This window comes from Xiphias gladius, chromosome 21 (assembly GCF_016859285.1).
Source record: "Xiphias gladius isolate SHS-SW01 ecotype Sanya breed wild chromosome 21, ASM1685928v1, whole genome shotgun sequence".
Lineage (NCBI taxonomy): Eukaryota > Metazoa > Chordata > Actinopteri > Istiophoriformes > Xiphiidae > Xiphias > Xiphias gladius.
In genome coordinates this window covers 12,524,197-12,808,030 of record NC_053420.1, presented here as the reverse complement: position 1 = coordinate 12,808,030, position 283,834 = coordinate 12,524,197, and the positions used below count along the sequence as shown (strand labels likewise).

General features: G+C 39.5%; 10 protein-coding genes across 15 annotated transcripts; 6 read left to right on the top strand and 4 right to left on the bottom strand.

Moving 5' to 3' along the window:
* Positions 1 to 8,582: 8,582 nt before the first annotated feature.
* alas1 (aminolevulinate, delta-, synthase 1) lies at positions 8,583 to 16,585 on the bottom strand. Of its 2 annotated transcripts, XM_040116272.1 has the most exons (11): positions 16,402 to 16,585; positions 13,070 to 13,295; positions 12,754 to 12,936; positions 12,506 to 12,652; positions 11,982 to 12,201; positions 11,231 to 11,415; positions 10,868 to 11,047; positions 10,420 to 10,584; positions 9,596 to 9,864; positions 9,273 to 9,435; positions 8,783 to 8,943 (listed from the first exon to the last, which is right to left on the bottom strand). In XM_040116272.1, the coding sequence occupies exons 2-11, from the start codon at positions 13,275 to 13,277 to the stop codon at positions 8,783 to 8,785; spliced, it is 1,881 nt and encodes a 626-aa protein (XP_039972206.1). In that variant the 5' UTR covers positions 13,278 to 13,295; positions 16,402 to 16,585. The 2 variants fall into 2 exon arrangements, with proteins under 2 accessions (XP_039972207.1, XP_039972206.1); XM_040116273.1 differs by lacking the exon at positions 16,402 to 16,585 and having other exon boundaries at positions 8,583 to 8,943; positions 13,070 to 13,277.
* Positions 16,586 to 19,778: 3,193 nt separating this feature from the next.
* Positions 19,779 to 30,879, top strand: LOC120783112 (protein shisa-5-like). Its single transcript, XM_040115852.1, has 5 exons — positions 19,779 to 19,960; positions 21,316 to 21,469; positions 21,885 to 22,027; positions 27,783 to 28,010; positions 28,589 to 30,879. Exons 1-5 carry the CDS (start codon positions 19,852 to 19,854, stop codon positions 28,765 to 28,767), a joined length of 813 nt encoding a protein of 270 aa, XP_039971786.1. The 5' UTR covers positions 19,779 to 19,851; the 3' UTR covers positions 28,768 to 30,879.
* Positions 30,880 to 31,946: 1,067 nt separating this feature from the next.
* LOC120807233 (protein shisa-4-like) lies at positions 31,947 to 35,830 on the top strand. The gene is made up of 5 exons (XM_040159001.1): positions 31,947 to 32,004; positions 32,321 to 32,477; positions 32,617 to 32,852; positions 33,858 to 34,016; positions 34,735 to 35,830. The coding sequence occupies exons 1-5, from the start codon at positions 31,947 to 31,949 to the stop codon at positions 34,878 to 34,880; spliced, it is 756 nt and encodes a 251-aa protein (XP_040014935.1). The 3' UTR covers positions 34,881 to 35,830.
* A 5,274-nt stretch (positions 35,831 to 41,104) lies between these two features.
* itga7 (integrin, alpha 7) lies at positions 41,105 to 78,609 on the top strand. Of its 3 annotated transcripts, XM_040159417.1 has the most exons (26): positions 41,105 to 41,631; positions 56,084 to 56,211; positions 56,650 to 56,729; positions 56,966 to 57,221; positions 58,524 to 58,655; positions 62,188 to 62,395; positions 62,902 to 63,098; positions 63,597 to 63,685; positions 63,809 to 63,936; positions 64,182 to 64,277; positions 64,380 to 64,441; positions 64,747 to 64,916; positions 65,321 to 65,470; positions 66,524 to 66,639; positions 68,165 to 68,351; positions 68,545 to 68,619; positions 69,444 to 69,523; positions 69,668 to 69,745; positions 70,278 to 70,380; positions 70,645 to 70,860; positions 71,808 to 71,924; positions 72,136 to 72,249; positions 72,980 to 73,078; positions 73,401 to 73,526; positions 74,066 to 74,225; positions 76,987 to 77,073. In XM_040159417.1, the coding sequence occupies exons 1-25, from the start codon at positions 41,414 to 41,416 to the stop codon at positions 74,174 to 74,176; spliced, it is 3,336 nt and encodes a 1,111-aa protein (XP_040015351.1). In that variant the 5' UTR covers positions 41,105 to 41,413; the 3' UTR covers positions 74,177 to 74,225; positions 76,987 to 77,073. The 3 variants fall into 3 exon arrangements, with proteins under 3 accessions (XP_040015351.1, XP_040015350.1, XP_040015349.1); XM_040159416.1 differs by lacking the exons at positions 58,524 to 58,655; positions 74,066 to 74,225 and adding an exon at positions 59,408 to 59,515 and having other exon boundaries at positions 76,987 to 78,609; XM_040159415.1 differs by lacking the exon at positions 74,066 to 74,225 and having other exon boundaries at positions 76,987 to 78,609.
* A 6,400-nt stretch (positions 78,610 to 85,009) lies between these two features.
* Positions 85,010 to 87,153, top strand: npffl (neuropeptide FF-amide peptide precursor like). The gene is made up of 3 exons (XM_040116271.1): positions 85,010 to 85,159; positions 86,062 to 86,177; positions 87,033 to 87,153. The coding sequence occupies exons 1-3, from the start codon at positions 85,010 to 85,012 to the stop codon at positions 87,151 to 87,153; spliced, it is 387 nt and encodes a 128-aa protein (XP_039972205.1).
* Positions 87,154 to 94,194: 7,041 nt separating this feature from the next.
* Positions 94,195 to 124,861, top strand: LOC120807001 (protein phosphatase 1 regulatory subunit 1A-like). 2 transcript variants are annotated; one of them, XR_005709774.1, is made up of 8 exons: positions 94,195 to 94,595; positions 106,849 to 106,909; positions 116,818 to 116,855; positions 117,020 to 117,083; positions 119,326 to 119,508; positions 121,638 to 121,766; positions 122,348 to 122,589; positions 123,779 to 124,861. XR_005709774.1 is itself a non-coding variant. In XM_040158597.1 (8 exons), exons 2-8 carry the CDS (start codon positions 94,515 to 94,517, stop codon positions 122,425 to 122,427), a joined length of 636 nt encoding a protein of 211 aa, XP_040014531.1. In that variant the 5' UTR covers positions 94,195 to 94,296; positions 94,456 to 94,514; the 3' UTR covers positions 122,428 to 124,861. The 2 variants fall into 2 exon arrangements, 1 of the variants encoding a protein (XP_040014531.1); XM_040158597.1 differs by having other exon boundaries at positions 94,195 to 94,296; positions 94,456 to 94,595; positions 122,348 to 124,861.
* A 2,022-nt stretch (positions 124,862 to 126,883) lies between these two features.
* On the bottom strand, positions 126,884 to 147,185 carry LOC120783215 (calcium/calmodulin-dependent 3',5'-cyclic nucleotide phosphodiesterase 1B-like). Of its 2 annotated transcripts, none has more exons than XM_040116028.1 (14): positions 147,091 to 147,185; positions 141,271 to 141,384; positions 139,654 to 139,836; positions 139,076 to 139,142; positions 138,826 to 138,942; positions 138,378 to 138,518; positions 137,443 to 137,543; positions 135,216 to 135,341; positions 132,796 to 132,897; positions 132,446 to 132,566; positions 128,850 to 128,931; positions 128,347 to 128,464; positions 127,881 to 128,017; positions 126,884 to 127,321 (listed from the first exon to the last, which is right to left on the bottom strand). In XM_040116028.1, exons 2-14 carry the CDS (start codon positions 141,372 to 141,374, stop codon positions 127,224 to 127,226), a joined length of 1,497 nt encoding a protein of 498 aa, XP_039971962.1. In that variant the 5' UTR covers positions 141,375 to 141,384; positions 147,091 to 147,185; the 3' UTR covers positions 126,884 to 127,223. The 2 variants fall into 2 exon arrangements, with proteins under 2 accessions (XP_039971962.1, XP_039971959.1); XM_040116025.1 differs by lacking the exon at positions 147,091 to 147,185 and adding an exon at positions 143,490 to 143,702.
* A 2,257-nt stretch (positions 147,186 to 149,442) lies between these two features.
* On the bottom strand, positions 149,443 to 247,640 carry nckap1l (NCK associated protein 1 like). The gene is made up of 32 exons (XM_040159059.1): positions 247,271 to 247,640; positions 172,612 to 172,835; positions 171,082 to 171,192; positions 170,396 to 170,488; positions 169,699 to 169,755; positions 168,643 to 168,785; positions 167,922 to 168,012; positions 166,772 to 166,909; positions 165,949 to 165,997; positions 165,353 to 165,509; positions 164,567 to 164,623; positions 164,342 to 164,438; positions 163,933 to 164,042; positions 163,419 to 163,551; positions 163,106 to 163,187; positions 162,955 to 163,013; positions 162,689 to 162,834; positions 162,469 to 162,601; positions 161,927 to 162,046; positions 161,382 to 161,521; positions 160,517 to 160,648; positions 159,416 to 159,634; positions 158,996 to 159,126; positions 157,526 to 157,623; positions 156,099 to 156,192; positions 154,912 to 154,994; positions 154,116 to 154,196; positions 152,289 to 152,382; positions 152,054 to 152,170; positions 151,303 to 151,412; positions 150,661 to 150,750; positions 149,443 to 149,773 (listed from the first exon to the last, which is right to left on the bottom strand). The coding sequence occupies exons 2-32, from the start codon at positions 172,699 to 172,701 to the stop codon at positions 149,657 to 149,659; spliced, it is 3,372 nt and encodes a 1,123-aa protein (XP_040014993.1). The 5' UTR covers positions 172,702 to 172,835; positions 247,271 to 247,640; the 3' UTR covers positions 149,443 to 149,656.
* On the top strand, positions 225,150 to 276,396 carry col2a1b (collagen, type II, alpha 1b). Its single transcript, XM_040159058.1, has 54 exons — positions 225,150 to 225,243; positions 228,499 to 228,708; positions 230,256 to 230,272; positions 230,788 to 230,820; positions 232,069 to 232,101; positions 232,385 to 232,438; positions 234,078 to 234,179; positions 234,983 to 235,060; positions 237,244 to 237,288; positions 238,993 to 239,046; positions 240,960 to 241,013; positions 242,256 to 242,309; positions 243,031 to 243,084; positions 243,197 to 243,250; positions 243,573 to 243,617; positions 243,739 to 243,792; positions 244,178 to 244,222; positions 244,368 to 244,421; positions 248,600 to 248,698; positions 248,944 to 248,988; positions 249,250 to 249,348; positions 249,504 to 249,557; positions 249,851 to 249,958; positions 250,296 to 250,349; positions 252,459 to 252,557; positions 254,095 to 254,148; positions 255,141 to 255,239; positions 255,518 to 255,571; positions 256,079 to 256,132; positions 256,577 to 256,630; positions 257,000 to 257,053; positions 257,777 to 257,821; positions 257,911 to 258,009; positions 260,415 to 260,522; positions 260,678 to 260,731; positions 260,956 to 261,009; positions 261,288 to 261,341; positions 261,572 to 261,625; positions 264,114 to 264,221; positions 264,671 to 264,724; positions 264,859 to 264,912; positions 265,714 to 265,875; positions 267,379 to 267,486; positions 269,848 to 269,955; positions 270,222 to 270,275; positions 270,898 to 271,005; positions 271,701 to 271,754; positions 271,948 to 272,055; positions 272,233 to 272,286; positions 272,434 to 272,541; positions 274,127 to 274,415; positions 274,686 to 274,873; positions 275,721 to 275,963; positions 276,162 to 276,396. The coding sequence occupies exons 1-54, from the start codon at positions 225,150 to 225,152 to the stop codon at positions 276,306 to 276,308; spliced, it is 4,476 nt and encodes a 1,491-aa protein (XP_040014992.1). The 3' UTR covers positions 276,309 to 276,396.
* A 4,476-nt stretch (positions 276,397 to 280,872) lies between these two features.
* LOC120783230 (leucine-rich repeat-containing protein 3-like) lies at positions 280,873 to 281,936 on the bottom strand. The gene has a single exon (XM_040116054.1). The coding sequence runs from the start codon at positions 281,934 to 281,936 to the stop codon at positions 281,079 to 281,081; it is 858 nt and encodes a 285-aa protein (XP_039971988.1). The 3' UTR covers positions 280,873 to 281,078.
* Between the last annotated feature and the right edge of the window lie 1,898 nt (positions 281,937 to 283,834).

Genomic DNA, 283,834 nt, shown 5'->3' with positions numbered 1-283,834 from the left:
AGCACAAAATCTGAGTCATACCCACGGTGGTTTTCATTGAAATAAAACAATAAATCCATCATGTTTGATAGCTTTTCTGTACAAAAACAGCTGATTTTCATATAATGTTTAAGCTGCGTGAGAGAACATTCCTTCTTCCGCCGTGACCCTTTCAGCTCCTTTAGAGCCAGACAAACTGAGAGAGGGAATTTCACTCAATTGTTCAGCAGCGTTAAGGCATGATCGTCAGGCTACAATCACAACAATGCTGGATGGGAAGGGAGGTGTTTTTTTTTTCAGCGAAACAAGGGAAAGAACTCTGTGCTGAAGAATGAGGAACTGTGAAGGCTCATAGTTTTCATGATTACATACACGGCAGTATTTCACTGTTGCCTGTCACAGTATCGTTTGCCTCAGTGGTTGTCCAATACAAAAGAAAAAGACATTTTTGAAAACATATAGCTACATGTTCCCACAGACAAACAGCACAAAGACTTATGTAATATTTGCTCAGTGCATGACCGATGACTGTGGTTGCGGAGTGAAAAACACAGTTCTTACCTTCAAAGTTAGGTAACAAAGTTGTGTGTCTTTGATTTTTAATGCTAAAGAAGTTAAAACAGAGCTTTCTGTTTGAAGGGTGTGTATAAAGAATTCATAAATTTACACTGGCCGACACTTTTATCCAAAGCGACTTACAAGTGAGGCAACTTTGGGTTCATTATGTCTTGCCCAAGGACACTTCTGCACACGGACGGGAAGAGATGGGGATCAAACCGCCTAAACCCTTCAATCAATGGGGACCCCGCGCTACCACCTGAGCCACTGCCAACACGGAGAAGCAGTCATAAGAACAAAGTCAGGATACCGCTGATGCATTCACGATAATGCTCTGCTCTTCTTTTGCTGGATTATAGTTGTGTTACGTGTGTGACGGATCTGTTTAACAAAACTGCTTTTTATCAGAAGCCCTACTATTTGAAAAAAAGGATGAGTGTTGTGTTGCTTGGCTTGAAGGGAGTAAAAAGGACTGACTGACCTCATCCAAGCCTCTGCCACTGCGTGCTGTTATCCTTTAATCAGTCTTTGGTGTCACGCACAAGCATATATACTGTAAATAAATACCACAAAGCCCTTGCTCTCTGTCACACTGAAAACACGCAATCTAACAGAAAGCTGAATATTTCACTGCTTTCCTACTTATCTGCAACAGATGAAATGTCTTGACTTTTTTGTAATAATCACTTTTCCAGGGTTTAAGAGTTCAGTGCGTAATGCCAAATTCCATTGACTTTTTTATAGTTTTTAGGGGTTGGAACTTGTCATGTCGGTAATTACTGTTCTCGTTTGTTAATCAAAATATATCAGACTGGAAGTGAGCAGCAGAAGCCTGAGAAGGAAGCTCAAGACTAAATACTGAAAAGTTACCAGCAATCTGGTATAACAACCTCAGTGACGGAGACAGTGACCTTTGCTTTAGTTATGTTACCTTTAAACATGCTTGTTCCGGCTGTGGCTTATGTCGCAAAGTCTAACTCTGGTTGTACTACAGTGAAAGTTGAAACAGGAAACACATGTTCAAACAAATAGGAAATACTAACACAACCACTACCATTAAAGGTAAACATAAAAATTTGCCCCACCTATAATGACCACTTTTATGACCACCACTATAGGCTCTGACTATAATAATAATAAAAGATGGCTTATGTGCAAGAAATAACGGTTAGTTTTATCTATTTTGATTTTGTCCTCGTCTGTAACATGACCTTGTCTGTGTGTGGAGGTGTTTCTAACCAAGGACAGTGGGCATGAAAGGCCAAAGAGGGAGAGGAATGTCCAGCTGGTGAGCCTGGACACTGGCCAGTACATGTCCATGTCAATGAGCGACCAACAAGGCCAGCCTGACGCTAAACTTCAAGCTCCTCATGCCCTGTAACTGAAAGGTTTCACACCTTTTTTTTAAATGGAACTGTGAAACTGATTGGTAATGCCTTATTTTATGGGTCCCTGTTTTCTGAATAATTCTTTAAATATTTTTCAAGAAGTTTGCTGGCAAGAACTATGATTTTGGTAACACAGAAATTGTTCAACTGGTACTCCTCCGGTTAATTAAATGCCAATGCAACTATAACCTCTGACAGTGAGTGCACAGCAGATCACCAGACCATGAAAAAAATCTTAAAATTTGTCTCCATGCAAGCGTTAGTTCAACATATGTTAACATTTAATTTCCCAATAATAAATGCACAATGAACGAAGGTTTACTTTGGTTTAAAGACAACATTATTTTTATTTATTAAGCCTCATGCTGCGGGCTCCGAAGAACGCTTTCAAAACTTGGAGATTGGAGCACATGAAATGTTGCACAAATAATGGTGGCCATCACTCAACATAGTAAACTGGTGAGAGAGACAACTGTCCATCATTTAACCGGCAATCATTTTGCAGCTAGCACCCAGTGCAAGTTTGATTCCTCTCTGATCTCATGTTCCGGTAAGTGAAAGAGGAAACTGCTAGCCATAAAGCCATAAACAGACTTGTAGTGAATAATCAGTTTATCGGTGTAGTTCCCTGTATTTTGTACCTGATAAAGATTCCAGTTACTTAGCGGTATTTCCTCAAAGCAAACAAAAAACAGGGTCCTTAGTGGAGAAACAGCTCACACTGCCATATTTCCAACAAAACAGTCACAAGGAATTAAAAAACACAGTACGCACGGGTCGTACGTGCAGCAAGCTCTGGAGGATAGAATATCAATTCACTTGTCTTTTCTGTTTCTTTTACTGAGAGGGAAAGTGCACCAGATGCAGATGCAGATGCACCTCTTGTGATCTTTTTCTCCACAACAGAAGTAATTGTGCAATTAGCAGTGTAATTACCGCTTGTCCTTGGTGGCCGGTGTCAATACATTTACACATGGATGAATTATCTAGTGTTTCAGTGTGACTCAGGGCTGCTTGTGTTAGACCGTATGATCTAAAGGAGTCCACCAAAGCTATTTATAAATTTGACGAAGTGACCAACTTTACTGCCTTCTCTTTTGTAATTGATTTTGTTGATTATTTGGGGTAATAACACATGCACCTAAACAAGGTTAAAACATCAAAATAAACTAGAGAACCATTTTCTGATTGTTGGAATAGCCTATAACTCATAACTGTGCATGTCATCGTAGTTAACTTATTCATGGCTGATCATTGTGCAGGGCTGAGTATTTTTGAAATATGAATGGACTTTAATGCATTATAGAACTTATAAATTGTGCATGTCATCATAATGAGCTTATTGTACTCTTAATCAGTGTGAAAAACTGAGTATTTTGAAGTACAAATAGAGTTTCTACCTTAGACAGGTTCTGTATTATAAATATAATAGGACTAAATGGGATTCCATAGACTTGAATGTATTTTATAACTCATTAACTGTAAAGGCTATCATATAAGCTTATGTACAGTTGATCAGTGTGCAACATGGAGCATTTTAACATTTGAATGAAATATACAGGCAGTAAGTTATGCATACAATGTGACTGAATAGGCCTCCTTTGACTTTAATGCAATGCATAATAATTGCCGCTCAGCAAGCACATGAATTCCACCATTTTTGTCCCAGTAATGGCACAGCACTGCCGTCGTGTATCCTTACAGCATCTTTCTATATGCATAGGACTGCATGCGACTCGTGCAGACATGTGCGGTCCTCAACTCTCAGACTAGCTGAAACAGTGAAACAGTCACATGGTAGCATTCCTGGAGGCCCCAAGGACCTGCAGTTATCTGGACCCTGATGACTGCAGTAAGGCAGATAAATGAGGTCAGTGCCAAATACAACCAAAGCATGAGGCTAGATAGAAGCACCATTCCTATTTGAATAAACTATTTTCATCAAGCCTTTAGCTAGCATTATATTAAGACAGCAGCCACAGCCATTTTGATAATGGAAAGCAGAAATGAAACCAAATCTCAACTTGTGCGTGACTGTCGTTTTCATTTTATGTCATTTTGCTTGATGTTATTTCGTGCTGTCTGTTTCTCTCAGCAACTTTAAACAAAATCAAACTTCAGCTGCCGCTATCTTTAGTGTACGCAGCGCATAGAACACTGACCTCGATAAAGTAACACCTCTGTCTACTCTAATTCGCTGATAGCCAGGAGAACACAGAGGGATGAAATGATCATGTTACATTTCGAGGAGAGTTCATTTTGAAAGATGACACTGCAGTCCTAGTAAGGGATGTATTGTTTTCAAAACCCAGCTGCACCGAGGGGCCCTCCCTGAAATTTGATGCTGTTTTAATCAGTTTCAACCTTTTTTCCAGACAGCCACTCGGACACATGATGAAAAGGGTATAGAGAGAAAATTCACAAGTAAAAAAATAATGTCTTCGTGTGTGTGTGTATTTGCTAACACATATCTATTGAATGTTTTGGACATACAGTAGGCCCTATATGTTTAACCAGCTGATGTCATCTGTTTGTCTCTCTGCACCTCTGTGCTCTCTGTATAATGAGGAAGTGACCTTTCTGAAAGAGATAAAGCTCTGGCAGATGTAAGCTGTCAATCAGTCAAAGTATGTGGCTGATTTCTTAGTTGCCCAGAGGGGGATCACTTATTCTAGTCTGAGAAAACAACTGGGATAAGCATAGACTGCCTTTTAAAATACCGATTATCGTCTATTGCACGACCAGAACAACTGGTTCAAGCGGCTCATGGGGGCCAGCTCCTAGTCTGCTACAAATAAACAAAGGCACTGAAACCACAAGTAACTAATTATTTCTCAAAAAAAGTTGATTTAGCTTGGTAACAGATCTTAATATCTCCTATGACCATGATGAACTTCCTTTTGGGGGAATGTGTGTCTGGTTTCCCACTGTCGCGTTTCCAAAGTGCGATTCAGCGTTGTCACCGGGCAGATAAGCTGAACCATTGAATGTTAAAAGTATCTGACGCTTTCATCCTTGGCTGTGAGCCTGCCTTGCTTTTGTCTGGACCCTGAGAGTTTCAGTAGTCATGGAAATGGTGAATAAGGCCAGGGTGAAGCACACGGAGCCAGCTAGTGGGGAGATCAGACACGAAGGAAACAAATCTCACAAAAGCACAAAAATCATGCCCCACGGCGACAAAGATGCTCTAAGATTACAGATCAGTGATGACAACAACAACAACAAACAGTGACCAAGATCGCTCTTGCATTGGTGACAGACGGAACAAAAAGCGCAGTGTATTATAACACCGGCAATCAAGAGCACACACCGAAAGACCCACCAAAGGGGTCAGCTATAAGGTTCTACATTTTGTACTAGAGATACTATGCTGTGGGAAAATAAAAAAAACATGCATTTTGCAGTTGTAGCCACGAAAAGCATGTGTGGGCATAAACAGAATGCACAAATTAAAGGAAAAATATGACTAACTAAGTTAATAAACATGACATTTTCAGGTGGTTCCATAAAGGCAACAAGGTCTTGCTGACTGGTTGATGAGTCTGAAAACGATGGGGAATCTTGTGCTGTGGTTTTCACAGTCACCAGATCTCAGCCCAGTTGAACACCTAAAGGAGATTTAGGGCCGACGTGTTAGACAGCGCTCTCCCGGCCATGAACAAAACACCATATGAGGCAACATCTTTTTCTCTCCACTTCTTGTCTTGCCAAACAGCTCTGTAGCCACAAGAGACTCCGAAAAGCTTCCTTTGTGTTTGTGAGTGTGTGTGTGTAGGGGGAGGGATGTGAGTGCCATAGCTGAGGGTAAAAAATGTACCAAACAGTCAATTAGCCGGAAGATACTGTGTTAGTGCTACTCTACCCTAAACACTCCTAATTCTTCTCACTGCTATAGTTTAAAATAACAACAGCAACATGAGTGAATCTGCCACAATGTTAACACAAATTACCAACGACAGCATTGCTATCGAAACAGTAAATAGACGTGTTGACTCCTCAGGCTCTGGTAGAACGAAATTTTTCTTTGCTGTTGTGTTTGTGTGTGCTTATAACATGTTATGTATTTGTGTGGTTCTTTGGATTTTTATTGCACACTGGTCCCGAGTCAAACAGTAGTATCTGCCTATCTTAGGAGACACTTAACAAGGACACAGTGTGCTTAGGTCTTGACCGCGGGGCTTTGAATTGATTAAAAATGGTCCATGCACCTACAGAGCACTTTCCAGTTGGACAATCTAAATGGTTTTGTATTTAATTATATTTTTCCCATTATGAAGAGTTCTGGTAGGTGATAGATCTCTCTGCATGGTGTGGTAATATGACAGGTACACTTTTGATCCAATGCAAAAAATGCAAAAGCAGTGCTATGCTTGATGTTATAATGCGCTATTATATGGTCATATAAGCAAACCAACCAAACAACAAACAAACAAAAGAAAAATAGTATCATCATTATAAACACATTCTCAAGTCTAATTTGAAATTTAGCAGTTTTCATCACCACCATTTTTCAAGCATACTCAGCCTCCTATTCACCGCCCAGTGCGCCACGTGTGAGGTTTTGTCAGTAGAACTACGTTTTGTCTGCAATAATCATATCTTATATTCACATAATGTGAAGTTGCACAAAATCCCATGTAGTGAACCAGAATGTGCTTTCTAAACTGAATTCAAAATCATCCTTTAGTGTCTACTGCTCTACAAACTTTTGATGAAAACTCTCACAGGGACAAAATACCTTACTGAAATATTTTGTACCCTGAGGAGCTAATGGGGCCATTTTAAACACCACTTCTCTCCTTCTGGCCCCAGATCAACTCTCCTCCGAACTGTTTATTGCACCACTCTATCTCTTAAGATATTCTTAAGCCGACAGTAACGACGTGCACAAATATCTCACATCTGTAACCACTAGAGGTTACAGCCAAACTTTTACACCCTATTTATGCTTACTTCAGTGATCTCCTCTCATAGCTTAAGTAGAAATCATCAAATAATCCAGACTTCAGCACAACACAGTGGACTCATGAGCCATACTTGGCTGCACATCATGTGTATTATTTTTTAATTTTGACAGCTTTCTCTGGTAGTAATGCATGAAAACCCACTGTTTCATTAAAACACTAATCGACATAAAAATGTCAATGATATTAAGCACCTTTTTCCAAGAAAACGGCTTGTCATGACCCCCCTAAATGTGTCCTTGCCACCCCTTTAACATCCCATTTATACATCTCTTGATACCCTAGATTTCAGTCAATAAATAAATATTACGAAGTTAGTATATAAATTAAAATTCTACAATGCAATGAGCATTTAAAGTGTTATCTTTTTTTGTACTTTTACAATGATATTAATTCCCATAAATATGTCGTGATGTTACCGACAGCTCATGTATAGAGTTTAATGAAGAGTCAACTCAAAAGTGGAAGTGTCCTTATGTACACGAAGCAGTGGCAACATCAATTCTTTGAAACAGCTAAAGATATACTTCCATTTTCATAGTTCTGCCCCCAATGAGGCAACTGTGGCTTTTACAGCACCTGAACACTTGGGGAAGTGTTCAACTAATAACCTTTCTATGCAAGATTGTGATTAGAGCCGTGCGCCATCACACTTACTCATCAGGTTTGAATTAAAGTAGCTTTGAATCAATACGAGCTGATAAGGGGAACCAAACAGTTTACATTTTCTTGTCCTTTGTGCGAGACAGTGAGGCTGGAGTGGTTTCATGTCCCTGCAAACGCTCAGCGGTAAACACGAGCTGTCCGTGTTGACGCTCTCAGGCTTATGTGGATCTCAAGGATGTGCGCTTGTGTGGTTGCGACCATTGTGACCTCATTTATTTTGTGCGCCTGGGTCGTCTCATGTGTCATACATTCATTTATGTTATCTCCATCTGTGTTTACAGGACAGTGGGTCAGTAGGTGCCCCTCAGCGACACACCCAGTACCAGATTTCACCCGATAAAAGAGCACAATGTGCAAGAGAATTATTCTATTTGTGTGTTTAAGGTAGTTTTATAACTCCATGACCCCCCGTCTGTCCTGGATTAATATATAGGACATCATCTGTACGATACGCCTTTTTTTTTTCCAAACAGGGACCTGCATTCAAAGCGTTCATCAGTACCACGAAGGAAAAAAAAAATCTTTTTCAATGTCCTACAAGCACGAGTAGGCCAGTGGATCAAAATAATTAGGTTACTAACATCACCATCGGTACTGCACAAAGATTCGGCCTTTTCATCTGCTGAGCCAGACTACTTGCTGTGCCCCATTTTTGTAGCCTTGCGACATTTTTCAACAAGTGGTCTATCTCTCAGCATCAGCAGCGTAGTGACTTAATGTCATTTGTTTGCCTTCTTGTGCTAGGATTCCTAGTCCTAGTCATTCCTAGCCAGTTCAGAGAATGTAATCACATCAGCAGTTCAACTGAACACCTTTTATAGCTAGTTTTATTTATGTTGCCCTTGAGTGGCCTTAAATATGACAACTGGTGTGCACGAAAATAATCAAAAGTGCTGAATATATAGGCTTTCAAAGTCTTACCTATATGCAAATGCATTTCCCCTTCTTATTCATTGTTCCATGTCAAAACTGCAAGATTATGGTTTGCTTTTTACGCCTCAAGAAAGAATTCCAGATAAACAAAGACTTACTTTCACTCTCATGTTTTATTTGGAGCATATAGAACATCTGAACATAGATTATTTTAAATAATGTGTAGGAGGACTTATCAAAAGATAATACATTCTATGACAGTGACAGAGGAATGGGTGCTGTGTGTGTGTGTGTGTGTGTGTGTGTGTGTGTGTGTGTGTATGTGCCGTCTCGAGCCAGCAGTGGTGAGTAGTGTTATGCGCAGGCTGAGATAGGGTGGCTGAGGCCGCTGAAGTAAGACCTTTCTCGCTCGCTCATCAGCTCGAAGTGCAGCGGCTGCTGACAGAACGTACACTCTGCTGACGAGTGGGGCTTCAGCTCCAGGCCCACCTCCTTCCATGTGTGCACCAGCCTCTCTGAAGAGGGAAACAGAAGAGGAAGGGAGGTCCATTTAACTTTCATTCATGAGGTAAAGCTACAGTCAGTAACATTTCACATGAAGTTACCTACTGTGCTGTGATGAAGTATCATTTAATCCAAACTGGTTATGAGCGACTAAAGCATTTTGACTTTAATCTTTCAAAGTACAGTGAAGGCGCGAGGGAAATATGACAAACAACTGTTTGGATCAGACATTAGTTTAACAACCAACTTGATCCGTTTGATCAAATAAGCTTAAGTAAATCGTCCAATAGGGATAAATTACGTCTTCACTGAATGTATTTTCACATTAACGTCAACTTACCAACAAAGTATTTCATCATCTCAGGGGTGTGGTGAGGTGTTGGAGCGATACGCAGGAGCTCTTCTCCCCTGGCAACAGTGGGATAGTTGATGGCCTGCACGTAGATGTTATGGCGACTCATCATGATGTCACACACCTCTGTATTTTTCTCCGCGTCTGACACCTAGAAACAATAAAAAGAGACACACACGATGGTTAGGATGGAGCCACTGGGGAGACAGATTAAGGACTTCTTGGTATGTTTTTAAATTGTAATGTGGCTGAGTGTACTATTTCTCTGTCAAACTGAATACCATTAGGCCATAAATGAAATGATAAATTACCCGGACTGGGATGATGTGGCTGGGACAGTGCACCATGGGCAGCCCGGAGTCCATCAGCATCTGTCTGAGGAGCTTGACGTTGCGCTGGTGTTTACGTCTCAGTGCGCGGCCCTCTTCCCCTTTGAGAACCTGGATGGACTGCTTGGCTCCCGCTAACAGCATCGGTGGCAGAGAGGTGGTGAAGATGAAACCAGCAGCATAGGAACGCACCGTGTCCACCAGGGCAGCGGTACTCGCAATGTAGCCACCCACACAGCCAAAGGCCTTGCCTTGAAGAGGAGATGACACATAGGGTAGGTGATTATACTTTCATATTCCTTGATGCAACAGCACCAGAGACATCATTTGTATCCCTGAAACTAGGATCCTTGTTTTAAAAAGTCACTGTATAATATTCTTAGTGGTCTAGGCAAAAATCAACCCACTGCAATAGCTTTAGGAGCTGTCCGTTAGAAATAATTGTCCCCTCAGCTTGACAATGACACAGAGAGACAGAGAGTAATTCAATAAGCGTGCAACAAGACCCTAAAGTCTCCTAGCAACAACAGAGCTGCTCCAGCTTCTTTAAGCCCTCTGGCATATTTGTGACACAGCTGAAGCCTGATCATGAGTATAACAACAAATCAGAGAACTACCAGATTCCTAATTGCTGAAAGTAGTTTTTTGTTTAATAAAACTATATAAATAAATACAGCAAAACATAAATGGAAAGACAAGTTCGATGGTACAACTAGTAATGGTTCAAGAAAATTTTAGTCTGGCTTGAAAGTCAGAATGCTTTGTATATCATCAGTAATTTATTCCAGTAGAGATTACATGCTGACCTAGTGTCCCTGAGATGATATCCATCTTGTGCATGATGCCATCCCTGTCTCCAATGCCCCCTCCTCTAGCACCATACAGGCCCACAGCGTGAACCTCGTCTACGAAGGTGATGGCACCAAACTCATGGGCCACATTGCACATCTCCTCAAGTGGACACACAGCACCTGTGTTACAGAAAAATGAATAGAGAGGAAAGTTTAGCCTGGTAACCAAAAAGCTCAATTTGATCAAATGCTGGGTCTTGTGCAATTGGTAACTTGAAATCTGAAACTGTGATCAGCTGTGATCAACATTTCCCAGAATACATGCAGTAAAACACCGCAAAACTACTATTAAATTCCCATTCCTGACAACTGCCAAATCAGTGATTCCTGACATTTTCATGACAACAGTTATTAACAAGCCGGTTTTATTTACAACATGGATGGTCGCCCATCCTAAACTAACCATCCATGGAATGGACGGTCTCAAAGGCCACGATCTTCGGTTTGGAGGGGTCTGCCCTCTGCAGCAGCTCTCGGAGATGGGCCACATCATTGTGGCGGAAAATGAATTTCTTAGCACCACTGTTTCTGATACCCTGGATCATTGAGGCATGGTTGCCTGCATCAGAGTAGATCTCACACCCTAAAAGGGTTCAGAGCAGAGAGAGCAGGTGAGAATGAGAAACTTGAAAAAAGAAAAAAAGAAAAACATTTTGCAAAGTGGCTATTTCACATATGAATGACACCCATTATTTAATGACTAACTAGAAATATACTCTCTCCTTAAATCTATTGTACAGTAAATGTAGAGAAATCTTTTGTATACCAGGCAGCATCTTAGCGAGGGTGAAGAGGGTTGAGTCATTGGCCACAAAGCAGGAGGTGAAGAGCAGTGCGGCATCCTTCTTGTGGAGGTCAGCCAGTTCATGTTCCAGCTCCACGTGGAATTTACTGGTCCCAGAAATGTTCCTGGTGCCTCCTGCACCTGACCCGTGCTTTCGTAAAGTATCCCTGGAAAACAGAAGACAAGAAAGACAAACAAAAAATTGGTTTTACCTCATCTGTTTTTCTGAGACTCCACAGGAAAAATGGTACAAACTTGAGTGCCAGATGTAAGTTTAAGAAAGGGTAAGACTACAATAAACGGAAAAATTAATTAAGCGGAGTGAGTTCGAGAGTAGTAACTGACACTTTGATTGGAGGTGTTACAGCTGCACAGGAAATAAGAGATATGTGCAAGCTGAAACAGGCGTGAAGGAAAGGGGAAAAAAACAAACACCTTGACTGGGGCCCATGAGATTTAGGTGTCAACTATGGCCAACTGACACTCTACACCCACACAAACAATAGACTGGTGTCAGGTTGTATTCAATTATTATGTGCTCTGCCTCATGTTTCCTCAGTTTCTCTCATTCTGAACTCTGCAATCTCAGTGGGACAAAAGGTAAAGAACAATCGGAGAAAGCACAGACGCAAGTAAAATATGTCCCATTTCACATCAACACATCTGAACACAAGGGACTGAGTCAAGTGTATTTGTTCCTACACCACACACAAACAACCACTCCAATACTCACATAATGGACTGAACGACTCGAGGGTGTCGACTCATGCCTAGATAGTCGTTGCTGCACCACACAGACACCTCCCTCTTTTCTGCTAGAGAGCCTGTGAAGTCGTCGGCCATGGGGAACTCGTTCGCCAGACGATTCACGGTCTTAAACACGCGGTATGTGTGGTCACTCTTCTTCTCTTCTATCTTCTTCTCAAAAAAGTCATCATATTGGAAGCGGGACACTGTCAGAACAGGAAGAAAAAGCTTGCTTAATGTGGCTCAACACTGCTTGCATTTTGGTGGGTGAAGCAATTTCTAACATGATGAAAGTCTCAGTTCATCTTATTCAAAAACATCAAAACATACTGACCCTTAGAAAATGTTAAGTAGTAATTAAAATATGAGGGTGAAGTTGTTGCTGGTATGATCACAATCTTGGAGGAAAATGTGGTAGCTTAACATCCCTAACATGCAAAGAGGTGTGGCAGTTCTGTGTCAATACTTTAACATTTGAGTATGTTGTCAAAGTACCAAAATAAAACTTACTACTGCCTGGCAAGTTGTCCTGCAGCAAGTGGGAAACGCTTTTAGGTCGCTGTTTCAGGAGGGTCTTCATTAGATTAGTCGGCTCCCCTCCGCTTCCCTTAGTGGTACTGGCCAAGGACGGCTTCTTCAACTGGGCAGGGGACACTTCTGAAAATGGTCAACAAAGGAAAAAACAAAATAGCACTGAATTCTGTACAAAATAAAGGGCAAAAACCGCATAACCTGATCACTTTCTAAACAACATTTACCTTTCTGGACAGTGCGGACTTCCTGAACATCCTCTTGGAACTCCATGCCAACCTGGCGGACCACACTGCTGTTCCTCTGGCCCATCTCAGCAGCCAGGAAAGGGCATTTGGAGGTCACCGCCTGGCCTGAGGGCGGCATAGGGTGTCCAGCAGGCAGCTTGGGCTTGACTTCTTGTTTGGGGCCTACAAGTAGACAAAATGAGTTGTAGACCTCAGGTATATCAGTACTAAAAACTAAAAACAATATTATACGCCGCAGTAATTTAGTCATTAAATCAACTTGGTTAGGTATCTACTCCTTCTTCGTCACCCTCACCTTCAACAGCGGGCATGGTGTCCTCAGTCTTCTGGTGGGAGGAGGATGAACAGAGGGCCCGTACCATTGATGGGGCCATAGGTTTTGAGGCCAGCTCCATCATGATAGGGCATCGCTGGGCATACACTACCATAGATTTTTTGGACTGCTGGAAGAAGGCCTGGGGCACACGAGCCAGGAACGGACACCGACGCACGATCACATCCATAGTCACCAGTCGCGAGATCTAAAGGTAGCAGTTGAAACGTCATTGAAACATGAGCTACGGACAGTTAACGTCAACAGCCTGCAAAAACATCTTGTCGTCTTAAAGGCATAGTACACCCGAAAACAGGAAGGACAAGTTTGAAATGCATTCCATCCATCCAAATAGTTTCCATCTCATTTACGTACAGTACCTCTATAGAATAGCATACATTTAAGAAAAGTTTTTTTTCCTTTCTGTACAACGTTGTTGGAAGTAAATTGGTTACATGGTTCACAGAAGCGCCTGTAGTTTTTTTTCAACTGTGTCATTTTGTAGCAAATAAGATACACTGCTGAAACATCTGAAACATTTTTGGAGCAAATATCCATTGATATCAGATTCAAATCAGACCAAAAGTATCAAAAGGAACAGAAAAAAATGTTATAATGTAGAAAAAAAAATTACAATTCCTCGCAATCACAGTTTCCTAAAACCCAGCTTGGTGTCTTAAGATTAGTGGTTGACCAATTAATCACCTTAAATTCAAAGATTTCAAAGCTATATTTAATTGGCCACTCTTCAGAACATATATAAAGTTTTGTGTTTGTATAATTAGATTGATTCTGGTCTTTTAGTGAGAATATTCGAATAATGTTAGTTGAGGACTGTAACGGTAGGAAGTCTTCAACCAGATAAACCAGTTTACAAGGCTCAAAAAACTATCGTATGCGCGTCCCCAGCCCCCACTCCGGACAAGCTGGGGACATACAGTATTTATCAGATTTGTCATTTGGGATGGTTGTGGGTGTAAGCGGGTGTAACTGTGAAGCCCTTTATTGTTGCTGAACCTGTGACTTGCCGTTGTTAAGCACGTTACGTAACAAACATATTTTCTTCATCAGGGACGCTACATGATCACGCCACTGCAAAGTTTGCCGGTAGCAGAGTAAAATTAATAGCGAGCTCGCAGAACTATTCTCAAGTGGACAAAGTCAGCAGCACTTGCTGAGGCAGATGATGAAGACAGGACTCCTTTCATCTCGCCTCAAATCAACAATCTGTTATCATAAGCAATTGATTTGATAGCTATAAAGATACCCAAAGTTGGTTGTATTTGCTAATGGGATGGAGATAGCCTCGATTCAACAAGTGGGCTTCCGTTAACAGGAGTCTGAAAGCTAGCGTTAGCGTTATCAATTTCCTAGCAACGTTTTGGGGAACGGGCTTCTAGCTAACATTACATTTCTGCAATTGTGCCCGTGTCTCTCTCCTTTGCGCATGTGTGTGTATGCTTGTGCTTCAATACACCAAGGTAACTTGGCACAGTCTTTAATGAAAGATTCGTAGGACAGAATCTCCGCTCTATCACATTATTGTCACTTCTAGTCATTTGTCAGATGATGTAAGCAGGCTGTGCAATGCAAAGGAACAAAATCCATATTTTTAAATGTGTTTGATCGCTTAGATTGGCTATTTGGCTTGTAACTGAGTCTGTCAACGAACATAAACAAACATAAAATTATGCTTTGGGACAGTTTTCAGTATGTGGTGAAAAAGTTAAGTATGCAGGTCTGTACTTTAACCCTCACACACCCTGCTACAAACGTTTGCGTAAATTTCCTCATTCACTACTGTCTTTCCTAAATGTTACATTTCTCCCCTCCTAAATGACGGCAAACCTAATCTAAAACAGTTACTGACTAATGTTAAATATATATTATTTGATGTTATAATTTATAGCATAATGCAGTTGAATGAAGTTGCCTCTGATATTCTTTACCCCGCTCTCCCTTAAATACCAGTCAAGTTCGGAAATCTACAGCATAACCCATTGAATTATTAATTATTTTTATTATTAATCAATAAAATTTATATCTCAAAACAACATGACACTGGCAAAAATAACCATGTATATTAGAGTGTAATGTGCATGGAATATTGGAATTAAGAGTGACTTTTTTTTTGTTTTCTAGTTGTATTTAAATTGTCTTATTTTGTCCGACCAACAGTCTAAAAACTCAAAGATATCCGGTTAATTATCACATTAGATAAGGAATAGCAGCTCACAATTGAGAACTTGGAGCTAGAAAGACAAGAGAATTTTTCCTTGAAAAACGAAGATTAATCAAGTACCAAAATAGTTGCCAGTGACTTTCCATTGATCAGCTAATCAATTAAATCGACTTAATCGTTGCAGCTCTGTATCTTTGTGAACATTAGTTTCTCAAGTTTGTGACATGTATCCTCATCAGAGGAAACCGTCGCTTTTACAATTGTATTCCTTTGACTGGATGAGCTGCTGTGCTTACTGCAACAGGTGACTGATCATGACACGGTTCTATGAACGTTAGAAATTAGGTTGGATTGCGTAAAACCGAAAATCCCATAGTTTACGTCTATACCCTTCCCCCAGCTGGAGCCAAGGCTACACACTCCTCGACCGGGTAATCACTCCCATGCTTTTTCTTCCCCCCCTTCAAGTGCTCGGAAAACGGACGAGAGTCAGTTAAAAAAAAAAAAAAAAATCGCGTATACATAATTGAAACTAAATTTACTTAAAAAAATAAATAAATAGGACTCAATAAGCGCAAAATAAGGACATCGCTCGCTTTTCTTCTAATAAATCGACCCATGAGTCTCGAGCAGCACACAAGAACCTCCACTGGTGTTACACTGAAAACCGTGTCACGTCAGATTTTGCGACCTGATCAAATATTCATGTGTCCTTACAGTAACCCGTGTAATTTTACCGATATCGTAAAAAAAACAGTGACACTGAACAACCCTCTGGCCGCTTTTATTAAAATATCGACAATATTAGCCACATTTAATTGTTTGCAAGTGTGCATAAGCCGACAGAGTTGGCTTTCACTGGCACTGGATTTAGTGCTTACTACACGTTAAGAGAGCAGGAGGTCACGACTTGTCCGTCCTTAAAGGTTAAGTAACATTGATTTAAAAAAAAATTTAAAAAAAGGATATAGTTACAGATACCGTTTTGGAAAACCTTAATGTATGCGGAGTCTTAGCCCGGCTACTCGCGATTCTTGCCGGTTGACGAGGCATTACGGTTCCTGGGCTGCTAACACTAGCTCAGAGGCTAATACCAGAATTGGAGATGATGCGGTAAATATGAGGAACTTACCTCTAAAAAAAAAACTTCACACTTTCAGGCGCGATCCTCTGTATCAGTCGTGTGGTGGACAGGGTATCAGCAGCAGTGAGAAGGATAAAAAAAAAAAGAAATACTCGTATCTTTGATGTTGAGAGGAGATTAGGGCAATGGGTGCTCCGTTATCCTGCACTGAGGACGAACGAAAAAGGACGAGGACGTGCCTGCGATTATAAGAGCTTACACCCTGGCCACTACCGAACGCTAGTCTCGCGAGATTTCATTTGTTTACGTCACATGTCAGTCCAGTTGTTTTCTTTTGTTTTTTTTGACTAGTACATAACATGTACAGAAGTGTACATATAATAACCTACACATTTTAATGCTATAGTTTCACGATAGGGGGGATATAGATCTACACATGTATATATATTTTCCACTGTACAAGCTGTCACAGTTTTAATTGTTTTTTGTTTTAGAGCGTATTTTAGAGAGTATTGAATTTATTGTTTTTTAAACTCTTTGCTAAAACCAAGAAAGCACGATTTATTAAGTTTACATGTATAGGCAAGTGGGCCATTATAATAATAAGATTGTACTTATGTACACATAAGTGTTTTTCTGTGTATTACTTTCCAGAAGACCATACAATATATTCTTCCAAAGTAAGATTAAACTTTCATCAGTACTGTCAGTAATGGAAGCACATAGCTTCAGTCAGAAGTTCTCCCCAATATGGCAATGCCAAAATAAATGCACAACAGTTTCTGGACATCCATAACAGAAACAATTTTTTTTTATCATAGTTTTTAGCTGGATAGAATTTATGAATCCGTTTAGAATTAATTTCCTTAGCTTTATTGATGATTAAGGATCGATTAGGTAGAAGCTAGGTCTTTTTCCATACCATATCATCCACAAATTGATTCCAACATGAAATCAATCAGTCAGTCATTCCAGTCAATCAGCCATGTGAGTCATACATGTGATCAAACATTCTCACCTGATAAAGGCCTGTGAATGGTTTATTTTCTCTGCAGAGGTGGAAGAAGTACTCCAGTAAAAGTAAAAGGTGTAGTACGTAGTTAGATGGAGCTAGTTTTAACTTCATATATTGCTTGGTAGGTTCATCTATGTTAATACATGATTTATTTGTTAATTAAATTTGGAATCAATGATCAAAATCTTCAAAGTTACTAAAGATGTCATATAAATGTGGTGGAGTCAAATGTACAAAGTTTACCTCTCAAATGTAGTGGGGTAGAAATACTGTATAAAGTAGCATAACATGGAAGTACTCTAGTAAAGTACAAAAACCTAGAATGTGTACTTAAGGACGGTACTTGAGTAAATTTACTTAGTTACTTTCCACAACTCCTTCTCTGTAGCAAGATGTTTGAACTAAAAATTATACTTGATATGTTTTGGCTTCTTATTACGTAATTTACACATAAATCAGTGTCAGTTTATCGACAGCACTGAAATCTTAGACGGATTGGGATTTACAAAGGCACTGATGAATGGCTGTCAGCTTTATGTCAAAGGTGTAGTGTCTTGTAGTGTCTTGTTTTTGGATACATGACATGAATTCTAACTTCAGCTGAGGACCTCAAAGATTAGTTGATGCCCTGGAGTAGAGATTTTCTGGACACTTGTGTCCTCTGGTGTTGTAACAGAGACACTGCATCTGATCTGGTTCTTGAACATAGACTGTATATTGTACAGTGCGGCTGTGTTGTGTAACTCTGCATAAAGTCTACGTTCTTGAAGTTGGGCTGATGAGAAAACACGTTTGTGTGTGTGTCTGTATGGGAAATTGTGTAAGAGCCACTGAAAACTATAAAACCTTTTACAAAGGAGGAACACAGAGTGAATTTTCAACCTAGAGTATGTCTCAAACATTAGGTTAAACTCAGTACAACACTCAACAGGTTCAACTCAGTTGCCGGACTCAATGTTCAGTTTTTGCTGGGGAAATTGTTTTCAGCGATGCTTTCATTTTCATACAGTCTATGGGTTCCCCTCACTGATATAAATGGCGGGGGCAAAATATAGAAACACCACTCAGTATAACTCAGGTCAATGGCACCACGCACTGCAGCCTCCAAGAACACACACAAACCACATGCTATAGACAAATATAACCACTGCTTATATTTAGCAAATGTGACAAACAAACAAATAAATCAATACACAACGGATCAATAAACATGGCTTCCTTTCCACTGAAATAATGAAGCAAATAACTCTGGCTGCATACTTGATCTATAAAATCCATTTCTGTGAAATATGAATCTGTCTATGTTGTCTTCAGACCTTGGCATAAAGTTACCTCCTTTGCCTGGACGGCCTCGGTGTTTTGCTGCCCTCTACAGAACTCTTTAGGTATCGGCATCGTTTACTGGAAGGTCTTACCTTCCTTCAGGGCTTGTGGCATGCTGTATTTTGTTTAAATATAACAGAATAGTTTACGCGGACTGAAAACAGTTTACCTCTGCGACAGTCAGAATGGAAGGTTTAGGCTAGATCATAGGGGGTCAATATAACATCAATCCAAATACAGATGAATTTAGCATACTGTGCATCTTTTAGTACACTGTTAAACAGTTAGTTGATTAATTGAAAAAAAACAAACAAGTGATAAAACTGTGATGAAAACATTCTTTAGTTGCAGTTGTAATGGTGCATACTGCTAAATTTATGCGAACAGTTGTGGAAGATGAGTCAAGGTATCAGAACCCGTTAACATTTCTTGTTGTACAGTCAATCAGAAAAAACCACAAAGAGGCTAAAAATAAAAACTGCACAGATGCAAAACAACCACAAAGTGATGCAAATGACTACAAAGAGACTCAAAACAACCACAAAGTGATGCAAATGACTACAAAGAGACTCAAAACAACCACAAAGAGACTCAAAATGACCATAAAGTCTGGGTGTCTCAGTCTGATGTGGCGGGGCTGTGGGGCCTTTTACATGTCTGTGCTAAGGGGCCCATTGTCTCATAAGGTGTCATTTTCTCTGTCTGGCTCTTATATAATAGCACCTGTTTATTGATTTTATTTCATATAAGAATATTCAAAGTTTGTCACTTTGAATGTGAGTCTCAACACATTTCTCTCATTTTACAAATACCGTATGTCCCCCAGTGTGTAACTGTGGCCTAGATTGGACCAAAGTTTTCTAAACCCTCTCCCGACTGGGCCACATTGTATTGATGTGGATTTTTGAAAAATAAACCAGTGAGCTAACGTTCTTGACGCAGTAATGCTTCAAAGTCGATGCACCGCGGTTTGTCTGTTGACAATGTGACTGGTAAAACGCTGAAATACACCGAGGGGAAATATTAACAGAAGCTACATCCGAGCGGGGGTCGGGGGGGGGGGGGGCGGAGCTTCGACCGAGGGAGACACTTCCCTGTAAATTGTGGCAGCGGATCCTTGTGAGTCGGACTAGACCTCCCCCTCCCAGCAGCCGGAGGAAATGCTCACTTTCGTCCCTGAATCCGAGACGATCGGAGTAGCCATGGCGTCCGGCTTGTCCAGTGTTGTTGTGTTGGCTGCATGTGTGATTCTGGCCCCTTGTGTGTCTGGTGAGTTTGATTTTGAAACTGCGTGCGGGTCTTTTTTTTTTCTTTTCTCGTCTTTCTTTTGTGTCTCGCACGCTCGCTGGCGTCGTTTTTCGCAAACTGCTCGCCTCAACGTTACCAGTTAGCTCGGGGTCGACGTGTAGGTTTCAACCACAGACCGGGCTCCAACACGCCTAATTCAGGGCGATGTCAGGTGACGTTAGCTGGGGCACCGAGAGCCGGGTTGTCGGTCAGAGTTGCCGCTCGGTGTTTAAAACCTTGTTTTAACATGGGTTCGTCTCAGCTAGCTAGCGGGCAATCAACCGGAGCCAGTTTATGGTGCTTGTTTTTTTTTTTTTTAAGGGCTTGAAGGTCAACATTGGTGACAAACAAACACCAAAATACACACGGACAGATGTAACGTCTATGGACTCAACTAACTACCTTTTGACAGCGCTTGGGTATTTTAGAATATCTTTTCTTGTGGCTGTTGTCCACCACAATCTCATCACTTAACACAGAAATAACGCTGTCATAAGTATTTGTCTTTTTAAAAATCGTCTATTGTCTATTATTATAATTCTACGCAGTCTAGTGCAACAGCCACGAAATGAACCCTGCTATCATGAAAGTTACAATGTTCAGTCTTTACTTAAACCAATTTAGAGAGGTGTTGATTTCAACTGTGTGGTCATTTTGGAGGATTGTGGTCTGTGGTGCTGATGTTTTTTATTGTTTACCTTCATTTATATAAATGTGTTTGGACACAGCACCCGGAGCATATCTCAGTGTTCCGTGACATATTTCAGCAGCACAATAAACTACAGCCTGCAAAATAACCATGAGGTTGAATCAGTACCTCTCTAAACGGGTCCAAACAAAAACTGAACGTTATAACCTCCACGAAGGTAGGATCATTATTAGCTTTAGCTAGTGGTACCTAATAAACTGGCAGCTAAGTGTAAATGCCCATTATAATTTCCCATAGTCCAAGGCAACATATTCAAATAGCTTTTTTTTTTGTTAGATATTCTGATCTTTAACATATATAATAAAGAAAACAGCAAATTATTGAAACCGGCTTTTAATATAGTTGGCATAATTGTATATCCAGTGGCAAAGTGATTAATCAAATTGTTTCAGCTTTATTGGATTGTAATCAAGATAATATACTCCTAAAGTAGCGGTGATTCACTTTTTTATTTATTTATTTTTTTTTTAAGCAGGTTGTGGCATGTGTGTGTTTCATTAATATCCTCATGAGCTTTACTCCTATTCTACCTAGCTCTGACAGTTGTATCACCACTACAGCTTTGTCTTCAATGTTGGCAAGGCTAACTTTTCCTGCCCCTCTCTGCTTTCTATCTCTGCTGTTACAGCAGGAGACCAGGAATGTAAATCCTACAGAGATTTTTCCAACACGTACCACTCATCCAAGTATTGCATCTCGGGATTTTGCTGTGGTACCTGCAACAACAGATACTGCTGTGAAAATACAATCTGGAAGCTTTCTGAGGATAAACAAGAGGACTGGTATTCTATTCTGTTTTATTCTGTATTAGGTGATGAGTTGCCTCTAACTACATTGTTGCGTGTGTTCTCTCTCTTTTGTCACTGTGCAATCACAGTCACACACAATGGGCTAATTGCCTAATGTGCTGTAACAACACATGATTGTGTCGTTACAGCGCATTACGCAATGATAATGCAGCTAAAAACAGGAAGTAGTGTTTTCCTATTCACGACCACCAGCATAACAAGAGATTTGACAAGCTAAAACTTGGACCTGAAGTCTTTCACATTATAACTAATAGATTAATAAAATACCAGCTTACATGCCAGATGTAGGAATGAAATCATCCATCTTTTTTTTCTGTTATTCTGTACCAGTACAGTAACGTCATCATAAATATCATTTTGATTAATTTTATCTTTATTTCTTTTTCAGTGGAGACTCCGCTTTCACCTCTTATCCCTCATCACTGTCCGTGGGTGTCGGTATTGCTTCCGTCGTCGTCCTCATGCTCATCTTTATCTGCTGCTGTGTCTGTCCCTGCTGCTGCCTCTACGAGGTGTGCCGCAAGCCCCGGCGTAAGTAGCCCTTCACTTACAACTATCGCCGACTGTTGTTGTTGGTGATGCTTTCAGATACGGAACTGTCAGCTAGGTCTTTGGCCAAGAGGTTGACTGTCCTGATATTTACAATAGCCAGTGTTTCAGGGGCTCAAAGTGGGCTATGGGTATTGGTTTGTTGATACATACACATTTTTGTACAATTTAGGCACTGATGCCTCACTGTATTAGGAATTTTTCTCAATAGTCTTAATATTGACTAGCCATATTGTAAACAATAGCAAACCCCTCAAAACGACCACTTATGATGACACTTATTCCTCTTCTGTAGAGGGATGTATGAAAGACTTAATTTTGGTGCCACCTGACAGTATGCAGACAGTCCAGTGTTGCTACTTAAGTAACTACTGGGTTACAAAAAAGATCTTGAAGGGGTAGTTCAGCTTTTTTAATAATAATGTGACATGAGTTACTCATTGTTAGCAGAGTTGGGTGGTTTGACGATATATACCAGAAGATGTTATAAATGTTGTCTGCTGTCATAGATTTTGTCATACACTACAGTTGATACGGCATCTATCGTTTCAGTATCTCTGGTTGTATTGTATTGTATTGTATTGTATTGTATTGTACCTAAGGAACTATCAGTGTGTATGACAGTATCGTATCATTTGCATTTGCTTTGCAGACTCTGGTGGAGCTAACTCCGCTCATATACCCAAACTAAACCTTACATGATCCCAAATCTAAGATTCACCCTGACTCAAGACACATAAAGGCCGTTGAACCCCTTTCACAGCATTGTGAGAATCACCTAAAACTCAGCTGCCTTTTTACAAATTACAGTGATCTTATTTACAGTTTGTAAAGTGTTAGCAGTTGATCGTCCAAATAAAGTAACCACAATCTTTTACAAAACAGGATACCCTTGAGGTTAGTAATGAGTGCATTTTCATCAGATGTGAATTTTAGAGCTGAAATAATTTTTCAGTTGTGACAGAAAATTAATTCATTTTTTTAAGCAAAAATGCCAAAATTACACAGGTGTCTTCTTCTCAAATGTAAATATATGCTGGTCCTCCTTATCTGTTTTGATAATAAACTGAATATGTGGGGGGTTTCAGGTTTGGCAGGATGAAATGACCAATTTAAAATATGTCAATACTGACTCAAGGAAATTGTGATGGGCATTTAATGGACCCAAAAATTTACGGATTAATTAACAAAATCATGAAAACAAACTTTAGTTTCAGCTCTGGGGAAGTTTAAGTTGTCAAAGCAACAGTCCACAACATTTAACTGTCACACTTCCCCCGAGCTGTGACCATGTGTTAATGTTAGTCAGGTAAAGAGCAAAATGAAAAAGGACCCCATTTCTAAAACATAAATGATGTACGTCGATGACGTAAACAGGTACTTCATACTTAGCCAAAGCAGTTAGTAATATATTGACAGTGCTGCTGCTTCTGCTGCAACATGTTGCTGCACATGTGCAGGTTTCCTGCACACAAGCAACATATTTTTGAGTGGCTGTCTGGCTGTTGAGAGCTTCTCAACCTACATATACATGCAGTGTCTCATTTTTCCTCTGTTTAAAAGAAGTCAGACTTTTGGTTTCCAGTGTGTTGGAGTATTTGTGTCTAGTTTTCAAAGCAGAACATGAGGGGACTCATTTGAGGACGGTTGGCCCATCCACCACATGACTTTCATTACTGCACTGGCTTGGTCTTATTAATCACACAGACTTTGGGACATAGAGCACAAACTGATTGAATGTTCCCAAAGTCACAATGATATGCAATGGATACGTGACACTGACAGCAGTTACAAAGAAGTACTTTATTCACTTGCGGTAAGTGCAGGGCTGTGAACTTTTTCATTTGACATTTGTGTTTGTTATCATTTGATGTGCTGTGCTAAGTTTCACTTGGCTTCTGTGTCGAACAGTGTATCCCACAGATTCATGATGCAGTTTAGTTGTCAGAATTAATTGCTGTTTGGACTTAGACCAAACTTTAATACTTTGATAAAATGATAAAATAAGTGCTCTGTATATGCAAATGATAGATTTAAGATGCTTAAAAAAAACAGCTTCATGGGCATCGATAGTTTTAATCAAATTGTCTCTATTAAAGGGGAGTCTGGTGGTAGTCTATATTTTTCTTACTGTCAGCAAATCCCATGAAAAGACCAAAACCAACAATGAACTGACCCTACCAACAGTTATTGCCAATGTAGCCAGAGTCAAGTCCTCGTTCCTCTCTGTGATTAAAACGCATTATTGAACCACATCAACATGGTTTATTTTGAGCTGATTCCACGTACTCGGTCTTTCATTACTGACTCCAACCCACTGCTGAAAATAGTCCCCCAAAAATTCACTTCCTACTCCTGTTTAAATACTGTTTGCTAAAAACTACAGTGCCCCGCTGTTTGAGGAAATTATTGGGCTTTTTTAGAAATGACAGTATACATTTGTTACCGTTTTTTACAGGTTTATATCTTCAGTAGGAACCAGTGGGCTTGCAGCTGAATGCCACAGACAGTATAGGGATGTTGTAAAGTATCGAGAGGTAAACCAACACATTGTTGGTTTTAGTCTTTTCATGAAATGTGCTGCCGCTATCCTTATCATTTAAATAATAGTAAAATTTAAATAACTTCATCTTTTTTGTTTCCTTTATAATTAACAAAGCAACTGTAAGTCCTATGACTGTAGAGCAATACATATACCTTACATTACAGTAACACCCATCTTTATATAATTTTTCAGTTTTACAGGTGAAAAGCCCTTCTGTGGTTGTTTGCTGTCTCTTGACATTGACACTTGAAACACAGTCTCTGATTTCATGTTCCTGCTACAGAATTGTGGTTAGTAGCCTTGTTGTCATACATGCAGGTTGGCATCTAATCAGCAGACATTAAGGTTCAACCGCTGCTGCTGCTGCTTGGCTGTGACCAATCGTGCAAAACTCATAGGTTTTTGAGAGAAGATTTCGGAGTCAAACTGGTCAGTGTCCCCCATTATTAAGTGTGACTACTCGAAAATTGTCAGGAAGTTAGCTTATTGTTATGGCCTTGGAGACACTCCAACTTGGTTTGCAACCAAGCCTCCGTCTTTCATAGTTTCATCTACATCTCACATGCAGATCGTAACAAAATGTAATTAATTCTTCCTTTTGCCTCTGTCCACCAAGTTTCTTTAATTATTAAGAGTTTGAGTGATTTTTAAAAAAAAGACAATGGGCCTCATGTATGAACATTTTTGTATCCTAAACCTCACTTCCTGTTTTTTACTGTGAGGTTTTCTCATTTGAGTCCAAGTTCAGATTCACTAAACTCTCTTAACTGGATAAAGTGGTAAATTGCTTGTTTCAACCCTATGTATGTCACCTAGTGTGATTTAATGAGTGTGAGGAATTTGACAGTCACTTACATACTACATACCTACAGTGAATATTATAGCCTACGTTATGTGATGATACACTGTCAGGTGTAACAGAGGATGATACTGGACAGCATATTTATAAGATGAACAGAATATTATTTTACATTGAGTCTGTCTTATGTTTGATTTTAGTTAATATTGGTATCATATTTTTTGTGCTTAGTTGAGACAAGCACATTGAATGGAAAGAGAGGAAAACCATACAGATACAAATATAAATTGGGCTGAATACTTGACTCCTTGACAAACTGCTTACAATAAGTAAGCCAATGCAAGTGATTTTTATTTATTTATTTATTTTTTTTTTCTTCTTCTTCCCCATGCCTTATCTTTTATGAGCTTTGTGTAATCAGTGACAGACAACATTTATCCGCTGTTATCTCCATTTAAACACTGGATTTAATTACAGTTTATTCTTCTTTAGTCCTCCTTGCCCTTAACCCATTATTCCTGCTGCCAGATTTCTTTTTTTTTATTCTCTTTTCTTCGCATTTATCAAACTAGATATCCATTATATTCACCCTCTGATCCACTTCTCTATGAATGAATCTCTTAGATGCTTTCTTACTCTGTGGTAAATTTTTTGAGTGATGCGAGTTTTTTCATTGGCACTCATTGGCACTGGAACACTGTTGTTAATAATTCACACACCTTGTACTTCCCGTCAGTTCGGTTTCTCCAGCTTGTTCATGTTGTGCCATGCAGCGACTGAACTCTGGCAGAGAGCAGCGGTATGCTAAAACACAAGCAAGAATTTGGATTCCCTGAAATGGGGTTATGCTTGTCGGGATCACATCCTGGAATGTGAGAGCTCCACCTAGTGTGACTCATTGTTTCCACGGCAACCACAGTGGGGAAAACTCAAGACCTTCCCACGTCGTTTTATAGGAAGTGGTCATATCGTCTCCCACTCTGCGAGGAAAAAAATATAGTGGTGGAGTGACTGACACACATACCCCATTCTTCTCTGTTGTAAGTCAAAGTCAGATCTGAACACGCACATGTGATATTTTTAGATTCAGTGTGACTTAGACTTTCTGGGGATATTATCTCTAATGTCCAATGCGAATTAACATCCATAAATCGGCTTTGAAATCATACAAAAAACACGCTCATTATAACTCCAGCGCGTGCCTGAGAATTATTATTATTAATAACAGGAGCTGCTAAGAGCTAATTTGGCATACTTTAAATGATGCCAGTTTGCCAAAATGTAAGCAAACATAGGCTAAAAAAAGTGGGCTCAAGTAGTGTGTCAGTCTTTGAAAACCCCTGCATGTTTAGTTTCCTTGACAGAGACCTGATACTTCATAGTAGATGGGGTTGTATCTTTACTAAAAAGGGAAGTGTCCTTTTATGCCTTTTACTGATTAATGTTCAATTTTTGTCTCGTTTTATGAGAATATTAAGTATAAATAAAAAATATAGCTTACATGCTTTTTGTAACATGAAAACATTCATAGATGTCTCTTTTTTGGATCGAAAGTATTGTCTGCTGGTCTCCACGAATAAGATAAAGCATGTATGCAGTCTGGGAGGCCAAACCCAGGCAAAAGAGAGCCCATATAACAGATACTGTTGCAAATAAAGCTCAGATGAATGTGTAAACATTTTCATCACCTCTTCTCTTGTCTGGATTTTGGCAGCTTGACGATCGGAGGACACTATTTAGAGTAACTTTAGTGCACACTTTGAACTGAAACTGTAAAAGTGTGGGGTACAAAACCTTTTTTTTTTTTTTAAAAAAACATATATTTTAAAGAGTTTCCTCTGTCAACATTGCATTCATGAGTCCCTGTATCATCCGTCAGGTAAAATAAAATTATGAAGTCTGTGCAATAATTTCAGTGACACCAAATTAGGTAAATTTCATGGGACAGTATCGTTTTTAAAAGCTTGTTTTTTTTCAGCTCTTTTCTTAGTGTCGGTGTCAAGTGTGTGCATTTGGATAAAATTCAGAAATGATGCTCTTAGCTAAGGACAAGGAATTAGCTTCTCTGCGTATAACCTGAACTTCTCTTTTGTTTTGATGTTGTAATCCTTTGTACTTACCATTGTGTAAGTATAATTCTTAGACTGTGTTGGAGGTGGTGGTCATGCCCTAAGGTGATTAACCCATTGAAATATATAGCATATATTTGGGGCAGTTTTATTCCGTCAGCCTCGTTGATCTTAGCATGTTAACCAGAATAAAAATCATGTTTTCCACATTTTTGTAGCTTTTAGCTTTTATTCGTTGAGGTTACTTCAGTAACCTCAACTGCTATTACCTCGCCCATATTAAATGTCTTTTCTCATCTGTTGCTGTGTTGTGTATGCTTAAAGCTGTCCTAGCCACCACCACCCACACAACAGTGGTCACCAATGCTCCTCAGCAGTACCCCCAGCAGCCAACTGCAATGCCCAGTCAGCCTCAGTCCTACCAGGGAGCCCAGTATCCACCGTACCAGTCCGTACCAGTGCAGCCAGGTTACGGAGCTCAGCCCTTTCCCACGTCGCCCTACCAGGGGCAGCCTTTCACACCAGGACCGCCTCCAACATATCAGGAAGCCAGTGAGTGTGGATTTTTTTTTATGACGTAGATAAAATGTTACAGGTGTGATTGTTGTCCAATCAAGGACATCTTCCCTTTTATAACCCTACCAGTATTCATTTTGTTAACAAAAACAATGATGAAAAATATTTGTTGACTAGACTAACACTAAATTAAAAAAATTGAGAATTATGATTATGATTAAATATGATTCTAAGAGGGCTGTATTTCTCCAAAACATCTGTGGGGAATGGACAGAAATGAAGGTCTTGGGGTTTTTAGGATTAACATTATCATTACACAAACTTGATGGTCGGAAAGTGTTTTTTAGAAACAGCATGGCATAGAAAAGCACCTTTAAACATAAATTAATGACACATTATGGTGAACACATTTTGCAATTTTGCTTTACAGTAGCTGCAATCCGGAGCAGAGGTGGAGTAACTGCTGCTGGTATATAGTTGAGTCATGTTCCGATTTTGTAAAATAGGAAATGACACATTTAGGGTTGCTTTCTTAGACAAAACTAAAGCTGTAGTTACTTTCTAAGCATTTTCAACCCTTTCATCCTCATACCATGTTTTCTTTCTGTGTCCAGCCGGTCCTGGCTACCCTCCCAACCCGATGCCTTACAGCCAGGCTGCGTTCACCCCCGGCCAGGCAGCGTACCCTCCACAGCCTCCTGTCCAGCCGCAGCCCTACGCTCTGCCCGCACACCCAGACTACCTAGCCCAGCCTGCATACAACCCGGATTTTATTGCACCCAAGACTGGATAATGGACCACAGTGCCAAACTCTCAGCCACTTTAAACATGCTGCAGCATTTGGCAACTTGGCAGAACTGGAAATGTGTGATCTCAATTGAGATAATAGTTTGTTCCTGAGCATCTTGATTCATGTGTTTCAGTGGTTAAACATGGGAATTTTATGACACATTTGTAGTTCTTGAAATGCTGTTGAAGAGTAACAAGGTGAAAAATGATGATACCTCTGGGCTCGTGTTGCATGGACTTACAATATAGAAGTGGAGAGATTACTTTTGTTTTTATATTTCTTAATGGCTCCATCATAGTCATCTTTGAGAATTAAATACAAAACCACTGAGTCTGATTTTAAAGAGTAGATGAAGTGCTTTGTCATTTTTCAGTCTTCTGAACATGCCTCAACATCTCCCTCCCAGTCTTTCTGTATTGCGCGTCAGCCCAACCTGCTCGACCTTTTCAGTTCACTGTCTACAGTGATTGCCGTCCGGCTCATTGGTCAAATTTAGGAAAAGGAGTTACGTTGTCTGTGGCCATAATTTCATTGCTCTATCCAGCTTATTCCAGACCGATAAAGTGGTTTGAACCTTAGTTTTCCATGTGCTTTCTCTGGTGTTAGGAAGGCGTTTAATGCTTTATGGGTTATAGATCTTACTGGGGAACTAAATATGTATTATTTCTCACGGGAGGATTTATGACAGAAAGGAGTTATGTCATTGTCAATTGACTAGTGATATTCAGAGGGTTTTAGTCTTCTTTTAACCCCCCAGCAAAAGGGAACATTCATCACTCCTTGCACACAGGGAAAGTTTGCTTTTACATTTAAGTTTTATGTGTTTATGTAAAAGGTAGACTTTGCATGAACTTTTTTTTTTTTTTTTTTTTTTTTTTTTTTTTTTTTTCCACAGGTTTCATTTCATTTCATTGTTGTCATTTGTCCATCTTACGGTTGTGCACGTCTAACTGAGCTAAAATGCATCGGCAGCTTGAATCAATTTACCAAAGGAGATTCACTTCATTTCAATCAACCAAACATTCACAAAGTCTAGCCGCAATTACAGACAAATGTTATGCTTACAAAATGCAAGAAACAATCGTGCCTTCTTACCCTTATTACCTTTATCACACAACAGTGTGCATGTCATTTAGAAAACATTAAAATCTCATTTTGCAGTGTACCATGTTCAACATTACTGCCATCAAACTGTGTTTCAACTTTAGTTCCTTTAGTTACAACTCGACTATTTATGTTGCGGATTTTGTTATTTGCCGTGTCAAATCATAAGTTGTTTTCCCTTACCTTCGTCATCACTATTGCCTTTATTAAATAGCACCAATGTAACAAGTTTTTGGAAGATTAGTTTTTTGTTGTTTGTACCTAAAAAAACTAAACCAATAAGCCTTCCTTGTTCTGCTCTGCTTTCTCTCCTGTGCTGTCTTGTATTTGTTTTTTTTGCAGTAAAGCCATCACTTCCGCGATCTGCTCAATGAAATGACTTGAAAGTAGTTTTACTGAAGTCACCTTTTTCTTGTAAGTAGTCACGGCCCATCTGACAGACTGGATACTGATCTTTTGAGCCACCATGTCTAAAATGTCTGACTTTCTTTGTTGAAACTTTGGTTGTGGTCAAAGAACTTGGTACCTAACATATTCCATTATATGTGAGTATCTCAGGTACTGGTTTCAGAATGACTTTCAGTTACATCTGTGCTGTGGCTTAATGTACCCTCTGACATATGAGAGCCCATATATCAGCTGATGAAAGGGGCATAACGTTGTCACGTATCCTTGAAATTCGCAAAATAGTTTATTTGTGAGGAATGTGCATGTGTTTCCCGCATCGAGCAATGGATTTGTCTGAGTATTTAATTGTAGCCTCGCCTTTTGTCTCAAATCTGTTTTTATTATTGTGTTCTGTCTGTGATTTTAGTTCTTTGGCCAGTGTTGATTCTTCAAGGTGACTTTAGTTGGACTGTTTTTTATTTGTATGTGGGGATTAAAGCCATTCTTGTTCCATCTGTTTCTTGTCCAAGAATAATTGTCATTGATGCTACTTTGAGATTATATGTACATGACTTATTTTGTTAAAAACCCACCACTTATCAATAAAAATTATATTTTCTGCTTTTCCCAACTTTAGTTATTGAAAGTTGCAGCACAGACTGTGATAACTCCAACTGAATTAGTGTCAAGTATACACCACAAAAACAAAGGGACACAACTAAATTTGCAAATGTGCAACATTAATAAAAAACTGAAGAAATACAAGTTAGCTGATTGAGTGAATGTAATTATTCAGAGAGCAATGCCAGGGATTAACTTCTCTTTTGTATGCAACTTAACAGAAGAACAGAATATGGTAACATTTTTTTATGGGTCTGGAATCAACAAATTATTCCCTAAAAGTTTTCTAGAACAAAAGATTGTGGTACTATGTAATTTAGTACTGATAACGGGGACAATAGAGACAGGGTTCAGTAGGTACATTTCCATTTAGTTCTTCAAATTCATTGCTAGTGTAACAGAGAAGCTTTTTGCCAGAGCAGAACAGGTCAGATGAGCAGGCTTAAATGCTAAATTTGTCCACAGGAAAACAAAACATTTGAACATAATGAAGAATAAAGCTGATAAATGGGGATAAGTTACAAGTGCTAAAGTGTCAAAGGGCAGTGGGTCGAAGCGTATTTCACAGCAAATTTGGGTGGATTTACTTGACTGTATTGCTTAACTGCAAGGGAAAAGACACTAAATTTAACAATGCTGGAGCTCCCTGTGACCTGACTTTCTGATTGAGTTGTTTTCAGTTTCAAGGGTTTCCTTTATAACCTTTAGGAAGTTCATTGAATAAAAATACGTTACAGGGAAAACCTCTATATTGAGAAGTAGAAGGTAATCAAATATTTTAGCAAACTATACTTAAAGTATTCAAAGTAAAAGCATTCAGAACAGACAAATGCACACAGTGAGTGTTGAGCAGTTACTTTTGAATCATTGAAGAATTTGTGTGAAAAGTAGCATATTACAGTTGTAGTTAGACGGTTAAACCCTCATAATCTATACAATGGTAAATCTTTCACATGAACTAAGGAATGTTGTTGAGTTACTTGCTACAGGTTGGTACAGACAGACAGGTTGAAATGGTTGTCTCAGTGTAGTCAGAGCTTCTTCCCTCCTCACACTAAATCAAAGCAGTTATGGTTTCAAGTGTCTTGGGTAGTCTCGTGTGTGTGATCCTGCACCTGGCTGTATGCGGTGAGTTTCGTTTAGGTATTTATTCAGAAGTTCAGTTATATGCGTTCAGTTATTCAGTTTAGGATATCTAGGACTTGCACAATAGTATGTCAGCAGTCACCGAATGAAACGAAAACAATCCAGTCAAGTTATCAGGTTGCCACAGTTTCATAACTGCAACTTTAATTTTACTTTTGGTAGTGACACTAGTTTTGAGCTTGTATGAACATGTGCAGCATGTAACTGAAAGTTCTCAAATTTTGCTCTTAATCTTATCAGTTAACTCCCTCTCACCCTCCCCCCTCTTCACCATGACCCTGCATTTTACGTATTACAGATGATTACTGTAGCAGCTACTGGGACACGGATGGTTTCTACCATGATACTCAGCAATGTGGCTTTCAGTACTGCTGTGGAGACTGCGACAAGAAATACTGCTGCAGTGGACAGGAAAACCATCTAACTCAAGAAAAACAAGAAGGCTGTGGTGGAAGGTGTGCTTCTGTTTTCAACCTGTGGCATCAGTTCACTAGCTAATTATATCCGGGTATTCTTAAACAATGTTGGTATTTTTAAAAAATGTAATTGATTGAATCATTAAAATTCTAAAAAAACTGCCGTCTTTTCCCCCAGGCCTAGCAATGAGAAACAAATCCGTGCTGCTGCAGTTCTGGGAGGCATCTTTGCATCTATTTTTCCCATTATCCTTTGTGTGGTTCTCATCGTCTGCTGTGTGTCTCCCTGCTGCTTGTTTTACAAGTGTCGAAAAGGAACCGACCAAAGGCAGCAAAGTAGGACAAATGTTCGGTTAAAGTTTAGTTTGTGTAGGAAACTACACTGTCAGACTCTACGATGTACTGATTGTGCAGGTGATTACGGTTACAGTTCACAACTTCAACATTTTGGGAAATACACTTTCCCAAAAATGCTTTCTTGCCGAGAGTTGGGTGAGAAGATCGGTGCCACTCTAATGAATGTACGCTAAGCTAAATATGAAGTTACAGCCAGCAGCTGTACTAATATGGTTTATGCTTCATTAATGTCATTAATATTGTTCTAAACTGTAATTACAGGCAGCCAGTTGAGAAAAACTGTTCATGTCAGCCACCGACTTGTAATTACGATTCTGAAACAACTGTGTGAAGGATGGTTGCAAATGCAGTTACATCTGGCAGTTACATCAAAATAAAATTCAATTTTTATACTAACACAATCCATTCAGCTCATTTTATAGGAGCTATACACTGTGTGTATCCGGTTTCCCTCGGTAATGAGCTGTTACATGTAGCACAATGAAAGTAGCTAATTTAGGCTATTTATCCGGTGTGACTACAAGGTTAGCCCTAAGGATAACCACCTCGGAATAATGCGTCAACACTCCCATGTCAAAATGTGGGGCGTTATTCCTGTTCTTCCCATTCTGCTGATATTTTGTGAATGCAGCAATAGCACAAAGACTTGAAGCAGGGGCAAACAGCTAGCTTGGCTCCGTCCAACGCTACCAAAAGCCACCAAGCAGCTCCCTTATAAACACTTTGTTTTTCGTCTGTTTAATCGTACCACAAATTGCCATTTTACGAACAGTTATGTGTTGGACTATCTCTTAGCCCGCAGTCGCTAGTCAACCAGTAGAGACTCCAGACACTCCGGACCAAGACACAGTCTGGCACATAACCACCTGTCAAACATTTTGAAAGAGATACAAAGTGTTCATTATTGAGGTTTTAGTTGAGGCGAATGTGGTTTCCTTTGGACCGAGCCAGTCGAATTCTGGCAGGAAAACATTTCCCAAAATATCAAATCTTTCCAACAAATGAGAGAGTATCTATACCTTTTTTTCCCAAACTAATATAAATCTATGACTTTACCTATAGTTGTGATATACACCACCAATGCAGTCAATGCACCCCAGCAGCCAGTCTCCTCCTCTGGAAAAAAGCTGTCCTTCCCAGGCTACCAGCCTGTACTCGTCCTGCATGGATATGGAGGCTCACCAACACCCACAGCACCACCGCATTCATACCTGGAAGCTAGTGAGTTCTGTAATCATCTGATTCCCATTAAGGGATCAGCGTTAGTGTTTCTTACGATGCAATGACAGCAATACTCAGTTTTAAAGGACACTCCTGGTGATATTCTTTATTTTTGTAGCGACAACAAATCCCATGTAAAGACCTAAATCAGAAAGTACTGCCTGTGTACCTACAGCCTGATGTATCTTACTCCTCTGTGCCATAGAGCTCTATTGTTATCCAAAAACAATTAAAAACACATCAGTGAGCCGTATTTTTTGCACTGAGTGACAAGTTCCTCTATTACCACGAGCATGGGCACTGTAGATTATTTGAACTCAATCCTATATAGTGTCCTGCTGTAAATTCTCACTATGTGTATTAATCCGCATCTTTAAATAGTCCCCAAAAAATTCACTATTTACTGCTGACAGAGTAATGTTTGCTAAAAAACTACAGTGCCCAGGTAATCTAAGAAATTATTAAGAAATTATTTTGACTTAAAAAAAAACTATATATATTTGACATGTTTTTAGATGAATGAATTCAGTGGGAAAAAAATAGGCTTTGGGCTGAGAGCAACAGACAGGATAGGGACTTATTGTCACTGGATATGTTAACAACATAAATAAAGAATAACACCAACCTTGTCTTTCATGATTATTAAAAAAAGAATATTTGGGAAAGCAACACAATTTTTCAGTGACAACAAACCAAATATTTATTCTTGTCTTTTCAGCAGATCCAGCTCGCTCTCCAGTTCCACCCCCTCAGCGGCAGCCGATGTACCCCCTCCAACCACTTGGCCAGCCTCATGCACCGCCACTACATTCAGATGAACTTGCACAGCCACCTTACAACCCGTCTTATGGCCCACACCCCTGAATCGGAAAGCTTACCAGATAAAAACAGTGCATGATTGTTGCACCACCGTTCTCAGGGGAATGTGTGAGTGAATGTGTGTTTTAGATAGTGTTTATACAGCGGAAACAACTTTGTGGGATGTCAAATTAAATACATCTGGTGATATTTAAGCCAAACTGTTCATAATTTAAACCAGACTACCAAAAATCTTTGCTGTATTTTGCTGCTGCTACTTTTTAAGTGTAAACTTTTGTGAATAATAACTTCAGTAATGACCATTTGTTTAGCAGTATCCAATTTGAAACTATGATAACTTTTAAAATTGATGTGTTGAATGCTGAAAAACACTCAATTCCAGGAGTACAAAACACAAATATCAAGTCAGGAGAGAGAGAAAAAATATAAAAACAACGATTATTGGGTAAAAAAAAAAAACTACAAACACTGTAACATGAGCACAACAATTAAGGAAAAATCCCAAAAAAACAGGGAAGTCTTGTTTGTTGTGCAGTGTTGTTGTTCCTGCAGGTGATGATCATGAGCTGTATGTTTGACTAGGTCCCCATCAGCTGGGGGATTCATGTGTATTATTATACTCAACGCTTACAGTACAAAGTACAAAGCCTCATTTTCTTACATCACATATGAACAGCACTGTTAATACATATATACTCTTTCAATTGACCCATGAGTCCGATGTACTTTTCAATAAACTCTAGCTGCCACTAGAGGTCTCCTCAGCCCCACTTCTGAATAGAAAAGCGAAACAGTTGAACACAATATGCTGCGTGCTGGTGCTACACGGTATTGTTATCAAGCAAATTGTTTTAAATGCTAAACAACAAACCTATGATTCTGACAAAAAGGTAGTCTCAACAAGATTAAGCATACTTCTTTTTCTTGCAGAGGTCCAGGATTAAAATCCCAGGTGTCTGTATTTTAACCACTTGATCTACAGGATACATGGTTGGGTGTCGTGTTTCATTTTTAGGCGGATACAAATTTCCCACCTGTAAACTTTTAGTTTGATGGCTACAATAGAAAAACACTGGGAAAACCTTTAAAGCATTTAATTACCATAATATGCTACACTTTTTCAAAAACTACACAGTACTTGCACTGAGTGAATGTACAATACCACTAAAGGAAGCCACACAAGTCTTGTAACACTAACAACAGTCTTTGTCGTGTAATTTACAGCAGCTCAGTGTGACAGTCGGCTGGCATGAACAGCAACCCTGAAACTGAAACAACATTTTTATTTATTTATTTTTAATTTTGAAACATTTGAGAATAGTCTATTGCACAAGTTGGGAAATCTGAAAAAGAGATCATCATTAAGATGTTTATCATTACCATTACTATTAAGAAACTTCTTTTTACAGGCATACAGTACATTGGTGAAGATAAAAAAAAGTCCTGAGAGTAAATATCCTTCACTAACTATTAATAACCATTAATTTTGTGATTGAGCATAGCATAGTGAAGCTGCAGTGCAACAAGAATTTTAAATGTTCTCCTATGATGAAAACTTTTGAGCTTAAAGCACAAATCTGTAAGTGTCAGAATGCAGACAGTGTTGCACACTCCTTTTATTCCTTTTAAAATCAGAAATATTAGTTTTCTCCATTGCTATGATGCACTTCTGCCATTCCTAGGACTGCATAATCAGAAAAGGGTTGTTAAAATCATTTTCTTCCAAACTTCAGTTTTGTTACTCATTAATGTACCCACCAGTACCTAGTATTTACAAAAATACTTTAATTAATTTCTTCTTTCCTCTAAAATGCCCAGTTGTTATTCACTTGTTTACTATAGTCTTGTTTTCCTCCGCTGTATATACATTTAATCACCAGTTAGAAGCAGTCCCCATTTTATTGGTTCCTAATTCATACAATAAAATTAAACTGTAAATCATGAGCTGTATTATAAAATGTTACCAATGGAATGATAACAATGCAAATGTGTTTTCAGATAACAAAAACCTTGTGGAGCTTTGCAGTTTTGCACATGGAGGCAGTTTTAGTTCGTGTCAAATATTCTAAAAACTAATTGTTTTGTTTCTAGCAATGCATTAAAGCAATGGAGAAACACTGTAATTTATGAGCTTGCTTCACAAGTAATCTTACAATGAAATCATTGTTTGTTATAAAAATCCATAATGTTTTAACTAAATATTATTACCTACGAACAGTGTGAGTAAACCACTGCACTCAATTTAGCCTCTTCCTTTGGGATCATGTGCAGTTAAATAGCCAGAGTGGGCATGCTTGCATTTAATCCCATAATAACCACCACCACTCCCTCTTATAGCACCCCGCACTATCCATTAATCAATACAGTAATAGTGCTGACTGTGGCTATCACAGTCATCGAAATGATGGGGGGACTAAAACGGGAAAAATTACCCTGCCCATATGTATTGCTGCCTTCCCGCCATCTAAAATGAGCTCTGTCCTTGAAGTGCGGCTCAAACTGCTAATGAGCACTTGCGTAGGGAAGCCAGAGTCATGGACAATGTGGCAGATAATCTTTACAGCCAGCAATAGCTGTTTTTTTCCTCTACATCCTTTCTTCTTCTCACTTCTCCCTTCCTCTATCTCTCCCTCTGTCCGTGCTTTCCTCTGTCTGAAGGCATTCTTGTCTGGCCTCCTGCCTGTGTTGCCGTGAAGATGTTTTCGGCATTTTCTCGACATCCCACACCATTCCTCTCTTCTTTTTACTTTTTCTTCTGCTCTGTGGAATCCTCTGTGGTATTTATTTCTCACAATCGGAGCTGCCTGTCAGGAAAAATGGACAGGGAACGTACTGTCTTAGGGGATATCAGTTTCAAACCGACCTTTTGATCAGATTTTAGATGATTATTCGGGACTCTGCTATGAGTCAGTGAGTTGTGCGTGGGAGCAGTTGCTGACAAAAGCACAAACTCCCCAGTGTGTGACCTTGATCTGGCCAAGATGCTCCAAAGAGCTACAGACTTGCCAAACTTTTCTACATGCATGGAAACACAAACAGGAATGACAGCATTATTTATAATTGGATATTTTTACATTGCATTACATTACATGATAAGTGATAAAGCATTTCCAACATTGTTTATATTTCGATATTTTTATATATTTTCCATCACCAAAGATATGTGATAACAAGTCTATAGTTAAGGTACAAAAGACTGAACTTATGAAAACTATGTTTTGTTTTTATTAGCTATGCTATTTGCTTGGCTTTATGGGTAGCAGTGTCGTTTGGTTGGTCGACTACTTTGGTCCAGAAATCCGTCCATCCAATACCATCAACTATTAGATGGAATGCCATGAAACTTTGTACAGACATTCATGGTCCCCAGAGGATGAATCCTAATGACTTTGTCCAGCTCCTGACTTTTTCTTGTATTATTACTATGAAGTTCATATTTGTAATTTTAAGTAAAATGTCTCGACAACTGTTGGGAGAATTGACTCTCGATACAGACATTCAAATTGGTCCAATACTTTGGTTTATGACCAAATATACTGATAACATCCCCATCAGCCTCAGCTGTACTATGTGTTGAGGGCCATTAAGCAAATGTTAGCATGCTAACACGCTACACTAAGATGGTGAACCAAGTGAACATAAAACCTGCTAAATATCAGCATGTTAGCATGTTGATGTCAGCATTCAGCTCAAAGCACCACTGTGGCACTGCCTCATAGAAAGCTCTTCAGCTGTACAGCAGTACAGCAGGGGTCAGAGACTGTTTGAAAGAAGCTGGTCCACGATACCCTCCAGATCACATGAGAGGATTGCAACCTCATCCTTTCAGGAAAACCTTGTTTGTATGTAGACATTCATGACAGTGTGCAAAGACACCAATCTTAGTTCAGTTTTAATCCTCCTTAATGTGCAAGTTTTGTAAAGGAACTCTGCTGCCTAATTGTCAGTGCTCAAGGTAACTTCTCATCAGAATTTCTGCAAGAACCCAAACCATGTAAAATTGAGGATACACTTAATTATAACAATAATTCATTGAACAGCATCCCCAAGTCATATTAAAACCTGTTGGAAGGGCTACCGGCAAACACAGATACTATTAGGAAAAAATGGATAAGAGACATAGAGCTTAGCTTAAATAATTAGGAATAGCCCTTTGTCTGTGTCTACTTGGCACAAGCAAGTTAGACCCCTGGGATAAATACAAAAATAAATATATTAATCTAGCAATTTTAGCCACAAGAAAATGTATAACACTTGATTGAAAATCTGAAACGGTGTTGTCATATTTGGTTACTTTGTATTTACATGGGCGAAAATAGTTTTGGGCAGGTTGTGAGGTTGGGCAGGTTGTGATAATTACGGCTACGGTTACCGATTTTTCACACCCCTTTAGTGACTGTTTTTTTGAAAAAAAAGCACCTAGCGACAAATTTAGCGACTTGTTGGAAAAACCTTAGCTACTTTCCATTGAAGAGAGTCACCAGGACTGCCTCACGAAAAAAAGGTCAGGTTTTCTCTCTGCAAACTCACCTGAATGAGCTTCTAAATATCTCTCTGAGTGATCTAAGTTTGGTAGGCTCGGCTTGACATACAAAGAGTGATAACTGATGACGATCAAATTCAGTTATCATTTCAGTTTATTACAAGTAGGTTGAAACTTGTTCTCTTTTTTCTATTCAAATTATTACTCGGTCTCAGCTCTGTGATACTTGCAAAAAAATTACATCTGTCCAAAAGACTTTGTAGAGAGAAAAATTATACTGATATAGTGAGCTCATACTCAGATACACTGTATACATAAAAGATCCTCTCCCAAACGAAAACTAAAGATTTGGCTACTTTCTATGAAGACTGGGCAGGTTTCAGGGCTGCAGCTAATGATTATTTTCATTATTGATTTGTCTGCCGAATTTTTTTTTTTCCATGAATCAATTAATCATTTGGTCTATGAAATGCCAAAAAATAATAAAAAATGCCCATCACAACATCTCAGGGTCCACGGTGACATCTTTATGTGTCCTGTTTTGTCTGACCAACAATCCAAAACCCAAAGATGTTCAGTTTGCTATGATAAAAAAAATCCTCACATCGGAGATGCTGGAACCTAAAAGGGTTTGGGATCTTTCTTTAATTTTTGATTGACTAATCGATTAATCGACTAATCGTTCAGCTCTAGCAGGTTCTAGGCTCTGTTTGGGCTACTTATTGTCAGTCACATGTAGCACCACTGATCTGAGTATCCACCTACAGCACCTCACCGGCTTATTGAAACCCCAAGTTACATCCCTCTAGACAACCAAAAATCACACTAACTCATCGTAACCACAGAGTTACAAAAACTGCAGGAATTAGACCCTCCTGAAAACCTTGTTCGCTAAATATTTCACCTGTCTGTGTCGTTGGTGTGCAACTGCTGTGTGTGAGGTTTATTGTGTGGAACAGTTGAAGTGACTCCCTGACAGCTGCACACAGATTGACTTAAGAGAAACAACAATCAGCTGGTGAAACCAGAGCAGCTGTGGATGTAGCCGCCCATCATGGAGACAATGCAGAGAGTGCATAACTGAGATAGACTGTCTGTTGGAAAAATAATGGAAAATTCATTGGTGTGAATACTTATAATTCATATCATTGAATAGACAGAATTACATTTGATATGCTTTATTGTAATACTGCAATTTTTCCTGATTATGTCTCTGTCAACCTCACTCTGTCACAGCCCATACATTTCTCCCACTCTGCCTTTTCAGAAGAGCTACAGGTCTGTAATAAAGTTTCCTGGGTCACTGTGCACATTTCGGCCCCTTTTGTCTGCCAGGTCCATTCCAGATCGCTGCCACCAGAAGTCAAATGTCAGGCCTTTCAAGCCCAGAGTCCTGAAGTATAGCGGCCTTTGGATTTTCTTTATCCAGTAGCTCTAAACTTCCAAGTTTGTACCTCAGTCTTTTCCTCAGGTCTACAAGCACCTGCGGCAATGAGCGTCCAGAGAAGGAGGCAGTTTGGACCGTGTGAACTTTACAGATAAAACAGTCGGCTGTCTTTTCACCCTCTCTCTCTCTATTCAATAGCCTCCAAGTATCTTGACAACCTTGCCTGGTATTTTGGCAGCAGTCCCTTGAGTGTTGATGTCAGCTGAGAGAGGGGAGGGAGGGAGGGAGGGAGGGAGGGAGAGAGGAGGGTGCAGGGACTGAAAGAGAGAGGGGAGGGGGAGGAGGAGTGAGCGGGCTATTCAAGGCACTTGTCCTCTGTCTCCCTCTGAGCATAGAGGGAGGAGGGGGAGGCGCACATGCATTGAGAGAAACACACACACACACACATACTAGTACCGGCCACATTTTCACAGCCTGCTCTTCAGACTGACAGCAGCACACGGAGTTGAGAGCCAGCACGACAGAGCGAGGGAGGAAGAGAAAGAGGACTGGAGACAAGGAAGGCATCCATAGAGGAGAGGGAAGAAGTGGAGACCTACACAGGATTTGCCCCCTCTTTCTCCGTTAGATCCCTGGGAGCCATACAAGGAATCTTCCCTGTACTCTTCTTGAGCTGAACTTGCTCTGCTAAAGGACCTGCACCCTGCTATGGCAGCCCCGGTGGGACATGGGAACATTGTCTCCCTCTCATCTTGCTCCTCTCATCGCTGGACTACCCTCTTCTGGGTGCTGTTGACCCTTTTAAGCCAAGCCTGGGGCTTCAACCTGGATACTACCCACACTCTGCATAAGTTGGGAGACCACGGCACCTTTTTTGGTTTCTCTCTAGCACTTCACCAACAGCTTACCCCAGAGCCTCAGAGCTGGTGAGTGGGTGAATGTGGCATTGAGCGTGTCCTGTGTGTGATTTTGGTGCACCTTACATACTCAGTTTAAATGTGTGATATCTTGTATCTGCACCTGCTCTTTAACATATGATACAAAATGCTCACTATACCATGAAGTTTCATTTTAAAAGCTGAAATTTTAACCGTGTGGCTACTACAGTCAGCATTTCTATGCTGCACCAGTCCTTGGATCTGCTAAATCATTGCTACACTTATAACTCTGCATGGGGTGCAGGAGTTTTAGCATGTTTATGTGAGCCATATAGAGCGAGAGCAGTCTGAGCATTGAGTTAATAGATGATTTACAGTAAGTGGAGAGTGGACGAGAATAGGTTTGCTGAATCAGCTGACAGGCAGAGATTTCTGTAAAAGGGATAAAATGGTTTTTATGTCACTTTCATGGAGCGGTTCACGTCTGATGCTGAAGATCCTCTGATGGGACACTGTTAGAGGAGAGGAGACACTAAAGTGTCCTATAGTGTTTGGGGTTGTGTGCATGTGTTCATGGATGAGTTGTGCACATGTATGTGCTTGTCCATATGACTGTTTGTTCTATGATGGGCTGTTTGCCAACAGCTGTTTTCAAGTGTCTGTCAGTGTGACTGGACCACTCATAAGCCCTGTTCCTTTCCTCCATAAATTATGAATAAATTATAACAACAAGTCTGCTTGTAAATCTTTGGAAGTGTTTACTGCATGACTATAATTAAGAGGCGTCTTCAATTTACCTCTCCTGAAGCTTTGCAATTAATATTGATGGGATGGGATGCAGACAATTCATTTTATAATATGATAGAGGGAACTATTTTGTAATATATCCATGGAATTTCAAAGACCTTTTTTTTATTAGCCCATTGTTCTGTGATGTATTTTCCACTACGAATTTACTTGGCATTATTATAGCTATCTTAGACACCGCTATACATTAACAACCTCGAGAACATTTGTTAGACGTTTCCATTTAACAGAGAAGCAAATGGGAATCATAAATGAGACATAAAAACAATACACAGATACAGGTATATGATGGAAGATGTGATGGAAGAAGTTTTCAGATCCTTTACCCAAGTAAATGTATCAGTACTACAATGTAAAAATATTCCATAACAAGTAAAATCCAATTTGAATAAAAGTACAAAAGAGTTATGAGTCATAAGTCTGTTGCACAGAAAATTGGCACCTGTGAGTATTACGCTGTAGATTATTACTTTATATATTATAGTATAGCAGAACTAAACTATGCAATATAGTTTAGTAGTGGTATAAAGTAGTGTGAAATGGAAACACTTAAGTAAAGTACAAGTAGCTCAAAACTGTTCTGTGTAACAAATGCGACAGTGATGTGTGATGTAATCCAAAATGATCGAATAAGGGAGTTCATTTACTAAAGGTCTCTGTTTTGGAGCTCCATATTTAACTATTGGCTCCTCAGTTTACCCGGGCTGCAGTCATCCTGTCGCCTGGTAAGACCAGGGGAATGACATCAGCATCCACACAGACAGTCAGTCAGAGCCAGGGAGTCATTTCGCCCCTCTGAAACCTGCTCACTGTCCAGCAGTGTTCCTGGAACTTATTTTAAAAACTGACTATGAGCTCGAGTATTGTATCACTCTCTGCTGCAGCAGAGCCAGGACATGGTCAATAAACTAGTCTAACCTGATGTGTGGATGTGATCCACCTACTGGAAGAGAGTGGCATGATTAATCCTGCTGCCCGTACGCTGTGACATCACACCTGCTGTATGCATGGATGACTTGCCATAGCCAGGATTTTAGAGACACTGAGGTCGTGGGTAAATGCTCCCCTTCCCCAAGAAGCATTTAGCATGAAAATTGTTATATTTCTTTTAATTATTTAGATTTTTTTTACATTTCATTCATGTCATTAACTGTAGTTATATTATTTGTATATTCTACTTCCCAACATTAAGGCTTCTGTTCTGTCAGATCTATGAATCTCAATCTCAACTTTTCAAAAGAAGAACAGTCCTTTTTCAGCTTTGTGACCGTGCATTTTTGTCAGATAGCCCAATGTCCTTTTAAATGCTTTGGACTAAGAAGCAGGAGAATTTTCTCGGCCTATAAATGATCACTGAATAAACAATAGCTGACGGTTTGTTGGCTGGGGGGCAGCAGAGACAAGTTGTAAACAAAATATCAATCAATATATAAAAGGCAAAATTTATATTGCCTTTTAAGATGATATGGCAAATTTGTTAGCATATTTACATATCCATCATTATCATCATTCATTTGGAGTTGTTATTCTGGCTACCAGGTGAATGGAAGTCCAATATTCATTCTCTTTTAGCTCTGTTTTTGGTTTCCACCAATTACTGAGGGAAATTTCTGGTTCTTTAGCTGCTAAATGTTCAACTATGTTCACCGCTAGTCGCTAACTTTGTCTGCCTGCTGTCTGTTGCTGAACAGCTGTTTCACTGAAAACACCTTCCTTGTGAATTCGAAAACAACACTAAAGGCTACGACAGTAAAGTTGCGGGCCAGACAGCTCAGTGTCTGGCCCACATAAAGCCAAGTCACTGTCACATTTTTTTTCACATTTTCATTTGATGCATTAGTTTCTATAAAAATATGGATTATAGCCACTGCAAGTTTATCTTAAAAATTCAAAGTAATCATATTCAACCTGGCCAGTGACTCTGCAGACAGTCAGGAGTAACATTCTGCTGGAGATTTTGCTGAATTTTTACATTTTTAAATTTAATTATTGGGTTAAAAGACAAAATTGAATATTCTGAGTGTGAAAAATAATGCTATCAACCCATAAAATACCCACCAATGTAGAATGAGAGTTTGCAGGTTCCTCGAACCCCAAAATTCCCAGAAAAATACAGAGATCAAGTCCTAAATAGTAGCTATATGGCCCTGATGACTTGATGATGACATCACCAGCACAGTGGACTGCAGGAGCTCAAAGCATTTTTAGTTGATGTTATTGCAGTTTCAGTTAGAGAAATGTATTATTCAGGTAGCAACACAGCAATTATCTTTCCTTACTAAATCATACATTTCCATTAAGCATTATGATAATGCCTTTCTGTGATATTGCAGTGCAGATCCGAGTTTAGTATCCAAGTTGCTCCCGTTTCTGTCTCTGCTCATTACTTCTCTTCTGATGTACTGTCATGAAACAGTTTGCCTGAAATTTCTTGTAATTAGATGCTATTGACTCATTTTCTCTTTGTATTATGAAGTTTTGGGTTACTGTTGCCCCTGGCCATAGTGTGTTGCGCTCATTGTGTGCTGTGTGGCCAGATGCAAGGTTGAAAATGATATCAGTGCTTTGATATGCTGTCCTGTGCCTATTCGTGATTGTACCTCACGTCCTGTAATGTTAAAGTGCGCATACAGATCAGCTTAGTCATACTGTCACACTTGGAGAGTTTCACCTTCTTTGATTTTGTAGTTACCCAGTTTTTTGGAGGCTCAGGAAAAAAGCTATTTCCTAAAGGATCAGAGAAGTTATGTTTATTTCTTCAAAGGCAGAACGACCCAATGTCGGGACACAGAATTTCAACTACACCTACAGATGGCACATTTATGTAATGAATGTCAATTTGTTCAGCTTTACAGAATCTCCTCGGTACCGGATTGTGGCTGCTCCAAGCCCTACACTTCCTTTTCAATATGGCACCAAAGGCCAATGCAAAGGTCAACCCATGTGACACAATGATCTCATATTGATTGATGTGTTGTAAGGAGATCCTGGTCAGTGACCTGTCAGGAGGAAGTAAAAGTATGCCACTGATTAGAGCCATGATCTGGCATCTCAGACTTCTGTAAACTTTCTGTAATATCTGTCTTGGTTGTTGTTGCCCTGAAGCACAGGCCCAAGGGGCTTCTTATGCTACTGCTGATGCCAGACAGAGGATGAGAGGAGAAGGTATTTGAGTCTGAGTTATGTGTGGGTCTGCTATTTGTACTGCTATGAGAAGTGCTTCCACGAATAGTTCACTGCCTGGTGAAGACAGGAAGCCCCCTGACCTTAATCCCACCACGGCTCAAAACTCTTCTTCTGTATGTTGTTTTACATTGGCCTTGGCAGGAGGTCTGAGCTTTACCTTTTTCTAGTTCTATACTGTAATAAATCTGCCACACAACATGTAACAGTAATATATACAAGTCTACTCCATAAAATCGAAATAAACATATGATATGATCATTTTTAACAATATTTAAAGGAGAATAGGTTGTAACGGCAATTGGATCAATACTGTATACATAGGTGCATGTTGGGGAATTAATGCCTTTGACCTAACATTTTCATATCCAAGGGTATTTTCATACTTGTGTTTTTTATCAGACTCTGGATTGTTTTCCCTAGAGCCACCTTGCTAGCCTGGCTAATAAAACTGATAGTCAATATTCAGAATAAGCTGATTCTACACTGCAGGCTTTTAATGTCATACATAAATATACCTTGAACAGACCCATGGAAGCATGAGATAGCATGGTACAGTCTGCATATATAAAAGTTTCGGTCACTGCCAAAGGTGTGTAAATCATACAGTATCCAACCTACATGTACAGGTTGGAAAACCAAAAGCTTTTCCAGTTTCATGTCTTTTTTTTAAATATATATATATATTGATCTCTGCCTCATGATTTAATGTAAAGGTTTTTTTTCTGTTTCAGAGTGCTTTGACAAAGGTGGGGGGAGGCGGTTCTGCTTCCTTCTTTGATATAGGCCACAAATCATCTTTTATTGATTCTTTCTTTATATCCGGCCTTGAAAGACACATGCTGTGCTTTATCTCTATTCTGGCCTAATTTGATTGCCCCCGTTTTTATTATTCATTACGATTCATGGAAGTAATTTCCTTTTCTTTTTCTAACAACAATTTCAAACAATTATTTTTTTTATCCAGAACCTGTTAGTCTGTTTTGGGTGCAGCATGCCGCACGTTACTGACAATATTATCAGACTTTGATTTATCAGACTGTCAGGCTGTTGATTCAAGAAACCTAGAATTGGCTGTTTTGCATTGCTGTCACTCAGAAAGTACAAAGTCCCAGGGTCCAACAAGGTTCGTGCTTACTGTGGACTTGCTTTGGTGCCTTTCTGAGCAGGAACACCCAGTCTCACTGGCAGTGGGGCCACGGGTAACTGATATAATCCTAGACATCTAGTCTGAAGTTCTGTTTCACTGGCTGGGTAGGAATATAAAACAGAGCCTTCTGAAGCTGAAGATTCTCTTGTTGAACTGGCAGCTTGATTAACATGGCTTAAAAAACAAAAGAGTGGTGTGTGGAGGTCAGTTTTAGGTGACCTCCCAAAGGTTACAGAGATTACAAGCGAAATCAAATGCAAAAGATATGAAACACAAGGCTGTTCACTTTTAAGTCATTAAGAGATAACATTTACTTGTACTGAAGCAATAGTTAGACATATCGGTAAATATGCTTATTTACTTTCTTGCTGGGAGATAGATGAAAGCATCTATACCACTTTCAGGTTTGTACAGCCAGTAGCCGGTTGGCTTATTTTAGCATAAAAACTGGAAATGGGGTGACTCCATATTTAACAGACATGAGTGGTATCAAACTTCTTCTCTAACTCTCAGCAAAAAGAATAAAAGAGCATATTTTAACTATTCTTTTAATTTTTTTGTTACAGTTGCTAACTTTTACTTTGCTTTTTAAGTGTGAAAATTAAAAGTACATTTGGTTTTCGCCTTCATGGGGTCAAACACAAGATCCTCTGTACCTTCCAGTGCCATGTCTGTCCACTGCCATATATATAAATTAATAAATGTGCTTAAATGGGGCCCAGCATAACTGATTCACACATTCATATGGCAAAGAAGAATTTCTGGGTGCTAATTTGCATTAGAATAGCTAAATAAAAAACGCTTTTTCAGCCCCGGCTTAACAGTTGAGAATGAACCTTCCCCTTTTTCACTCCCTAATTCAATTCATGACTTTTCTCCTGCTCCATCTCTCTCTCTCTGTCTCCTTTCAGTTTGTCCCACAGTGACTCTTTTTGCTAAATCTCTCAGAGGCCATCAATGTGAAAGCCTCGTAAATGTAGGAATTCACCCTTTTGCAGTTCTTATTTATATGAGAGATCAGAAAGACCAAAGGGTATAGAGTGTGGGCTCTACAGTCTAGCATGCACACACAAACACACACACACACACACACACGATTAATGCTCTTTACTACCTCCCACTCACTCTCTGTCTATTTAGCATTCTCCCATTCCTCCACTGGGCTGCCTGGGTTTGGACAAAAGCTCGGCTGGAAGCAACGCTGGCTGGCCGATAGCTCTCAGGAATATTACCCTGCAGACCACGTGCTCACTGGAGGGAGAGGGAAGCTCTGCGGAGTCAGGAGGATACATGAAGCCTAGATCTGATGGAGGTGCAGAAAAAAAATGCACAGTTTGGCAGTGTAGCAGTAGCAGGAAATGATTCTGCATATGCAGTTCAGAGATACAGTTGTCAGAAAAAAACCTGAGGTCAGCCAAGAACATCAAGATTTCTGGTAATTTGTTGCATTGTCATGACAAATAATCATTATCTTTAGTGTGACTTACTCATGCTTGACAATGTCAGGTATGCTTTAGCTGTTATTTGAGAAAAGTCTCAGCTGTTAACGCATTACCTTGACATGACTATGAATATCGTATGATCTGTGTGTGGGGGAGGGGTAGAGGATCTGATGGGGATGGGAGCTGCAGGGATGAATAAATCACGGCAGGCCTCCCCTTTGACTAAATATGTGTGTGTGTGTGTGTGTGTGTGTGTGTGTGTGTGTGTGTGTGTGTGTGTGTGTGTGTGTGTGTGTGTGTGTGTGTGTGTGTGTGTTTCCAAGCTTAAGTGTGTTTGCAGTTGGAGGCAATTGGGCCGACTCTGATAAAGATGCAGTTTAATCAATCAGCTGATGGCAGCTCCAGTGGGAACTGATACTGACCTGAGATCAGAGATAAGCTATGAAAAGGAAAGACAGGAAATGGAAATTACAACAGATGTGGGGGCTTTTTGTTTATATTTATTAAGAGATTTGTTGTCCGGTTTTGGAGGATAGTCTTTGGATAAACATTGAAAAACATCGTATTTAGATGTCCTTTGTATTTTCACAGGCTTTTCTTTTCTTTTTCTTTTTTTTTGGCACTTTGCCTTTATTGAACAGTAGACAAGAGAGAGAGACAGGAAACAAGGACGGAGAGAGGGGTATGGCATGCAACAAAGGTGCCCTGGGCAGGAATCGAATGTAGTGGTTTTGTCGTATGCAGCTTAGGCCACCGGATGCCCTTTGCTAGCCTTTTCTAATTTCCTCCAACAGTTATGGGTTGAACATGGCTGCCAACCTTTAAATATGGCTGCCAGTATTTTTAAATAATGATTATCTCAGTTTCGTTGGGGGTCAGCTGCTAAGTTTTTTAAGCCATACAGGGCTTAATATGACTCAATTGCGGAACAAACAATTAGCAGACACTCACTTTAATCTTTATGTTGTGATTGGATGAGAAATTATTTGCTTTGTCTCATCTTTGTTCTTTCTCGTTTTTTTCTGTCATGTCTCTTTGCCCCTCAGTAACACACACACACACACACACACACACACACACACACACACACACACACACACACACACAGAATGTGGCAAAACCATGCAGATGATTCGTTTCCTCCAGGACAAGACACATAGGTCATGTGACCTGAAAACTCAAAATTGATCATAGGTGAATGTGTTTTTCTGTCTGTGTGATAGACCTGTTCAGGGTGTTTCCCTCCTTTTCACCCATTGCGTGCTGCTCGCCCCAGCTCTCAGAAAAGTGGATGGATGGATGGATGGATAGCTGAGGCACACGATCTTAACTAGAGGCAGACTGCACAGTATTGTAGATTTACACTTTGAAGAAGGACATTAAGAGGAGGAAAGAGAGAGCAACTAAAGGTGGAATGTGAGAACCAAATAGATAAGTATCTTGATAGACGGATCAATAGATGGATGAGTGGATAAGGGGGGGAGAAAAGGAACCGAGAAGCGATGGTGTCAGGGTTGTGTCCTCGTTACACTTTGGACCTGAGGGCCAATCATTACCCCATCTATGCGTGGAAATAGCCGTTCATTTATTGATCACTAATGGGGCAGGTGGTGAGCTCAGGGGTTGTTAAAGATGCATGTAAAAGTAAGGATGGGTTTACCATTGTCCTCTAATACAAAGGGAAAACATTCTGTTTGTGCCCTTACTCTTGCCGAAATATACTTCCAGTGTTGCGTTGAAGTTCCAAGGGTTTGCGAAATGTTTTCAGTTTTTTAAATTAATATCAAACTGCCCCTGTGATGCCAATCATTTAAGCAGGAAGTTGAGTCACATCCGTGGGCAGTGAACCACAATATCCCAAAGGGGTTTTTGCATGGACTGGCAGCTGTTTCTGTCTCTCTGTTTGCACTTTACTGTGCATTACCCAACCCTTTTCCCTTTTGCTCAAAGTGGGAGAGAGTTGGGATGTTAAAAACGTGATGATTCAGAGCTCAGTCACCCATTCTCAGCTGTCGTTTTCTCTTCAGCAAAACTGGAAGGAGAAACTGGAGTCAGGTGTGAAAGCGGCATTTTCTGAAACAGGCCCTTTAGCTCTGCTTTATGAGACTGATTGTCTCAGTGGACGTTGTTGTACAATCATTCCTCTATTAATGTCTGCATGCTGGCCTGTTTTCCTTTGCATGTATTTCTGTATGTGTAAGTGTGTGCGTGTTTGTGTGTCCAGGTCAGAGGTCACAGTCTTGCCCCGGGATAACAACAGAAGGCCTAAATAGCCCCTGGCCCCCATGCTGATCCTGTAGAGCCACTGTCTATAGAGCAACAGCCTCACACAGCTCTGCGATGGACAGATGTTAAAGGGTGTGAGCAGACAGATTAGCAGGAATCAACTGAAATAGCCGGGAAATGAAATACTGTCAAATGTTTAGTGCGTATCTGTTTCAACATTTCCCCAACTTTTTTAGCGTTGGTACGTCCACGCCTGGAAAATTCCAAGGAAGGGTTGGATTTCAAAAAAGATGTATCTACTGTTTCAGTTCCTTTTGGAAATGGATCTTAATGCCACAATTAAGTGTGAATGATCTTATCTTCCCTTAAGCATACTGTTTGGATGATGTGCAGTCATATTTAGGCCCTTTACAAATTGAGGTGGAGGCAGCTTGTGTGGCCACCTTATCATCTGAAGTGTTTCCCACTCTTTTCTCTCACACATCATTTTTCCCCCATTTTTCAGTTTTTTCAGTTTGAATGCCTGTACATAAACAAACAAAAGAGAACTTTGAAGGACTCTCTTGAGATTCCTAATATCCTTTGGCAGATGTCTGTGTGTATTGTCTCACTGTGTATCACTGTGTTTACAAGCCCCTTGCATCGCCAGTATTTTTTTGATTAACAAAGAAAAGGCAGCTTTGTTTTCAGCTTAATATTGGTGAACTTTTCTGTGCATATAAATTAATTTTTTAGTAGCACAAAAGCTGGGGAATTTTGTCAGCCCATCAAGGAGCATGTGAAGCTGCAATAGAAAGCATGAAAACGGTCAAAATGTTATTCAAACATCTGCAAGTGCAAGTATACGGGGACACCAGGCTGAAAATGACTTAATCGTGTTTTAAGGTTGTCAGTAATTCAGTAAGCTGAGATAGGCTAACACTCTTATAAATCCCTGTTTTTCGCTGCCCTGTTTCTGTGGTATTTTGAGAACGAATGCTGGTCTGAATTGTGGTTTCTTGTGAGATGTACTTCTTCAATTCAATCACGCGTGTACCAGTCTTTCCGCCACTTTCACTGAGGCTGTACACGGGGATGTTACACCTAAGTGTGGGGGGAGGAGTGAAGGAGGATGGGATTGTGTGCGTGTGCCTGTGTGTAGGGGTTTGGGTGGGGGAGGGGCGGACAGGATTGTGGAGAGACTGTTGGGGTCAATGCACATGCTCCCCTTAATGAAAAAAACACATGGGTAAGAGTGCAGTGCAATGAGGGTGCTGTGCGTGTCTGTGTTTGGTTGGCGATGATAAACTGGAAACACAAGGACGATGTCTGAGGGTGGGTTTCTAAATCACTGTCAAACAAGCAGTGGTATATGAATTTCCTGGGGTTTGGCAATGTGCGGTGATACACTGTTATTGTTTCAGTGATAGCAACTAAATAAGTTTGTCCTGGACCATGTACTATATTCATGATTCATACATGCAAAACACAAGCTATCAAGGGGGACCCCAAATAGAGCTGCAAACAGTGGCTGAACTTTTGTTTCTAACAAAAATGACATAACAAGACCACACTGATTTACATACACTGCGTCCCTCCTCTTCTTCTTCCCTCTTTATATAATGAGTAGTTGCTCTTTGATTGGTGTTAATTACTTGATTGAGCAATGACCAGCAGCTTGACGGGCTCTCTGACTGGCCAGCTGGTCTTCTCTATCACCACTTCAATACTAGTTTGTGATGAATGATGCCAGATGTCTACATGTATTTTCTCTGCAAGTCCTTTAATGCTTTTAATTTGACTAGAGTCTATATATTTAGCAACGTTAGTAGTTGAGAACCAGTCTCACTGCTGTTATCAATAACTACTGGGTGGATTACCATGAAATTTGGCATAGATATTCATGTTCCCCAGAGAATTGTGGATAAATCCTAGGGACTTAACTTTCCCTCTAGCGCCATCATCAAGTCACAATTTAAATTTGTCCTGTGGTTTGATTTCTGACCAACTACCTTCAGGGCTAACGACATTCCTATCAGGCTCAGCTGTACTTCGAGTTAAGTGCTAATTAGCAAATTAGCAAACGGGGGAACATGGTGAATGCTGATGTTAGAATTTAGCTCAAAGCACCATTGTGCCTCTAAAATGGCTGTAGACTCCTGTTTTAATCAGTTTGTCAGATTTGTCTGATGCAGCCCGGCCCCAGGTGCATTATCTAATCTGTATTTGCAAGCTGGTAATGTAAATCACACAAACACACACACTTCAGCCATGCTGGCGCCTGCTCTGTGGTGTCTGGGTTCATACGGGTATTTCACTAGACTCCAACACCCTCACACTCAGTACCCTGATATCTCCTTCAGGCTCAGTGTGCAGCAAACAACAACATACACACGACCACTCAGATTACGCACACGCACACGCACACGCACACACACACACACACACACACACACACACACACACACACACACACACACACACACACACACACACACACACACACACCTCTAACTCCATGTCAAATGCGGGTTTACTGAAAGATGAGCTGGGCAGTGGAGATCATGATCATACTGTCTGAGTCAATCGTGAACAATGAAGGAGCTAAGAAGTGGGTAAAGGGCAAATAAATGAAAGTATTACTCAGCGATGACATTTTATCTGTGTAAAATTTGGGACATCTGTGCCTGACTTTATTTCCGATGGCTCCAACTTTAGACAACCAGCCACTTAACTTCTTACAAAAAGATTTCAAAAGGTTTAGCTGTGACTATTTTCAAGTACTTTTCTTTCTTTTAATTCCCTGGTTTCTAAAATTGAGCTTTTCCATCTTTCCGCACAGTGATGCTTTTTCCTCTGATGGGAGATCAAGTAGAGTGAAGGACTGAATGGCCTTAAATATTTTCTCAAATTTGAAATAAATACAGACACAGCAAACTACAGTATGTATACTAATACTAGCAATAATTAATAGTATTTACACCCAAAAAACCTGAATGATTAAATGATAAAATATAAATGACATTAGCACAGCTTGAACATCCATCACACTGTCTCACCCTATCTTCAGTCTCTGACTTGGCCCTGACACGCAATGATCAACAACCAGACATATTGTGTATTGCATTTATGTTGCATCTACCATAACTTAAATATGATGCCAACACGAATAAATGTACTAACCTTTGAGCCATTTTTCATTTATGATAAGATGTTTTCTCACTGAAGAATAATTTCTATCTGTCCGAGTCGTACAGTTGACCGCATTTAACACTTTGCTGCACAGATAGGTTGGAAGACATCCAAATCTCTTCTCCAAATACTGGTGGTATAACAGCTTAATAGACCCCCCCCCCCCATACACCCTGTTACCTGCCTCTCTATCTGCATACGTGGGGGGAAAGAGAACTTCTAAACATAAACCAGAGCCACCTGGAATGCTGAGCTGTAAGAGGGATCAGATCTTATCTTTTTTTTTTTTTTTTAAGTGATATGCTCTTCCTCTTAACCAGATCTCTTTTGTTTAACATGTGTTTGCATTAGATTAACACTGTTTGCTTGGATTTTTCATGTGGACCAGCAAGGATGTGTAGCAGTCATTATTTCACACGTGATGTCTTTGCTTCGGGAGGCTGTTTTGGGTTCTCGTTCATTTAGGCAAGGGGAGTCTTTCCTGAGACATGCATGGCTGCACCTCAACAGAGGTATATTTCAGGAAAGATGAGGAAGGATTAAAAAAGAAAGTAGAGCTGTCTGGCAGCCTGGGTGGTATCAGTGGTAGTTTGCGTATCTGTGTGTAATATATCTGTGTGTATTGTGCTTTGCCAGGACGAGAGAGAGGACAAAACTTTTACACTGGAAGTCAGGATGTTTTTGTGGTGTAAAATTAGGACGACAGTGCAACTTACAACAGTATGGTCCATGTTTAGCTCTCCCCTTTTTCCCTCAACCTGTCTGCATGTCTGTTGTCACCTGTTACCTGTGTTGCTGATAGAGCTTAGCGGGAAAGGATGCACATACAGCACATTTGACCCTCTTAAATTACTCAGAACAGACCGGAGCCAATATTGTCAAATGCATATGACGTGCCGTATAAAACTGTCTTATTTATCCAGCACAAGAGTAAAGAGGAGTTGCTCTGAGCCCGACACTCATGTTATGGCCACCTCTCTGAGACCACTCAGACATCCACTTCTCTGTTTTTCTGCATGGACCATGCAGTGCTATCAGCTTTCTTCACTGTATTTATAGGCAAAAACACTTCCTAGCCACAGAGATAGCCCTAATTTAAGTGTTTACATAACAAGGTAGATATGAAGGGGGCTTGTGGAGGGAACTTATCACACAAACACTGCAGCTAGTTTGTAGTCACACAATTGAGCTGAGCATTTTCTTGGCCAACGTCACTGTTATAATTAAATCTAACTGCTTTTGTTTTACCAAATTTAGGACCGATCTCTCTCACTCTGTATGTTTGAATCCTCTCTTTCGCTTGTCTTTTTTTCTTTCCATCTTCCACTAGGCTCTTTATTCTCTGATCTTGCTCCTCTCCCCCAGTTTCCCCATGTCTCGTCTCGCTTCCGTGCATACAGTTTGCCACGGCTGACGGTGTTAGGTGGAATGTGGCTCAACGTTTGGTTTTTAAATAGCATCCTATTCTGAATCAGCCGCTCCTAATAAGGCAGAGGGCCGTGACACTGGCCCCAGAATATCAGCAAGCACCTCACTGAGAATAAAACTTTTACTTCCCTTGATAGCAAGATACAGTACCCAAAGACTTCTAAGAGCCGTTTTGAATCAGTTTCAAGTAAAGATAACATGACAGCTCAACTGTAGGCGGTGTCAGCAGGATTTGAATAGGTTTGATTGGGCTGCTGTGTTTATACTTTAGAGTAATGGTGGATTCGGTCAGCTGAGGCTATTATTGAGTGGTAATAAAGGTATAATTTCCACCGGGGATGGGGGTACACGACGCCCTCACTTTTCAGACTTCAGTTTTTGGCCACCAAATTTTTATTTTTTCACGTTCATATTCTCACTAAAGTTTCTCTGAACACTCCAGTCACCATAGTCCAGACAACAGATGAGATGATTTGATAAAAATATTGATATTTGAAGTCTGAGTTGCCTTTAATTATTACCTTGCCCTCAGAGAGTCCATAAGCCTCAGGAGCAGCAGCAGTGAGAGCGTCACTGACTTGTTTTGCCCAGGGTTTAGCCTGTTAGGCTACATAAGGGCTGCCCTACATTACTGGTGAACATTTTTGGGGATGTAAACAAATAACTGCAGACACCAATCGAGGCTGAATAAGGTACGACCAGGTTGGATTTTCAAGTAAAAAAAAAAAAATCTGTATTTGTACTTACAGTTGAAGACAGAGTAAAGCACAGTGCTCTTTGTTGTAAAGACACAAATAGTAAACTATCAGCCACTAGCAACAGACAGTCACATGTGGTTGGCATCACATATACATTATACAAAGATCTTCGATTTTGTTTTAACTATTGCAAACGGAGTTACATTGATTGCACCCTTTATTACTTTTTATCAACACAGACCTCGCCTTACAGCAGCTAGAGCGATTAAGAATTTAAGCATGAGAAGTTTAATTTCTCTCCATTATGTACAGATCTATGAAACATACCTCTGTAACATCAGCCATCAATCGTTGACACCAGGTATTACAATTAAATGTCACTGATCTTCCTTCAGGATCCTGGTGGGGGCGCCGCAGGCAGCAGGGCAGGGCCCGTTGCGGGGCAGTCGACCCGGAGCCCTGTTCAGGTGTCCAATCACACCAGAGGAGTATGACTGTGAAAGGGTGGATATCGATGGAGAAGGTGGGTTTGTAGTAGAGCGGAACGATTAGTCGATCAATTGATGAACAAAATAATCACACACAATTTTTGTCATTGACGAAGACTCGCTGTGCTTTCTTTTTTTGACCATTTCACTGAGATTATCCTTGAATTTACTGTCCGACTATTTTGTAACCTCAGAATAAGCCTTTCTAGGTCCATTGGGTGGCTGCAAGATTATGTGAATGTCATTATAACTTTGTATTCAAAAGCTTCTAACTAATGTTTCCATTAAAATGTATTTACTCGAAATTTAACTTATACTTGGTCATTTGCATAAGAGAAAAGTATATTATAACTTGGACTTGAATAACTCCATTGCAAAAACAAAATGCCGTTTGCTTACTGTGGCTCAGATCCGGATTGGTTTACAATATGGAAACCACCATGATTGCCATTTTCTTCTGTGCTTTCTCTCAGTGAGTCTGGACAGAGAGAGCAAAGACAACCAGTGGTTGGGAGTTACTGTCAAAAGTCAGGGGATCGGAGGGAAGGTGGTGGTGAGTAAAGACCACATCATGTAAATTCATCAGTGTAGGAAACTAGGTCTGGTGTTTGAGAATGAAACTTCTGTTTTTCCACTGCTGATCCAGTCCTTCATGGACATAGAAGACACATTTTCAGCTTTGATTGATCCGTTCCATTGTATTAAATGAACCATTATAACTTCTTCTGTCGCCACTCACAAAAAATAGTGAAAATAAATATGATAATTCTTTTACCCATCACTCACCAGACCTGCGCTCACTTGTATGAGCTCAGGCAACGTGTAAATCAACCTTCAGAGACTCGTGACCCCATTGGACGATGTTACATCCTGAGTGACGACCTGACAGAGCGAGATGACCTGGACGGAGGGGAGTGGAAGTTCTGCGAGGGTCGGCCACAGGGACACGAGCAGTTTGGTTTCTGTCAGCAGGGCCTGTCTGTCAGTTTCACCCCAGACAACAACTTCATTCTGTTTGGCGCTCCAGGAACCTACAACTGGAAAGGTAAGGTGTTTCGTTGGCCTACAGAAGGCTGGATCATAGAAAGAAAGCTTTACAGACATGTTTTATTCTTATGGAGAAACAATTTGTATTTTAAGGCCTCTAGGTGGCAGCAACAAGTGGACTCCGCTAGCATATAATGCCCTATAAAGATGTTATGGCTAACAATTGCTCATGTAGGCATCTGTCAGACAGAATACAATATCAGGTGTCATATTGTTATGTACAAGATGTTATTAAATAAAAAATATTAGTAGGGAATTATATTTTTTAAATTTGTATTGATTACCTGCTTTTGCCGTTACTATGTTCAGACTCTTGTTTTGCAGATTTTACATTCTGGCAATTACACTTATTCACTCTCTTGGTAAGAGTTGAAAGGGTTAAATTAATACCACCTAAATGTTTATATCGTAAATATGAAGCTACATCCAGCAGCCGATTAGCTTAGCTTAGCACAAAGACTGAAAACAGAGGGAAACAGCTAGCCTGGCTCCAAAGATTGCTAATTACACAATTAATTAACCTGTTATATGTTATGTGTTATGTGTTATATGTCATGTGTTATATGTTATATGTTCTTTTTTAAATTCATACAAAAATCAACGTGTAAAAATGACATTTCTCCATTTCAGCAGAAACACCAGAGAGTTACTGTTCATGGCAAGATAGCAAATAAGTGTACTTTGCAGAATGTTGAACTATTCCTTTAAGGGTGAAGCTCAACATTGAATACTGTCACTTTTTACGCTGGGCCACAAAATGACCAAATTTTAGTGTGAGCTAGGGAAGGAAGCCAGCCCATGTAAACATTAAAACAGTAACAGGACGATACCCATACTAAAAATCATATTGATTCACTAGCCAATCTAGAGATTAGACACTGAATTTTTGCAGAGCAGCAGCATCCAGTTAATCAAAGAAAGCACTGAGATTTATCTATGCAGTAATAAGTTACTGTATTGATTTGTATTGTATTGTCTTAGTCTGCCACACAAGATGAATGCTTCACTGTGTAATTGTTTCAGGCATTAATTCCCATAGTACTACATTAAAATATGATTCTGCATTTTGTCTGTGAGATATGATTGATGGTTCTGATTTTGCTTAAGGTGAAGAAGCAGCCCTGCGTGAGACTGCTTCCTCTGCGTCCACAATATGTACTGTGCATATACAAAACATGCATTTATAAGTATAGAAACTGTGTAATTAAGCACGTGCGCATGTTTGAGTATCTGTAGTCATATGTCCTCTGTCGAATGTTTTGTTGTTGCTTTGCTGTGCCCTCACCAATTTCCATTCCAGGTGAGATGCGCGTCCAGCTCCTAAACCAGACTCTGCTTGACCTCGGTTTCTATGACGACGGACCCTACGAGGTGGCAGATCAGAAACAGCTTAATGCTCAGCTCATCCCTGTGCCTTACCACAGTTACCTGGGTAGGATTCGCCCTCCCTGCTCACTGTTGCCTACGCACAGGAGAGAAAGCGAGGGCCGGAGGAGGGGAGCGACACCAGGGCCCAGACTGTACCCCAACATGACTGACATAACCACGGGAGCTAGCAACAGCAGCAACTGCCAAACTGCCTGTGACCGGTTGAGAGTAAACATGTTTTAGTGTCCCGGTCTTTCCCTGGAAATTATTTCTGGCTGAGCCTATCTGTGTGACTCATAAAGCCCTGCATATGACTCCACCTTATTTTTTAAAACACTTTCCCATGTGAATATGGGTGGACATGTCAAATATGTCCAGAGCTTATTGTGGCCTGACATAAATTCCTATGATGCCAATATGTGTTCCCTTTCTTGGAAGAACACGTGGAATATTTTCCAAAAAAACAAAACAAACAAACGACAACAATAATATTCTCATTCTATCCTTCTAGAAATGAAGCTCAGGAAAACATGCCAGAACTTTACATTAGGTTGTGTACAATGTCAGGGTACAGTCTGAGCCTAAAATGCCATCTCTACCCAGTGGTTTTGCAGGAAAACAAACCGCTGCGGCACCACAAAGACAAAACACCAGTTAATCACAGCCTGTCTCACCTGTACCTCCCTTTTTTGCTTTTTTCCTCTCTTTTCACTTTTTTTTCTCCTCACCATTTCAACACCCCATCACTGCCCTTTCACATCCTCCCCTCGGTCTGTCTTTCTCTCTCTCTCTCTCTCTTCCTGTCTCGGGCAATAGGGCTCTTGTTCATGGCTAACCCCGTTGAAGATGCACTGCTGTACAAAACTCTGGAGCCCTCCAGCCGGCCCACACCGTTTGAGGATGTTGCTCATAATAGCTACTTAGGTTTGTAGGTGTGAGGTGTTGTTGTCTGGACCGGACTTGGCTTGTAGTGGAAATAGTCCCAGCCTTTTCTCCGTCTTCGTCTTAATCCTTTCTGCTAATTCCACCTCGTGTCTACTTGTATAGATCTTTAGTGGGTAATCTATGTACAACATGGGACAGTACCACCTTCACTGTTGTAAAAGAAACAGCCATCCAAAACAGAAAATGTATTCACAAACTTGGTTAATTTAATTCAGTTAAACAGTTTTTTAAATGTTTTGGATGATTATTTTTTCTTCTTGTCTGTAACTAGTAGTTTGATTTGGAAAGATGGTTGTCTCTTTGAGTAGCAGCAGGGTGTTTTTCTGTTCTGTCTGTAGATCTCTGTTGTTTGTAGTGTGTTGAGTCAGTCTGTCAGTCTGCATGTGTGTGTCGGTACGAAATTTTCCAGGTGGTGGTGGTTTTCTCGTCGTTTTTCGTCATTTTACTGATAAAAACCGGTTTAACTAACGAGCAAGCCTAATGGCTACAGTCATTTTGGCAGCTCTGCCAGGCCGTACCCTGGCATAGCACTGCTCTGAGCTAAATGCTAATATCAGCGTAGCTAACATGTTCACAATTACAATGCTAACATGCTGATGTTAAGCAGGTTTGATGTTTACCATAGTTACGTAGCTTAGCATATTAGCATGCTAACATTTGCTGACAGCACTAAACACAAAGTACAGAGGCCGATGGGAATATGATTAATTTTGCAGGTAATTCGTTGTACTGGACAAATCTAAGTTTGATATGATGATGTTGCCAGATAAAAAGTCGGAGGACCACCTGAGCCATTAGGAAGCATCTTCATGGAACAAGGAATGATAAATTCCTTTTGTCCCAGTCCATCCTGTTGATCTAGAGATATTTTGCTGTGAAGACTTTTGATCTACCATCAGTGCTGATGGAAAAGTCAGGGGATCACATAAGTCATGAGGATTAATCCTCTTGGGACCATAGTGTCTGTACAAAATTTCATGACAATCTATCCAATAGTTGTTGGGATTTTCCGGTCGGACCAAAGTGGTGGACTGGCGTTTGCTTCTTCAAGAAAGTATTCTGAGACACTTTGGTATCAATCGCTTAGTATTTCATGTTCATGTTCATCCTGTGCTTAAAAGGCATTTTTTAAATTATTGTTATCAGGTGGTTCCAGTTATTACTTTTCACTAAGTGTGTGGATCTGCTATAAATCTCTTTATGCACATACCTCCAAGCCTGTTTACCCTCCTACTCACCATATTGAGCCGTCTCCCTGACAACACTAAATCCCACATGACCTTTTAGCCTTCATTTATAACTCACATGCTTCCATTCGTCCTAACCAGATGATCTGCCACACCTATGCATGCTTACTAAAACGACAGAGACAATCTTGTGAATAATTCTGAATTCCCTTCCTAATTCTTTATTAAATCTCACATGGCACAGTATATAGTTTATAGTTTATAAGAGTAACAACAGTACAAGTACAAGGTAATGTAGAAGTGCACATTGGCATAGTGAGGATACAGCTTCCATAGGAGTGTATGAAATAGAAATATTACATATAGACTGATTATACAAACAAAACCCTTCAAAAAAACATGGCATCCCGTTATCACAAATAATTTCTTAGGCCCTTGAAATGAAGTGAAACCAAACAGTTTAAAAGCCTCCCCTTTAAAAACCTATAGCAGCACAAAGCTTTCATTCCCCATTTAGTTTTACAGTGCCGACCTTGTGGTAAGCCTGTGTGTTAAAAGCCACCCTGTGTGGAAAAAGTAGCATCTTGTCTCTGGCCCCTTGGTTTTTACAGGAGCTGAGATGCAGACTGTTGCATTCCACACCTGCCACCCTGGAGCTGCTCGCTGTTTGTCTCCGTTGTGTCTCCCTCTGCATGTTTACTCAGGACTAACAAACGCCCCCATAGATTATCCTCCCTTTTCACACCCCCTGCATTTTTTTTTTTTTTAATGCATGTGATTGCTTCTGTTCAGGTGAAATGTTTGATATGATGTGCTATTATTCACAGCTTGATGAGAAAATTTCAACACAATCTTATTGTGAAGCAAACACAACACACACACACACACACACACACACACACACACACACACACACACACACACACACACACCCCTCCCCATTCCTTCCACTCGTTCACCCCTCCTTTGCTTTATATCTGATTTACATATAAACACATCCTCGCATTCCTTTACACACACATACGCACATACAGATGTACACCTCCACAATGCACACTCACACAAAGGAGGAGATGCTCCAGGCTAGAAATCCGATTAATGTCCACCCATTATGTTTACATACTGCCTTCACCAGAGGCAACTGATTCAGAACAGCAGGCATCAGGAATCTCACGAGTCATTAGGTGAAGCCCAATACATCTCCTTCTGCCCTTTTGCTCTTGCTAGTGGACACACAACCATTCACTGGCCTCCGACAGCCTTCCTCTAGCAAACACACCACACAGGACATTTACACCCATCATGAGTTTGGCATAAAATCAATAGTCACTTAAGGCACACATTTCATTAGTAAGAAGATGAGGAGAACTCAGATGCGCCTCTGAGCCCCATGGTCAATACTAAACCCCTGACCCTTCCTCCTCCTCCGCCCTGCCTTCCTTCTTCTTTTTGTACTTCTTCCAGGGTTTTCGGTGGACTCGGCCATGGGGATAATGAGCCTTGGAGAGCTGACCTTTGTGGCAGGTGCACCCCGGGCCAATCACACAGGGGCGGTGGTGCTGCTGAGGAAGGACAATGTGTACCGGCTGGTGCCTCAGCACATTTTCTGGGGGGAGGAGCTGGCATCTTCATTTGGGTACTCGGTAGCTACAACGGACCTCAACAGGGACGGGTGAGGAAATGCTGAATGTGAAGTCGGTCTGGATAATCATCACAAGACAAAGAGGGATGACTGAGGACGTGAGGGGGCAGGTTGCAAAAAAAAAAAAGAATCATAAGTTGTCGGTCATCCATGACGTGGATGACTGAGAATCTTCACAGCCATAAGTTGTAGAGGCAACCACAGCAAAGAAGTTAAACTTTTGAAGTGAGCCATAATTGCATATTCATAGATATATTCAGGATTTTTTTTTCAATCAGGGAGATGAAGTAGATGTATTTTTAAAAATTTTAGGTCATTTAAATTTTTTTTGTGGAAAAACCATATCATTGTGTTGACGATGCTCATTTGACTCTTTGTCACATTTTTTTCACGTTGTGTCACATTTTGCACATGAATTGATGATCCATTTGGCATCGTAGGGGCCAAAGAGGAGTTTTTTGTGTTCTGGGTTAAAAATGTCTGGAGGGGATCTTTAACTTGTCATCCTCTGTTTCTCTTCCTGTTCCTATTTGTAGCTGGACAGATCTGATTGTTGGAGCTCCTAACTTTTTTGACCGTAAGGCAGAGATTGGTGGAGCTGTTTATGTGTACTTGAATCCCTTTGGTCACTGGGACGATCAGGCTCGGCCAATCCGTCTCAATGGGACATATGACTCCATGTTTGGGATGACGGTCAGCAACATCGGAGACTTGGACCAGGATGGATACGGAGGTTAGAACAACGTCTTTTCACTCCGCTAATCATTATCCAATAAAACCAGAGAGTAAATAATGACCTTGGGGTATCTGTCATACTCCGAAGACAGTATTTGTTAACACAGATGTGCGCTGGAGTCTAGACATTCGTGTGTATAAGTTTTAATAAGACTTCTGATATTTAAAACAAAAAAGTTATCTTTGTCTTTTGATATGTGGGCAAAAGGAATATTATATTTTCCAAAACAAAATGTAAATTTGCTGTGACTTTAACAAGAAAAGGCAAGAAAAGATTCTATTCATTTCTAACTGATTTTGTAGGAATTCATGATTGTTATTATTTTTCATTTAACTTTTAATACTATTTGAACAGTTCGTGGTAGCATGTTTCCCACTTGTCCCTATCATATTGTCTGTGGTTTATGTTTTAAACCATTGAAATGTAAATGAGAAGAACTGAATGGATTTTCAGTTCTAATGAAACTGTCAACCAACGAATCCTGTATGTGTGCAGATATTGCAGTGGGAGCACCATTTGATGGAGATGGCAAAGTTTTCATTTACAGAGGCTCAGATGCTGGAATTGAGACAAAACCTGCTCAGGTGAGTTATAGGTTTGACGAACCAGTGAACAGTTAAAATAAAGGACTGAATGATGGAAATAATGGATTCAGAGAGTGAATGAATGACTGAATGATGTTTGATCAGTGTTTCCTTTCCTATTAGGTGTTGGACGGTCGTGACTTTGATGTGAGACGTTTCGGATACTCCATCTCAGGTGGTCTGGATATTGACAATAACCATTATCCGGACATTGCAGTGGGCTCCCTTAATGATTCAGTTGTTCTCCTCAGGTGGGCAACCAGTTATACCCAAATGAGATTGTCAAGAGCCCGATTATTAGCCCCGTGGCTCTAAATGTAATTTTAATTGTTTGAAAAAATCGGGATCAGATTTCTAAATCTTAGCACACATTAAAAAAACACTCATGAAATACAAGGTCAATCACAAAACTCGCATGTTTACAATGTGTTTTACCATCAGTTAGTCATGATTTGTTCTACCTACAAATCTCTGTGTGTCTTTATGTGTCCCCAAGGTCTCGTCCAGTCATTCATGTGATCAGAGATATATCCATTGACCCTCAAAACATTGATCTGGAGCAGTACAACTGCAAGGGGAGAGATGGCGTCTGGTAAGAACGGATGATCTTCAATAGTATTTTGTGCAGGGATTGTAGTTGTAAAAACTGTAACAGAGATTCTTTTTTTCACTCTCCACCATCTGCCTTTTTTAGCGTGGAGGTCAAGGCCTGCTTCATCTTCACAGCCCACCCAGAACACTACTCACCACACATTAGTAAGTCACACCTCTGTTTTCAGAACCATTTTTGTTCTTACCTCACATGGGACGTCACATCACCCTCCACAGTGACAGGAGTCATTTCTATTTACAGTGGAAAGTAACCTTATCTGTGGGGTAACATTAGACTTTATTATGATTAAATCACAGCTGTGCAATACTGTATTCCCTGAGATGGGGGGGTCTTATATATTCTGCCCCTGGTGGGCTCTTTCAGTGCTCTCTGTGTGTGTGCTGACATTTCTGCATTTCAATCCCTCTTTCTCGCTCTACGCACCCACCCCCGTTTTGCTCCCTTCAAGCTCTGGTGGTGCACTTTGAAGCTGACACCGAGCGCAGGAAGTTGGGCCTCCCGCACCGCATAAACTTCCTGGGCCGCAGTTCACTAGAGCCGGAGTATACTCAGACGGAGGAAGTGGAGCTGCATCGGCAGCTTCACCCCGTCTGCACCACCGCCGTCTTCCAACTCCATGTCAGTAACTTAGATTTGTTCATGTTGTACAGATCAGAAACATCAACTGTAGTTTTTATTGTGGAGTTAAATTGCAAACTGTCGTGTGTTCAATTTGAGTTACTTGTAAATAATAATTGGTGGTTTTTGGTCTTGGTCCTTATCTTTTATTTCCCTCTTGTAAAAATGGATGTAAATAATAATACTTAAATAATAGGTTAAGGTATACAGTAGGCTTTTTTTTTTGCAATCAGCCTTTTTGTGCTAAGTTTTGGTGCAATGAATATTTTCCTTTTCATTCAATACTGTGACAAATAGGAGTCGAAATGCTGCAAAGACCCAGATTCCCCACTTTCTACAACCCTAACTCTATGACCAGGTATTTTATTGACCAATGATCATTTTTATTATCTCTGTCCATGCAGGAGAACATCCGTGACAAACTGCGGCCCATCTCATTGGCAATAACCCATACCATCAAGCCCGTGCCACCACGCAGACACTCAGGTGCCAAGAGGCTGGAGAAGCTGGCGCCTGTACTGAATGTTTCTCCCTCTAATACGCTGCATTCTGAGGTCTGTAAAAGAAAGGATGTATAAAGATATTTCATTTAAAGTCAGGATTGAATGTAATTGGCTACTCCCATTCTCCCATTTCTGTATAAACAAGTAAAGGATTCCCATCGGCACCTTTTTCTGCAGGCTCGACGAGGATAGTTAAAACTAAATATATCACAAAACGTATTCAGCTGAAATATTGGTGCCTGTTCACAAGATAAGTTTGAAAGATAATGGATTTTTGTTAAATTGGAGGATTTCCTGAAATCTTTCTCATAATAATGCTGGGGTTGGAAGATGGTTGCCTCATATGTACCTTTGTTAAAAATAACATTTCTGTATGGAACATCCTCTTCATAAAGTAACTGAGATGTTTTCAAGCCATCATTGTTTCCTAGGGCCATCTAGTTATGTCCTTCTTAACTGCTCACACACACATGCCTTAGCTGCATCCACGGTTTTGCATCCCTTGCAGTATTGCTCTCTTGAACTGCCTAATATCTGCTGCTCAATAGGTGTTTTAACAATGGTGAGAAAGAGATCTTTTACTTAAGTAAAAATAGCAGTACCATGCTATTAATTACCAGGTGACTCCTGAATTCATAAAAGTAGTTCAAAAGTATTATCAGCAGTATCTCCTTGAAGTATCTAAAGTAAAAGTACATATCAGGCAACAGAACTGCCCTTTTCACTGTGTTATATTTTTGGGTTTAATATTACTAATGCATTGGTAATATCGATCAAGTAACGTCCCTCAATCCACCCAGACGTCCTCCAGACATGGACCACTGGGAGGCTTTGTCACTTGAACGTAAACACGTTGTGGTCAGGCATTTTGCTGAAAAGACTGATGCTGTCTCACACGACCACCAGATGTCGCTTAACAATAATTCGCAACTATGGGTCGGATGGTTTTTTTACAGGAGGAAAGTCTTTACAGTACACTACAGAGTTAATGTACGATAATGCAACAAAAACACATTTGAGCACTCTCCATTCTACATAATTTAATTCTGCATTAAAAACTTGAAAGTTGACACTTACACACTTTTACACTTACGCACCCTGAAGGTGGACTTCCTGCGAGAAGGATGTGGCAACGATAAAATCTGCCAGAGCAACCTGAAGCTGAGCTACCAATTTGGAACACGACCCCTGACCTCCGACCTCTTCACCCCTCTGCCAAAGTTAGTATTGGCCTAACCCATTCTGTGTGAAGCTGGTGGATTTGATCATGTATACTGTTGCCGGAGAAACTGTTGCCTAGTAACCCCCCATACAGAGGGAATAATGTGTATTTTACTGTTTGTATAGTGTTGATACCTGCACTTTCACGATTCTTTCTTGATTCTTGATTTCATGTTTCCTAAAATTATTTTATGGCTCTAGTTTAGAATAAGGCTTCCTTTCTAAAGGGTTTATAGGTTGTAAATAATGGCCATGGGTGGAGCAAGTATTTTAAGTAAAAATACTGATACAACACTGTAAAAATACTTGAAAATATAACTTAACTAAAACTACGTAAGTATAATCAGGCAAATTAACTTAAAGTACAGTAATTACAGTAACACTTCAGAAAAATTGCCCCAATGACGGTTAGAGGTAGAGGTCATTTTTAACGCTTCTATAGGACTACAACTAATGATTATGCTTAATCTGCTGGTTACTTTTCATTGAATCAGCAGATTGTTTGGTTGGAAAAATTCTGCAAATAGTGAGAAATCTCCATCACAATTACCCAGAGCCTAAAATGACACCTTCACAATGTTTGTTTTGTCCAACCAATTGTCCAAACCTCCAAACTATTAAAAATAGATTAAAATTATGAAAATAATTAAAAGTACAGTAGTGAATCCTTAAATTTGAGAAGCTGGAACCAAGAAATGTTTGGTATTTTAGCATGAAAAATACTATAAGTATAAGTAAGTAACAACTACAAATATCAAGATTGATCGACTAGTCGATTAATCAACTACTTGTTTCAGCTGTACTTGTATTTACTGTTTGGTAGTTTCATTTACAACAAAGCATCATATTTGATAAGATCGTTATAAGTTTTGTGTGAAGAAATCTTAATTTTTAAAGTAACTCATAACTAAAGCAAAGTGAAGTACAATATTTCCCGCTGAAATTGGACTAGAAGTAGAAAGATGGATGAAAAGAAAAGACTCAAGCACATTACAAGTAACTCAAATTTGTACTTAAGTACAGTACTTGAGTAAATGTACTTAGTTACATTCAACCACTGATAATGGCTTAATTAATGGTTAATGAATATATTAATGTTTCTAAATGTTTTTAGATCCGTTATAAGCCTTTAATATTAATAACTTTTGTGTTCCCAGGCTGTGAAAAGTCCTTTTGGCTTTAAAAATTAATAAAGGTTAATGAGTTTCTCACTTTTTTAACAATAATCCTGACAAGCTTTTATAGCTAGAAAAAGCTCCCTTGAACGGCTTCTTCCTGATAAATGTGTCATGTTGCAGCAGTATAAACAACAGCCAGAGGGATTTTACAATTTACAAACCTTTTATAAATGCAGACTTATTAGAAGGTGGTACCTGTCTTTTTATCTACCAATATAATAATTATATGTTTTACTTTGTCCTGTAACTATTTGCAGCCAGCCTTCAGAGTGCTTTGATTTGCTGCCTGACAACTGTAAATGTGTGTTTTGCTCTCCTTCCCGCTGTCTTCCTTGCCTTTCTGTAGAGATGAGGACGACGTGCAGGTGTTCTCCCTGTCAGACCAGCGGCTGGTGGTGCTGGAGATCACCGTCACCAACATGCCCTCTGACCCCCTTCACCCTGAGGAGGACGGAGATGACGCCCATGCTGCTCAGCTGCTTATCTCTCTTCCAAACACACTGTCGTATGCAGGCTCCAGGATCCCACCACAGGTATGGGTTCAAATCACCGGACCACTTGGAACGGGTCTTGAATTGGTGTTTTAGACATGGGTTTATATACCAGAGCCATATATCTAAAAAGGTGACAGTGAAAGTTACCTAGTGTGGCAATAATGGCTCATACTGTATGTCCGGTAGGATTGTACTCACTAAAAAAACTAAAATGCTCTGTGACTGACTGTAGATGAGATGCCAAGCGAACAAGAATGGCTCGCAAGTTGAATGTGACCTGGGAAACCCCGTCAAACGAGATACTAAGGTAAGGAGACAAACCAGCGTAAATTTAGTCCAAACTTGGAAAAACAATTGTTCGAGAAAGAAAATGTAAAAGTTTTGTCATAAGATTATTAGAAGGCATAGAGCACTTTCTTTTTGGATTGGATATATTTTCCTCGACTTTCTGATTAACAAAATGCTTTTGTGCAATTAACACTTGAAGTAGTACAGAAAGCTGAATTAAAAGTGATCAAAATGATTCATTCATTCAAGTCATTCATTTAGAGCTGCAACGATTGGTCAATTAATCGATTAGTCAATCAACAGAAAATGAAATGAAATGAATCGGCTATTAATTTTGATAATTATTTTAATCATTTTTCAAGCAAAAACTTGCTGTTTAAAGCTTCCCAGTTGTAATGATTTACTTCATTTCTTTGTCATATCAGATTGTAAAACTGAATATTTTTCCTTTTGGACTGTTTGGCGAATAAAACAAGCAATATGAAAATATCATCTTTGTCTCTGGGAAAACATAGCAGGCACCTTTCACTATTTTCTGATATTTTACTGACAATGCGATTAATGAGTGTAAATAATCGTTAGTTGCAGCTGTACTTTCAACATCATTTTAAGAATTTAAACCCACTGAAAAAAGATGATAATGTTATGGAACAACAGAGAAGCCTGCTCCGTCCATTAACGTGTCAGTGAACCCAACAACAACAAACATCAGCAGAAGCATCAATAACCTACCTTCGTAGCTTATTATGTGTAATTTTGTTTTGTCTTTTCAATTGAGACTGGTTGTAATATATATATGTGTGTGTGTGTGTGTGTGTGTGTGTGTGTGTGTTTGTCTCTCAGCTGAAATTCTCCATCAACTTGAGCACATCCAACATCACCATTGAGACCACTGAGCTGACAGCAGGTCTCTTACTGACAACGTAAGTTCTGTCCAAACGACAGCAGGGTGGGCCGCTGTTTTATTTCACTCACATCAAGCTTTGGTTATTTAATTGCAGATGTGTGACTTGTTCAGACCGAATAATCCCTTTGATCATTGTGTTTGTTCACGGTTTTGTTCTCAGCATCAGTGAGCAGCCTGAACTGGCCCCAGTCACAGCGTTTGCTAAAGTTGTGATCGAGCTCCCTCTGTCTGTCATTGGGTGAGTAAAACCTGCACAGTGACATCAACAGCTGTAACCCTCTCTGGCTTTGGAAAGCTTTCTTTTGGTTTGTTTGCTTAAAGCTTTAACATACACATTTCTATGCCTTTTCTTTAAGGTTGTTAAAATAATATCATTCAAAACTAATTGAAAGCATCACATGTGAAATCTGCTTAAATCAGTTAAATGGAAAGATTCCAGTTGTCTTGTGCATCATTTTAATCACGTTCTCCAAAACTCAGCTTAATATTTGTGGTATTGGTTGAAGCTTGAAATTACAAATAGATAAATAAATGAATACATTTCTAGGTTTGAGTGAATTTTAACAATGGTTGGCTCCATTTGCCTGATAAAAGGTAAAAACTTTACGGTCACACATTAAATGAAAAAAAAAAAAAAAAAATCTGTTATTTTTTTTTACTAAATAAAATTAAATTTAAACAATACTGCCACCTAGTGAACAGCCATATGAAGCTGTGTGAGTGTGTGTGCAGCTGTCTGACGCACTGATGTGATCCTGTGTTTTATGTAGGCTTGCTCGTCCTCACCAGCTGTTCTTCAGCGGGACGGTTAGGGGAGAGAGTGCCATGACTAGTCTGGAGGACATCGGCAGCCCCGTGGATTTTGAGTTTGTGGTGAGGAACGAGTGTGTGTTTGAAGGTTGCTCATGTGTGGGTCTATTCCTCTGTATGTGTTCTTTTGTTTTCAAACATAAGTATGATGGCGGTGTGTAATTAGTTGTCCAAAAAATTATGTGAATGAAAGAAGAGAGGTATCTTTACAGGTAACTTTCAATACAATTTACTATGTTTTCACATAAATAAAAATGACTGAAAAAAGAAAAACGCTAATTATTACAGTTTCTTACACAATACCCTGTATATATTTTTTTCTGTGAGGTGGCTAATCCTGGACAAGCACTGCAGACCCTCGGCTCGGCCTTCTTAAACGTCATGTGGCCTTACGAGCTGGCCAATGAGAAATGGCTCCTGTACCCTGCCAGCCTGACGTTTGAGGGTCAACCAGACACACGCTGCACCCCCACGGGGGCCTTGAATCCTCTAAAGCTACAGAGCTCCTCGCCTGCAGAGCTTCCACTGTCTGTCAATCACAGCGTAAGCAGAGCAGAGTACATTTCTCACCATAGAATGAAACGTTATTTAACCCCACCAATGAAGACTCTACACATTTCTTCAGTCTGCATCCAATTTTAAGGCCCTAGAAGGTTCCTTAACTGAGCAAACCGACCTGAAGGAATCTCAGTGGCATGATTTATCTCCTCAGGGGCCCATGGGCCAAAATTTGTTGTTGGGCCTGTTGACCCCCACTATACATTGCAGTTTCATTATTTCCCCAGACACCCAGAAACCGACCTGTACTCTAGAGCTGAAATTATTCAATTAATTTCCGAAAATTCACTGGTACTAGCTTCTCAAATGTGAATATGTGCTAGTTTTCTATGAGAATAAAGTCAACAACTTTGTGTTTTTGACTGTTGGTCAGACAAAAGACATTTTAATAAGTTCACTTTGGGTTCACTGAATAATAACTGACATTTTTCAGAAAATAATTGTCAGATGTATTGGTAATGAAAAGAATTGCTGGTTGCAGCCTTTCAGTATTCCTATGCTGGAATAATATTACCTTTCTGTAGGTTTTCTTTGTGTTAATTATTTGACACACAGAAAAAATTAAGTAATTTGATCAGAGGCAGCAATGATAAGAGTTGGTTGAATTTTGCTTCCTTTCCTTCTCTCATTAAGCAAATACAAAATCACAGTGTGGGCATTATGACCAACTTTTAGTTCAATCTCAATTTTAATATTAATTGGCTTTGCTATTATCAGGCCTACATTCTCTCAGTAACAATGCTTCAGGTATTAATCCAAGATAGGACAGAATTCAAGGAATGATGTTGGTACATTTCATGGCAGCAATATCATCCTTCTTTTCCACAGTTGTACAGTTGGAGGTCATGCCCACATAGACTTTAATGCTTTTTCCTGAACCATCTCAAGTGACTGATCCATTTCTGCCTCTATGAATGCATCACTTCCACCAGGCCGGGAGAGCACGCCGCTCCCACCCAGAGGACGAAGGTGAAGTGATGGCAAAAGGCAGCGTGGGACGAACCACCCCAGCTGTAGCAGCTTCAGAGAGACGCAAGTCGCTCAAACTGGTAAGAGGGGAAAGAAGGGAGAAGCCGAGGGGATAGAAAAGTTGAAGGAAAGATAGGAGAAACAAGAAAGAGGGAGTGTTTCATTGAGTTGCTGCTAATGCATACAGGCAAATGAATACCCCTAAATGCAAGCTTGTCCTTTTAGTTTTTCACTACTTCTGTAGCTGCTTATGTCTGTCTTCAGGGCTATGCTGTCATTTTTTTCTTCCAGGATTGTCTTTTGGGGTCAGCACGCTGTGTCCTGATCCAGTGTCCCCTCCACAGCTTCTCTGGTCAGGCTGTCCTCAAGATCCATGCTAGGTTGTGGAACAGCAGTTTCATAGAGGTAAAAGAAAAAAAAGATTCCCGTCGTCATTGCATCAGTGCCTTAATGCACATTACTCGCAATCTCAGCTGCAGTTCCACTGTTAACGCTGCTGCTGGCACTCGCACTGATTTAAGTACGATTGCAAGTGAATGAGGGATACCTGCAGGAAGTGCATTTAATGAGAGGTGTTAGGAGGCTTTGATGTTAAGGCAGTCAGCAGTCTGTGTCTACAGCTCTCAGCTTTGACCACTGAGTCACCTGCAGCTGCAGCTTTAATAATCAGAGGGCGATCCAAGAGTAACAAGATATATACAAGAAATATACAACCAACATTGTCCTTAGACATCCAGTAAATAAGTTTTGAGATGGCACTTGTCTTCTGTGGTCTGACTATTTCCCCATGAATCAAAATGTTGGAATGGGAGGGGATTTGATTTGAATATTATTGTGACATTAGAAATTCTCTGACACTGGACATCTACAACCCATGGCGCAGCTAGCAGTGCAAGTTAACTAAAGGAGTTTAGGTTTTGTTTTTCACTTTAAATGGGTCTTGTGAAAGAGCAGAAAGGTTTTACATGATGTGATGGGTTTAAATCTCAGTGGATGTCTCTGAGTGCAGTGTGGATTAGCTGAAAGAAGGTGAGCTGAGGTGAAGGAAGCACAATAGTACTCTGAGCAGTTAATGTACCTGATTAGCTATTAAATAGAAAGTTTTCATAATGGTTACTCTCTCTTTGTCTCTCAGGAGTTCCCAGCAGTTAGTGCTCTGGAGCTGCTGGTCAGAGCCAACATCACTGTCAAGTCCAGCATCAAGCACCTGGTCCTCAAGGACGCCGCTGCACAGGTACTAAGCACACTTCGGTTCATGCAAAGAAAAACTGGGTATCGCAAAGCTTACACTGCCTTCATCTCTCTGTGTGAGATAGTCAATGTCTTTTTGAAATGTTTGTCTTCGTAGAAGTGGGGATACTGTTACTGGCAGCACTTTGTACACATCCGTACCCTCAGTGAACAATCCGCACATTTCAATATTCATTTTAAAAACTTTCACCACAGGCGTGTGTGACTAGGGCCTGATTCACATTGTGCTGATCCAGCAGTGATAAATATATCCTAAATTTCGTTTTAAATTTGCACTTTGAATTTTCTCCTCGCTTTCTCTCCAGGTTCCAGTGATGATCTACCCTGAACCTGGTCTGGCTGACCAGTACTGGATCCCCTGGTGGATCATCCTCATAGCCATACTGGCAGGCATCCTGCTGCTGACTCTACTGGTCTGCATACTGTGGAAGGTAAAACACACAGGATATCTGTAACTCTTATGCATTTCATAACACATGGACCATCTATACACTTTCTTGTGCTGTGTTTCAAAGTCCCAAAACAGTGAGTATTTGATCATTAATACTACAGAAAATCTTCAAAGTAGGACATTAGAATGAACACTTGTCCCATTAAGATTCTCTTTGTAGCAAATATTGATAAAAACCTGTAAGATGTCCTTACTCAGTTTCATTGACTTCAATCTGTCACTCCCTTTGCCATTACTCTGGTATTTTCTCATCACTTTCCATGCCAGTCCATATATTTCTACCTGCTTTGTTCTGTTCTGTCCTGTATTCATTTTATTGCTTCCAGCTCACTCTCATCTGTCCTCTTTTGTACTTGTGTTTGTCCTCTGTCTCACCCCCTTTGTTGTGTCTCGTCTCAATCCCATTTTGGGACTCTCTTCCCCTGACTCCTTTCCCTGTCCCTCCCTTCTATTCCATTTCTCATTGTTTTCCTCCTGTTCTACCTCTCCCCACTTCCCTCTGGTTTTCTGTTGCCCCAGTGTGGGTTCTTCAAACGCAGTGAGCGACGCCGACACTATGACACAGAGTACTACCGCGCCCATTTGGGGGTCCAGCCCTCGGAGGTGGAGAAACAGGCATCAGAACTATAATATAAAACATATTTCTCTGGCCTCTCCCCTCCTCCTCTCCCTCCAAGTGGTAAAAATCCTCGCCTTCAATTGCTTTTTTCCTCTACCCACTCTGGTGTGGCTGGTGGTCTTCATTACAGCATGAAATATGAGCACATTTTGGCACAAATTATCACAAAAACACATAGATATAATATTATAACAGTATTGGGAGGGCGGGTAATTGACCATTTCTAAGACCAGCTCCCCTTAGTTACTTTTGCTGTGTTCGCATGGCCAGATTAACCTCCTAATCTAACCTAATCTGCATCTGAACGAGAAAATTAATCAGCAATCAGTTTGATAAACAATTAAATCACGCCATATGCCAAAACCTCAGTGAGTCCAGCTTTTGCAATATGAATAGCTTCTGGTTTTCTTAGTCTTTTGATGGAGAACTCAATATCTGAGTTTTGGACCGGTAGTTGGAGAAAATGTGAATATTTTAACTTGAGTTTTAAGGGACTGTGATAGGCATTTTTGCTTTTTTTCTGACATTTTTTTTCATGAAATAATAATATAACAAAGAAAAATAATCGACAGACTAACTGATAATGAACATAATTAGTTACAGCCCTGCAATACTCCTATGCTGGGATAATACTAGGTATTCTCAGGTATGAAAACATCAAAACGTAATAATATTAACTAAAATAATAAAGGTTTTTCAAAATAAATTTTAATACATGACCCATCTACAAAACAAGTGCCACAAGGATAGTTAATGAAATTCATTTAATAATAACTTTAGTGTTTTTAAACAACTGGCACATACGCAGCGATAACAGTGGCAGATATACAGTTTACGAAGCCCTTAGTAATTATAGAAACGATGGGTCCTTGATCTCAGACAGAGGTAGACAAAAGTACAATATGTTTCTCACTTCTCGCCTACAACTGCTGATTTGGACTGTTGCAGTGGTCAACTTTTATCAGCTAATAGCCATCGAATTAAGCTAATGCTAGCTCCACAAGTTGGTTAAAAAAGCCTTCTCCGGCTGACTTTTTAATGTTTCCTGGTGACTTGTTTTAAAACAAGAATTTTGTACAAAAGGCCTTAAAATGCATTTGATGGCTACATACACTAAAGCTACATGTCCCAGGCAAAAAGGTATCCTTACCAGTCGATGATCAGTGTAAAAAAAAAAAAAAAGAAATTTTGAAACAATTGTTCTGTATTGTGGTGTAGCTTAGTCCCAGTATTATAAGTATGATAAGGAAAAAAAGTGAGGTCATACTCATTTTATTAGTCAGTTTGCCTGTTTTGCTTTACAAGAAGTTAAATTTATGCTTTATATTTGTATATTCAAACAGTGTTACATGTTAATGTTATGAGAGAAAAGGCCTCTGGGATGAGAACTAACCAGTATGTTTTACAAACCTAACTCTCAGGTTACCCTTGCTAGGGTTGCTGAAGTGTGATGTTAGCCTAAACTCTGATAGCATCCAGCGTGAAGAAGTAATACACAGAAGATGCACTAGTTGTGAACGGGCCGTTTTTTAACCCGTAACCCCAAAAAATGTAGTTGGCTCATGATAAGCTACTTGGTTTTTGAAGTAATGCTAAGCAAGGACAACTGTAGGTGGTAAGCTAGCTGGCCAGGCACGCTAACGTTTGCAGTGGAGCAGACAAATACACTGTTAAATCCATTCCTTCCACTCATGCGCTTGTGTTTCTGTTTTGGAGACGTTTAAAGAACACACCTTCGTCCAAACCCCTGAGATGAGTATCGTCCTCACTAGAGCCAAATGTAAACTTGGAGAAATTCAAACCTTGAGTTGTCTGCTGTGTCTAGTTACGGATGCTTAGCTATGACTGGATAGTCGCTGTTTGAGCTTGGGGTTTAATGAACGGTCAGTTATGGATAGTTATGATCATGGTATCAGCTGTGCTTATTATTATCATTATAAGGTCTCTTTAACCAATCAATCGCCGGCTGAAACAACAAATAATATACACTTTTGCCACTCCGCTGCTATTCGCTGTTATTAGAACATAAATATCAAAAATTCGGGTTTTAGTGTATAAATTTATTCAAAACTATTTTTTCCCCATTTAATCTGTGCCTATTGAACGCCATCCAGCCATCTCTCCCTCAGGGCTGCAAGATGCTTGTTGTGCTGTGTTTTTTGCCCTTTACTGGTGACATTACTGCTTAATTATCTGCAATTGTTCACTCTGGCACCAGTCAGTGAAGACTATTCATTTTCATGATCTGCTTGTCATATGCTTTTCAGTTTCTTAACGCTCCCATTTGACATGCATCTCGTGACCAACCGGTTTTTCCCACGTGTCAGAATGAACTTGTCATTAGGATCAGCTGGTGTTTTTGTTCATATTAATGTGTGCAAATTTTCTTAATAGCACTTTGGCAGTGTGTTGGTGTTTTGATCAAGTGCACTTAAGACTGGTGCTGAATTAGAAATGTACAGCATGTGAATATGCTTTTTCGTGGATTTGCTTTTAATTAAAAAAGTTACCCTGACTGCACAAGGTCATCATGAGATATTTGGTTTTTCTTTTCATCTGTCTGAGATGAACTAGAGGACATTACTTTAATGGAATAAACAAGATTGTATACGCAACTCATTAGGCATGATATTGGAAAGTAAACCATCTTATCTATTGAAATGAGGGCAAACAAATGCAGGTGATTTGCAGTCGCATTCTCATATATGACATCAGTTAATTCTTTGTTTTGTCCTTCCTTTTCTTCCCCTCTGACTCCCCTCTCTCTCTCTCATTCTCTACCTGCCGTCCTTGCTTGCTGTCCTCCCTTCTGTGCCGACAGTGTGGCTTCTTCCAACGGGCCCACTACAAAGACAAACTGCCTCAGTACCACGCAGTGAAGATACCTCGCCAGGACCGGCCACAGTTCCAGACTGAGAAGTCAGGAGTTGTCCATAAAAAGGAATGGGCCACGCACTGGAGCGACGGGACCTCGTAACTCGTTTTGAAGACCTGACTGACTGAATTAATTCAAATCACCACATGTGGCACTCATTCTGTCTTTGCATTGGAACTAACGGACTAAAAAAAACGTGCACATTGACTTAGATCATGAAACCTTGTGCAAACTGTACTGCGTCAGTACTTGCATATTGGTGGCCTGTTAGACTGTGACTGGATCGATATTCTCCCATACTGTAGCCCACTAATGGCTGGCTTTGGATGTTCTATTTATACTGTGCATCTTTATCAGTGCTTTACAGTAAATACCGAAGAACCATTCAAGCTGCTCAGTATGTTTCACAGCCTGCACAGGGAGCACTGATGCTCACTGTCTGTCATCAGTTCTGACTGGCACAGCAAAGGACAACAGAAAATCATATTGCAAAGACATGCATGAATGCACTAAAGTACAGTATAATATTAGACGCACACAGACACACTGGACATTGCTGATGAAGAAGCCACTGCCCATGACAAAGACTACTTTTTTGCCTTAACTACTGTAAGACTGACGACGCATATGGGCAATAAAAAAATGCATTTTTTAATATAAAAATTAGGATGTTTTGGGATTTACTTTTATTTAGCACTGGTAAACAATGGGAAAATGTCAGTATGCTAGATATCTGTTGCAGGGCACTGAACGTGTTGTTTTCTGGGCTTGCTGATTGCCTCAGGCTGGCTGAAATAGCCAATAAATAAATTCACCTGATTGGTTTTTGTATATCCTTGTTCAAGGAAAAGAAAGCCCTCTAAATGAGGAGCCTCTTCATTTAGTATCTTTTTCATTTTTTGTTAATGTGTCACTCAAATGGACCGATAGTTGATTGCCTGAGCGTACTTGAATATGAACCAGAAAACCACAATACAGCCTATAATAGCAATGGCTGTAGCACTGTTGTCGCATGAAAACCAAATGTGGCGGAAGAGTGAAGCAACATTTAAAATGTGGTCAGGTTTAGCATTAAAATTTCTGAATCAAACATTGATCTTTGAATGGATGTCCTGGCTGATAAGAGCATTCATTTTCCCGGTGTGTGAAATTATAATGTGTGAACCGTACTCTATTCTCAAATCAAACCCAATACTATGATGTATGACTGAATTTGACACATTTAGATCATGAGGTTTTCAAGTTACACCATTATTTTGTTTTGTACTGATATGGAAAGAAATGTTTCAATAGGAGAGATCGTGACCTTTGTATAAATACTGTCGTTTCCAAATTGTTTCATTTAAAGTGTATTAATCTGCTCGCAGCACTGTTCCTGGTAATGTATTCAAGTCATATCAGTCAGGGTAAGATTCTACATTCAAGTCAGTACTGACATTTCTAATTGCATACAAGTGCCTTATGGTAAAAGTGGCAGATTGCGAGCTACTGGTTAAGAACACAAGGCTACTGCAAATTAGATCACGCTGCCCTGAAGCATCTGTTGGACATCTGTGGACAAAAAAAAAACATCCTTCCAACGCTTACACAACATAAAGAGAAGAAGATTTCTAGAAGTCGGAACGAGACAAACTTTCTTTGGATCTAATCTGGGTCGATGAAGTGGCTATAAAGCATGAACAGTCAGCTTGTTTTTTTTAGGTATTGCTGGACAATCTTGTATTAGCTGCATGAAGCTCCTGTTGCTGTTCTGATGCCCCCCCCCCTCTTTTTTTTTTCTTTCTCATGACTCAGTGTTTTATTTGTTTATTGCTTGGCTGCACTGTTTTAACATTGTAAATAAAATAAAGGGAAACACAATAAACCCGTCAGACAACTTAAATTGTGTGATTCTCATTGGATGTTCAGCCAGTTGTAGAACACTGGGTTTGTGAAAGCTGCAGTTCCCGCAGACAACACCAGATGGTGGCAAAACTCTGAAATATGAAATGCCCCTTCGGTCTGTACTATTTGGGATTTTTTTTGTAGAAACAGAACTTTCTAAGAGATACACAAAATAATTAAATATTGATCTAGTATATATATGTTTCCATTTAAGCATGGAACAAAAACATAATTACAAGATAATACCAGCACTTGTATTAAATAAATTTGAATTATTTTGTTTCTAATTTCTCTGAAAATGTTGCCCATAACCTTGTACTGTGACTTGAATTTGTCAGCCTGAGGAGAGACATATTGTACCACCAAAACAGAGATTAATGGTACATAAAAAGATTTGGTTTTTTTGCATTTTACAAAATCCTTCCTTTTTAACGCACGTCTTCTTGAAGAAGAAATAAAGGTATTTGGTATTGTTTCCGTGGAATACCATTAGTAAATGTTGTTTTTGTGTAGCTATAATGACAAAATAACAAATGACTGTGAAAAGAGGACATTGATTATAGACTGTCAATGCAACAGTAATGACAACAATCCTCATCATCATCAGGTAGTTTCACAGTAAGGGATCTCAGCCTGTGCTCTGGCTCATAAAAAAACACTAAGAGGTCAGCCATGTATACCTCAGGGTCAGACTGACCTGACTTTTAAATCTTTAGCTCAATTCCTGTTCTAACTGGTTATCAGCAGAGAGAGGATTTAAATGTTCATACATAGTCTTTTACTTTAGATTCAGTTAAAATCCCAGCAGCAGCTACATACAGCTGAGATGTTTGACTTTGCACGAGTATTGCAGCAGACACAAAAAAGGTTGGATATAAGCATAGATGACCTTCTCCAGATCTAGGCAGGGTAAAGCTAATTTTGGATGTATTTCTCAACTGTAGGCCTAATATGAAACTCTATAACACATTATTTTAAAAACAAAATTCCTATCATTCACTTTTTTCGTTTTAGAAGATACAGAGGTAAAACTGGGCAGTTACATTGACGTACAAAATTAAACATCATGTATGTTTGACTCAGCACCTTAATATTGATAAAGTCACATATTTTATGAGCTGGATGATATTTTCTGAGAAAAATAATGTATGGATATAATCAAACAAGAATGTTAACTTTTACTCTCGCACACCTAAAACAGTTAAACAAATTCAGACAAATGTAAAACTGTTAAAGGAATAGCTTGACATTTTGGGAAATATGCTTGCTTGCTTACTTGTTGTAAGTTAGATGAATAAATCGATACCACTCTCATGTGTGTATGGAAAATATGAAGCCGGAGCTAGGAGACTCATACCAAATCTGAAGGGTCAAAATCACAAGATCCTTGTAGATGGATTTTGTTAGCTTCGTACAGAGCCAGGTAGCTGTTCCACCTGTATTCAGTCCCTATGCCTTGACAGCTCACTAATTAACATGTTATACTGTATTTCATTTGTTTAAACCATACTAAAACCAAAGTATTAAAAAAAAGGAACCACAAGACAGGGAACCACCCTTCTCCAACCGGGAAAGGCCGATGTTTTTTTCCTGATAATAAAATTATCAGCAGGACGTGAACTCACTTTATGGCCTTTTGGGGCCATCCTGGCTGTGAATCCCAGGAAGAGGGACCAGATAAGGAAATTACGCTCCTGGAGCAGAGACTGATGCTCCATTCAACAAACTGAAATATATTTCACAAAAGAAAATGATCAGAATTAAACACATGATGGCCTGCAGTTTTTCTCTTGCCCTCCCTGTCTTACGCTCACACAAACACCCACATACTCCCTCTCTCTTTCACACACCCTGAGAGCATCTGAGATAAGAAACCTGCCAGACTCCTGCCAAAAATTGTAGATGCATTCCTGAGGTCACCTATTACTGATATTTCTGCTTGGATAAGCACATGTCTGAATTAACATGAATTAGCTGCTCAACTATTCAGTTATCCAGTTACTATTACTCAGCAAATGTTTGAATGAAAATTGGTTCAACCCCCATGTTTGTGTTAAATGAAATGGCCATGTTATGATATGCAAATCTTAATGCATTGTTTGCCATGTGACCACACTGCCACCTAGTGACCATGGATAGTTAAATCTATGTAATCCTTGTAATCTTGAATGTATAGTTATTACTTGCGTAAGAATGTATTTTATTACATTTTTAATCAAATTAGCTGTTGGTTAACTCTTGTTCATCTAGTAGCAGTATTGACAATCATCCTGACGGTTAATCATTCTGAATAATTCTTTGATGTGCATTATTATTATTGTTCAAACATATGCTTTATGTTATGTTTGATGTAATACACTATCACTAACTATTTACGTTTACAATCACTGTTGATTTACCATAGTGATCAGCTGAAGTATGTAATCTCTGTGTGAAAGGCCGTTTCTGCGCCTATAATTCATGCCTATATCTAACCGCCTCTGTAATGCACTTCTCTTTACTTTTACTTACTTTCAGTTCTTTTTCGTTCCTTTTTTCCCTTTTTGCCTTTATCCTTCAAGATTTTCCTGTAACTTCTCACCGGACCTTTTCTCCAGTCGTATTTTCTAGACTACATATTCCTACATTTTCTTCTTCGTCGTTAAGCCGCGCACATTTTAATCTTCAGTTGAAGCAAGCATCAGTTTGTAACTGTATACCAAACTGACGAAGTTTTTTCCATATTTCTGTGCTTCTGCAAATCTTGCTTTGATAGTATTTCGGACGTTTTGTCATCTGATCAACGAAATTACTTTCAAGACTATTCAACGAGCCTAGTTAAGAAAAGTGAGCGTAGCAGAGTTCTACCCGACTACAACCATCACGGACCAAGAAACCAGCAGAGGCTGCAAAATCTGCCAACTTTTGCCTTCTCACAAGAATCATCATCCGCTTTAAGCTCTGCTCCATCCACCCTGGAGTGAGGCGACAACATCAGATGAGAAGCCCCACTATCTGACCCTTGTTGCTCAGCAACCGCTGAGTGTCTCGGTGAGCATTACCTCGCTGGTAGAGTTGCAAGTGAAGTCAGCACCGAAACAACCACTTCAGGTCCAATTGAAAGGGGTCTCAGCTCTGAGACAACGCTACAAAAGCAGGCAAAACTTTACTTCTGCTGTCTGTGATAAGAGTTCATGTCAGATAGTTCTCTGAATTCTTATTTTTAAGTCTTGAAGAAGAAGTTGATTGTCCCCCTGGCGTTCCACTGCTCTCTGGTAACTCTGAACCGCATACTCCATATCACTATTACCAAACTAAATGATCGGTTCATTTAAAGATAAACTTTATTCATCTCTTTGATTCTGACCCCTTTATCATCTGTTCATTATTAATGCTTCATTTATTCAGTTGCTTATAGACATTTAGTTGAATAAATACCTAATTTATTGCCAAATCGTGGTCTTGTATATTACTTCAAAGCAGAGACAGAGATCCCTGTATCGAGAATTTACCATTTCAAATGAAGGTGGAGCCCCAATTTTCAACAAGTGCATATCTAGATCCAAGCGTAGTAGTGGCTGCAGTGGTATCAATCTTCTCACATAACTCTCAACAAAAAAATAAATACATATATCTCTCAAAATGTTGAACTTTAAAACCAAGAAACATATTTTAAAGGACATGTTGCTACAGCATGTTAATAATCTAATATTTAGTCTCAATTCATGATGTGGTTATTATTTTATGATGATGCCATTGATATTTCGCAGCTCTACCCAAAGGTTTGATTTGATTGATATTTGATCAGACCTGAGCCAAATCAGTACCTACCTACAGTACTACTCAAGGTGATCACATTAAACAGAATCTCTCATAGTATTTATTTATAATATGCATTGAATGTGAAGGGTTATTTTTTTATATGTTTTTATATATTATCTTACTATGAGACTAAAAGAAAGCAGTTTATGGTGCTTATTAAACTCAGGTGCTTGTACTGAACAGAGGTGATATTCTGCAAAGAATGCACCCAAAGATAAAGGGTTGTCTATATGTGAAAAACAACCCCTTATATGGAAATGGCATGACAATTTGAAAAACCGTCCTTGGGTGCTGTGTAGTGTCTTGTCTTTTTCTACCTCTTTTTCTACAGATAAGTCGTTGAATAGGGAGAGTCAATCATGTCCAGAGTGAAATGTCCGTACGAGGGAGGCACATGCCTGAGGAGTGACGGAGGTCTCAGCCAATAAGAAGATGACCGTGCCGACAACGTTATTTACTATGTTTAAACCTAATATCTGCTGGACCAGGGAGAGAATAGTCACTCAGACTTCGTGAAGACTGATGTGAATGCTGTATGCTCGTCAGGGATGCATAGTCTGGTCCAGAGCTCTGTAAGCAACCTCAATCTTTAAGACACCGCTGTATTTTAATAAATAGACGTGAATTTAACTTTTTGCGTCCTGCATATTTCACTAAACGAATGCGCGAGTCCTGAGGTTTTGAAGGATGGACTCAACAAATGCCATTTCTATCAAAAGTTTCTGTTTATAAATAACTTTAACTTTAACAGAACAGCATGGACGAAACTTTAATGTTTAGTGAAGAGTGAATTAGATTTTTCTCTAATCCAAAATCTTATGATCTTATTATAGTAATGAAAACTAATTCCCCCGAGAATCCTTCAGATGTCATCCTGGTTGCCATGGCAGTTAAACAGGGACAGTTAAACCATGTGTGTTTGTGTGTGTATGTGTGTGAGTGTTTAAGCGGATTGTTACCCATTAGCCAAATCTGTTGATGTCTAATCCAGTATTGGAGAAGTGACTAATTATTACAAACACACTCACAGCCCCCCCCCCCCCCAACACACACACACACACACACACACACACACACACACACACACACACACACACACACACACACACACACACACACACACACACACACACACACACACACACACAAAGTGACGCAAAGCCACAGACAGAGTCAACACATATGGTATTAATTAAGTCAGTGTCACTCTTACAAATTAAGGCCAAAGTTGTCTTCGTTTGAAATGAACAAAGTGAAGGAAGCTGACATTTAACAAATGGGTTTTCACTGAAACTTTTATATGGCCCTGATAATGATATTTAAAATGAGAAAAAAAAAAAACCATACACCTGAAAATTAAATTAACATACATTATTTTGAAGATGATCTTGGATAATTCGACTTTCATTTTCAAAATGATCCTTTAAATGAAAACAAAGATCCGCAACATTAATTTAAGACACCGTTAAGATACAAACTCTGAGGCTAATCCTTCGCTTATGGATGACAAACTCTATTGCAAACCCTGAGGTGTGAGAGGATATTATAGATAAATCCTCTAGTTTAGAAACATTAGCTCTGTAGCAAAATATTAAAAAACTAATCACCGGTTAACGTGTCATTGTGTTGTTCATGTCTTTTGCATTTCTTTTGAGTTTGCCTTGTTTTTTTTCTGCTTTAAAATACTTTTTTAGGTTCAATACTTTGTTGCTTAAGATCACTAAAGTTGTGCGGACTAATCTGTTTCATATTGACACATGATTTAGTGGTTAATGAGTGTTTATACATATTGTCTGTCTGTATGTGCAGCTAGGCTCAATGGACTAAAGGGACTTGTGAATCAGAGTCCATTTGCAGGGATTTATCTGTTTAATAACTGGGAGAGTTGTGTTGCACTACCCTAAGGGCCACATAATAACGCACTCTGGCGCTCACTCATCACTAATGCCCTGATCCTGCTAAATGGACTGGGTCAAGTCTCATATTTGGGTTCTTCCTCCATCCTGTCCCCTGTTCCCCTTTGTACAGTAGCATCTTTCTTCAACTCTCCATGGGGGTTTCCTGTCTGTGACCGTGAGGTGTATATAAGCCCCGACGAAGATGTTACCACCGCTGAAGTTAGCCAGGACAGCGCACAAAGAAGACACTTAACCCTGACCGGGTCCTTCTTCTGTTCTCCAGGAGCCTTTGAAGTCAACAGGTGTAATCGGACAACCAAAGTCTTCCTCTTCTTCTTCTGCCTTTGTCGTCAGCATTTAACTGACCTCCTCTCCAGACTGAGACCATGGACACAGCTGCAGTGGTGACTCTTCTGGCTCTGCTTATGGCGATGGCTGGCATCAGTCACGCTCTTCGCATCCAAGGTGGTTTGAACAAAAACGACGTCCTGCCAGGCAGCTCAGAGGAGAACATGGCCAACCGGCTGCTGGGGCTGGTGAGATAACAAACCACTCAAAAAACCTGAATTGCAAATTTAGTATTTAATTGTCAAACCTCAGCTCACTGATTTATCTGTCGCTGTGGCAAGGAAATATCCTATAAGAAAAACACCTTTTATGCATGTTTTCTACCATATGATTATATATGCCAAAAATGATTTTGCCATCTGAAAATCTAATTTTAAAACGTATCTCAGGCACACATGGTTATGTGTTACAATATATTGTCTGTCTGTAGGCAGGATTTAAATATGGACTGTTAGCTGTGCCACATTAGACAGGATGGAAAATTCTGTGCACAACCAGAAGTCATGCCAACATTTTCAGACAAGTCTGTCACTCCATGTGACACAGTATGTAAATGGGAATTTGAGCTATTTTCTCCAGCGAAAGAAGCTAAATCATACAACTCATTTAGATTTCTAGATAGTGTTCCTCCTCATGCAATAGTGTAAATTCCACCATAACATATCCTGGGGTCAACAGGGAGTCAGAGCAGGGTAGAGAGTTCGATAAAGGAAGAGGAATTGCATTTTGAGTAAAATATAAGGTTTTCCCTTTGTGGGACGGACAGGTCTGGATTTATTTTGCATAAAGATATATGGGTGAGCATGAGATACATTTCTTTGCCTTTGTATGCTGGTATTTACATCTCAAGGTCCCTGCTCACAGCAGGACAGACTGAATGGAGTTGCAACCCCTGGGGTTTGTTTTGCAACTCAAAACTGAAGGCAGTAAGTGACCTTGACGTTTCCAAGATGTGTTTGTCGGGTTTTTGTTCAAAAGCAGAAAGAAGCTCTTTGATACTAGGCTTTGCATTTCTGCTGGTGTGTGTTTGTGTGAATGTAAATGTGTGTGTTTGTGTGTATGTGTGTGCGTGCGCGCTGGTTTGCTGCAGGAGAGTGAAAACACAGATAACAGCGTTGATGATCGTCTGCTGACCTCAGTGCTGAGAGCTCTGCTGCTTGGATCTCAGAGAGAAACCAGGAACTCTGTCCTCCATCAGCCACAGAGGTCAGAGAAATGACAGAACCTGTATTGATCACACACACATAAACACACATATAGCATAAAGATGGGAAATCAGTAATTTAGAAAACAGTACCATTTCAAACTTCTGTATAGCAATTTCCTGTCAGCACTGAATTAAAACCAAATATTTACCAGTTCTACTGCAGGATAATGTGACATGATATGCCAGTACAAAAGTCCACTCAGGTAAAAACAACACTTGCTGCATTGCCGAATGCCACGTTAGGGTCGCCTTAGGACAACCGCTTTGAAACTCTTTAAATGGGACGTGATTTCTGAGATTATCAGTGTAATGCAAGAGCCATGCAGATAGGTCTGCAGGTATTTTAATTATATCGAATAATTATTTTCTCAATTCCTCATTTATAAAATATCCCCATCACAATTTCCTAGAGCTCAAGTGGATGCCATCAAATGTCTTGTTCTGTCCAACCAACAGCCATTTACTCCTTTGCAACATATCTGAATTTAATAATTCCACAACGCACCATATGTAGCTCACCGTTTTTAAACATTATTTACTTGAAATGTCTATTAGTAAAAGCTGTTCAGGAACCATCAGCCTCTGTTATGGCAAAGATTAGATCAAGGTTTTTGACCTGAAATTGTGGTCTCAACTTCGAGGGATTAAACATTTTATTAAAACTGTTGCCTATAATGTTCTGCTGCGTTAAACCTACGTCCCATGTAACAGTCATTCTTGCTCTGATCACTTAAATACAGTAAAAGTTTGACAAGACAAGAAGAAATTATGCATGATTCTTTTGTAGCCCCCTTTAGTTCCATGAAATACAAATATCTTACATCTATTCCTGCCCCTGTTTCTCCCCCATGCAGGTTTGGCCGCGGATCCAGAGGACAGGTAGTGTCGGAGGATCAAATGCATTCCCGTAATTGGGAGGCAGCCCCCGGTCAGATCTGGAGTATGGCCGTGCCCCAGAGATTTGGCAAGAAATAATCTGGCAGGCAGATCCACAAATCACTGTCCTGGTTCAAGGCCAAGCAGCGGGCAAGTGTGGAGAGACTAAATTTGAATGAATATATCAGAATTATATTAAAAACTCTCCTGTTCATTTCATCATCGTCTCAATCCATCAGGCCTGACTTGACACATGACATTTAGTTAGAGATGGCAGAGGCTTCATTTTACAGTTTTCTTTTCTGATTTCCACCACTGCAAACCATGTTAACTGGTGCCTATCAAAGTTTTCTGAGCAGACCTTACTTGTCCTGACTTGAATGTTATTAAGGATCAAACGTTTTTGCTGTAAATTGCTTGCTACATTTTTTGGTTATTCTTTTGTTATCTGGTCAAATAAAAGAGCTTTGAACTTGTAAAAGCTAAACTTATGCATATGTGTGTTCATTGTGAATAATGAACAAAGGTCAGGAATCACACTCACCTATTCACAAAGGGTTTTAACTGGAAAATATTCTACATTACAATTACAGACGCTGAAATCTTATGAAATCTCTTATTAGTTTTTGTCTGAGCTTTGACATCTGCAGGGGGCATGATACAAAAAAATGGCAAACACAAGTTCTCGAAGCCCAAGTTGTCATCTTTAAATGTCTTGTTTTGTCCAACAATTGGCCCAAAACTGGCAAATAGTCGATTTAAAATATAAAACAGAGAAAAGCAGCAAACCCTCACATTTGAGAGGCTCTAACCAGTAATTATTTCCACAAATAAACTAAATGTTTAGTCATTTCAGCACCAATTTAGATAATAAAAAAGTAATAATAATAGTAATAATAAAATTTTGGTGAGTTTGTAGGTGTCAAAATCATTGTTAGTCTACACTCTTCATTTGTATTCAGCTCCTGGATTTTGTGGCTCCACAACTGCTGTTCTTTAGTGATTGTTTGTCATTATAGCACAGTGCTATATTAGTTAGATTTGCATGAAACATTAAAATACTGTCATAAGAAACTGTATTATAATTCAAACACTACAAAACTGCAAACAAATTCTACAGCACCAGCACACAGTGAAGAACATCTGCTAGACCACATACAAGCACATAGTTGCCCTGGTCGTTTTTCCACTACATTAAATATGTCTGTAATGGCTCGCTCAGACATCAGAGCAATGTAAATTAAGTGAAGGACACACAAAAAAAGATATGTACTGCTCCCCATATATGAAAGATGATATGTTGTTTGTAACAATATATCTCTGAACAGCTAGTTACTTCACTTTTGTCTCTACACAGAGAGCAGGGTGAGGGATTAGGTTTCATGGGACCTGGATGGAACTTGTTTTATCCAGCTATCATCTGTTTAATGTACAGCGAAGCCCAATTTTCTCTACAGACTAGCAGTGGCTGTTCGGTTTGGTGTGTGTGTGGTGGGTTTACAGGCCACCTGGGGAAGCAGCATGCAACGACCTTCAGTACTAATTAAAATGAAGAAACATGCAATTACTCTATGCTTTCACAGTTTCCGCAACCAATTACTGGGAAGGACAGTGCGTCAATCCCATTTAGGAAGAGTCTTTTATTAGCCTGACCTCTCTTTCCTCTTTATGGGTCCAGTAGACAAAATGAAGAATAACTAGTGCAGATTGGAGATTATTGATGAGTCATTTTTTACTTTAGTCACTGCTAACATATGGTTAGCAGTGACTAACCATATGTTAGTCACTGCTAACATATGGTATTTATGGTTTAATCGAGGTGCATTGTTTCAGCATGTGGGTGAAAGGTATATTTTTTTTCTTGTTGTTTCTCTTGAATACATCTTGAAGACTTATCAAAGCTCAATTTATCACCTCATGAGAAGAATAAGTAAACGGGTTCCCAAACTGAAAACATACACATATATGAGACAACAAGGTAATGTTAAAAAAAATTACAATGATTTATGCTTCTATTTATGAAATTAGATTATGGGCTCATGGGCCTGTGGTGTTCAAGTGACATAAAGGTAAAATTCATTTGTCTGTGCACACATTTATAATCTTATCTGGACTGTCCAAAATTAATACCTTAGCATCAACTAATTATCAGATAATTTTTAGTCAGTATCAAAACTTTGCTTGGTATGAACTTGTCCAATGTTAAGACTAAATTAAGACAAAGTTAAGACTAAATGTTAAATGCTAGTTAAAAGTCTTGTCAAGTTCGATTTTATTCATATAGCCCAATTTCACTAATCATAAATTTGCATCGAGGGGCTTTACAATCTGTACAGCATACACTACCCTCTGTTACCATTAGACATTGTATTACTAAGATATAATGGGTTGTTTGTAGCTTTAATGTTGCTAGGCTAGCTTCTATCTGTCTGCAGTGTGACTGGTAGCTATACTTAGTCAGCCTCGAGACTGTCCAGTAGGTCCCTTGTAGTGTATAGCAGTTTGTTGGCTAATAGTACACTTTTGTTTGCTGTAGATAATGCATCTGCTAAAGCATCCCTCTGTGTCTTTACCGGAGTGAGAGTCGAATGTGACAGGCTAGTCAAACAGGCTAAGAATTTGGTGTTACAGAATGGTAGAAGATGGCAAGCCTAAGAGGTTCATAAAAATGCTAAGCTAATGGTCAGAGAAAATCTTTCTGAGCTCCCAAAACTGCCAGCTTCAAAGATCTTGACAGGAAAACAGAATACAGGAATGCTACACGAAGGTATTGATTTATAGTAATATATAGGTATTTTCAAACAATATGATCTACTGTCAGAAATTTATAAATTGACAAAGCTGCTAACTGCCGCAATAAAGCGGGTTGCCAGTTTTATTAATTTAGCTGCTGTATTATATCAATGTGGCAAACATTTAAAGAATAAGAAATACAGTATATCTGTCTGTGTGGCACAGACACTGGGCAAAACAAACAATCTTCAGCGAGTCTTAATTAAAAAGTAGGTGTTTAAAAAAAAAAAAGAGTTGGTGGTAGAAAAACAAGGTTAGCCAGCCCTTCACTGCAAAGCCCTGCTGTCTTTCCAAGCTTATTAGACAAGCCAAGCTAAATCTAACTATACAGCAGTCATCTGGAAAACACAATGACTAGATACAACACACAAAGAAAATAAAACACAGCACATCCTCATCACCAGCAGTAGTGAAGATGAGTAAAAAAAAAATAAATATATATATATATATCAAAAAGGGATCCCCCACCAGGATTTCTGAGTGTGCATTAGGTGTACACCTAAAACAAAACATCAAAATGTGCAGCAACAAAGAGCAATGACAATGAGATATCAGAAACAACAGACGTAACAAGAAGCATGTTGAAACAAAAATAGACAAAGACAGAGATCAGGGTGTGGGTGCTGCTTTCCAGACAGCTGTAGCCTCTAATCTGCACAGCTCAGTTAAAGAAACTCAGCTCATCTGAATTTCATGAGTCTGCAGGGGGGCTCAGGCAAAAGATCTGTGTGTACTGCAATTACAGCAGAGAGACAGATAGACAGGGGCAGAGATAAGACACAAAACAGACTGATACACACAGAGATAAATAAGGTACAAAGATATTGTTATTGTCACCTAATCCATACATTGACTTTACATGAACTGCCCGTACCCTCCTGATAAATACCTTTCCCTTCCCTTTCTATGGCTTGCTGACCTTTCCTCAAGCCCCCCAGCTCCCACTTTCACTCACAGTCATCGTCTTGGAAGGCAGCCATGTTGAACAGCGGGGAGGGAGGTCTCTGTTATTGGCCATTGGCCACAGCACAGTATGTCGCATACGCTTTAATGGCTACAGGGTGGGTGAATGATATGGTTTAAAAAAAAAAAAAAGCAATAGCAACGTCAAGGGTAAACTGCAGTGGTGAACTCTCCAGCAGCACAAAGTGGTGCTTTTAGTTGTCTCGTAAAGTATGAGATTAAATTCGTCATTATGTATAGTGTAATGATTATTTCAAAACAGATGTAACAGGTTACTTTCCAGTTCTTTTCATTTCTCCTCCCTGTCTTAAAGGACCATACCAGTGGTTTTGATTTAGTGGCTCTGACGTGCAAAGCACAACAACATTGGACAAAACACATTAACAAAATAGAAAATGCAGCAACAAAAACGAAAACAGAACTACATTTCATGAAATGGAAAATGTCCCATTCTATTTCATGATTGGACAGAACCCAAGTCATTCAGAGTTTAATGAAGACTGGTCAGTGGTGCTACGGTATACAGAATTACAGTTAACCATTTTGCTAACAATGCTGCTGTGTTTTAGATTTTTGGAAGCATTTTTTCCAGAGTTCAAGGCAGCCATTGTTTTCCATTCATATGTCCATATTATAAGAATCTATTAGCTATTAGCAGGCTCATTACCAGTAATCGAAAATAAATAAATGGTTTCTTTTTCATTCACTTAATTCTGCAACTGGAGGCCAGAAGATATATAAAGGAGACCACCATTTTATCAGCAGTATTGCTGTAATATAGTTCATCACTTGCAGAACTGATGGCACTGCAACGCTGTTGATGAGCGAAGAAGATATCCTGCTCTATGATTTCACATGGATTACATGGATGGGTCGACAAAACACCGGACTGATCTTTTAACCATGACCACAGTCGTTTATAACCTTAACGAGGAACTTGTTTTAATCCAAACCATGATCTATATGTGTGTTTATGTATGTGGTGGGTTTGCTTTGATGATTCCCAGCAGTAGTTTGGTTAGCCATTAGTGGCTGTTTATTGTTTCGTCTTTCTGACTTGCAACGTTCGAAACTATAACCTAAAATATTGCAGGAAATATAGAAGATTTTACCATGGTTTCAAAATAAAATCCTAAGCATAACCCTCAATGCGTGATATGCGATGAAAATCAAAACCATTTGCAGGGACCTGGAAAAAACATAAAATAATGAAACTCTGCAATTTAATAAGTAATAAGCAGAACCAGTCTTTATGGAACTGTGGGGTTTTCTTTGAAGCTTGCTCAACCAGAGACACAAACATGATGCTGGTATTAAGAGATTAAAAAAAAGTACAATTTAACCAGGGCTTTCTTCTCATTCACTGTAAACATCAGAGGTTGTATAGGAGAATTTGCAGCCAGCTATTGTCAGCTCTCTCTCTCTCTCAAACACACACACACACTCACACAGAGTATGTGGCCTCTCATTAACACACAACTCTGCTTTGATGACAAAGACATAATTCAGGAAAAGCGCTTATGACAGTAGCAGCTTTTTATTATTACTGTCATTCTTTCATTCTAAGCTACAAGAAAAAGTAAATGTGTCTTTTGTGTGTGAAGGATTTGCGTGCAGCTCTAGCAGAGCAATGTAAAGGCTGGGTTAAAAAAAGGAAAAAAGGATTCTGATGTTGTTTTCATTTATTTATACATGAATATAAAGAGAGGGACTTCTTAAGGTCAGCTGATTTAACTTTTGAAAAAAATAAATCATATTGCCTTCATCCAGCTCAAATCTTTCCCAGCCCATTCGGTGACTATAAAATGTGGAGTTATAGGCAAAATAAAACAGCTTCCCAATTTACCATAAAAGGTATAAATTCAGGCCTGTGGACTCGTTGTCAGGGGTTCGTGGCTCGTGGGGTCTTCATCCCTGGTTCAGTTCCTGCTGGGGACCTTTCTTGCATGCACCGCCCCCCTTGCTGTTTCCCAATATTTCCTGTTTGTCTCATCTGTGAACTAGCAAGTAAAAGAAAAATGCAGAAATAGTAGTCTAAAAATATATAAATGTGTATGTGCTAACATAGTCATGGTGTAAGTCAAGTTAAAGAGGCCTTTTACACGTAAAAGTCTGTTTACAGGTCTTGGGAAGCACTATTGCATATGTGAAAAAAGATTTATAAAACCTTTTCTGGCTCCTTTTATGGCAAAATAAGTAAAAAGCATTAATTGGGGCTGGAGACTACAAATTTGAAAATGAAAATAATTCCTCATCTCTGCCCGAGGCTAGCAGCTCGAGGCTACATTAGCTGCCACTAGCATAACAACTGAATCTTTGACTGAACTATCTGTGATTGAGCTGCATTGTGGCTAATGCAGGTACCAGGTTTTGACAAGGAAGAAAAATTTAAGGAATTAAAAAGATGATATCTCTGGTCCTTCTTCATCGATTTTGATTCTTTTTTTTTTTTCTTTGGGATGTCCGCTGTGAGTATGACAACGTTATGAGTCTAATGCTAAATTGGTAAAGTATTCTTTTAAAATCTATATGTCAATATAGCAGTACTATATCAATATAGTGGTACTGTGCTACTAAATTGATATATTTGTTTACCAAATAATAATGTTTCTGGGAATGTTCCTGCGTGGATAAAAAAAAATGGTCTCCCCAAATTTTCTGGACATCTGGAAGAAGACACCTGTCATATGCTTCTTGGCTGGTGTCAGGTATCAGGTCCCGGTAGACATGGGATGTAGGGACACTCAGGCTAGAGTAGATCAATAAAAATTGTAGGGGCCAGGCGGCAGTGAAGACAACCTTGGTCAGATACGAAGGATTACAGTCACAGCTTTAGCATAACTTTGGACTCAAAATTGCCATTATGTGGCCCTTTTATTTGTGAAATACACTGTAGTGATCTGGGTGGAATAGCTGTTATTCATCAAAAAGCATGATAACATATTTAGGAAAATTATTTGTGCAATTGTATTGAATATTATCAATGGTTTATATACATAAAACTCAGGTGTGAGAGAGAGAGCGTCATTGTGTGACTCATTCTGAGTGAGAATGAGTATTTGAAATAGTTTCTATTTAAGCATGTGTAGGAAGGTGATCTTATAAATATTTTCTCTTCAAGGAGAAGCCAGATGAGGCATCCATCCTACCCATCCAAGATAGAGAGAGAGAGTATATCTTTGTCGACCTCACTCTCCCGCCTGTGCAGGCACTGCTGCAGAGCAGCCCTGATCTCAGACATCCAATACCGGCAGAAAGAAATGTGAAGAGTGGGTGGGACTTGGTGTGAAAGGGAGACAGGCACAGCGAATAAGAGCAAAGGAGAGGTGTTCCTAGCCAAGTATGCCCTTGCCTCCGTGCTGTGAGCCGGGAGAGACAGAGAGGAAGGAGAGTGAAGCCACAACAGAGACACCAGCAGGTCCAGAGGATAGAAAAAATAAGGCAGAAAAGAAATAGGGTGCCGAAAAGCAGGACAATCAGGGAAAAGTGTGTCAAGAGATAAATATAAAGAGCAGAAAATAATCAAACAGAAACTAAAACAATCTGCTTATTTTTTTCCTAAGCTGGAGCCCACTTATTTTCTGTTACAGCCAAATTCATTGAGCTCTCTACTCTTTTTCTCTTGTACGGATTTTCCATCTCCAGATCATCCCCTCCTCCTCCTCCTCTTCGCCCTATCCTCCTCACTGAGAGACAGTGCCACCATGGAAACCGGGAGCCCCAGGAAGATACAGTTCACCGTCCCCCTACTGGACACCCACCTGGACCCAGAGGCAGCCGAACAGGTAAGGAGGAGGGGGGAGGGGAGAACGGAAGCAAGGAGGAGGAAGAGGAGGACACGTGGGTGATCTGGGACTTTCAGGCTTTTAAGGGTTTCTTTATGCATCAGTGATATTTTTGGAGTTTTAGCAACATTATTGTGAAAAAAAAGATTTAGGAGGAAATCACAATTTATTATCACTCAGAGAAAATAGGAACAAAAATTGGAACAAATAACTTGAGAAATATTTATTCCAGTCATTAAAGCCAGCGTGGGCAGTCAACTGGAATGAAAAAAGCAGTGTGCTTTGCCCAATATGCTGTAATATAGCCTGATGATAAAGTATCAGTGTCTTATTACTCCCATGCACCTGATTAGCAGGCTGCGCCTTTTGAATGCAGCGCTAAAGTGAACATGATGAATTTAAGATTGATTTTTCCGCCTTCAGTCAGAGAATAGCAGGTTCATGGAGACACACAGTGCCTCAGCAGTGTTGAAAAGGGGTATTGCAGTATATGGATGTATCTCTAGGGGTTTGGTGTTCTTTTGGTTTGAGTAACTAACTGCATGTAGTGTACAGCAGTGGGAGACTGACAAAAGTTGTGTGGTATCACAAGATAAACTTGCGACAAAAGACATTTCTATTGGCAATGTCATAATTTCTGAACATCAGTCTCAAATATATCATTAGGTTGCTTGACATGGCTCAGTTTAAAGCAAACTGTCATAGAGGAAGTTTAAAAAGATTTAAAGATGCAAAAAGTAATTTAATATCTTATTTTAGGATCCAATATACTCAGCATCACGTTATGACATAAGAGCAAGGAACTCTTACTAGTGACTGAAAAGACCCAGTGCATGCAGCTCATGTGCTATTAGAGAATAAAGTAAAAAGATGTGTCCCATTTACTCCTTTTTATAAATATAATATGAACAGGACGGGTCCTTCATAATGAATGAGCCTCGAGTAAAGCCAGCCAAGATCTATGAGTCTGACTACAGCCCTTCTATGTCTCTCTCCCCCGCTTTCTCTCTCTCTCTTTCTGCCGTTCCACTCAGACTGTGAGACTCAGAGGAAAAGTAGATGTCAGGAGTACTCCCTTGTGGATGTGTGCAGTGTGTATGTGCATGAGTTTGCCCGTGTGAGGACATTTTATGGGATGATTTGGGGGTATTATCCAGGGTAGGTTCGGGTAGAGTTAGAACTTCTGGTCAAGTGATGTAAGTGTAAGAGCGAGGTGGGTGTGAAATGATTTACAGCAAATAAGACAGATAATACAAAACCTGCAGCCTTTTCATGTCCAGAATTGCAACTGTATCAGTCAAGAATGTCTGCCTCTGTATAAAAGAAGAAAATTGCTCGAAACAACTTCCAATCTCACAGAAAAGAGAGCAGCTTTAATGCATAAATCATTTTCACATTCTTTTTCATCTTTTGCAATCTCAAAAGACAACCTGATGTGTTGTATGATATCAAAACTTTTTACTGTACTAATGTTTCTCCAAAATAGCTAACTAGATTTGTCCCTCGGCCTGTCTCTTCAGTCTATAACACCGCAGCTCTCAGTGTAACATCACAATTCACACTGCAGTACCTATAAAAAGTACTCACTCCTAGTTTTCATGTCTTATGGTTTAACAAGTTGGAATGAAAGAGGATTTTATATGGCTTTTTTTGACACTGATTAACAACAAAAACCACCAAATCAAACTCACTGTAAATGCCAAAGTGAAACCAGATCTTTACAACGTGATGTAAATTGATTATAAATTGAAAATGCAGGATACTTGTTTCCCCCCTTTAATAGGACAAACCTAAATCATCACGGTTGCAGCCTACAGACCTTTTTCACAACACACATCTTGACTTCTATTATAGCAGCTTTTTTTTCCTGTTATGACATGCCCAAATCTGTCTGCTGTGAAAAAGGTCAATACGTTTTAGATGTCACACAGTACATTTCAATTGATTGTAGTATAAATTCAGTAAAATTTCAGCCAACCTTCCTCACCTCGCAACCCCCAACTACTGTGGCTGCAGTCTGGATGTACACTGCATTGTAACTTCAGGAGAAATGCACGTTTTACTACACATACAGCACTTAAGTGTCATCAAAGTTGCTTTGAAGAGTTTTGCTCCATTTGCTCCATTCTATCACATTGATATCAGCCTCGCTGTTTACTTTGCGCAAACTGAACATTTCCTACTGCTGCTAGTTGACTGCCTCACAATGAAAGTGTGAGGCAGTAAAAAAATGTGATGTATTTGTCACCTCGGATAACTCTGACAGTGACCATTCATCAGAAATGCATATACAAAACAAGAAATGGTCATTTTTGGCCCTTTTTTTATTGACAGCTGATCAGTTTTAAATTTGCAGCACTCAGACCGTGGGTGTTCATGGCAAGATGAACAGCGTGAGTTTTTCTGGCTGCACTGTAAACAGATACACCAGTTGCAACGCTTCTGTTGTATTGATAAAGTAGCTGCTCGACGAGTCTTTGCTGTAGTATTAAACTGCGATGCTGCTATCAACACAGGTATCGCGGAATCAGATCATCGCGGTTATAACTTTAATACAACTGCCAGCAGACAAGCATAAAGGTATCCAGGCCTGAAACTTATTAGTTTGCCTGGGTGTGGAGCTAATTATGCCGGTGTGTCATTAGCTGAGTGATATTAGGAACACTGTCTGTAAAGTGGTGCCTGTGCTACATTTGTAAAAGTGAATGTACTGTGTACCTGCCTTGTGGTGTGTATGTGTGTATCTGTGCCTTCCAGTCTGTCTGTGCATCACTATAGAGCATTTTGTCAAATTTGCCTTCTATCCCTTGAATCTGTTTGAGGGATACAGATGTAATTAAAGCTGGTCATGTCTCTCTGTTTGTCTTGTTTCTGTCTGGTTCTCAGGGACTTGGTGTCCAATGTCTGTATTTATTTTGCTATGCTTCTAGGCAGAGGTTTTACTGATTTAATACAGGCTCTTAAACACCTCCCGCCTGGTGTTTACCTACTCCTCTTCGCCAGCAGACAGATCTCCTTTTAGCTGTATACATATAGAATTCAGTTTACTTTTTCTGTGAAAACTCAAGAGAGTTCTTAGCTCTCATCATGACCAAAGCTTGGCTGATTGCCACTGAGACTTTACCCTTTAAGGATACATTTTCAATTTATTGACCACTGTGAATGGCCGCTGAGCCTCAAAGCCATGATGGCGTGCTGGCTCTTAAGTGTGTGGTTTTATGTTTGAGTCAGCTGTCCGAGACAGACAGCCCAGCAACGTAACAGTCAGATATAAAGAAAATAAACAACAGGAAATCTGTAGATGTCAAAAAAAAAAAAAAAAAAAAAAAGGAAATGTGTGTATGTGCTTGTGTTTGCAAGCACACTTATGAATGTCACACCGGGGGGGGGACTTCAGCCATGGTTCAGTAATCTCTGCAACCTGACACCCCGCAGCATGATGAATCAGACTCCGTGGAGAACTGCATGTCAGTCAGAACAGCCTCTCCAAAGTCAGACCCTCACAACAACATCACACGGAAACAGTGTGTTCCCCCACTATCATCACTTTATAGTAGAGCTCACTGTGTACCTATGAGCACAAACTGACTGTACCTGATAGAGGCCAAGACCTGATGGTGTCAGAGGATGACGTAAGATTGTAGTAACTAGATTCTTTTTCTTATTTCGCAATAATTTAGATATTCTTTCCACTTTTAGAGTTGTTATTGTTAGTCTCTAACATATTATATTACTATAATATAATGTATGTATTATATATTATGTTACAGTTTGAATCAGTATTTGAAGGAAAGTTTGACATTTTGGGAAATACACTTAGTTTCATTCTTGCTGAGATTTAGATGAGAAGATTGATACCACTCTAATATAAGTCTGTTAAATACAAAGCAGGCAAACAGCTAGTCTTACAAAAAGACAGACAATAATCTGGTGCATAATGCCCCATAAAACTGCAACTTGGCATTTTTTCACTTCGTTTTTTGTATTGATTAAACAAACGAAATCTAATGCGTTACTCAGTGAGCTATGGTGGGGATTCAGACCGAAAAACAGACCTGTACAAAGTTCAGTTTCTGTTACAGATCCACGTGTTTTCAACTCAAAGCTATCACAGCAGCAACTATTTTGTCCTTCGTCGAGAGATAAACAATAGAAATAGACAGTTCACTTTACAAAGTAATATACCAGGAGTGTGCACAAGTACATATGTCCTTGCAAGTGCAAGTATTTGATTGGCCAACGCAGTGCCTTACCGGATGACGTCACGTTACATTGCAGCAAAAACTGAGCCAGGTTGAACACAAACAAACCGGCGTTAGCACACCCACTGCATCGACAGACTGGCCCCATTAAAATGAATGAGAGGGCCAGGTTTTTACATACAGGGCTATTGTTGGTCTGAATGCGGCCTTAGAGGTGTTGGTGGGCATATATTTTACATTGATCCCTGCTTTCAGTCTTTATGCTAAACTAAGCTAATCTCCTGACTACAGTTGAATAGTATTTAGAAGACAGTCATGAGAGTGGTCTCATCTAACTCTCAGCAACAAAGCGAATAAGTTTATTTCCCAAAATGTGGAACAAATCCTTTGCGACTCACACAAAATGTGGCCAATAAGGGCTTGTAAAAGTTCAAGGAACAGTTGCTGCATTAAACAGAACTCCTGCTGAATGGATGAGGGTGATTTAAAGGGTTTGAGGGACTGTAAATGCTGTAGAGCAGTCGAGCATATTCTCCCTGTTTCCACTCTTTGTGCCAGGCTGAGATTACAGGCTGCTAGCTTTAGCCTTAAACAGGCAGATATGAGAGTGGTATTGGCCTTCTCTTCTATCAGTCAACAAGACAGTGAAGATGTGTATTTCCCATGATGCAAAACTATCGCTTTAACCCTGCACAACGTCTACGTTGATAATTAGTGCAAACATACACACAATAAAGAATCCATTCTCACCAGACTGAGGCGGTAGTCTGATTAGGGCACTTGTCATGTTAACGCTGGGTTATTTTCTCACATTAAAGTTGTAACTGGATAAAACACCATTAACACAGCTGGTTTTACCTGTAAATTAAACTCAGATTTCCACCTTTTACAGCCTGGAGTGACAATGTTGTTCACAGAAAAGTTAACATGACATCTTCTCCCATACCAACAGACAGTTGATATTTGACTCATTCATTACATCTATCATTCAGGTGAGGAGCCCTTGCTTGAGAAAACTACATTCATAGATGAAGTAAATTTATTCCTTGTTAAGATGACGAATCGTGACATCTTGAGGAAATGGTCTTTTATTACAGACATTTCACGGCTGAAGCAAGGTCCTCCCTAATATTTCCTACGCTGACGTGTCACACCATCTTTGTCCTTCCCTGAGAACAAAGCAATTACTCTTTATTGCCTCAGGATGGCCATTTTTCCCAGAAAAACTTTGGAGTGCAGTATATTATTATTATTCTCACACCATCTTGCGCATTAAGGTAATCAAGACCTGTTAAACTGAAAATATGTAGTTTTAACCAGGAGATATACACATTACTGCTTTATACATTTAGAAGCAGTATATTTTTATTTTTCATTTTGGTCCCACTTTCCGAAAAGGCACCATTTCTAAAGACTTTATAACATAAACTGCCTGCAACCTAAAAGTTCTTCCTATTAATGGTTTATAATTGTTCTGTAAAGCATTAGTAAATGATTTATTAACCAGTACTAGAGGCATTAATTACAGCTCAAAAACCCTTTAAATAAATGGTGCCTTATCAGAAAGTAGTACCGCAAGTTTTGCTGCTTTCTACCTGTTTAAAAGTGCAACTGACCATTTGTCAATGGCAAGCCAACTAGCTTCCTACGTATACACTAGTAACCGGGTTTTTCTCAAAAGGACAACTATGATCACTAGCTAACTAGCTAACTTCAGCCCTGTTCACAAGTAGCATATAGACTGTTAAGAATTTCCTCATTGTGTCGAAGCTGGTCTCGGATGCTGTCAGAGTTTAAGCTAATGTTAGTAGCTCTCCCCTGCTCTTTATTGTATTTGGGCAAGTGTATACTCATGCATGCCCAGCCAGTGTTACCAACGATAGCGCTTCTGTTTGCCAAACGCATTGGTCAGTCCTCATCCCAGAAGCCTTGTAATGTTAAAAGAGAAAACATAGGCTACAATTTGAGGCAAGGCACCATTTATTTAAAGGATTTATAATGTTTGGCTCTAATACTGGTTAATAAGTCATTTACTAATGCTTTACAGAGCAGTTATAAGCTATTAATAAGAATAACTTTTTGGTTTCCAGGTTGTGGAAAATCTTCCTCCAGCATGACAGACCCTCCAAATGGACTGTTTGACCACATCTGGACAAAAAATAATTTATAAACAGCTTATTAACATTTATAATTACAGAATTGATGGATTATTGTAGAAGCCTTTATTAATTATTTATTAACGTTTATAGGTGACTTACTTTTGCTGATGACTTATTACAAATTGAGAAACCCATTGCCTTTTATTAATGAATTACTAATGTTTGTAACTCCAGACTTGAAGGCTTGGAGGGAATCTTTCTTATGAATTTAAGTGCTAGCAAAGTGTCATGCTGGAGGAGGATTTTCCACAACCCTGCAACCCAAAAGTTGCTTTTATTAAGGCTTATAACTGATATTCAAAAATTAATAAATTACTTATTAACCATTAATAAAACCATGAATTAAAGTGTATAAAAACTTTATAAATGATGCCTTATCAGAAAATAGCAAGCAGTTTGAAAGTATGACCCAGTATGTAAACTAAGCAGCGAAACACATTATGCAAGGGCGAAATAACAGTCTGAATTTAAATTTTTTTCTTTATCATTCATGAAAAGTTTGGACTAACTGGATTGCTGACTTTGTGCCCAGTCCGTGCCTTATAGCATGTTATCATATCTGTAGCCATCAAGTCCACATTTAAGAACCAAATTTTACAAGACTGTTGTTTTAAAACGAGTCAACAAGAAACAGTAAAAATTCAGCCGGAGGCAGTGATTTCAACCAACTCAAGGTGCTAACATTAGTTTAACCTAAAATGTGACAGCAACAGATTTCCTTTCAGGTGGCAAAACTGACAGCTGCTGGCTAGAAATGAGGAGCCTTTTGTCTACCCCTGTTTAAAATCATGAGCTCATTGTTTCAAAAATGACTAATTTTGAGTGGTAAAATTGCCTACTTTATCATTTTTAACTGCATCTTGTGCTGTGCAAGAACTAAAAGCTTGACAGGCATTTCAACAGTAACTTCCAAACTGTCAATTTACAGTACCTTTACACTTTTGGTCCTGTTTTTTTTTTCAGTTAAGGCGCAAGTACAGTCACTTGTACAGTTTCACAGCTGCTGCAATAACAGGCCTGAGCAGATAACCTACAAACTGTACTTACTTGGAAACATTGCTTAATGCACCAGTTATATTTTATGGTAAACTGCCGGTATTTACCTTTATAATTCTCGGCAAAAATTTCCCTGGATCTATAACAGGGAATAAATTATAGCTTGTTTATTTCATCTAACTCACCATCTGCAGCTGGTTGAGAGAAGTGTGAGAGAAGACGTTATTTCTATCTCACTTGATAGAAAGTGAGATGGAGGCCTGAGAAGTGAAGAAAATGAGATAAAAGAAAGTACAAGTCAATGATCAGGGTTTTCAAAGTTATAATTCTTTCCATTCAGAGCCGAATGGGACCAAAGTTGGAGACTCTGAGGATTTATAATGGCTGAGCACTGATTTTAGCCTGAACAATACCAAGATCATATTTCAAATGACAGGATGAAGGATGAGGAATCTCATAAATCCTCTTAGATGTTAATGGCCTGTGCGTTGTTCTGAACTCCTATGATTCCTTCACAGCTCAGTAATGCCTTGGCCCACCCCTTAAGAAGATTTTGGGGAAGTTTTCTTTAACCTTTATTTCTGTAGCAATTTACGGGGCATGAATGCCCTTTTTTCCGATTCCGGGTGCCGACCGGTGCAAACACAGTGTTCTGCTGAAGGTCACAGAGCTACTCTGATAGCGCAGGGATTACAAAACTACCACTGTTTACTCAAAGGCAGATCATGGTCAGGAAGTACAGTCTTTACACCTCAGGATTTCCCAAAGTAGATTTTGAACTGTAAACCCTTTTACCATTTCTGTCACCTCATTAATTATGAGTTAGGTTATTCCATGATAAGAACATGACCAATAGCTGTAGCTCCTCCAATTCCTTCAATGCAGTTCCATTGAAATTTAAATGTATTCATGTGAAAAGACATTGACTATATTATACAGGGACTAAATCCCCAAAAAATGCTAAATATTACAACTGAGATAAGACTTCATACCTCACCCACCCGGATAATACAGGTCTACTTTAACAGCTCAAAGAACGCACTTGTTTTGTCAGCTTGATGCTTCATGACTTTTCCTAATTTTATAAGAGTTGCCTAAAACATTATTTTGAACTTTTGTCAGCTACATATAATGCAGGATAGATATGTATATTCTGTAACTGCGATTGTTGCTGACAGTGTTTCGTACACAGTTCTACCCCTTGCAGTCATGAGTAGTTCTGTACATTTCTTTGTCTATAAATGAAGTTTTGGCAAACAAAAGGAATATATTGTTTGTGCTTAACTTTGCTTAATTTTGCAACTATTATTCCTCTTTTTTCACATAAACCATTGGTGTCTACTTGGGGGATTCGTCTCTGCTATCTCTTGGCTTGATCTATATTTTTTCCACTGCCCCCACACAACAAGAATATCAGGCATGCACCGCTTTTCCTGCCCACCCATCACTTTCGAAGGCTGTTTTTTTTCATTGTTGTGAGGAGTGTCAGAACTGCATTTTAAATGGACTGTGGGTTGAAAAGCAGGCACGGTGGTTTGAAGGGTGAGCCTCTCCTGTAAGCACTGGTATTTATGTGAGCGAAGGATCAGGGAATTCACTCTGCCGGTTGAGGAGAATAACAACGACTCTGGGTATAATCAGTTCTGCACAGCCATGGCTTGTTGTGCTTTAATATGGGCCGGCAGGGTGGATTTTCTGGACTGGCAACAAAACCCACACACACAAGGCTAAAATGTTAGCACACAGATTTATAGTATACACAAGAATATTAAGTAAAACATTTCTACTGTAGTTTTCAAAACCTTGGCGCCAAAGTGCTTTGCGAATACACAGGACAAATCAGTTAACAAAAAGTCAGCAGGAAAAATTAATAGATCAGTTTAATACCTGAGATCCAGGAGTGCAAAAGCATGTTCATCTGTAGCTTTGATTGTGATACAGCTACATGGGAGATCTTGCCGAGTATTATAGTAGCATAGCAGACTTGCCCAGAGCCTTATACATTATACGTTAAAGTGCTTCTGTTTTAAGATCAAAGTTCTCCGGTGGTTCACAATGTAAACACCATTTTCAGAATGTTCAGCCCCTTTATTTGAGGCTATAGGACGGGGGGACTCAAATGCAAGTCTTAAAAGTCCACTCGTCAAATTTCCACAGTGTTACAGGCCCAGAAATTAGATGGATTAAGCAAATGCTATTTAAGTCCTAAAAACTCCAGAGGTTTGTGCACAAACACATTATATTTTAAAATATCCCGCATTATATTATTCTTATATACACATACTCCACAGTTCTTAGATAGATTCGTATTTGATGATGCTGATTCTATTGATTTTACAGTTATTCTAGTTATTCTGGTAGTTTGATGTGACACCTTCAGCTAACCTGGTTCTTAACTCTAACCTCTGGGGACAACATTTTTGAAAATTTTTCAAAATAAATTCTTCAAAAATGGCCATTGTTTGATTGCAGCTGAAGCCAACTGGTCTCATACTTTCCCCAGTCAAAATGAACATGGATTTCTTGAGTCTACTCATGTCTGACCCTGGCCAGTGACAAGGATTTTGGATATATCAGTAAATGATTTCAGCAATATGTTTATTCAAAGTAATAGGACTTGTAAAATCACCATTTCTCAAAGATACTCTTAGCCGTTAAGTATTATCGGCATAACAACAAACCATTGACTGCATTGTTCAAAATGGTTTGTTGTATTCAGGTGTTGTATATCGATACTGCGTCAAAATCAGTTGGCTTCAAGTCACACCTGGCATTACAACGTAACTCAAAGGCAGCTCGAGTGATTGCCTGTTATCAGATTTTAATTTATCTGTGGGAAAAGTGTGAGTTCTGCTTAACAGAAAAAGAAACACTTAAGCTCCAACACGCAGGCAGAGGAGAAGAGAGTGGTAGCTTCTTTCAACCCTGTCTCCTAGAAACTATGTTTTTATACAACAAATTTTCTACAGCAAATACATTTTGTAGGAATTGTGATTGTGACAGGTTCAGCAGGAGTTTTCTAAATAATGTAATGTTGTTAATATACAAATTGGGCAAGTCGCAAAAAATGTTGATACTTAACATATCAGTAAAATGTTTACGGACAACGTCTTGGGGCACCTGCAGCACTTGGTTAAGGTTAGGCGAAGATTGTGGTCTGGTTCAATACAAATAAATTCACACTGACTTCAGACGCAACGTGTTTAGCTACGTTTAACAAAAACACAATCTCTCCCCAACCTTAACCACAGTACTTTTGTTTCCTAAATCTATGGGACTGTGAACCCCTAAATGTCTTTTGAGTGTAATTTAGACATTGGATCACATCTGCATCTTGACCGTACCTGGATTTATTTGTAGCTATGTGTGACTGGATTGCTATCCAATGAGACAAGGAACAATCTCAATCAATGCAGAGAAAGGTTTCCCTCTACCTGTGTTTCTAAACTCTGATATTACAGAAGATATTACCATCACCATCATTTGTGCTTTTATTTCATAAGTTCTGCTTGCATTTTTGTTTTGCTACAGCAAAGCCTCAAAGTCAAACCTCAACCTTGGGATAGTAATCCAAGGGCAATTATTAAGTTTCAAATTGGCTGTCTATTTCAATCTAAATTAAAATTCCTATATTGCAGCCTTTAGGTTTATGGAGCAGCAAAACGGAAAAGTAATCACTTGACCCTGGAGGTGACAGAAAGTTAATCACTGTGCTTTCCCCCCAAAATCTCTGGTTTCAAAAGATTTGGAGAAATAGATATAGCACTGATATCACTGCAGAGACTTGCAGAACCAAGCAGTCCAACCTATCCTCTAAAATGTCTCTCGGCTCTGGGATAAAAATTACATTTTAGACTATGGGAAATTAGGGTGGATTAGATTTATATCCAGCAAGGTGAAAAGTGAAAAGTGCATTTGTTATTAAATGGTCATCAAAGAGGGTAAATCTCTGCGAACAACCATGTGTTTCCCATTGTAAATGGCAACATTTAAAGTCAGCTTCACCTCCATTTTCCCTATTTGCATTAGGGTATGGCTGACAGTAAAATTAATGGTGAAGTTTCTAGCACTTACTCTTGATCCAGCATTCTCAACTGAAAGCAGGGGAATCACCCGATACATTCTTAGCAGTATTATAATAATGGACACTTTGGCCTGTTAGCAGTTAAAAATATAAAAGGTTTTTCATCATAACTCTTGTCTTTGTACCCACAGGCGGAGCTTTCTAACAGCTATAGGTTTAAACCCTGACTGCTGAGCAGCTCAGTGAAATGTGTGTGGACTTTCATGTATTCTCCCAGAATGCCTCATAGCTGCCACACTCCACTAGTCATGAGCCAAAAAGCAAGTAGGTGGTGGCAGGCTGCCCTGCTGATCTCACTGCACAGCACTGTGAGATCTAGCAACGCTGTCACCCAGCTCAGGCATCCTACAACTGCGAGACAGCCAAACCCGAAATATGGATCACAGAGGCTGTGTTATGGGATGCCAGCATCATAGGGGACAGTGGATGCTGGTTAGGGTAATGATACTCCCGGTCCTGAGGGAACAGGGTTAGACTCTCCCAGACTGACTGAGTAATAAAGCTATGCAAATTTCAGTGCGCTACTCAGCATTTTGATTGCTGGAGCCAGTATAACTCACTAGAGGGCAAAGTCTTTGTGAAAGTAGGGCATGAAAGTGCTTGAGATTTATCACTCAACGTATCAAAACACTTAAAAACACAAAACACTTTAATATCTTCAAGAATAGCTGTTTATACAAAGGTCATGGGATGATTATTTCTTTAAAAAGCTCCTTAACAACTTTACTGTCATGGCAGCAAACATTTTTAATGGAACCTGTTTTTTCCTCCCAAGTGATAAAAGTCTCACTTCAGCATGAACTCTTTTTCAGATCAGAAGACGTAGACCCACTCCTGCCACTTTAGTGGCATCCAGTGATCAATCATCACCTGGTAAGGCACTTAAATACAAACACAAACACACACACGCACACAGACGCAGACTCATTTTATCACATCGTATCAGCCTGACTCTAAACTTCATAGAGAATTCTGTGTCATCAAGGCTTAGGTTTTATATATGTTGTTTCTGCCATCATTATTCCTGGTAACTGTACTCAACAAGTTCATTGCTGGGGTCTGAGGACATGGTGACATTGCTGAAATGACATGGGATGGGACAAGAAACACAAGTGGCCAGATGATCATACAGGTTTTAAAGAAACCTTTGCGGTAGTGAGCGTTCAGACACAAAACAGCCCCATGTTAAAACCACACAAGGGGCTGTGCTGGTGAGGGCGTGTTGCTACACATATTGACAAGGCATTAAATACAATCCAGGATGTCCTGGTCGAGTAACATCTCTCATTGTGACAGTGAGAAGGTTGTAGAATTACAGCTTTCACATGACAAAATAATCGATCAGAAATGTGCAAGAGCCAGCGCAACGCCAGGATGCCAGATGTCATTGCATTGTGGTCTGGCAAAAGGTGGCCAGGTTCAGCGGTTTTGCCGGGTGACCGGCGTGCGAAATAGGCCTTGGAGGGTGTTCGGTGTTAATTGAGGGGCTGCAAGACCCTAATTAACACCAACGACCCCGAGAAGTCAATCTCCAAATTAACCAAGTTATTTTCTTTTTATTCATATCGTAAAATTAATTTTCATGTTTAAATATTGAAAGGTGAGGAGCAACACAGAAAGTGCGACTGACAGTGAACAGGCAGCTGATGTAGCCTACGTTTGTGCTGCAGCTGCTGGCATTGATACCGTACAGGAAACTGTACAGGTGAAATAACACATTCTGAACTCCGTGGCTCGGCTTTCCCTCTCCTCATTTGAAAAACCTTTATGTTTTATATGAAAAAGTTCTTAACAGTCCTTAAATCTCGAAACAAAACAATATGCGTAGAGATTTCCTAGTCCGCTGCTAGCAGCTCCCTGGTGTCAGAAATGCACACGAGGTCAGTTAACAGTTAAAACCTGGTGTCCTGTCAGATGATTTCAATAATTAATGAGGGTATACAGGCTGTGTGTAATATTATGCACGGTTTTGGAGAGCAGTGATGTGTGCCTGTGCCCTCGAGCCGGACTGAGCAAGAGGAAAAACTTGTGTAGAGCGCGTTTGCCTGCACGTGTCACTGTGTTTTTATCTGTTTCTCTAGCTTTATTTCTTTCTGTATTTCTTTTAACATTTATTTAGTACTTTTCTGTGCACCCTTACAGTCTTTGCCTGTGCTGCCCAGCAGCAGCTCAGAGCATATTTGACTAGCCCACTGGTCAGGTCACGGGTTGGGCAAAGAATGGATTTAGAGATAATGGCAGGGAAGGGGTCGGTTCCAATGCTGAGCTTTGCAGGTGCACGCCAGGTTTGCAAAACCATAAGAATGCAAGAGTCTTGACAGAGGATGAAGAATGTCTTCCCATGTCGTAGCGCCACCTCCCTGATTGTCATAGTATTGTCAGAGTATTTCACACACCGTGGATGACCCTTAGTTTTGTTGCTGGAGCCCGCTGTGTTTGCACCCTTGTTGTTTTGACCAAGTTCCCTCATTTAGTTGATTGAGGGGGTCTTCATTTTTTTCTTTAGGCAGGGCTAAAGTCAATCTGAACTCAGTCTTTGCTGTAACATATTTGGAAAAGAAAGAAATTGTCGCCCAATATGTCAGTTGTAAACAGACTGGATTCCTGATTCATCTGTAACCAACCTCAGGCCAGTGAGGGATTATTACCACCATTTTGATTGTGGCCATTTTACATCATGATAAAGTGGTTTAGATGATCTGGCTGAACTGTTGGCTTGTTTTACAGCCTGCCTGATCATACAACTGCTCGTGTTATCTGCCCCTTTGGACTTCATTGTTTTGTGTCTATGCATTTACTTTGGTGAGTAGAGTGTTGTAATAATCAATAAAAATTATTGCCAGAACCACAAAAATAAGAGCTAAATTGTATTAAAGTCTAACCTAAGCTCACCTAACCCTTGGCCCAACCTAACCTTAACCTAAAAGAAAGTCTGAACACTAAAATAACGGCTTAACCTTGTGGGGAACATTTTCAAGAGTCACAATATGTTTCACGCACCTCCAGCCTTCTTTTGATTGCTGTGATGTTGCATCTCAACCTTATTATGCAGCAGATGAATCTTCCTGCTGCATTAGAGCAAAAAAACAGCCGTGTGCGTGTGTGTATGTGTGTGTCTGTACGTCTGTGTGTTTGTGTGTCCTCTCACTGGATCGTAACGATCAAACACAGCAGCGCTCCTCCGGAGAGTTATCCTGCTCTATGAGTCATCCATTGGCTCCCTGCTCCCCTCCCTGCCTCTGCTACACTTTGGTGTGTTCAGTGTATAGTGTGACCCAGTGTAGAATTAAGACATGATCAGCTGGGAATACAGGGCAGAGAGAGTAATTTCTCTGGGTGAGAAAACAGAGGTTGGTATTCTCTGTTTTCTATGAATAAATAAAAGTGGATGTGTCATTGAGGCTACCAGCAGAGACTGCCATGTCATTTTCTTTTTTAATTACAGCATTTTATCACCGAGACTTGACATAATTAGTGTTTTTATCTTGAAAACAACAGTCTTTCTAATTGGATATGATTTAAATCTGGTGTCTTTGCCTGTGATCTGTTTGCCTAATGTGCGTCTGTGTGTCTGTGTGTGTGGGTGTGATTGGATGTGCTTGTTTCTCTGTTTGATTCGGTAACTGAACACCGAGCATGTAGAGTGTCTCAGAATCAACTTTGATCTCTGCATGAAGGTGCAAAGAAAACCCTCAACAATCCTCCAGACACATCCTCCCGAGGCAAGAAGAGAGAAAAGAGAAAGAAGAAACTTAAGAGACAAAGAGGAGAAATTATGTGTTAAGTGAAATGAAAATGTGAAGAAAACTGAGAGAGAGAGCGTAAGAGATTATAACAAAAGAGGAAGAGTGCTATTTAATAGATTCTATATTATGGTGTTACGCTGTTCTTTTGAAGGCCCATTTATCTTAGATGTTTTAAAATTTCATAAATGTAACAACATAAAATTTATCATGAAAATACAGTTCTTTGAGGTGAATTAAGATTTAAGAGATTTACTATAAACAGCTGATGGTCCACAGCACAACAGTGAGGAAGAGGCTAAAGATGGCGTTGGATAAAAGCAGCAACATTTCGGAAAAATAACAAGCGATAGTCCAACAAAATTAAACAAGTGTCAGGACGCCCCCCCACTAGAGTGTTTTAGGTTTAGGTGAGGTTTTCTTTCAAATGCATCTCCTATTTTATTGGTCTTTTTTAGATGAATCACTATATCGGCTTTTCATTACTAAACAACTGCATTTACTTTCACACAGCCTGACATTCAGCGCTGTCTTCAGTTCAATAATACGTTCAGTCTGTTGCAGGTTCAGACTCAGTTCGGTTGAGTAGAAAACTAGCCTATGCAAGCACTCCCCATTAGCTTAATAGCTCAGCAGCTTTTTATTATTGACAAAGTTATCAGATTATGATTGTTTTTGTGGCTTTCATGCTCTTTTAATATGCCTTTAATGAGGAGGTAACGTACTCTGAACCACAGCTGAGCTGAAAACGAGGATCTCAGTCGCCAGCTGCTAAATGCTGCTGTTTCCGTCGGTGCCAGTGATGATTCAGTAGAGTCAGTTCACTTCAAAAGTTCATTGACAGAGATTCATTGGCACATGTGCTGAACACGTCTAGCTAATGGCAGGTTGTTGTTCACAGTAAAAGTCTTTTATTGGGCCATTCATTCTCGATGAACCCAGATGCAACCTGGGACCCGAGTCAGACCGGATCCAAATTATACTCCATCTAATTGGGTTGGGTTTGGTCTCACGGGTCTTGGGTCTGCGTTTCAATATATCTAACACCTGAAAGGATCTGAATGGATCTGAGAGTACTATTAGAGAAAATCAATACGCTAGGTAAAAAAAAGGAAAAAAAAGTATTATTTGGCTAAATTACGTACAATTATTTCTATAAATTAGATTTTGATGCATATAAACAATTGCTTGTGAATCTGTTCTTCTTATTTACATCTATTCTTTGCACATTATTACTAAATTTCTGCCATTTTCAAAGGTTGCTGCTTTTCACTATTGGTTTTCTCTTTCTGTTTGAGTTGACTACATTTGCCCAACACTCTGGTTTATCTAATAACGGTTTGGTTTTCTTTACAATGCGTATTACAGCCTCACGGAGCCACTAGCAGGGCTGTAGACTCTTTTCTTGTTTAATTCAGTGGCTAGGTGGGCTCCTGCGTCCCACTGTTAGCTTGTGTGTGTAGTGTTAGTGCTGTATGTCTTTCATATGTTGGTCTGCTGTGACCTGTCTGACGTGTGTCTGTAAAATTGACTTTACTTGATATTTGTAACTGTAAATTGGAGACCAGATTAGTTTCCCCCTGTGGGGTTAATAACAATATCAAATCTAGTATAATTTTGCTATCTTGCCCTCACCAGGGTGGTAATTACCGTAATTAGGCCAAGATACCCAGAAATATTTGGGGAATAAGGCATTAAATATTGGAGAGGAGCTGTGTGTGCTTGCTTGATTTTTTTTTGTTTTTTGTATGAGCTCGTACTTAATCTCACACTGGTTTGCACCTCGCTGTGTGTGTGTACGTGTCTTCAAAATGAGAAATTCTGAGAAAGACAGCCATGTCACGGAGAGATTTAAGACAGAGATGAAAAAAAAACAAAACAAAATTAGAGCCAGAGACGAAGGGATTGACAGACCAACAGAGGCAAAGACAAACATCAAATCGGACACAGAGACACAATCGGAGACCGAGACAGTTACAGTTGTGTGTGTGTGAGGGATGAGGATGTTCTAGATAGCAGGGGGATGGGGAGGAGTAGATATGATGATGAGGGAGAGGAGCTGCGCTGGTGCAGTAATGGTGTGCCCCACATCAGACAGACCCCTGCATTATTTAATGCTCCCCAGATTGCTCTGCCCTGTGGGCTGTGAACCCCAACAGCACATCGCAAAAGCATCCACAGATGTACAGACGACTGGGATGCAGGCTGAGGGCTAAATAATGAGGAAGCAGGAATTGTGTTAAGAGTGTGCTTGATTTGAACCTCCTCTGGAGAGGAGGCTGGCTTTGTGGGACGACTCATGTCTTTACTGATTCCTTGAGAGACAGACAAAAAGACACCTTTAGTGTGACAAAACAAAGCACAACAAAGACAGAATATCTAAATGTATTAAAGTATATGAAACTATTAACTTTTATTTTGTTTTTTATATACATATAAGATGGGCAGAGTAATGTTTAAATCGAGCCCTTTCTGAATATGACACTGACAAGCATCACTTTTATGTAGTACCCCCCCTGTTTCTTTCTGTTTCTACTAGAGGTGAACAAAAGAATTGATATCAGTCTATTCAGTGTCCTGATCCTTCGCCGCATCTTGTTGCCACTCTTGCACCAGTGCTGCAATATTTTCTGTTATGTTGCTTTTTCTCATGATTGCTTGCTCTATGCAGTACTTCCCGGTCCTAATTTCAACATTTCCATTCTGAACGTAACAAATAGTAAAACAATTTACATTTTTCTTTCTTTCTTTTTCTTGATGAGGAGTTAATATCTGTGTTTGGAATATAGTTAGTTGCTGGGTTTTTTAAGGTCAAATAAGTGGGACGTGAGGGGGGAGAACAATTATTTGAAATTTTTAAAAAAGGAGCCACGTGTTATTTGTGCAAAAAAAGAAGAAAGCCAATTCTTTTTTTCCCTCAGTTTCTTTGCCATTTGCTTCACTACAGTAAACAAGTGTAAAAACAACAAAGATAAAACAACCCTTTAAGATGCATGAGTGACTTCAGTTTCTTTATTGTTTAACACACGGTTCAAGGGTTTTCTTTATTTTGCACATTTTTCTTCATCAAATGCAGTTCAGCAACTATAAACTGACACCAGCTATGGAAGGGAGCTTATCTAGAGTCAGAGGATCTTCTCTGTTCTCATCTGGCTTTGAGCCAGACAGTCAGTCAGCTGGGAGTTGCAGTTATAGACTCATCACTGCTGGAATGGCTTTTTTATTGGCTCTTTCTCGCATTCTGGGCTCAATACGCAGGCAAAACAATCTGAATATCAGCCACGTGAAAGCCATATGTTACGTTTCTTGACCCAAATGATATTTCAACCATGTCTACCACTCGTGCTGACGATAACCATCACGTTGTTTGTTCAGATGAAGCCACAGCTGCTGTTTTTGTCCTCAGTTGCACTGCATTTATCCTAGGCACTATTTTAAACATAAAATTAAAAACTGAGAACACACGTGATAAATATGAAGCTACAATTTCATCCCATCTATGGTGCAAAAACATGGCTAATTATCATGTCTGCAATTGCAGAATTTTCCAGCTTACTCTTAGCTCATCTTTTCAGGGTCAAGACACCCTTCCTACACAAGACAATTACAGTATCTATTTTGACTGTTTGACATCACAGCAGGTGTAAAATTGTTAGAGCTACTTAAGATGCCGTGATTCTGCAATTAAAACTACCATCATCCCTGCAAGTGAACTGTTTATTCATATCTAAAATTAGTATCTTTATTGATCTTTAACTTGGTTTTTACTGTAAGTTACAAAAAAATAGTAATAAAATTAAATCTTAAAACAACAACAAATGGCTTAAACAGCTACAAAAAAAAGAGTAAATATGCAAAGCAGATTGTAGCAATGACTGAAAAGGGGTAGACTGAAGCCGGAGCTCAGTACACCTACCCTTATCACAAAACTGTGTACAATAAATACTATGTACAAGCAGCACAGTCTAGTTTTGCATATACATATTCATACACATGCATCATGCACATGTAAGTGTGAGGATATCCTGCCGAGAAGAACAACAGCATCAGTCGTTTCAGCAAAAACCCCAAAACAACATGTTGACATTCAAGTGACAAAGCTTCCTAGTGGCTGTATTAATAATGTGGGGAGCAAGGGAGGAAGACAGGCGACGTTAATATAGAGCAACTACAATCCACGCCGGGGGGACGTTGGGGTTAATGGACAGGTCTGTTTCCAGTTTCAACCTGACAGTCAAAGCTGGTTTATTTTAAGCATGACCATGCTTGTTCCCTGACCCCATGCAAGAGGATATTATTGTAACCATGATGACTGATGTCCTTTAACCTCAACAAAGTACTTCTTTACAACCAAACCATGATCTTTTTTCCTAAATGTTACCAAGTTGGCTTTGTGCTTAGACCCAACCAAACCTTCACCATAGCATCATCACATCAAAAAACTGATCTGGATACTGGTACATTGAATACAAACATCATATCAACAGTCATAAACAAACAAGAAGCGACGTCATGTACACAGAGTGGGATGGGATGTCAGGCTAGATTGTTCCATTGGTTCACCCCTTTTATTGAAAATGCATTTATTTTTTTGATTGTGTCCTCACACTTAATGTTTTATTATGATATTTGCTGTCTTTTTTTTTCCTTCTTTTTAAAACATGTTGACACCTGTTTCATTGACGTACAAAATGTTTCATAACAGATTACATTTAGCTCTGCTGGGATGCAAGTCAAAGTTCAGACTGACAGGGTTCGATAACTGTCTGTCAAATACCTGTTTATAAATCTCAAGCTTTACCCTGTGACTTGAAGGACAGCCTTGACGGGCTCATTTCCTGGAATTGATTTGGAACGAAATCCATATTGGTCGTATGAACCTTCTCAGTCTTTCACAGTCCTGCAAGTTGCTAAAAATAAGAACCAGTTCCAAGCGTCACCATAGACACGTGCAGCATGAAGATGAATGCTTCCTGATATGACATTTCATGGTTTTCGAGTCAGGCTTTTATAACTCCACTGGGTTTGTGTTTGGTGCAGAGTGAAAGAGTGAGAGAGCGATGAATAAAGAAACAAGCACATCACTGACATATTCTTTTAAGTAGGAATAATATATACACATGCTCGCTGGCGCACACGCACACACACACACACGCACACACACAGAGTGCCTTCCTAGTGCCTAGGGATGCTTGGGTTGCCAAGCAACAAGGTGGTGTCCTAGAAAAAAAGTTCCTAGGCTGTAAAACAGAGGGTGGGATGCGGGTTCAACACAGTCACTATTGATCACAGTTAATGGATTCACTGTACTCCAGTCAGCTGATTTTTTTTTTTCTATTTAAGTCCTTTTCTATAGGGACCACAGAGTCATGTTTCACATATTGATGGTAAAGCTTTTCTTGATCCTGTGGGAGATATATGAGCTTCATATGTGTGTGTGTATTATCAAGTCAGCGGTAGTGGAATGTAACTAAGTGCATCTACTCAAGTACTGTACTTAAGCGCAAAGTTGAGGTACTTGTACTCTACCTGAGTATTAATTTTTCACGCCTATTTATACCTCTTTGTAATTATATTGTACTTTTTATTCCACTACAATTATCTGGTTACTTCAGAAATTAAGATTGTTGTTGTTATAAATTAAACTACGCGGTAGTATGTACATGCAAAAATAACAAACTATTCCTGGGTCCAGCTTCTCAAATATGAGGATTTTCTGATTTTTGTTTCAATCATTTTAATAATTTGTATTTATTTTCACGTAATTTTGAGGTTTGCACTGTTGGTTGGACAAAACAGGCTTTTGTGAAGCCTCAACCAGCTACAGCAGTAAACTGCTGCTTACACATTATTGTATGACTAATAATAACCTAATGATATATAATACAGTAACACTCACAGGCACTGAGACAGTTTTCTGCATTGAGTACATTTACTTTTAATACCTGAAGTACATTTTTCTGATTATCCTTAAGTACTTTCACTTAAGTAAAATTTTCAGTGCAGGACCTTAACTTGTAACGGTATTTCTACACTGTGGTATTAGTACTTTTAATTAAGTAAAGGATCTGAGTACATGCTCCACCACTGCATGTTGGTGTTTCTTTTGTTCTCATAAACCAATAACCTCTACAGCTGTGTATGCACACATTGCAAGTAAAACTACCAGTATAACACTGTAAAAATACTCCACTACAAGTAAAAGTCCTGCATTCAAAATGTCACTTAGTAAGTGAAAATGTGAAAGTATTATCAGAAAAATATACCTAGAGCAGAAAAGTAAAAAGACTCACTATGCAGCTAAAATTTGCTCTGTCAGTGTTGCATTAATATATATTATAATACTGGATTGTTATTACTGTTGCAGTAATATCAAAAAACTTAATCTAAAAAGTAACCACTACCTACAGCTGCCACATAAATGTAGTGAATTAAAAGTACAAAGTAGCATAAAATTAAAAATACTCAAGTTAAGAACATTAACCTTTTTACCACTGGCTGCTTTAAGTAATAATAATCAACTCAGCTGCAGGGTTCACTTATTTTGCTACACACTTACTTCCCTTCAGGGGGTTTGTAAAAACAGTGTTTTACTGTTTATTTGTCAGCAGTAGTTGGCTGTATGCGTGGGTTTATTAGGAAGTTGATGAGGGTGGATTAGCAGCCCCTTTGTCAGCGGAAATTATCCAGACAGTCTGTTTTTATTCATAGATGATGGTGGGGAATAGAAAGTAAACTACTTCAGCTCACAATGCCTGGTAGAAACACCTACTGCAATGCTGTGTCAGAAACCGTCTGGCTGGAGGTCACCCATTAATCCACTCTACTCTGCTCTGCCTGGACTCAGGGCCAATCCAGCGACAGTACTCTGACATACTGAAGAGAGCAACTGGGCTAATAAAAAACATTATCAAGACTGCACAATATGTGGGCCCCATGAATTTAGTCTACCACATGTAGTCTGTATGTACTTTAAATCTCTTATGATCATAGTTCTATTGTGTATGGAACATAACTGATTATTTTCTTTTATCGCAGAAATAGATGAAGATCGTCTCCCAAACCAGCTGTACAAGGTAATCTAATTCCTGATGTTTTACAGAGCTTTTTATTTCTAACAAGGTTACAGAATTATGTGAATTCTGTTTTTCTTTTGTAGATTAGCTCCATCTCTACTAGAACAATCTTTTCCATCTTGGTGCTCTGTGCCCAGCTGATAAGCGATGTTGATGTTTTATAGGCAGCCTTGCTGAACTCCCCTCGACAACGGCGAAAAGGGCAAAAGGGAACTCCCACAATGAAAGGTAGCGTCAGTTATCATCCTTGTCATCATCCCTTATGTGATGTTGGCATTTTATGTGTGAGTTCACACTGATGGTACCCATGAAATGGTAAAGGTCTGAATTTTTACTGCTATTTCTGCTCATTTTAATTGGACTGAGCTAAACTATACTATATATATAACTTTTAAAGCTTTACTTGCTGCCAAAGTGCAAAAATTTTAAAAAGTACTGCAAAAAAAAAAAAAGAAAAGAAAACTCCAGTTAGACACCATAAAGCTTTTTTCTGCAGATGACTGTCTGCAAGGCTACAGCTACAGTCACACCCTGTAACGTCTGATATTCTGTCTTTTACAAGAATCCTGCTTGGCCTCATTTAATCTCAAACTGTCCCTCTTATGGCTCACATCACGGAGGTCTGGAGAAGATGAAACACAAAAGCTGTTTGGAAAAGGCTGGTACCGTTGTAGCCGTTCTTCATAATTTAGATCAGTCTGATTTTAGCAGAGCGCAGGCGTCCATGTTTTCACAGTTGCAGGGACAACAAAGGGGTTGGTTGATACAGTTTGTGAGCAAGTCAAACCAAGCTGATATTATAGCTAAATGAAGTGGCATGTGACCATGCAAGTCAGGTCAAGTCAAATCAATCACCCCTTATATAAAAAGGCCCATAACAGCAACCGTTCCCGAAACAGCCTGTCTAAGAAGAAAAGGAAAATCTCCTGAAAACAAAGATGTCAGCCCATAAGCGAGAAAATGTGAGAAACGCCACAAGATGTAATCCAGAAAGATAGCCCTGTACTGAATCAAACATAAGCATGCCCACATTTACAGAGGAACAGTTTTTGGTCACTATAATCAGTCTTTTTACAGTTGCTGTGTTTCTATCCCTCCATCATAGCTCAGCAAGGAAACACTGTCCGGGACCTGCACACTCAGGCTGCTGAAGCTTCATAGAAACTTTATAATACATTTTTGCCCTGAACATGGACTGTAGATTTTGTTCCCCATCACTTACACTGGAGGAGTGATTACACAAGAAGAAAAAAAACGAAAAAAAAAAAACAGTTTCAGTTCGAATAATAGGCCTGCAAGGATTGTTTGAAAACAGATTTTAAAAATGTCAACATATCCTATTAAGCTATTAGTATGTCCAACTTCCAGCTTCAAATTGCTCCATGTTGTCAAATGTCAGGTAACTTGAATTTATTTGATGAGCTAGCTAAGCTAATGATGGAAGTTTGTTCTACCTTGAGCGTCCTATGTCAGCCACGGAGTCAGTCAGGGTGGCACTTGTCACAGCGAGAACTCATTATCGCATATTTTCTGCGAATTTCCATTTTTTTTTTAGCTCAAACTGGATCCATGTGAGATTAGGGCACTTAGGGTCCCGCACCACCAGACAGCCTGAAGAACAAAATGCACACAGAGCCCTAGAAGTGTTGCAGTGCCGGACATTTGTGTAGGTTCTTTTGGTCGCAGCGGTGAAACTCCAATCCAATTTTAAGTGTCAATTTCCACTTTATACGAATGTAAATTATTTTATGTAGAGTGTGTGCACTAAAACAGAGAATCATTTGAAACTGAAGCAAGGGAACAATAATGAGAAGATAAGTGAAATTTGGAGCTCTAGGATATTTATTCATCAATTAGTTTCACAGCTAAACAGCTCAAAGTGTGATGAGTCACTGCTTAGACGAAACCCAGGCGATAATCAGTGGGCTTTAGTTTCCCACTACGTGCAGATTAAAAGTAATAAAACCATGGCTGAAGGAGGTCGACGAAGACGATTAAACTAATCGTCTCCAAACTTTGATGTATCTTTACTTGCCCCCTCACTACAAACACTGCAGGTTGTTCACCAAATCTTGCTGGTTTTTTAAAAACATGTTTAACCTACGGAACAATATTCTTTTGAAGTGATGGATTTCACGCTGAAACTCCACCTACACTGACTCTCCTTCCTTCCATCTCTCTTTCCTGACTACCATTCATAACCCTTCTTCTCTCCCACTGGCTCTCTTCATCTCACACCACTTTCTTTTTCTTGCTTGTCCTCTTTCTCCCTCCATATCCCCAATGAGTTCACGCTTTTGACTTTCCACTTTAACTCCACTATTCCTACCAAATCCACTCTCCCCCCTGTTATCTTCTCGCTCTCTCCCCGTTAACTCTTTACTCTTAACCAACTTTATTTTTCCTTCATTTACATCTTCTCTTCCCTGCTCGTCTCTCACCTCTCCGATCGCTACCTCCCTCCTCCCAGAGCTGCAGTTCCTGGTAGAGCACCATCTGTACAGGCAGCAGCAGGGAGCTGCGGACGAGTGCTCCTCAGAGAGCTGCCTGTCGGACCGGCCCAGCCCCGACTCTGTTCCCCCCGGGGAGGAGCTCCCACACGACGATGAGGCCACTGCGGAGGCCTTTGAGAAACTGCGCTGCCAAATGGAGGGTACGTTTGGAGACGGTGAAGAAGAGGATTTTATTGCATGCTTGCAGTGTTGTGTCTGCCTACCCCACACAAACCTCCTTGAAAATCTACTACTGATCAAGTTCATGTTTTCCCTCTAGACAGTCTTAACCCATCATAGATATAAGGGTGAGGAACTGTCTGTCTGGACTTGCAACTGTTCCTTTACTTATGTAAAGGTACCAATACAACAGTGAGAGATGATTAGTGGGGTAGAGAAAAAGAAGTGGAAGATTTGCTACATGAAATTGTAAAGAATGTGGGCTCCACCCTACCGGCCGGCCGAGGCCTTTCTGTGTGGACTTTGCATGTTCTCCCCTTGCCTGCGTGGATTTCCTCGTCAAGGTCGAAAGACATACGGGTTAGGATTATTGGCGGCTCTAAAATTTCCCATGGGTGTGAATGTGAGCATGAATGGTTGTTTGTCTCTGCATGTAAGCCCCCTCCGCCCGCCCCCCCTGAAAAAGCTTATGCAAAGCCACATTAAGGATAAGGAGTGAAACCAATATAGCTAATTAACATGAGGGAGGGGTGTAGAATTAAGAGAAAAGGGGGTAAAAGTAAAGCTTAGAATGAGGTAGGAAGCATTAAAATGGCTGGAAGGGATGTATGTGAATGCGGGTTAGGGTTAAAGAGAAAGAGGGGGAGGAGGGTAAGTGAAATAAAAGGATTGGAAAGGGGCATAGAAAGGAATGCTTAAAGACAGAGAAGATCAATACCATTCTCACTCTAAATATGTAGCATGAGCCAGCAGCTGGTTAGCTTAGCTTAACAGGAAGATTGGAAACAGCTTGCCTGGCTCATTCCAGAGGGAACAAAATCCATCCACCGGCACCTCCGAAGCTCACTGCACATTAGCACGTTACAGCTTGTTTTTCTTTAATCTGTGCAAAAACCAAGGTGTAAAAATATCAGTTCGACATTTTATGGTGGCTATGTGCTGGACTATTTCTCAGCCAGGAGCAGTTTGCAGTGAGTAAGTAAACACAAAGTGTAATTTTTTAAAATGGAATTTCAATTTGCTCTTTTACCACTAAATACATAGTCACACAAATAGTCCGGCACACAACCCTCATAAAATGTTGAACTGTTCCTTTAACTCCTTGGTTTTCTCACAGGTTAAAAAAATCAAGATATAACGTGTTATTACGTGAACTTTAGAGGTGATGGTAGGTGGATTTTGTTAACTTTGGACAGAGCCGGGCTAGCTGTCTCCCCCTGTTTTCAGGCTTCATGCTAAGCTAAGCTAAGCTAACCAGCTGCTGGCTCAAGCCACATATTTAGCGTGAGAATGGTATCAATCTTCTCATCCAACTCTCAACAAGGAAGCAAATAAGCGTATTTCCTAAAATGTAGACCTATTCCTTTAATGAAAACGCATTTTCAAAGTGCCTTGGCGGATACTCTCTCGTCTCTGTGCCACATTCTTTACCTCTAATAACAAAAAACAGAGGTCAGCTTTTCAGCTCGCACCAAATAAATCACTCCAATAGCAGGTGAATAGATTGTCACAGAGTAGAGCACATACTGTTCACACACACAGTAATTGCCCAGGACTAATGCATCATGCGTGGACAGGGCTGTTTTTCTGAAGCAATGGCGCCTGAGTGCCAAAATTTAATTTTTGTTAATGCTGTTGTACTTCCATTTTAAGTCACTGGGACACAGATGTTCTTTGTGGTGTAAAGCCTTGAAAAAGGGTCACAAGATGTCCATGTTTGTTGGGGTTGCTCTTACGTTGTAGAGGAGCTGCAAATTAAGTCCTCGGGCCAGATGAAAAGAGCAAAGAGGAAGCTGGGGGAAACAAATCGATGACCATTAACACCAGTCCAGTCGAGTGTGGCTTTCGCTTAAAGATCAGCCTTTTGAATTCACTCAGCATGAGTAAATAAATGCAACTGTAAATCTCAGGTGGCAGGGATTAATGATAAGCAGGGAACTAGTTATGTACTCTAACATAATTGAACAATAAACATGAAACCTTAGCATTTTTTTCCACAGCGCTGTATGATGACGAGGAAGAGTGCCATCTCTCTCTGGTTTGTAACAGTATATCAATAACTATCTAACCCTCCATCTCGTCCCTCCATTTGTCTGTCTGCCCCCTGCAGAGTTCTCGAGGGAAAGTCTATTAGAGGCTGCAGGTGGACTCGAGTGCCCCCTCTCCCAGGAGAAAGAGGATTGTTCCAGCGTTGCCAATGTAGCAGATCCCTCATCGCAACAGAACGACGCACAAGCAGGTACATAAGAGTCGAAAGAGCAACCACAGTTGTGCAGGACTCTTTTGCCTCTCACATCTCCTTCATCTCCTATTCCCTCAGGGACCCTTCGGACCTAGAAAGATTGTTGTTGTGACCTGTACATTAAAGTGATTTGGGCATGATTCAGACATGATTCAGACATGAAACCAACATGTAACATTGCCATCATGTCAGACTTTTGTAGCTTAGCGGCACAAATAAACCTTGTCAAAAGATTAAGTTTTCCCTTCAAATTACGAAAAGCAAAAGTGTGAGTGTGAGTGGATTACAGAACTTCTTTCTACCTGGCTTTCTGTCTAACTCTCCACCACTGGTACAGCAAGGCCAGATGCAATAATGTATATAATGACCTTGGTTTTTATATAGTTAAACACAAAGCAACAGAAAACACAGTGTAATTTTCTCTTAATTTGGAGAAACAACCATACCGACGTTGTTTACCAAATTTATTTATTTATTTTTTTGCTGGGCTGCAAGACACCAGTCAGATCCCTCAATGGCAGCCTCATCTCGCTCTTTCTTATCTCTCAGTCTTTAATGTCACCTTCTATATTTTGCAGACACAAAAGCTGCCGCATCCAGTGCGAGTCAGCCGGCAGAGGAAAAGACAAAGAAATGCAGCCTGGAGAAAGAGAAATAGAGTTTTCTTCTGCACAACACAATGCTGCTCAGTCGACTCAGCCAGCCCAACACAATGACAGAAGATTGTGTCTGCAGATCCACTTTTTAGAAACATCAGGGCAAATACAGTATATTCCTCTACAGTCAGGCCTTAGTTACCACCTCGAGAACAAGAACAAAGGTTTCTACACTTATTTTGTGTCAAACATCTCATGTAAAGGGACAATTATTTAATTATATCTGTTTTCTATTGCTTCCCCTGCACTTATCTAAAACTAAAACTAGCGTACTGTATGTATGAACCAAACTGGGAGTTAAGATCTAGTTAATGGGACAGTCTTTTCCTGTCTCGTTCACACAATCATTATCATAAACTACCACAACTCACATGCTTAATGTCTGTTTGAACGTTCAAAAAAGGCAGCCAATTTTATATTTGCAATTGTTTTAGGCAATTTTCATCATTAAATATGTGCCATGACTTCTGCAATTATTGTTCCATCTCAAAACAATAAAAATGCATTGGTACCTCATAAATAACTTAAATAAAAAATAAATTCAAATTCACTTTGTCCCAGTGACCAAGATACTCAGTCTTAAATTAGTGGACAGTATATTTGGGTTGACTGACAGTTTAAATGCATAAATATATGTTTACCATACTAGATTGGACATCTACAAATGTGTCCCTAAAGTCCAACTGAAATTAATTGAAAGTTTTTCTCTGCTACATCAGATAGAGCTGCAACAGTTATTTGATTCAGTTGTTAGTTGATCAGCAGAAAATTAATTGGCAATTATTTTGATAACTGATTGATAACTCATTCAAAAATGCCATAATTCTTTGGGCCCCCAATTTTAGCATTTTTATTTCTCTGTATACATCATGGTCTATGTAGATGGAGAATTTAAATTACAGCCAGTCAAATGGCTTCATTTCAAACCACATTTGCATAACGCAGTAACCTTACCGTTGTATCATGGGCAGTTAATGAGAGTCAACTCGCAGCCTGCTACACAACATGAGAGACTCAGACTCATAACAAAAACCTACATTACCTTTCCTGCTAAAGTCTCTTTCTTATCTAACTTACAAACATGAACACATATCTTCTCCTGCTCCTTAGCTCGTAGAACGAGCAACCAAACAGTCACCGGGGAAAAGTGCACTGCTGACATCAGTTTGCAGAGAAGCTGCTCAGCTGCAGCACAGTAAATAGCGTGTAAAACGTACCTATAAATGTCACTTCAGTCCAGTTAGATGCTCGTGGGATCTTTACTCTTGAGTAGCACTAACAACACACTGTCTGCCCGTGACTTGTCGACTATAATGTAAGTTTGTTTGTCTCCCCTTGTCCTGCTAATCACAGACACAGCACACCCCCAGCTGCTAAGAGGAAAAGGAATAGTTCTGATATTTCCCCCAAGACCTTTTTTATCTTCTTCTTAATAATAAAAATGTACTGACAATGCATTAAAAAACAAAAACGTGTTGACATTGTTTTTGACTGTAAAGAGGGATAGCTAAATGTGATTTCAGTTGGACTTTAATGTTTGATTATCTTGGTCATATTATAAATCAAAGATGCTTTTATTCCCAAAGCATGGCAATGAGGACGTTATTACTGGTAATATCTCAATTAATAATAATGATATCATGTCTTGTTAGAGTAATGCACTGAAACCCAGACCATTATAAGCCAAATCATGTGGTTGTAAATCTCTAGCTGACAAGCAGGGTACTTTACAGAGGATTGTGCTTGCAGAACCATTTGCATATTTTTGATTAAAAAGGACAAATCCATGTCCAGTGAATAAATTGCACCCTCATTTTTGACACTTGAATGCATTGGAAAATCTAAATCCTGGTCATAAAACACCTCCTTGCATGGCACTTTTTTCTAAGCGTAATGTCCTTACTGGGTTTCATTTTTGAATTGGAACTAATTTAAACAGTGAAACAAACATTTTAAATACCAGACACAAATTGTAATTACTGGCGTTCCCTTTTATTTCTAGTTTTGTATGTAACAAGAGCATCATCATCAAAGTCATCGCTACACTATTACAGTAAATGTTTGTCATTTCATTTGTTGTCTGTATCACTGAAGTGGCATTATTATGTAGATCATGTGACAATCCTTCCCTAACCTTCACATTGTTCTTGGCATGTCTGAAAGAAATTAAACAAAAGAATGAAACTGAAACAGAAAACTAAAGTCACCCTAGTATTGATGTCACTTTAGCAGATTAATCAGCCACAGTATGAGCAGTTTATCTACCGGTTGCCAACAATGGCCGCTATGTCCGCAATGAACAAGAAAGACGGTAAAACATTCCTGTGCAAGCTTTTGTTTTCTTCTTCTGCAGTGTATTTATGGACCACGTAATGTTTGTTCTGTTTTTGAATGGCAATAGTGTACTTTACATGAATTCAATCTGGGGAGCTTTTGTTCCAGTTTTACTTGAATCGATTGATGATTACATCTGTAATCTAAATTTGTTTGATACAATAAAATGTTTAAATTGGTGATTAGGTGTTTTTCTTTTACATTAATCTAAGCATCCATCCATCGGTGTCAGCATAATGTCTGCTCTCAACTTTTTTTTTTTTTTTTAGAAAATAGTCATCTTGAGCGTCCAAAGCAAAGGAAACCATGATCTGCTTTCCTGTTAAAATGTCAAAAAAGAGTATTTTAGGCTGAAATCTCCAAAAAACTTAAGTTAAGCTCAAGTGAAACCAAAAGAATCTGACATCATTGCGCCACTGGTCATGTGTTTGGTGGAGGTTCACTTGAGTATACTCTAAAAATAGGCACTCTGCCAATAAATAATTCAATGCACTCAGAGCCGGGAGCATTAAGACACATACATTTTTCATAAACAGAACTGTTTTTCACAAATATCTTTTTTAACACTGCAGCCATTTAAGCTAATTTAAGGTGGCATCTATACAGACATTTCCAGTTGCCTTTTGAGGTACCGTAGCCTGTGTGAGATTGATCGCCTCTAGAACAAATTTTTGCTGTGAAAGCATGTTGCAGTCATCACCTGAGGTGGATATGCTCTGGGATCCCTTGGGAATAAAAGCCAAAGTTTCTGTTTCTGTTTTCTGTTTCTATGTCACTCTGATCTTGCAATTTTTAAATTTTGGCTCAGGGAGAGATGTCGAGTATCTTAAAAAAAAAAAAAAAATGCAGGATATCCTGAGCATCTTTTGCCTGTGAGCTGAGATACTGCATACATCTGCACTCACATAAGACACAGAACAAATTTCATGCCTGTTTGTTATAATGATTTCATGGCATCACTACGTATGTGTTTGTGTTTTGGGGGTTTGGTTACAACCGTGTGAGCACTGCATGCACACCTTAGATAATGCACATTTAACAGGGAAGTAACAGAACTTTGCCTTCAGTCGTTGTTATTTTTTTTTAATGTTAAATCCTCCCAGTTGATTCAGATATAACGAAGCTTCATTTGTCCTCTTTGCCCTAAAATGAAGAAGGCTGAAGGGGTTATTGTAAACTGCTCAACTGACAATTGTGAGAATCAGAAATTGGCTTTGAAGCTGAGGCCTCTGGGCAACCCTGGAGCTAATTGTCTCACTTTGCTCTACAGCCCCTCCTGCTGGGAGAGCAGAGAACTGAAACGAATGGTTACGCAGGCACAGGACAGCTTTCTAAGGGGCTCCTTGAGTACTGTGCATGTTAAAATCAAAAGGGGGATCTAATAACAGATGTTTAAAAGTTGCCTATAGGAAGTGTAGGGTCAAGGTTTTGGGTGGATTGAAGCTTGGGAACTATTATCTCCAAATACGAAGGTGTAAATGCTGTTACTAATATGTCTGAGCTATTTTAAAATTACATATTTTCCTATTAGCCATGTGAATGACGCTGCTATTGCTCAGTTATGATCGCGAAGCAGACACGGCTCCTCTGTATAGGTCAAGTGTACTTTAACAGAACAGGACAATGGGTTTTTGGTGGATACACATTGCCTTCTTCTTCGACAAGCAGGCTCCACTTTTTTAACTCAAAGGGCAATTAAATAGTAACTATTGTTTGTGTGTTGATGAGAATGCTCAACTAAATCTGACTTTATAGATCTAAACATGCTACAAACATCCCTGTAAGTGGTTAAAAATGGATTACGTGCAGTATTAGGAAAAAATGGGTATATGTTTGTGCAGAACATTGTTTATTTGTATTTTATAGTTATCGGTTTGCCGAATAAGCTGCTGGATGGGCTGTAACTTATTTTGCAGACTCTGAAGTGATTGCAATAATTGCGAAAACGACACGAGACAGGCAGCTTCAATTCAGTTAAGATTAGGATCCTTGAATCTTGACGTCAAATCCTTTAAATGTTTCAGGGAAAAACTACGAGGCATGAGGTCCCACCATAACAAGTCCAGCCTTATAATGAATGAATACCAATCAGCAACACTGACATATTTTCAAGGTTTATTGCATGGTTAAATGATCTGTGTATAGTTCAAACTATAAAAGGTAAAATGTTCCTTACAAGTGTTTAGGTGGCAAATTAAATTAATGACATGGACTATACTGTATAACATGGCCAGCATGTACACTTTGCATTTAAATTAGCATCGTATACTACACTTGAAATACGACATAAGGACATTTCTGTGATTACACTGCATCTTACCTTGGGAAGATGAGCTTACACCCCCCCCCCCCATAATATAAGAAGGTATTGTGGTTTTGTTACTAACAGTGACTCAACCTTAACCTCAGTTAACCTCTCTAGATATTCTATGAAAAAAACCACATATCACAAGTGAAGTCCTGCCTACTGGTTTGTATCTGTGGTGGGGTTTTGCAGGGATTTTTCTGACACCTCCGCTTGCCTGGACCTCGGTTCTTTCGTCAGTCTGGGGTCTGAAAATCCTGGAGGATTGAGAATATTGGAAAAGGCATTGGAAAATTTTGTTAAGATCAAAGGGAAACATTATCTGCATCTGTTAATCTCAATGAGATTGCTCTGAAATTAATGTACATGACAAATCAAATCAGGGAGAGTGAGCACATTTATGGAGCAAAGTGGATTCATCTCTGCCAAATCACTCACTTATCTTAAAGAAAAGGTCTTTCTATTCAGTGTCAGAGGAGGTTGTCGAACTTTTCATAGGTGATCATTTTAGGTTAAAAGTGTTTAACCAGCACAAAAGACGACAGTAGAATAGTATAAAGGTTTTTCACGATTGTTATGTTGTGAGAATAGCTATAAATTGCTAGTGACTACCACTAAATCTTGAACACAGTATATCAGCAAAATTAGTGTGAGTCTTAAAATTCATTCCTTTTTTCCCACAAACTACCTGAAATAGATTTATGCTGAGTTAAGGTACAGTATGTTAAGATCCCACGAAGGTCTTTTTTAACTCATTTTACGCAGGGCGTTCCGTGCATTCACAGCATAAATGAATTAATATACTGTGTAACGTACCATTGGAGCCACTCTCCTTCCATTTGAGCTTGTTGTCTTCGGTGTGTCGTGTCCACGTGGAGCGGAAGCTCACCAGCTCAGCTGTGATGTGAGCGAGACTCCACTGTAGACCCCTGGAGCTCTCCTTCCAAACATTACTATTGAGGAATAAAGGATTGTTGTCATACCAAGACTTTTTCATTTTTATTTTTTACATTCCTTTTATAAACCTTTCTTTCTTGATCTTTTTTGCTCATTTGTAGACAGTGAGGTTCAGATAAATTTAAGTTTCTCTATAACATTCCCGTTTCCAGTGTTTAAACTAAGCTAAGCTAACTGGCTCCTGTGAAGAAAGTGAATAGGTGTTTTTCCCAAAATATCAAACTTTTGTTTTTGTAGCCTACAGTTTACACCAGTATCATAACCAAAAATTTGAATACTATTCCAACAGGTATCACTGTGGTACATGCCTTGTCTGTGTGTATACCTGTGTCTGTTACAGGGGTCCGGTGGACCTGGATTCTCCTCCACCAAGGGAATAACAATCTTTTCCGCCATGTCCGTCAGCAGAGAGAATGTGGGATACACAATGAAGTCAATGAAACCTGCAAGAGTGAATGCTGGCCCATCAGCATGTGAAAACAATCTGTTTCTCAGCTGTAAAAAATGTGAATTTCTCAATGCAGTTTCTTCTGCAGCAGTAAAGAAATTCAAATGCAGTTTGATGGCTTTCAGCAATAAGGTGTGAGAAGCCATATCTTGCAGCACTGAACTGTTAAATAAAAAAATAAAAAAAATCAGTATAAATCTTGCCACTGAGTGGTTTGTTGCGTTTGGAAAGAGAAGGCAAAGAGAAGAAAGTGCAATTATGAAAGGTCAGTTTTAGCTACAATACAATACCTTTAGCTGCAATTTCATGTCTTCACAGTAACAAATAGTTTTTATCACTGAGAAGACAACAGGTTTTTGAAATTGTTTTGTGAGACATACCAATCTGGGACTCAGCAACCAGCGTGCTTTTTCGATCACACAGAGGAGAGAAGGGCAGGCCGAGCTCCGCCTCTCTATCACCCTCACAAAGATAGAAAGAGAGAGAGAAGATATCTTAAAGGGCATCCCACACATTTCCTGAAAATAACTTTTTAAAGGTTATTTGATTCCAATGCTTGTAACCTGAGTCTTTAAGATTGTTCTAAGAAAACCATGTAAGTGCTATCAGGGTTTTTTGTTGTTTTTTGTTAAGTAATGCAACAAGACATAAAAGAGGCTTTTCAGAGAGAGGTTTCTTACATCTTATTTTCAAAGAGAGCAGGGGCTGCTCAACACCTCCTCTGCTCTATTTCTTTCTCAAATCCAGGCAGGGAAAATAGAGGAGGCACAGAGAGGGGAAGACAGCATATATTAAGTTATTGCTACATTTACTGGAAATCCACTCAGTCAAAGTAACAGCCTCACAATGCCTGCCAATTTTTTTTCATTGCCTTTTGGCAAGGCTCAGTAGGTTTTTACTTGAAAATGACATTTTAAGTAGGTTGCAAGAACACATGATAGACAGTTTTCTTCTTACAGGAACTTACAACAGGTCCCCCGACCTTAACGACCACATGGGTCGTTTGTCCCTGCCTTCGCATACGAGCTACAGCAGCGTACCAGGGGCAGGCATACTGGGCCTTCGCCGTCATGATAACAATAATAAACACAAGGCTATGGCTGTGGAACGGTCATGGTTTGGTTAGGTTTAGGCACAAAAAGGTTTAGGAAAAGATTGAGGTTTGTTAATAAGTACGTCATGAAGGTTCGAGGACCTTCATTGTCATGGTCCCTGAAGGTTAGAAGACCTTTGTCGTCATGGTTACAATAATAAACAAAGAGTTAAGGTTATCGAACGGCCATGGATAAAAGAAACAATGTCGGTTTAACATAGGAAAACAAACAGCAGTCTCCTGAGTGAAAGTTCTGTGTTTTGTCCATCCATCCACCCCAACCTCCTCCTTACACGGACTTTGTCACTCTTTATACTACATGACCTGACTTCCTTCTTTGCTCCCATCATAATTACTGCAGCCACTAGAGGTCACCTAACAATAAAACACACCAACACGTCTGAAAATGTTCAAATTTATCCTAAACACGAAACAAAAATCGCATCATTGTTAAAGCTGTTGCAGAACCGTGCTTCTTTCGGTAGCCGTAACGCCTATAGTCAGAATAGCTTTGCACAGGTTCACAAAAACAATCCCACCTCAGGGTCCATTTAGTAGCTTTTCTGGAGCTGCACCTGTGCAGTAACAAAGTCTTAATGTAACAGAGTTTCCAAACATGAAGCCACCATCCAAACATCAATTTAATAATTTCCATGAATTTTATACAGAATTATCATAGCAATTTCATCCAATCCATTCTAACACTATGCATATAATAATAAACTCATCTCTATCATTTATAGTCAATTTTTGGCTCTTAAAGTGAGATGGCTTTGTCAAAGTCTTTGTCCAAGGTTAAAAAAGGCTTTTGAACCTCAGTTTTTCCTAAATTCAACAAAATAATCTAACTTCAAAGGTTACACTCCTTCTGCAGTCTTCACCTTTTATCTTAAGTTGTGAGTTTTTAAAGGCAACATCCTCATTTCAATAACATCAAATGGTTTGGTGCGAATCTGGCTTAATCGATTTTCAGTGGATGTTCTAAGCTTCTAAGATTTAGTCTGGCTTCAAAAACCAAAGTGCATGTTCAATAAACTTTTCAAAGAGACCTTCCTCTCTCTGACTGTCTCTGCTTTATTCCTAAGGTGCTATTTATGTCGTTTTCTTTAGCTCTGACAAAATAAACCTCTTTGAAGGGTTCCCACTCTCCCTTTCAAACTCCGATGAATCATTTACAAAGCTGTTATTAGGCGTCCAACCTTTTGGCTAATCAATCATGTTGAGTTAATAAAAGATCAAACCACTCAGATAAGAACACAAGTAGGTAGGACTGGAAGAACGACAGAGAACAGAGTAGAAATGATCTGAACATACTGTATCTGAAAAGAAGAGCGTGCTTCTCTTTACAATACTGAAGTGAAAATCTTACACTTAAGATCTGACATCCATACTCACAAAGGGAATCCACTGACAAAAACTCTGAGGCAAAAACAATACAGTATCTTAAAAGCCTATCTAATACAAAAGATACAGCTCTACATAATATTCTTCCTTATTCTTCTTTTTTCTGTGTTATTTCTGTAATTATTTAGTCACATTCTCTTTTAATCTTATGTCCCCCCAGATGGTCCAACTGACGTTTTTTTTTTCTTGTAGAGCTTAAACTATTAGTTGATCTATCAGGAAGTTGCTTGAGAGAAAATGAATTGACAGTAATCTGAATCTCTCTTTTTTTTCCCATTTTTCATTTAAATACAAAACCAAAACAATCACGATTACAAAAATGATAATTTACTTAAATAAAGTTTGACAAACAAACACCACACCATGTAGCTGAGAATTAAGCAATAGAATAAAGTATATATTTCCAAGTTCTACATGGCAGCATAAAACTGACTCTCAGATGACCGTCTTATAAATTAATTACGTGTCTGAAAATAACAACAGGTTTTTATAAAGTTTCTCTGGGTTTTAGTTTCTATACTCTATATAATATGATATTTTAAAAGTAGACAGCAGAAACTATTGCACCCTGTTCTTTACAATTAAAGGAATAGTTCAACATTTTGGGAAATACACTTGTTCACTTTCTTGCGAAGAGTTAGGTGAGAAGATCCAGATCACTCTCATATCTGTACGGTAAATATGCATCAATCAGCTTAGCCTAGAGACTCGAAACAGCGCTGGTCAGACTATTTACATTGACATTTATTCATTTGGCGGAAGGTTTGCTAAAGCAAAGTAGAAATGAAGTAAGATGAATGAAGAAGGAGCAGCCTTTTAGAAAAAGTGCCTCAGCACTCAGTTCCACCTCCCACCTGACACAATTGCCACAGGTACACGAAATTAGATAGTAACAGAGATAAAGAGCATACTAGGCGAGTAGGTGTTCTCAGAAGATGTAGGTCTAGAGGTGATTTTTATAGACAGAAAGAGATTCTGCGGACTGAATCGAGTTCGGTAACTCATTCCACCACTGAGGGACCAGTTGACGTTCCTTTGCAGATCCTAGAGAACAAGAATGCTCCTAACCCTGAGTGTGGGAAAAGTGGATTTAAAGGGGAGAACTGCTGGCGTGTCCAACAAATGATCCAGCATATTTACACTTTGATTTTTGGATACGAATTAAAGAAACATGATACAATGTGTCAGTTAGTGAGCTTTTGAGATGCTGGTAGGCAGATTTCGTTATTGCTGGACAGCGCCAGGCTAGCTGTTTCACCCCCGCCTCCAGTCCTAATGCTGAGCTACACTAACCAGCTGCTGACTCCCCAGCTACATATTTACTGCATCAACATGGGAGTGGTATTAGTCTTCTCATCTTATCCTCTGCAAGACAGTGAATGAGTGTTTTTCCCAAAAATGCTGCACTAGTGAAGAGAAGAAGTGCAGAGAAGAGAAGAGACGGTCACACTGACAGCTTAGGTCTATTAGAGTTCCTACCTGCCTGAAAAACTCCTCCATCAGGGCTTTGGTCCAGCGAGAGTGCAGTGCCCAGGGCTTGGATGGATGGCTTATGTCAGCCGTGTGAAGTAACAGGGACAGTGCTTTGGGCTTGTCAATCCTGTTGGAAAAAGCATAATGCACTTCTTGTTTCTGTTGTTGTGCTTCTGCTGTGCCCCCCCTGACATGTCTGAAAAGCAGACTTGACACCAGCCAACGTGACAGTGATTTGCCTTTCTGCCCCTTTGCGCAAGATGTTTTAATCAGCTGAATCTGCAGTGAACATTCATTTTGTGACCTGACTGATTGTGCAAGACAGCGGGAACAACAGCACAGTCCATCAGCGTTACCTCTCTTGTTGTTGTAGACAGGACTTCATCGCTTTGACTTGGAGTAGGTGGGACGACATGTCTGTGGACAACACCATCTCTATAACCAGTGATCGCAGCTCCCTATAATCAAAAACACATGTGCGCATGCGCACGCACACACGCACGCACGCACACACACACACACACACACACACACACACACACACACACACACACACACACACACACACACACACACACACACACACACACACACACACACACACACACAAAGACATAGTTTTCTAGCTGACCTTGCATGATGGGAAGGAACTGTATAGAGTAAAAAAGGCAGACAGGAAGACCTAGTGAGGTTGTAACCTTTTTAGATTTCCTGATGGATTTTCTTGTTCCCATGGTAACACTGACTGCTAGAAAAGCCCATTACAGTGTGCCTCTGGTGTTTATCTTTGGTGATCTGCAGAGCTCCTCCATGAATAACACAGTCATTTACTGTATCTATGATATATGAAGCATCGGCCTCCATGAATATATAAACTGTATATACAGTATGATGACTTTCTCATCACAAACTGTACTCCAGTGTAGACAAGGATTGTTTACACACACAAGAATATATAGAAAATGAGCTTATTTACTTTTATGTCATGATCAATAACTATTAACCATAGTTGACTTTTACTTTAACGGTTAATGTAAATTCTATATCACAACACTATAATAAAATATGACAATTTTAGCTCACTGTCCACATCTCCAATTGTCAGTGGAAGAACATGTGAATGATTCACTATTCCGCTGCTGATTTGTGAAAGATTCACGAAACAGTAATTGTAATGTGATCCTTTGTGATTCATGATTTCATGAAATAATGCTAAATAATAAATAAATAAATGCTAAATATTTCACTAAAAGAGTTTGGTAGTATAGTTTTTAGCAAACAGTACTCAAATACATATAAATATAGTATTTGTTGGGGACTATTTTCAGCTGCGGATTAATACACATTTGGTGCTCCAGTAAGTATTTCCAGTATGGTTTGTGCGGGACTGTCTAAAACTAAAGTGCCCATGTGCACACTGATGTGTCTTTACTAGGTTTTTGTTAAAAAATGGAGGTCTATGGCAGATTTTAAAAAAAGCTACTGACATATCAAACTTTAGCCACTTAGACAATACTTATTCATAGGATTAATTAATTGTTTGTTTTCGGCCATTTTTTATGGGACTTATCGTCAATAAGAAAGTAAATTTTCAATTTATGCTGGACAGATAATAACTTTCACGGTGTCTTTGTCTCCTTCTGCCAATCTCCCTAATAAGAATGGCAAAAAAATCTACAATAGCGCACCAAAACAAATCCACCACTTTACAATTCTTATTCTTAATAACTTACTGTCTAAGTTTTCGTCAGGTATCTTCAAATAGTGTTTACTGCAGAAAAGTGTGTGTTTGTTGTACACACTTTGAAAGATTCTTTTCTCTTTCTATTTCTATAAGTGACTTCTCAGAACGGTCAAAAACTCGTTACATTCAGATGTGAAGTTATGTAGGAGGAGATGGCAGTTGGGTTTTTCCTACTAAGGAGCAATGCATGCCCTATGTTCAAAATGCAACTGCTGATGGAGACGGATTAGCTTTTATATCTGCAATCTGATTGTTTGATCACCGGTGAAGACTAGGTCAGAACCTTGTATATGGGCGGACCACCTTTTATCTATTTGCTTCTCTCCTACTCTCTGTGGTCACATATACATTAATTTAATACAGCCAAATTCCCAATAAAGCTGTCCTCAATTGCATTTTTTTCTGTTTCTGAAGTCAGACAACGGAACAAGTAAGAAATAATGATTGAAATGGAGCCATTAAGACTACATGTTAACCAGCAGTCACTTCCACGCCACTTCCAGGGTGGCTTTGCACTGGTAACATCCTGATTTTATAACCGCGGCATCATCTGACAAAATCAATATACACATAAGTTAAAGACAAGAAGAAGAGAAGGTTAGAGGCTCATTCATGTGCCTGTGTCAGCTGCGGTTTGATCAATTGACAAAGGGGTGCCTGCAGAGAGAAGGCCTGACCTGGCCTTGCCATTGCGGTCCAGAAAAAATACAGAGTTTATTTAGAAGTCTGTACTCTGACAATATGGGCACTTGCTGTTTATATCTTAGATGGCTAATAAAACATTGTTAAAGTTAAGTTCAACTCCATTGTTGCCGTATTGGAAATTCCTTGACATCCTATCATGCCAACTTCATTTAAACAGAAAAACAAAGAACAAATCCTTTTATCTACATTCGATTTTCCCTTTGAGACTCTAATTGGCTGTTGTATCCACTTTGAATGTTGAACCAGTATTGTTGAACCAAGTATTTTCTCTAAAGTTAACATTGAACAGCCAAAGAAATTCAGACATTAGAAATCTTGTCATCTTACATCCATTCCTCTCGTGTCAAATTAGTGAAGATGTTCATTTGGTCGTCCTGCAGCAGCCGAAATGCTGCACTCAGGTGATGGCTTTCCTGTACCGACCGGTCGTTGTAGATCAATGCAAACTCTGACCTGGAAAACCGACAGAGAGTGAGGAAGCAAGAGGGGGAGGTGATTGGAAGAGAGTAGAGAAAGAGACAAATAGAGGGGTAGGTTTTAAAATGTGAGTGCGCATAAAAGTTCCATTGTACAATACTGTCTAAGTATGGCGTGGAGGAGGTTAGAATGAGACAAAAGGAGAGTGCTCAGGGAGTAATTTAACCACTATGACTGCAGGTCAATAATGATGAATTTAAAAGTGCTGAAAAGGGAGTGGGATGTGTCAAAAACTGGCACCATGTGGGTATTAATGATTCAGTATAGAAAGTTAATTAACTAATCTCTCAATCAGGCATCCATTGTCCACTCATTTGCATAATCTACTTTATTAGACAATTTAAATGGGTAACAGAATGCTCTGTGAAAGGTTTTCCAATTACTGATTATTTTGAAGCTTCTGCCACCCTTCATAGTTAAACCAAAAAAAAACTCCTGTGAAAACAGCTTAATGGACGACATTCAGTTGTGTGCTAAAATTTCTTTCTGGAGCTGAAAAAGTTTGTCGTTTCAGTGGCCATGGTCAGCTTGAGTTCATGTTGGTTACAATGCTCTCTAATCGTGACAGGACGTCACGGTGGGAAAAAAACGTACTTAGCACTTGATTTTAATGGGCCCATAATTTCCTAATCGTTTCCTAGAAAGGAAGCGTCCTGGTAAAACTGGCTAGATTGCAACGACCAGAACCTGTCCATCCTATAAATTAAAAGCCTACACTGCCACTACCTCTTCTTACTCTGAAGACTTACTTTATGTCGAAACATAAAGTGACGCATCATATTAAAAGCTCGTACGATGACTGTGGGCCCCAGATCACATCTTCACTGAACCAGTTTATTGTAATTTCTTGTGTTGAGTTTGCAAGGAGTCGTTGATTTCCTTGGAGGAATTTTCTTGACAGAATGGTTCTGTTCAAGTTCAAATCTAAATAAATATATATTTATTATTTATTTGTTAGTGGAATCTTTATTTTTCCTGCTTGCCTGTACACAATTAAACATTTTTGCAAGTTCAGCTGCTCTGTACTGACTATGATTTTCGCCAGCAATTAATTGTAATTAATGAGTAAATTGGAACTGGACCAGTTGTACACTGACTCCTTTTATCCTATAATTACCCTAATTACATGGTAATTTTCAGGGACATTAATATGAATTTACTGTCAATTACCAGTTCCTTTTTAGGAAATTATAGGAAACTATAGCTCCCATAAATAAATTGTTATAGTACCAAAACATACACAGAAAACACTATATTACAGGCTTTTTAACTTTTGGCGCTTGACTTTTGGAAATTCATTCCCCTTTCTGTGGACACACCCAGTTGAGTCCTGCACGTACCCACAGCGTCAATCTGGGCTTCAGCGCTTTGAGGATCCAAACGATGCACAACATGTAGCTGTTTATGTTCTCATATGTTGGCGAAATGGTAAGTGTTTGGAGCATACAGGTGGACAGTGGTGAAGTGCATTCTGCTGCAGGAGAGGTTTGAGAGGTTTCTACGGTTGTGTTTTTCCCTTGTGAAAACTTAACCTCTAACCAATATAGTGTACTGTATAACATTCTTCAAAAAGCAACAAAAACCAAAGTTATAACAGCCGGTAACTCAAGGTGGGTGTTTAACAGTGTTTGAGGATAAATTTTGGGTGGATACTTTCAGATAGATGCTGTTTAGGTACCGTAACGACGATATGCTCTCTTATTGTGGACAGGCATCATTGTGCTTTATTCCCAAAATAAAGCTTGATGATGATGATGATGATGATGGGTGCCAAGAGACTGCGTTCTTCAGCCCTCCTATGTGGAAAATCAACATCTAAAAATACTGTGTTCCCTCCATAAAGATGTGTTTGCTTTAGAGCTCTCTCTCTCTCTCTCTCTCTCTCTCTCTCTCTCTCTCTCTCTCTCCCTCTCTCTTTCTAAAACTACACAAAGTCCTTTAAGAAATACCACCTTACTATTTATACCTTCCCTGACATCTCTGACTATTCTACAGTTTCACAGCAGGATGCAGCCTATATGTAGCTGGTTCTTTATATGACAGGGTTAATAAAATCTGTTTCAGAAAAAGAGCTTACTTTGTGTGGATGTGAAAGTTGTTTGTGGTTCCCGTGTGTTCGTAGTCATGGATAGCTGCAGCAAATAGCGATGCCATCACCTCAAGCTCTGTCAGCCAGTGCTTTATAGACGCAAGAGACGAAACATATAGACATAAAAATATACTGTATGTGCAGCAGATTGTACATACTGTACTTTGACAGGAACGTGTTAGTTTTTATCTTTTCGTATCAAATAATCTTAGTATTATGACATGGGAATAGACAATTTACAGATATACTGTACAGTAGCAACAACTCAAAGTCATGATTTAGTCAGACATGTTCCGTCAAGGTTCAAGCAGCTGATTCTTCCCTTTTCTCTAAAAACAGAATGAATCACTTAAATTTAAAGGATAGAGCTGCTGTATTTTTCTTATCATCAACAAATACCGCTAACAAATATTGCCTGCGTAGAAGCCTGAGGTAGTAATTACTTCCTCTGTACCACAGACCTCCATTGGTGTCCAAAAAGTAGTCTACAGTAGTACTGGAAAGTTCGACTGCTACTTTACCTCGGGACACCTGGGTCTTGACCCCTAAATGTATCGTGTAGTTTGAGTTTTTGAGTGTTGCACATCTTTCAGGCCAAAGAGTGCAGTTCTGACACACTAACATTATATGTGGGTATCAAGTGGAAGTAAAACAATATACCTCATTATCCTCCCAAAGTATTACGCAGCAGGCTACATAAAGCTGTTAAATTATGAAATCAAGAAGTGTTTTTATTTAACTTACTGTTATAATTGTGTTGATGCTACCTGTGTACTTTTACAATAAATAAATAAAACTCTACCAATGAATGTGTTGTATTATGAGAGTAACAGAAATAAGAAATGTCCCAAGACAATAATAGTATTTAAATCAAAATGAAAAACAATTATTAACAATAATAGCAATAACAATTCAGGTGATACCACGAGTCCAGAGCGCAGCAGCAGGCAGTGCAGTGTTTGAGTCACATCAGCAGCATGAACATGGCTGTGGTAGGGGTTGTTGTATTTGCAGTATCCTCTCTCCAGTGCAGACAGGAACTCTGTCAGGCATGAGATGGGGATCTGCAAAAATGCATTACATAATCATTACAACTGTGTTTAAAAATCCAAGGATGAAGGATTTTGTCAATTTGTACAAATAATCTGGCAACCCATTGTTTCTTCAAACACCACAAATTGATAATAAAACCCATATGCCTGATTACATCTGCAAATTACAACACAAGTTTTCCACAAGAGCAGACTCTATAATGTAATGATCATATTAACTTTAAGATTCTAAATTCAAAGCACTGACATTCCTGTATATCTGTAGAAATATATCGTATGGAAAGTATACACTGTGCAATTAAATCTAAAATTAAAAGACCTTAAAACGGCTGTTGAGTTCATATCTGGTGATCAGCTCAAAGAAAAGAGTTCGTAGTGCGTGATCAGAGCTGGATGAATTCAGAGCAAACACGTCAAAGCTCCATCGATCAACATCCTGAGGAGAAATAGAGGAAAGTGACTGTGTTATTGATGCATACTTGTGCTGTGTATACTTTCTCTTTTGTGATGTCCAATTTATTGCACAAAAACCCGACGCACTGTGAGATTTATGATTAATAGGTGCTTACCCTGAGGCAGTTTACGACCACCACAGGCTGGTCTGGCATGGCCGCCGTGTAGGCCCTCTTGAACATCCTGGAATAATGCAATGTTTATGTTGAGTTCAGTTAAAGTTCAGATGTTGACACTGTGCAGTGAACTCAACTCAGGAGCTGTTTATATAAATCCTCCAAAGTCCCTGTCCCATTTGGAAGGATGTTTTAAAGAGAAAAGGAGGTTAATTTTTCACAGTGCAGTGCAGCTTTCTGTGTTTTCTGTGGCTGTAACGGAAACAACACTGTATGAGCTTATATTAGAGTTATAGTATAGATGTGGAAATCAGTCATTTACAATGGGAGTTTTATGGTATGCGATGATCGTTTCCTTATGTTATTGTATTTAATTGTCATAAAGGAAACATATAGCTGTGTTATTGCTCCTGTATCTTTTCTACAGCAGCTGCATTGTTACTGCAAAGTATTAAACATACTGACAGAATTACACTGAATTTGTTGAACATTTGTCCCAAAAAATCACCTAGCTATTACATCATTTACATTTTTTATGATCCTGAAATATAATAAAATGAGCAAATGTGTTGTTATACCTCTCCACAAATATCCCAGCCTGCACTGCGTGGACAATGCTGCGGAACTTGGGCTTCTCATCTGAGCGTCGTACAGGCCGTCGAACTCTCTGGGTGAAGGTGGACGCCAGCCAGTCGGTGACCTCTGAAGGTACCCCGTCCGACTGTAGCTGCTGAAGATCGTCTTCAGACTCCAGACACTGCCTGAGAGAGACAACAGACATACACAAAGACGCAAACACTGATTGTTAGACACACGGTATGAAGACACAGTGTCAATGACAAACACTGGATGAAAGCACTAAATGATCAGTGTCTAAGTTTTTTAGACTTCTTCAGTGGTTTATACTGTATATTTGAATACGGAAATGACAGTTTACCAGTCATTATTGTAAAACTTTACCATATAGCAGTGGTATTGCTGGTGTCAAATAACTTTTAAAGGGGTCTTTTAAAAACACAGAAATATACATGTAAAGATTTCTGCTGATATCTGTTATTGTTTAAGTTACAGGAGTTAGCAGTGCACTGAAGTTGCTTACCAGCTAACCCCAGCCCCTCCCATCTCATAATACCACTTTTCAATGGTGATTCCAGCCTGCACTCGGTCCAACATGAGTGGATGAGGAAGTAGCGCGTAAAGGAGTGAAGTTTGATGCTGAACTCACAGCATTTCTTTCCAGACTGGTAAGTAAACAGCTGTTAATGCTAACGGTGGCTATGTAGCGATAGCAAAAACGTACATATAGCACCCTTAAAGGAATAGTTTTATTTAGAAATACGGTTATTAGCTCTTTAATGGGTGTTAGATGAAATTAATACCACTGTCATGTCTGTCTGTTAAATATGAAGCTACAGCCAGCAGCTAGTTAGCTTAGCTTAGCACAAAGACTGCAAACGAGGGGAAACAGCTAGCCTGGCTCTTCACAAAGATAACCAGCGGAGACTCCAGTTACTGAGAAAGAAAAAAACAGTGAAGTGCATAATACTCTGTAAAACAGCTAATTTTCACGCTTCAGTTTTTGTATGGATTAAACAAACCAGATATAACATGTTAATAGAAAGCATTAGAGGTGCTGTTAGGCAGATTTTGTTACTTTTGGTTTGTAACTTTTGTTTCCCCGTTTCCGATCTTTGTGCTAAGCTAAAACAACAAGCTGCTCGCTGTAGCTTCATGTTCAACATATACGCAAATGAGATTGGTATCAGTTCTCTCATCTAAATCTCCCCCAGAATGCAAAAGAGGATATTTCTTAAAAATGTGAAACGTAAAGTAGTTTAGTTTTACTTCGAATAAGTTATATTTAGAGGTGTAGTTTGTGATTTAAAGGTCCTAAGCAAAGGGTAGCAGTCAATAATTGTATTAATTCTTCAAAAAATACATTTCTTTGATATAAATTAAAAGTGAAGTACTAATCTTGTCTTTTTGCAGCTTTTTGGGCTGTGGCCAAATACAGTCATTGTCCTGTGCATGCCAATAAGTCTGGCTCTGCTCGTAATGAGGAATACTGTCAGCATTAAGTGTTTAAATCATGAAGCAAGAACCTGAATGAATGCAGACACTGGCGTGAAAATTTTTCTAAAATTTCAACTAATTAGCTTTTGTTTTCAAAAGCATATTATCCTACTATAATCTACCTTGTTCCGTCGAGGTAAACTGCCTCTAGTAACGACGCTGTGAAATCCAGATTCTTTTTGATTTCTTCAAACTCAACATCTTTCTCCTCCAGCTGCTTCAGCATGCTCCTCAACCTGAAAAGAAACCAAAAATAATTTATTTGGATGTGATCAAAATAAACGATTACATGCCCTTTTTTGAAAGTACTGGGGAGCCGTTTCATATTTCAAAACAGCAATCACTGGGAAGCAATAGTGGTGTGAAAATGGTTGGCGGTTACAGCAGTTTGGCATCAAACTCTTCACATTAAATCACACTGGGTACAGCAATAAAATTTATAGCTAGAGAAGAAAGGTCATTTTGAACAAAATGGGGCCTTTGTTTGATAAAAGCTTGCTAAACATGGCTCTGTAAATTGACAGCACTTGTCGTTGTCTTGAGAGAGCGAAACAAGGTCAGAGAAATGCTCTATTAACAGGTTAAGAAATTTCCTCGTGAACGGAAAGAGTTCATTTGGAAGCGATTTAAATGCCAAGCTGTCCAAAGAATGCCAGTGGCAAAAGGGCATCATTAGTGCCAAATTTTCCATGAGAGGAAAACTTCCCATGGTTAGCGTCTTATGTAACCCACATTTTGTCAAAGTGGGCTCCATGAAAAAAATATGTTTTTGAGTTTTTAAATGTTGGCCACATTCTGATTTCATCTGAGAACATGTTGCTCACTCTTGGTTTTGAAACTTTTAATCAAATTACAGAAGAGAACTTGTGGAAATGCACACATCTCCTGCAGTATTACAAAAGCAAATGCTCGGAGCACATGTCACCTGCAATGTAGCCTGCCCACAGTGTGTTAATGTAATCTCATCTCAGTAATATTTCAAAAAGATTTCATACTTTAATCTAGCGACAAATGAAAATCTCACCCTCAGTTTATAGAACTGGAATATTTCTGCTTTCATAGGATTTTATTTGCTCTCTGGCCATTTGAAGTAAAGGTTTATTTGATATGATAACACATTTGTGCCATAGATAATTCCTCTAAAACATTTTGGTGGGCTGCCCGTATGGTGCCGTGACCAGAACGATTTTGTTCAAACTGCACCAGGCCACACTGTGGAGCCAACTCCTGGGGATGAGACGCTCACAGCTTTTCAAGTGTTTATCACGCTGGCAGAGGCTTTCAAAAGCTGTTGAGTCATAAAAATAGCATGCATCTGAATACCACCGCTCACTTTCAATATCAAGCAATCTCTCTTGATAACACGGTCTTTTTTGTTTCAACTGTTCGCAGTAGAAGAGCCTATGACAGGAGGTTTACAGGAAATTACTCGTCAAGTGCACTTGAGTAACTTTGTTTATAGAGACAAATGACAAATCTCCCTTTGGCTCAGACTGTTGAATCTACACACTGCATAGTGTCACCCTTACTAAGTGTATATTAGTTCAGTAATATAGAAGAGTTTGAATGGTAGCTTTGTCAGCACAAATCTTTAAATATATTTCTGGATTTTTGTTGAAAAAAAAAGAAGAAGGAAACGAAAAGTTATATCCAAATCAGATTATGTCCCAATTCACCATAAAGTAATATGAATTGTCATTTGTGAATTTCTGTCAAAAAAATACCCCCAAAACACCCAAACGGATTTAGAGTGCTGAACCCTGCACACACTAATACATCAATGTGTTAACCAAAACAAAACCACATGACCCATCACCTCTGCTGCATATTTCCCTCCCTCAGCAAAAGCACGACTAAGATAAGTATTCACATGACCACTTGGAGCAACAAGTGTTTGCTCACCTGCTGCTAAGTATAGTTGGTAAAAAGTCTTGATGAATGCATGAAATGTTCGAAAAGAGCGATAACTATATTTGTAAAAGGATACTTTAGGTAAGAATAAACCTCTATTTTTTTGCTTTGAAGCACCTGAAGGTGTGCAGATAGCAAATGAGTCAAAAAAAATCAACTGAGATGTGGTTCCTTATCACTCATCACTTTTCTTTGCAGGGTGTATTTTTGAGTCACATATTTCCATTGCTGAAAAACAAGAAATCCACTCCTACATCAGAATGTGTTCCATACAGCTTTGCTGCACCAAACAGTACTTAATTGTGTAAATTCCAAAGATGTAGCATGTTGGGTAAAGACCTCCATCCTTATTCATGCAGTCACAAAGAGGCCGGACATGTAGATAACTGAATGTGATATAATCTGTTCTAATCTTAACTCCCTGTCTTACCTAGAGATGGGGATCTGCAGCCGTTTCTTACGGATTCGCACCAGTTCAGCCATTCCACACTCAAGCTGTGCCCTAATGGACCCCAGAGTTCAATAAAAAAATAAAACAATAAGAAGATGAAAAAGGAAAGTTATTGCAGAGAAGTAGTAAGCAGAAAAGTTCTCCAAACCGCCAACGCAAACTTTGTGTGTCCTGAGACAGACTTCTGTTTCAACAGCTCTCCCACCCACTTCTGGGAGACCTACTCCACTTCACTCTGATTGGTTAGGCAGGCCCAAACTGTGTCAGTGTGTGTGTGTGTGTGTGTGTGTGTGTGTGTGTGTGTGTGTGTGTGTGTGTATGCATCTGTGTTTATGTGAGAGAAATACTGTGCCTGGTGTGTGTGTGTGTGTGTGTGTCTTTGTCAGTGAGTGAGTGTTTGTGTATATGTGTACATCCGTTGTGTGAAGTGAGTTAGTTGACCTGACTCACTGAAGTGTTGACTGCAAGGCTTTCAAGCCGTGTGTACTCAAATCCCAAATGAGAATTTTCCACCGCAGCCACAAATCAGCGAACTACACAGAGAGAGTCTTTCACTGAAATTCACCAGAGGCACTTGAACCAAAATACATAAACAAAGCTTGTCCTCGAAAGCCACCCACAACAGCCCGATGGGTTAACTGCTGTTTTTGGTACTGCCGAAATGGGCATCTTTACATTCAAAATATTTTTTTCTATGACTGCTTTAACATGTTGCCTTTTTGTAGCCCTCTTTGCGTTGAAGAGGGTTTTTCTACAAAAGTCCCAATGCAAAAAGAAAACGATTTAACAAGATAACAAGACAAAATCTAATAAGATTCTAAAACTGCAGTGACAGACCCAGCTTTGGCAGCTTCAGTCAGAAGCACAGAGGCTCAAATTATAATCAAGATCATATCAGCAATTTACATTAACAGCAGGGGCAAAAAATTTTTTCACTGACATGCCTCATCAATAAATGTCAGCTGAGTGTTTTGTGAGCAGTAAAGAGAGTATGTTTGACCAAATAAAGGCAGTTTTCTGTCCATTGAGGAACCATAAAAGGAGAGCACACAAACCTACAAGATCAGACAAGACAATGAAAGTCGCCCCTAAACACTTTTACGGTTGCAGGTCCTAAATCCATTGCAAGTCTTTATTTATAGAGTATTGTGAGAGCTGTGCTACAACATGGGTTGGGAAAACCCCTGCCTGCTGTCGGTCTCCCTCCTTGCTTGTCCTGCTTTGGCTGCTGGGTCAGACTGACTCTCATGCTCCCATGCTCTTTGACATGGCACGACATATTGCAAAAAAAAAAAAAAAAGAAGAAGTAACATCACGACATATGATTCTTCATCTCATGTGTCACTTTAGGTTGCCTTCCTCCCACCAAAAGCAATGTTTACTGTTATAAAGACAGAAAATCAAGACATTGAGGAGGTCAGAAAATAGAGTTACATTCATATTTGTACTGTGATGTCAACTGAAAATGCCAATTAAATACCTCAGAAGAGGGATTCATCCAGCGTCACTTCCAGTCAGTTAAAATTCTCAACTCATTTTCCTTTGTTTGCTTTTCAGCCTCTTGCTTTACACTCTAAGCTTTATTTTTTTCCCCCTCCATTCATCCGTCATCCTCTCAGTCTCCCTCTGATGATGAGGAACATAAACCCTCTGATCTTTCTCCGTCCACCGAGTGACCTGACACAATTATTACTCACAGACTCAACACTTCAGAGAGAGAAGTCTGACTTTCTGGCACCGTAAATCACATCGAAATGTTACGTGTCTCTGCATGGGAACTAGATGTTCAAGGGGCCGAGGGTTCCGAGGGGCACAGAGAGTGGTCATTTTGGTTTTTACAAAACAGTGGAATATTTCACCTAAATCAAAAGGGTTTTGACTGACCGCAGTGGTCAAAGGTTCAACCTCTCTGACTCAAGCTTCTCTTGACTCTGGGATGGACGTCACATCAAAACAACCATCTGGGTTTGATTAAAGAATGGTGCATCCAAATTAAAAAAAATCATGTTTTCTCACTTAGTTCACAGCATTGAAAAATTACATTTAAAATTTCAGTGGCAACCTCTCCTTCTATATGAGAATAACACACAGACCTCACCCTGAACATTTATCATTGTAACTACTTTCTACCTACAAAATAGTCTCTATGAAAACTTTGACTATTTAATTTTTAGCCACACAAGCAGGATGGCTCTGGGGATGGCAATGTCATATTGTTGGTCGATTGATCCACCATTTTGGTCAAGACTCAAGTATCTCAAAATTTTGTAGAGACATTTATGGTGCCTAGAGGAGGAATCCTATTGAGCTTGGTGATCCCTTGACTTTTGTAGCGCCATGAGCAGGTGTAAATTTTTGTTTTTTAAGTGAAATGTCTGCATGAAATGAAATTTCATTTCACACACATATTCATGTACCCCTCAGGGTGCAGTGTAACCACATCGGTGATGCCTTCACTCATCATCGGGTCAACATTTTAATTTGCCCAATACTTTGGTTTATGACCAAATTCATGCCAAACTAATGACAGTTCCCGCCAGTCCCAGCTATACTTTGTGTTTAGTGCGAATTAGCAAACGGTAGCAAGATAACATTGTACGTGATAAACATCTGCTGCATGTAGTATTGTCATTGTGAGCATATTGCTAGCAGTAGATTTTAGCTCAAAGCACCACTGTGTCTAAGTACAGCCTCAAAGCTGCTAGTGTGGATGTAGACTTGTTTAAATGTAATTTTTCAATGCTGTGAGCACCACAAATGAAATTACAGTCATGTCCATTGTACTGGGGTGGAGGCAGAAGTTTCCCAAAACCTGGAAAAATAAACCAAGATATATTTGCATAGCTAGGGCTAAGTGAGAAAAAAAATTTGGATGAACTGACCCTTTAACATTTTAGCAATATGTCAGATTATCTACCTGATATATAACATAGTTAAAACTAGTTAAAAAGTTAAAACAAACAAAAACCTGCGTAAACATGGATGCATAATTATTAACAATCAAATAATGTAATGTATAATGATATATCAAGGGACATTTTTCTGTGGGATGAGTACTTTTACTTTTGATACTTTTACTTTACTACTTTTACTTAACTTAATTATTAATGGTAAGTGGTACCACACACTTCCTTTGCTTCCCCCCTTTTTGTTTCAGTCTTAAACAATATACTATACAAATAAATTTATACGAGTCCGGTGAAATCAGGAGAAGTGAGAAAATCTGTTTTTTGTTTGTTTGTAGTTTGGGAGAACTTTAAGATCACTGAACTGAACGTGAAAATACAACAACTTAAGTACTGTGTATTAGTAGTAATATCACAGATGAGAAGCATACAAAGTATATCTGTATGTTGTAGAAGAAAATACAGTGACACCTCACTGCACAACACACCCTTCACTGAATAAACAAATCTGATCCTTCTGCATCTTTATGGCCTGCAACAACCCGAAAATGTGACTGAAAACTTTCCAACCAGCAGAACTACAGAAATGATCATTATTTTATGTTATAAGTAAATATACATGTATGCAAACAGTGTAGAGTCAGAAGAATAAAACATTGGAAGCAGTATCTTACCATTCCAGTGTGGTCCTCTATGTCACAAGACTGAGATGTCTATCAGCCGTTCTGTGTATCTTACAAGTGTCATGACCTGTGGCTCTCAATGCTGCTGCAGATCATGTGTGTGTTTGTAGGTGTTAGAGAGAATGAGCTTGTGTCCCTGTGGGTTGCTATAAATCCAATATGTGTGATTGTCTTCTGTCTGAATGTGTGTATATCCTGTAGCTGCTGTAGTTTATGTTAATCTACGCTCCTCTGTTCACACTAACAGGTACATCTAGTCCTTTCCTTTGGGTATGTATACTGCATTTGCAGTGTGTAGAGTATTTGTGTGTGTGTGTGTGTGTGTGTGTGTGTGTGTGTGTGTGTGTGTGTGTGTGTGTGTGTGTGTGTGTGTGTGTGTGTGTGTGTGTGTGTGTTTTCCACAAGTCAGCAGGAGTGGCTCTGCGTCACCAGCACAATCAGCAGAGAGTTTTTATATCAGGACCAGAGTTTCCACCATTAACTGTCCTCAGGGTCTCGGGACAGGATCCAATGTGGAGCTGTAAGGGAATAGTCAATTTGGATGCAAAGCCTTAAAATGCAGAAAACTGACATATGTTCAAGGTACTATTACTAATAAATTTTAATATCATTACTAGTATTAATACAAATTTTTTTTACAACACTTCACTTTATCCCCTCAGTTTAGCATTTATAAGGCACTATATACAGAGTTTTTAAAAATACACTATAATGCAGGGTTTTATTAAATTAAATGAGGCCTAAAGTAGTAAAATTATCCAACATTTCACACAAAAAAAAAACGGAATTTGAGAAAAGTTCAAAAAATAATACACATTTGTGTAGCAGAACTTTGTTTTTGTTTTTTTTCTTCATTCAGATTTATCTCTGGACCCTTTAAGAGGAGCCTGACCTCTATGCTGAGAACCGCTGGACCAAATAACCAAGCTGTATATAAAACTTCAACTAGTAAAATAGTTAAAAAGTAAGTTGTGTTTTACCATGTTGTCTTTATCTGTTTATACACCAGCCTCCACTTATAAGTGCCCACAGGATGAGCTACAGCTCTTGTTAAATGTATTAATAAACACTTATATCTGCTTACAACTACATTTGGTCTGATATTAACCATTAATTAAATGTTTATATATTGCTTATAAATGCTAAATAGTGGGGTTAATATAAAATGATACCGTCATATCGAATCCTAATGTTGAGGACACGGCCTCCTCTAAAGCAGGAAAGGAAAAGTTCCCAAAAAATCTTTAACAGAAAAAAAAAATGTGAAAGAAGAGTTAAAGATCTCACAAAAAAGGCACAGCTTACAAGGCTGGCAGATGCCTACTGAGGAGCATGATGAAGTAAGAATGAGAAAATCCCCCCAGTCCTATTCTATTCTTAGTTCTATTAATTTTCCCCTCAATGCTACATCATATAGTTTTAAATATGTCATCCTTTTTTTTCTCATCTTGTTTTTTGGTTGGTGAGACTTTAACCCTTTATACACACACACAACACACAAACTGACTCACTCATACTGTTTAATTCTGTGCTTGTGATTTTGCATTAAGTGTGCAACTTTGTAATGTGCTGCTTTTAGGCGCAGGCATTTTTTTATTCATGAGAATTCATGTGTGTATTCACAGATACAATTGTTGTCTGTTTTGGGAATTGAACCTCTTGTGCTCTTGTGAGAAGGCGGGTACCCTCAGCCTTGGTTGCTGAAACCATAAATAAAACTTACCCACATATGCACAAATACTGTTCACAAACGGATGTATCCGTTACTAGTATTAATACAAATATCACCAGTTTGGCAACCATAAGGATATAGCTGCAGAATGGGGCAAGAAGGGAGGAGACAGAAGAGAGAGGAAAAAGGAAGAAAGGAGGAACACTACTGGTTGGAAATAAAAATCACTCAAGGCCAATCTCAAATGAACAACGAGCATTTCCTTTTCTGCAAAACTGGAGTGCATCATTTAAATTGTACATGAAATATGAAGAGGACAAGACTCTCATCCAGGGAAGGAGGATGGGTGGGAAGCGAGGGTGGAGACTGGAAACAGACGAGGGACACATTTAGACCAAAAAGAAAACAAACATCTTATAATTACCATCTTTATTTGTGGAAAATTTGTAAGAAATAATGTTACACACCAACTATTAAAATAATATTCTATTAAAAATCTGAATAAATGTGGTTTCAATTTAAAAATATTGAAAAACATTTTTTTCTTTAAAGCATGGCACCTTTTGTGTCTGTAGCTGTTATTTAAATATGAGAGGGATGTTAAAGAATATACCTGATTTGCATTTGAATGATTAGAGTACTACAGTAGTTGTAAATCTACAATATAATGGTGGTAGATAAGTGCCATAAAAGCAGGTCTAGAGTTTGTAAAATGAGAAATCTTCATTTTAATGTGGGCACATCAAGAGCACTGACTCACAGGAAACATGGTCAGCACTGTGATTGAAATATCCATGCAGTGGTTAACCTGCCGGGAGTGTGCAGAACTGTATGAATACTCTTGTGGATAAATAAAGGTTAGATTTAAAGTATTTGACAAAGTCTTCAGCCCAGAGTGAGGATGAAGGACCTGTACACCTCTCTGTTGGCGTTTCGGAGCAGAACATACGGGAAGCAGCTCTCCAGCATGCCTTGGCTCAAGAACGGAGACTCTTCCACAATCTAAATGAATCAGTGTTAAAAAATGTTATTTTTATATTTTTATTATTCTCCATTATTATCCTATTAAAACACCAAAACTTGTCTGCCCCAAGCCCTTTTTTCTCCTATTGAAGATGTAAATCTTTAAAAAAAAAGAAAAAAAAGGAAGTCACTGATATATACAGTAGTTTTTAAAATTTTTTAAACAAGATATTTTCTAAAGCAGCTGGGTACTGTAGTTTCTTTAGCAAACGTTACTCAAAGAGGAGGAAATAGTGCATTCTTCTGAGACTATTTTCAGCGGTGGGTTAATAAAACAACAGTGGAGCTCTATGCCACAGAGAAGCTGTATTAGACTCTGGCTACACAGAAAATATTTGTTAATAGGATCAATTCATAGCTGGTTTGGGTCTTTTCATGGGATTTCAACCATACAAAAAAATATAGAATAACAGCAGTCTTATATTAAATATTTGGACCATAATGATTTTCCATAGTACAAAATAACTTCATGTTGAGGATTTTATAAAGTTGTTTATCAATACCATTTACTCATAACTAACTGTACTTTAGTTATAGCTGAGAACAAGAAAAACTCACTTTATCATCTCTATTTACGATATAAAAAAGCCCATCCATCCATTTTAAATTTCAGTACCATTTTAAAATATGCATTCTTACTATAAAGGGTTTATAATATATCAGTAATGACTTTATTGTTAATCATTCATTTATTAGTGCTTTCGACATACAAAATAAGCCATTATAGAAGGCACTGCAGACTTGATGGCTTATTGTAAAGAGAAAAACCTCAATTAATGAGATTTTCCATTGGTGAAATTATAACCCCACTTGTGCCTTATTGTAAATTTGAAAATGGATTATTAGTATTACACTGGTAGGCCTACCATGTGCAGGAGTAGGTAGATGGATTCCCGGTTTTTGACCTCCACTCTCTCTACATTTTGTCCCAGCTGAAGCAGAGTGGAGGAGGCCATCTGTTGAATGAGACGAAGTTAAAAAGAGACAGATCAAACAACTAAACCACTGGAAAGTTTTTATGCTGCTTGACTTGACCCCAACTGGGGCAAAATGTTGGCAATGTCTTGAGAAAGTAGTGTGCCCAAGAAACCCTATATGCCTCGTCATATAGCTTTTATATTCAATGGCTTTGCTAAAATTCTTTGCCATAATCAAGAAAATCACCTGTTTTCTTTGAAACTATTAATTCAGTGGTCCAAAATATATTTTGCTTGTGAGCCCTTAGTATGAAGCAATGCCTAATTTAAATCCTTGATTACAGGCTGCATGTCTATGAATGTTTGAATTGATTGAGCAAATCCCCCTTCTCAAATTTCCTTCATTTAAATTATTTTTTGAAGGCCTGAAGAGTTTAAAAACCATGCCTTATTTTACAAAAAACAAGGAAATGTTTGAGAGTCTGAAATATAAAACACAACTTTAGTTAGAGTTTAGATTATCTTATTTCCATAATCATCAAGTTCAAGACTTAAAATGGTAAGAAACTTAATAAAATGTTTGTCACTTACCAGGAGAAACTCTTTGAGGTGCTGCTCGATGTTCTTGTTCTGAACAGTGAACATGGCAGCAGCCAGCTGGTTGATAGCTGAAGCTAAACAATGGATGTTATTGTTGTGGCCTGAGAAGATAAAAATTCAAAATTCATCACTGAGAAATAGAGAGAATGGAATAGCATGTCCTGTAGCTTTAGCCACAGAGCTGATGTTTTTGTGGTCCGACAATTAGAGATTTTTACTTAATGATCCGTAACATTTAAGAGGAAGCATGCTGAGCATTATTTCCTCAGGCTCACAGACTAAATCTATTTAAAACATGCCAATGGAAAATAGAGACAAAGAAAATAATCTGTGACTAACGCCACCCTGTGCTTTGATAGAAATCTTGGATGTTTGCTGCTCTTAATGTTGCAGTCCAGGCTTGGAGCCAAACAGTCAGGGTCAGCAGGGCCACATGCCAAGAGTAACTGTATCGATGCACGTCAGCCGAAGTTATCTGTAAACAAATGTCTCTCAACAGAAACATGTTTCTCATTAACCAACATAATTTGCTCCGGACCACGTCAGTCTGACTGGAAAGTATGATACACAGAGATGCTAATGAGCTTACTGTTTCTGGGTGGAGTACCTTTTTTGTTCACTATCAGCAGCTGATACGTAATGGCTGGGTGAAGCCTTGATTAGTATTTGGTTGAGGGCTGTCTGGAGACTAATTACTGTCAAACTGTTTGTAGCAGATGAAAATGAATGAATGAATACGCACCTCCATGCTCTCGGCTGTAGGACGAGTTGGTGTCCAGGGCCAAGGTAGGCAGGGACACAGCGATGTAGACGAGCAGCAAACACGACAGCTTGTACTCTTCATCAGTGGATGTGTAATCTGCAGGTTTTTGATAGAGGACATTGACAGATGAAAGAACACTCTCTCCCCCTGATGACTAAGCTATTAGAGCACCTCATGCTGTCTACAGGAACAGCACTAATAGTTTAAGTGTTACCTGTCTGCATACTGCCAATGGCTGTGACAAGGGCAGGATCGATATCGCATTTCAGCCCCGCAGCAGACGCCAACTCAAAAATGCTGAGCGTCACCTGTATGGTCATAAAGCATTAAAGGAAGTTCAGCTAAAACAGCCAGTTTAAAGCTTCTGCAGCAAAGAGGTGCTTAATGCTGGCATAAAGTGCAAGTTAACCCCTTCACATATTCTGTTCCATGTCTTCATTGAAGCTCTTTGATGTTTAGACAGTGAAGTATTCAAACCCAAGGCCCCATTTTAATTACTATTCTATATGTCTTGTCCATCATATTATCAGCGGTGAAGAAGTGTTCAATTGATTTCACTTGACAAAAAGAAGCAATAACACACTGTAAAATTCTCCATTACAAGTAACGTCCAACTTCTCAAATCTTACTTACTAGTAAGTACTACTATCAACATGTACCTAAAGTGAGTGATATGCTATTGTATATTGTATTAGTATTATTATTCATGATGAATTCATATAAGCAAGTGAGTATCTTTTAATGTTGTAGCTGATTGAGTTGGAGCTCATTTCAGTTATTATTGGATAGCTAAGTCATATTTTATAAGATCATCATATATATTTAAAAATCTTAATTTGTAAAGTAAAAAGTAACTTTAGCTGAAAATGAAATGTAGTGGAGTAAAGAGTACAATATTTCCCTCTGTAATGAAGTGAAGTATACAGTAAAGTAGCATGAAATCGAAATACAGTAAGTACCAGTAAGTAAAATATGTACTTCCAGTAAGTACAGAACCTGAGTAAATGCACTTAGTTACATACCACCATTGCATATTATACGTATTTTCCCAAAATACAGCCTGACATATTTGGTATCTTTTAAAAACTTAAGGATTTTGACCAGAATTCAAAATAGAGTTGTGGGGGTTTGAACAGTGTTTAGCTGCACAACATGAGCTTACAATGACTGACCCACCGAGGTTTAAGGGGTTAGATTTAATGCCCCATTTAAATGTTAATCATTTTGTTGCACTTTATTGCCCAATTGCCACACCACAAAAACACGATGCTAATCTGTGCTTTGCATTTTATGTAGCAACCACAAGAGTGACATACACTATATTCTCGAAGGAGTGATACTAAATCAGTAGTGGGTGTCTTTGTCTTGACACAGGTTTTGATCTTGCCCTATTTCTGGTTGCATGGATGGTTGGCCTGTCTGGGCAAAATGTTTCCACTGATGTGGTTTAGAGTGCAGAGCTGCAGCAGCAATACAAGTCTCTCTCACGGAGGCATGAGGGGGCTGCTGACGTCTTTGGGGTTATCCTGGCCCAGGCTGTGGCACGGCTGTCATGCCTCACTCAGAGACCAGACGTAAGTAAAGGGAGCGGGAGTTTATGAGGCACAGTCACACAGATTGCTCCAGAGGGAGATAAGGAATTTAATTTGGTTGGTACTAAAGAATACAATAAAATGGTTCTCTGCAACTCTCCAACTTAGATCTGCTGTTGCTCACTGTCTGTTATTTAAATAAATTATATTGAGCCTTACATTGTGTTACAGTATGGTCTGCAATCTTATCCTCTGATGGAAATCAGTCAAATGTAAATATACATTTGGATAAATGTCAATACAATAATATGCCTTAAACCTAAATTCTCCCACAATAAGCTGACCCTGTGAAAATAAACTGTTAATATGCTGTTGATAAACTGTGATGGGATGTTTAATGCAGAGTGAAAACCTGATTATTGCACTTTATTCCACTGTGGGAGCTCAACATATGGATGCCTTTTTTTACAGTGTAGCTCACTTGAAGTGGTATGAAAGCTGCGTTTTACCTTGATGTCAGTTTCAGGGGAGATAAAGTCCCTCAGGCACTTGATGGGCCCCATCAGGTACGGGCAATGCTTATTCAGGATCTAGATTATAGGATTACATGACACAATATCACTGAGATCATACATAATAAAGGAAAGACCTTTATATATAGAGGTCAAGGATTGTTTTTCTTACAGCTTCATATAATAAGGGCTTAGCACAGCACTGAACCATAGTTCACCTGTAACGTTTTATTTTTTCTGATTTATATTTGTAAAGTACTTTGAAGTGCAATTTTGGTATGAAAGATGATTAAAAAATAGTAAAAATGAAACTAAAAAAAATTCTGTCCTTATATATATTGAAACAAATACGACAAACAAGGACACCACAAGACAATAATACGTGTCCATAGTATAATGTATCTATATACATGTATATACATATACATATATACACACGTATACATATATATATACATATACATACATACATACATACACATATATACAGATATAAACTCATATATAGATATATATAGATATATTTCATACATATATATATATATATATCCAGAAAAAAAGGTGACTGAACCTTGAATTACTTTTTTTTTGTCATCAAACCGCTATTTCCAAAGTCAAAACTGACCTTTCACACTTCATTTTAACTTTCTGATCTGTGAATATCACGTTTCCTTATCTGTTCTTACTACACTGTACTACAAGTAGTTTCATCCGCATATCAGCTGATGAAACTATTTTTATCTATTTGTACTACAAGAGTTTCACATTATCCTAAAATATTGTTGGACATTACATCGTTCAGACAGTCCTGTCCCATTGATTTGAAGGACAGGATCACCCCGATGATGGTCATCCTCTTCAGCACGTTCTCTCCACCTAGAAGTGGATATGATATAGATCAGGGCTCACAGCTGTATTATCGAGGTGTTTATTATGTGCACTTAGGAGTGACACTGGACCCCCAGCTGCTCTTATAAAGCGGTATCCTCTAGTGCAACACCGTGAGTGAATAAGTAACTGGGTGCTGTTGTTACAAATATGAATGTGTGATCACTGGGCATATTAGGGTTCGTTCTGGAGTGTCTGACAGCTCACTCGGTTATTTGCACTTCAAACAACTTCAGATATTCAGAGGGCTTTAAAAAACCAAGAGTGCCATTCTGGGAAAGGTCATCAAGTATAAAGATCATACATTATCCTTATGTTTTGTCAAGTTTTGTAAACTAAGAGATTGGGGAAAAATGGTTTCTCAGATTTTCTTCTTAGATATAAATTTTTTTGTTAAATCATTAGCAACAGTTTACTACACATGTTTCTGCTTCCTCAGTATCGTCAGACATGGTTTCAAATGCTTTAATAGAAAGAAAAACGTAAGAAGTAAATTTGTGGTTGCTGGCCGTATATGCAAATTCAATTCAATTCATGGCTGGTAGTACCATAAAGGATTTGAAAAGACTTATTGTAGTTGAGCTCCCTGCTCTGCATCAGATTGTCCTGACAGCATCATAAAATTGACATCTTAACTCAATTTCATGCTTGTCTCTACATCAAAAACCTTGCAGAACTGTTATTCCAGGCCACATTCTTAATGCGAGTGTGCTCACAGTGTATCCAGGATAACTTCTAAGATTACCAAATCAATCCTCATTTGTGTTTAAAGATCATTTTAGTAGACTAATAGCATGTTAACCTGAATTAAATAAGTGATGTATAAACAAAAGGGTCTTGCTGGTCTGCTAGTAGGGCAAAGATTTGTTTGTGTATGTCAGTCAGTATAAAAACGATAATGGCTTCTGCTTAGAGTGATTAATCTTTAGTACTCATCCTTTACCTCCTATTATTGATCCTCTTCTTTCTGTCATCAAACGCCTTTCTTTCCGCCTATACTTTTTATCCATTTCTTTCTTTTTCACCCCCCTGACTCTTTCTTCACATCTCCTCTGCTTTATCTCCTCCCATGTTCCTCTTTCCACATCTCACCTGTCAGCCTCTTTTTAAGATTGGACATTTCCTCTGGTTTATCAAAGTTGTTCCTCATCTGTACCAGGATGTCCATGTTCTCAATCACCAGTTTCTGACAGATGAAAGAGAAGTGAGGTAATTGTTAAAAGCTATAATGGAGAGAGGTCATAGCTGTGACAGATCAGTCAGTAAGTTCAGAGCTGCAGCAGTGCAACTCTTCACTTCAATCGTGGGTGTTAAGATGGGGGGACTGACGCAGTACAGAAGTACTAAGTGAATTCTTCTATGTGAGGATCTGCTTTTTTAAAAGAGAAACACGAGTTTGACACGATAACAGGCAGCTTTAAAGCACAAAACTGCTTGTAGATGCACACATTTCCCCACAAAATGAGAAATAGTGTAAATTCATTATAATTTATTTTTTTCAGTACAATGTATCCTGAAGGAAACAGTTGTATGTGTTAGCATTGTTCTCAGAGATCTGACTGTACCTTTGTAAGTGTAGTATTTACGCGTTGGGTCAAAATTGAGTTCAGACCTGAATCTGACTTTTTGGCACAAACCGTTTTACTTTATAAAAAATATTATTCCATGGGAATGTATAAAGTATAAGCAAATGTCAAAACAAAACAAGATTTTTCTCTAACTGTTGTATGTAAATGAAAAATATCCCTTTTGATGATTTAACATATTTATAATTCAGTTTGTTACTCCATATAAATAAATGAGCAGCTAAATCTTCATGCCTTCTTCAGTGTAAACATCAATAGCAGATGGACAGACAAACACATAGTAAAACAGAGATATATTTAATCCCTATAACTGTAAATAATCAAAATGAAGTTTATTTTCTTAAACATACCAGTGGAAATAGACATGTAAGCTGGAATAACACAGTTTTTGCTAGATAGTTCATTTCCCCCACACATTACATGAAGACTATCCAAAGGCAGAGTACTCTGGCCTATCTGCAATTTTTAGGTATAGTAGGTTGTATAGCAATGATTTTCTTTGGGTAATATCATCACTGTAAAAAACAAAAAAAAAGGCATAAAATGAAGTTGTTGCAACATTTCTATCTGTTCCGCAGTTTGCCAGCCTTTTTTCTCAGCTTCACTGCTTATGAAGTTACAGTGTTTTACCTTTGTTAAGCAGTATAGTCTTCCCACTATGGACATGTAATACTCAGTTTTCATCACAGTTCTCTACATATTGTCAAGCAAGGGCCTAATCAAGACATTCCACAACCTGAGGCAGGTTTACTGAGTCATGTGGATAACTTTGCTGACTAAAACCCAGGGTTAAGTTTTTTTGTCTTTCCTTATTCCAGATTTAGGGGGGTTCCTAGTTTCTCTCATCAAAATTCAGCAGATAACTTCTACCCAGATAATTCAGTGGGCCAGAGATCTACATTCTTGAAATGAGCCCATTGCATCATACTGTACCTTCAGCTCACTGACTTGAGAGGTGATGTGCCACATCAGGTTCTCAATGAGAAACTTCAAGCCATATGGACCAATTAGCTCCGCGAGGGCCCGTAGCTCTGTTCAGAGGGTGACATGAATAATTTAAGGATCATGATTAGAGGGAGAGGAGCCTATGAACCCTAGATGAAGAGATGAACCCTAACTACAAACAGAAGTGTAAATTGATGTTGATGTCAGGCAGCGAAACTTAACCCAAACAGAATGGGCTCTACTGCAAATGTATTGTTTCTTTCTAGTGCAGCATTTTTACAGGAATCTAATACAAAGCACGGATCTCTACCAGTGACATAAATAAGAAAGGACACAGATTAAATTTTTATATGTGAGTGTAGCTGAATCAATGAGAGAGACAGACAACTGCAGCTATTAGACCTTTCACTCAGCTGGACATGTCTGCCTGAATATGGATGGATAAGGACGTGTGTTGTTAAAATTGGAGGTGGTTAATGGATGGGTGAGTGAGTCACTATGAGGCAGGCAGATACCTCAACGAGGAGTAAATATAGACAACGATGATGATATTGTGAGGGGTGTCTATTGAAGTGCAGTGGTCTCCAAGGTACCGTGTCTGCGCATGTCTTATGAATGCATCTCTGAGCGTAGGTGTGTATTATGTCCATGTTTTCTTGTGTGTGCATGAGCCAAGGTCTGTAGGGGAGTAAAAACAGTCTCAATACAGTCATAAGGAGGTCCTCTGCTCCTACAGGGTTGCCTGGAGGCGGATTTGGAGGCTGTGTGGAGGAGAAAGAAGTGATGCTATAATAGTTATGAGGCAGGGAGAGAAGAATGGGGGAGATGATAAGCAATACAAAAGTTTACATTAGCCAGGCAGTGTCAGAATAAACTGCATGACAGGCAGTGTGAAAGAAAACACCGCACACTACCAGAATAGCAAGCTCCACATCCTCTTGAGCAATAATGCTCCCTCTGCATGTGGTGCACAGGAGTGAACAAGATCTGCAAGTTGTGCCTTCTCAAAAGGGTGAGTCATCTCTAGGGTCTATGGGCCTGAGTACAGGGGAACTTTATGAAAATGTCAAGTGTAAAAACGTGTTTGCCAAAAATAAAAGTTTCTCACCTTTTACGCTTGTCATGCAAACATTCTCTACAACAAAATATGTTAAAAAATTAGAGCAAGGCAAACTGCTTTCAGATTCCACCCTCATGACTGAAAGTCTTAATATTTTCAAGTAACTAAAGTATCTTAAAAACATAAACCTAGTGTACAACATGGACATGGATATTTATCTCTCCTTTCTTTCATTGCATTATTTCAGAAAAGATGATTTTTTGCAAAATGTGAAAAAAGTTGCACTTATAACTTTGATAACAGAGCCATGTGCATTCAGATAGGATGAGGTTCATATTAACATATCGACATATAATATGCTACAGATTAAATTACTGTAATTAAGATCCGGGGCTGACCTGATACATCTGAGAACTCCTCTGCTCTAAAACCTGGTTCATTTTCACTCGTCTGGTTGACAAAGCAGTGCATCGCAGGACAGTGGACAATGAGGGAGTTGCTGGCCTGACGCAAGAGACTCTCTAGGAACCTGGGATGCAGGAAAAGCAAACAAACAAAACTTCCTCAGCCTTTATACAACAGGTGTTTGAATGAAAGAGAGTGAAATTGAGAAAAACAAAGAAGAAAAGGGATTGAGAGAGAAACCAACAGGATGTATTTTGCTCTACTTGCTGTGCTTCATGTGTGATTATGCTTGCTGTGTATTTCTATGTATGATGGTTATGCTGTCAGTGTCAATGAGTCAAAATATATTTGGCTACATTTAAATGGGCACTTGGGTGCAGCACACAGTAGATACACCTATACATCGCACACACCAGTTTGTGTAGAGGGTCGTAATGGTCTTCCCTCCACGTGAGTCTAGTGGCTGTGTTTGCTGCAGCAGGACGCTCTTCACCAGCCGGGTGACATCCACGTTGATGTAGCTGGAGAGGCTGTGCAGGGTGGCTGTATAGACTCTTATCCCTGCCAGGAGGTCTGACGGACGGGCTATCTCCTTGGTGGTCTGGTTGTAATTGACCATTCTCACGATGATCCTGGAGAAACATGTTTAACCACTGTCACTTATCACCAGGCTGGAGTGGAATCATGGTTGAACAAATGGGACCTTGACACAGGTTAAACGATGTTAGGGTCCTTGTCTCCCTGACTAGACTGGATTTACAATTTGGCCTATGGAAGGGCCAATCGCTGCAAGCATGCTGCTACTCGAGGGCCCTAATTTTAGATGACAGGGGAGATAATCATCGGCTAAGACAGGGAAACTAAGCAGAGCATATACACAGAAACATTAGGTTGCCCTGGTACCAAGCCCTAATCTAAATAACATTTAGCACTGAAATGACACAGAGCAAGGGAGTGGCATGATGGATCTCATTAGATTTGTATGTGGGTGCAAGACTGCCTGACATGGAGGAATCAGAAGGTAAAGCAGGGTTCACTATAGAAATGGAGGAGACATTTTACAAGATCTCCAAATTATTCCCTGATTGTCAGGAGGACAAAAATACTGTGGACAGATCTGTTAATGAGAGACGATTTGGAGTAAATGTATCTAGTGAGGCTTTTGAGTTTCCCCTGTAGTCTGTCACATCCGGGTCACAGTGATTTAAATTTGATTTGATTTAACATCTCTACAGCCTCTGTTCAGCGTGGAAGTCAAGCTACTGGACATGATGTAAAATAGTATGAAAACAGTGAAATGATGGCTTTATGTTAGCACACTGAGATACAACTGTACAGCAAGTGTACAGTAATTTTTTATGGAGACGCTGAAGTGACATAAAAAAAAAGCCAAAGCTTCTAGTGCAGGTAGCTTTTAGTCAAATGTCACCTCAGGGACTTTTTATACACCATCGTGACTCATTATGTCATCGACATTTATTTAGACAAATATAACAATCCCTCCATCAGCATACTCAGAGAGCCGTGTCTCCAGATGAGAAAGGAGGAACTCTGTAGGGACGACGATGTGGTCAAAGACAATAAAGTCACTGCAAAGACTGTAGGAGGAGCAGAGCTCTGTCAGCATCAGATGCATCTTGTCAACACTAGAGGACACAGAGAGAGAAAGAGACAGGGAAGGGAGGATGCAAGTCTTTAGGACAAATACTTTGTGGATGTGGGTGTTCTTTTCTCAGACAAATAAGGTAATAAACATATTAGAAAATCGTATAACACTCCAAACTGTGGCAGAGGAGAGGAAAACTGAGGGGAGGCAGAGAGACAGAATTACAACTCCTCAGATTTAAGATTTAAGGAGCTTTCTAACTGTAGCTATATACAGACTATTACCAAAACAATGAATTGACCAAAATAAAATATGCTGCCTTTAAAAGTGATTCTCTAACAGGCTGAGGTGTTTTGTTTCTTGTTTTTAATAGTTTGATTCAGTACCTGTCAACACTGACTGATTCAACTTGAAGGGTAATAAAGTTCAAAACCAATTATGCCCCGTAGGCAGGAGCATTTTCATCCTGATCATTTAAGGCAGGGATGTGTCATGGAGTGAAGGAAACAATTTGAAAATATCAGAAGACAATTAAATATTTCTACCAAAATGAACTGCATTAACCTTATCCTAACTTTTACAGAACCAGAATCCAACACAGCGTTTATTTAACTGCCTTTGGACTGTTGATAATGCTGCACATTTCCAGAAATCGGGGCTGTACTCATTACAACTTCTTCTGCCATTTCAGGAAAATTACTGAAGGATGAGACAGAGAGAGTTAAGAAGAAGAAGAGATGGAGATAATCATGGAAACAGAGAGAAAAGCTAACTTGGTGGCAACAGTCCGGTCTTTCCTCAGGCTTTCAGCGCCCGGTTTCTCTTTCTGGACCTCTCCTTTCTTTGGCAACGGCTTCTTTTGCTTTCTATGGCGAGCAGCACTGATGGTCTCAGCACAGTGCTTGGGCAGCAACTAAGGGGTTATCATGTTGAAAGAGATGGATGCAGAGAAGGAGAGAAGAAGAGAAGAAGGGGGAAGAAAAAGAGGGAGACAGAGGAAAGAAGTATTCAGCTAAGTAAATATTGGGTAACATGCTCAAAGACAAACATGGGAGTTTTGTGTTCACATCGCAAGAACTCAGTCATATTTTCTTCATGGGATTGGAGAAACAACACAGCGTTAATCAACTCCATAGTTTAAGACCTGTGTTATCGTTTTATTTAAATTCTCAAGTCTCAAAGTCTGTTCACTGCCTCCAGCTAAATCCACTGACGCTAAGCCGGGACTAGTGTGATTATATTTGGATATGGAGTTTGGCAGAATCAATCTCCGCTAGATAATTCATTGTTTTAAACCTGAAAAAGACTCAGACTTCACCTGGTCATTGAGGTTGCACTGCTCAGCACATATCTCTAACACAACATTACTGGTCTGCTTGGCTATCTGCTCCAGGAAGGTCACACACATGCGGAGACTCCTCTTCTCCATTGTCTCTATCTAGACACACAGACAAATAGCAGTATATGTGAGTGCGCACATATGTACACAGAAGGACATAGTTTAGCATGTGGAAAAGGTACAGAAAAATATATTCCTGGAAATGCATAGTTAGCACACAATTTAATGACAATGGGAACAGTTTCAAAGACGAAATCCCAATTTCAGTCTGAAAGCCTAGGCTGGCATAAGTTGCTAACAAATAGATAGATATAACAACTTCTATTTGGCAACAAGAAGTAAATCTTTCTGTTGTAGTATAAAGCCGAAAATGTTGTCAAGAATGTAGAATCTGTCATGTACTGTAGCTGCCGTGATGATGTGAAATTATTAGAAATCAAACTTCATGTACGGTATATAGTGTCTTCACTGCTGCTCGGCTGATGATGAATAGGTTAGTCAGCAGATGACTGAACACTGACCTCTTCTGGGCAGAGAGCGTTTCCACACTGACTGAATTGGGAGGAGACGCAAGGGAAGGACATGAGGTAACGCTTCATGGTCATCTGCTCACTGCTCTGGTGAAACATCTTCTCAAAGACACGCGGGTAGAAGCTGGAAAACAAAAAGGAAAAATAAACTGTCAAGATATCAATTCAAGAGTATAAGAGAAGAGGAGAGGAGAGGATAGGAGAGACTAACCAGAGTATGGACACCTCTGATGTCTCCTGCAGCAGTTCTTCCACACTGTCCACCATCCTAGTGTGAAACTGGATCATGTTCATCACCTTTGCTAAGTCGGCGTAGTCCTTTAGCGGAAGAGGAGCCTTGTTCACACTTGTGTAGGCCTACAACAAGAAGAAAACTTTGAGGGGATATCTGTCTAATTCTTGAATGGTCAAACAAAAATCTTACACTGATAATTGGACTCTATGTGGCATTTGAGGCTGTAAAGTAAATCTGCATACCTGTAATCTCAGCCAGTCCAGTCTAAGCGCTCTGAAATCCAACTCCTCTTTGTTGTCCACTGCAGAGCAAAATGCCATTCATCATTATTAGAATTTAATTTGTTGTTTGCGTTTTCAGTGTAGGTAATGCTCAGTGTTTTGTTGTGATTACCTTGTTTGACTGAGAGAGCAGACAGAGTTGAGACAAAAGAACTCATCAGGACTGATTCCTCTTCTGGACACACATACATGTTCTGTAGAGGAGAGAGAGAAAGTGTGATACTCCTAGTTAATAAAGTTGGTGCTGATGTAAAAGAGCTGGAGAATAATGGATGCACTCAGTGATATAATTATTGTTGCCTCTTTCCTCTTTGACAATGTCTGCATCTCAAATAATGGCTAAGGGAAATGCACAGAATTAAACGCTCATACAGTACATGCTGTACACACATACTCCCATACATGCAAACACACGCTGCCAGTACCTGTATGGTGTCATTGAGAACCAAGGCATCAAACTGGGCCAGGTACTGAACATGGTAGCGCTGCACTACATGGTTGTACTTTTTCATGAGACCTCTTAGCTTCACCATGTGGAACAGCAACTCTGCCATTTGACTGGGAAAACAGAAAACGCCACACATTTGTCCAAATATTCGTCTATAAAATCTCTTCTACACAGTTTAGGATAACTGCATTGCTAAAATTTAAAAATATGATGTACACAGCTGCTGCACTGTTCTTCTTTCCTTGAGAGACATCTTAAGATGGGAGTTGCAGCAAGGGAAAAATTTGTTGCTGTTACTTATTTGGGGTTGGGCTTGAGAATGCATGAATGAATACCATATGAATACAAAAGATTTCAAGATTATGTGTCATTCTCTCCACTGTTGATGGCCTCTGAGTGACTGAGTGCCAGATTTTTGTACACTAACATGACACAGTTTGTCTTTCAGCTGCAGCAGTCCATGGTGTACCTCCTCTGTACCTATGACCTACTTGTCAACGTAGTCCTCAGGTGTCTTTATCTTTGGTATATTCTCAGAGTGTCTGACGAGCCACAGGACCTCATCACGGGAAAATGACAGAGCCATGAAGACAAACAGGGCCTTGGGGATTTGATTGGCACATGGATCAGAGAAGTAAGAGGAACATTAGAAAAGTGTATCAGCTAAGATTGGTAAAAGTCATGATTACTATGAAATGCAGGGTCATTCAGAGGAATTCCCCTCGTCCTGCCCAAATACTCCCAGATTCCAAGATGTGTGCGAGTTGCAAGCTGAATCAAAGACACCGTTTTTCATAAGTTATGTGAGCAGAATTTAATTTTGGAGTTATAACTTGAAGTAATGAAATGATTTGCTGAATCCCTCAAGTACAACTGTAATGCTCATTACTGTGCTTTCACCTTTGGTCCCAGAAGTCCAGGTTCGTCCTCCAGAACGTTAAATAATTCCTTCATTGCTCCTCTCAGATACTGCCTCCTCTCTCTGTGCATAGCCCCGCTGTTAATAACACAGGAAATGGACATGGACACTTGGTTCTCACAGCTCTCTTCAAAATAAATACACATAATTGAATATTTATAACACAAGTGTGGTAAAAACATTGCTTCGTTTCCTGCCAGACTCACCAGTTGAGTATAGCGTGATCACGGCACTCCTTGATGTCTGCGACTCGTTTGCTATATCTGAAAAAAATGAAGGAAAAAAAACAAATGCAATAGTTGAAACAATTACAGATACATTAATTACTATGGTCAGGCAATACCGACCTTTTTCAAATATTTATCATCTTTGTCTTGGCATGGATTAATTTTGCAGTGGAATCAGACTTAGTCGTCTGAAACTCTTGTGAAGAAATATGAATAAATCGCACACTCTAATCAGTAAGTGTTCTACTGTAATCATTGGTTTACACTTCATATCAAATCACCTTCATCACCTTTTCTGACCAACTTTTAGTCTATAATCCAAGCTCTTCTTCTCCGAAGATCCCAAACCTTGCTCTTGTTATTACTTTGTTTGTTGTTTGTTATGTTGAAATAGTTAAGGAATAATTTAAGATTATTTTATTGCCATACTCATTGTAAGATGGTCTAGCTTCAGCTGCATATCTAGCATTTTAGGGACAGACACTTTTTAAAAAACATACATTGCTCTATAGATACGTCATGAGCAATCAAAGAGACCAGAGGAGGGATCCTCAACAGATCAGACCCTTTAATCCAGGGCATTGATATGAAATGGAAGTTAGGGCACATTTTAAAATCACTCTCCTTTGTTAAGTGTCTGAAATATGGGGTGCAAGAAAGACTTACCTATTATCTCCATCTTTAAAATTTTATTTAAGTCTATAGGTCTATTTTTCACAGTCCACAATTAAGAGAGAATACACTGTAGCAGTGCAGCTTCCATACCCTTTGATGCTGTCGAAGAGTTCCTCGGAGACTTTGTGTATGTTGAGGACTTCATCCCTGGTGAGGGTGAGGTAGAGGCCACTCCGCAGAGCCATCTTCCACAGCTCCTGGGAGGCGTGGTTGGTATTCAGGCTGCTGTGGCACAGCAGGAAGCCGACTACAGGGAGGACAGTCGGCAACACTCATGATCTGAAGGACTGTTTGTACTGCCATCTGTGATTACATCATTAAATTTTAAAACTGTTTTCTATCTGAAATTACAGTTATTGTCTCTTTGAGGTTTTGATCAAAAGAGATCACTGTTTCTGGCAGATAAGAATTGGGTTGGATATTGAAACTATACCTAAGATGATATGGCTTGAAAAAGTGTTCATTAAAAGCTTTTTTTAACTTTTCATTTTATGTCAAAGTTTTCGAGGAGTTATATGAGCATAACAAAAACTGAGATTGTTGAAAAGGTTGTAACTTTAACTTAAACTGGTATCCAAAGGCAGTGTGTGTCACTGTGTGAGAAATATGTTCCAGCTGAAACAAACGTGCACATCTTAAAATTCTGCAGGTACTAAAACAGTGTAATGATCAATGATGATACTTACTTATGATCCATCGCTCCATCACCTCCATAGACAAGTATTCACATGCCATCTGTAGAGGACGGCAAGCTTATTAACTGCCAACGCACACACATTTACATGTACTAACCTTATGATGAAGTAAAATCCTGTCAGTTAAATACGTGTATATGGTAGCCCTCAAGTCTTTCTGCGTGGCTACTCTATTCTTGTTTCACATTCAAAGGGAAATCAATAGTTTTGGAGATTCTACACTAACATGTGATGCACTTTGTATTTTTACCACCTATAAAATGGGGACTATCCTCCCAAAATGTATTAAAATTAGTGTGTTTCTTTTGCTTTCAGATATATTGTATCTTTCCATAAGAAACATGGCTGCCTGGAGGTCAGTTTCTTGGCCAGTGGTTCTAAAATGAGGAAGACACAGGGCACAAAGATCCTAACATTACATCATAGCGACCGTAATGGTCGTGTGTAAGTAAAGCAGAGAGGATGACAGAGAACTGGAAGGTGCAGAAAAGGGGGGTGGGTAGGAATATAAGTTCAGGCAGGAGAAAGAGAAAGAGAGGTTAAGAGACAATAAAACAAATCATTTCGTAAATGATACCCTGTAACAGGACAAGAGGGAAAATGGGGCACACAGCTAATGTCAAGTGGACTGCACCTGACCTTAAAGACAATACATGTACTTTTATTGCATCTTTTGGCTGTGAGACCTTCTCTCATTTCTGGATCTGACATCACTGGAAAAACTATATTTGAGACACTACCACTCCCTTCCTCTTTCTTTTTCCCTCTGTCAGAGATAAATACAGGAGAAGAGGTGACAGGATGGAGGACTCACAGTGTCGCAGCAGGCCGGGTCCAGCATGGCAGCTGGAGCACTGAGCAGGCTGAGGAGCTGGGCACAGCGCCACTGCTCAGCTGGCAGGTTCCTGCGAGGGTAGACCATCTTCAGAGACAGCAACGCCGCCGTCACAGACTAGGGTAAGGAAAGGAAAACAGTGAGTGAGGAAGCTGGAAACAGGGAGAGATGGAGGAAGGGGCAAAATGGCAGAGATATAGAGAGATGGCAGCCTTCAAACCTGGAATCCAGCAAAAATGGGAAAGTTATAGCAAAACAAGCTGGAGACTCAAAACCTGTGGTTTGATTGTTTGTACATAGGTATATATTATGATACACCACAAAGATCGATGTAATTCCTAGTGTTAAAGAAGTAAATAGAATGATAAATCATTTGAATTAACAATGTGTTAGTCGTGTGTAAGATACAGCTGCAGTCTATGGCAGTTGTATGTCCATATACATTACTTTTGGTCTGGGGCTGTTTTTAATGGTAGGCTACTTTGTTCCAGTTCAGGGAAGTCTTAATTCGAAAGTACATAATAATATTTTTGAAAATAATCTGCTTCTAACTTGGTGGCAACAGTTTAAAGAAGACCCTGTTACAACATGATAAACACCACACGCAAAGACACATCCATAAATAAATGTTTGAGACATCTACACATAGCTCTGACCTCAACCCAATCCAACACCTTTGGGGTCAGTTGGAATGTCGACTGCAAGCCAGGCCTTATCACCCAACACCAGGGCCCAACTTCACTGGTACTATTGCTGCTGAATGGGAGCCTTCCCAGAAGTAGCAGAATAATCCCCATGGTTTTTAAATGAGATGTTCAGCAAACAAGATACGGGTAAGTGTCCACATAATTTTGGTATTTAGTACTTACACCCTTAGGTGTAGTCGTGTAATTAGACAAAACAGAAGTGTGTATCGTTTAGTATTTATGCTCTGAGTTTAAATACAGTATGTGAACATAAACACAAATATCAAAATTTGTGGTGGAGCTGCATTCATATTGGGACAAAGTTGAATTAAACATAACTTTAAATTTATTTTACTGTGCAACCATTGCCTTTCTGTTAAAGCCAACTATTAACTGTTTATGTACCTTTGCACTCTATACACACAGTGAAACACTGAGCTTACCCTTGTGTGAGGCCCAAACTCCTCAGCAAGCTTCTTCCACGGATGCTCATACTCCACAAACATCTGGCTGAGCCGCGGGTAGGCGGGGTCGCTGCAGGAGTCATTACAGCATGTAATTAATCAATGCATAACAAAGAGGAATGAAAAGAAATTGGACATTATAATAACACAGCATTGCCAAAACTACATGGATTTACTGATGTTGAAAGCTTTGGATTTCAGAAATTAGCTGAAGCGCTAACACTGCTCCCTTAAAAGGGGCTAACTGTGTGGGATGCGCAAGTCCAATGTCATATTAAAATATATTTGTTTGTGTTTCCTGCTCGTGTCTCAAACTAAGATAAGTATCTTGCAGTTTTTGGGGTGTATAAATAAATATCATGCAGACTCAAAATGTCAGAATACAACTTGGCATTCAGAAAAGGTTAGTGGTGAGCTGTTGATGTCTGTTAATTGATCAATTAATTGATTATGTGGATCATAAGAATAATCTTACTGATGGATGTGGAAACTTGTAATGGCCTTAATTAAAGCACTCGAATGGAGTGTTTTTCATAGCTAGGAAGCAGCAAAGTCAGGTCCTTTGTTGACTGAATGCTATCTTGAGCAAAAAAGGTGAGTAAATGGAAATGGAAAACACATCCATCCCTAAAAATACTTTTTTTTCCATTCCTATGTGACGTCTCTTCTTTATTCATTGAGCAGTTTCATGCTTTCTCACCTACACCCATTGGTCATCTCATGGGCACAGTTGAACATGCCCACCAGAGCCTTCTTGTCATCGATGCGAGAGAGCGTTATGATAACAGAGGTGTAGGTGATGATCAGATCCAAGTAGTTCTTGGTGAAGTCAAAGTTGTATGCCTGATAACAAAATTTTGGCATAGTCAGTGAAAGAAAGACATTTTTATTGAACAGCAGAAATGGAGCCAATTGTTCAGTGGTTCTGTCAGTTTGAAGACAACAGGAGCTGAACACGGAAGCATGATATTTAGCCACATTTTGGTGAAAATATGAGTATTTGGAACATACCAACCATACAGATACTGTCTACACTACAAAAGCATTTATCTGATAAAAACCTGAAAACTCCATTGGAATCCTTTGTAACTGAGTGTATTTGTACTAACCACAGCTCTATTCTCCCTAAATGAGGAAAATATATGCTTTATATTGTCACTTTTTCGGGCCCAAAAGGATAGATAGATTTTCATAGATTTTGAGGAAAATATCGCTTTAATATTTGTCAGCTTGAAGTGGAGTTTCATCAGGGATGTTTTTCATTATGAATGTGAAAGGTGAATGGCAAATGTCTTACAACTGAAATAATAAGAATCCTGTACAGTGATAAATGTGCTGGATCAAATGGATCTGTAGTTATATTTGGCATAAAAGGTCTTGCTCTAGAGAGATGCTCCCAAAATAAATCCAAAGACACGAGGTGTTTAAAATGCCCCCATTAACCATGCACATCAGATCACAGGAGACAGAGATCACTGATATAACAGTAGGAAATACATAATGCACAAGGCAAGAGGTGCCACTTTAATTATAATAAATAAAAAAAAAGGACAAACTGAACATGAAGAGGCTGGGGCGGTGTGGAGAGATAAAAACAACCTGGACTACGGAGCTTGTACTGTAGGAGTAAACACCATAGTAGCAGCAGCAGATTGAATGAAAAAGAGGAGAGAACAGTGAGAGATGGTTGAATTACCAGCAGCTGTTGTGTACGACTTCAGTGCTTTCAATTACAAGCCAGGCAATAAATACTTACAATATCAAAGAAGCACTGACAGGCATCTATGGTGTTCAGCAACTCATAAACATGGTCCTGAATGAAGAACAGAGAAGGATTAGAGTAGGAAACAGACAACACACGCAGAACAACAAAGCAGCATTTCAATCATGTTAAGCCTCTAATACGATTTCCTAAACACATTATCATTTTCATAGATTCCTCTAGCCTAATACTCACTTTACATTTGCATATTCCTATAACATCATGATTAAGTTATTCTTAGTCCTACGAATACCAATGATGCCTTGTCCTGGTTGCGACCTCCATCACAGTAATATGCAAATGTGCAGGGAGGTGCAACTAACTGATATTAGGATAAAATCAGTTATTTTCCTATATCAGAATATACCACTCTATATGTAAATGTTTTCTGGAAACCCAAATTCTTAAAATAATGGATGTGCAGAAGGAAACAGAGCAAGAAAGAAAGCACTCTCTGTTAACCAAAATCACCACCATTGTCCTCTATTTTCAGATTTATGTTTCCATGCTCAAAGAATGATATATTGCTCTTTTCATTGTTTTATTTTGATGTTTCTTCACTGTCACACTGAACAGCGTACTGCAGGAAGCCATTGGGACATGTCAAAAAACAAAATCTGAAATGTAAAACCTGAGAAGGAGAAAGAAAGAAAGAAAGAAAAAAGAAAGAACGATAGAGGGAGAAAATCACCCTGAACTCTATGACATCCAAGAAAGAGTCATAGTAGCTTGATGTGGCCGACAACACTTCAGATTTCTGTCGCTGGATGCTGGTCAGATTTTGCTGTAATGAAAAATAATGAAAACAGTTTATTACTGGTCAGGTAGAAGGTGAGACATTTTTTGAAAAGTGAACGATTAGTTGAAATCCTTAGTCCTGTTGGTGAGTTAATAGGCTCCAGTTAATACTTGATTAAACCAATCAGGCCCATGCAAATTAATTAAATGAAATAAAAAATATATATATAAATACAACATGAACAGAATAACAGACCCTTTTATATTTTCTAACATGACTATTTCTATTGTGTCAGAGTAGATGTGCCTGGGTAACACTGAAATTTCTTTGATTTTTCATGATCTCAAGATAACAAACATATTTTTTCTTGAGATATGCAAGATAATCATTTTGATGGAACAGAACAGAACAGTTTATCCGTTTTTCCCCATAACTGTCAAGGCATGTTTCTTGTGAACACTGAATAACGTGACAATCGTAATGTGTTCAGTGGCTCACATATGTAATATGACCTATTGTCTGAGAAGAAGCAAGATGCCAAAATGATACTTTCATCATCAAAAGAAAACAGAACATGAAAACTATGCATACATGCATGGTGAGAAAACTAGCCTCCACAAAGGCTGCTTCACACTTACAATGTTTCCTCTGAAGTCGATGTTGGGGAACTTCTTGTTGATGTATTTGATGGCACTCTCCATGGCTTTATCTGTCAGGATGGACAGCCGCTGCTTAGGGTCTGCACAGGTCTGTAACAGAGGTTAGGAAATGATAAAGATGTGAGGATGTAATGTGATGAGTTTGCACGTCGTACTGTGACACTTTCAACATTTCTGACACATTTTCAGGCTCTGCAGTGTATGTGGGGGTCTCCTTGGCAGGATTTGATTAGTAACTTTTTAATTTTTGAATGGCATCCAACCAATGATTATCAAAGCAAGCTTGTCTACAGAAAGTCACTGAGTCCTCAGACTAGCTGGTAACATTACAGGCAGAGTGAGTAATAATCTTCTCCCCACTCCCCTAAAAAAAAATCAGCCTCAAGGTGACCTTGAGCAGGACAGTTAACGCCAAAATGCTCCAGGTGGGCTTTTTAGAGGTTGACAGTAGAAGACTGTTTAGCAAAACTCAAGTGTGAACTGTAAAAAAAAAAATTAAAAAAAAAATGCATGCGTGCGCTGGGCAAGGTTTTAAAAAATTAAACTGTTTTTCTATTTTTCTCCCAGATAGATGCAAAAATACAGTGCATTCACACACATGCTCATATGGGGTTACAGAAAAGAGGATGTTTGCGGCTGCTTATGCACATTAGATACAGCAAATTCCATTTTCCGATGAAGAGAGTGTCACTTCCTGCTTTATCACATCCAGAGATGTCCCTGCACTATGGAGCTGTTAACAGATATGAATGTTAAATTATCAGACTGTCTGATTCCTCCATAATATTTTTCTGATGTGTTTTTCACACCATTCAGTTCAGATTAACTGAAATTTGAGGTAACTGACAGTTCAGACTGGCTTCCTGTTTGCACTTCCTCTTTGGAGAAAAAAAGCTCAGTTGCAGTCGCAAAACACTGCTGCCTGTACTGCTAAGCCAGTGTACACACAAAGCACTATTATAAACAGTACAAAGCTGTGACAATGATCTCACATCATCCCATTACTAGAGTTCTGCATACAGTTATTACATAATACATAGAGTAATCTAAGAATATGCTCCTGGAGAGTTTCTTGCCTTCAAGAAACAGTTACAACAGTACTAGGTTTTTATTTGTTGTTTGCATCCTTATAGGACTCTGTAGTACTTTCTTGCAGTATAGATGAAGTAGTTTAACTTGTGTTTGGTTTTATACAATCATTATTCTTTGTACTGTAGATACAAAGGTCGATTGTCTGTACAATCCAGCTCTGATTATCAGGTCTTTGGAAACTGAAAATAGATATTACAGTACTTACTTAATTACATTTTATTTTTTTTCCTAAGCTGTCTGTAATAATCTACTGAAATGTATATTCTTAGACGAATCTTTGTATTGTGTTGTAACTGTATGCAGAAACAAATTTAGAGAAATTTAACAAGGCAAAGTGTCTGAGACGAAAGTCAAGTTCCTTATTTCTCTTCGGTTACACGCACCACTCGCCTCTACGAAACTTCCTATCTCCCTCACCTTCTTAATGTAGTTCATACGTATCAGCACTCCATTCCCTCTCTCATTAAGGATGGTAAATTTTTCAGCCAGTTTCTGTTGGTAGTCCATGGCTCCGGGCACACTGCACCTCTCCCTCCGTTCAAGCCTTGGCCTCCTGGTCCTGTGTAGCGATTGAACCCCTGGGAACAAGCGCACCCAGAGCCCCACCCTGCCATTAGGTCACATGGGGCTCATGGGTGGAGCTGGAGGCATGAGTTGAGTTGAGCTGATTGTTAAAATTATCCACAGACAGTGACTGTATGGGAAAAGGTGGGTATAAATTATTACTAATAAAGAAAAAGAAGAAGAAGAAAAAATCCAAATCAAAAAACAAAAAATTGGCAGAAGAAGTGTTAGAAGTGTCAACATTTTTTGGTACATTTGGATTTTCAGTCACATTTCCAGAAATAACAATCTCTGCATTATAAAATGTTATGTAAATAACTGGCAAAGTCATGTTTCCTCTTTGTTATAGCACCTCCTTTGTTGTCTGTAATTTGAGCCAGTTCCTCTTGTTCTGTAAAAAGATTCCTGTCAACAAGGATGGCAGCAAGGTATAAATTATATTCATGATATTTAAAATGAGTGCTTTGGATATAAATACTGAAAATAACAATAATAATTTTCAGACCGGAGAAGAAAAAGAAAGTTGTTTACTCTTTTACCACAAGATGGCATCATTTACCCACTGAAGCTCTCTGGCCTCGTGAATGAATGGGGGATCAATTATACAACAGACTATGTGACCCATTTAAACAGGCATAATCCTCACGAGTTACCTATGTCACAAAAATGCCTCAACACAGACTGGTAGCAAACATAGCAAACCTGAATAGCATAACACAATACAACATGTAACAAGACATTTATGTAATATAATCCTTTTGCAGCTTTTTGTGGAGCTCACTGCGTATTGTTCTAGGACAATTTTTGGTTTACTTGGCTTCGTCTCCTTCCAGTTTCTGCAATCACATGACTAGAAAAATATCGAGAAGCAATGCCGGCCACTAGTGTAAAAGTAGCACCCAAACCGTAATATGCAGCAAATTACCATCAAGAGCCACTGGTCATACCAGACCAAGTAAGGGTTTAGCAAAATCTCTGAATGTGTTGAATTTGGCAAGGTTTAGCTTTATTGCTTATGAATTCAACTTTCCATCTGTAAAAGAAGGATTGTGATATTTCTTCTGTCAAAAGCAAAATAGTGTTGCTTTAAAGTAAACACTATAACTGAATTCTTGAGACAATGTCCACACTCTCAAAAGATCGAGAGTCCTTTGTTATTAGCCCAGGGGAGCATATGACCAAATAATGATTTGATTTTCAATATACAGTCTTTGGTTTTGTCTTGTTTGCTTCCTGTGCAAATACTGTATCCGTATTTAAAGGACTGCAAATCTTTTGAGAGGGCCAACTTTGTCTCTGCCAATTTGTCTCAAAAGAAATAACATGATTGAGAACAGTCTTTACATTATTGTGTATTAATGGTTATTAAAGCTGGAAACCAGCAATGGATAGTCACATCAAACTATTCTCAGGTTCAGCGTGATTACCAAGACTAAAGATTTTGTCACGTAAACTAGACAGGTCCTCAGTTATCCAGCAGCCAAGTGTCGTTTTCTGTTTTTCTCGCAAGACCCCCCAATAAATTCTCTTGGAATTTTGTAACAGGTTCAGGAAGGTGTAAATTGAATAGTGCAGAGTGGAGTACTGTAGAGCTTAGAGAGAGTAATTTTCTTAATGAGTGTCACTAAAGTCTACCACAGCAAGTGCAGCGCTAAGCAAAGCGATGATTGATCTTAAGTGGACTTGAAGAAATAATCTGTTTATTATTTCCCTACTGGCAGAAGCTCAGAGAGCGGCAGACATGTTAACAAGGCTGTCTGGGAAAGCAGACAGGAGGATGTGGATGTCGGAGGAGGAGGGGGAGGAGAAGGAGGAGGGGATGGGGTGGTGGTGATTGGGGGGGGTACAAAGTTAGCAAACCTCTTTGGATTCTTCCCTGGGTCATTATGAAAGAGAGAGATGCATGAAGCAATTTTGCCTCCCAACTCATAATTCGAGAAACCAGGTACTTGTTCTGGATGCGTAAGCTTTAGCTGGGGCTGAGGCAGCAGCTGAAACAAGGTTATGGACACAAATACAGATATGAGAGTAAAAATTAAGCTGTAGAATGTTGAGTGGATGAAAACTGGAACTTGAGCTGCTGTAAAACTATGTACATTGTATGATTGTTAGGCCACTGCTTGATAAAGTTTGGTTATACTGTATCTGAGATAGCAATCGATCATCTCTGAGCACTAAAGGACTACAAAACAAAATATTTTCGAATAGAGCAAAATTAAAACAGCAGTGCGGGAAGCATGTTGAAATTTTATTCTTTCTGCTGTTGTTAAATCTGTCGGTCTGGCTCCAAAGTACAGTATGGCATATGTACGTCAACAGTAATCATGTCTAGTTAAAGGAAAACAGCAAAGCTCTAAAGAAAAGTTATGCACATCACCAAGAGAAAGACATATTGGATGACTAATTGAGTATTCTTCCACCGTATGACTGACCAAGACAGTATCAGCAGTCAGGGGAGAACTTTGCATTGTGGGTGAGCTTTCAGTATTTTTTCTCAAGTTTATATTTGTGCCAAATTTTTCGGGATAAATGAATAAGAAAAAGGCTAGCGAGGCTGATAGTAACAAAATAAATTTGTGTTTATGTCCAGTTGTTCAGATTTTGTATGTGTCCAGTTAAAAGAAGTGAAACTAGAGAAATAAAACAACTATATTGGCACACTTAAGACTTCCTTGCGGTCTGTGAGCAGGGCTGCAGGAGGAGGTGATGGTAAAGATAGTGGAAGGGTTTGAGGAAGTGTTCCCAGCTCCGGCTGCAGCCCAGATGTCAGCAGAGAGAAGGCAAAACACATGGGCCTGTCTAATAAATACAATATAGGCAAGTATGATAGAGGCAGCTGTGGTATGAATGTTACCCGTCTATATCTTAAATCTGCAGTCTCCTTGAACATATTTTCAAATATACAGCGATAATCAATACTATAATATTTTTACTCCGTTGTTTCCCCTATCTCTACAGAGTGTTTTAGCACCTTTCAGCTGATTGTTATGGTTTACTTTGCTCTCACCACTTTCATAGCGATATTTTTGGACAACTTTTTGTTCAAAAAAAGTTCTAAAATCAAATGTACACTACCTGCCAAGTATCAAACAGCGGACAGACATATTAATCAACTAAAACACAGATAGAAGGAAAGTAACTATTGGACTTAAAAAGGTTCCTTCAGGTGGCCATAGACACGAGTCCAAATGAATGCTGAAGTTGCTCCATATCTGCTGAAAGTGTAAATAAGCATATTTTTCATTAACAAGTTAACTACATCAACTTAACAGGTGATAATATGTCAATATTATAATATGTCAAACCCAACCATGGGTTATAGTTAGGCATAGCAGAGATAACTGATTGGGGGTCAGGTTAGGCATCTCAAACACTACTGGTTGGAGTTAGGGATAAGGTTTGGTCCGGCTTACGTAACAGGGGAACAGTATTCGACACTAGACATAACCATAAAAGAAGACATGTTATTTGCAAGATAATCAAGTGCTTCTTCATGTTTTTCGAGAGTTTACAACAAGTATTCAACTGACAGTGTCCCACTGTTTAACCCTTACAGAGTGCAATAGGCCATCTGAGGATCACAATCATACCTCAGAATTTAGCTAACAGTTAGCTAGCTACTTAGAAAGTTGTAACCACAGATCCACAGTTGTAACCTATTAGTTAGCAAAACATTATGCCGCATTCATGCCATGTTGGAAGAATGGGAAGAACAGGAAAAACTTGTTTTTGATCATTATTCCGAGGTGGTTAGCCTTAGTGCTAACCTTGTATTGACACCAGATAAATAGAGTAAATTAGCTACCTTTGTTGTGTTACATTGTAGCAGTTCATTACCAAGTGTAACCAGATAAAATTAAGTAGTGTATAGCTCCTGTAAAATTAGCTGTATGTTTCAGTGCTAATAGTGGATCTAATTTTGCATTTGCAGTCATTCTATTAATCGTTTGCTGTCTGTAGTTCTTTACACCGAGTGGTAGATATTGTCGCCTTCAGAGATTCCCACTGACTTGGACTCAGAATTACAAGTCAGAGACTAAAGTAAATGCTTTTCCCCACTCGGCTGCCTGTAATTACAGTTTAGAACGGTATGATGTGAACGTGGTATTAGCGTCAGACAGCCTAGCTAGTACAGTGTGTAACTAACGGTTAGCTTGGGTAGCACTAAGTTGATCACAGAAAAACTTAATTCTACTAAATTTATAAATTAAGAATCATAACAAAGCTATAACCAAAAGAATACCTACAGATGATGTTCCAACAAGGCCACTAAATAAAAATGACAAAATGGTGGATGTAACAATATCAGTTAAACTTTAACTGCCATGGAACTGTGCCAGTAGGGGTTTCATATAGTAACAGAATGTTCAACTTAAACCAGCTGATGGTGGTGGAGCACAAGCTGTTATCACGACTGTTACTATTTCAAATATACAGTATGTATGAAAAAAGTAGCATACAGTGTATGACTGTTTATGTGGCCATTGTTTCATACACAAACAGATGTTGTGCTAGGACTTTCTCTGCCTTGGGATTTTTAACATATCAAAGGATGTGGCATTTCTTTTTCGAGAAAATTGGAGTAAATTTGGCCCCTGGCTATGGCATCCTGCACAGTGTGTAATTACACATCTAAATGGTTAAGAATACTGAGGAGTTAAAAGAGACAGCATTCTTCCTTGGCACGTTGGGACATGGTATAGAGACAGAAAGGAAAGCAACACACTGAGAATAATATACGGCTCTGATGAAAAGAGTATAATTGACGGGCAGCAACAACATAGATGTCAAATCTTAACACTTTTAGTGCTCAAAGGTGGTGTGGAATTTATGTGATGAGTGAGGATACATGCATACAAGTTCGAATAAATATGACTGATTATTATCTCTTCAAAATCAAATCCACTTATAGATTACAAGGAAACAGACTTTCCTGCATGCTTGCTAGATTTTTACCGCACTTATGCTCCCTCCCCAAGAGGACTGAAGTCTTTCCTTTTTTTCAGCAGGTAAAAGTTAAATGATTTAATCTAGTACCTACTAGTTTGATTCTACTTCGTAATACTGAAGAAATCATTGCCTGCAATACTAATAAAGGACAAAAATAGACTTCTACAGTAGCTAATATAGCACCAGTATATCCATCATACACCGAAACAGCAAGTGACCGGCCCTTTTTCACTCATTTTAGCATCTGCCATTGTCATGAACTCTGAAAGTTTTCACACCATTTACGCTGAAAAAACAGCTCTAATTGTTTTGTACCATGAAGCGACTGGCCAGGTTTCCCAAAATAACCAACCCTGTGGCAAACAAAGTAGAAAGCAGTGTTGAGGCTTGCATAGACCCTCTTCTTGGCAGTTGTGGAAAAAAAAGAAGTGTGATAACAGTAACATAAAACATTATGTTCATGAAAACAGCAGAAAAGTTAAAATTATCCTGGGAATGTGCAGCGTATAACTTTGGATAAGGCCAGAAGTATTTTATACTTCACTTACTGTCTGCAAATCCCATGAAAATGCTAAAAGTAACAATTATGTATATATATATACATACGTGTATATATATATATACATACACATACATACATACATATACATTTACATATACATATACATATACATATACATATATATCTATATCTATATCTATATCTATATATCTATATATCTATATATATATATATACACACATGCGCACATACATACAAATGAACGAGGAGCTAGAAAAGATGTGGGGAGTAAAGGCAACAGTGTTGCCAGTGGTAATTGGAGCACTGGGGGCTATGACCCACAAACTGGGAGAATGGCTCCAGCAGATACAGAAACCGGGTACAACATCTGAGGTCTCTGTCCAGAAGAGTGCAGTCCTAGGAACAGCTAAGATAGTGCGCAGAACCCTCAAACTCCCAGGCCTCTGGTAGACGACCCGAGCTTGAGGAAGACACCCCCCCCCCCCCGCCAAATTGAGTCAGTACTTTTCTAACCAGGTTTTCATGACAAACTGACAGAGGAATGCAGTAGCTTACAAACGCCAAAGAAGGTGGGTGACATTGGGATGAGAGAGATTCAAACCGAGGAACATAGATGGGAGAGAGAAGTTGAAAAAGAGCAGACAGACAGAACCAGGCTCAGTGAGAGAAAGAGATCGGACACAAAGATGGAAATGCAGGTGAGGGACTGAAATGAAGGGAGGGGGTGTCAGTAGTGCCTTTTGAAGGATGGATTTAGAAATTAATCCCCTGACATGGCTGGGCCTTCAGATACCAACTATTTGTTTCCTAGTCTGTCTGGGAAAGTGACCTGTGCAGTCTGGTCGAGACTCAGAGAAAAAGAAAGTTATTAGAGGTGGTGGTGGAAAAGATGTTCATTTATACAGCAAAAGACTGATGAATCAGGACTTAAAATCAATAATAAAATTGATAGTTGGAGCATACTTATAGCAGTAGCTTTGAAATGTGTGGAGTTGCCTAATGGCTGCTGCTGCTGCTGCTGCTATACAGATGGTAAAGCTATCAGCTCTTGCAAGATTTTCCAAAATACACACAATGCAGCACTGTCATTTGATAGCTACAGCTGCGGATCATGTGAGCCTTCTGTATGATGAAGTATTCAAAACACGGGTGATCAAGGACAACAAAGACAACCACATTTTCTGCATTTCCCTGATAAAACATTTTTTAAAAACACTTAACTTGCCCTTAAAACAATTTCCGAAGTACATTCAGATTAACACCTGACTTTGAAAATCGAAGAAAGCACACAAGATGTACAAAATTCTCTGCACTGCTCTGGGTGAAATTTCTTCAAGGTTTGTTTTCCATTTCCCCTCATGACTTTTTTTCTCCCCGTACCCTGCTTTGCTCTGGCGTCTCTGAGAGCCTGTCAGGGCTCATTTAGCCGGGGTGTGTCCCTTCACCGCACATTGCACTTTTCAAAGACAAATTGGAGCTATATTAATGGGCCAGTTTCTCCAACTCAGAACAATCCCCACCTCTTTTTATTTTCCACCTACTTTGTCTCAGTTTAGAGACCAAGATTATCTTTGACTACCCAAACACAAAAGTATACAGTAACGCCATCTCGGATTCAGAGAAAACATCAACAGTGCCATGCCTAAAACAGACTTAAATATTTCATTAACACGAAACAAAGTTCACTTTTGTAACTTCTAGTCATAGTGCAAAGCCCTTGGCCTAGCTGTTATTGGTCAGCTGTTTTTGAGGCTGATGTCCATTTTCGTTCATTATATTAACAAGGTGGCTGAAATTTGTCAAACACTCAGTGAAAAGAATGCAAATTGCTCACAGATGGTCTGGCCCCGCATCGGAAACAGGTCAGCTGTCTGCCAGCCACTCAGCTGGTAGCACAGATTAAATAACAGGTGGTTTCATTTTCCTTATTACTTTTACCACTACACTGACCACTACTCTCACTCATCGATGGTTAGAGGCAGATACTTGGACACTGGGAGTGTAATTTATGATTTGTCTATGTGTCTGTGTAAAAGAGGATAACAGGGTTGCATAGTGTTTGAGGGTTGTGGTTTCTCTGAAAAAGTCTCTCCAGGAGTGTTATTATCAGTTAAATATTATCAAATACGGTGACCGCCCTAACCACAGATTTGACCTTGGGGAGTATATCAGTACATCATAAAACTTTTTTTTGCTAATGAAGTGCCTTATATGAAGACTTTATACCAAGCAATAAAAACCACGATAGCCAATTTTTGCACAATTTTCCCAAATCCTTTCTTCTCTGGAAGATGCTCCTTTAAACTCCTTTAAAATGATTAAGGAGTCACTCAGCATCAGCTGACATCTGACATCTGGCATGACAGAAAATTATTGCGGTTGGGGGGGGGGGGGGGGTTGTTAAGAAAAAAAAAAAAGAGAGAGATTGAGAGAAAGGATTGGTCCATGGGAGGGATAAAGAGGAGAGAAGTGGAATGTAAAGAGTGAGAGAAAAAATCTAGGTGAGAGGGAGGAGGCAAAAGTGAAAAAGAGGAGGTGAAGAGAGTGGGCATGAAATTCCTTCACTGATGTGGGTTTTCCTTCCTGACAAAATGCTCTAAACATGTAATGTAGCAAGGGACTGAGGGAGTACTTACAATCTATTTTGGATGTGTTTGCCTTCTTATATCTTTTGTGACAGCTGGCATCTGTTCATTTAGAAAAAAGCAAAATGTTCCATTCCACTCCCGTCTCTCTTCTCATCTTCCCCCTGCCTGCCAGAACGTCTCGTCATGAGAAGAGAGTTAAGGTATGCCAAAAGGAAATAGCTCTAGCAGTCATGCATCCAAACCTACTAAGAGCCGCCACAGTGAGGCTCCCTTCTTTCAAAAAAATAAAAAATAAAAAATAAAAAAGCAGAAATTGACTGTGCAGAATGATGGTGTTACGCTAAATGGCAGTCAAATGTTCTACAAAATGTGGCAGTGTGAGTGTTTCTGTGTCCTTCCTCAGTGTTGTGTTTTCATTTAAAAAAAAACAAAACATAATAATCACTGGTGACTTCTTCTGTCTTTTTGTCTGCTTTCATACCTTTCTTTCTATCTGACCACCCTGTTTCCTGCTACAGTAAATACTCAGTAAAGCACCAAACGTGTAATAAATGCAGCTGAAAATAGTCCCAAACAAATGCATTGTTTAACCCTGAAAGAGTAACGTTCGCTAAAAACTACATGTCCAATTTGTTTTAGGAAAGTACTGAGTCTATTTAAAGATGAAATTATATATGTGTGGCCCATTTATTTAAAAAAAAATGTGTTCAGTAAGAACAGTGGGCTTGGGGCTGAGAGCAATAGCCAGGGTAGGGAAGTCAGAAAGTATTGGAAAATAAACCTTGAAACACATTTGTGATTTTTGTCTTTTCATTGACTTTCTTGAGAATAACCCTATCCTATAAAACAAAGTAATAGCTTCTTGGGAGTCCTTTTTACCACTTGCTTATGCCTCCTGACTGTGACTAAAGGTAAAACGATCCATTAATTTACAAGAAAAAAAAGAAAATTAATTGAAAGTCTGAAAAATTGATTGACCCCAGGTTGAGGAGGACCACCAACAGCTCATGGAGACAATGACCGAACAGTGTACCCTCAAAAAAACTTGTCTATAACTCTACATTCTCACTCTCTGTCAGCACCTGTAGGTGGCGCACTCTTCCTGGCAGTCGCTGTGGCTGTGCAGTGCGGCACAGTATGGAGATCTGTGGCTTTGGCCCACTGTCTGCCGTCTATGAGGCCATTGTATCAATGAGGTAAAGATAGCATCTCTCAGTAGACATCACCTCCACACACACAGAGTGCCCAGTGTTCACGTCCAACTGCCCGTGAATGAAGATCAGCGGCTGGCTGGAAAACTCTGCTCTGCTCCCCCGGACAAGTCTCTCTCTCCATTTCTGTTTTTTCTGGTTACCCCCAACTCCCGTCTCACTGTCTCTCTCCCTCTCTCTCTGTGTTATTGTGTCTGTCCTAATCACACCAAACCACTGACCTCAACATGTTTATAGATTCATCATCAAACTCCCCCAGTGATTTACTGACACTTACTTGTCTGTAATGTACTGACATCACATATCTTATTGTTGAGAACAGCTACAGACTGTGACACTGTAACTATATCACTAAGCGTGATATAGTCAAAGATGAGTTGAGGTGCTGCTTGTTCACTAGCATGCCCAGGTGAAAATACTTCCCTCACTCAAAAATAATTGCATCAAGTGTTTGGTCTTCCTCCAATGTATTATGAACAACTGACATGGGTACCCATCTGTTTCCATGGTAACCTACTCCCCTGACAGTCGGCAGGGCAACAAGCGAGCTCAGTCTCATGCCAGGTGTGTTTTAACCTGTCATCGCACGAGGATAGCAGCTGATGAGGCTGCTGCAGGAGGGAGGTGACGACTGACAGGCAGAGATCTACACTTCTCTTCCCTCTCAGGCCTCTTGGGTAACACACAGTGAAGCACATTCAGCAGGCAGTTATCCAAATGAGCACTACCACGCCATGTGAAATTAGCTTTAGATGTTATGATGTCCCATTTTAGTGACAAGCAGGAAAAAGAAAAAAAAAAAGAAACCATGAAATCATTGTATCAGAGCTTTTCAGTCCTCATCACGAAAGAGCCAACATTTCCCACATCATTGTCTTCTGAAAATGTATCTAAATGTAATGTGATCTAATGTAATCTAGGGCTCAGCTAGGCTATAAATTTCAAAATCTTGGTGTCCATTGTGAAAGGATAGTGCTGGTCACACTTTATTACAGGACAGTTCTTCGTTAAATAACATGAGCTGTCATCTCATAAATTTTCGAACCCTGTCTCCTACAAATTACGCGCAATGTACTACATATACTAATAATTTGCAACAGCAAATAGGATTTTAAAGAAGTGTTGCTGCAAGAATTACATCGTTTTATCAACATAATGAGAAAATGTTTTTCATGAACATATCTGCAAAGTTGCAAAATGTTCATACTTAAAATGCATCTGCAAAATGTTGCCTGATTTCATTTGCTTCTGAAAAGATTTCAACATCCACTTGTAGCAGTTACAGCTTGTTTACTTTTTATATCTTTAGGTGCTTGAAGCACTTCATTAAGGTTAGAGAAAGATTATGAACCTAGAGTAGGTAGAAAGAGTAGAGCAGTAGAAAGGGTGTCTTTAATTTTTCGATATTTCACCAAAGTAATCTTAGTCTTTCCCTTATCAAAGTTACCTAAGCCTACACACACGTGGGAATCAGGATGCAAATCCTTCTCTACAATGTCAAAATCTTATGTTTTATACAAAGGACCACCTTCCCACAGCTTCTGTGTTACAAGAACATAATACCACCTTGGCTGAAAAAACATTGCCAGTGAACATATTTGCAGGCAGCAATTATGTTTCCTTCAAAACACCCTTGGAAAGACAAATTAGAACTATATAAAGCATAATTTGACATTTTCTGTTTCCGTCTTTCTTTTATACAGAATATTATTCTAACTTTGCCCCTCCTACAATTTCAGTAACTAAACAATAAAAGCTGGCCTGTTGCACTTATACACTGTAAGAAACTCCAGAATAACCTCTCACCACACAGGAGCATACAACTATGTTCTGTCATTCCTCAGGTAATTCCTGAGACCCAGCCCAGCAGCACTCGCACCCTCCATCCCCACCATCATCAACTCAAATTACCACATTCCTTTCCCCCTAACCTGCTCTTTAGAGCCTAAAAGTGAAGGGAAAGGATGCCCGAGGAGACAACTTTTAGAGTGAGGTACACACTCTGCGCAGAAATTACCCGTACAGAGGAGAGAGACACCCTGTTTTAGAGGAGGTTCAATACAGTTGAATGCTGCGATAGACTACATAGCACTGGGACTAAAATGGTTCAGGGAGTCACATTTTTGTGTTGAAGACACAGCAAAACAATGAGCTTGTCATCATAACGTTGGGAATCTGGATGAAATAAAAAAACATGTTCTCTCTACCTCATCAGTCTGGTTGACTCTTGTGTTGGTCAGTCAGTTTTTTTTTTTTTTTACAACTCTTGTCTTATTACTGTAGTTTTGGTTGTCAATGTTATCGGTAATGATATCATTATACTCACAATGTTCATCTCTGAGCTCAGGCAATTCGGCGACATCGCTACGAACGACGTCCAGTGGGGTACGAAAAGGAGAAGCAAGAGATCATGAGGGCTTTTGACAAACCCACAGGTAATTTTTGGCGGGAGAAAATGAAGATGAGTGAGTGTAGTAGTGAGAGCTGACATTTTGCCCGTGTAATGATGGATTATTACTAACATTTGAGGAGCACTCACTTTCTGATTCACCTAAAAATAAAAAGGTTGAAATAACGTGGTTAAATCTGGTTCATTTGTTTACAGCCTCTCTGATTTCTAGACTTTTTTTCTTAGTCTGTTGGACTTGTAGACTGTAGATATATTACAGTTTTCCTAGATCTCAACAAGAAGTGATTCTTTAGAGTAAAAGCATTAATACTGCTGGACACTTTACAGGGCAACAATACACCCAATATACTACTGTACTATACTGAAGAAAAGAGATTACTTAAAGTGATAATCATCTGTATCGTGATGATTATCTGTGTGGTGTCATACGGGGGGGAAAAAAGTTCAAATGAATTATCTCATCATCTTGATTTCACACACAGAGCATCTCTGAGATATACTGAGCTAATTAGTTCCTCTGTGTTTGATCTCACATCCAATTATAACACACGCACTTTTTAATGAAAACATCAACAGTCACGGCCTTCAAGTTTCTCCAGCACTGTAGGCAGCGCCCCAGGACAGAGAAGGAAAGAGAGAAACATTTTCGCCTCAGGAAACAGGATGTCCCGAGTCACACTAGTGCCCTCAGAATACTCAGACCCGCAAACAAAATAAAGTTTTCCAAAATACAATATGGGGCAATCGGAAGCTCAGGGGCCACCCAAATCTGTTTCACCCTTTTGATCATCCCTTCATCTACATCTTTATATCTTTTCAGAAGCAAAGCTGGTTCCAAGTTAAACAGGCTTACTGCAAAGTCATTAATTGGGTCTGTGCTTTGAAATATATATACAGACATATATAGATATATAGATATAGACATATAGATATAGATATATAGATACTGTAACCTTTTCTTGCTCCTGTTCATGTTTTCTTTTTCTTTTACTTGTAATAATAAGATAAAGATATTTTGTACATTATTGTTTGGTTTATCCTCAAATTTTGCATTAAAATCATTACTGAAGCACTAAATTCAGAGTTAATCAGAAATTGTTCATTATATTTAGTAAGGGACTGTGTGAAAGTTATTGCAGTTACTAATGTTTTCTTTGGTCCATCACAAGGCCGACGCCCCAACAAGAACGACAGCATCAGGTGTTTCAGTAAGCACTTGTTTAGGTTCAGGAGACACAGCCCTCTAGCAGCCATAGTAAGTATGGCAGGAGCAAAGGAGGATGTCACCTGGTGTTATCGTAGCGCAATAAGATCTGCAAAGGGAGGAGGTCGGGGCGGATGTAAGGGTCGACAAAACGTCGGACTTTGACGTGAGATCAGTGTTCATTTCCCATTTCCAACTGACAGTGAACATTGTTTCATAAGAGTGACCACGATTTTTCCCTCACCTTAACCACGTGTTTAATATTGTAACCATGACAGCAAAGCTCCCCTAACCTTAACAAAGTAGTTACTTTAATCCAAACCATGATCTCTCTATAAATCTAACTAAGTCATTTTTGTGCCTAACCGAAACCAAACCTTAACCACGGCATTGTCACATAATGAATAGATACTGGTTCAGTCTTCCCTCAAGTAACTTATTATTCTGTTTTTATTCTCTAGTGATTCAGAAAGCCATTCATTCATTAATAGGCAGTGAGTTCTTGATTAGATTGTTGAGATCATATTTACACTAAATTTGAAGGTAGATTACGTACATCAGATGCTCAGTTATACCCAGCAGCAGCGTGAGGAGTGGTCTGAGCAGGCCCAGGATCCACAACAGGTCCCCCTGGCCTCCCAGGCCATATGATCCCTCTGCCAAAAGAGGAATAAGGTCGGGCCTTTCATTTCTTGCCGGTTCTGCACTCTGTGGTGCAGATGCCTGTTTCTTTTTGCCCATGTGGAGATCTGAATATGGCTCACAGTAAGCAGATCCTAATCCACAGCAGAGGGGACCTCTCCTGTCTGTTGTCTTTTCAGATTGGCCCCTTGCTCTGTTTTCAGCATCAGTGGGGAAACGTTTTCGATTACTGGGAAAGGAACATGAATGGTGGCTTTGTTGGTAGGTCTTCATGTCGATTTGGTCAGGTCTTTGAGTCCCCCCATGACCACCGACACTGCATACCCTCAAAATCTCACCACCACTATAATTATCGCTCTGTTACTGTTTTTTTCCCCTCATTTGTTCTTTATGTTTAATCAGTGTGTAAAGACTTGTATCTATCTCCTTTCCACCCATCTCTCTCTGCCTCCTTCTTTTATTTTGATCACGGGAAGTAAGAAGTACAGGGCATGGCTTGCGGAGCTTTGATCCAGATGGGGCCATCTGAGAGTATGAGTAAGACCCAAGAGCCAGGGCTCAACAAAGGATGCTCAGTCCTCCAGGCCTGACTAACTTTAATTTGATGGAGAAAAGGAAAGAGTCTCTGTTTCCATCTTCCATATGTCAACTTCAGCACATTCTTTACAAAAAACTCAGATATGATTTTACACAACTTTTGCTTCTCTGTACTCACAATGTTACCGTGATTAAAATTAAATACAGGGTACATACTTAATCCCCGAAATGATCCCAAACACTTCAGTATATAAATTTCTTCTTTAGCTTACAGGTTTTGTGGTTTACAACCCATCAAAACAGACCATTGCTAACTTCGGAATTCTCATTATTGTTTATCAGCTAAAACCATGTTAACAAAAACACGAGTTTTTCTTTTCAGTTTGTTTCATTTGCAAATGAGGGGAGAAAAGTAACCTGTATTTTGCAAGAAAATCACAGGGTACACAAAAATTTTAAACATAAAAATGAACAGGATTTCTCATTCTGTTTTTTTATGTTAATTATCACGACCTCTTAGATTTATCTTGTGACTGCTACGGGTGGTCCTGCCAAACAGGTCAGGAAAAACATCCATAACATAAAACTGAAACCAACATGTGTTAGTCTGATGGTGTATGTGCCATTGACTCAAAATAAACTACAGTGCCCATGTTTATCATAATGAAGAAACATCTCACAAAGTGCAGTGGTGTTGGTTTCTAATATTTTTGGACAACAATGGAAAACAATGGCACAACAGAATAAGCTATATCAGGCTTTAAACTCAGGCGATACTTGTTAATAGGATCAATTCGGTCTTTGTTTTGGTTTTATCGTGGGATTCAGGGACAATAATAAAAATGAATAACATTTCCACCCTAATCCTTTAAATAGGTGTATTCGAGGACATATATTGAATTTTAATTTAAATGGTCCAAGAGTTTGAGAAGCCATTGCTTTCATGCCTAAAGACTAAAAAAAAAACAAAACAAAAAAAAACAGGAGTCTAACAAATCATTCTACACCATCTATACTTAAGTGGCTTTATAACCACAAAAGTGGTCAGAGAGGTCACTAAAGCTGACTCCTGTTTATGGTGCGGCTGGCGGTATCCAGGGATATTGCTTGGAGAAGCACGACGGATGTGGAGAGAGGTTAGAGGGAGACAAACAGAGCTGAGGGTCAGTTTGTTTGGGATTCTTGAGAGGAGATAGCAATTCACAAAGCCTTTCTAATGAGAACCAGCTGACTGCTAATAAAGCTATAGCCAGGCCGGGGCTATTTGCTTTTGTTGTGGACCTTTAGAGGGGGGCTTCTGTTTATTGTGCTTTATTCTCCCAAGCCCCTCAAAAGAAGGCAAAAGAAATTTATACTTGGTCGAGTTTACTTTGAGTCCATCGGATTTTATCAAGCTACTCGATGAGTTTTCCCAGAGTGAAAGATTTGCTGATACACCATAAAGTGAAAGGACAAAAATCCTCTTGATTTACTGTCCTTATTCTACACTTGAGTTTTGATTTTCTTTGGATGAGATCTTTCAGTACTTTTACAGCATATTGAATTTGTTAGTTTAGTAACCTTTGTGTAGCATCTGGTCATTTGGTTCTGAAGCCTCTATGAAAAGCAGAGAGCTTGATGACTTAGCAAAAAGTATGAGAAATGTATTTATAGTATGTATTCATTTTTTTCCTATGATTTTGATAATACCTGTGACAGTTAACCAAGCATGGCATTGTAAGACTGAAATGTTCTGTAGGTGCCCATATTAGTATTGTTAACGTGACTATACAGCACATGTAAAAAGATGATAGTTTATATGGCGACTTGAACAGGCAACCGTGTTTCCTAAAAATTATGTTTCTATAAAACTAAACTGTAACAGCAAATATGTCTCCTAGGAAATGTAATTGTGACCGGATTTCATTTTCTATAAACATAATAACGTTATGTTGTTAATTACTGTATTTTGTAAGTCACGAATATGTCAATACTGAACGTATCGGTAAAATGTTCACAAATGTATTTGTTTTCCGCCAAAATATCAGATCTTGCAGTACAATATCCACTTTTACTGACTAGAGCATTATTTAACTTTTTCATGGTTCTGTTTAGACTCTCACAGCACTTGGTTAAGGTTAGGGAAAGATCATGGTCTGAGTTAATACAGAAAAAGATCACAGCGACTTCAGACACATGTCTTTTTACATTTAACAAAAAAAAACAAAACACGATCTCTCCCTCACCTTTACCAAAGCGCTTTTTCTGCCTAAATCTAACCACAGCCGGGACTCTGGATATGAACTCCACTCTCTGGTGTGGCAGTCACGCACTTTGTATGCTTGCCATCCACCCTAACCTCCTCCTAGGCGTCCCTGCTGCTGTTAATAAGTGTAGGGCTTCATTCATACAAAAAATATATTGCCCGTGACCATAATCCAGGTTACGTCCATCCAGTAGGACTACAGAAGAGATATTTCACTCGATAATTTAAAACTTTGACGTCCTAGTGGCATTAGATGAAAAGTCAGTGGATCACCACAATCGGTATCCTCTTAGGACCTTGGATCTCTGCAAATTTTCATGACAATCCAACCAATCAATGATGAGATATTTCAGTTTGGACCAAAGTGGTGGACCAGCATCCACAGAGCCATGCTGCTAGCACGGCAACTGTATTAGAAAAAAATAAACACAGCACTTTAAAAGTACTTACAGAAGTCCTAAATTCTGCTGTTTGCATTACAATAAATATGAAATGGGGATTTGTGTACTGACTGATATTGTAATGTTGGGTAGGAGAGAATCATGATTAGATTTGCTCCCAGTGGGCTGTGCCCCCCTCTCTGAATTATGGGAAATGTCTGATTTCCTGGGTAAGAACTTTTTCTGCTGTTCATCCAAAATCAACATGGAGATCATGCTCAGTTTATACAGAGAGGCAACAGATAAGGGAGAATTTTGCTTCCTCTCTACAGCTTCATGTCTTTTATTTTTGCTCCAAAGAGAGACAATAGTGTTTTGTTTTGTCTGAACTTCTGCTGCGCCACAGAGCTTGTCGGTATTCCTCTCAGAAGACACTTGATTAATTTTTGGAAATGATCCAAGATGCTGTAGGTGTTGAGCGGGAATGGGTGAAAGTTTTCTCTAAACAAAACATATGTAAGACTTTGCAAAGGCTTCTAATCACTGACCACGCAGCAACAAAGAATCAAACAGATATGATTACAGTACTTTAATTTCTCAGTCTCTAGGAGTACAAAGGAACAAAACTGAGACATTATGACAATGACATGATGGTGATTCATGATCTCCGAACTAAAAGCACAATATAAATATGTTTGTGGGAAACTGATAAAAAACAAAACAACATAATACAGGTGATAATACTGTAAGCTGTCATCCAATGTTTCCACTGTTATTAATTTTTTTGAAGTGAGTAAAAAGCCTTGATGCTTCACTAGTCTTGCTCTTCGGAGATGACTTACAAGTGAGAAGAGGAGCTGTTTTTTCTTCCCCATTCAGTTGTTTGTGTACATATTCATTTCCGCCTGCTGATTACAAATGCAGTCAGTAATGTAATTACTCCCCGGTCCCTAAGAAATGTCTCTACGATGAGCTTTTTACTAGAAGGCTTTTCTCATCGAAGGTGGACATCATTAGATTTTACGTTTGCCTGGGGTACACTGTGAAAAACAATGAATTTAGCAGTTTTCTGTTTGATTTTTTATAAGAAAGAGCAAGAATATATAAAATGCCAGTTTACAATCCAAATGAAAGGGGGATAAATAAGTGTCTGCACTTTTCCAGTTATTGTACCATATACAAAATTAGTACATTTTCTATTAAAACACTAACTGACTTAGATGCAGGCCAGCAAACAAAACTTCATGACAAATTTGATCAAACTTTATCATGATTTTGGGAGTGACACCACTGTAGAAAACAGGCATGCTGAAATAATAGTGTCAAGCTTTTTCATTCCTTTATATCACATATGTAACTTGCAAAAACCATGTCTCAGATGGAAAATTATGCAACAATTGAAAGGTGCTATATGTAGGTTTTTGCTATCGCTACATAGCCAATATTACCATTAACAGCGGTTTACTTACCAGTCTAGAAGAAAATTTGAGAGTGCAGCATCAAACTTTCCTTTACTTCCCAAGACCTGTGTCCAGCGGTGGAAAGCAACACCGATGCTAGCTCTAAATTTGCTTCTATCACTTCTTTTCTTCTACTGAAGTTAGCATGCTAACCAGCTAGCTCCAGCCCGTCCCATCTCATAACACTATTTATCAATAGTGAGTCAATGGACAATAGTTTGAGGAGTAAACTGAATGATTCCTGGCACTTATTTAAAATTGAATTTTTCATAAAGTTTTCTGTGCTTAAAAATACAGCCAATTTGGGGTTATTTTTTGGCAGGCGTTCATTGAATAATTTCTGCAAATGTGTGGAGAGATTTGTGGATGAATGTTGTATTGTTGTATCGTGGTGACAGCACAAAGAGTCACTCTCTACAGTATACTGCACAGGCAGGGATCTCTGATTCCCCATTTCCTCTGGGAGCCTTCCAAAGCTACTCTCCTCAGTGCTGGAAAATAAAAACAGAGTCATTATTTCACATAGTTTGGACTGATTAAAGCTGCAGTTATCATAAGGGAGCCCCATGAGAAACATAGACCCTTACTATTTATTAAACCTGAACTCTGAGCTGTAATCCTCCCTCCTCTGTCATTCCCGTTCACACATTACACCTAGAGAAATTTGTGCAGTAACTACCTCCTCTTTCGTTTCACTGTAAGTCATTCTAGGAAAAGTAGGCAATTCAGATAGGCTTGGAAACTGGTAATTCAGCTAATTCTAGTGCGTCAGACCCTTGGATAAATCGGGACCTTGTCTTGCCCAGTATTGACACAAGCCTGTTCTCTGCTGCTTGAAAAGCTTTCACTGTCTGTATGAGCTGAACACTTCACAATCCAGACTTTTACCAACCTGGGCACTGCATAGTTCCACCTCGACGACCAAAGCATACCACCAGCAGGACGTATAGAGGGCTCTCTGTAGAGTGTGGCAGAAAAATGTGCACAAGGTTAAAAAATTGTTTTCATAACTAAGGATATATAAGAAACATTGGATAAGCCAAAACCATTTTGCTAAGGCATGGGAAGGTATAAGCTGAGTATGAAGATTAAACATTCAAAAATAAAAGTCAGGATTTCATTGTGAAAACTGTGTGTACTTAAACTGTTCATTAAGTGTACTTCCCAATCTAAAATATAAAAGCCGTGATGTGATACCTAATTGTCTGACGTTGCAGTAACTCATGTGACCAGAGCTTCTTCTGGTTCTAGTCCAACCCTGTCTCTTAGAAATTATGTTTCTATACAACCAAACCGCAACAGCAAATGTGTTTTGTAGGAAATGTAATCGCTGGCTGGGTTATTATCAGAGGCAACATATTGAATTTGATTGAATGAAGCACTACATTTATTAACAGCGGTGGAGTTGTCAGGTGGTGGTTAGGGTGGATGGCAGGCATACAAAGTGCAACTGTCACACCAGAGAGTGGGGTTCATATCCAGAGTCCCAGCTGTGGTTAGCTTTAGGCGGCAAAAGTTTTTTTGGTTATACTTAGGGAAAGATCGTGGTTTTGGTTAAATGTAAATAAACACGTTGTGTCTGAAGTTACTGTTAACTCTTTCTGTATTAACTCAGACCACAATCCTTACCTAATCATAATCAAGTGCTGTGAGTGCCTAAACATAACCATAAAAAGGTTTAATAACATCGAGTCACTACAAGTGGATATTGTACTTTAAGATCGGATATTTTGGTTGAAAATTTTTACCAATACGTTCAGTATCTACATATTTGTAACGTGACAAATACGTAAATTAACAACATATACTCATTATGTTAATAGATAATGTAATCTGGTCTCAATGATGTTTCCTACAGAACGTATTTGCTGTTGCAGTTTAGTTGTATAGAAACATCTTTTTTAGGAGACAGGTGGTTTATTCTCAGACTTTATTAACACAGGCTCCCTTTAAAATTGTCATTATAAAACCCCACAATCTAGACAGTCTAGTATTAGGTGAAATACATGAGTAAGAATCTTCGGCATGTGTACTGTGTTTCACGGGGGACACAATAAAGGTGGTAATCAACATACAGCTGTCTGACGGGTTCTTGTGTCGAGCCTCCAGATATTGTTCCAATGTACCTATGGACAGTAGAAAATGGTGTCAGAAAAGGATTAAAACAATGGAAACGATGCGGAGATGCAAGAGGGCATAGTCTGCAACAATGTCCAGCAAGGGAAGCAGTGTGCAAAAAAATGGACATTATGCTAGAGTGTGCAAAACAAAAAAAATGTCTGAAATGAACGCAACTACAGTGAGTGAGGACACCGATGATGAAATTCCATTCTTGGGCTCACTGTCAGCTGATGCAGAGGGCAGTCCATGGATGTTGGACATGAATTTGGGCAATTACCACACAGTCATCTCAAAGGTGAGGAGCCCATGGAGTAGTGTGCACCTATGGTGGTAGTGCCCAAGCGCAGGTGCACAGGTGAGAATATGCACCAACCTCATTGAGCTGATCAAATCACTAATGAAAGAGAAGCATACACTCCCCTCAGTTGAGCACACCTTAGAATAGCTTGTCGTAGCCAAAGTATTTTCAAAGCTAGAAGCCAATGCAGGATTTAGGCAGACTCCACTGTCCAAGGAGTGTTCCCTGCTAACCATCTTCATAACTCCATTCAGGCAGTATTGTTATAACCGTCATCAGCACCAGAACGCTTCCAGAAACGCATGTCTCATATCCTGGAGGACCTGGAACGAGTTCCGTGTGAAATGGAAGATGTGCTCATCTGCGGAGCCACACAGAGGAAGCACAATGAGAGGCTGTGGAGGGTGCTGTCACGACTGCAGGAGGCAGGATTGGCACTTAACAAAAAGTACGAGTTCTTGAAGAGCAGGATAACCCTGATAAGGTGAGCACTGTGAAAGCCACGACAGAGCCAGGTAATGTCAGTGAGTTGAGATGCTTTCTGGGATGACAAATCACCTTGGGAAATTCCTACCTTACCTGGCCAAGAAAACGTGTCCTCTCAGAGAATTACTGAAAAAGTCATCTGGGCCTGGGGGCCCCAACAGCAACAGATCTTTGCTAACATCAAAGAAAAACTGACACACACCCAGGGCTAGCACTGTTTGACCCAAACATTGAAACACGATTTATTCTCATATGGGATGGGTGCTGTGCTTCTCCGGCGGCAAGCAGGTACAGAATGAAAACCGTATGCTATGCTTATGCTTATGCTTATGCTTATGCATGTGCTTCAAGAGCCCTGAGCAGCACTGGCCTCAACATGGACCTGTGAGAGGTTCATGGAGTTCCTCATCAGGAAAAGTTTCCATATCACAAGCCCCTGGTTCCTCTGCTGGGCTCAAGAGCTTGGATGAACTCCCAGCGCGTTTACGGCATCTGCTCATGCGACTAATGAGGTTCTCTTACACCATATCACATTTGGTTGACAAAGACATTGCAACTGCAGACGTGCTGTCCAGAGCTCCTGTCAGCAACACAAGCAGAGGGGCTGCAAGAGGAAGACATCAAATTGTATGTTGTCTCGGTCATAGCAAGCCTGCCAGCTACAGAAAAGAGACTTAGAAAAATCCGGACACACCAGGACAATGACCCCATACTCCAGCAGTGAACAAGTACTGTGTGGAAGGATGGCCAAACAAGTTCTCATTGAAAGAGTGTTCCAGCCCTATCTGCCATTCTCAGGTGAGCTCATGCTTCAAAATGGTCTGCTATTATATGGCAACAGAACAGTAATCCCAGCATCCCTCAGAGCAGATATGCTGACCAAGCTGCACATGGCTGATCTGGGAATAACCAAAAGCAGGGATCGAGCTAAACAGTCAGTGTGGTGGCCAGGCCTCAGCAGAGAGCTGACAAAAATGATAGAGAACTGTGACACACATGGCTGTGAGAGAACAAACCTCAAAGATAAATGATTCCTGCTGAGTTCCCATCAAGGTCATGGTCTACTGTAAGGGCAGATTTGATTCAGACAGAAAACAAACATTACTGGGTCATTGTGGACTATTTTTGAAGGTACTATGAAGCGGCGAAACTAACATCCACAACATCGGAAGCAGTGATCGAGTTCTTCAAGTCTATCCTTGCAGGTCATGGAATACCATAAGCGGTACACTAGAACAACGGACCACAATTTGCATCCGAGCCCGTCAGAAAGTTTGCACAGCAGATGGCAACTATCCAGACATGGAGAGGTCAGTTAGACAGAGAGTGCCAGTCTAAATGGTAAGACAACCCTCTGCCAGTCTGGAATTCAATCAGAGAAATAATGCTGTTTTCAGTCTGAGCAGACCACAGAACTAATTGATGTATTTTTGTGACTGTTTGGCAGTACACAATACTCGTATAATTAAAATGTTTGACTGAGACAGTCTCTGAGAGAAAAGTAGAGCAAAAAAAGGAACAAGAGCATGAAACAGTCAAACAAAGAAAAAGTAGGTAAAGAGAATTTGTGATTGAATTGCCTGTTTACTAAACCCCTCCCCTGAGCAGTGATTGTCCAATCATAGTTTAGCAACCGTAACTAGTTGCAGCAAGCCTGTCTAGATTTGGATTTCTTCACATGTTGAAACACCATTTCCAGATGTACAATAAATACGAATTATTGTACAATAATTTTGCCCTCTGTACGATGTATGATTAATGCCAAAAGTCCCATAATGTACGATAATTTGATGATTTTGTGACACTTAGTAGTTGTAATCAGCCATGGCTCTCATTTTAATTCATTTCCCGACACGATCAGGATAGTAAAATGGGGCTCCTACGTCTATGTTGAAGCCAAAGTGGCGTGCCTGCAGCCGTGGCAGGAGCAAGCCTTTTTTTTTGCCTTTGCAAAATCAAATGCATACAAATAAATTGTAAGGAATGGCTTTAACAGCATGTTTATCTGTTCCAACGTAAGCTAGAAATGTCAGCATGTCCAGCTAACTAACCTACTACCTACCTAAGCAACCTAACCCAGCGCTACTCAAGTCCAAGAGTTAGTATATGATTAGCTAACTACATTGTCTTGAGGGAAAGGCACATGTAACATTAAAAAAACCCTGCTGATACATACCTTTTTTAAATATGAGCAGTGATGTATAAATCTAACTTCTGTCTTGCTTGTCCATGTAGCATCCAAACTGGGATTTTTCAGCAGTCACAGACTATAAATGAAAATCTTACTTTTACATACTTCTGCCCTGAATTAGGGACACATTTCGAATGCGAAAAAAAATTTTTGAGTGGTAAATCTACCACCATTGTAGCAATAGTAAAAGTAACTAAGAGAAGCAGGTTTAGGCAAAAAATAAATTGAGATAAGATATGAATATTCTTTGTATTACAAATATTTCCGCAGATGTACACATTGCTACTCTGCAAATGCAGCTTTTCTGTTTCCATAGGCCTTTACTTTGACAAAACAACCTTCAGTGTAATGCCGGTTATTTCAAGTGTCAAGTAAAATAAACAGGGTATGGCTTTTGCTAATGGAGCGAATCTCATAAAAAAAAAAAATCATACATTTATGCAAAAGAAAGCAGTATTATGGCTGCAGCCAAGGATGGTTTATTTCCCTGGCTGGAAGTGGGGCTCTCGTCAAACATTTGCTGTACTGAACTCATCTGTTTGGTGGAGCAAACAGAGCATCTAAGGCAGGCTGCATTTCATCCCAGCCATCAGAGTTTGTGCAGTGTCAGAAAATACTTCTGCTCCATAGCTGAGTTTACCTGTGTAAACATCATAAACAGAGGGAGATTTTAAACTCCTGGCTCGCTCAAAGAAAATAGAGCTGCCCGAGAGGGAATTTGACGTACGGCTACCACAATAAACCTGCAGTTGGATAAAGTTTCCAGAGTGGGGGGTAGAATCATCACAACTTGCACCCTAACAGACTTCATCACCTTTTTTACATTTTCTTACTGTTTGGAACCAAAACATGGAGAGGATATGTATGTCATCCCCCCACTCAAACATTCACCTCCTCCTCCCTCTGAGAACACATGAAACTGACCCAAATTAAACCAAATATAAGTTCGGCAGCACTGGCATGCCCTTTTCTGAGATCAGAATCGTGCATATGAATTAGAAAAGCATCTGAATAATGTCTGAGAAAGCTCAAATGTCCATGTCTGAGGTGGATATAACCACACTTGTCTGTAAACACCAGAAATAATGATTCGTTAGTCAGAAAAAATATCTAATTAGTCTGCTAATCAGGTAGTCATATGGCCACTCAGCGAGGCAGCTGCTAAAAAAGAAAAACAGTTATTTGTTCTACAGTCCCCGGAAAAGTCAATCGATCTACCAGAAATCAAGCTGCTGAGTCAGCGAGTTGGTAGCTGCTGGAACAGTCAAACAAACTAAAAGATAATCAACCAAGTAGGTCAGACTCTGATTGAATCAGTCATCCGTTTAATAATTATAATTACCAATTAGTCCACTAGGCAATAGGTGAATTCTGCTCAAGAAAAACAAGCATATCCAGGAACTTGGAACTGTTGACTGATACAACCTGTCAGATATATCCATCTTCCTGTGTTAGATTTTTGCAGAAGTTACCAGCACAATAGGAGGACAGCTGCACATATTTTTAATATCCAACAATTTACTGAATCACTCATCAACAACAATCTTAATAACAAGAAAGGTTGTTTAATAAACTGTTCCAGTCCATGAGTATCTACATTAATCTGCAATAATGTATTTAAAGTCTGAAAACCATGATCTGAACACAATGAAAAAAGGTACAGGGTTATTTTTGTGTGCCTAATCTCATTCATATTAAAAGGTTAAGTAAATCCTGCACCCCATTGCTGGCAAAGGCAAATCTGCCCTTCAACACTGCCTATATTTTTATTTATTGTCTCGTTTTTGCCTTCTACCTGGAGAGGTTTGATATGAAACGCGCTTTTGTGTGAATTAAACAGCAATGATGAAACAACTCCATATCTGGTGTCGTTCATTTTCTCTCATAGTATCGCTGTCTTTTTACGGACCAAATAACTACGTTCTGGTCTCTGATTTTTAACTTCAGCACTGTGCCAAAACTCAGCCTCTTCCTCAAATCACTGGCTGCTCTTCTCTCTGATCTCTTCTACCTGTTTTCTTGTGCCTTACTGGAGAAGGCCCCATCTGACTCACCACAGGTGAACAGAGCAGCCATTCATCTAATTTCTGAAGTTATTTACTGGACCTCTGCCAGTCACCGATTAAAGCACGCTGATCTACCAACCCCATCCACTGATGGGGGTCCATGCTCAACCTGGGAAACATACAGAACTTCAGTGGTTCTCAAACTTTTTCTGGCATGCCCCTCTTCAAAAGCTGAAAAATGTCCCCTCCTCAGCTGTACTTTCAGACTGTGGTACAGAACTGAAGCAGCCTTTTGGATGAGAGGTGAAATGTCTTCAAGAACTTCAAGCAAGTTCATTTGTATAGCACTTAGAAATGGTAGCGTACTGTACTTCAGAAATATTGCCTCAGTTCATCAAAGGAAAAAGAAGGAACTAAAAAGCAGCAAATCTCTCCATCAAGACTCAAATCTCCCTTTGTGTGAGTAAGTCCATTATTCTGGAATAAGCCCATTAAAAACAGAAGATAATGCCAGCGCCACCATTCCAGATACCTCTGAGTTGTTTGGCAAGAATGTTTAATTCATTTTGTTTAATGGTGCACTCTAATCAGCTTAGAGGATTGGTGCTCATTTGCTGACAAGGCTGATGTGCATTTCTTCCACAAGGGGGCCTTTTAATCTGAGATTTTGTAGCGTTACCCCGTACTGTACTGTACATTGAATATTGGTCCTCTCTATAAATGCATGTTCTCTGGTTGAACACACACACACACACACACACACACACACACACACACACACACACACACACACACACACACACACACACACACAGTTCACCACAATGCACACAGCCTCTCCTCAGGTAGCTATGAATTGCACTCTATCACACACACACAGCATAGTCATTCCCTACTGTATACCAAAATACAACACTATGTTTCACTATTTCCAGCACACACACACACACACACACACACACACACACACACACACACACACACACACACACACACACACACACACACACACACACACACACACACACACACACACACACACACACACACACACACACACACACACACCTCTCTGTGTAAAAGATTCATATTCATGGAAACACATCATGAATAACTCCTACCACAAGACAAATATGCCACGGTGTGTTTGGTTTTCTTTTTATCTATTTAAGAGTTATCACCACCATATGTACTGCATATTAACTGTCGCTCGTCCAGAACACTGTTCTTTTGTCCGCCCATGCAGGTAACCCTCTTCATTGGCCCAGTGACCTGCTTCCTGCCTTCCTAAGCTGCCCTGATCATGGCCTAAAGTATTCTACCCTCAGCTGGAGCTGGACTGGATTACAGATACCTGTAGAGAGCTATTAAGGTGGCTTTACTGGTGGCAGCAAACCTTGATAGCAATATGGACTAAATCTATATGTAGAAAGAGAATGAGAGAAACACATTGCCATGGGGTGAAAGGAAGTGAAGAACAGAGAAAGAGATACTGTATGTTCACATTAAAGGAACCCTCGGGAGCTTTTCACCACTAGTAATGCTATGGAGCAATCTTTTTATGAGCGTGTCAAGGTTACCACCAGTGGTGGTAACGTGTCAAGAAAGAATCTGTAGCATTGTGCCAAAAAGTTAGGTTAGTTGAAAACTTCCAAGAGAAATAAACATTGATGGAAACAGTGCAGATTTAAAAATTTGAGACTGTCCTCCAAAAACAAAACTACAGCAATAGTCCTTTCAGGAAATGTCCAAAAACGACATACGTTTAAGTTCAAGTGACAAAGCTTTTAGCATCTGTAGGAATAATGACTCTTGTACGTTGGGAACAAAGGACTAAGTAGTGTGACTTTAGGGGGTTTAATGGGTCAACAAAACATCTGACTTTAAAACAAGAGATGAATGAAGATGAGTTTTTTGTGCCCGAACCTAACAAAACTGTGACCATAGTGGTGTCAGATCAGAAAACTGTTTTAGCAACAGCTTTGTAACAACCTTGGAAGCCACTAATGGTGAGGTCCTAGCTAAAGCTGTGGCAGATCAAAAATTTCTTGTAACATATGTATTGTTCTGGAGGGCAGTTACAAACAGTATATTTTGTTGTTTAATTTGGAGAACTTGTAAAATTTTCCCAAAAAAATTAGTTATATTTTATGAGGAAAGAAATGCACTTAACATGTTTTAGAGGCCTCAAGGACACACACACACACACACACACACACACACACACACACACACACACACACACACACACACACACACACACACACACACACACACACACACACACACACACACACACACACACACGTGTTTACAAGAAAAAAACTGAATGTAAACATACCTATCTTTGGTTACAAGTAAACTCCACAGGGTACCTTTAAAATTTTAAAGCTGCATTAAAGGATTTAAAACTACTGGAGGGCAGAAACAAAATAACAGAAAAACTAACTGATATATCATCAGCTTGTCAGGCTCTTATGGTTTTGATCAGAACACTTTAGCTTTAGCTTGCAAGATGCACAACACTTTTCTTCATAATCTACTCATTTACTTTGGCTATCTGTCATTTCAAGCTACACAAATAGCATACAGTCAGCTTTTCTTGTCTATGGTTTGACAGAGGGGCTCTAAGACTGAATCACACAATTAATGTGTGGGAAACCAATACGATGGGCTGAAATATCTATCTATCTATCTATCTATCTATCTGACGTAGTTCAAACAAGGCAGACTTTATAAAAAACAAAGCATTGTTTGAGGCATTGAGACTAACTACTTTGAATTAGTTCATTAAGAGGTTTTCTAATAAGAAACATAAATATGGTGCAAGAGTGAACAGTAATGAGTGTCCTTTATCTATCAGGCCAGTGTAGATTGTAATATATGTTAATAAATGATCGATCAGTGGTTTGAAAAAGGCCAATTTCTTTTATGACCTCGGCAAAACAGAAACATGTAATTTATCCCCTGTGTTCCCCACCAGGTGATTTTGAATCAGATATGAAACACAGTATGCGCCTGCATTATTTACACAGTAGCCCAGTAATTCTGTGTGTGAACTGGATTTGATGTAAAAACAAATTTGATTTCTGAAATCTCTGAATAATATGTAGTTAACATTTCTTTCAACCTACCCTGGATTTTTGCTCTAGTAAGACAGCCCTCCTTCAGTTTTTGCTATCAGTTATTTTCACTAAAGACCTTATATCCAGAATAGGCTGCTTAGACAAAATGTTCCCCTATCTGAGGTATCAGAAAACATCTTTAAACTGCTTTCAGCTGGTCAGCCAACTGCAAAGTCCCAGTCTCCTTTTAGACCCCTGGAGCCTGCTCAGTGTGGGGGAGTCTGTAAACAAATCTGCCATCACCTCTCTCTCCTCTCTCCTTTTTGGTGTCTCTCTCTCTCTCTGTCATCCATCCCTTACATGACCTTGTTTCTCCTTCTTCCTCATCCTTACTTTATCCATTACTAGTATTTGTTTGAATCCCTGTGTTTTTCTCCCTTAATCACCTTTACTCCTCCTACCTTGATTTTACCCCAGATATCACACGATAAAGTTACCTCGCACATCTTGTTTCTGTTGCTCTGTCCCTCTCTTGCCTCACCTGCTTTGTGTCCTTATGACATCCGCCTCTACCCCTCCATTTCTTCATTTAGCTTCCAAATTTTATCCTGTGCCTTCACCTTTTACCCTCTGTGTCCAGCCCTTTCCCATTTGTCTTTTTTTCCCAATTAAATCTCATTTCCTGGATGCCTCACAGTTGGTACCATGTCCAACCCTATGCCTAACTTTCCTTTTCTTCATTTTTCTCCTCAACCCCCTCCTCTCCTCCAGTCCTCCCTTTCTTATCCTCCCAAGATCTCATACCACACTCTCCACCACTCTCTGTCCCTCTCTATCCTATTTACTTTAGACCTCAGGCTTCTTTGCTGCCTAAATATGCTTCCTGCATTAACGTAAAACAACCCCCATCTCTACCTTATATTAATTCTAATTCGAGTCATAACAGCTCAACTCTATTTTTAAGAGGCTCAAAGGACATAATGTATGGTGCTAATAATCCTACGAGGTAATCAAAGAATACATCAGATAGCAAAAAGATGCAAAGCATGTTGTCCTTCACTGCATATTCGTGCCAGTGAAGGACAGAGTTTGGGCATCTATCAACAAACAAATTAGAATCAGAATCAGCTTTTCATACCCATGTCAGGAGAGTATACATACAGCTGACATGCAGCTAAAACAAGAACAGCAAGCGAAACAAGGATAAGCAGACACAAACATAAAGCTAGGGCAACCAGGTGAAAAAAAGTAAATACATATAAATATATAAACAACAATGGACAACAACATACAACGTTGCAATAGTGCGGTGGTGCACAGGGGTGCAAAGAGTCCTGGAATAAATAAATACTGAATGGGTAATATAATAGGTAACTTTATAAACAAACAGTTGGTGGATTTTGTACAGTTTATGCATGTAGATAGCCTATATGCACATCTTTGTCTGATATATACAATCTACTTGGATATAGATTTTACCATAATGCCGAATATGTACATATCATGTCACAATTTGCATATTAAACTGCATTATATTCAATTTGGAAGTACAGTAAATGTTTTACAGGTTGTTGCAAAAATCATCACCGATGAAATGCCAATTTAATCTAATTTTCTATTTTAGATGTAGTTTGATTAAAAGGTTTCCATTCACCTCTATGAAATAGTAATTAGTCATCATAAGCTCAAAACTTCAATGTCGATAAAAGGTTTTTTTTCTTGAGTTGGCAATTTGAAGATTTCACATATTTTCACATGACAAAAGCAAAGTGCCTCTAGCTGCAAATAGATTCATGTTTGAAAATCTCACAATTCCTACATGTGTATTGCTTTAAGTAAAAATGTGTTTTCGACCATCAGAAATTGCCAGCCTGAGAGAAGTAAGTAAACTTTTATTTCACCATCCTCGTCTGCCTCCCTCCATCTCACCTCTAATTTTTCAGTTCAAAATACCAATCCCTTAGGGGGCATTTGAGGCATGCTGGCATGGGGGAAAAAAAAAAAAAAAAAAAGTTAATTCACACACCTAAACATTATCTAAAAATACAAAATTATAGTGTAAAGATCAAAAGAAAGGGGAAAAAAAGTTGAAAAACACAAAGTTTAATTGCAGTGGCCAATCCAGTTGACCAAAAGTGTCCAACACCATGAAGGCACATTAGGCCAAAATGTTCTTCTTCATTGTCATGTCTCTCTCTCGATTCCCTGTCTATTACCCATACACAATCCTTCCCTCTTCTCTCCCTCCCATCCTCCCTCTCTCCCAAACCCCCTCTTCCCTTCTCTTCTCCACAGTCCTGCCATCTCTCAGCATTCCTCAGGTCCGCCACACAGAGCCCCATTGTGTCAGTGGGTAAGGGAGGGAGCACACACCAACCTCTCACCATGTGCTGCCGCTGGACTCACCTTAGGAGACCACAAACTACTGTACAGCCTTTTCACACACATACACATACTCAAACACACACACACACTCAAACACACACACACACACACACACACACACACACACACACACACACACACACACCTTGCCTCTTTCTGTCCCCATTTCCTCCCTCGTTCCATCACTCTCCTCCAACTCCCGTGCTTTAATTCCACCCTTCATTCCCTTTTCTTCCGCTCACACTTCCACTGCTTTTGGAAACCGGCCACCATCAACAGGCTTCACCCTCTTTTTTTTTTTTTTTAGACCAATGTTTATAACCAAACAGCCCTGCTCAAAAAGGCTATTGATGAGTTTCTGAGGTTTCAAAGCAAGAGAGCAAGCAGACCCTCAGGAGGAGGAGGAATGGAAGGAAAGAGGGATGGAGGGGATGTATTAACTGAGGGGCCATGTACTCCTGTATAAAATACCTAAGGTGCCAGTGTGGAGACCTCCACCCTGTGCTGCCACTCAATCTGGTTCTTTAAACAGCACAGAAGCAAAAATAGCCAAGAGAGCTAAAATCTGTATTGTAGAGAACCACAATGGTCTGGCTTGCTGCTAATCAACAAGATTTGCATTCAGTAACTTTGATGTAAATGTTGTGAAAATAGCAGGGCTCTATTGTCATTTATACATCTTCAAAACAAGACATCTAATCTCTGCTTCTAACATAGTTGTACTTTAATTAAGGTTTATAAGCCGACCGAGCCGAATTTAGGCCTGTTGTCAAAAATGACAATAAAGAGCAGCTTTAACATAAATATCTTGCTTACTCTTGGCACATTTCTTGTATACCTATTATACTCCTGTTTTACCCTTTTCTTTTTTTTTTTTTTTGGCCATTTGGTTCAAGCAGAAACATGCTTTAAAAAGAGCACTGACACATAATCAACTTATAAAGTTAATAAGGTGAATTTATCCAAAGGACACAGATATACAGTAAACACAATATTCATTTGGAGTCATGTTTGTGGCCACCTGATGAAAAGTAAGTCAAATATTCATTCGGCTTTTATATCTGTTTTGGTCTCCACCAATTCTTGAGGGAAATATCTGGCTCTTTAGCTGATAAATGTTCACCAGCTGGTAGGTGCTTTGGCTGTCTGCTGTTTGGTGCTGAGCAGGTAGTGTACAGTGGATTTTAAGAGCTTTTTTTTTTTTTTCCTTTTGCTGAAATCTGTTGCATGCTGTGACTGGAAACAATGCTATAAGAGCAGTGAGAGTGAACCAAACGGTAAAGTTGCGCTCCAGAAAACCAAAACATTCAGTTAAAATGAAATGCTCCCTGGAGCTGAGGGGAACTCCAAAGACAGTTGATGATTATCTGTTAGTTTGTCACTAAGAGCAACACGTTTCACATACATGTAGTCATTTGATCCATTGTTATAATAAAAACATTGATTACGGCAGTTTTAGATATAATGACGTCACTGATCTTAGTGTTGATGATTACAGGGGGATGATATTTATGAAGATCACATGACTAAATTTATGTCATTTTGAGCTGGAGGTGCAGGAACACCAAGTTAAACAGCAATACTTTGGAAATAGCCAGGATGTAGATGATGCTAAATAGAGGGTAAAATGCAAAAGGACAATGAAATAAAAAATTGCATTAAAATATGCAATGTAGAGAGACAGTTTGTTAAAACATTAGTTTCTCCTTTTTTTTAATCTTATTTACAGAATATAAGACATATTCAAATCCCAGGGAATACAAGGGAAAGTCTGCAAACTTTTTGTGGTGCAAGAATTGACCCATTTAACCAGCCTCAAGGTTAATGAGTTCAATTGGACCCATTTGAGAGATTATCACGTGTGACTCAGAAACATAATTCTGTAAGACTCTGAGGGTCCAGAAGCACCAGCAGTCTGAAAAACAATGCTGTTTTCTTTCTAAGAAAAAGCTTTATATGTTCTATACCCATGGTTACTTGTTTCTGTGTAGATTAAAAGAAGAATGTAGAGTCAGGCCTATATTACGGTGCTATTTCAGTCTTCAATACAGTGAAAAAGGGCTATAATCTACAATATAATTCCACACACATGCACATTTTGCACACTCAGTCCGAGTCTGAGAGTTCAGCATTCCTGAGAGGCTTAGATGCCGGCTGAAAAGAATGAGCAGCCACACAGAGGGATCTCCTCACGAGATAGAGAGCCATGTGGCCTGCCTTCAGCCAGATTAGAGTCGGCCAGAGCACTCAGCGTGACCTGAGGACTGGAAGGATAGAGCAGAGAGTGAAATGCACTAGTATCACTTTTCAAAACAGGCAGATTAGTGTGTGCTGTTACAGTGTGTTGTTCTAAACATTTACTTCTGCTTTGTAATGCTTATTGCACTTTGAGCATCTGAGACTAAAGGAGAGAAGGGAAGGAGGTATTTACATAGCCATTTCAGTTGACTTACATTAGCAGAATTGCGTCGTAGCATAGCATGATATATCTAAAACAATTAAATGAATGGGCTTTACTAAAAAAAAAAAATCTATACCTCTACTATTCGAAAAGACATTTTTACAAATCACTTTAATGCTATTTTGCTCATGTTCCCGTCACATATTTTCTTGTCCAAAATAGTTGCGGTTCTCCAAAAAACATACAATAACTATTTACACTTCTTATTTACTTCTTTGGCCCTGCTGAGCTTTCTCCCACAGGACTCATTCATCACTCTCAAGAGGAGGCACTGGTTGTTGTTTCTGAGCATTTATGTGTGTGTGAAGAGATTAGTATCAGCAGAGAAGGCACCATTGCTTTGAAAGTGGCTTTGTTGCATGAATGATATCGCAAGGTGCAATTCATCTACTTAGATAGTAACCGATACCCAACTTTGCCACATGTTCTTTAACATATAACAAGATAAATAACAAAAAACAACAACACAATGTTATTTGTTTATACATGACTAACCATATAGAAGGGCAGACTGTGGAAAAACATGTTTGACACATTTGACTTCACCAAGTGGTTTCCAAAGGGATTATCTGAAGCTTGGATTTTGATTTACTGCTCAGTGCCACCTTTGCCACCATTACTGGAGCCAGAAAAACGTGATGTGGTTAAATGGGGATGAAACCAGGGTGGAGATGAGTTAAGATGAACAAGTGGTAACCACCATGACTGACTCTGATCAAAGAAACACACCACAAAACATACATAAAAAACAGCTACAAAGCTACACATTTTAGAAGAAGGAAATTTAGGTATTGAGATTCTGTGTCTGAAGAGAGAAGTTGGAAGATTTGCAAAGCGACTACACCACAGTCTTTTGTTAGAGCCACCAGAGCGAGCGACCATCAGTGCGACTGCAGATTACTGTAATGTGCCTCTGCACTGGCATCACCACTCAGCCATGGTGTTTACTTCTCGGACAACACTTAGCAGCTTTTATTCCTTTATCTCTAAAGCGCATCTCGGGAAGCTGGCTCTGTATTATTCAAAATAAACTTGAACAGAGTAGTACCATAGAAAAAGGTTTATGGCAAAAAACTTACAGTAACTTCATCCATTGCTTTTAATTTCAAATTGTTTCATTGTAATTCTGTTTTTATATTTCATTGTTTTTAAGTACATGTCACTAGGAGTGTGTCATACAACAAATCACACAACTCAGGTTGATGACTGCTACCATTCTCTTTTGTACAAATGTGTGTGTAAGCAGGCAACAAGTCTGAAAATGTTAAATGCTGCACATGACGTGACGTGTAGTATCTTTCCATCTCATTTTGGCATCCTCGCTTGTAAAAGAGGGGAAAAATGTTGTCATAAATTCAGGAAGGATTTCACTCTTTAGACCAACTGTAGAGCTCTTGAATGACAGATAGATAGATTGCTGGTCATCCCAGAGTTTAAGGTCTTTTACTTAGTTCAGTTTGCACTATTTGTAACAAAATCTATAAACGCTTTAGCTTTAGCAGCAGGAGCTATGCTTCAATGTGGGTATATAAGTGGGACCCTCACTGTGTTTATCTATGTCTCTACGTATGTGTTTGTCGTTTATTTTGTATTTATATTTACATTTTTGTCAGTGTCAGTGCAGGATGTTTACCATTTGACCTTGCGGTGACTTTATTTTTACAGCTTCCTCTTCTGTTAGGGTCCGACTGATGACTATTGGTCGCCCGTCACTGAAAGCAATTAGTAACCATGGACGATGTTATACAGCGAGTGAAACAACATCTTAAATCAACTGATTTACCATTGGGGGGTCTCCAGCATTATTGGTTTAAGGGGATCAAACGAATATTTTCATCAGATGTCTTACATACACAATTACAGTATCTATGTGGTATTAAAAGAGATAGGAACCCTCTCTAGACAAAGTTATAAGAGGATAAAGACCAGCGCAGACTGACACTGACGCCACAGCTGGAAAGACTCAAAGAGTGTCACCTCTTGTTTTAAGCTCAGTCTCTTTAAATGGATTTCCATGTGTTGATAAATTCCTTAATACATTTTAACCATTTCTGTGGCCCATAAATCCATTGAGTAAAATCAGAGGAAGAATTAAAAATCAAAGTTTGAAATCAGGTTTTTGTTCCGTGTACCAGTAAAACTTGGAAGGTGCTACAGCCCAGAATCCATCAATATGGTTGACAACATGATGTCAGCAACTTCTCTGCAGAAACATAAAGTGTATAAGTGAGGTGCACGGCTGGATTCGCGTAACAAGACTCCTTGACCAAAAGGGCACAGAGCCGAGGAAAAAGCCCAGGATCTCATTCGGGTGTGAGGAATGTACGTATTTGGGAAGGGTCTGGTGTCTTGTACGTGTGAGTGTGTGTCTGTGTGCCAATGCCTTCCTGTATGACTAAGCGTATGCTTGTGTGTGTGTCTGTGTGTGAGTGAACATGCACATGGATGTGTGTGAGTGGGTGTGTGAGTGGGTGGGGGGTCAGGAGTGCACCATTGTGACAGTGCTGGCTTTTATTGATTCAGCTGGGCTGAGACCATTGCAAATGTCAGAACTGCAACAGGGCCAGTGACCAAAGAACTTCCACCACAAAATTTACTGCGTGACTCTGTCCTGCGGAAAACACGCTCAGTGGCAGAATTGGCCATTTTTGTGAAGTTCTACTAAATTTCAACAATATAATGCTCAAGTGTGACCCACCGCTAGACAAGAGCTAAGGAAACCATATTTCTGTTTGCTAGAGCTTGTGTTTCCCTTCTACAGAATCCATAAGACAGATTGATAGATTGTACTTTACATAGTTTATAGTTGCACATAATCTACACACCAACATAAAACCAGAAAGCAGAAATAAAAAAGATGTGGCAGCAAGAATGGCATGTTCTTTATCCCCTTAATTGTCCCTTATTTCTCCTTAAAATGTAAAAAAAAAAAAAAAAGGCAAGCTCTCGATAATATGTACTTTGATATTCCATATCTCTATACCATTATTTTCACTGTATATAAATGAATTAAGTTTTTTTGACTAGAAAGTGGAGAAAAACTACACAGTGAATCTACATTCACACACAGGTATGCAGAAGGCATGTAATATGTATGAAAACATAGCAACAGAGATCAACAGTAAGATATTGAAGAAGTATTAACATTTTTTCAGTCCATGTTAAGCACTTGCTTTGACCGTTGAACTTTGAAAACGTTATTTTGTTGGGAGATTGTTTGAGGCCATGGCTGAACTGATCTGGTATAGCTTTGAGGAACTTTTTGCCATTTTTTCTACTCACTGATCCCTTTTTCTGTCTTTTCTCTTCAAGCCTGCAGGGGCACGGCAGCTGTGGAGTGCTTTATGCCGAGAGATTCCAGATGGAAGCCAAGATGAGCTGAGGTGGGGAGATCCTTCTCAGCTTTTCAAGGGGCATGACAGCTCAGACCTGGAGAGCTGTGAAGCTCTTCTGCCCACTCAGTTTGTTTGGGTGTGGGTGGGTGTCTAGAAAGTGTGCAAGACGGAAAGAAAGACAGAGAGAAATAAACAGAAAGACACGCAGAGACAAAGCCTGAAAGAAAAAAAAAGCCCCTGGGGAATAAACTAGTTTGTTTCACTGATCACCAAACCTTTTCAGCCAATCAACTGCAGCGACACTGATGATGTCCCACAAAAGGACAGAGAAAACCCACAAGACTTCTGTTTTTCATTAACACTCAAGGTTACCTTTTTTCTGTCTCTCAAACACAGTCCAGCTTGAGGCACTGGGAATCTGTTCATCTTTCCAGCACACAGGCACAGTGCTCAATGTGTCTTTGTTTTCCAGAGGAGAACTGTCCTCCTTTTCTTGAAGTGGGGGTGTTATTGCTTTTGGACAAACTTCCTATCAAGTCCATCTCCAATTCAAAGCTGTTGTGGTTATAACTGTCCCAAGAATGTATCTATTTTCCACAACACTGTATACAGGGAGAAATAAAAACTATTAACTGTCCTCTCTCACTTCACGATGCTTCTCCCCACCTCTTTCCTTTTTCTCTCCCCGTCTTTCCTCCTGGATGTATGTCCATCCCATGATTCATGGTCTTTGGCCAGGAGCTGCGGCCGTGCATTTATATGTGGAACATTCCATTTACAGCAGCAGACACTATTTGCCCTGTGGTTATGCAACTCTGTTACATCCCACAACACAGCCGATGGTTAAAATAATCGATGTTCTTAATATTTATCAGCATTTCTGATAAATTTGTAGTGTTGCAGAGAAGTGTGAGGATCCATATAAGCTTGTTTAATGCCAGCAAATAAATATCAACATATTCCTTTATTAAAAATCTACCAAAAAAAAACTATGGGCATACTTTTCGTAGACATATACAGCTAGCAGCTGGCTATCTTAGCTTAGTTTAAAAGCTGGAAACAGTGGGACACAGCAAGCCTGTGCTCTGTCTAAAGGTAACAGAAAACAAAAGCCTACAAGAACGTCATATGCTCATCAATTACATAACACATTACCATCACCGTGAGGTTGCCAGGCAACCAGCAGAGACTCCAGAATGTTATTGTGCTCGACCGAGAAATAATCTGGCACATAATGCCGCCCCTTTATGCAACTTTTAGTTTTTACACTTCGGTTTTTTTAAGAGATTAAAGGGGAACTTCACCAATTTTACACATCACAGTCTGTTAACGGGTCTTTGCGAGTACTATTGCATAGTTGTATAAAGCGTTTTGTGGCTCCAGACGGAGCAGCGCAAAGTCTGACAAGTGACATCACTTGTGTCAGTGTTGGTTGTGTCCGAAGACTACAAGATCCTGGGGTGTGAGAGAAGTCAAGTTAAGAGAGCTTAACTTGAATTGACTTAAGAGAGCTCTGTAGCCTGCTCTTCATCTATGTTTGAGGCTCGCAGCTCCAGGCTACATTGGCTGCTAGTAGCATAGCACATCCGCATCTCTGACCGAACTGTCAGGGGTCGAGTTGCATTGAGGGTAATGTAGGCACCAGGTTATGACAAGGAACAAGAATGTGTGGAATAAAATAGACAATATCTCTGGTTCTTGTGCAAGGCTATATCGGTGGAGTACTCTTTTAAACAAATGAGATATAACATGTTAATCAGTGAGCTTCAGAAGTGTTGGCAGGCAGATTTTGTTACCACTGGACAGAGCCAGGCTATCTGTTTCCTCCTGCTGCCAGTTTTTATGCTAAACTAAGCTCACTGGCTGCAAACTGTAGCCTCATATTTACCATCCTGACAGATGTGAGAGTGGTATGAATATTCTCTTCAAACTCTCAGCAAGAATAAAAATAAGCATTTTTACTAAAATAGCAAACTATTAAAGGCCTAGATTCTGAGGTCTCCTCTTAGTAAGTTTCTTTACTTGAGTCAAATTATTTTGGAATTTCTTTTCTTGCCAAAACTGAGTTTTTCATGTAAAATTGGCATGTACATGGGTGCACCACAAGCCAGAAACAAAGTTGACTCCACAGCCATCCCATTTAAAAGGGCACTGAATGACTGGCATCAACTGAATACCCCCCCCCCCGACACGTAACTTCAAGGAGAAATAAAAAATTTTAAAAAACAGGCTCTCTTTTACTTAATGGCATGTTTTCAGTCAAATGTCTGTCATCTGAAGTGCTGGCGTGCTTTAACCCCACTATTACCCCACTAAAATGGAGGGTCTGTGATTGGTGAATTACCCGACCTACTAAAGGCTCTGACCCTATTATCAAAATATACAAGAATACTTGCCACATTCAAAGGCTGGTGTGCCAGTGCATGTGTAGCTTTTTATGGTTCTTCTGAGCTCAAATAAAATTTGGTTCACTTGGTTGGACAACACTGAAAAGAAAGTAGCCATTAATATCTGTACAGTACACAGTCTGTGTGTGCATATGAGCTGGCTGGTGTGTGAAAGACAGAGAGAGAGACAGATGGAGGGAGAGGGTGGGGGAGTGTCTGAACCTGTGTGCATGCTTGTATACTGTATGTTCCTTGCAACTTGACACCAATTAATCTGATTGACGGCCTTATAATTATTGCCAAATGTAGGTGTGGTAAGTTAAATCTCAGGTCGCCGTGACTTCCTGTCATGTGACGGGTAATTTTCTGGTTAGGGAGGTAGCGGTCTCACTTTGATATTTTTCTTTTTCATCTCCATAATTGATAGCTTCGGAAAGCACTGAGATTTATCTAGAGTCCTGGGTTCAAAAATGACGCAGAAGAAGGATACATACAGAACATTATTCTAAAAGAGAACGGAGGTATAGGACAGGGAGTCATTTTTCTTCAGCTGTCAAATTCCACTGTCCTGGGCTTCTTCTGAGTGACCCTGCACAAAGTTTGTCACTGCAACCTGTCAGAGGTGTTGAGGTCCACCTTTGGTCTGGAGAACCCAGCTTGCTCAGGTCTGCTTATGCAGCTGCTGTTCTAAGAAGGAGGGGAGGGACCAGGCTGGGTTTCTCCGGGGGTTCCTGAGGGCAAGAATGTGGATGGGAAAAAGGGAGCACGGCGATACCGCTGAGTTCAGCACATGACTAGAGCTGCTGTCTTCTCTGTTTCTACCTGGACACTGAACTTCAGACAACAGCACTGGACATGTAATTGTCACTCAGTTTGGCTTTGTTCCTTTCCCGTCTGCAGCCTTGTGTGTGTGTGTATGTGTGTGTTTTTTTTTTTTTAAATGACTGAGAAAATTAATCAATTATCAAAATAGCTGCTGATATTTTTTCTTTCCAGCAACTAATCGTCATTTTTTAAGTAAAACTACCAAATGTTTGCCAGTTCCAGCTTCAAAAATGTGAGTCAATAAAATATCTTTGGGTTTTGGTCTGTTGGTCGGACAAATCAAGACATCTGAAGATGTCACCTTCAGATTTCTACAATTGATTTTTTTCCCAATTTTTTGACATTTAATAAACCTAACAATCAGTTGATTAACTGACAAAAAAATAAATAAATAAATAAATAAAAATCACCTGATTAATAGGCAGTTCTACTATGTGTAATATTTGGCGTACATTGCTGTCTGCCAGTCTTTTTTTTATCCTGCCACTAGAGGTCACCTAAGTAAGACATTTCCTACTTGTCAAACCTTTCACTTAAAGCGTCTTTATCTTTTGCAATTTGAGGTATATATGAAACTGAATATGTGGGCAGAGTATAATTAGGAGAGGTATTTAAATAAGATCCTTCACATTTGATTGGATCGCTCAAAGTGGGCGTGGCTTGCCAAATACAGCCTCGATACAGAGCTGTGGTGAGATATGGAGCTGTAGAGGACCGTTGGTCTGCCTCAGCCACACTGTTACATCAGCAGTCAGAGGAGGAGGGAGAAAAGAATAAATTAAAGCACAACACAAGTTTTTGCTACTGAGATCCAAACACAAACCTCTTTTTGACATATATTCAACATTTACCATAAGATAATTCAGCAATTAACACCAGGCACAGGTTCAGAGTTTGGAGAATGTGTTTTTCTTGTTTCATTGTGTTAAAGAAGTAATGATCTCTCATTTTTGTATTGTATATATTATATATATTAATATTTAGCTTGCCTGTCTGCCAGTGTCTTTTGTGAAACTGCCACTCGGCGTCGCCAAAGTCAGAAATGTTCAAATCCTACATGTAGGGGTTATAAATTCGTTATTTCCACTAAATCTCTTGACATAATGATCGTAATCAACTTCCAGAGTGTTACATTATCCTCATTTATCAAACTATGTGCCCTTGGTCTGCACAATGAACAACACAAACTGCTTCTACTCAAGTCAAATCTCTCCTTCACCACCTTCAAGATTTCATCACCTGGTTTCATCTGCAGGACCAGTCAGCTCCCATAAATAGGTCTATTCATGCGTCTAGGATACACTGATCTACTGCAGGAAATGAGCTCCATACGTGCAGGCCACCGATACTCCACAATACAGTGCCCCTTCACAAATATGGCCTCCAGTGTTTTGACCGTGTCACAACCATGAATTATGAGATGCATATCAACCAGGACATGTTTTTGATCTGCTAAACTATGTTTCTTGTTTCTTTCTTGTTCGACTGTCATAGTGAAATATCATCTGAGCAATTCATAATAGGAGTAGAAGGCTGGATTCACTTGTTCACTTTTTATTTATTTTACTTTAAAATAATTTCACAGTCTAATTTTACTTCGTAGTAAGTCAACACTTGGTCGCACTTGGTGTGTTTCTCTGAGAACAATATTCATGAATGTGTTTGATTGTTAGTAATGCAAAACCAACTTTATATTGGCATTGTTTGGACAGCACTCGAGGAAAGTTTAAATCTTACTCGAAGAACCCTTTTCTAACGTCTTAAGATGACACAGTAACAGCATTTGATAGCATGGGCTGAGGGTTTCAGAGTGAAAGTTGAAAAGTATTTGTTCCTCTAAGAAAAAAACATCCATGAGGACTAAAAATGTGCTGCCAGCATCTCTTAAAATCCGAGCAAGTGAATCACTCCCAGATGGATCTGCATAGATCACAATGAGGAAGTTTGTCACTCACTCCTTCTCACTGTCTTTGCTCTGATTGTTTGTTTGGCCTCTTATAATGGGAATTACATATCATAGCACAGCTGTCATTTATTAGCCGCTAAACATAAAATGTATGTCCATGGCGGTGTCAGTGAGCATGCCTTAAGAATGTCATTGAGAGCTAACATTTCCAGGAATATTGGCCCTGCACAGTAAAAATCCACAATGTCTTCATTTTTTCTCCCTTTTTTTATTTTTTATTTTTTTTTTATTTGCAGTATTGACTTTCCAAATTTTATATTAGTGCAGGCACTGCTCTAAAGGGGGTGAATCAAATAAACACTTCAAGAAGAAAAACATCTTTGAAAACAATGGTACACAGGTGGTTCATATTAATGTAGTTTGCGTGCCTGTCCCCTTATTTTTTATTTATTTGATATCATATATCTTTGTACTGATGCACCTGAAATTTGGACACCAATATGACTAATGTGAAAATCCACATGTCAAAGAGTTGATTGCCAGCCCTATTCTGCTGCTAATAAATACTGCTTATTGGAATTAAACATAATATGACCAACCTAGTGTTTCTGTAACTATGTTAGTTTTTAGTTGAAGTCTGTGTCCATGAGGTGTTTAGATTTACAATTTTTTCAAGTCTGTCTTAGAACAATAGTCAGGTGCTTATATGAACATTGAGGCAGGTTTTTCTCTCAGGAATCATTCCTCATGTTCATACTGGCCATTAAGCGCTCCCTTCCTGATGCACTTTCAAGGGACAAAATTCGCAGTCCTTGTTTTGTGCAAATATAAAAGTTCATCTAACACTTATATGAGACTTCATAAGTCTGTGTGAGTCAAACCAAGTGGATATCTAAACCAAACTTAGAGTCTTTTTAGTAAAAAATTCCATCTTTTTTTCCTAACTCTCCACTGCAGCTCAACTTGGAAAAACTTTATGTGAAAACACATGGACCGAATTTTATTGTAAAAAGACTTGAAAAATCGTGAACCTATCCTTCAAGTAAAGTTTCCATCCAAATACACTTCAAGTTTTTAACCAAATTCCCAGACAGAAAATGCAAATTCACCCAGGTTTTCCATTGGCTGCTGCTCTGCGAATATTATGAGTTGAGTGCATCGACATAAACAGTTGGTGCCTATAATTCTCCAGTCAGGTGCCATTAAACTATGAAGAGGCTGCAACAAGATTACGCACTTAGAAGAGTGGCAGTCAAACCTCAAACAAACAAAAACAGTGTGATCTTGATTGAAATATGACATCTATGTTAGTGTCATGTATTAGTTTGAGGAACAGTCTCTTCCTCAGTCCACACATAACTGATGTTTTTGTCTGCCATAATTTGACAAGTGCCACATGGTTCATGTGCGTCATGATTTATTCACCAAGTCTGTTTCCGTTGCACTGTGTCACATATCGCTTTTATTGGCGATTTTAATATGCTCAATATCTGCACGGAGACATGCACTAAATGGCATGTAGAACACAGAAAAGGCTTCGCTCAGCAGCTCCTCTGGACTGCAATGTGTTTCAAGCTTGGCACTCTTCCTCAGGCAGCATCTCATGGCTCTCTCCCCTTTTTCTGAGTATTCTGACTGACCCGCTTGGGAAGCCTTTTCTTCCACTGTTTTTTCGTGGCTTTTTTTGACACACCAACATTTCCAGCCAAGTGTAAAAACTGTTTTTGCAATATTTAAACTTTTTTTTCGATTATCTGTTGTTTCCACTCAGGTTTTTTAATGCAAAAATTGAAAATGCACATTAAATGGTGGATGGTAAAGCACTTTTAGAGAGTTAATTCTAAAAGTCCTGGTTAAACAAGCTGTTTAATTAACTGCATATAAAGTTGAAATTTTAAATCTACAATAAAGGACAAGCAGAAAGAGAAAGGAAGTGAACGGACGATAGTTAACAGTTCAGCTAAATAGCAACTCTCCGGGTGGATTCTGTTGGAAATTTCAAGAGGCCATATAGAGCAGATGTGAAGGGCTGGAACAGGTATGAGACCACGGGTCTTCACGGACACTTTAACTGTCAAGTCGTCTTTCAGCAAGAACCACATGAACCACAATGGTCCCTAAAGACAGCATCCCACAGAAGCTTTAAAAACATTTTAAAGTTGAAAAAAAAAACTGCATCTTTAAGACACAGATGATCTTCACTGTAGCCTTAATTCGTTTCAATGCAATACCCAAAATAAACCACTGAAGATCATTCGAATGAGAAATTCCCATTAACATATAAGAATTTATGAGGTATCAGTGCTGCCACAGGATACAATGTTCAGAGAACTTGCTGATGAAAAATAGTGGACTTTTTGGATGTGTTTGATGTACTGAAAACAGCTAGCAGGAAACTTGACAGCCCTGCTGAAAGAAAAACCTTCCCAGATCCCAAACCTGGGCCCATTAGAGAGGTGGGAGCATTGATCACACTGATAGACAAACCAGACACATGCAGAGAAAAGGAGACAGAGAACTAGGAAACAGAAAAATGAGTGGAGTTGAAGAGAAATGCACTCAGTGAAAAAATGATTAATCAAAGCTTCATGTTTGTCTCACTGTTAAAACTGGATTCTTCTCATACCTGAAGTATATCCAATGACTGTCAGCCAATGCTACCTTCTAGACAGACAAATCCAGACATAGGTAGCACTGGAAGTGCATTGGTTTATATCAAGTATATATCATTAGTAAGGAGGAAATGATTTGACGTGATGTACCATTATTAAATGCTTCAAAAAATACTTTTTAAAAAATATGTGAAGCAGTTCAATAATGTGTACGTCAGCATTCACAAATGCTCATGAAGTTTCCACTTCCCACCCCCCTCCTTCATCATCATCGCTTCTCTCGCTCTCTCTCTCTCTGTGTCTCAGTGGAGGAGTCTAAAACACATGCCCAGACTACTGAAACCAAGCTCTTCCAGAGAATTGGACTATTTCAGAGCACACCCCACCCCCGACTGCTTGAAGAGATTTCCACAGACGCTGCCACATTCTACCGCTTTCCTCTATTTTCCTCTTATTTCCTGACTCTGTCTCTAACTCATCTGCACTATCAATGTGGTCAATATCCGTCTATTCTTTAAAAAAAAAAAAAAAATTCGCTGTTGTATCGGTTATGTCTTTCCAAAGCTTATACCATAACTAGTTTTTTTTTTCTTTTTTCATGGTTCTTATTGTGAGCGTAACTCTCATTTTTTTTTTTTTTTTTTTTAAAAACGGGCTCACACTTTGGTGTCAGCTGCTGCTAATTCAAATAGTGAGGGCTTTGTGCGAGACGGTCATTGACTTATGCAAACATAATTGGGCTGTGTTATTGACTGATGTGCTCCAAGCCAGACAAGGGGGTGTCTCTGGGTCTGAATCATCAGGTACACAGAGGTGGCCACTCGAAAACACCCACAAATATGCACAGATGGCTCCATTCACACCCAAACGCACACTTACACACAGAAAATATGATGAAACAGCAATGACAGAGCAACTTCTTTTTCCCTCTTCTCTTCCGTGCAACTCAGAGAGCATATTGTGATGATGACACCATATCAAATCTGAATGTGTCCACTTGTTATAGGATTTCTTCTGCATTCTAAGAAGTGGAAGGCAAAATCTGGAAATTTCCCTGTTTTTTTTTTTAATTTTTCTTCCAGGTTCATTAGTGCACTGATGAAGTAGTAGTGCACTTGTTACTATGTTGAAGCCAAAGGGAGACCTTTCTTATAACTACATTTGTGGGAGACGTGATAGCCCTGAAAGTTTTGATTTGGCTAAAATACTAGATTTTCAGCCCCGTGCTAATATCTATATCAAAGCAGAAGAAGGATATTAACATCCTGTGCTAAACAGGAAAATACTAAGGACACATAGCAAAAAAATATATGCTTAAAAACATAATTAACCCATTTGCTTTTAAGTTCATAACTCTCACAGCGATGTGCGATATCAATACACCATAGTTTGTTTAGCGGCTACAGTTTATTTAGCCAAGCTGGAAACACATCACACTGCTAGTTCCCAGCCTTTTTTCATGCTCCACTAATAAACATCCTAGTTCACAAGACATGACTGTAGATTTATTGCCCCTAATTACGGGTTTCTGGTGGATTTAGAGATATTGTAATTTGTGATGTCATTTTAAGTCTAAAATGAGTTAAAGAATAAGTCTAGTGATGTTATTCTTGGTGTGAAAGACCAAAACCAGCAATGAAGTGATCACTGATCCGACTAACAAGCGTTGTCCGTGTGGACAAAGCATAATGTAGTTTATTCGTCTTTGCCACAGAGCTCTAAAAAACTATTAAAAACACATCAGTGAGCCACACCATTACACTGGGAGACATGTCCCTTTGTTACGTGGAACATGGACACTTTTTTGATTTTTTGATTCATTATCACATACACCCTTCCTACTGCTGTAAATACTCATGAGCGCCTAACAAGTTACAGTTCACCCCAGCTTATGTAATATCGGCTAAGAACTCCAGTGCCTAGCTGTTTTATGAAATTACTGAGCCTTTCTATAGAGATAAAAAGTACTTTTATCATCAATCAATCTTAAAGTTATTTTCTGAATTAATCTATCAATAGTTTGGACTATAAAAGTCAGAAAATAGTGACAAATATCTGTCATAATTTTCCCAAGGTGTCCAAGAGCCCAAGTTGACATCTTAAAATGTCATGTTTTTCCAATAAACAGTCCACAACCCAAAGATATGCAGCTTATATTCATATGAAACCAAGTATTTGTGACCTTTTTTTAAAGACTCACATCCTCAGGAATACCATAGGCAGTAAGGATGTTGGAAAGTATTTGGAGACAGACTAACGCATGGTTGATTTTGCTCCATTCATACGATTTGTTGACTGTAACAGAAATATAGAATATCGCCAGCCTTAAACTTTAAAGTGGCAATAATCTGTGATTTTTTTATAGGAACAATGTATCAGATGACGATGTGAGAGTGGTCACTTGCACTGATGAATCTACATTGTTATCAACCAAATCCGCAGTTTCACTCAGCTAAATGGAGCTTTATGGTGAGCTTCAGAGCGTTGTTTAGCTGTCAATACCACAACTTTAATGTTTTGGTTCACTGTCATCTTTCTCATAGTCTAATTTTTGGCCACAGCAACCAGCTGTTTTTATATATATATAAAAATTTAAAAAAATTCTTTAAAAAAAAAAACCCAGCTAGCAACTAGCTGATGGACATAGTGGAGCACTTAGTAGCTTAAAAGCTTCGTTAAACCAAGTGGTTTAACAAAAGTATTATTTTGGAATTTGGAAAACTGAATGAAACTCATGGTAATTTTTAACAACGTGAGTAGTGTAGGTAGTAAATTCCTGCTATCCCCATTTGGCCCCGTAGAAGAAACCAGGCTATTTGAAGTTATGTTATTATGACAGTGCTCGCTTTCACATCCAACCCAACTGGTGATGTCATGGCTTTTGTTATTTCAGTGGTGATCTCACATGGCCTCAGTTAAAGCTCTCCCTGCTGTGTGCACCTCTCTCTCTCTCTCTTTCTCTCTCCCTCATCATTATCCATCTCCTTCCCACTCTCAGGGTCCCACCCTCTCCTCCTCTTTCAGCTGTCCCCTCCCTCACTCCTGCATTCCATCTTTCCCACCCACCTTACCTCTCCTCACTCTCTCCCATCATTTGCTATTTTTCTGTAACTTCCTTCTCTGTCTGCCTCCTTCTCTGTCTGCCTCCCTCTCTCTCCCCCTACTCTCTGATTATCTTTCCAGACAGTGTTCATTCCTAAACAACTTCAGACCTATATTCACCGACTCTTCCCATAATTTTCTGCCTCTTTAAAGCACAGGTCTTCAGTGTGAATCGTAAGAGGCACAGCAGACTGAACTACCTGGAGCTCTACTTTGTCACCACATCATATCTTCAAAGAAAAAAAAAATATTTCAATACAGCACCTAGGAATTGCAAATTGTTAGAAGACAATCAATGTTTATTAAAACAGAACTTCCTACATTTATGCAGTGTGTGCTTGCTAAAAATCCTAAACTTTAATATATACTGAGAAAGTTGTTTTTTTTTCCTCGTGTTGGCAGGAATTATTCCTAATCTCTGGGGCTCGGGTGCTCGCTTGACACATTTAATACCTCAAGTGCCAGTGTTTATTTTCTCATCCTTTCTGCAGCACGGGGGACTCTGTCACCCTTAACCCCTCACCCTGTTGGAGAGAGGGACACGTCTGTCAGCTCAGCATAGCAAAGCTCTGAAGAAGTAATCAAAATACAGCCACAGGACACTGCAGTCCATCTCTTTTTCCAGGGTTGACTGCGGTTTGCACTCCTGATACAAAGCGATGTCTTGTCTGGACACACTGACAGCGATCCTTAATACTTAAACCATGCAAGCACACTCAGAACCTGAGATGAGAATCAGGAAATATCAAAACCTCTCACAGACACAGGGTGTCATTTCCGTGGGAGTCGTCTTCAAAGAGATCTCCTCAAAGACAAATCCTGGGGCTGCTTACTGAAAGAGATCATACACACACTGCTCAGCAATATCCTGACATATCCATTCACTGAGACCATGAGGCAGCATATGCACCTCCTGTCAAGGAGCAGTATGTTCTTGGTTTTACAACTGCTGACAAATTTTCAGTCCACAAAGCACTGGCCGATGCAGCCAGATCAGACAGTTACTACCAGCAATAAGAAAATAAGAAGCTACAGCTGATTTTAGGTCTCCAGTCTATGAATAGATAATTGGTGGTTTAGTGATCCAGACTCTCTGATCCCTGGGTTGCACAGGGTTTATGGGCAAGCCACAAGATTACAAAAGGAAAACGCTTATCATTCGCTGGGAGGTTTGCTATACATAGTCAGACAGGCTTTTTGTGCAACACCAGCTGCAAAAAATGTCTGAAACTATGCAAAATTACAAGTTGTACCACTGATTTGAGATCAGTTATGTACGTGACTTTAACGTGGACTCAATAAACGAACCTCAAAAACAAACTAGCTTGCAGTACGATTCTCTGACCCGACAGACAACCACTGTTCTCCATTGACGGCCGAGAGACAGAGAGTGTCACTAATGCTGCACACTCAGGACGCACCAGCTGCTCCTGTTTCCAATAAAGTGGGAAGGGGTCAAAGCTCAAAGCTCACAGGTCACAACCTGCAGAGGGGTGAGGACCCTACATAAATGATGCAACCAAACTGCCCCTTGCCACTTATACCGTATATAGCTAGAGTTGTAGCTATAGAGTAGAAGTGGCTCTTCATGGCATGAGCACTCAGTTTGCCGCTGTGATTCATAACCTCAGCTACATGTGACAGGGTTAGACCAAGGACAAGATTGTCATGCTAGCACAAACTGTGGACTCCGAGAGGTCTGACTAGAAGACCAAGACCTGTTTGGTTGGCCATGCATTCTCTCTGAACAGAAGTGGTCCTGAAGATGATCATATTGAAGAGAATATAGGAAAGGGCGTTAATGCCGCAGCCACTGCGGCTCAAATTTAGACGACGTGTTGCTTTAACAAGGAGAATAATGATCAGTTGTGGAATGTAACTGAGTACACTAAGTACTCAACCACTGTACTTAAATACACTTGAGGTACTTGTACTTTACTGGAGTACTTACATTTTCTGCTACTTTATACTTCGACCCCACTACTATAGTATTTGTATTTCCACTACATTAATCTGACAGCTGTAATTACTTTACACATTACAATTTGACGAGCATATTAAAGTTCATTTAGATGGAGTGTGTGAGGCCCCAAGGGGCAAAATTATCGAATAATTCACGAAGACAAGTTTTTAAAAAAAAAGCTGAATAAACTGCAGAAACATTTGTGTAGTAGAAATTTGTTTATTCTTATTTCTAATCCAATTAATCATCTCTTTACATTTGATACTTTAAGTATTTTTGCTTATAATATTTCTGCACTTTAACTGAAGTAAATATTCTGAATAGTCCATCTCAGTCATAATCCCAGCCAAGGGTGGCCTTTAAAAATCTTGTTTTAAAATTTGGCTTTGCTGTTTGAATTGTCCATTGTTTACTCAAATCACAGTTGGCTAATTATGGCAATTTGGATCAGGGTTTGGGGTAGCAATGCTTGGGTTATGGTTAGAGTATTAACATTGGACATTCTGTAAAGTACCTGTAAATCACACCCCTACATTATAATGTTCAGCATCTAACTATGGTCAAAGCTGCATAAGAATCAGTCCGCTGCAACTTTAACAGTTCTGAACAGTTCGCATCAGTCGTTCTCTCAGCACATCACCTTTTGTAGTGAGTACAGAAAATGTATTTTTGCTTCACCAGCTTTATGAGATCTTACCATAAATGTACTACTCTATATGAAAAAAATCATACTTACTGTGAATATATTGCCTATATCAATGTTCATGAAGCTATCGCTATCAGTGCTTTGTAGAAGGCTTACTTGTTCATCATGGCTACACAATGTATCCTACTGGTTTACAGCTGGAGTCCTTTAAAACGCACCCAGTAGTATTTGAAGTGAGCGCGAAACTGATAATTTAACAAAATAAATGCCTTCTAATAAAAATCCCTCCTTGTAATTTTACCAACGAGACATTGGTGCTCGCCGTCCTATCTCATTGGATTCATAAACATACACAACAACAATAAACTGCATATAACCTCTATAATACTCATTTGTCCTTGGTGACTGGATTTTATCGTGCAGTTGGTGAGAGAAATTTCTATCTGACCTAAAGGCCGTCAAACGTTAAGGCTAGTTCATTAAACACCCGTTATTAAATGTCTATCTTCTTACCCCAGTTTTTTTAAAGTCTGCTCTTTCGCACGTATTATCAACCAGTGAGCCACAGAAATTACAGAGTAGCAACTACGAAAGAGCAGGTTCAACATCAGTTGGAATCATTTGTTTGATTTAAAAACAGTGAGCTGGACTGCCATGGTAACGACTGAAATGCAGAAAGAAGTCATACAGGCAACATCTGTTCAAAGTGTTCAGCCTTCACTCATGTCCATCTCGCCATGTTATGATGCTGCATCCCCTCAACTTCAGCCATTTCATCCTCTCTTTTCTCACAGTCCTACCATTAGATCAAATTCCTCCCCTCCACTCTAGTCCTTCAAGGGCTTTATATACACAAGCCGGTACAGTTTATTACAGCCAGTACAGTCACATCCCAGCAAACAAACCAGGTGCAACACCTGGTCCTGCCCACACTGGCATTAATCTCTTTGTGCTTCCTCATCTTCCAAGCCAATGGATGGAAAAAGTATTCTGGTTAAGTAAAATACTGAACAATTGCGCCTTATATCTTGAATGACACAGGGGTTATTTAGCTTAAAGGCATGAAAGCAATCGTGTATGGGCTAGTGTTATAAATGCTGAATGAACATAGAAACACAAGCCATGCTTGTTCAATGCATTTTCCCGACACAAACAACTCCACTAAGGTTGCACCTAAAGATTATATTCATTACCGATTAATCTGCCAATTATTTTCTGGATTAATCCATGAATTATTGAGTCTAGAAAATGTCAAAAATGCCCAATTTATCAGTCTGTCCCCATACCTGTTTTACTGCTTGACCACGTGGTAATTCATCTATAACCTGCAGTAAAAGCAAGTTTAAGTCCATGAACTGATGGACCATGTGCGACATATTGATGTGAACTTATAATGCCCTCAAAGTGTAATAATATCTGGGTTATGGGACTTCCTAATACACTTTTGCATTAATATCATGCAACACCCCACTATGAGTCATGCATTACTTGTGTAACAGTATTTAAATGTGATTTTTGTTCATTATTTTGTACAGAGATGACAAAATGTGTGCGAAAAAGTTCACTTTTTTCGGGCTTTGGGCATCAATTTCCAAAATCCACACTTTCTTTTCCTCTGTGTGGTCACTGCACTTTATAAATCCCTGGTTTCTTGTTATTTTCAGCTCTCACACATTCATATTGAAAGGTTTGGGCAATATTTTTGTCTCCTGTGTGTTTGACCACAGCTCAGCAAATGAATCCTAAATATGATTTTGGCTGTCACTGTTGCAGGCACTTCGCTTGTTCCATTTTATTGTATTTTCATTAACTGATGACATTCTTCTGGTACCGTGTAGTATCCTTGCAAATAGTACAGTGTTACTCATTACAGCCACATAAAACTTGGAGTTGGAGTTAGACTTTCCCTGAGACTATTTCTCTATTGGACTGCACATGCCAAAAATACTGAAGAAGCGCCTTCAATTGGCGCAGCGAGACGATTCAGACGTTGAAATGCTTTCGATGAACAAGGCAGGGGGGAGAAGTGGGAGGGCACCAAAGTTAGGGGGAAAAAAGTTTCAGTTTTTTTGGGTTCAGTAGCCGCACGTGGAGAAAGGAGTGGTCTGGGACTGGAATAATGCAATCTGGGAGACAGAATGGGAGGGAAAGGGGGCTCAGATTTCAGCCTTACAGGGGGTAAGGGGCCGGACTGATATTTGGGAATATACGAAGATTCATTGAAGGCAACGGGGACATAAAACTACAGCGTCTGGCCTGAAGCGGTCGGTGCTGAGTTTCTGCTGCAGGTCCGGGTCCTGCCGCTGGATTCCCCCATCGGTTTTTGGGAAGGGTGAATCTCGAATGGTTCGGCTTTGGTAACTGGGGACACACACTAAACACTGAGAGAAGCCTCCGCTCCCTTCGCACCCTTCATTTTCCCTCAAGGGCCCTGCATGTCTAATATTTAGACATGTTCAGCTATATGGATTCCAGGACTGTACTGCTACTTGTAGCAACCCAAGTCTGTCTATTAGCCGTTGTGAGATGTCAGGAGGAGGACGACCGTAAGTGACCGTTTTAATTTATTTTTTTTTCAGAGCTATAATGAAGAAAAGTTAAAGCTGTCATAAGGTGCATACGGAGAGCAAAAGTTCTTCACCCTATCTTTAAGCATATCACGCCAACTTTGAACAGTTTTGAGACTGTTCCGGTGCTTGGAGTGATTTTGTTATCACCTCGCAACTTTTACGCACAGAAAGTTCACGTTGGTTTGGGTACTCTGTTGCAGGTAAAGTAATCTGACTGATGATAGTTATGGACCTTCTGTCTATCAAAAGGACTGATATTACTGTTTCTACAAGCTGGGACAAATACAATAGGTCGGAGCTGTGGACGTGCGTAAAAGTGGTGGACTGGATGGAAGGATGAGGTACGCTTACGCGAAATGCGGTGCCAAAGCTAAATTTGGGTTCCTGGTTCTGTAGCAGTTTTTTTTTTTTTTTTTTTTTAAACCCAGGTTCAATTGTTGTCAGAAGCATTTATTCATTTTTGTTAAAGTTTAAATTCTCAGTTATAGTTTGGAAAGCGAAAAATCACTGGAATCAGACTTTGATCCACTACAGTGGAGCTCAATGCCTTACCCCACCTCCCCCTTCTTTCCTAAGTTGCGCAGCCGGACACCTGTGGGCGCTTTAGGGGCCTTGACAAGCTCCCTTTTTAACTGCAGATTCACTTAATATAGAGGGTGAGCGGGGGGAGGGGATGGGCAAAAAGTGAAAGGTGGTCAGGCTCAAGGGCCTTTGGAGAAAAGTGCTCACATTCCATTGCTGTCAGAGGGCATCCAGGCAAATCCTGGCTTGTTGAGGCGGAAAGGTGGACTAATAACCAAAATTTCCATTAAAAACCTCCATTAAGAATCTAAAGGCCCTTCTATCATTCTTCATTCCTGCAGACTTTCTAGTTTCTCTGCATTTTTTTAAAATAAAATTGGAGTGGAATTATTCCTCATCAGTATTGATTTTAGTATTCACCAGAGAGATGAGACAGTGAAGGTATGCCAGCAAATTTTGGGCCAGGAATAATGTTCCATATGATTTCAGGGTTTCCATCTGCTTAAAAGATTACCCATAAGCTGTGACAGTCAGCCCAGGGAGAGACAGAGCCAGGGTGCTAGAGAGAGGTGATTGGAAAAATATAAGACAGGGACTTTATTATTGTAATTCTGAGAAGCACAATCTTTTCAATATACAAGAAATCATGCTTATTAAGCTTTTAAAGCGAAAAAAAGGATATTTTTTCGAAAAGAATGAGAAAAATGGGGGAAAATGCTCATGCCAGAGTCTCAGGTTACCCTTTCGGAGACGCAGGCCCCTGGATATAATGCAAGTCCCTTCCTCAGCCTTAACTGGAGGCAGAATTTTTTTCTGGGAAACGCTCAAGTGGTAATGCGGTCTGGTTGTGACCTCAGCACAGCAGGCTCAATGGCCCAGAGTCACTCAGAGGGGACAGGGGTCAGTTCTTTAGCTCTCAATTTTGAAGCCACTGACTGACCCATTCATGTAGGTGAGAAGACCAGAAAGCTAATCAGACTGGGGTTAAAGCTGGATCAAGGCCTAAAAGTTGCTAAATAAAGTAAAACAGAGTTGACTCTATCATCCCTGAAGTACACCTGGGTTCACTTTACAATTTTCATTGTTCATTTTACTCCCCTGGAAAACAATATGTCTGCCAACACACGGGAGAGGAGACTTACAAGTTATCCTCAGTGACGAAAAGCCAGCTTTCTATCAGCTCCCCAGGACATAGAGGAGCCCTTGTCCCAGAATATCCCATATCAGACAAATCTTTTATATCTGAGGCAGTGAAGGGACAGGTGCAGGTCTTTGATGGTGCATCCAAGCCTGTAAAACTCAGTGTCAAAACCGCAAGGTATGTGCATGAAAGCTGACCATTTTCTTTTTTCTGACGTGTTTGAACTGGCATCTGACACAGCTATGGCTTCCAGATGGGGTTTAAAATGTGCCACATGTTTATACAAGGCAATAGTTTGTGAATTGCCCACTCTGTCCCTTTCCAGAAAGACCTCATTCATTGCAGCTGAGGTCCGTTAGGTTACCTAGACTTAAGCAGTTCCCAAAGGTAAATATAGCTACTGTATTTGCTCCTTCTTCTCTCACCTTCTCAGCTCTCCATACCCTCAGGGATTTCTTTTAGTGCGTCAGACACTTCCACCCCTGGGTGCAGGTTCAGTGGCTCCAATCGGAGCATTTCTTTGAGCATGTGTTTGGTCTTTTGTTGACTATTGAGCAAGATGCCAGACTGGCAAATGAACTGGAATATGGCTAATTACCTAAGTCTATTGTTAAATTTTCTTGAGAGGTGTAATTCAGACCACGTACAGTACCTGTATTGAGACATGCCCCTCCTCCATCACATTATTCTGTGCTGTTTGCCAAGCTGCTCTGTTTGCCAATCTTAACATTTTTACTGAATGCAAAGTCTGTCTCCTTTGCAGTAAATTAGGGTGTCTCCCGCAATGTAAACGAGCCCTATATTTAACTTGTCGAGAAATTCAGGCGCATGGTCCCCAGCTCCAGTGAAGCTATTGGAGGTTTCCTGCAGGTCTTACCCAGCTTCATTGCGAATCTGTGTTGTTACACTGCCACCCTGTGGCTACTTGAGAGGTTGTGTTTGTTAGTTCAATAAATACACTCAGGGTTGGGTATGTATCGGTTCAACGATGAGACAAGTTTTGTTTTTTTTGTTTTTTAAGGTTACTTTTGTGACGGTGACACCACAGAAGATTTTTTTATTTTTTAGAAATTTTGCTGATAAGGGAAAGCTATTGATAAAATTGGTGGGGCATCAGCTGTAAAGAGGCAGATGACCAGAGTTCAAGTGCTTTTGTTGTATCTGCCCTGCTGAAGTCCCACTGAACAACAGTTCATCTCAACCAGCTTCAGTGACACTGGTCTGTAGCTGACATTTTGAATTGTCTAGAAATTTCCTAGGATCAATGAAATATCAAATTGTATTCTTATTAAGCAAACATAAATGTTTCAGGATTCATCTTGTATTTAGGTTTTTGCTTTTAAACATGTTTTTTTAACTTACAATTACCTGTTATTGTGCTGCATATGTGTTTCTCACCTGAACAAAACATTTGGTTTGCTTCCTTTCTCAGTAAATACTATACTTGTATGTTTATGAGTTACGCATTGCAGTGACTGCTCTTCACACCTGATGCATAATCTCCTTTTTCCTCCCACCCTCTACCTGCCTGGGCCTCTGTGTGTCCTTTACTATGATCTCACACACAGAGGAGGATGCTTTTAGCTGTATACAAGACGGACAGCGCTATAGCGACAAGGACGTATGGAAGCCAGAGCCTTGTCGCATCTGTGTGTGTGACACTGGAACCGTCCTGTGTGATGAAATTGTCTGCGAGGAGCTAAAAGACTGCCCCAAACCTGAAATCCCATTCGGAGAGTGTTGCCCCATCTGCGCAGCTGACACATCTCCGCCAATCGGTTGTAATTTATTTATCTCACACCTCTCATAAATAAATTACTGTACAGCATCATGTTGTTTATTTTGGGGAGAAAATGACGCATGGACGATTTGGTATCAATCAAAGGTCGGCCAGGTGCAGTTTAACCTCCTCATTTTAATAATCAGGCTGTATAACTGTCACCCTTTGATTTGAATACTGTTTTCTATCCCCAAAGCAAACAAATGATGAGAAATGAATGACAACAGAGACACATCTGACCAGATTTCAGTGAAATGCTACCTCATTGTCATTTTTCTATAGCTGGCTCACCTTGGCCCCATCTTGTTTGAATACTCTGTCCTTCCCTGAGTATCATGAAAACATGTGGGAGTCATTAAGGAAATACCTCAGTCAAGCAGACACAGCCTCGCATTTCTACTCTATATCCTCTTTGTGGATTTCTGCAGATCTGATGGCAAGAAAAAACTGACAGTCTACTGAGGGTTGAGGCTTTTTGGAGCTATTCACCACATTCAGACAAACGATAACACGTTCTGATAAACAGGGACATTGTTGGTCAGCCTTGGAAATGTTGACAAATTTGGTTGAGGAGCATGAATGAAATCAGAAGTGTCACTGTTTGCAGTGCATGCTTTTTATTGAATAAACTGCTTGATAAAATACTTATCTTCCATTCATGGCAAAGTTAAGTGCTTAGTAAGAGGTATGTAACATGTAAAGACTCATTTTAAGTTATCAACCACATAAAAAGGGCTGGCTATCAAACCTCAATACTTTTTTGGTAATGACTGAAATGTGTCCAGACCATAGATTATCAAACACTGTCAGGTACCAAAAGTTGGCTTTGATTGTCAGGTCAAATTCGTTGTTTTGTTTACTTATTTTTTAAACAGACAGTTTTTGATTTAATCAAAATTTTGCACCACATTTTACACTATTCTATGAAGGCACGTGTCTTATGGCTACTTGTATTTTAGACATTTGACATTTGAGAAGTTTGCCTTGTTTTTTGCTCAAAGTAAGGTGTCAAAGAACATACTGTTTTGGAATCAGCACTTAAAAGTACCTATTGTATTGAAACTAGCACCAAACATTCATTTCAGTCCTACCTAAAAAGTGTGAAAATGTAAAATTATTCAATATTGCTACCTAACCATGCTTTTAGAATGCTTTGAAATATGAAAAACAAATATCCAGCTCTGGCCTACAATACATCAGATTTAATATTGTAATGAAAATATGTTCTTTACACAAGCTATTTCAATGCCTCTGCTTCCTACTATTCTCTTTTACCTGCAGCAGCCCTGCTTCTGCTTTGAGCTCTTAAGATGGTGATTCAGCCAACACTTTTTCCATCCTGATGGGCTGTTTGGGTACCACAAGTGTTATTTGGTGGTGGTCTTTAGAAGAGTTTAATCTTAGGAAAGTACAACTGGTTATCAGCATGTACAGACTTTCTGGGCTTCTGGGAAATATTGTGTAACCCTCGTGGATTGTTTCTTTGTAAGCCAGGCACTAACTGCGATCTGTTTTTCCCCTCTACCCCTCCGCACCACATTACAGGAGTACCTGGAGCAAAGGTGAGACCATTGTAGGATATTAGGACGCTCTGTGTGTGTGTGTGTGTGTGTGTGTGTGTGTGTGTGTGTGTGTGTGTGTGTGTGTGTGTGTGTGTGTGTGTGTGTGTGTGTGTGTGTGTGTGTGTGTGTGTGTGTGTGTGTGTGTGTGTCATTAAGCTCTCCAGCACCTGCAATTAAATCTGTATCTGTCACAGACTCCTATCAGTGCTGCAGGAAGGCCCTGTAGTTTATGGATTTAGATGGGACTTTGATGTGAAAAAAGCTTTGCCAGATGGATAACAGTTATTTCCTGCCCCACACTTTGTGTCATATTTATGTGTCTAATGATGCTGTGAGGTCAACATTTTGCTTTTGACCAGTTTCCTGATCAAATTGCAACTTTTCCATCTGAGGTGCTTTTAATAATGGTCTCCACAATCAAATTGTGGGTGACAAGACAACAGAAAAAATGTCAATAATAATTTTGTAGTCCTAATGCTAATTGCCATTTTTGTGCTTTATCCTTTCAATATCAGGGTCAGAAAGGCGAACCCGGAGACATTACTGATGTAAGTTGACACCACACATTACCCTGTACTGAAGATACAACTTAACCATTCTTTTCATCTGAAAATGCTCATTAGTAAACTGGTTTAAGTGATAGAGATCTCTTTAAACCTCACATGAAACACTTACAAACCTTAATTCTGGCCAGTGCTGAAGGAAGTATTCAGATCCTGTACTAAAGAATAAAGAAGCAATACTGCAGTAAAAAAAATAAAGCATTATAAGAAAAGTCCTGCAATGGAAAGTAAAAGTATTTATAGTAAGATTTACTTCAAGAATCAAAAGTAAAAGTATAAATTCCTTAAAATGGCCCTTGTGAGGGTTATATTGTTATATAGTATATACTATTAGATGATTATTACAGATGCATTAATGTGTAATAGCACTTTACTGTTAGTTTAAACAATTTTATGTACTGTTAATTAGTTTAATCTATATCAGTGCATTATATTTTATAAATTGATCATTAGGTTTTGTATGTAAAATCTTAATCTGCAAAATAGAGATAAGTGGAGTAAAAGTAGCATGAAAGGGAAATACTTAAGTAGAGTCAAAGTACCTCAAATTACTTGAATAAATGTACTTAGTTACTTTTCCCCACTGTTGGTAGCACATTATTCCTGGCCGTGGATGTGTGTAAGAATAGTTTTTGCTAATTGAAGAAATAAGCCATATAACTCAGTATTACGAAATAACTGAAAAATTCAAAGACTGTATACTGCCAGTCTATGAAAGAAAGAAGGAGTGAGAGAGAGGAGGTAGGTCTGTTAGCCCACCCATCAGGAAGACAGCCAAGCATACAATCCGCCATAAAGATCTTCATAGGCCAAAATAGAGAGTGAGAGCGAGAGAGAGAGAGAAAAATGCAGCGCTGCACCTGGAAATGCTTTATCCATCTGAGGGAATACAAAGTCCATGGCAGGAAATAAGAAGGCCTTGTTTATTGTATGTTTCTTAAAATGCTTTGCCTGAAGAGATTAGCAATTAACAAGTCTGCTCTGATGGGAGCAAGATAATCTTTCCCCTCATGTGCAAGGAGATCGAAACCTCTTGTGTACAAATGCATCGGGTAGAAAGTTTTAGTGATGGACGTAAATTAAAAGAGTATTCAGTTTTTGCACTCCAACATGCCTTCATATGCTACATTAGCATGACTTCAAAGACTGACAGTAACGCTTTCTAAAAGATAATTGAAAGAGTAATACAAATATCTTTATACTTTCTCTATTTTCTTCCCTTTTCTTGTGCAGGTTGTAGGACCAAAAGGACCACCTGGCCCAATGGTATGCACCTATTTTCTGCATTTGTACATTTTTCCTTAGAAAGCTTTTAGAACCATGTGTAGGGGTATCCTGTACTATCTGTATTCATGCAAGATAGAGAGAGACTACATTTAGAGTAACCATATAGGTACTAAATTTGATTGCCAGTTGCAGTGACAGGAATTAGAAACTGACCTGACATTAATAGTAGCAGAGTTCACAAGCCACAGCCGTTTCTCCAACTCACATGTACTGAGGTAACACCTGAAGTTGCTGTCTACTTCACTGTTTCCCGTTCATCCAGGGCCCACCAGGAGAGCAAGGACCCCGCGGAGCAAGAGGAGAGAAGGGAGAGAAGGTCAGTTTGGAAAAAAAAAAAAAAAAAAAAAAAATGGTTGCCTTAGTCTTGCCCTGACCTTTAAAAAAAAAAAAAAAAAAAAAAAATAGACCCAGACTCTACTCCCTTAAGAAGTACAGTATGTCCTATTGAACCTGATAGCTTTAGGTCTTTGGGGGGGTGCGGTGGAGGTGGGGGGATGGGGTACCTGTTATAGCTTGCAGGTTTGCAGAATGGCAGCCTTTCACTGAGCAGCTCAGTCCAACTAGTCATGTGTCGCTTCCATTAGGCTTTGTGGTCTGGGTTGTTTAACAGATGTGGGACTGTTGGAGTCTCATAATATAAACCTCTGCCTCTCTCTGCAGCCTCAGTCAGTCAGTGAGGGAAATCAGCTTTGCCAGGGTTTGATCATCACATTAATGCAACAACACTTGGATGTGATGATAGCCCCAGGCGAGGAGTTAATGTCGTGTAGTCACCTTGTTTATATAGATTTAAGCACGAGGTGGATTGAGTTTTGGCTAGCAGAGTTCAAATAGCCTTTTAGATGTTCAGCACATTCTCTGTTAAGGATCCCTTCGCAGGGGTAATTTGTCACTACATGCACAGGGGTACGCCAGGTAGTCTGATTTGAGCTGATAAATCATCACCATGCACAACAGCCTCTAAGGAAAAAAAAAAAAAAAAAAAAAAAAATCAGTATTTTGTTTTGAATTGCATAACTTACAACTGGTATAAAAGTTTCAACGATTTTTTTAAAAGACAAAACCTGAGTCCTGATGGATCACTGTTGCTGATCACGTGTAGTTGGGTTCCCTCATATAGACCATCAGTGCAGTTTGGAGAAGGCTCAACTGAACATTGGGCTTCTGTCGACAGTATCTGACGAATGTAGTCCAGCGGTGTTTCATCTACCAGCAACTGTGTAATGATTTATCCAAAGCACTTCTGAGTTCAAATATTGGCACACAGGCCTAAAATGAATCAATGCTGAATTGTAACGATTATTATTTGACACCTTTTCTGTACGCATACATGCTTGGAACGTCCATGTTATGTGGCTAGGTGTACTAATAGTTAATATAACAATAAGATCAAAACAAAAGGGGAGGACTTTCAGTCATGGATATGTAATTTGCATTAGCATTTTATTTCAAATATGTGCCTTTAGTTTTCAACAAGGACGTTGCAGAAAAATATAAATATGAGCTGCATATTTGAGTAGAGCAAAAATAATTTGTTGATCAATCAATAAGTTGGTAGACAGAAAATGTGTTCCTGTAAGTCTTTTTTTTTTAGGTAAAAATACCAAATAGTCTCTGGATTCAGGTTCTCAAATGTGACTGTTTGCTCGTTTTCTTAGTTTTCTAGATTATAATATTAAATATTGTTCAGTTTTGGACTGTTGGCCGGACGAACTAGACATTACAATTTTCTCACATTTTATTGACCAAATGATTAATCAATTGATGGGGAAAACCATCTAAAGATTAATTGATAGTGAAAAAAATCCTTAGTTGCAGTGTTAATTTCTGATTGATCATTTTCTGTGTGTCACTAGAAATGATAAGTACTCATTATGACCTTAACTTAGGTCCCGTTCTTGTCCTTTTTATAGATTTTTTATTTATTTTAAAGAAATTTCAAAAATCTATTTCAGGGAAGCTCTGGTCCCCGTGGCAGAGATGGTGAGCCTGGCACCCCCGGAAACCCTGGCCCCCCTGGACCTCCAGGACCTAATGGACCCCCTGGCCTTGGGGGAGTAAGTATCCCATGAAAAGCAGGGTTGGTGGACTGGCATTCACTGCAGATGTAGGAGCTGACAGGTTGGACACTGTTGCGGGGCCAAGAGTGGGTTCGCTTTGAATGGGTGGAATAAGCAGAGAGAATGGTAAAATGGAGCGGGGAAGAATTCAAGAGCACAAAGGATGTGGGACACTGCTGGCGATGGGAGGAGGCAGAAAGACAACGGCGAGTGGATGCACAGAGAGAGAGAGAATAGATCCAATGCCTCTCATTCTTTGCAGGAGAAAAGAAGGGAGGAGGTGGATTGAGGGGAGGGGAGGTGGAAGGGCAAGAGGTAGTATGATAGACTTAGGGAGGGGAAGGGGAGGGGGGGGGGTAAGGAGAGTCTTTGTGAAGGAGAGAGAGATGAAAACTGTTCACATGCCCTCTGTTTCTCCTCTGTCTGCATCAGGATTCACATAATAAGCTCTGCTGCTGCTGACAGTCTATTAAAATTTGATCCTCTCTCCTACCAAAATGAGACAGCAGCCCCCAAACTCTGAAAATCAGTGACAACACATTTAACAAAACAAAATACATAATTCAATTTTGCATCATGGAAACTGAAACAGCCAACACTTAGTTTTAAAGTTGATGCAATTTAAAATTGTTTTTTTTACTATTCTTGTTTTTTGGTCTTTTCTTTTCAGTCAATTCCAACTAGATGCTTTACCCTGCAGTCAATATGACGTATTTTTCAATTCAGCAGATGATTTTAACAGCCTTCATATATCATGATTAAAAAAAAAAATCTGACTGTCTTTTCTTTTGTCTTTTCAGAACTTTGCTGCTCAGATGACTGGTGGCTTTGATGAGAAGGCCGGTGGCGCACAGATGGGTGTGATGCAAGGACCAATGGTGAGCAAGCGATGATGAGAGCTGCTGCCACTTCCATGTTCTTTTTTTTTTTTTTTTATAAAACAGTCTGCTGCTTATGAGTTTTCCAGGATGTGACAGTTTGAGGTATCAGGAACAAAGCCAAGTGCTTAGACAGACTTGTCTTCCCACGTGAAGACCCGGGTTAAAATTCTGCATCAGCCAACAACATCTGCTCTGCTAAAGTGTTGGAGTGACATGCCAGTGGTTCTTCATGTGACTGATTCTGCACTTTGACCCCTGTGGAGGAGCACAAACAACTTCCTTACATGACCCAGAGAAGCATCACACAGTTATCAAATTTGTAAACTATGAGACGGACACATCATCACCATTGTTCTTCATCAGGAGAGGAGATACACGTATAGGATTTATAATCATCAAAGCTGGGAGGAAACTACGCAGAATACCGATTTAAGACTAGTCCAAGTGATATGTAGCATCACATATTTTTTTCCCCTCCTTTGTTAATGGTTTTGGGAGAAAACCTAAGAGATAAAAGTGAGAACTTCCCCAAGTGTTGAAGAAAAGAAACTACAAAAGTTCTGCATCTTGAAGGAAAAGAAATACCTGACATGGAGTACAAGAGGGCTAATTTTATAAAATGAGGAAACAGCCACTGATTGTCACTATAATCGAAGCCCATGAAAAACCACTACTGCTGTCAGTTAGCTGGCATGGCAGCTTGCCTGAGAAGGAGTGAGGAGCACACTGGGAGCTATTGTGGTTTAGAGAGCCGCAGAGCAGCTTGGCAGTGTCTCAGTCCAGCAGAGGTTTGAGACACTGTGGGAGGGAGGGGGGGCTGGAGTCAATCAGATCCCCACAGCTAGCAGCAGTGTGTGTGGCTTCACTCCTACTGCCTGCCCTTCCACATGTCTGAGGGAAGCCAGCCCACATTTATTCTGGGACAGAGCAGTGAAAGAACAGACTGGACTGATGTTAAATCACAAGTCAAGCTTATAAACTACTCATACACACGCACACGCACACACAAACAACCCAAAATCATAACCACACACCTACATACCAAACCCTCAAACGATGCTCTTACTGAAATGTATGCACACACACATAAGCACACATATTCATGTTGCTCAAACACACATTCAGATGTAATGAAAATATAGAGCCCCATTGACTTCTTCCTCGTCTTTCCCACACCCACTGAAAGGTGACTTTCATTCCCTTCTGAGGACCACTGTGCCATGCTATGATGTTTTCCCTGGCTACCATCCCTGTTTTTTTTAAGCATAAGCATGATGCTGAAATGAGGTTTATAAAAGCGAGCCTTCTGAAAGGAATATGTTTTTATCCGAGAGGAAAGCAGTCACAACTAACCTGAATCAAGGCATTTTTTCTCAAGTTACTTAAGAATCTTAGAAAATCTCATAGCCCCATTGATCCTTCTACAGCTGATTTTCTTTGTGTATGTGCATTTTGTGTTCATGTGTGTGAGAGACAAGCAGTGAAGATTTGGTTCATCACCTCCACAGAATGTTATTCTCTCTTGTTGAGCACTGACGCATAAAGTTGAAGAAGAAATTACTTTGGCATGCGACTCCAGCTAGAAGCACTCGGAGAGCAGATTAAGGTTCAGTCAGAGAAAATCGTCTCACCTCGTCTTGTTTTGATGCCTGAAATCTCACATCTCCAGGACGAAGAATTTCTCTAAACCCAGACAGTTCAGTATTATGTTGTTTTTCATTCCATGTCAAAGTGTAAGAAGTCATGTAGAGTTCAAGCACTTCCCTTAAGAGTACAGCACTGACTAGAATGACCTCTGAACTATAGGAACACATAGCACTTGGAAAAAAGAGCTGACAGAAGAGGAGGGGGGTGAAAATGAGTGAAAAGAGAGGCATAGACAGCAGAAGAAAGTCTGAATGCTACTGAGGAATTTCAAATGATTTATGGATTTGACAAGTAGAGCCATTGAATTCTGTGTAGCTTTAGGGCAAAGCAGGTGAAATGTTTTTTTATAGCTTCTGACAGAATTCAAGTGGACAAGAGTGTAGGATTTCCTCCCAACTCACTTAAACTCAATGTATAAAATAATTGTGCACTAGTCTGTTTTATGTGTTTGTGTAGTTTAACCTGTGATTATAGGATGCGATTATATGTCATTAGCCTGATGTTGTGTCTCTTATCTCTTTTTTTCCCCTAAGGGCCCTATGGGACCAAGAGGACCACCTGGCCCCACCGGAGCACCTGTAAGTACCTCCTGTACTCCCCAAACAACACACAGGCCGGGCACGCCTGTAGACGAGATCCTGTGTTTGGTCACAGACAGGATACTGAAGACTAAATCTTATAATTGTAATGTGCTTGACGCTGCACACACAGGTCCCATTGTCTACTTCCCCAAAGTGCATTTAATAACAATTAAATTTATACTTATTTATAATTTAATAACAATAATGACCCCAAAATGACCAGCAGAGAGCATACCACAGTCTTTCAGAGATATATGTTTACACACAGCCCTGTTTTAACTGTGAGTGTCTGCGGTTTTCTGGAGGACGATGGCACACGGAGAATACTTTTGTCTCCCAGCTGCAGGCTCCGGGGCTTTTTCCTATGCCACAACCCAGACATACTGTAGAACACCTGACAATTTAACTTTCACAGAGCCCACTGGGCTTAACCTCCAACCCCGACCTCCCCGCCTTTTTCTGTTCCTGCCCGCAAACCAAGCTCCAAATGTAGTCAACTTCCAGAGTAAAGCTATTAAGTTTTAGGCAATGCCAACTGACTTGCCTCAACTTGATGGTTTAATCACCCTAAGCCCACATCTGGAGAAAAGTATTTTCTTCTTGGACAGCTACGATTGCTTTTACATAGAATTCAAACAGATGACTTGACATTTGTAGGAAAGAAGTGTCATTTGAAATAGCTGCATTTTGCAATGTGGACAAACAGACACAGAAATATAATGAAGAAGTAGTTTATTGCTTGTGTAGTTTTACTCTATAATGCTGCAGGTGTGTATGTGCTCGATTTTGCTGAATGTACAGATGTGCTCTATATTGCAATTTAAATTAAGTTTAAATTAATTGATTATATGATAAGTCAATTGTCAGAAAAATAATCAGCATCCATTTTGATAATCAATTAATTGCCTCAGTCATTTTTCAAACAATAATAGTAAAAAAACTACTAAACATTCTCTGGTTTCATGTTCACCAGTGTGAGGACTTGCTCCTAAACTGAATACCTTTTGGTTTTGGACTTTTGTTCAGACAAAAACAAGACATTTGAAGACTGGGTTTTGAGTTTTGGGGAGTTATAATGGGCATTTCTTAACCATATTTTGAAATTTCTTAGACTAAACAATTAATCGATTGATTGGGGGAAAAAAGTAATCGATAGATTCATCCATAATGAAAATGACTGTTAGTTGCAGCCCTACAAATTACAAAGATTTCGAGACTTCCTACATAACCAATCTGTAATATCAGTGGTGCTTAAAAGTAAGATTGAGGGATCTACCTAACGATTATTTTTACAATCGACTAACCTGACAATTACTGTTTCGATTAACTGATTAATTGTTTGGTCAATAAAATATATTTTAAAAAATAAACAAACATTGAAAAATGTTCATCGTGATTCCTTAAAGCCCAAGTTGACATCTTAAAATTGCTTCTTTGAATGTGTCAAGTTGGGTTTTTACCATCAAAGATTCACATTTGAAAAGCTAAATTCAGAGAATTTTTGCTTAAAAATGACCAAAACAGTTATTAAAGTCATTCATGATTAACTTTATGTTAATTGACTAATTGTTGAACCTCTAGTGAGATCAACATCAATGTCCACAGTTTTTTTTTTTTCCCAGTTAGCTTCGTCTGTGCTACTGTACGTATAAAAAAGTTACGATTTCATCAAACAGTCTGTCTCTTCTTTCTACATCTCAGGGCCCGCAAGGTTTCCAAGGCAACCCAGGAGAGGCTGGAGAGCCCGGACAATCAGTAAGTTCCCCACAGAGTGCTATTCCTTCCCCAGTCCACATTACAAGGTTTATTATAAATTCTTGCTCTTTGGCCTTTTTCATAACCTGCTTAGATGTCTCCCCTCTCCTCCAGGCTCCTTTAAGCCTCTCTTCTTTTCTTTTTTATCCATCTATCTCTACACATGTCTGACTTTTTAAAATGATGTCACTGTCCACAAAAAACACCATTAGCTCTGAAATTACTTCAACGGGTAACAGAGTAAAAAGGAAAATCAGATACTGTTTATACAGTATAGTGTGTACAAGTGAGACGGGACGTTATTTGAAAAGAAAAAAAGAAACAAAAGAGAAACAAAAAAAAAAGAGAACCAAAACATCAGTTAGGCACAACTGGACTGAATAACAGCCTGTTTATCCTCTTCCTATACAGTTTTACTACTTCATGTGGAAAGGTCAGCCACAGCTACACTTCACTTCCATTACAGTTTCTAACCTTTCATTGCCGACCACTAACTTCTATATCCTCTATTTGACCAGCCGGCTGCTCACATTTTAACATTTACAGCCCTCCTCAGTCAGTCCTCACATTTCTCATGTTGCAAACTCATATTTTTGTGAAGCCTGACATCTAAGGATGAAAGCAGGGTACCCCTCCTGCTCTATGACATTTCACCTCAGATAATTCCCTACCCCTCAAATAAATCCAGACTGAAGACCCTGAGCCTTTCTATTACTTTTCATTTTGTGTTCCTCTTACAAGTCCTTCTCTTAATTTTGTCCCTCTCCTTGCTGCGCCCCCTCTGCCCTTTCTTACGCCTCCTGTAGCTTTCCAAACTCAGACTACCCTGCTGTCCTTCCCGTTCCCTCAGCAGGTAGACAATGCAGGTTCTCCCCACTGCTGTGTTAATCTGTTCCTGTGGAATTCAGATAAGCAGAGGTGCCCTCTCTTTTAAATATGTGCCAGTACATCATTATGTGCGATTAAAATCAAGCTTCCTACCAGAAAATAACTTGACAGTTGTAGAAGGGTCACAGTGGTGGCTCAGTGTTTTTGAAGTCCAGAGATAATTTTAGCCTTTGAAATCATAATGAGTAAGGTTTTTTTCCCCATCAGAGTAGAAAATTACCAAGCAACCAAGATGCCATTAATATATTGCTTTTCTTAATATATCTACATATTTGTTATTGCAGGTCAGCGTTTTATTCAATATGAGCACTTCAAAGTTTTGTTTTGTCTATAGTTTCACATGCTTCCTCAAGACAGACTATTACAGAGGAAAAAGAGAAAGGTCATCCAGATGGAAAAATAAGGATAGGACCAAAAGACATATCAATACACATTAAGCAAGAAACCTATGGAAGAAACTGGCAAGCAGAGAGGGGGAAAGACTGGAAACGGCTGAACTTTCTAATACGGATTTTGGATAAGGATATTTAAGTATTTGTTCCATCTTTTTGCCCTAATCTCCTTAATAAATCCTGCTGATTCTGACCTTTTTTCATTGAAAAATACTTTCATGAAGAGTCACAATATTGTCATTATTGTTTAGGAATGTAAATCCTTTAATGTGCTTGTATACAAAGAGATTCCTGCATTAATTAGAAAGCAAAGTTCAGCGTAATTCAGATCAGCAAGATCACTGTGTTTGAATAATGTAATAGTAAACAAGTTATTAATGGCAGCTTACGTCAACGGGTTTAATCACATTTCTACAGGTTAAGTGATGAAGTCATTTGGAGAAGTGTACCTTGCATGTGTCACATTTGGCAGCTCTGACATGTTTTCTGTCAGTGCTGATTGTAAAGTGAAGGAGGGCAGGAGTTGTCACCACATGCTATGAATTATGAACCAAAGTTCAAAGTGTTGCCCTCTATTGGTTGTGAATGGTAACTGTGTCTCACCTTTGTGTGTTTTCTCTCTACTAATAATAGGGCCCCATGGGTCCCCGCGGCCCCCCTGGACCTCCTGGAAAACCTGGAGATGATGTAAGTGTGTCACACTTTCATAAAACTGCCAATACATATTTTAAAAAGTAGCAACTCTGGCAAGGCCACTTGTCAAACTACTGTCCTCAGGCTAACTATTCTGGGTGTACTTTGAAAGCAAATGTCAGCATCTCTGCTGAATGTCCTGTAAATTTGACCTAAAACTACCAGAAAGGGAAATAAATTCTCTTGAGCCCTTTTCTGACTCCAGCTAGAGAAGTACTGCATCACTTTGGTGATTATCATAGGTGAATTATCCTGAGCATTAATCTTCCATTTCTGGCCTTGACATGAAATATTCTCATAAAAACACAGAAATACTTTGCTTTGATATTTATTTATTTGTTATTTGTTTTAATGATCACAGTGTCTCCATTATAAATTAATTTTATTGGTCTTTGCTAGCTCTTTCTTTAGTATTTTTACACTATATTGCTCTAATTTAATAGACTAATACACATTTTGTATCCATTAGTTCTGAATGTTATTTCCAGCATAGTTTGTTATTATAACTGCTACACTACCATAGAAAACACAGGATTTAAAAGGAAAAAAAAAAAAAAGGTTGCAAATGTATTACAATGTACATTGTACTGTCTATACTGTTTAAATCAAAATTTCCAATTCTTGGTCAAGCTAACACAACAGCTATGACAGTACTCTGAGACACAGTGTGTGCCATTACTGCCATACATTTAGGCCTTTACCATATTCATTACGTTATAAATTGTTTACCAGACTGTATCAGTCAGACACAGAAGCCACCTCCCAAATTACTGCCGTCCTTTGTGGTTGTTATGTGACCAAGCATAGCACTCATGGTGTGCTCATGGATGGATCTTTAACTTATTTTATTGGAGTTTACATTTATTTCTCTTTATATTCCTTGAAAGGATTCTCAGTCGGCCAGCATTATGGATTATGTGAAATAGAAAGTGAAACAATATGAAATATGTTCAAATATCTCATGTTGCTTTTTTTCCATCTACCTGAAAGTGACATATTTATTGCTTATCTACCTGACAAAGGGGCCATAGACATCAAAATGTAATTTCTACTTTTAGCCACATGATGGCAGCAGACACGACACATCCCATTGTGTCCACTAGGAGTGCTCCGTCTCCCAGCAACTATACAGCACATTATTTTTACATTTTAAAAAGGAGCACTTGCAGGAAATTAACAATTTCCCACATCTTAATACATTTTTCACGCAACTTTTCCTCTCCGTTTCTGTTTCAGGGTGAAGCTGGCAAACCAGGCAAATCAGGCGAGCGTGGACCTCCTGGACCTCAGGTGAGAGTTGGCAGGCTGTTGATTCATTATGACTGTTTTTAAGTACTGAGCATATTGATATGAAGGGAGACGTCACTTCATATACTTTAAGGCTTTGTTTTATTTGTCTCTTTGGTGGCTAGCAACCAGCCTGGTGATGAGTTGCGAGAAACGGGTTTCTCATACCAGCTCACAGACTGAAGCTGATTCTTTGGCAATAAACAGAATGATTTGGGGGAAGCACACAATATTCATCTGAGCTTTTATACTGTAATGGACATACAGCTATACTGATGCTGTTACTTCAGAATAATGTCATCTACCCAAATTGCCAGTGTATTTTTACATTTTACTATGTATTGATCGTAAAATAAAGCAGTTCACCATGGCTGATAGTAATGATGGATTACTGTATAGACTTAGGACGTATCTAGATTTGATTAGAGAGTTAAAATCTGAAAAATACTTTAATGATAATTATTTTGAGTTTAGATTGAGTCATTTATCATCTCAAGCCAACGATGTCAGCATTTAGTGACCAACCTTAGTTGGAGCCAAAACTTTTTAACTTTTAATTTTTGAAATGATTCCACTCTAATGAAACTAATTTGGTTTGGAACTTGTTATAAAATAGTTCCCCACCGGTGGAGGAAATCTCGACAGCAACATTACTTTATACTCTCAGCCTCTTTCCCTCTTCTGAATATTCATCTTGTACATCATCTCTCCTCTTGCATCTTAGGGAGCTCGTGGATTCCCAGGAACTCCTGGCCTGCCTGGCATCAAGGGACACAGAGTGAGTGTGTCTTATGTCCGCTGACAATTTCCAGGAAAAATAGGTGGTTGTTGGTTTGTGTTCTTATTATTGGATTCCTAGCTATGCACTGTCTCTCTGTGCTGTCTTTTAGGGTTATCCAGGTCTCGATGGTGCAAAGGGAGAGACTGGAGCTGTTGGTGCTAAGGTAGGATTTTTTTCTGTTTGTGTACCAACTGTTTTCTGGGTCATTAAGACACCACTCCAGCTTTGGTTCTGTCTGTGTTGATGGCCGCCCTACTAAAAAGGACACAGCTTAGCATAAAGAAAGGAAACAACAACTCAAGTAACACTTGGTATAAGATGTTTTTTCATTGACAGATAATTTGTCCACCAAATATAGTGTATATAGCCCCCAGAAATAGTCGTTTTTGCTAAGGTAACAACAGGAAGGGATTCAAACAAACCATGAACTGTCTTTAGTTAAGTTTGCCTTGCCATGCTAACAGCTAAATATTTTTTCGCTTTAGGGTGAGTCTGGTTCTCCCGGAGAGAACGGCGCTCCTGGACCAATGGTGTGTATTTCTGGACACAACGATAACCAAACATCACAACGGAAAAGATGTACAAACCCAGTCTTAAGTATAATAGTAATCTGAATGTGAATGTTTCTTCTCCTCTCCCTCGTCTACATAGGGACCTCGTGGTTTGCCCGGTGAGAGAGGCCGTCCTGGACCCAGTGGAGCTGCTGTGAGTGTCATGTTTTTTTTGTTTTTGTTTCTTTTTAATCTAAAAACTCTTATTGGACACAAAACCAACATCTGATTCCCAACAGATGGTTTAGATGTTTCCCTTGGCTTTCGTAATGTCTAGTAGAGAGTTGGTGAGCATATCCTTAGAGTACAATTTAGAGGTTTTACCTTTAATGTACCACCAACCGTGGCTCTTGTGGTAATAATTGCACTGTAATGTGGAGGCATTAACCTTATTGTGTAAAGTGTTACCCATTACCCTCATGTACCAGTTTGCTGATTTGAATAGCTTGTGTGAAACTATTTATATCCCATTATTAAGAAAACTTTTGTCCACCTGTTTTTCTGTCATATGCTGACAATGCATTGCTTACTATATTCAGGGAGCACGTGGAAATGATGGCTTGCCTGGCCCTGCTGGTCCCCCAGTGAGTATCATTTAATTAATTTTCATCATTGTTTCATCATCATTGTTTCTTCTAACCCTATTTTCTCCAAACACCCCTCTGCAGTGTGACAGTAAGTGTCAGTGATTAATAGTTGAGCTGACAGCCTGTCTTTTCCTCTGTGTAGGGCCCTGTTGGTCCTTCTGGAGCTCCTGGCTTCCCTGGCTCTCCTGGTGCAAAGGTAAGTTGACTGGTGCCACCGTTTCCTCTTTCCCTTCACCACTGTTGTGCTTGACAGAATAAGTCAGTGTGTCTCTAGTTCCGCCCCTCTCTTCCTGTGAGAAATCTAGCCAACATAACTGAACTGACTTACTAAACTGACCTCTTCTTCAACCCAAACCAGAGCTGTGTGTTTAACAGGCGCAGAAAGTTGTGTTTTGTTAATTCTTTGTAGTTAGAATAAGACTTTCTTGAATCAAATCAAAAAGCTTTTCTCTCAGAAAATGGCGGCACGAAGCTCCGGGAGGATTTGTGGGCACAAGTTGAAATGCTTTAGTGTAACTGGAGATGGATGGACTGCATTGAAAAGTGCTATAAATCTCCATCTGTGTGAAAAATTAGAAAAGAGGGCATCTTAAAGTGTTATTCTTCCTCTCCCACTCCCTCTTACCATCTTTTTCTTCTTTTCTCTCTCTGCTTTGATTCTGATTTATTCCTCCTGTATGGCAGACAGGCTCAGCTCTCCGCTTGAGGGCCCAGTGCTGGTGGTTTATTTTCTTATGTGATCTCCTGAATAGTTTGGAAATCTTTTATAAATCACAAATTGAGTCTCTCTCTCCAAACCCCAGGAGATTCCCTCAAAGTAATCAAGGCAAACTAGGCTGAAAATGTGTCTGTATGTGTTTTTATGCTTTGTATCACGTTACATCCATAAACACATACAGTATAGTTTAATGTTTGTCTGCAGGAGAGTCTGTCTGCCTCTGTGTGAGGTTTGTTTTTGTGTGACTTCATTGTCTCATGGTGAGGAACATTAAATATCTCATATTACCTCATCGTGCTGTACCTTCAGGCACCTGCACTCAGTCTGTTTGGATCAGGCCTGCCTGTTAACCTCCTGAGAATTCATGACATGCAGCCTTACTTTAGTCTCTTCCTGTCTGGACCCTATGAGCAACACTTAAACATTGCACATTTAAAAAGGGACCAAGGACCAACACAATACAAAGCTAGCAATACAGAAACAACACAATTGTTTGAACCTCAACTGAATAACACTCTGCCGCTGAAATGGGATAATCTAAGTGGGACAATTTTTACCTAGCTCCAACTGAGTGTTTAAATTGTATTATTTTGTAACCTCCAAGCCTCCACCTCTAAAATACTGACAACTGTTCCATAACTTTGTTTAAAAAAAAAAAAAAAAGGCCAATTTTCCTCCTTTTTTCCCAGTTTGCAACTCAGTTTTAGGCTTAGGAAGAAGAAAAATTCAATCCACTACATCAACACTTTTGCAAACACAAACTCTATTATGTCATACTACTGAGTTTGTAAAGTGTACAAAACTGCAGCTATAGCAGAGGAATTCAATTCACCACCACGAGTCCACATACCACCAGTGTGGTAAAAATCTCTGGCTTGTGTCCATAGGAGGTGAGGATGCAAAATATTGACTTCAGTTCCTCCGAGGTCGATGTCATTTTTTATACTGGCCCAGAAGGTCCACAGAACATTATGCACTTGGCTTTGGATAACACGCCCTGGGCGGGGCATAGAAAAGACAGCAAACTGATTATTTTGTTCATTTAAAATTTAAAAACATTCAACTCAAAGCAGCCCTCTTTTTTTCCCCTCAAATTTAGCCAGACAATAAGCAAATTAACTAACTGATTTCAGTCAGCCAACTAACACACCTACTATGTGAATAATGTATATACAGAGCTAATATTTGGTGTCTAGGCTCCGACCTCATCAGAATAACACTTAGTGAATTGAGATGGACCTAAACCCAGCTTTTCTCTTGATATTCATCAGCAGGTTGAGAAGCAGATAATTATTCACTTACTGTTAAAGTCACAAAAAGGACAATCTCTTACTATGAAATGAGGAGATAGCAATACGTACAAGCTCAAGGTTGGGAGTAAGTGCAGAAGCAGCATAAAAGATAGATCAGCATAATATAGATGTACTGTAACTAGTGTATGCAACAGCAAAGCAAGCTGTCACATTAACCCATTCATTTGAGTGGAATTTCTTTTTCTCTGTTTTTTGGCTGACTATTAAGTGTGTGGAGAAACTGTTTTTCATATTGTGTGACAAGAGTTTTCTATAAAGCCACTTGTACAGGGAAATGATAACATGAATGAATGGGCTGTGCCCAAGACAAGTCCTGTTAAAGGCCCCCCCCAAAAAAAAAACTTCAACAAGGAGGGAAAGTTCCACAAAACAAAACCAATAGAGCCCACAGCACTCATAATAATGATAATCAAACATATTTTGTTACTATGTAAACAGACAGCAGGAAGACTTATTGGTGTGTGCCAAACAGCAGCCAAAATTAGAAAAATTACTATGAATTAATACCTGATAAAACTGCATGTTGGTAGATTAGAAATTAGTAGCCAGCAGAAGATGCTATTACCAGCAAGCAGAGGGCGTTACATTCATCCATGGTGCAATAATACCAGCAGCATTCTCTTGTAAAACCGAAAAAATATTGTCTGAAAACACTTTCGATAAAGCATAAATCTCTCCTTTGAGTCTCTTGTCCAATTGAGTTTTGTAGTGGACCTGTAGTTCACTACAACGACCACAAGGGGCCACAATGAGCCCATTACACACTCGAAAACAAACTCAGACAAGCGACACAAAAGGTGAAACTGGTACTTTATCGAAAGCGTTTTCAAAACATATTCAATATTAAAATATTTTTCGGTTTTACAAGAGAAAAGATTATACAGATGAAGCCTAAACGGACTGAATGGCACAGCCGCTTCCCACAGCGTCTCTGTGAAACCTCACACCGACTGAACAGAGCAAAGACACGAACTCATGATCACATGCCTACCGGCAGTAACGGAAGATATTTACCTGGGTGAAGTGAAGCGGCGATATCCTGCATCTCAGGGGGACAATGGCGTCAGTCCTTCGGTCAGAGTTGGAGCGGGCCCCCTGAGTTGACAGGAAAGCCTAGCTCGAAGAGAGACAGACAGAGTGAAGTGGCTGACGATGGCCGAGGAGCAGGGTCTCAGGTCGGCGACTCAAACTTCAAGTCCTTCACAGTTCAGGCCCTGGTGATTGCGACGTGACAGCACTGTCGGTGGACTAGCTTGCTATGAAATAGCGATGTGAGCAGGAGTAGATGTGATGGCAAGTCCGAAGTAGCAGCGCTTCCGAATAAACAACATGGAGGCAGGATGCCGGCTCAAAAACGGTGGACGCTGACAGTTCAAATTACCCGCCCCGTGTTCAGACGGTGCGTTGGAGGTGTGCCGCAGCGAGTGGGGGGGGGCGTCGTCGCGGACGGATTACCGAACGGGCCGCCCGGGCACAGGACCAGGGGTGCGAGGGTCAGGGGGCCCTGGAGATTCAACACGACCAGGAAGAGACAAAAAATAAATAAATAAAAACAGAAGGAGATGCGAAAACGAATACAGCATTAATTCATGTGTTCAAGCTGACTGTCGTCACAAACTGAAAAAACGAGCTATGAAATTTAATGTCTTTACATGCGTGAAGACTTTAGTCTGGTGTAAAGCAGAACAGATGAACACAGTTCAATGTATGAGACGCTGGTTTATATAATTTTACAGACATTAACCATATTGTCATATTTGTTTAAATACTGGGAAAATATCTATAGTAATACTGGGATGTTGATTTCATCCATATCACTCTAACCCCAACCCTAACCCCATTCTATCATAGAAGATCATTTATTCTATTGCATTCCACACACTTTTCTGTATTACATTATTAGCTGTGGTTTTTAAAATTTATTCTAGTTTTTATACTTTTTTTTTTTTTTAACCAGGCTTATGGCCAGAAATACAGAGGCATTCGCACCGACATAGTGTATGTCTATTTTTAGGGCTGTGTTGTGTGTATGGGTCAGAAAATCCTCCATTCTAAGACATAGAGGATATGAGACTATATTTGAAAAAAATGACTGCATGTAAATTCAGTTCAAGTTCTGGTTGAATCTCATCTCCCCTTGTCCTTTTCTAAGCTTTATACTGTATGACAGATATTTATAGCCACCAGCGATGCTTCAGTTTTTTCTTTAACTTTTTTTTCTGTAGGATTTGTTGTGTTTTTTTTTTTTTTTTTAGCTGGTGGCCAGTTCTTATATGTACTTAAATTGCCAAAAATCTTTGCTTTTGTATTAATTTAATGTCCAATTCTTGTCTTGCTGATCAGGGAGAAGCTGGTCCTACTGGTGCTCGTGGACCCGAGGGTGCACAGGGACCTCGTGGAGAGTCTGGCACACCTGGATCACCAGGACCTTCTGGCGCTTCTGTAAGTGAAGCTATAAACATGTAAAATACTTGTTCTCATCTGTCATTTCATGACAGTATTTTGAGTTTCAAGTCAACAATCATTGTTTTTAACAAGGGCTTTTTAGGTGATATTTTTCTTATTATTCTTATTTTTCATGTATATTCTAATGTTGACTAGACCAATCAGTCCCAGAACAATAACTGAATCAGGACCAGTTATTGCGGTGTATTGACTTTCTTTGTCCCTTTTTTTTTTTTTTACAGGGCAACCCCGGTACTGATGGTATCCCTGGAGCTAAAGGATCAGCTGTAAGTTTAAAGCTGCTCTTGTAAGAACTGACACTGTATCTGAGCTCACATTGAGCTTTCTGTTGCATCTTGAAAACGTGAGACGAGATAGTTGAACATCACAGTTGTAGCCATTGTTTTCACTGATGCTTTTATAGTTCAGAATTTATATCTAATTTAGAATAATCTATAATGTGTCGACTTCTAAATCTCCCTCCAGTGAGATGGATGGCTAAGTGACCAATCAGCTTACTGGCTTCATGTCCCTCTCTCCCTCTGTAGGGTGCTCCTGGTATCGCTGGTGCTCCAGGTTTCCCAGGACCTCGTGGGCCTCCCGGGCCTCAGGGAGCAACTGGACCTCTCGGGCCCAAAGGAACATCTGTATGTACTCACTGAATCATTCGTGAACCATTCGTGAATAGCACCTGTCGTCAAGTTCGAAATAATTAAATGGTACTAAAAAAATATGAACAACCTGCTGCTTTCTCTCTCTCTCCCTCGACCTCTCTCTTGTCTGTCTGTCTTTTATTGTTTAGGGAGACCCAGGTATTCCAGGGTTCAAGGGAGAGGCTGGACCCAAAGGAGAAATTGTGAGTTTTGTTGTGTTTTCTTTTAACTGTCTTTGTATTACCTGATTGTTCATTTATGCCACAAAATTCAAATCCACTGATATAGTATGTAAACACTGCATTTAGTCAAAAAATATGCATCAATAACAATCACCACCAAGATCAAGTAAATTTGAATTCAGCAGTTAGACACTTCACATGACACTATCTGAGAAGAACTAGTGCTCCTGAAGGTTTTTCACCTGGTTTTGTGCAAAAACAACAAAATTTTCTTTTCCTGTATTAACACAGTCTGTTACGGATGTGTTTTCTAGGGACCAGCTGGTCCTCAGGGAGCACATGGCCCACAAGGAGAAGAGGGCAAGAGAGGACCCAGGGGTGAGCCCGGTGCTGCTGGACCACTTGGACCTCCTGGAGAGAGAGTGAGTACCCTCATTTTAGTTGAAAGTAGATTATTTTGTAGTTTTAAAATATGTATGCTGCTTTGCAACGTTGTGTTACATCACCTCATTGAATAACAGAATAACAGGTTCCCTATGGTATATGTATATTGCACATTTAGGGAGAATATTGAAGTGAAACCGTTTCTGTGTTTTTAATGTAGATAATTAAAATCAAATTATCTTAATAAAAATAAACACTTTCCAATTTGGTTGGGAACCATCTGATCACCTTTTCAAAGATCACTATGAGATTCATTGACTTAGATATTGTTGTTGTAATCAAAACTCTGACACTGGTTTCATGTTTCCTGTGTAGGGAGCCCCCGGTAACCGTGGTTTCCCTGGTCAAGATGGTCTGGCTGGTCCCAAGGTAAGTATCATCAAAGTTTCACTCGTTCCTGGGAAGAGGTTTGATCGTTTCTGTCAGAAGAGAAAAGCTGCTCTAAAAGATAAAATGAACAGAGTTGCATTTAGAGGATGCACATCTGGAGGAGAAAGGCTGAAATTGGAAATTTCTGCGGCTGATTGGTCAGTGGTCACGGGTGTAAATCTGTGAAACCGAGAATTAGCGTATTCCATCTGCTCCAAATTGGATTTGGAAATTGCTGTCAACAGTGACTAAGTCCAATATTCTCATTGGATTTTCTATTTGTTTTTGTTGTAGTGAGAAAATTACATTTCTGAATCACCTAATCACAATGTTGTCGCATACTGTAGGATGCATATTGATTAAAAAAAAAAAAAAAAAAAAACCATAAACTGAAATTCAATTTCACTCAATTTGATTCGATAACCCTCGAATCCAACCATGAAAAGATAAGGCTCTGGCTATCAAAGTGTTGTAGTGTGGTCTAGTATCATCACAACTTACAAATCTGTGTTACATTGTACGTTTTTTGCAGAATTTGAGAATTGATATGATTCAGCTGTAGCACTCTTTGGAGAGAAGAGACTTAGCGCTCTCTGGGCTTCAAATAGGCCTGTATACGTTCTCCCTCATGCCAGATAAGTGATCCACCTCCTCACAACTGTAATTCATGAGGGATGGCATACCCCTGCCGAATGGGGTGGGTCTTTTCCTTTGTCATTTGCAGTTGATCTTTTGCGTGTGACCAACCCAAATTAGTTTAGTTTTTTGGCTAATAAACAACATCTCGAATAGTCTCTTCTGGATTATTAAAAAGTAAGCCACTCTTTGTTCAGATTGCTTTTTCATTTTAATGCAGATGCTGTTTCCCCCTGGAAAATTTCAATTTAACTCTAATTTAGCAGCCATGTTATCAAATTAATCAGTTTTTCAGCACCGAGAAGAACAATTTGGCCTCAAACTGCTTCACTGCATCATCACAAACAACTGGGAAATAAATTTCAGGTGATGTCCTTTATCAGCACTAAAGTATCATCAGGATTTTAGTCAATATCTGGTGTTAGTTGTTAAAAATAACAAAAAAACAATTCAGTATGTGTTAGTATTATACATGTGTAAACATACATGATGGCAGTTTGAGAAAAATTTGCAGAGTAGAGTTAATCCAAGAAATTCAGACAGATTTAAATTTCACATGAGCATTTCTCAAAAAGCAATAAATCTAGCAGTTAATCTTCATACCAGTTCTACTGCATTCTTTGAGAAGAGTGATCTCTAAAAATTTGCTTTATATCTCAAATTAATTAAATGATGTTGTTAGATCCTTTTTTTGGCTGTCTGAGACATTTTAGATCTTCTGTATTTACATAGATAATACGCATTTAAAAGCACAGAAATTGAGATAGACATTTATCTTAAACTCGGGAATGAAGAATATAGCAAAAGCATTAGTCATTAGTCATTTGACTGCGCTATGGTAAAGGCAAACAAACAAATAATAATTGTTTAAAGCACTTAGCATAATTATGGCAAAAGATTTATTTTATTGATCAAATTGTTCCTGGTGACATCTGTTAAAGATAATTTTTCACCTCATTTTGTCATAATAATTCTCAAATCAAGTTAAATTGCACAAAGTGGCTCACAGTTTTGAAATGATGTGGTCGATGAAGCGTGTAATAAGTGCCTTTTTCAGGGTACACACTGAACTCTGATCAGCACCCCAGCTGAAGAGTAAATGAAGAACATAATTAATAATTTTTCCGTGAAGAGCAAAGAGTGAAATTTGTCAGCACTCATGTTTCCTCATGTTTCATCTGAAAACATACATGTAACTCCACCATGTGGTCTCAAGATGGCAGCATAGCTCACAAACCCATCATGCACTAGTGACCTAAATGTCCCATATCACCAAACCCAGCATCTCATTTAACGTTATCTTATCCTGGCACAGTTTCATTTATACCAAAATGAGTTTGTCAAAATTTAATCTAAACTCCCTCACACTATTAAAAGGGAAACTCATTTCCTCTGGGGTTTGAGAATTGAAGTGTCTCCTCAGCGAATGTCTGAGTGACCAACTCCTGTTTTATATTCTTTTTCCTAACACAGGGAGCCCCCGGTGAGCGTGGACCCTCTGGTGCCAGTGGTCCCAAGGGTGCTAATGGTGACCCTGGCCGTCCTGGAGAGTCTGGTCTGCCTGGTGCCAGGGTAAGTTCCTCCTTTACCTACAGTGTGTTATCCCAGATCTGAATGTTGATGACCTGCAGAAATGTGCTTTAAAACATGCAGAAATAATAATCGTTATAACAGTCAATATCAGTACAATACATACAATGACAGATACCATCCATTCTTCTGAAGTTTGCACACTGTAATTCAAGATAATGTGTTAGTGGTAATATTTAACAGGTTGTTATCTATGGGTAATTTAGCTCAAGAAGCAGATTTATCTCAGCTCACCAAGAAACACGTAAATGGATGCTCCAGTGATCTAGTATTGCACTTCTGTAAATTTAGGAGACTCAAAAGAGATAGACTGAAAATCCTATTGTCAAAACGGAATCTAAAAATGCTGAGATTTCCTGAGTTTTAGTCCCTTGTATGGGTCAGTATAAAAAATTTTAAAAAAGCAGGATCCTAATGTATATTATATTTCCTACAATGCAACCAATAGCATTTTTAAACTCATTAAACTCGACTTGCTTGATAAAAGCTCTAATCTTTCAAGCCCCCTTTTGAAGCACTGGCTCTCTGTTGAAAGAGTATTTCACTGATTTAGCATTGCACTCCTGTAACATTGTCTGACTCACAATGGATAGTTTAAAAAAAAAGGTTTAAAATTCACGCACCCACGATGCAGCTCGACCATCAACAGTTCGGTCAGAGGTTCAGGTGTGTTATAGTAGTAGCGGCTAACAGAGCCTTGATCCGCTAGCCTCAAGCAGAGGTAAGGAGTCAGCTACAGAGGTCTGGTAAGCTCACTTCCGTCTGACTCCACGCCCCCAGATTTTTTTCATTTTCAAATTTGTAGTCTTCAGCCCCAACCAATGCCGACTCAAATGACGTCACTTGAGGCAGGTTATTAGATTTCGTGCAGCTTCCACTGGAGCCCCAAAAGGCTTTGTACAACTTTTTAACATATACAGTAGTACTCCCCAGCACCTGTAAACGGATTTTGATGTTTAAAATAGGTGGAGTTCCCCTTTAGTTTATTTCGAAAATCTCTAAGCCTATCTCTAAGCTGGCATAACAATGACACGTGAAAAGCTCGTCCAGAACCACAGAAGACTTGATGCAACTGTTTTCACAGGGAGTGTCCTTCTGCCTGTAAGGAGTTACGCTTCATCCTTCCGTTTATCTGAAAAATTCACAGTCACCAATGTTGGGGATACATGGAATTTGTGCTTCCTCCTGGACTGACTTTATTTCCGAACAGTGACACAAATAATTTTTAACATTTGTGCAAAATCACTACACGGGAAGTATGAAAAAAAGCACCTGTAGTGAACTAAGCCCATTGACATCAATAGCCTTAAATGTTCTCTCATTCATGTTTCAGTTCTTAGTCATTTCCATCAGGAAATGGTGTTAACCTGTTGCTTCTTCCACATGGGGCCAATCAGGGGTGTGAATTCAGTTTCCCACAGTGCCATATGCTCCCACCTTTCTTTAGCACATGTCTGCCTAGAGATGTCTGATGACTCATCTGGATTTCGACTGTGTTTCTATTCCCCTTCTCTGACAGGGCCTAACTGGACGCCCTGGTGACGCTGGTCCTCAAGGCAAAGTTGGACCTTCTGTAAGTGCACTATTTTATGCTGTAACAACAATAATGTAGTTGTTGTGTGTTTGTAAATCAATAAAATAATCACAAAGCATGTATCCGCATGCAGTATTATGGGCTGTATATTTTTTATCTTTTTTTTTTTTTTAATATTACATGTGGAACAACCAGGGCGAGACTAGTAATTTTGTCAAATATGCTTTCATCACCTAATGACGCATAAGCGATTTTATCAAATTGAATTGCGGGAGATTTGTCCACCAGCCTCATCACAGTGCTGTTAATAAGCTCAACTCTCCTGGTTTTTATAGCAGCAAAGTCTGACACACTGCAGCTTGTTTCAATTTTCACATTGAATTCAGAGCACAGTCTTTTTCTCAACTACAGCTCTGTTTTTCATGATAACACTTAATCCCGAAGTGTATACATTTTGTTTTCAGCACAGTCTGTTTCTTAACTGAGTGGGAAGTTCTGTAAAACAGTGTATACACCAAGATTCCTCACTGACACCTCCATAAACCGAATTGTTTTCAATGAATTGGCTCCTCTTCACATGAATTTTGAATCTTTTGTTGCCATTGTATCATACAATGCATCCCACATTTTTTGATATGATGTGAAAAGTAGTGCTGCACTATAATTACACATTTCTTTCATATTTTTCATATGGACTATATGAACATTATGTTCACTTTTTTTAAACATTCAACACATTTTTTTTCAGGGACTGTGTTTCATTATAACATTACTGTTCACTAGATTAAGCAGTTGTTTCATTTTTTAACTAACTGCCTTAGGAACTGGCATACGGACAGACTGATTATGATTGAAGGATTATTATATCTGTTAATTCTTTGCTTCCTGGCTCTCCTATTTTACCCATCTGGGGTTTATTTATTCGTTGTTTTATTTACGAGAAAGAGAGAAAATGGAAATTTCACTTTGGTCATCATTTTTTATTTGCAAATGTGCTCCATAACTAAATTGACTTGACTTTACTTGACTAGGGAGCTCCTGGTGAGGATGGACGTCCAGGACCCCCTGGCCCACAGGGAACCCGTGGACAGCCTGGTGTCATGGGATTCCCCGGACCCAAAGGAGCGACTGTAAGTATTCATGAAAACACTTTTAAAATATAACAGAGTAACAAAGCTAAAGGTATCTTTATAGGAAACATGTTCTACTGTTTTAATATGTTAGACGTGGGCCAGTATACCTTCTGAGTCAGAAATGCACCTCTTCACCTGGAGTACTGCTGAGCAATTTAATGCTATCGATGTGCACCAACACATGTACCCTCTCCACTCCCAAATTAGGTACAGAACCAAGAAAATCAGCTGCAGCCCTTCGACTAACCGCTGCATTTTGTTTCTGTTGTGATTAGGGTGAGTCAGGCAAGTCTGGTGAGAAAGGACTGGCTGGAGCTCCTGGTCTGAGAGTAAGTTGCTTCACATTTTCTGCTTTAAATAACCTACCAGCATCTTCCAAATGGGTCTTATATGTGCTGTAATTTCAAAATGTAAAAATCATTTAGCTGATATCACCATGTTTCCGTTAAAATCAACCCTCCTATGATTGATAGAATTGTGCCTTATACCATATATACTATATGGAAACCAGATAATTTATCATGCTAAAGTAGCAAAGACTGTGTCTTAAGACTGACAACCATGTTCATGATTATCAAAAGCTACAAATTATTGAACAAATCCAATTTAAACTTTTTGTTCGAATACACAGTACACGGCGTTTTATTTTGTAGCCACTGTGATTCACCAGTGATCTACCGTTATGTCTGTAGCTCAGCTTCCACATGAGAAGCATGTTGAAAAGCTCAATTATAGCTATTGGATGTCTATCTATTTAATAGCATCACCTTTGGCCTAACTGATAGCTATCTATTTGTTGCCTCGTCACTCCTCACTCTCTTTGTTCCTCTCCTCAGGGTCTGCCTGGCAAAGATGGAGAAACCGGCAGTGCTGGACCCCCTGGCCCTGCTGTACGTATCTCCTATCTCCCCCATCCCGTTCGACATAGTTTCAACCCTGATATTATCTTTCCCTTTTCTCAGTCTGCATTTAGAGGCAACCTTGGGTTTCTCCATTTCCCAGACTGCCTCAACATAACTCAGTCCGAGAAAAAAAAAGTTCCTTGACACAAATGCCTTGACATTGTTAGATGTCACTGGCTCAGAGACGTTCACCTTGTTTTGTAGTTTGTGTTTCAGTGCGCTAAACAAAAGTAAGCCTGTTCGACCTGAGAAAACATGAAATGTAGAAACACAATGGTTCTTCTAATGTCTACTGATATCAGAGCTGTATAAATGGCAAGTTTAACATTCATTTCCCACCATATTAGCCATCAAAGTTTGTTTGTGAAATTGCTGACATTTAGTTTATGATAGAGCTGGGCTCTAATTATGAATTATGGATTATCTACGTAGGGTCCTGCTGGAGAGAGAGGAGAGCAAGGACAGCCAGGTCCCTCCGGCTTCCAGGTGAGTCGTTCTGCTCGAACCCCCAGCCTGTTAAAACTTATGGTCGAATGCAGCTGTTTTTCTACTTGTGTTTGTAAGTATAGTCGTAAATGTATCTCTGTTTTTATAATGTAAGACTTACAAATAAAAACATCAGTCACTCAGTGTATCTCTGGTGTTCTACTGAGCACTGCAAGCATCCATACACTCTGACCTGATTAAAAATGATTGTATAATAACTGTTACATGTTCTCTTTTTTGGAGTCTACCGTTTTTCTCGCTACATAAATATTCTTTTAACCACCGTATGCTGATTCATTGCTGTACATGAATTTATGTTTTTGTGAAAGTGTTTTTCACATTTTTTTTTTTTTTCTCTCCTGTACATAGGGTCTGCCTGGACCTCCTGGCCCCCCTGGTGAGGGAGGCAAGCCTGGAGACCAGGTGGGTGCACTATTTTGGTGAAATATAGCTTGTAAAGTCACACAACTGCAGTGGAAATACTAGTATTAATCTTTAATAGGCTTGAAGAGAAGAGATCCTGATGCTGTAATCTAGATTACTTGACAATATGGCAGTTACATGTACTTTACCCCCGGTCCTGACAGTATTAGTATTATTCTACTAAACCCTTGACCAGATGTTGCTGTATAAGAGCAGGTAGCTCAGCCAACTTACCCTGTATAAATAAAGGTTAGATAAAAATAAATAAAATTTGTTTCTTGCTCCACCATTTCAGTGATACTGAACATTTTAATTCAGGTCAATGGCCAAAAAATAATCAAACAATGAACTCTGAGGCTACTTGCAAAGTTGTTTCATAAAAGCATCTTACCATTAAAGTGCTGCTATTTTTTTCCACAGTTATGTTATGATTCTGATGATTTCTTTGTCTGTTTTTATGGAGAAGCATTAAGATGTAGTTAGCCAAGTCCTTTTTTTCTTTAATCTACATTTTTGTACTTAATAATGTAAATATCTGGCTCCCACTACTAAATTTGTGTTAGCTCATCCCCTGCTGTAAGCCAGTCTAGAGTTTAACAAAGTCTATCTGTAATAGTTGTACTAGTTGTTGAGTTCTTCTTTTTAAACATATATGGCTTGATTTGTCATACACTGATCCCACACGTCTTTTCTCTTAACTTCTCTTTCTTTTCGTCGTTTAAGGGTGTTCCTGGAGAGGCTGGAGCTGCTGGTGCTACTGGACCCAGAGTAAGTTGACAGTCTTGATTGAACTTCACTACTCTATGGTCGACCGATTGTCAGACATGCCCGCTGACTGTCACTGTTTCACTGTTCAGGGAGAGCGTGGTTTCCCCGGGGAGAGAGGAGCTGCTGGTCCTCAGGGTCTGCAGGGACCCAGAGGTCTGCCTGGAACTCCTGGAACTGACGGACCCAAGGTGAGTCCGGCATTTTGAAAAACCAGGCAGATTTTCAAGCTATTAAACCTTAATCCCTCAGGTGTACTCACCAACTGGCAAATATGAATCGGCGGTACTTACGCCAGATTTCTGATATATTCATAGTGCACACAGCAGCAGAAACACAGCAATCTGGGCATGTGATTAAATAATAATTACCTCGGGTTTTTGTGAGTTGAGCTTTTCAACTTCAGTCCAAAAATTGTTTATGGGAGGAAGTCAACCACCCATATCCTGACACATCTCATCTTATGATCAGTGCAGTTAGTAGATGACTCAGTCTGGATGAAATAGCATCGCTGCCCTGTTTTCCTGGAGGGAAACATCTAATTTTATAGAGGTGTATTAATTCTTGGGCGCCACGCTGGCCTAGGGCAGCAGTCTGCCCTGGTGGCCTAGGGCACGGACAGAAGTGGAAAGCAAGAAAAAACACTATTTCTGCCACATAACGTTGTGCTTTTCAGACTTTCCTCTAAATTTTGCTTTTTTTGTGAATTGCTTCATACTATTACTGCTTCAGGTCTCAAGAAATTATTCAAATCAAGCAAGAACTTGTGACAAAGGGTCACAGGTAGACATTGTTATGATTTAAGGAATCACAAGCAAAAAAAGTTGGGAACCACTTAACAGGGGTTAGAGCACAATGAGCCACAATGGCCAGCCTCCTTTGTTGCATGTCACAGCCCATTTTTCCCAAAAATACAAAAAAGAAAAAAAAAACTGTGCAATTTTTTATTAATTGTTTTTGTAAGAATATATATAAATGTGTAAGTGTGTGTTTGTGTATAAATATATGTATGTATGTGTGTCTGTATATATATGTGTGTGTGTGTGTGTGTTTGTGTGTGTGTATATGTATTTATGCACTCTGTATATACATGCATAGTCATATACATGTTCTATGTCCATACAAGCATACACACTGTACACACATATCTGGATATAAACACTATGTCACTGTATGATGGATAGTGTGCATATATAAACACTATGTAGACACTGCTGGAAACCCTGTATATTTATCATTTGAATAGAGGACTATATTATTACCGTAATAAAGATCAGCTCCATTCAAGACTCATTACCTGCCTTCAAATACTGCATTTTCATGAGTTCACAATAGTGTGAGTATTTTAAAGAGAAATAATAGTTTATCAAGCCACACAGTCGTTTGTTTATCAGCCATCAATGAATTCCAGCCATTGCAGTAATTCGTCACAACTGCACTGTGAGTAAAGGAAGAGCTGAGAGCGGCTGCAGTTCCCACTTTTGGTTTGTTATCTGGTCAGATTTTAATCCCAGTTCATACGTTTTTCTTCCCTTAAGGTCAGACAGGAGCGGATAGACAGGATAGAGGATTATAGAGCTGACATGAGTAATGGAGGAGGAATGAACAGACGGTTTGTGGAGGCTGAAGCAGGAATCCGTCTGCGTCTTCTGAAAGATGCAGAAGGATCTGTTACCCGAGACACGTTGTACATCAACCCCCTTAAGTTAGAATGCAGTTTTATATATTCACAGCAAACATCGAGACTGTGTGAGCCCTCTGGTTACAGTTTAATGACTGAAGATAGGCAGCTGAGTTGGTGTTTGTGTGTCTGATCTCCAGTCTGAGGCTGCAGCAAAAAGCACTGCTGATAAGCCTCACAGTGTTTGACCAGTAGTGGGCCTGGTGGAGCCACTTAAAAAGAAAATCAAAGTCTGCCTTTGCTTCCATTTTCTTGGCTTTCTAATGTGGAATAGAGGTTTTTTTATGATAAAACCCCACTTTCTACTTAAAATACAGAATTAAAGGTGGGCCCATCATCAAAAGGAAAACGTGGATATTTTTTTATATCTAAAACTGGTTGGCTGATTATTTGACTGTTTTTTTTTTCCTACTCTTTCATAAGTTAGACTTGGTCTGAAAATTTGGCTAAAGTTTAATTTAATCCAGAAAGTGAAGTGAACAACGTGAATAATATTTGACAGACATTTTTCACAGTGTTACAGTCCCTTTCTTTCATTCTTTCAATCCTCTGATAACCTCAAGCAGAACATGCCCAGACAAAGATGAGTCCGGGTCTCTTTTGATGAATAAGTGAAAGCCTTCTCACTCTGTGACAGCATCATTTTTGTTTCTGACTCATATGTAAATAAACACAAAGTCTCAGCAAAAGCAGTCTGAAATGTGACCACAAATCATGCTCACAAAAGTCTTGTTTCAGCCTAAAACCTTGACTGCATCAGAAAGCATACAGCACCTTCTCACATCTGTAGCAGGTGCTTACATACAGTTGTTCAGTACACAGTAAACTGAAGTACCTTTTCTGTCCGTGTCTGTTACTCAACCCGCTGCTGTCATTGCACTAACCCGTCTCCATTTATTTTCTGCTCCATAATAGGGAGCCATTGGACCTGCCGGGGCCCTCGGAGCTCAGGGACCCCCTGGCCTGCAGGGTATGCCTGGAGAGAGAGGAGCTGCTGGCATTCCTGGACCTAAAGGAGACAGAGTAAGCCATGAGGGGAACAACATGTTAATGACAGAATATCCATATGTTAAACATGTAGAATTTTCTCTATTCCATTTTAAGATTTGTGCTTTTTATGCCCATAACTGCCAGGTGACTGACTTGGGGGGTTTTTGGGTTTTTTTTTTACCCTGTAGGGTGACATTGGAGAGAAAGGACCCGAAGGTGCTTCCGGCAAAGACGGTGGCAGAGTGAGTCATTGTCATCCAGTTTGTTTTTCATGAACGATAGTTCAACAATAGTCAGCATTCAATATGAACAGAAGGTATTACCTCACAAATGTGCAAGCCTTTGAATCTTAAAAAAAAAAAAGAGTTCAAATCTAATCTTGGCTGATTTCAAAACAAAGTGTTAATTCTCAAATGGGTTCAAACTGTTGCAAGTTTTTACATTCCTTTCCTGTTTCCTGTCACAGGGTCTCACTGGTCCCATTGGTCCTCCTGGTCCTTCTGGTCCCAACGGTGAGAAGGTGAGTGCTGTATAATATTTTTTGTTAAGTCTACAACTACTGGCACTAATGATTTTTGCCAGTGCTTTCATTTAACATATCTCTTGTGAATGTGAGTTGAAATGTCTTGCTTTGGACGCACATTTATCGTTGGAATCTGTTAAAATTATAAATTAGTTTGTATAATTTCTTTTTTACGAGGCTTAATGTTTTAAGTGTTTAAGACAGGAAGGCCGTGCCTGTCATTGACTGTGTGTCTTAACCCAGTTTTTATAGCTTGATGGTGTGTTTTCTTGTAGGGTGAATCTGGTCCTGCAGGTCCTTCCGGAGCTCCTGGAACCCGTGGTGCTCCTGTAAGTGTCACAGTTTAACACTTTTCAATAGTCAGGTTTCGTTTAGATCCAGTCATTTTGAAAGGTTAGAGATGATAGTTTTAAAACAGAGGTTATCTGTGTTGAAACCAGAGTTCAGTAGGTCTTTATTTTTGAACAGATAACCCAATTCTCTCACTTTCTCACTCAGCATTGCAGCCTGAACCTACCTACCCTCTGAGTTTTGTTGCCTGTCTTCCTACTTCTTTCAGGGTGACAGGGGTGAGACTGGACCTCCTGGACCTGCTGGATTTGCTGGACCCCCTGTAAGTAACAGAAAAAAAGTGACTAGCTCTTAGCTCTACAGAAATCTGAAGAATATCACTCCAACGCCACAGACAAAATATAAAGACATGTAGTCTGTGGCCCTTGAGTGATTGGCTCCATCTTGACTTGCTAGCGAGGTTAAGAAAGCTATAGCTCTAAAAAAAAGAAAAAAAATCTTAATAAACAAAATGTTACTTTTTTTTGGTCACTGTTTTTCCATTCAGCCAAAAATATTTAGAAATGCAATGATAGTTCAAGGGAGATAAGTTGTCACCTCAGTAATGATTTTGAGTGAAGTGATATAAAGGACAGAAAAGAAGTTACAACCAGTTGGGGGTTTTTAAATATGCGTAGAGACTTATATATACGTACACTATGGGTCAAAAGTTTAAGAACACCTCAGTTTTTCCAGTTGTTACTGAAATTTATGAAGTGTAATTTCTCAGCGTAAATTAATGCAAGTTGTTGTTGAACTAAATTCAATCTAAGTTTTTGACTCATTCAGCAGCCGAACACACTTGTGACGTTATTTCTACGATGGAAATCAAATATTGTTCAGAAAGTTCGTCCCAACACTGTCGCAGAAGTTCCCACGAATGTGTTGCGCTTGTAGTTTGCTTTGCTTTCACATTCTGTCCATTTTATCCCAAACCATCTCCATGTGGTCTAAGTCTGGAGACTGTGCTGGTCTTCCATCATGTGAAGCCTCCGTCAGGTCCTGTTCTTCCAAAATTTTGGGTCATTGTCTTGCTGTAGGACAAACCCCTGACCGACCCGCCTGTCTTCCTTTTATTTACTTACCTTACAGAAACATACAGTACTACTTCCTGCAGGACAGCATTGTCCTAATAATGCATTAGAGGGTGTAGTAACACTTCCTTTGTACAGAGAGAGGTACCTGTAGGAATTGTTTGCATTAACTTTCAGGGCTTCATTTACTTACATTGCTGCAGGAAAGCTGTAAGTTAACCAGTTTCTTATCATTTTCTTTTTTTTTTTTACCTTGAATTTAGAGCTTACCTTTGTACCATTTAAGGTTTTTCACTGGACTTGAACTGCTGAAATTTCAATAAAAACCCTAAAAAAATGGGGTTGCTCTAAAACTTATGAACAGTAGTGTAGTGTAAATGCAGCATTAAGAATATAATACACATACACATCAACCTGTGACAGCTTTTCTTTTTATTACTACTATCTAGAAACACTTGGATATCTGATATCTTTTACTTCTGTTTTAGACCTCAGTGAATCATTTTTTATCTTGGCACATATCATGTTTCGTCAGCATATTAGTCTGTGGAGAGAAATTAGTGTGTAGATAGTCCGAAGTCTTCACATCACTCATCCAGTTAGTTCCTCCCAAAGACTCCAGGCCGTCATCAACTAAATGTTTTCTAATAAGCTGCATCTTTCCAAATGGAAGTTCATCAATGTGTTTGTGACAACACAATTCGTCATACTTTTCTTTTTGCTCTCTAGGTTGCAGTTTGATTAATTATTGAATTTATGTCAGGATGAGTAACACTACAGGGTGTCTAAATATTTTTGGTTCACAAGAAGAAAGTGAAAAGTTAAAATGAAGTCTATATAACACCAGCTACTGTGGCCGCCAGTGACAATTACATGACAAAGGTAAATGCTAAAATTTAGTGCAGCAGAGAACAGTCATAAAGTCGGTGAACTGACAATATCTATGCGAAGTTTGCTAACATTAGCCACCACAAGTTAATGGCCATACCAGACCCATTAAGGGTGAACCAGAGTGTATGAAATCGAGCAAGGTTGTGTTTTATTGCTTATACATTAAAATTTTCATTCGTTAGTGGAAGGATTTGTTTTTATTTCTTTCTTTCAAATGTTGCATAGGTTCCACATTTGTTTATATCTGAGCAGTGGAAGAAGTGCTCAAATCTTTTACTTAGGTAAAAGTAGTATATACTGCATTCAAAATTTTACTTAAGTATATGTAGAAAAATATGAATGTTGCAATGCAAAAAGTATGCAGAATAGTCCGTTTCAGCATAATGTATAGTATATTATTGAATTATAATTATTGATGCATGGTTGTGTACATTAATGTAATGTTCCAGCTGGGTACCCCCTCCCCCCTTTATGCATTATAATACATCATGATTAATTTGTTGATTATATTTTGTATTATTACTATCTGCCAAGTAACTACTAACCAAAGGTATTAAATAATCTAGTAAGAATAAAAAGGTAAAAAGTACAATATTTTCCTCTAAATTGTGTTATGAAGATGCAGAATAACTTACTTACTTACTTACTTGTACTTTATACAGTACAATTGTGTTCACACAAACCATCAGCCATGACTAGTAAACGGATCTTTATGTGTAACGCTGGCAGACTGTCCCTTTAACCAAATTTATTTTTGGTCAAGTGGAACCATCCTCGATTTTTGACAAATAGCTCATTCACAAATTCATTTGTTGTTTTAGTTACTGTTTCCGTCTTCTCTGTCAGGGGGCTGACGGTCAACCTGGAACCAAAGGAGAGCAGGGAGAATCTGGACAGAAGGGAGATGCTGGTGCCCCTGGACCCCAAGGACCATCTGGTGCCCCTGGACCTGCAGTGGGTGTCACTCTAGACTTTTTTACACTGCTGCTAAACCAAACAGCCATTATTTCAAGCTTTGTCTAAGCCCTAAATAATACCAAAACATTTGATGTTTGCAGCCTAGTGACATTTTTTTATGTTTAATAATCAAAAACACTGCACAACAGTAACACAGACACTGACTGACAGTTTTTCTAATAAGAAGAGAAAAACGCACAAATTGGCAGAAAAATCATCCTTATTTCTCTTTGTTGAACATCTTTGGTGGGGTTAACATCACCTCAGGGTGAAAGATGTCACTGATTGTGCAACACCAGGCAGAATAAAAACTAACTGAGGCAGACATCCCCCCAAGAATAGATTCCAGAATTATTTCACAGCAACTGCAAGCGTTTTGTATACAGGTTTATATTGTCCTCGATGAAAGTGTGAGACTGTAATGTACAATATTCTCTCTGTTCCAGGGTCCTACAGGTGTTTCTGGACCTAAAGGTGCTCGTGGTGCTCAGGGACCTCCTGTAAGTGACTTTTTGAAAATACTTTCAGTACAGAAAATGTTGTTATTTTACTTTTGTCTTATAGTAGCACATGCAGAAACCATTATTTTATTAGATTATGTTTGGCTTTGTCTAAATGAATCTTTGTCTGTCAGGGTGCCACTGGTTTCCCTGGAGCTGCTGGCCGAGTTGGTCCCCCTGGTCCCAACGTAAGTTCAGTCCCCTTATATTGTAACTAAACCCAACAGCCTGCATCTGTCCAGAGTTCATATGCATATGTTAAAAAAATTACACCCATAGTGATGTTACCTAAAATCAGATATATAAACGTTGATGTAGATACTTTCTACATTGTTTGACAGGTATTTTTGTGATCTACCCTACTTTTAAATAGATTTCTAGTGTAAATAAACAACTAATTGTTTCAGCACCAGTGCAACTGATAATGTCTTGTAATATGGGAACCATAAAAAAAGCTATATGTATAACCCCGAGTATGGGAAAGAAGAATTAAAATGGGCTTGATTTATGGTTTACACCAAGAAGCAGGTGCAGCAGAACAGATACGGGAACGTTTCCTAAATGCCACCCGACTTATTGTCACCCAGGACGCCTTTTTAATTTATACCTGTAAAATACTTACTCTTGCTGTTTCAGGGCCTACGCACTACCAGAACAGTATGTCTGACACAGTGGAGTCGTCGTAGTTTTTTTTAGAATTATTGTTACAGACTTGCCAAAAGAAAGTGCAACATATTGTGAGAAGTGACCAGTCTGATCGTGTAAGATCAGACTGCTAATGTCAGATATGTGTTATGAGGTTATTTAAAGATGCACATGCGCCCTGGGGTTCATTAAAATAATAGAAACATGATTCTTCTCTAAACATCATGTGTAGATGTGTATGTGTGCTTCTAAACTATAGAATGGACATGTATTGTAATGTAATGTTATATTCTGCATGATTCCATTTAATGTGTGTTATGTCACCCTCCTTACCTTACACTCAGGGTAATCCTGGACCTGCTGGACCTGCCGGCCCACCTGGCAAAGATGGACCCAAGGGCGTGAGGGGAGATGGTGGACCTCCAGGCAGACAAGGTGACGCTGGGCTCCGCGGTGCTGCTGGGGCTCCTGGAGAGAAGGGAGATGCTGGAGAGGACGGTCCTCCTGTGAGTATCTTTCTTTGATCATATCCCACCACATACCACTCACGACACTGCTGGGCTTTTACATAATCTCTAACTTCTTGACCTTGTGACAGTTGAAATACCACTCCAGTACCTCCAGCACCTACACGTATACATATTTAGCCACTCATCATACCGCACATCTCCTTGAGCACCGTCAAGGTGAACACAGGTGCCCATTACAGAGAGAAGAAAACAATTAAATGTGTTTGTTTTTTCTACATTTTTGTCGACCTTTATGTAGCTCTGTCAGCGCAAAGAGCCAATTTCATCAGTAACAGACAGCAGCTGAGCACATTCTCCATTAATACACACAGTTGTCAGAGTCCATCACTGACTTTGACAGACCAAGACATATGACAGCATAGGGCAGCACAGGCCCAGTGACAGACTGAATGACAGGTCCCCAGGCTTTTTACCTTGCCTACAGTTAGCACTGCACACACACACCTGTCACAAACACACGATGAGTCCTGTCAAGATAATGACTCATCACATGAACATACTCAAAAATGAAGACGGCTGCTGGGTCGAGGCCCTTCCCACCTACAGATTACATATATGAAACTGTGTACCATGCATCAACTCATCAAAGTCTTTGGCAGCTGAACAGAGTGTCTCAGGTGTCACTTAGAGTCAGGTGTTTATTGTGAACATGGGTTAATGGAGCTTTCACTATTGCACACCGCAGGACATGCGGCAGAGTGGACTAAGGTGGTGTGGATAAAGTAGTCCTGAAAGGTCTGATGGAGACTTTTGATGCTGATATGTTTAGCTGCAATTGGGAGTTGTAAAATCCCAGGTGGAGAAAATCACAGAAGTAATAAATCAGAAATCTTTGTTTCTGTCTGTTTTCTTCTGACAGAAACAGAAGAAGACAAAGGAAAGAACAGGACAGCGAATAAGCTTATTTCCCATAATGTCAAATTATTCCTTCAAGACGTGGTTGCCCCTTTGTTTTAAAAAGAAAATTTTGTATATCGTGGACAGGTTTAGAAAAAATTATCTAATTACTAATTTAAATAAGTTTATTTATTTATATTTATTGATCTCTTTATTGTGTACGTCTTATGGTTTGGGTGTGCGGGCTATGCGAGTTATTTATGTTGTATATGGAGCTCAACATTTGCAGATATATTGATATCAGTATCTATGTCCGCCGATATGCAATATGAAACAGGATTGCCAAAGATATAGATCTCCACTACATAGTTTATCAAATAATGATGTATTGGCCTATATTTAGGCCGATATATCATTATTGTTTTGCCTCAAAACTCATGTATAAATTTATATTATTTTAATAGTGAAAAAAAGGAAGAAAGTAACAATTAAAAACAAAACAACTAATCAATACCAAACTCTAGTAAACTGAACTGACTGTTGATAGTGTCACGGCACAAATGACAAATGGCAGTCTGTGACGGTGACGATACATTTGCCAGGTATTAAGTGTGTTTTTTCCCCTTTTTTTCCCCCTCCCAGGGTCCCCCAGGTCCTTCAGGTCCTCAGGGTTTGGCTGGTCAGCGTGGTATTGTCGGTCTCCCTGGACAGCGTGGTGAGAGAGGTTTCCCTGGTCTGCCTGGACCTTCGGTAAGTAACATAATGTTCACCTACACAAGTAATTCAGTGGACAAATTCAGGCTGTAGCTAACAGTTATTTTCATTATCAGTTAATCTGTCAATTATTTAATTAAATTAATTGAATAATTTTTTTAGTCTATAAATGTCAGACAAAAACTGAATGATGCCCATCAGAATTTCCAAGAGCCCAAGATGGAAGATATTCGGTCCACAATAGTAGAGCTGAAGATAAGTTAATTATCACACTGCAGCATAAGAAAACGCATGTCTGTTTGTCTGTCTTCTCATAAGGTGCAGTGTGTTGAGCTCACTTGATACTCACTTCATACTGTTCGCTTTTTCTGACATTTAATGGATCAAACGATTAACCGGTTACTCAAGAAAATAATCGGCAGATTAATTAACAATGAATGTATTTGTTAGTTACAGCCCTACACAACAACACAACTCAGTAAAAACCAAAAAAAAACCTGACAATGCTCACAGTTGAGAGGCTGTCTTTTTTTGCTTGATTAAAGATTGTTTCAGCACATTTCAGTGCATTTCCATCAAAACAGTTTTAAGATAAGTAATATGACTGTTATTGCAGTGTTTTTGGGTTAGATTAGTACACATTGGACAGTCACTACAGTGTTATTTACAAAACCTAGCTACCTAACGTGAGGTGTTTCTCTTTAATTGCTGCAAGTATACTACTGTTTGTTAGTCTTAAATAACAAAACAGGCTGTTAACTCATAAATCTTCCTCAAGAGCACCAATACCTAATATTTTGTCACTTAGTACAAGCGAATGTAGAAAACCCTCAGACAGGCTCTGGACTGTCACGCTGCTGCTGCCCTAATTGGATCACAGTCAAATCACATCTCACATGAGCCAGGGCTTTTTCTCCTGGTGAACTGATTCCATTTGATGAACAGTGGGACATGAGACAAGAAGGCTCCTCCTGCGTACAGCTCTCGCTATCTGATATGTGACACGAGCCAAGTCCCCTACTTACAACATGTCAGTGGGCATGTCCTTACCGTTAATTATTCATCAGTGCGCATGACAGGGATGCCAAGAAAGCAGCGGTGATGCCAAACTCACCCAGGAATGTTTCAAGCAGAGAGTTTGCTTTTAATAACGGAATTGGAGTTAGAAGTGCAGATACAGTTTCTGTGATGCCGTGTAGATTTCTGCAAGTTTCGTCCCCTTTGAAGGCAGCAGGTGTTCAGAGATTAGTATTTGTGGACTGAGGTAATATTTTGTGCCATTTGTTATCCTTAAATTTGATTATTTTCATTCAAACACTTTAAAAAAAGCTAAATTTAGTTTTCAGATTAAGCTTGCTTGTTCATGAGTAAATTAGCATTTCAGGTGGTCTGTATACAGATTATTGACATGGTGGTTGTTCTGGAAACATCTCCAATACAACTGAGCAAAACCAGTTTCTAAATAAATTTGAAAAGATCAGATTAAGTTACAAAAACGAGCTGTATTTTATATTACATGCATTTTATGTCATAGTAGAGCCTATCAACCTATTGGTATATATGAGCATCACGACCATTTTTAAACAACTTTACGTGACAAAGATCTGACTGGGATCGATATGTTGTCCATTTAAATAAATTTATTCCTTGGAGTTAGTGACCAAGTTCTGGAAACTTAAACAAAACTATTGTACAAAACCAGTTTCTAAATATATCTAAGGAGATTAGATTAAGTTACGAAAACATGCTGCATTTTTACATCTACAAAACTTAGTTTTAATAGTCTTGAAAGGTGACATTCATGTTGTCATCTAAACGTTTGCTGACTGATCCAGTACCTGCAGTATCTGACTGGTCTAATTCAATATCCGAGTGGTTGTTTTCAGACTTTAATTCTGCAGCTAAAGCTGAGCTTTAAGATGTAGATTGGCCATGCAAAGATAAGGAGAAGTGCTCTGACATAGATTTCATTGTTGTCCTTATGGGAATAACCAGTTACAATCTGATTTTCAAGATGTCCTGTTAGACTTCAGTTAGGTTAGGCGGTCAGCAAGGAACTGCTGATTTTTGAGAATGCCACTGCTGAAGCTGGCTGAATAAATAATAACGAGATAATATCCTCACCTCCATTTAAGGATTTAACCTGCATACAATATCTGTTTTTAAACTTGGAGGCTCTTATCAGCCAAACATATCAGCAATAGTGTGTAGTGATAGTGATCTCACCCAATCTGTGCTCACCTGGTTGTTTCCACAAACAAAGAAATCAGCGTGAATATGTTCTCACGGAAGTGTGAACGAACGTACCAGTGGGTAAATCATATTCATATTCATAATGTTAACCAGTGTAATTTATTACATTTAGTTTAATTGTAGTAATGAGTCTTCTCCTTTCAGGGTGAGCCTGGAAAGCAGGGAGCTCCTGGTGGCGCCGGAGACCGTGGACCCCCCGGACCTGTTGGACCACCTGGACTCACCGGACCTGCAGGAGAGCCTGGCAGGGAGGTCAGAGATTGTCCAACACACAACATGTCACCTTGCATCTGCTCCAGTGGCCCTTAACTAAACGGCGGAATTTTGTTCCGGAGGCCGAGTCCATTAAAATGCACTGCTAATTGCATCATGCATATATTTGCATGATGTTTACACCGTATCATTAATGTGTTTTGTTGGAGCACGGTTCATTAGGCAGCTGATCAGTATTCAATAGGACATCTGGCTCAGTGGAGGTGGAAGATAGTAACGCTTGATATTGTTTTGTCATGTGACAGGGCAACCCTGGATCTGATGGACCTCCTGGTAGAGATGGTGCTACTGGAATCAAGGTGAGAAATACAGAACACTACATCGAACACTGTGCTGTAATTACAAATTATTGTGCCTATCCTGCTAAAGGCCCTTTGACAGTCAGCTTTTGATATGTTTCATGAAGCTTTGCAAATGTTGAAATTAATTGCATCAGTGACATGAATCAGTTCAACTTATTGGACCCTGATTGCACGACAGCACCAGCAGCTCCCGTTCAAATAATGTAAACCTGCTGTTTTACTTCAATGATGACTCTTAATCTGGCCTGATTGCATTAATTTTATTGATTCTGTTAACAATTTGCTAGAACCGTTCTAAAACTGCCTGTGAAATGAGTAAATTGCAGAAAAAGAACTAACCTTTAACACAAGCAGAACCATGCTCCATCATCTTTCACTTAGTCTGCTGCCACAGATAAACAATTGGAGAGCTATTTGCCGCCTCCTTTTTAGTGTGCAAGAGCTTTTATTGTTGGACAATAGTACTGTTTCTTTTCTTGATGCAGTTTTTTTTCCTTGAGTGCACCATTTCATTGCATTTGGGAACTTCTGTGTTTTTTTTTTTACCATCTGGGTCCTACTGCACCTCGACATTTCTACTTACAGTGCAGACTGAACTGTTGTGCTCTCTGTGCTGCAGGGTGATCGCGGTAACACCGGTCCCGCTGGTGCTCCTGGTGCTCCAGGCGCTCCTGGTGCTTCAGGCCCTGTTGGTCCTACCGGTAAACAGGGAGACAGAGGAGAGGCTGTGAGTAGTAGCTCCAACACAACGGAAACCGTCTTTGAAAAAAGAAAAATGTGATGTCATTTTCTTAACACAATTGGATGTTTCTAGGAAACCTTTACTGTGAGCAAAGAGGAGGCCTGATTTTAATGAGGTGGATTTTCTCAACTGCTATAAATTAGCATATTGTCTGATAATTACAGAGGAGGATGTCTTTAGTGTTTCATCCCTGACTAACTGACCTGCGAGAGAGAAAAAAACTTCCCACCTTTTTCATTGCATTTATCCAGTGCATTCCCGGAGAGCTTCATTGAGGATTTCTTTATCATTTGCTCCTTAAATGCACCTTATTGCAAAACTGTCTTGCTCCAGAAGACATATATTTTGCATTATGGGTTACCAGAGTGCTTTTGCAAAAACTACACTCTTATCTTAAGTGGTACTAATTACCTACCGGTATGGTAACAAGCAGCTATTCCTCACTAACTATTAAAGGGACAATGGGGCACATAGGTGATGGGCATACAGTAAGTACACGCACTGACTTGTAGGTGCTTGGGTGAGAGTGAAATGCTAAAAATCTCTTTAAAAAAGGAAGAACACTAGTAGACGCTGATGGTAAATGTAAATGCTATCTGTACTAAAATAGTACAGTAATTTTTCAAACCTTATGTTTCTCCTGTAAAATCAGTAGCTTTTTTTTTCTCTCCCTCTCTCAGGGTGCCCAAGGACCTGCCGGACCTTCAGGACCTGCTGGAGCCAGAGGAATGCCCGTACGTATCTTTGTGAACACTAACACGCATGCACGTACAGTTTTTTAATTATTTCCGATCCGCACAAACAAAAGTCTGAACACAGATATGGTTTATCCATTGCAAGAGTGAAATTAAGCTTTTGAGTATACAGAATAGAGACACTTCGCCAGGCAAACAAAGGTGAATTAGGATGTTGTCCACTTGTTCCCAGGGACCCCAAGGACCCCGTGGTGACAAAGGTGAGGCTGGGGAGGCCGGTGAGAGAGGACAGAAGGGACACAGAGGCTTCACTGGTCTGCAGGGTCTGCCCGGACCTCCGGTAAGCATCCAAACAGAATGTAAATACACTGTATGTGCATCCACTCCTTTGCGTTACGCAAGTCAGATGAGTTAAAGTGATCCTTGTTTTGCAACACATACAGTTTGTAGCTTTCTTATCATCATCCCACTGATTATTTTTTAAAGTATGTATAAATGTAATTGTCATCTGTTCTAGGGTCAATCAGGAGACCAGGGTGCTACTGGACCTGCTGGACCTGCTGGACAAAGAGTGAGTATAAACACTGCCAAAATACTCAGTTGTAATTAAAAAAAAATGGAAAATCACTTTGAATTCAAAGACAAATGAAATAACATTCTTCACATGCAGTGTCTTTAGAGCTTAACATCAAGTGTTTTTCTCCGTCTGTATATGTAGGGACCACCTGGACCTGTTGGCCCTGCCGGAAAGGATGGTGCAAACGGTATGCCAGGCCCCATTGGACCCCCCGGACCTCGTGGTCGCAGTGGAGAGACCGGTCCCGCTGTGAGTAGCCACCAGAACGTTCTCCACCTGTCACATTGATCATTTTCTTTTTCTAAATTACAACAGGTTAAAAAATACCTTTTAGTGTGTTACAGTTAGTTGTAGTTACACCATCCACAAAAACACGTGTTACACGCGCATGACCAATAATGTCCTCAGAAATTCAAAACACCTTCAGAATTGGAAAAGAAAAGATTCATACCGAGAGGTCTTGAGTTAGCGAGAGCCTGACTGTGTAAAAATCACCACATTATCACATTGACATCATGAATTACAGGGCTAAATCTTGCTGTTGCTGGATATGAATTGAACTCCTTGGTTTTGCCCTCATCTCAGATACGTCCCATGTGATGTGACCTGCTGATGCATATCCAGTATAACCTTTGTTAAATCTTTCATTGTGGAGGTTGCTGGACATTTCTTTTTTTGAAATAAACAAAGACAGAAATGGCAACAGTAAATCATTATGAAGAAGAACTGATAAGTATGCAAGTCCCAAAATGTGGTATTATTCAGTTAAAATTGAACGGAAAATATCAGAATTATTTCAATAATGATTTTAATATCAATAGCGTTCTCATTCTCTGGCTTCTAAACTACAGCTGCATCAAAAATGCAAAGCCTAGATGTGAGCATTGCTTTGAAACCAAAACTTAGAAAGGTGGCACAAGTTTAAAGTTGCGTGTTGCTATGAGCCAATCGGAACAATTTAGGGGCAGCAGGCACAGGTTTGCTTCTACACACAAATGTTCCACATACACACAAAATTTGTTTTTTTGGCAATAAAGAAATATAAATCAGTGTATAAAAAATTTGCTTCGTTTAAACATCAGGGTAACCCTGAACCACTTGAAGAAATGAGAGCCATATAAAAAGGATGGGTTCACATACTGAAATACTGTATAACAGCTAATTTAAGACATATTAGAAACTCACAAACTCACAATTCAGTTAATTTAAATATTTCTGCATTTAGAAAGAAACAGAAAACAGCGAGTCAGTTTTCATAGAAGAATCACAATAATATCATTGACATATATTTGAAAGCTGTAACATGAAAATTTAACAACAGTGCTCAGATGTTAATCAAGTGTTTCAAGATCGTTCATGTTGCTTTTGTAAATCAAGTGGGCCTTGGGAGGGGATTCCTATTAGACATACTCAAATTATACCGTAAATAAAGCAGTTTATTTAATTATATTGATAATGGACACAAAAAAACCTAAAGGGAAAAAAAAAACAGTTAATTAAAGATCAAATTAAAAAGGAGTTTTAAAGTAACTAAATACGATGTAGCGAGAGCTTTCGTCGGCATCACATGAACTTGTTTGCGATGCATGTGTTGTTCAAACTAAGAGTGAAGTCCTAGACAAGAAAAGTGGTATGAGAGGAGTAAACAGAATGCAGAACAGATGGCAGCATTTCCTGCACCAGTTACGGGAGATGAGGGAGAGTTTGATTGGAGAAGGAAGAATAATCCACTATTTGTGAGCAAAAAATGAGAATACACAAGATGACTGAAAATAAATGGTGTCAAGTGCCAAATAGAATCTTTCTAGCTTTCTCTCTATCCTTTTTCTCTCAGGGTCCCCCCGGAAACCCTGGACCCCCTGGTCCTCCGGGTCCCCCTGGCCCTGGCATTGACATGTCTGCCTTCGCTGGCCTGGGTCAGACTGAGAAGTCCCCTGATCCTCTCAGGTACATGAGGGCCGACCAGGCTTCTGGAAACCTCCGTCAGCATGATGCTGAGGTCGACGCCACCCTCAAGTCTCTCAACAACCAGATTGAGAACATCCGCAGCCCCGAGGGATCCAAGAAGAACCCTGCTCGCACCTGCAGAGACCTGAAGCTCTGCCATCCTGACTGGAAGAGCGGTGAGTGACACCAGGGGGAATTGGTCAAATTGGGGCGAGACGATTAAGTAGACCGAAGTTATGTGGCAAGATTTGGGGTAAACAGAGTTTGTGTGGTCTGGGAGTGTTCGTGTGTGACTGACATGTATGTATATATGTCATATATAACAATATGTCGTAACTTTCTATACTATATTTTCAATGATAATCACCTTTTTATGCAGCCTCCTGTGTCTTTCTAGAAGCTAATGTGTGATTTTTTTTGTTTTTTTTATTTATTTTTTCCTGTAGGAGAGTACTGGATTGATCCCAATCAGGGCTGCACTATTGATGCAATCAAGGTCTTCTGCAACATGGAGACAGGAGAGTCCTGCGTCTACTCCAAGCCTTCCAGCATCCCTCGCAAGAACTGGTGGTCCAGCAAGAGCAAAGACCGCAAACACATCTGGTTCGGCGAGACAATGAATGGAGGATTCCACGTAAGTCGCACTGTGATTTTTCAGTTGTCTTTGCAATCATTTGAGCTGAACATGCCCTCCACTACTATTTGTACTGTAATGTAATTGCAGACTGGCAGACTTGACATTAGCATTTTATTGTAAATATGGCTCAAGTCTGTGGCTCATTGTTTTCTTTTTTTTTAATAAAAAGAGGAATCAGGGACCTTATTGATGTCATTTTGATTATTGTCCTGTCACTCAGTGTGTGCTGGGATACACTCTAGCCCGTTACCCTGCACAGTGCGTATGGATAATGGATGGATTTTATTTTTTTTATTTTTTAACTGAAATTTATTTAGATTTAAAAAAAAAAAAAAAAAGTAAAGATGTGGGTAAAAATCTGATTCATAAAATACTATTTTCCACGCACATAATTTATTGGGGGGTTTTTTCTGTCCCTTAAGATGAGTAATTTAAGTCCCTCCTGAAAATCTTGGTTTTGCTGACCTCCAGTGGTTTAACCTCCCACATTGTTGCAGTGATGTACATCCAGGTGTACTCCAGGACCCCTTGACATCACTGTGGGGTGTGGCTACAGATGCAACAAAAGCACACCAATGATCACATGCTGCTGAATGACATAAGCAAAGGATTGATTAAACAACATTTTATGGGATAAGAATAATTTGAGCAATGTCACATAAAAATTCTAGTTGTAGGGGCTTTAAAAAAAAAATTTGGGCATCTCTGTAAAAAATTGTTAAAACCAACAACAATAAACCAAAAATAACAGTTTAGTAATAAAAAAAAAACATGCAACAACCATAATGTCATGGATATTAACGGTTGTCTTCTCTTCCTTTTTCTAACTTGCCGCTCCATGCAGTTCAGCTACGGTGATGACACCCTGGCGCCCAACACTGCCGCCATTCAGATGACCTTCCTGAGACTTCTGTCCACCGAGGCCTCTCAAAACCTCACCTACCACTGTAAGAACAGCGTGGCCTACATGGACGCCTCAACGGGGAACCTGAAGAAGGCCGTGCTGCTGCAGGGCTCCAATGACGTGGAGATCAGAGCTGAGGGCAACAGCCGCTTCACCTACAGCGTGATGGAGGACGGCTGCGCGGTAAGACCGGCAGATTCGACACGCTTAGACAGTACACAGACATGCATACGCAAAATCACTTTTTACATTGGAACATAACATAATGAAACTTAAAAGAAGGATGTTAAAATTGGTACACAATCACCAAACTAATCACAGTCTCTGCAGTTTTGGAGAAGTCATAGCTCATAGCCGTTGTGTTTTTTTCCCTCTGCACAGAAACACACGGGACAGTGGGGCAAGACAGTGATCGAATACAGATCGCAGAAGACCTCTCGTCTGCCCATTGTGGACATTGCCCCCATGGATATTGGTGGAGCAGACCAGGAGTTCGGAGTCGATGTTGGGGCAGTCTGCTTCTTGTAAAGATATGAGGGATTGAAAAGATTAGAAAGAAAAAGTGGAAATTTGAAAAAAAAAAATTAAAATGAAAGAAGAGCACACTTCAGATAAGGAGGAGAGAAAGAGAGAAAAAGAAAAATCAAGACACTTTTTGTAAACGGGACTTTTTTTCTAAGTAAAAAGTGCTTTTTCCAAGTCGAACTCCGTAGGATATCTGCACTGAATGGCACTAGCAACTGTCATCTGTGATTCATCCAGCATTGCCTCCAGTCAACTCGCCCTGCCCCACGGACACCCAGCAATCCCGAAAAGCCCCCCACTTCACCCTGGGTGAACAGCATCCCCCTCTACCTACCCCGACCCCACATCCATGAACAAGAAGGAGGAAGTATGAGGAGAGTACGGGAACATACCAGGGAACCAGAGAGAGAAAAATGCGTTGGTGTTATTTATTTATTGTTTAGGTTTGGGTCCCAGGTGCGGTAGGACTGAGTTTGTTGCTAAGTAATTAAAAGCCCACTTACACATATTTAAAAAAAAAAAAAAACTTATCCACCAACTTCCTCTCTTACTTCCTCCTCTTTTCTAACCACCCAGTCACTCCTGTACCATATCCACTAAATAATAAATACATCTTTGAAACCAAAAATCTAGCGACTAAGAAAGTGCAGGTGTTCCTATTTCTACCACCACAGTGTGTATCAAAAAGTTACTGTGTATTGTAATAAAATTCAATGGTGCTATTGTTGTAAAACAGTCTGTATTTTTTAACAACCAGATACTCATTTGCAGTGACTTGTATATATGTATATATATGTATATGTGTGTATACATATATATACAGTTTCTCAGAGAGACCATTTCACCCTGGGATTTTGGATTTCAGGGTGATAAATGTCCCCTGCTTTGCCCCACCCCCCTGCTACAACCCCTGTATGTAAACAAACATGTCCCTGAAGAATCAAGGCATGTCTAATTTGGAACGCATTTAATTTTTTTCTTTTCTTTATATTTTTTTTGATATTTTAAAGCTACCTCACGCTTAAAAAAAAAAAAATTGTCACAAATCAAACTAAGCCCCCCCCCCGCATCTTTGTTTACAAATCCCATATTTTAGGCAAATAACAATATGACCAATATTTTGAAAAGGTTGGTCATGAAAGCCCAGTCTGCTGACCCCCATTTGCTGTGACCTTTGACCCCCCCCCATCCCTCTCTACTTCCTCCCATCAGTCCCCTCACACAGGGCGTGCCCTCTGCCTCGGCGTACACACTCACACACTTGAAGAGATTTAAAGTGTGTTTGACTTTGATGCTCCAGTTCTACAGCCAGCGCAGAGGGTTCATTTGCGTGAGGTTGTGTATATTTTTTATTATTAATAATAGTATTATTATTGATAATAATAGCATTATTATATTATTATTATGATCATGACTTGTTTTTGTTACGTTTTAATTAATGTAAATTGGAAATAAAAGACAAAACCAAGTAACAGGCTGAAGTTGCTTTTTATTTATATCCTGTTTTGTTCTCCCCCATGTTGAAATATCCGGGGCAATGGTTTTTACTCCTCCTCAAGGAAATTCCTTAAAAAAAAAAAAAAAGTCACACCTAAACATTTCACCGTGCCCCTGCTTCCACTTTATGTTTTTGTGGTGATGTCCAGATATATTTCCAGGGGGAGAAACAGCTCAGATGTCAAGATAAGGCAGTGGAGAGTTGGATGAATGCGGGGCCATTTTGATTTTGACTGTGTTTGGTGGTGATAGAAGAAAACAAAAAGAAAAACGTTGAAGAAGGAGTGGTGAAAGTTCATATCATGTACTTTTTATATATGTAAAATAGTTTTTCAGTCATTTTCTTTCATTTTAACGCATGGTAGAGTAGAAATAGGAAACACTACCGACCACGATCAGCGCGTTCTGTGAACTGATAATGTCATCCTGTACTTCTATTACTTCTCTTCATCTTCTTGCCTTTTTCAACTTACAGTAGCAATAAAAGGTAGAAGCATTTCTATGAACAAAGTAGAGCAATGTTTCTTTTATTTTTTATATATTTGCTGTGTGGGGTTTTTTTTTCCTGAAATCGCTTTTGGATAGTTCATTTATTATTTAATGTAATGGTTTCCGATCTATGACTTCATCCTTGTTTGAATAATCGTTGGCATACAAACAGGAGAGAAAACAAATCACCAGAACAGAAATACATCACCAATAAAAAAATACCTACAGAAAAAACCATACACAGATGACATGCTTGGTTCTTGTGTTTTGGGATATCAGCATCATTGTACCCTAATGAACCAAAGAGGGTTAAAGATTACATTCATGATAGAGATGCATTCGGGGAAACTGATCTCGGGAAACATCCACATTAGATGTATGATTTGTGACAGACAGGTAACATTCAGAAATTATTCGGAGCACGTGATGTTACACCATCAGTACTTCACAAGTGTATCCACAGACATTTTTGTTTTTCAAGTCACAGAACAAATATCCACCTTTTTTTTTTTTTTTTTATTCTCATCATTTAGCCTTTGGTCTCCCACCAGAGACCAGGTTTTAAATTAATCATAACAAGATAAACATTGTTCTACTCAAAGTTTCACTGACTCTAGTTCTATTTCATAGTATGTCTTTATCCCGAACAACACAGACTTGATCCAGTCTCTCTGTAAATTACACACACACGCACACACACATACACACCACATTTAGCACGTTAAAGCACACAGAAAATTGACCTAGTCTCGGTTTGGCCTCCGCTCTTACCAGCTCAATTGTTAGATAAAATGGGGTACTGTTGTACTTTTACAATATCCATGAACACTCAGAAGTTCATAACTGTACACTTTAATCCGTCAGGGATTAAAGACACACGAATAAGTGTAAGAGTCTACAGCCATGCTAGAGGCACAGCTGTGAGCTTTCAGCTACATGCTAACATGCTGATGTTTAGCAGGTACAATGTTTGCCGTGACCGCCAACCCTCTTAGTTTAGCGTATTAGCGTGCTAACATTTGCTAATTAGCACTGTACAAAAAAGTACAGCCGAGGATGATGGGAATAATGTCATTATTTACTGCGGGTGTTTAGTCTTAAACCAAAGTATTGGACAAATGACATTTTTGACCGGATGATGGCACCGGAGGAAAAATGAAAACATCCTCTTAAACCAGTTGTTCCCAGCCTATTTGGTTTGTGACCCCTTAAAACAAAGCAATGGATCCTTCTGACCCCCTAATTATCTTTTACAGACGATATCTACGATATCTATCTTTTTTTTCTCTCGTTATTTTGTCTGAATAATCTTTGAAAGGCTCTTTGCGTTCTTTAATAATTTTGTGACCTCTCAGATCGAATTTGGTCCTGACCCCCAAGTTGGAAACCGCTGTTGTAAATAAACATTAAATATTGCAGAATAAAAAATTTGAGACAGGCCTTTTACTGTTTCTATTTGCAGCTGTGGAAAAAACAATGACAAACACTCATACATTAAAAAAACAATATGGCCTCCCCTCGGAGAATAATGCTCCACAGGCTTTGTCACAGTAAATATGATTACAATGCACTCAAGTGAAATTAAAAAAAGGAGGCTGTTAATCCAGTCAGCTTTTGTTCCATTTACTCTGAGCTGGATATTCAGTGCACCTACAGCACACGCACACACCGCTTGTCAGGAATGGCATTACTCTTAACATTACAGGCATTAAATGTACCAGCTGAGAAAATTATTATAGTCCTACAGCCATAATAGAAAATGGGAGACGGAACAATTTGTACACAGCAAGCAGTGCAAAGAGGAAGCAGAACTCAGGAGATTAATTAAAGCTATGCTAACAGCTTCCCTCAGGATAAATGGCCATACTAATCTAATTCATAGCAACGATCCATTTCTGGTTGAAATTTCTCTGTGCCAATCAGTGACAGCTGTATCTACACTAGGCTGTCAAGATACATTAGAGCTTATTTCTGCAGCTCAGAGGCAATATAGTTCACCTCCAGCTCTACTGGCTCCCTGAGAGTAAATATAGATCAGCAGTTCTCCAGTGGCACTGAATCCACTGGCTCAGAGACCATGTATCGGGAAAGGCTTAAACAGCATCCGTGCAAAATCGGTGTTATCGAAGTGAAAATGGCCGTAACAATGCGCTGAGAGGCCGCGTGCCCCAGCGCACACGCGCAAATGAAACGAGCAATTAGAAGAGGACACACATTTGAGTTTGCAGACACTCCTTTTTGACCTGACGAACACACTCCACCCAATTAGTGCCTTCCAAGTGTTCATTAAGGGTCAGTTGGTCAAAGACTCCTGATTAGAGATTAATGAAAGATAAAAAGGCACAATATGAGGCATGGTGGGAGAAGAAAAGAAGAGGAGAGAGGGGCTACAAAGGGAGATAGAGGGTCATAAGGTTCAAAGAATTTCTTTCGTTTGACACATTCTTATAGCAGAAGATGAAAGGATGAAATAAGAATGTCTTTTTTCTTTCAGTTTCCTCTCTTTTCTCTCAGATGGTGCAGATGGTGAAATGAGTAAACAACTACTCACTTATTATTTTTCATTAAACTGAGAAAAATGCAATAGGAAAAGAAATCTTAAGAAAAACATGGGGGGGATTAGTATTACCAAATATAAAGAAGTTTTGCAATCACAAAAAGACAGCTGCAAAAGGTTCATTTCCTCTGTATCTGCATCCTCCACAGTCGGCGCACGGTAACTTTATCAGTCGCTCCCCATAAAACTGGCATTGATTTATTCCGTTTAAATTAAAGCCGAGCAGAAGTTCAGAAACCGGTGCTTAGTGTGTCCGTCTCGGTGGGGGTCTTGCGTGGGCTCGGTAAACTCTTCAGGTACTCCAAGTGCCTGCGGGCCTCGGCCTGGTTCTGCCTCACGTAGTACACTACATACACAATGACCATAAAGAACCACACGAACATTGTCACCAGCATGGCCACATCGGTGGTCTTCCTCTGCATGCTGCAGAAGTTCACCCCAGAATCCAACAGTTTGACCAGCGGCTGCCCCGCATGCTCGCCCTGCGACCCCGGGTCCTCCCACCTGCTCCCCTCGCCCACACCCCGCACAGAGCTCTCACAAACGATCCCGTTCACCGTTTCGGGCTCCAGGTTCAGAGTCTCCATCAGCTCCTGGAGGGCGCAGTCACAGTGCCAGGGGTTGTGGTAGAGGCGTGTCTTTGCACGTGTGGAGCCAAACTCCTCCCTGTTGGCCTGCCTCAGCTGGTTATGCGAGAGGTCCAGCAGGCGCAGCTCGGGACCCAGATGCCGCAGGGCCCCCGAGGCAAGCGAGTCGATGCGGTTGTGGGACAGGTAAAGGTCCCGCAGGTGGACCAGGTCGCTGAAGGCCCTCTCGGGGATGTTCCGGATGTAGTTGCGTTCCAGGTGGAGGGAGACCGTTTCCGGTGGGATCCCCTCTGGGATCTCCCGCAGCCCGGCATCCGAGCACAGCACCGTTGCCGTGTCCCAGGTGCAGTGGCAGCCGTCTGGGCACTGGGGGGACGCTCGGCCCCACAGAACGGAGAACAGGAGTGAGACGCGCAGCCATGAATGAAGATCCACTCCTTTACTCCTCCGTCTTCCTCCACTGACGCTGGTACATCTCTCCTCACACCAGCCGGTGCACATCGCGTCACCATAGCCCCCTGACACACATCAGGTCCCAAACAGACACACGCGGTCGCACCAGGAGAATCTGACAGATTGAGAGAAAAGGGGTCAGTCTGGAAAAGATGAATCTGTCTGTATTTCTCTCGTTTTAAACCCTTTAAACGACACATGCAATCAAATGAACTCTGACGGGGGAGATTATGAAGTTGAAGAGGAGGAGGAGGAGGAGAAAAAGGGTCAGTGGGTAAAGAGATAGACACTGAAATGAGCTTACACCAGTTTAGCTGACAAATACGATCCTGCATGGAGAGACAGTGTAATACGAAGGCACCAAAACAATGAAAGAGGACAACAATTTCAGTGCAACAACAACATCATCTCTTTCTTTCACCTTGCACTGTAACTAATTTAGATTGGGTGGTGGTGCCTGTTCATGACTTTGAAATGAAACAGGACTAATAGAGGAGGCAACAGTTTGTTTTATTGCAGTGATTCCCCCATGAATCGCTGTCTACGCAACAGTAATGATAGTTTAGGTGATCTAATAAGGTTGAAAATCCCTCTGGTATTTCTGCATGAAAAAGGACATAAATCATGACACATGATTGTCTAAACCCTCCCTCCGCCCAAGAAGAAAAGCATCACATTACACATCATCAACACATGTTCTTCTCATTTATCCCTCTATTTATTTTCCCATGATGCCATAGCCCCTTAATCATTTTTCCATGAGTGTAGGGGACGGGGGTTAGAAAGGGGTGGGATCGATAGTCCAAGCCTGCTAAACTATTAACAGCAAGAACATCAATCCTGCCTCAGTCCCCACAGTGTCAATAAGTGAAAGAGCAAGAGCTGGACAGAAAAAAAATAACCCAGCAACAGTCAGGCTGGAAGCATCTGCTCACTTCTCCTGCAGTTAGGAAGCAAAAGTTTAAGAAAAAATAAATAAATAAATAAAGCAGTCTGGCTAGACTCTGACCCACATGGGCAAAAACCACTGGAGAATATATTACATGTGTGTTAAGCTGTTTTAGAGCCGCTCAGTCTCATCTGCCTGTCTGCCTGCCTCCGACTTTCTTTTATTAATTTTTTTTTTTTTTTTTTAAATCTGTGTGTTTCTGGAAGTGGTGTCAGTATAGTTTGATCAGACAATCCAATCAGCTGCCTTTTAGAACAATTCTTCTTTCGCCGAGACAAGTGGCCGACGGCCAAACACTGCTCGCTTCAGGCCAGAAATCACAATACACTACTTGAATCTGATTAAAAGACCATCCTCTTAAATGTCATGCACTTTTATGCTTCGTCCCCATCCTCATAACGGAGTCCAAACTGTCATGTGTCGCCATCCCCCTGCATAGAGAGCATACGCTAAAAAGGTTTCCAGCCTAGACTAACAGTGGCCTGGACTGGACTGGGCTGGACTGACTGGACTGACTGGCTGGCTGGCTGGCTGGCTGACAGCCCTGTGGCCTCCAACGGGTGGCCCCCGTGTTGTCTTCCCAGCAGAGGTGAGGATTTAGTTCACCGCTCATTAACTGTCCATTATTAAGATACTGAATGTAGGGTGCATGCAAAAAGGCCCAATTAACAAAAACAACCGTCAGCCGCATGGATGAGGATGGGAATTCGAGAGGTTGAAAGACAGGGATGGAGAGAGAGTCCCAAAGCAAACACAGCTGTCCTTCCATTTAAATGTTGCTCCCCAGCTCTCAAAGCAAAGGACATTAGCTCAGCTATGAAATATCATTCCCTGCTCTCTGGGTCTGATCTCATCTCCAGCGCAATACCTTTGTCTTATAAGATTAACCTGCACTGACGGCCATGGCATCTCCGAGGAAATTTCATTTGGACCATACATCACATTAATCGGTGGGGGGGGGGCAGGTCAGCGGGACCATCTGAAGGTGAGGAAACTC

What these genes read in the sequence shown, in the direction of transcription:
- LOC120783215 (XM_040116025.1), bottom strand. Translation starts at nt 143,542, where the DNA reads ATGGCTGAACTGGTGCGAATCCGTAAGAAACGGCTGCAGATCCCCATC. An exon ending in GTTTACCTCGACGGAACAAG is followed by an intron (nt 139,837 to 141,270) that starts GTAGATTATAGT and finishes TGTCTCTCTCAG; the next exon opens with GCAGTGTCTGGAGTCTGAAG. An exon ending in GACCCCTGTAACAGACACAG is followed by an intron (nt 128,018 to 128,346) that starts GTATACACACAG and finishes ATTCCTCAATAG; the next exon opens with TAATGTTTGGAAGGAGAGCT.
- LOC120783112 (XM_040115852.1), top strand. Translation starts at nt 19,852, where the DNA reads ATGCTCACTTTCGTCCCTGAATCCGAGACGATCGGAGTAGCCATGGCG. An exon ending in TCTGGCCCCTTGTGTGTCTG is followed by an intron (nt 19,961 to 21,315) that starts GTGAGTTTGATT and finishes CTGCTGTTACAG; the next exon opens with CAGGAGACCAGGAATGTAAA. An exon ending in TCCAACATATCAGGAAGCCA is followed by an intron (nt 28,011 to 28,588) that starts GTGAGTGTGGAT and finishes TTCTGTGTCCAG; the next exon opens with CCGGTCCTGGCTACCCTCCC.
- LOC120807233 (XM_040159001.1), top strand. Translation starts at nt 31,947, where the DNA reads ATGGTTTCAAGTGTCTTGGGTAGTCTCGTGTGTGTGATCCTGCACCTG. An exon ending in CCTGCACCTGGCTGTATGCG is followed by an intron (nt 32,005 to 32,320) that starts GTGAGTTTCGTT and finishes TACGTATTACAG; the next exon opens with ATGATTACTGTAGCAGCTAC. An exon ending in ACGATGTACTGATTGTGCAG is followed by an intron (nt 32,853 to 33,857) that starts GTGATTACGGTT and finishes CTTTACCTATAG; the next exon opens with TTGTGATATACACCACCAAT.
- LOC120807001 (XM_040158597.1), top strand. Translation starts at nt 94,515, where the DNA reads ATGGAAACCGGGAGCCCCAGGAAGATACAGTTCACCGTCCCCCTACTG. An exon ending in ACCCAGAGGCAGCCGAACAG is followed by an intron (nt 94,596 to 106,848) that starts GTAAGGAGGAGG and finishes ACTCTTTTTCAG; the next exon opens with ATCAGAAGACGTAGACCCAC. An exon ending in TCCCAAACCAGCTGTACAAG is followed by an intron (nt 116,856 to 117,019) that starts GTAATCTAATTC and finishes GATGTTTTATAG; the next exon opens with GCAGCCTTGCTGAACTCCCC.
- col2a1b (XM_040159058.1), top strand. Translation starts at nt 225,150, where the DNA reads ATGTTCAGCTATATGGATTCCAGGACTGTACTGCTACTTGTAGCAACC. An exon ending in CTGGCCCTGCTGGTCCCCCA is followed by an intron (nt 244,223 to 244,367) that starts GTGAGTATCATT and finishes TCCTCTGTGTAG; the next exon opens with GGCCCTGTTGGTCCTTCTGG. An exon ending in GAGGCAAGCCTGGAGACCAG is followed by an intron (nt 257,054 to 257,776) that starts GTGGGTGCACTA and finishes TCGTCGTTTAAG; the next exon opens with GGTGTTCCTGGAGAGGCTGG.
- LOC120783230 (XM_040116054.1), bottom strand. Translation starts at nt 281,936, where the DNA reads ATGTGCACCGGCTGGTGTGAGGAGAGATGTACCAGCGTCAGTGGAGGA.
- npffl (XM_040116271.1), top strand. Translation starts at nt 85,010, where the DNA reads ATGGACACAGCTGCAGTGGTGACTCTTCTGGCTCTGCTTATGGCGATG. An exon ending in CCAACCGGCTGCTGGGGCTG is followed by an intron (nt 85,160 to 86,061) that starts GTGAGATAACAA and finishes GGTTTGCTGCAG; the next exon opens with GAGAGTGAAAACACAGATAA. An exon ending in GTCCTCCATCAGCCACAGAG is followed by an intron (nt 86,178 to 87,032) that starts GTCAGAGAAATG and finishes TCCCCCATGCAG; the next exon opens with GTTTGGCCGCGGATCCAGAG.
- itga7 (XM_040159415.1), top strand. Translation starts at nt 41,414, where the DNA reads ATGGCAGCCCCGGTGGGACATGGGAACATTGTCTCCCTCTCATCTTGC. An exon ending in AAGGGGAGAGATGGCGTCTG is followed by an intron (nt 64,278 to 64,379) that starts GTAAGAACGGAT and finishes TGCCTTTTTTAG; the next exon opens with CGTGGAGGTCAAGGCCTGCT. An exon ending in GCAGGTCTCTTACTGACAAC is followed by an intron (nt 69,524 to 69,667) that starts GTAAGTTCTGTC and finishes TTTTGTTCTCAG; the next exon opens with CATCAGTGAGCAGCCTGAAC.
- alas1 (XM_040116272.1), bottom strand. Translation starts at nt 13,277, where the DNA reads ATGGATGTGATCGTGCGTCGGTGTCCGTTCCTGGCTCGTGTGCCCCAG. An exon ending in GGACAACTTGCCAGGCAGTA is followed by an intron (nt 12,202 to 12,505) that starts GTAAGTTTTATT and finishes CTGTTCTGACAG; the next exon opens with TGTCCCGCTTCCAATATGAT. An exon ending in GCCACATCATCCCAGTCCGG is followed by an intron (nt 9,436 to 9,595) that starts GTAATTTATCAT and finishes TATTGTTTCTAG; the next exon opens with GTGTCAGACGCGGAGAAAAA.
- nckap1l (XM_040159059.1), bottom strand. Translation starts at nt 172,701, where the DNA reads ATGGACTACCAACAGAAACTGGCTGAAAAATTTACCATCCTTAATGAG. An exon ending in GACAGGACTGTCTGAACGAT is followed by an intron (nt 154,197 to 154,911) that starts GTAATGTCCAAC and finishes CCTATAATCTAG; the next exon opens with ATCCTGAATAAGCATTGCCC. An exon ending in ACCTCAAAGAGTTTCTCCTG is followed by an intron (nt 150,751 to 151,302) that starts GTAAGTGACAAA and finishes CTCATTCAACAG; the next exon opens with ATGGCCTCCTCCACTCTGCT.